The following is a 220614-nucleotide window of genomic DNA, read 5'->3' on the forward strand; positions in this document are numbered from 1 at the left end:
TAATATGTCCTTGAACAAGACAGTGTGTCCGTAATGCTGCACTCTGTGGCGGAGTGTGAAGGAGTCCCTGATGTCTACAACATTTTGTCAGGTTGTCAATGCAGGCACCAAAAGGGGAGGGACTGCTGGTGGGGGTGGGATGGATGGAGTGGTCCATTTTAGTGCATCATCGATAGTTTGATCCATCGACATGGTAGAAACAAGGTTTGCAAACCGTTCACAGATACGATGTGAAGCCACGAAGAAAGAACTCTCAGTAGTACCAATATCACTGTTATACCACCTACTGTCCAACCTCAGACATCTGGCCATGTTGAGAGTGGCAGCCATCCAGATAAAATGATATTGCTCAATACCCAAACCCAAGTTGTTGTTGGGTTATGCACAAAGTATTGCCAGTCTACTATTTCTAAGAAGATTTGCATGGCAGTTGCGTGGTTAAACTCTAATGATAATGAAAGGAAATTACTGGTAAATATGAAAAGAATTCAACATTTATATCCCAACTTTCTTATTGCCTAGTATTTGCAAGATTTTGTTGTTTTTTATTGTGTTTTTTGTGTGTGTTTTTTTTTTGCATGAGACAATCTCATGCCATTTCTTGTTTGAAAAATAGATAGGTCTGGAAAAGTGATGGTCAGATAAATGAGGTTGGACTGTAGTGATGTCTACAAACTGTTTTCTCTCAGAGATCCCTCTCTCCTCCCCGCCTGTTCTCAGTCATTCCGTCATCAGCTGTCATGGAAATGGACCGGCGATCACTCTAGTCTTTGTTTCGTTGTCTCATCCATGTTGCCGTTATATCACTCAATGAATACTTTCTTTGATCAGTGCCTGGTTACAAAATGTGAATCAATCACTCTGGTGTACTCACCTTTTGGGTGATCACCTTTCCTTTAATTTTGCAATTTCCACTACATAAATCTAATTTTTACCCTGTTTTCCCTACACAAATTTGAAAGTGTCAATAGAAATTGCTTTAAAGTCCTTGGGGGCATTTCATGAAGCGTTTTGGTCAGATATTTTTCTGACAAACTGTTACAAGCTACTGAAATCCTTGCATCTGATTGGCTGAGAGCAAATTTGTCCGACAACCTTGTCGGACAAAATGCTTCATGAAATGCCCCCCCAGGTAGGGTGTGGAGAGGAGGTTAGCCCGATTGAATTTATCTTCATTCGCAGCCTATGGGGATACATTAAAAAACAACTATTCCTAGCTAATGGCTGCTAGAATAGAATTGCCCTTTTGCAAATATGTGCATCAAAGTGTACGCTCGTCAGTAACATTTAATTTCAGTTGAGATTCTTTGGCTGCATGTGTACTTTTACACAGAGATCAGTGATAATAAAGCTGTACACAGTTTGTTATGGGGATTCCTGAATATATCTAAGTTTGGCCAGCCCTCTCATTGCATGGTAACCCTACACTACCAGGTCTGTAGTGGGATGATGCACAACACTGTCCTTATTCTCGGCTGTGTTCATAAAACTTCACTTGATGTTTAATGTTTTCTGTTAGTTAATGCAACACAAAGATTAGCTGACTTTACATAGTTTAACTGCGAAGCTGATTTTGTTAAGAAAATTGAGCCATGAATTTCTTCGATTTCTCAGACATCAAGCCTATGTAAAAGACCAGACAGAAGTCAGCATAGATGATGGGTAATGCGGTAACTTACCGGATAGTAATGTTGCACATAAGACAATATAGAAGTATTTGTTACCAATTCACTGTTATTGTGACTTACTTCTGGAAGTATACCTGTGTACGAGGTAATAGCTGTGCCTCTTCTTGAACGTTGTGGATGATATTCCCACTCAGTACATGCCTTTAAGAGTCCAGGTTGTTTATGTTTTGTTTTTATGTTGTTTTTGTTATCACCTGAGATATACTGTATGTTCCATTTAAGTTTAAAAACCTCTTAGCTCTTGGATGTATAAGTGAAGCGTCAATGAGGGGTCAGTACTCATGAAAAGACAGTGCAAAACCTGGCAAGTTAGGGGAACAGCGAGCGAAAGAAATGACAGGGAACATTACACGAATGACGGTGACAATGCCAGATATGACGTACAAATGGGTGTTGTATTGCAGAAGTACCAAGAGAACAGCCCATGTACAGATCTGTGAAGTATTTCCCTGTAGGTATACCACATGAGAATAGACACATTCTTGTCCCAATGATAGCTGTCTCTCTCTATGGAAGTAGTAGAAGTGTCATGTAATATAAACAAAGATTTACAAACTCTGCGTGGAAAAGATGAGTTATTGTGTGTAGGCTGATCAGAATGTATTTGAGTGTCTGTTTTCTCCTGATAGAACTCACATTAACCTAAAAAACACTGTTTTCAACATAGAAATTTCTCTGTGTTTAATACTTGTGTGTTGAGTTTATCATGCAACTTTTATCTTTCTTTTGAACAGTGGCAGAGTAATAGAGCCAGTTGGTATTGTTCCTTACAAACGTTAAGATTTTTTAGCTGCTTGTTGCAGTGAGTCCAGTTCATATTCGTTCTCTATATTCTCTTGATTTTTTTTGCTCTCTTCGACATCTTTTGCTGAGATTTTGATTCTTGTCACACCACATTCTTTGTTCTGTATCCTTGAAGCGATCTGAAAAGTCCCACATATATTTAGATGATAAGTTAACCAACACCTTATCTGTCAAATCTAAGATCCTTCTTCTTGACAAGCTGGCCACAGTGAAAGTATATAGACTATGTACAGTCAAGTTAAGAGATCTCATATATAGTTTTGATACTGTGCTATTTAAAGGGAAACTGTCCAGGCGTGTCATACCAGGTGATTGCACAATTCCCACACATCCTGGATCTACAGGAGAGCAAAAATCACCACGGAATGTATACATTTTTTTTTTTTGCAGACTTTAAAGGCCATTGAACTACCAGCATAGATATAAGTATGTGGGACAAGGGCCTGGAATGTCTAATTCTTCAAGAAACTGTAATCAGGGATGAAAAAGAATATATTAAGATAGATAAGAAAGAAGGGGAGGGGGGACCAACAACAACCAAATGCCAGAAATTGGCTTGAAGCAGGTTTCTTGTGAAACACTGTGTATCTGATGTCAACTCATCTGTTTGTATGATGAGAAGAAACTACTTTGATGATCAGTGACTCTCAAAAACTGTACTGGGGACTGTAAGGCATGTATCATTTTGCTGCAATACAGCCAAGACAATAAGTAAGTTTCATTAAATATCATGGATATGATGGGCCACCGCCATACATATCATGATGTCTGCATCCAAGCTAACATAAAAAATGATGTAACAGTATCCCTAAGGGAGGATTGGAAAAACATTTTCAATGGATGAATGTCACCTACCCTCAATTAAGTGATATAAGGCTGGTCATCCAGTCACCAATATCCTGATGAGAAAGAAGAATCGATGTGGCAGTTTATCTTATGAATGCCATGCTGTTTTTAGGATACTAGGTCAATTTCAGAACTCTGCTGTGTCAGGTTTTTCTGGTTGTATTGGTTGGTTTTTGTTACATGTGTAGGTTTCCTTTCATCAGTGTACCAGGAACTATCACAAACCTGTGTCCTTTCACACTGAAGATTTGGGGATTTCCAGAGCATTTTAGAATCTTGCATGGTCATGACTGACATGTTTCATAGTGTTCAAAAACAGCGAGAAGATAGCTGGTTTGCCTTCAAATTCTATGAGAAGCAATAATTCTGCATTGTGACTAATTCTATGTTGAATAGTGTGGAGACATGGGTCTCCATATGAAACTGTATCTTTCTTCTTTGTCTGCAAAATTAGAGAGTACATCAAAACAAGCCCATTGATTCGTCACCTAGATATTCAGTGATGGCACAGTGAAGGAATATTTTGCTCAACCCCAAATTGTCATTAAAAAAATCTCTGTGCTGTAATTACACTGTATGCCTCCAAGGGATTAATCCTTTCACATTGGTGTCTCCTTGTACATTCATCCAGCTAAAATAATCACATGAAATATACAAGCTGCATCAGTATTCATTGTGAATGTGGTATATAAGTACATCTTTTGAATGCTTACTCCCTATACATAGTGTTACATTAAGAACTCCCACTGCAAATGATTTTAGTTAGTATATACTAGCAGAAAGAATGCTTACATTGAATAATTGTACCTTCTTTTTTTTTTCCTTTGACAAAGTCCGTCAAGAAAGTCTTGCAAGAAGTGGTTGCAGAAAACAAAGTTCATTTTAATGTAGGTTGTATATGGTTATATATAAATATATATTTACTTATATGGGTGTGTACATAGTTCTGCTATTTTCTCTATGTAAATTATAATGGGCATATATTGATTTATCAATTACCAGTTTCACTAGGATGAATATGTGTGGTAAGGAAAGTGTCCGACGGAAAAGATTACAGCCGTAAACTTTGCACAATTTCAGAGACATGGAAGGCGGCTCTTGGGAGAATTTACAACATTCTTGCAGAAGACCAGTTATTTTTCATCCAAATTATGGCTGTGGAAAGACACATACTTTATGCTCAATGGCCGAGTGGCATTGAATACTTATACTAACCATGTGATGTCACATGGTCCTGTGTAATGAAGTTTTTATACCAAATGTGTACAAATTGAAATTAAAAATGCCAAAATGAAAGATCGAGTTTGCAGCTGCCTGATTTGTGCATGCTGATTGATTCTTACTATGATGTGATGCTGATTGACTCTTGCTATGATGTGACATCAATACACTGCAGTTTTGGCAGGACATAATACAGAAATATATAGAAGAGAGAGTAAGAGAGAGTATGCAGAGAGAGAGAGAAAGATATGAGAGAAATATATAGAAGAGAGGGTAAGAGAGAGTATGCAGAGAGAGAGAGAGAGAGGAAGATATGAGAGAAATATATAGAAGAGAGAGAGAGTATGCAGAGAGAGAGGGAAAGATATGAGAGACATATATAGAAGAGAGAGTAAGAGAGAGTATGCAGAGAGAGAGAAAGATACGAGAGAAATATATAGAAGAGAGAGTATGCAGAGAGAGAGAGAAAGATATGAGAGAAATATATAGAAGAGAGAGAGTATGCAGAGAGAGAGAAAGATATGAGAGAAATATATAGAAGAGAGAGAGAGAGTATGCAGAGAGAGAGAGAGAAAGAAAGATATGAGAGAAATATATAGAAGAGAGAGAGAGAGAAAAAAGATATGAGTACATGCACATGTGTGTGTATGTCTATACAAGATATCTCTTTTTCTGTCTATTAATACACAATAACCTTGCATGAGTTTACATCTCATAAGTCTATTCATCAAAAAAGGCCTGATTTTTTTTCTTGCATTTATTGACTTTCATTACATTGTTGACTTACACGCAAGTTAAACTTTTTCATGCAAGTCAACATATTTTCTCTGGTCCTATGTGTGTTCGCGAGGTTTACCATCTATATCCTCGTACATCGTTGTTTCTGCAATAACTTTTGACTCAAGTATTGTCCAGAGTTTTATGCCCAACCCACAGTACCAGAATTTATATCGTTGTTTCATTTATTCAAGTATGACGTGCATCTAAAAATTAGATTCGTATGAAACACAAGTTCTACATTTTGAAAATGAATGGTGCTCGCAGCTGTACAGTACATGGCCAAAAATGATACAAAAAAGCACAGTAATTAAGACATATGAAAAAAAAAGTTTGGTTTGATGAGTTGGAATTTGAGATATGAAAACAAAGGCTAGACTCATGATGATGTTTCTTTCTCATCCTGTGACTTTGAGCAGATAATGTACAATAATATATTTTGCGAGGATTTTGCAAATTTTCTATCAGGTGCTATTCACGTATTCAAAAACATGCGAAAATATCAACTCTGATCCTGACATGAATGTGACTTGCACACATCATTTCTCTGTTCAGTACTGTTTTTTGCAATCACAAATTTAACCTTTCATGATTTTTTTTTTGTTAAATATATGGTGTATACAGTACATCTGTTGTTATTAAAGGAAATAAATGTTGTGGGAAGCAAATTCATTGGCCTAAAATGATAAGGGCGTTAAGGTGCCTTGAGCACTATGGCTCATGCGGCAACTTAACGCCCTGTCATTCTCACCCAACGAATTAGTATTGGCAGATGGTCTGGAAGAGAGCCTAGCTCTTTGCAGGCTTTGTGAACCCCTCTTTGCAGGCTTTGTGAACCTTCATCACAATAGTCGAACATCAACTTCCTGATACAATGTCTTTGAAATCCCAGACTCTCTGGTTTTCGACGTTGATTATCATACAAGTGTATCTTAGTCTGGGTGCCAGGGGCTGAACCTTGTTTTACCATCCACTCAATGTTTTTTGGTAGTTTTATCCTACAGTATTTTGAGTGTGCTGAATATGAATCTGGATGAGGCAAGTCATGTATCCATGAGGGTTTTCAGATACTCAAAATGGCAGTCAAAATGGCCACCAAAACCTGAAATTCCTATTCATTTTCTTATAAATGGTATTCAAAATTGGACAAAAAATGAGGTTCTATGCTAGTCTATGAGAATTATAGTCAATTTTTAACAGAAATGGAAACACTTTAGTGTAAAATCTGCAACATGTTTCTGTTGGGAAGTAAATCATGTGAAATTGTAGGAGTTTTAATTGAGTTTGAAATCACTATTTTTTTCTTGTCTTCTCGATGTGAACATGTTCAGATGATAGAGAAATCCAGATAGGAGATGGCTAGATAATCAGGGTTGGACTGTACACAGTTTGTTAAAACCACATACAAGCTGTACAGTGTACAGTCCAACCCAAGTTGTACAGCCATAGCAGGACTGGGATCCATCTGGATATATGTGATACTGCCGGATCATCAAGATATGCACAACCTCGATACTTCTTAACGAAGCAAGTTGTGTCATTTTTGAAACTTTACTATGGGACCAAAGTGGTAGACTAAATTTCATCCTCCCATTACAGTCAGCTCATTTTCCGCATTTCCTACAATACAAACAAACAAACAAAAACACAAACAAACAAACAAACAATCAACCAAATAAACAAATAATCAAACAAATAAACAAACCAATAAACCCAAACAACAAATACACACATCTCAGACCATTTTTTTTTCTTTCAAAAGTGTTTGCAAGTGTTCTTTCTTTTTTATTTGCACCAGACAATGGTAGAAGGGAAAGAGATAAACATATTAGTGTGACAGTGTGGATGTCTGTCACACACTACATTTCACAAGAGGATGATGAGTTTGATCATGTCAATGGAACTGACGAATGTCTTGGGCGGGTCATTTTTCACTGGAGTCAAAATCGGATTTCCACTCTTGCAGCTGCTGAGGGAGCGGTGAAAGCGTGCCACAAACTGGAAAAATGGAGAATGCCACCTTCCCTCCGGCTCCAAAACCTCCAGCGCTTGCCTCCATTTCCTTCTTTTTGAGCAACAGGGTGTATTTGGGCAAAAGTTGTAAGATTTATGTTTTATACTTATAGATTTCAACCGATGCCTTTTAGCTTCCATGATTAGTCACTGCTTGAGTAAATAGATTACACTCTACTATCTGTCATCAACTCAGGCACTTTACTTCAGTTGTACATCAGATACAATGAGAAGACAAAAAAAAATAAAAAATGTGTAAATCACAAAAATCACCTCTTCAATGGGTTAAAATACTTGATCTTTAGATGCCATAATGGAATCACACTGCTCTGCTGGGGAGACAACCACAGCTACATTAACAGAACTCAAAATTATCTTCCATTCACTAATTTTTATCCACAAACTGACTCTGATATCACTTTAAACAGCTGTGTGACATCACATTGGGCGTGAATGCCCTCTGTTTTAAAGACTCAATCAAATATTTCACCAAGCAAGGGACTTTTTGTTTACAGCAGTCAAATCAAGATTAGGAGGACATACTTAAAAGATGGCAAAAGACATAACATAAATACACACTTACTCTTACCTGTTTGTACACAATTGGTCCAAATTAATATTCACACATACAAGTGTCAAGTTTTAGTCTCTCCTCTAAAATCACTCCTGAGCATTGTGCACATAGGAGGAGAAATTTATCAAAGCCAATGGACAGGAGCCAAGACTCTAGCTTTACATTATTACTGCCCTAAAAAGTGGTTAAATCCACACAATCTTTTTTGATTGATCACTTGTCAAAGAGAATTGATGCTCACTAACGGGGCAGACCACCTCCCATCTTGTTGGATTGTGACAACATGCTTCACTCTAATACCTCTACAAGAATAATGCCATTCAGAGCTGTTCTCATTTTTACCTGCAGTAATATCAGAAAGTTTAAATATTTATATACCTGCTGAAGATTCAGACCCATTTCTTAGTGATACTGAAAGTTAAATCTCTATGGAAACAATGACGAACAAGTATGCTTTACATTATCCTGAGTGAGTTTTTTTGTTTGAAAAGAACATTTTGTTCTAAAGAGCAAAAAATCATGGACAAAATGAATGAATTCAATATCTTAACTTCACACTGTATTCTGTTCCAACACTCTCCCATATTCCACATTGAACACTAGTCACTACAAAGTCTGAGATAGGCTAGTCATTTGTTGGTAAGACGAGGCGAGATCTTTCAATCCTGAAAACTTTGCTACCTGCTGGACTTACAGATATCTGGTGGTTGTTTGGATTATGTGCAGTTACAAGATGTGAGAAAATATATTATCACATGTCCTTCGTGTTCACATCACATTGTGTAATTTCTCCTACACGAGAGTGGATGGTTTATGTACATAAGGAATAAAGAGATCTCCTAGGAAAATGATACTAGGATGGAAAAGAAGACAATTTTCATTTTCTATTTTTCTTTTCGCATCGGATAGAGAGTCTTGATCATCTTATGATCCAGAAACAGTTTGAGGTAGACTGTTGTCGAAGGAACATATAATACTTTGTTGCTTCGACATCAATCTCACATCGTGGGACTACGCACAACACAATATGTATACAATGCCATTTTAGTTTGACGTGGGGGAAAAAAAAGTGAACTTCAAAAGACAAAACAAACAAAAATATCATAACATATTCAATATTACATGATAGTATCTGATGATTTGTTAGATTCACTTTCTAAGTACATGTTGAGCAGGTTCAGTATTGTAACCATCCCGAGAAAACACTCATTATCTGCCACGGTAATATATGATTTGAGATCATCTTCCAAACACTATAACTGGTATATTATCGCTTCTCGATTTATTTCACTTACTGCCTACAAATGTTCAACTTTTTCAATCAAGCTACCTAATCATGTTTGGATTGTCTACACAGGTCACAATTTAAACAAAAAAAAAAAGAGAGAAGAAAAGTAGAAAAAGTGATTTGGATATGTCCACAAGGTGCCAAAATTTATAGATTCCAGTGACCTGCTATAAAATGCATGCAAACAATGCAGATTTTAGTGTTTCTCCTGTCTCCAATGTTCTCCATATAACATCAACTTATCTTTATTTGGTAATGATAGCATAATTCATAGTAGCAGAAATGCATCTATAAGTATAAAATAACATATACTACATGTATTGATAAACGGCTATCCTACTAGCCACTCCTCCGTCAAGTGAATTCTTCGTTCACTCTCTCGTAATCACCATCCATCTCTCCAGTTGACGACGCAAAGCCTGGCTAAGATAAATGGAACGTATTTTGTCTTCGCTTCACGACGATCATATCATACACAGGACCATATTCAAATTTGGTATCAGTTTCAACTACGCTTTAAAATGCTTTTGATTCAAATCATATTCAAGGCTCTAATTCGGTCTATGGGTGGTGTAGTTTATGTGCCATCAATAAGGAATTACCACATCAGTCATATTCTGTAGAATTATACCGAGCTTATCAAAATAGATTTTATCACAATAATAAGAGGGATTACTCCAGTTAAGGTAATCTGACCGGTTGGGGAGACTCAGTGGATGCTAACTTGCTTCAGAGACTAAACTGGCTGAAACTTGACAGAAATAGGGATGGTGATGACAATGATGTGACAATAATCACTCATCTAATCAGAGTGTGTGATGACTATTTTCAACCCATTCTAGTTATACCCTCTCTCTCTCTCCTCCTCCAAATTCGCTCTCTAATAACTCTATCTGTCGCCCCCACCACAACGTCGCTCGGTCCTGTCTCGCTACCCCCACCGCGTCCTCCACTAGGCCATGGTTCCGAAGACGGGGTTGTGACGGCAAATGCTGGGTCCATATTCATCATACTGAGCCTTTGTGTGGGAAGCATTGTAGAACTCGGGCTGCAGGACAGATATGGTGTACAGCAAAGGAAGAAATGGGGAAAAAAAATCATATTAAGCCAATGGGAAGAACAGGAGATGGAGAGAAAAAAAAAGCTGTCAAACGTTCAGGGGGAAAAAAAATCCAATCACCATCAATTACTGAATGCAATACATATTTCGCAAAGTTTTTATTTCTGCGAATTTTGAAGGTCAAGAGCTGTTTGTGAAGTAAAAACATGTGAAAATAACAAGTCTAATCCCAACACAAATGTGACTTGTAAGCACATACTTCTCCGTTCATTACTCCATGATCGCAAATTCAAACACTCGCAATGTTGTCGGGAAGTCGTCATTTGCAAAAAATTAGACTCACTTAATACATGGCATATACGGTTATCATCACAAAAAGATCAGGTTGATCAGGATGAGAGCTATGTCCTCTATTGAACAAATTTAGAAGTCAAGGTATAAATTGTAAGTCATCCAGTTGAAAACAGGGAAGTGACTGCCGAAGACAGGCTGGTGTAGACAGATTTTCATTTGTTGATGTTGGAGACCCTAGTGGCCACTACATACAGGTGGATGTTGTATACAGGTAGCTGCTACATAGGTGGGATCTTGCTGTGTATGAAGACACACAAATGTATCTTCACTACAAACTAGAGCAAACATCTCAATATCACTACAAAACCAGAAATATTTGCTCGACTACCGGTAATTTTTGGCCCTCGGCCAGGTATCTGAGATGAATTTCCTACATTTAATTCCACGAAATCAAAATACAAAAATAGTATTACACATAATATGTACAAAATTTGCATGCTTTTATTTTCCACTTCTACAGTACGGCTTTGGTAACATTCTGTAAACTTATGTTGTAACTTGACTCAGCTTACCGTGGAAGCCAGCATGCTGCCTCCAAACCAGACAGCATACCGCTGCATGTGATGGGTGATAACTGCCGTCTCAATGGGCTTGGGCTAGGGGGGAAACAACACGGAGAATAAAGACATCTGATTGGCTGCAGCAGGACTTATCTCTTCATGCATAAACAAATGACTTCATAATGACGGCAGCTCATGAGGCAATAGCCAATCAGCTTCAAGCAGGGGCCACGGAAGTGTGGGGGGGGGGGGGGGAGCTACAGCCCCCTCCCCTCACATACATGTTCACACACTTTTGGCTCTCGGGAAAAAAAATCAGCAAAAATTATTCAAAACACAAGAAAACTCATGACTTTGCGGGGATCTACCCCTAAGATTCTTCTTGTCAATATACTCAAAAACGTTCCTCTGTCCCATCAAGCATTTATTTATTTACATGAATGTAATTGATTTCTTTAATTCCGTTTTATGAGAAGTCCTCTACTGCTAAAGCAGAAAGAAGTGGACAAATAAAAGATGTCCCGCAGAGTCTCCAAGCTTCAGCTACCAAAGGCTCTGCTTCACAAACATATGATCAAGAGTGACTTCCATAGTAGTCTGTACTCATCTAGGTCATCATCTTTACATGACCTCAGTCAAATCCTACATACGTCAACACACTGCGAGGCATGATGTACACGCTTACCTTAAGTCTGCCGCCACTGAGCTGCTCACTCAGCTTCAGACGACTGTCAACGATCTTCTGGACGTCACGCTTCAACCGTCTGCCGAAGTCACGGAACATGGTGGAGCCACCAGAGAGGACAATGTTCTGAAGGGTACGAGGGAAGCAGAAAAAGAAAATGTTTCATTTCTTACTCATGTATGAAGGACACTTTCCTGTGTTTTGCAATGCGCCCTACACTGACTGAAAAGGTAAGCAGCAGATAGGGTGAGATATATTTAAATCAGCTACTAGCCTCATGGATGTCACATGTTTTTGTCTGTAAATTACATGAATAACATAAATTACATACAAGTTGTTATTTTTTCTTTGCATTTTGTGTTTAACTGTAAGTTCTTTCTAATGGTAAAATGATCTAATTTTCAAGCATTCATCTTTTTTTTACATGAATTAAACAAGAGCTAATGAAGAAGTACAAATCAGAAAACATGAATATGTAATGGGAGAAATGTTATCTGGGAAGCAAAGTTTGTCTGCGACTAAGTATTCTTGTTCACTATTAAGAAATGCGAGCCTGGCCAGCTTGCACGTGTTCAGAAATTGCATACATGCTGAAACTTACGCAAAATTTGGCAAGGGGCCACAATTCATGGCAACATAATGAACGTAAAAGTTTTTGCCTGCATAATCCAGTACATGCAGTATACTCATAATGTTTTCATGTTTGGCAATTCGTGAAAGCTTCATGCTGCAAATAAGGCTATCAGCTCCAATCCCAAAAGTTTCAATGCTGCGAATGTTTATGGTTTGTAAGAGTATTCACCCGTTGAAGATGAGTCCCGAATATACTCGCTGGAGTCTATGGGAAATGCTTACTGTAGTGAAATCAGCCCATCCTCAACAGGTTAAGGGGGTGGGGTGGGGTGAGGGAGGTAATGAAAAAAAAAAATGAACTAACCTTGTAAAGTGGTCGCCTGACATCAATGGGACAGTTCTGGATAACAGTGTCCACAATTTCTGAGATTGGTGTGGTGAAGTCTGGGTTGGAGAACTGTAGGTGGAAAGAAAAGATGGTCAACAGAATTCAGTGGACATGCATTGAGCACTCACTTCAAAAGTTCTAGTCTGTGCTCTGGCATTGATCATGTCATTCTCACTCAAAATACAGTATCATGATACAATACTCTAATCCATTTCTTATTCAGGAATAATGCCATATCATGTTTATTCCTGAACAATTATGTGAGAAACCTCTTCTAATGTACAGGACAACCTTTCTCTGCAATAGAGCATATCTAAAGCTTCTTTGAACCATTACCATTTCCACTATCACCATCATCACAATTATTAACTTCACTGACACCACCACTACCACCACCATCATCATCACCAATATCATCACCATCATCTCCATCCTCAACAACTACCTTTACCACCAGCTTCATCAGCATCACTACCATCATCACTATCGCCATCATTACTGACACCATCACTACAACCACTTTCATCATCATCACTACCATCATCACCATCACCATCATCACCGACACAACTACCATCACTTTCATCATCATAACTACTATAAACCACAATCACAATCATCATCATCATCATCGTCATTGTCGTCATCATCGTCATCTTCATCACCATCATCTACACCACCACCAACACTGAGCTACCAACTTTTTTAAAAGCCTTTCAGTACTTTGATGGCTGAGAATCAGTAATTTGCACCTTTATTGAGTGAAAATAAATCAGTTATCCTTAACAGTGCAATAGAATACATCACAGACAATGATTTCTAAAATCAGTAATTTGCTTGTAACCTTCAGTATTCTTTCCCAATTTCAGTAGAAATTACTGAAAATCAGTACTAGTTGGCAGCTCTGCCAACACCATCACTGCCACCACCATCATCATCATCATCATCATCATCACCATCATATCATCATCATCATCAACAACACCAATACCACCACGATGATCATCATCAATTTCATCACCACCACTACCACCATGATCATCATAAGCACCAATACTACTCTCACAACATCCATCACTCCATCACCATCACCATCATCATCATCATCATCACAATTTCCACAGTTATCTTCATGTTCGCAACAATCATTGCACTGTTGAAATCACTACTATGAGTCAACATCAACAGCACTGGCCCTTACCTCAGGGTGGAAGAAGATTTCTGGTCCGAGGAACCTCTCATAGGCCACATCAACGCTGAACTTCTGCTTCGTGATAGAGTTCACACCATCATACTTCTTGATCCATTTAGCAGGATCTGTGTCATATTTGGCAAATTCCTTGGCGATGTCTGGACAGATGTAACCCCATCGTTCCTATTAGAAAAAAAAAATGAAAAATGAAAAAGAAACACTTTCAATCAATTCTGCTAAATACAAACTCACAAAACCTTTCTCCTACATTACACGTTTGGGATGCTCCATGAAGTCTTCAGAAGGAATTGGCAAAAGAAATGAAAATTTGGTATTAGGAGATGCGCAAGACTCTAGGCTCAAAAGTCTTGAAGGCCAAGGTGCAATTTTCCTCGGTTTGGAAATGATCACAGAATAACAACAGGAGAGCTGAATCCGCCCCATGTGATTTTTTTCTGCTATTAGGGTTTTTCAGTCTTTTTAGGGGTAAATCTTGCTGATATTTGTTCAATGTACAGGTATTAAAACAAACAATTACTGAAGTTGAAACTCAAAATCATATGATCTTGCATACAGAATATGTAATACACAATAGCAAGATTCAGTCCACAAGCCCATTTGCAATGGAAATGCAATGGAAATCTAACACTTACTACAGACATGTGTCTGCTGCCCTCTATAGAGGAAATCTAGTGAGATATAATGAAAGCTAGCCACAAGAACATTATTGAGAGAAGGATTTGACTGGTAGGATGTGAGGGTGGGGTGTTCTCCCTCCTACCACCCGCCCACCTTGATTGCCTTGGCTGTCTCCAGGGACTGCTCTGGGGGAATACCCGTCTCTCGCTCCCTAAGCAGCTGCTGCACAAAGTATGTGATGTCACGACCAGCGATGGGGATGTGTTTGATGCAGCTCCCGATGACGTACCCCTCCGCCTAGGGGACAAGGTAAAGACACACCCAATATGGCTGAAAATACTCATACTACATGTAAAGATCATTATACAAAGGTATATTTCAAACATTAAACTTCACGTCACAACACTTAAAATTTATCCATCCCTTGTATATGAATACAAGGTTTCAAATAATGAATCTGATACATTGTCAATCAATTCTATATTATTGTCACCATGCCTAGACCCTAGACATTCACAAATCAGTGATAATGTTTTTGCTAACATAAGCAAGTCAACAGTTACACTCCGTTCACAAACACACACACACACACACACACACACACACACACACACACACACACACACACACACACACACAAACACACACACACATACACACACACACACACACACTCGACAAGTTTTGACATGCACCAAAGACAACAAGTCTTCACACACAGACACACACAGCACATCCAACAAGTTTCCACACTCTCTTCCACCTACCACTGGTATAACGTGAGTAACACCATCTCCACTGTCCACCACAATACCGGTCAAGGATCTCTCCGACTGCTGTCTAGACGTCCATGAGGCTGCTAACGCTAGCACAGCCTAATTGGAAAGACAGGAAAAATTTGATTAAAGGGGATGTAATCAGAGGGTACAATTCAAAATCAGCTTTCTTTGTGACAACTTGGGGAATAACCAGCTCTATACTTACCAAAGCTTTAAGTTTCAATGAGAAGTCAGTTTCAGATAGAACTAGGATACATCTGTCCATAACCTCATCCCAATGATGTGCAACAAGAACTATTCTATGAAAGGGTACACTCATGGTTCATTGAAGAACCATGGGTGTTAAAAGCTGGAAAAGCTAGCGTGTTGTGCCCTAAATGCTACAAATAAATCAATACAACTGCTTTCATCACAAAATAATGGCATACTAAATTTTTTTCTGAGATGTTTTTCTGAGAAGGAAATTGCAACCACATCACTAGGGAGGTTCTTACTTTACAAACTCACTTGGTGTACTGCCAAGGTCTTAGAAACATTGTCTGCAAGAGAACTTTTTGTCTTTCTTTTGTCTATTGGCTCTTAAAAAAGTAGCATCTGTATAGAGAATGTAATCATTGATCTCATCAGATTAAAAGCAGTATGGGAAAGGTCAATTGTTCAACTAAGCATGCCAAGCAGGTACAAAATTATGAGATCTCCTTTAAAAGACAAATTAGCTTGTAGACTATTGAAAAGTTCCCAGATATGTAGTCACTAGTTTTTATACATTATGCAAGTGAGTCTCTGTTGTTACAAAGAAATTATGCATCATGCTGTGATTTATATGAATACAAATTACTCCTCTGTGCGTAAAGAAACAATTTACAGACAAACTCAGGTGGTGCTGTCTTACTGATCACATGGAATCAACTCATGACTGTCAGGTCATTTTACCAATAGAAGTCTGATCTCAGCGATGCTAATTATCCATCTTCCTATACTCTTATGTTACCAATAATGGTCCTAGAAGCTAAATTGTTGTCTAACCTATGCTGGTAGTGCCTTTCTCTGATCAAAGATACTCTATCAATCTCATTCATGCTGGTTTCAATGACAGTAATGATTGTCTATGTGCAACAATTCTGCCAGGAGACTAAGCCTCTACATTTCATGCCTAGATCACTTCACATCGAATCACATACCTTTGTCACAAATATCTGCAACTGACTTGTGCAGGAATTTCTCCATGTAGCATGCATTACTGAGGATTCATATGACCACTATGCGGTACTTACTTGGACGGCTATGTAGAGACCCGGAATGTTGAAAGACTCAAACATGATCTCCGCTAGATACTCTCTGTTCTCTGGCGTGTTTAGAGGAGGCTCCGTCTGATAGGGAAACAAAATAATTGTACCGGGGAGGTCAATGTAGAGGTCAAAGGTCGGATGGCAGCCACTACAGGCAATAGAAAGGCATTACAGAAAAATCACTGAAAATATTGGCTGTTGGTCTTTGTAAGTATTTGTAATGCTTCTGATTAACCAGTTCAAACATCAATTTCGGGCTACATAGCCCTAACCTTCGGTTAGCTATCTATTGCCAATACTGTGGGATCATCCCACTAGACCGACACCCACGAGTCATACAGCCCACTAGTTCGACATTTAAAACAGGTCCATGAGTCATACAGCCTATGAGTTTGACATTAGGCAAATAAAGCCCATGAGTTCAACACGAGGTAAATAACAGCCCACGAGTTCGACAGATACAATACGGGGCTTAATGTGTCGGTCTCGTGGACCTTGTTAGCTTAGTGTCGAACTAATGGGGTGTATGACTCGTGAGCTGTATAACTCATAGGCTGTATGGCTTGTGAGCTGTATGATTTGTGGGCTGTATGACTTGTGGGTATTGGTCTTGTGACGTGCACCCAATACTACAAGGTACACTTATACTTAGCAGCTAAGAAAAACACTTAACAATTTCACATTCATAGAGAATATATGTGTATGTGGCAGAGTCTAATTAAATTTTTGAAAGTGTACCTACCCTGAAAAAAAAAAATCAGCATTTCATAAAACTATGTGATTCAAAAATTGTCATCTAATAGCAGATAAAGGAATAACAATTGTAAAGCCAATAATCACAATGATTGAAGACGGTGACATGAGAAAAGTAATATCTGTTGAGGTGGTACTGGATGCTTACCAAGAGGAAATAGTGATCTTCTGGTTCCGCTCTAAGATATTTGAAGATGCTCTGCTCAAGAAATCTTTCCATCAAGTCCCAGTCTTCCACGATACCGTGACGGATTGGATACTGGGTGTGATTAAAGGAATAGGAAAGTACAGTGTATGTTTTTCACCTGTCTGTATTTTCATGGTGCAGTAAATAGCCCTTTCAGAAACAACTTTACATTGACTCTACAGAGATATGAACATCTTTGAAAATATGTAGAATAGAAATACAATTTACAAGCATATAATCATTTTTATTAGAGATTACGCAAAGCAAATGTGACATATTTTATAAAGTGTATGAAACATTACAATACAGGCAAAAGTATCACTTGAATTCAAACATCAATCCTGGTATAATGAGATGAATGGAATTACATGGATGACTGCATACCTTGCAGGCATAATTTGGCTTGTCAATGGCCTCATCACCGATGAAGAAATCCAAATCATCCACGCCCCGCCCCAGTCGGCGTGCTGACTGGTCACCAACTTTGGCTGATTCTTTGATAGCGATTGCTGTGGGATGATGTCAACATGAGATCGTCAAAACCAACAACATCAAAAATCAGTCGCGTTTACCAGCAAAAAAGGCATTGTTTTACAAGAAAGCCTTTGCACATGAGCAGTGAATAAAGAAAAGTCTGAGCAAACTCAGACATAAAGATCACAATATCCTAGCGATATCGGAAGGACAGTGTAGGGAAATATCTGCTGGTTTTCATGAGAAGATAAATCAGTGACAAATGATTCATAAGGAAAATTGGATGTACTCTAAAAACTACTTGATAATCATCTGTGGCAGCTATTTAGTGATTTTTATATATTTGCTATTAAGCTCGTATATTGATAGTAATCCTATTTTTTGCTCGGGTTTATATGTCATATGACCTTGCCAATTTTATTATTTTTACTGACTGGTTCCTTCTGTGCCACTGCTTTCAGCCAACTGACTTCCTCTAACAGTTCATTCTCCTTCAATGGCAACAATTGAAATTCATGAATAAGTTTTGGCCTAACCATGGTTTACATTCCTCCATGTGGTCTGCTTTATCACATATCAAAACAGTCACCATTTCTAACTACTCTCTGCCTATCATCAAATCCAATTTCCTCCTTCTTTGCTTGTATCTGTCATTGGACATTTCCTCTTTCTCTTTCCCTCTATCTCTCTCTTTATTGATCTTTTAGCTGTTTGTTTCACATTCTTTTAACCAATACTAAACTGACAAAGTGAAAGCAATTAACTCCACTCTCAGAAGGTATGGTATTTGTTATAAAGCATTCAACTACAACTGAAAGCATTCAACTACAACTGAAACATTCATAAGTGACCATTGCATGGATATTGCCACTGTAACACTTCCATCTAATTATGAACTTTGTTGGGGGGGGGGGGGATGGCTTGTAACCACTCAACTCTGTCAGTTGTCTTTTAGAATTCAATTTTCATTTCAGAGTAATTAGATAATACGATAAGAGTACAGTAATGTGTGTAGATACACTATATACATTATAAGTAATACTGTAGATGAACAATGGTATCAGATGATACCTTAAAAAACAGATTGTCTGAATGGTAAAATGCACTCTTCATGTACACCACCTAATTGAGATTGTCATTTGTCATTTATATACTAAAACAAATATGCAGTACTTAAACTATAGACATGAAACATGCAGAAGTAAAAAAAATGCATTCACAATCATAGTATTCACTAATAGGCAACAGACTTACAGTATAAACAGACAGAGACACACACACAAACTTTTTTACAATTGCATTTATACTAACAGATTTTCCTGGATACGACAAATAAGCTGAATTAAATCGAACAAGACTCTTATGGGTCTAGCGCTAACCTGAGATGCACACTTCCTTTTCATGGCACTACACCTGAGGCAAACTTTTTCTAAAAATCTTGACATTCAGTGATTGCTGGAGGCCCCCTAGGGAACATCCTCTTGATTTGGGGTATCTAGGGCCCTGCCCTAGAGACCCTCTAGCCTTCTAGGAACACCACCACCATATTATGCACAAACTATATCACCCCCCCCCTCCTCCCTCACATATATGATTCCTGCCAAACTTTGCAGTCAAAATCCAGCAACAAGATCTTAAAAAGAAAAGAAAAATAATAAGTTCACACACAACACACGATGGATGGTGAATGATCCCAATACATCACTTGAGCCATTCGGTTCAGGTGCACTAAAGGTCTGTTTAAATAATAATGACAACTTTAATGATACATATAAACTAGAACTAGAAATGCACTCGGAGAGCGGAGACCTCCGCCAAGCAGCTCATTTCCACCTGTATACACGCATGCTGAAAATTACCCTATTTCTCAATGATAAAATCCTCATATCAGCGTAGTGCATGCTGCGCCTCAAGTGCGTGCTCAGTGTACGTATAAAAACCTCAAATACACCCAGCTTGAACTAATTTGTTGGCCCTATTTGCCAATGACAATCCTAAAACAAAACTCAATAAAAGATTCCTGGATCCCGACTGTAGTTGGAGCTGTCCAAATCTTAATCATCTCTTCTATCCCATGTGCTATTATTGACTTCTCCTCTATTAAAGTTTTATCCAAACCTTTTCACAATTTTTGAGATATTTTGTAAACAGACAAACAAACCAACACCAGCAAAAAAAAAATAACCTCCTTGGTGGAGGTAATAATAATAATAATTATAGACACAACAACAAACACAACAACACACAAATACATACATACACACATGTGTACATACTGATTACTCTCTGGTTTGCACACTGTACTTACCTGACGGCATGATAAACTGGGGTTCTGTATTTCCTGCATATCCCAGCTTACAGTACCTGATGCATGATAGAAATACAAACATCTTATACCTCAAAGTCAAACAACTGATAGACAACCAACTTCTATTGTCAGTACTTTCCTGTGTTCTCCTTTCATCCCCAGAGGCAGTGTTAGGTGAGACTTGAAATGAATTAGCAGTATAAATGATTACGCAGGAAATAATTTCCAAACTCGAACTTGATTAGCAATGTTAGCTTCAAATGGTATCCTGTACATTTTTATGGAAGAAAGTTGTGACACAAAGATAGTTCGTGTACATGTAGCAGTGGTATGAAATATGCAGAGCAAATTGCAATGCCATGTACACCAGGAAAATTATTCACTTTATCTGTTATAGTATAGTAATTTTCACTTTATCCATTATAGTATAGTTTATCATATTAAATCAGTTTCAATGATCAATCCTTTAATTACAAATTCAACTCCACATCAGAGTAATTTCCATGTGCAAATGAAACACTAACAACTTGCAGAACAATACTATAATGGCATCATTTTTGGTCACAAAATGTCATTGGGAAGTTAATTTCAAAACAACTTGAACAATTTTCATATGTTAGCAATAAAAGAATTAGAGACTGTTATCTGGACTCTAAACATGGTCACTTTACAAGTACAAACAGTCAAAGGTTTATTAATCCTTTCTAGAAACAACTGTCAAACCATAAGGTGGTATGTAGTTAGTACACAGAATATTTCATCTCTCTGGGCCATAAATAAAGAAAAACTACTGTAATGCATAAGACATCAACATAAAAAAAAAAGAACAGAAATGACACATAAGTGCACAAATAATGCCATATAATTTGTAATAACATGCATGACAGTGCCTGATATGAGACAACTCAAATGTTACAAAGTTCACACTTAATAAGGTCCAAAGAAAATAATGCAGTCTTCACCAAAGACAAAGAGACGACATCTAGATTCTACATGATGACATCAGTGCAATGGGTCCCATTTAATTAAAAAAGTTGCTATGATAGCAACTCTTGCTGGCGTAGCAATTATCATGGCAACAACAAGAATCCAGCTTCCTGATTAGCATGGCTGTTTGCTACTGGAAGTTGCTATTCTAGCAAGAGTTGATGGGTCCCTGATTCTGACTCCTGAGAACATAGTGTATCGGTACTCTTTGCATGTAAATTTAGATCTTGCATTTCCTTGTCAGCCTGTACTGTATGATGGCACACCAGCTAACATAGCCTAGGCCTAGGTGCCACTTCATCTGTCCAGATCCCGTATAGTAATACAGTGCATAATTATCACTACCGATGACACTAACTTATAAGCTTACAATGTAGCTTGCACATCCACATATCACATGCAATATCCTACTACACATCACACGCAACACATAAAGCAATGGGACTATTAATCAACACGGCACGAATGGGAGTTGCCCGTCCCTCCCCAGAACCCGGCATAACGTAAATCATGTAACCTTGGGGAACATTGCGAGAATTTTCAGCTACCACTTACCCAGTCCCTGGGTCGATAACGCATGCAGGTAACCTGCCAGCCATGATTCAGGAACAATTCTGCACCGTGGACGCAGAGAAATTAGATTTTAGGGCCGTAAATTGCTTCCCTGAATAAAGTACAAGGAACTGACTTGGCTTGCATAGGCGGAAGATGTGCAAGTGAAGATTTCGCTTCCTGAATGCGTCTTGAATGGTCATAGATGGCGCTCAACCACTTGTCACACTACACACGTACTACTGGACCGGTTTGTCGAATCGTGAACGACGCCCAGTATGTGCAGAGTTAACTTTTTGTTATCGGGAGGTATTATAATCCACCTCAATAAACTTCAGGAGATTGCAGTTTGACAGGGGGTCTATTCCGCCTCCCTGATTTGACCCCAAATTAATCTTGCCTGCAATCATGACCTCCCTGAATGTCTAAAATCTACTTTGATAGGGCTCCAATCATGGAATATTGTGACGTATCAACTTGTACAATTAAATTGTGTTTTGTCCATCCCTGAAACCACAGATACATGTAAAAAAAAAAAAATTAAAAATTAAAAAAATGTTATTTCATTGATTAATTCATTTATTCATTTTCATTTTGAATAAAGAGTATAATGTACAAGACATTGTTTGTTGTGTCTCCAAATTTCTACTTCTTTGATCTGCACGCAGGTAATCTTCGTGCCTCCGAGGCCGATTCCTTCCAATTTCTTTTTGTCTCTAACAGAGAAATTAAATTCAATCCACCTGCTCATGGAAGGAGGGAGGGGGGGGGGGGGGGGTAAGGATGATGGGGGAATCATTCTCTTTACATGCTCCTATTGGAGTCAATACTTTGTTCTGTTGGGGTTAATGCCCATGAAATTTTTAATGGCTAGTATATTAGTTTTGAGGGTTTCTTTTACCACTTTTTGGTTTACTTTTAGGGCCTGCTTGCATAATGAAGTGGTGAAAAGCTTCAGAGAAATTAACAAAATCTACATAATTGTGTACGTGGGATGTCAACTATCAGAACACCTTCGCCAATGAAATGATGGGTTGGTCATGTTTCATGCCACAAAAATTGACTTCACCTTTTTCACTGACTGCAGACTTATTACCAGTTTATTAATGCGCACCATGATATAAAATTGGTGATCTTTTCTCGCTTTTCATGGTACCTCTCCAAGTTTATCCACATGCACGCATGCAGAGAACGAGTCTTTTCTGAGATGATGAATCTTCTAGCACGAGAGTGATCCCCGTCAACCACTCTTTAGATCCTGGGCCAAAGCAAAATGATGATGATGATAATAATAAAGTAAATAAATGAATAACAATAAACCAGTCAATTATATCTTCACGCATGAAGTCTCCGAACGGCAGCCTCCTTATCAAGCCGAGAATATTCATTAAATAAAGGATAGCCCTATGTGTGTAGTTCAATTGTCTCTGCATGGATTGTTAAAAATGTAAACCTCCATCCTCTCTTTTGGCGGGTCTTTTTATAGAGAGATAATTATTTGACTCCTATACATGGTCTTGCTTCAATAACTGAATTCTTGTCTGCAATCAGAGACCGGTTACTGCGTATTGCAGAGCCATCACCATGCAGAAATGAGTGTCAACGATGTAGGGAGGAACAGATGCCACACTATACTTACGGGTCTATTCCGTCTTCCTGCCCGACTGGTATACCCAAAAAGACCTGGATGTCTTCAAGAACCAAGCCAAATCCTCCAGCCTGGTGAGGCTCGCTACAGCTGAATTCTTGATCCAGCAATTAGTGCAATTTATGTATTTTGAAAAGTGACCGGAGAAAGAGAGTGACACAGGAGAGTGACAATTTCAAAGTCACGTGATCATTTATTTCGCCTGTCAAAGGGCAACGTGCTTTGTCGTCTCCTCAAATAAGTGTTTTGATCTATATAATCATGCATATGGGGGTGGTTTTACTTTGCGATTGTTTGAATTCGTGCAACGATATTTTCATTTCAACTGATTGACAAATTTACCCTATACATCGACGTAAATAACTGAATGATATTTTATCGACCAAGGCAACCAAAAAGTTAAACCCTTCGCGTGAAAAAAGCAACAAATAAAAAACATTGACAACCAACAACCAGCCAACCAGCCAACCAACCAACCACAATAAAAAACAAAAACAAAACCAAAACAACTTACTAACCAACCAACCAACCAACCGACCAACCAACCAACCAACCAACCAACCAACCAACCAAACAAACAAACAAACAAACAAACCAAAGCAAAGAATTTCCTATTTTTTCCCTCACTGGGATATTTATTATTCTCTTTCATCTGTACACGTATTACATCATATTTCAAATAACATCATTCTTTTTTCGAATTCAATACAATATGATATACATCAAGAGAAAAGGTGTCTAAAGAGACACCATTTTTTCTGAAACACTTGCAACTTATGATTATTTCTTGCAATAAATTTCTCTTTATCATAATATTCCCTTATACTATATTTACATAAATCAAAACGATGTATCATTTTTTCTTATTTTACAAGCATAAATATCATATCTCACAAGCATGGTGATACAATTCAACGCCGAATTGTTAATACCCCAAAACCAAATGATTTATTTTCCGTCGTAAATGTTATTTCTAACCCCGTGTTAACATTAATCCATTCTCTTATACTTCAGCCCACAATCTATCAACATATTGACACTCACTCAAAAAAAATGTATCAAAGTCTCAACATACACATTACAAAATGAACATTCTTTCCTTTCAACCAATTTATTCTATTCAACATCTTATTTGTATATAAAATTCTATTAACTAGTTTAAACTGAAACCATCGTAAATTAACATCTTCCGTACTTTTGAACGGGGCCAACGAAAAAGATTGCCATTTGTTTTCTTCAAGTTATATCAGTTGTCGCCATTTTAAAAATCCATTACATTGATATACACAATTTCTATTCTTTCAATAGTTTTTCAATAGTTTATTTATTTCCATCATCACAAAGAAAAGAAAAGAAAAAGTTGACATAATCCAAAGTGATACATTTTTTTTTAAATTTCTCTTACACTCGTCTGATAAAGGATTTTTTTCAATATAATATGAAGTATATACACGAATGATGTCGTAAAAAAGAAACAATGCACTTTGCCATGGCAACAAAAATAGTAAATAATCACAATGATGGAAAACAGTGTTCCACTAAAAAAGCCAAGCTTGTAAGACGTGGAACACTGGAACAAAACAACAACAGCACCAATGTGTTATTCCAATAAGACATATTCATTTTAAATTCTTCTATATACTATTGTACATTTTTCTCATTGATATATGATGCTCATACTATGAACAATACTTACTAGGATTTTAGAATGCAAACGTATAAACTTAATAACATGTGTGGCACAGACACTATGGGGGAAAGTGTGCCAGGAAAATTGAACGGAAAGGAAGATATGCAGTCGGCCACAAACAAAACAGCATAATATGTGAACATCCTTTACGATGTTTTATAACCAGTTTTAAAATATCAGGTATAGTTGGTTGACAAAACTTTTCCATATTATTCATACTTCCATCACAACCTGCTTTTTTAACCGCATGACATATTCCAAAATATAATCTAAGAAATCAACGTCAACATCATATTTCCTCTTAAAGGCAGTAAATGATAATACATTTCCTTCTTCGTCTAACAAATCTTTAACAAAACGAATTCCTTTTTGATACCACTTTCGTTTGAAAACCGACACATTCCCTATAGTAATTTCCTATATGTTGATATTTGAGATTAAAATGTATTTAAAAAGGTAATGTTTGATTATTAGAATGGCTGCATACGCTTAATCTATCAACTGGAATGATCCAATTTTACAGTCGTTTCGTATATTTCTGTTGCTGGACGCGATGAAAAATTACTAAGGTACATTCTCATATAATTATAACCAGTGCAGAAAATGTAAATCTATATTACCATGTCCAGAGAGAGAGAGAGAGAGAGAGAGAGAGAGGGGGGGGGGGGGGGGGAGAGCGGGTAGATGAGATAGACATAAATATGGCCTGGAGAGATAATCATATACCAGTAACTGCATGTTTCTTTCACTCTTTCGCTCTTAACTATATTACTGCAATGTTCGTCATATACCTGAATGCATTTTAATTATAAGTTCGTCTGAAAGCACACATGCACTGTAAATGATGAAAGAATTCAATGTGTCGACCAGCATCTATAGCCTCAAATGGGGTTTAAGCTTGATATTAGTTCAATTATACCCTCGTACTTTGCTTTCACGTCGATGAAATAACTTGATTCTAACCCAGATGGTTTTAGGGCCTATGAGATTATGGAAAACGAAAAGAGAATTACTTTTTGTCTCAGAACTCTGCGAACCTCAATGTTATTACTGTCTGTTTCTTAAAGCACGTCATATAGATTCATTATAATGCAACATAACAATAAGAATGCAATATTATGCATGTACGTAAAAAATTCAACTCTTGAGTTGTCTTATAACGTACACACGGTCGGATATTCATACACCTATAATCCAGCGGAATAGTGTATAAAATAAAAAAACAGCATGGTGTTTATCCATATGCACTGACAGATAATGTTATTCATTAATTTTGGAATTCGATCAACATAACATGTCTGTTATATCTAGATACATCAGTATTGTATCTATCTACAAATTTGATTACTCGTAATGTCAGCATGCGTTATGACCCTATCATTATCATAATAAAAGAAAGAATTTTATCAAGATCTTGTGCGGCATGAACACAATGTCGCATGAACATTTTAACAAAAAGTATAAATAATCTTTATTTGTCTAGTGGCGATGACGTTGATAATGTATTGTTCGGCTATCTTCTAAAATTATAAACATTTTACCTTGATCTTGATAGTCTAAACTACTTTTTTTCTTTAAATAATAGATTTCATAATTTATCTTTCTTTCACTATATATTTGATAGCATTTAATCAGTGTTATTCTGGTCTAGGTTGATGGAATTATCCTTTTATTATACGGTCATCATCAACTTGGTCTCGTACAATTATTTAGACTATAATATGATGAGTAATAATACCCAACGTATTACTATACCTTGTTCTGCAGGATGGTAGGAACCTATAGTTTGATTCCTTTTTTTTTTCATCCAACATATTGGCCCTGCAATATATTTAAAAGAATTAAGAAATATCTACTTAGAGCATCATAAAATCACAGCACTCGAATTCGGTTGTTAATAGTTTTGCTTTAAAATACATCAGAGCGACATCAGAATATGATACTGAGTTATTCATTCCCGAGATATTGTATAGTAGGCCCTATTTTTCTGTGATGATTCAGAAAGTCGACATAAAATCGTTTATCCGGAAACACCTTATTAATTGACACAGAAAGAAATAGCTTGCTTCGAAAATTCCCAAAAGGCAATGAATTATACTTTTCCTCAAAGAATCATTCCGAGATATGATACTCCCTTTTCTCTTCCTCTCCCATGCGCTTCCCATTATACACTTTGTTTCTCGCTCTTTTGCGCTACTTTCTGCATATCACTTTCCCTTATCTACTTATTATTCTGTAATGATACTTTATGGACCTTGTTCAAGTTCCTCACAACATTCAATGCATAATCCTATTGCAAATTTGTAAAGGTAGCCTAACATATATTATGTGAACATGCTTCTAGCACAGGGCCGTCGGAGCGTTTTCAAAAGTGTGTGTGTGTGGGGGGGGGGCACTTCCAGGTTTCATGAGCTAACAAGCAAAGGAAAAAAAAAAGAAGATCTTCATCTCATCTCTCCCCTTCAAGATCTCTATCTATTTCTTTTTAGTGCCACTTACGTACTTCCGGGTTAAAAAAAGTGGGGGGCCCAAAGTGATGACACCTTGTATTCCTTTGTATGGTGCACAAAAAGTGAGGGGGGGGGGGGGGACCCGAGCCCCCACGCCCCCCTTCCGTTCCGCCGGCCATGCTATATTGTTGAAGGCCTATGTGTAATCGCTTACTATGTCACCAATGTTTGTGGAAAAAAAACCCTGAAACTGAAATTTAAACTGATTTACACGCAGATAAAAGAGTTCCCTAACGACGACATATTATCTCATCTAATTAGCATATTAGTTCATCTGTAACATTCTGTTACTTTTTGCATGTTACCATTTGATTGATATGCTACATTTGGACATAAAATAAAGTTAACGTCCTTCGCTTTGAATGGATTAGAGAGGCGCTTTTAATCAAACAGTGATAAGTTATCGGAAATACATTATGATCTTGAGGGCATACCTTCTCATTTATTATTTTTTTTTACATGATAAAATATTGTCATATGAATCATTTCTAATCATTATACCTGATGTATGCGAGCTGTATAGAAAACACACGTTCATATCAAATCTCATCATATTGGCAGTTTTACGTGTTTCTGTCAGTGGTGTCTGTTCGTTGGTGCTGGAGTCGCAGTGATCGGAGAGCAAGTCCCATACTCTCAGTACCGTGTGCATAGCCGAGAGTACGAGTTCGCGCGTAATCCTTTTGAACTCCCGCGCTTGTTCTATTGTGTTCGCCGAACACGTGTGGCCATTTCCAATGCACGTCGCAATACAACGCACGTACTCTCAGTTCTGCGACTCGCCCCGTTATATGCTCGCGTTGTGTGGTAAGCATATGGGCCTCGCTCCTGCTGCATGCTTATGATGAGATTGTGTGTGTACATACTGTAAATGTGATTGTATACCTATTTCTTCACTAAAGCCATCCGTGTGAGCTGTGTGTTGCAAGAAAAATCGGGCAAAATGGCAGACTCAGACACTGATGAAGAGCCCACCATAGCTCAAGACATTGTCGTCACGAAGTATAAGATGGTTGGCGACATGGTCAATGGTAAGTTTAAGGCCTTTATTTATGTTAGAGTCGAGGAAATCGAGCGTAAAGTTGCGATTTATGTCGGTTGATTGTCACAAGGTTGGTCTGGTGCTTCCAGATGGATGGAGTACTAGTATGTCCCCACATGTGTGCAATAATCAGTAGAACCTATACACACTACTATTGCCTTGCCATCGCCAGGACTCCGGAGTCTTTTGACTCTTTGTGGATCAAACTAAAAATTACTGTGATTTTTTATCTGCAGAATCTGATGAGTGCAGATTGTGATGGTGAAACACTGCTGACAGATATTTAGAACCTACCTAGTTTTTGATCGTTGAAAATGAGGCAATTTTATTTTATTTGCCGTGTGTGTGTGACTCAATGTGAGTGTGTGAGAAAAAAAAAATGTGGAAGAGTGTGTGTTCATACAAGACTTGATGAGTAGAACCAGTATGCCTTTGTATCCAAATTAAAGAAAATAGAATATAATCCAAAGTGTTGTATGTTGTGAATAAGCAAAGCAAAAGCCAAGGTCATGACTGATACACAGGACGGTCAGTAGGCCTATGTATTGATTCTTTTTTAACTTTGCAGTCGTGCTGGCCATGTGGATGTGGTGAGTTCATTTTGTAGGGTTTCAATGGAAGGTGTAGAATAAATTAAGTGTCCTGGTTTGCTGCCGCATAAGGGTTTTTCCACTCTGAAACGCAAACTTGCAAATTGCTTAACCCAGGTAATAGAGGTTGATCACTTACCATTTCACCTTATTGTTACTCTACTGTTGTCTTTCTCATGTTTTTTGTATTTTTTCAATCGTAACATCCACTTCCGGAAAAAAATGGCGGCCCACATCGGCTTGCAAAAGTTCTACAGAGCTGTATTTCTATGTGAGGACATGTATTCAAAATCCATGAACATCAGGAAAATGACGAAAAATCCAGTTTCTTAGACCCCTTGTTCCTTAACTGTGATGTTTAAGAAGTATCGAAAATGAAATTTTGGATGCGAGATGTCGTCATTTAGAGGAGAATGTTTCACTTTGGTTGGAGATTTTGCCCATGTCATCGGTTGATTTTTGTAGATTAGCAGTGTGTTGGTGAATGTGTCGCTGGGTTCAATGGTATAATTCTATTTCCAAATATACTGTAATGGCCGCAAACAGGCGTCTGGCCGCAAACTGGGACATTTACTCTATGTTGTACATAGAACTTTTAGAAGCCTACAGCTGTAGTCATGACTGATTTTTCATACTCTGTATTTAAAATCATGGAAACTAACTTGTGTGATTCAAAACTTTATTATTTTCTTGCATGAGCTGGCTGCAGGCTGTTGCAAAGGAATTATCAAGAATGCTTTTGAGTGGTTTCGGATTGTAGTGTTAAGGGATGATGTACTGGTGGAGATGAGGATCAAGCTTGTAAGTTTTTGCAAGATACCGGAAAGAAACCACTTATGAAATGTTAGAGAGTGAAGTATATGCATGTCAGCAGTCATTATTCTTATAAAATACTTTAATATACTTTTAATACTTTTAATTTAATCTTTTTCTGTGACAAGGAATCAAATTTGTATTCTTCGCTAATGCTTGTTGTCTTTCAGAGGTCTTAAAGAAAGTGATTGCCGAATGTGTTGCCGGGGCAAAGGTGCTGTCGATATGCGAGTTTGGAGACAAACTGCTGGAGGAGAAGACTAGCCAGGTGTACAAGAAAGAAAAGGAAATGAAGAAAGGTATTGAAAAAAAAAAGAAGATCTCAGAATGTTGCTTATCTGTCTCTTATCCCTCAACTTACTTCTTTCCAAACCCAGCTCTTAGCCAAATTCCACTTTTAACCCTTTTTATTCATTCTACAAAACAGAAGTCTGTTTAAGCCATTAGATGAAAATTGCATAGAATCAAGAATAAATTTGTTGTGGGTATGAAAGCTACTTGCAGTAGATGTATAGATGATAATGGCAAGAAAACCATTGTTTAAAATCGTTTTTTATGCGTCCGCCAACGAAGTGACCGGAGGCATTACGTTTTCGGGTCGTCCGTCCGTCCGTCCGTCCGTCCGTACGTACGTCCGTCCCGTTTTGTTTTTGTCGATATCTCAAGAACCGTGTGGTGGTTTTACATCAAACTTGGTATGAGGGTATATCCTGGGGGGATAATACTTTGTTTGGATTTTAGGGTCACGGGGTCAAAGGTCAAAGGTCACAGGTTATTTTGTGAAAAAAAAGGTTGAAAATTCATGTTTTTCTTCATATCTCGCAAATGGTTCAAGGTATCTTCATGGAACTTAGTATATATGCTTGTTCCAATGGGCAGTGATTATCTAGGGAAGTTGGGGGTCATGGTTCAAAGGTCAGGGGTCAAAGGTCAAGGTCAATTCCTCAAAATATCACTACTTTCCTTATATTTATGCAATGCCTGAAGGTTTTTTTTTTAACTTGATGTATACATGTATTACCCAATAAATATTCTGTGGGAAGTTTCTTGCCAAAAGGTCAAAGGTCAAGTGAAGTGCTGAATTGCACTTTTTCCTCCATATCTCAAAAGTAACTCAAGGTATCATCATGAAACTTACATATTTATGCATGTTCAACCCAACAGTGATTCTCTTTGGAACTGTGAGGTCAAAGGTCAAAGGCCAGGTTTAGATAATGCTATTTTCGCATTTGATACTGAAATTATACTTTTTCTCAATACCTTGAAAATTACTCAATGCATAAACTTATAAAAGGGTCAAAAGTCAAGTAAAAATCATCAGTTCCCCAAATACCTGCACTCTGACATTTTAATCATTCATCCAATTGAACCTAGTTCTAGGAAAGTGAACATTCAGCACATTTGTGTCAAACCTGTCATTTTAATATTTTGCCAATTGTGTGAAACTGTCATCACACATTGTCAAGACATTGTACTATAGACCTATTAGGAGAACCATGCATTATGGCGGAGGCATATCAGTCGCCGTAGCGATATATCTAGTTTAAATTTTTTTAATCAGAAGACAGTTCTGAAGCCCATGTAATAGTATGCATAAAGATTGTTATACGACAGAGGAATCTGCGATATATGTTTTATATCTTGTTTTTTTTTTTTTTTAGGGTTGTGAAGGAGCTTTTAAATTCCAGATTTCAGTGAAGGAGTGAGTTTTATAAGCCAGGTCTGTTCGGAGAAAAACTGGCTTCCCTAAGAATAAAAGAAGTGGTATGCACAGAGATGTTTTGCATCTTGGAAGTAGCACATGGCACAAGACAAGCAATTTGATGTTGTTTTGGGGGAAAATTATCCCTTTTGGATCAGTTTATTCAAAAGCCTGACAACAGCTGGGCTGTGAAGCTGCAGTAGTCTCAATTTGTGGCAACAAGATGTTACCCATAATTACGGTACAATGCCCCCCCCCCCCCCACACACACACACAGCATACCTTTTGTAGATTTTTAGTGAAATAAAAAAAAACAACAGATGTGATTAAATCAGTAGAGATATTTTAAAAAGCAAGCCAAAAATTATGTGCATTGTGTTCAGAATAACCATGTCTTGGAGACTTTCAAAGTGTAATTACACAAAGGTAGTAGATGATACAAATTCACATTTTTACATCATGTTGTGTTGGAATCATAGACCCCTGATATGACAATATTCCTGGTTATTTGAAACAAAATCAACAGTTTGCATTCATGCAATGAACTAAAATCAAACATGATGTTAAAGTCATTGTTGTGGAGAAAATTTATAGTCCTCGTAGGTCTGATCTTTTAAGAAAAGCAGCGTGCAGTAGATGACTGGATTTGTGATGATCAAGCAAAATTAGAGCGATGCTGATGTTCATTGACTTTGTCAGTCATGTGAAAAAATCATCCAGCATGTTATCTTCAGAGTCAGTTCAATATTGATTTGGTTCTCTTTAATAGTAGCATGAACATGAATTGCATGTTACTAGAAGCTGGGAGATTCACCAGTTCCATCTTATAGAGTCGCTTGATTCTGTGGAATGGTGTTTGCCTGACAGGGAGTTCCCTCCACTGATGATCATTTGTGATTGATCCTTGCTTTTTTTTTTTTTACGCCCTCAGGTATCGCATTCCCAACATGCATTTCAGTCAACAACTGCGTGTGTCACTTCTCGCCACTACGCAGCGACAAGGAGGTACTACTTAACGACGAGGACGTCGTAAAGATGTGAGTTTGTCTCTTGTAGCCTTCCATTCGAACATGTTCCGCATAGAGTACAGGTCAAATTTGAATTTATACATCTCTTCTTTCTTGTTTCATTGGAAGGGAAGTTATGTGTGAATGGCATATACAGTGCCATTGAAAGCCAAATTTCATTCTTGAAATGGGAAATGGCAATGGCTCTGATCCTCGCACACATTTATGTTTATGGTTGAGTAAGATGAAATATATGTGTGTCAAGTCTATGGGCTCTCTAAACTTTCCTTCTTTTAGTATAGATTCAGTGGACAAAACAAATGATAAATAAGAAAAAATTTATTGTGTTTGTGGTTGTTATAGAGTGAAATAGTCACAGAATTTCCACACTATGTTATTGTACATGTTTACAGCAAATTTTCCCCAGTCACAAGATATGGCAAAAATGCTTTTAGTTTGCACTTTTAGGCACACATGAAGGCTAGTTTGAAAAACTCAAACTTTTGAACCCTCATGGGCCCACATCCCCCAGACATGAATTCAAATAAACTGCTCATCACAGCCACCATATTTTATTGATACTTGTGAGCTACAATAGATTAGAAGTCACTCAGACAACTTTCCTTTCTTGGTAGACAACATGTCAGTGTTGTTAAATTTCCAACAGAAATCATTGGTTATTGGAATACTTGACTGACTTTTGCCTATATCTTCCTATCCAGAGATCTTGGTGCTCATATAGACGGCTTCATTGCTGTTGTTGCCCACACGTTGGTTGTCGGGGCAACGCCCGAAAAGAAAGTCAAGGGTCGAAAGGCTGACCTTTTGAGAGCGGCATACACTTGTGCTGAAGCCGCCTTGAGGAAAGTCAAGCCAGACACACAGGTGAGATGGAATAATTTGGATAGTTTGCAAAATTGCAGTCATATATAATCATTCATAGCAGTATCAGACAGGTGTAGAGCCTTTTAGATGCCTGTCAGTTCTACTTCACGTGGTTGTCATAGCAATGAACAACTGAGATAAAATAATTTGCAAAGGTTACTTTAAAACCAGAATGTTTGCATGCACAAAACTTTTGTGAATTTCGCGAGGAGCTGAGATTCACAAATGTAAAATGTGTGTGAAAGTTCTTGTCCACGCTGTTTCAGAGGCAAGGTAAAACTGAAGAGAAGTGCATAGTTTTTTATTTATGTAACTGTGGTATGAAGTAGTGCATGATATGTTTTGATTCATATTTTTGAAAGAATCATAAAAAAATAGTAAAACTGCCAAAATACAATTGTTTAGATATTGCAGTGCAGACAGTTTACTTTGGTAAAGCCGATAAAACACAATAGTCTTCTATGATATTGATAGCAATTTCTGACATTATTGATGTAAAAAAAAACATTTCAATGGCATTATTACTGTGTCTTCAACATTATCAAGATGACAATGTTATGCTTGGTAACATGTTTCTGTGTAGACCAGTCACTGAACAGGATTTCATTAATGAAGGATACAATATTAAGTACATGTATTGATATTATACTTATTATGTCTTTGACATGATCCTCTACCAGAACTATGAAGTGACCGAGGTGATCCAGAAGGCCGCCGAGTCGTTTCAGTGCAAGCCCGTCTCAGGAATGCTCTCTCATCAACTGAAGAAGAACGTCATCAACGGGGAGAAGAGTATCATCCAGAACCCAACCGAGGAGCAGCTGTGAGGAAACTTTGAAATTAAAGGGATTATTTACCATTTGCAGATTAAACAAAAACCCAGCGTTAGAGCTTCAAAATAGTTCTAAAATGTGAGATAGGGATAGAAACAACCAATGTAAAAATGTTAATCAGTATGATCAGTGTAAAGTATTGTTAAATATACAAAATGTGAACAATAGTTATAATGAAAACATTTCTAGACTAAACCATCTACAGTTATGGTTTATTGGAAAAAATAGTGAATTCTCCTTATATTTCAGGCTTTATTGCAAAATATTTACATGGTAGGATGTTTTGTGATACAACTGACCAACACACATGCATCAAATGTGATATCTCGAACATTTTTGAAGTCACTACTCCCTCTGGTACCCCGTACCTTTAACTGCTCTAGCTTTAACTGTGTAGTAAACTTGTTACACTGGCTAGTATTGACCTTCCTTTATAAAGCATGATGGACTACCATAATGTAGGCAACCCTCTCATATCATTGCTACATTTCTGGCCAACAAGTAACGTAAGAGATGGTGGTTTATTTTCCATGAGAAACAAATACACAAAGAACCTATGACAAGTTGGGTTATCAAATATTAAAGAGGTATTAATTTGTCCCCAAAATACTATGACAAACTCATGTGATACATGATATGATGTATGATTACTTTTGTTGTTAGGAATATACCAAGTGTTCTAATTTTGCATGTGGACTGCCGTGTTGGAGAGATTGTAAGTCGCCTGGAATCTATTAGCATTCCATACGTATGGGATAGAAGAGTTATGCTTCCTTCTATACCAGTCACCACCTGTATAATAATTCATGTCAACTTCCTGCTAATTTGTTCTTCCTGATCCTACATTGTCACACACAAACAAAATGATAAAATGACTAGTGAAAAAGTAAAACAAGTCTATTAATCATGTGACAAACTTAGCCCCTGTTCCCATGTATCATGTCATTCCTCATAAAATGTCAATGAAAGTGTTTACATTACAGAACGGTAAAGTTCACAGTCTGGATATATTTCCGATCCTGCATTTGACATATCACTCTTTGTCTTCCACCTGTCTCTTTCTCTCAATTTCTATCTCTATCTCTTTCCCAGACGAGAGCATACCAAGTGTGCGTTTGAGGTCCATGAGGTGTACGCTGTCGATGTCCTGGTCAGTACAGGGGATGGCAAAGCCAAGGAGAAGGATAGAAGAACGACCGTCTACAAACGCACCACCGAAACCTACCAGCTCAAAATGCGCACGTCTCGCGTGTTCTTCAGTGAACTGACCAATCGCTTTACTACAATGCCTTTCCCACTAAGGTGTGTTTGATAGCTCTACCGGTTCTTAGGCATCATGTTTCAAAAATGTATTGTTCTTGCCCATGCTGTGCTATAACCATATCCACTGTTGAGTGATTTGCTTTATTTTTCTCAACTCTGTCTAGAGGACATTACATACTAATTTATCATTATTTGATGCAAGGCCATCATATGGGGAAGAGGGGGGGGGGGGGGTGGGGTTGTTCCTCTACTTGGAAGATGTAAGGCTATAACATCAACAGGACAGTAATTTGTTTTACAAATCCCGTTACATGGAAATCATGTTTGAACTCCACATATGGTAATAGGAGTGGTGTCTACTGCTGTGTGTTACAGTCTGTCTTTATTTAACATTTACTGTACAGGTGAATCCCGTTATAATGGTCCTTGGGACCGACAGTATTCCTTTTGTTATATTGCAGTTTTGTTGTAGCGAAACATCTAAAGTACATAAAGATATATAAAGCTTATAGTTTTTGGATCTGATATTTTTGTTGTGCTACAAAATTTTGTTAGAATTATTTGTTGTAATGGGACAGCCCTGTAGTTGTCGTAATTATTCTTTTCACATAGAAAAATTTATGGATTACCCGCAAGTGTCAGAACATTGCTTTCTTTCTTTCATGCTCTGTCTCATTGATTCTATTCTTTCTCTTAGAGCATTTGAAGATGAAGCCAAAGCACGGATGGGCATCGTGGAGTGTCTCAACCATAACCTTGTGGAACCCTACGCAGTCCTTTATGAGAAGGAGGGTGAGTGTACCTGCTCATCATTCATCTTAGAAAAGCTCAAATATTCTGCACAAAGCAGTTTCAGAATTAAGACTTGATATAAACATGTCAGATAAATGTGTCAAACAAACCATAAGTCTCCCTTATTTGTTCCTCAGTGACTGTGTGCTAGGGCTTCTGATACGGTAACTCTGTATTGATCTGCTCTGTTGATTTTGTCACAGACAAAATGTCCCCTTGTACTCACTGCATCTACACTGTAAATCAAGGTTTCTGTGAGATTATCACCTGATGATACGTTTGCATAAACCTTGCTGCAGCTATGTGCTTTGTGACCTGTATTCTGCACAACCCCCTCCCTGACCATTTCAGATAGAAATTAATTTGCCTTTATCAGTGTTTGCTGTTGTCTTTGGGTATCAAAGATGGTTTAAAAAAATTAAAATCATGATTATCTTGCCAATTTGTTCTCTGAGGCATTTATAAATATTTTGTTATTTGTCCTCCACAGGTGAATTTGTTGCTCAGTTCAAGTTCACAGTGCTGCTGATGCCAAATGGACCTCTCAAGATCACCGGTCTCCCCGTGGATCTTGGCCTTTACCAATCAGACAAATCTGTGGAAGACAAGGACCTCAAGGTAAATTTGACAAGGGCCATTTTCGTTTGTGCAAACTTAAATCAATTCTTTGTCTTGAATATTAAAATGAAAGAAGTGGGTCATAGATATGTGTTCCTGTGGTTTTTATTCTTACAAGTTTTAGTGTGTGATGTGTACAGGAACAACTATAATTGTCTATATCTGGCATATGGTCTTTCCTCATATTCTTGTGATCAAAATTGTGTTGCTAGTATATAAATGGGGATGCAGCGATACTGACCATTCATTTAAATTTATAACTCCTGTTAACCTGTAGCCACCGTATCGGTAAGCAGTAACAAACACGTCTTATGAGAGTATTCTTTTGTGTCATGGTGACTTTGGGTTGTTAAATTTCAGTGGAATTAAAATCCTACCAAGTGCTGTACTGTTTTGTAGTAATTAAGTATTTGTATAGCAAGCTTGTAGTTTACAAGGGCGGATCCAAGGAGGACCGCAACCGGCGCACGCCCCCCCCCCCTTATTTTTTGTTGAAACAAAAGAAATATAAAGAAAACAATGGGGGGAGGGGTGCGTGCGCCCCCCCTTTAATTTTGTAAACGCGCCCCCTCTTTACGAAATTCCTGGATCCGCCCCTGGTTTATGAGGGTGCCTGTTGAGCAATTTGATAATTATTGTTCTGATTAAACCACACAATATATTTATAAACATAAATATATATTATAAATGTATAAATTTGTTTGCATCTTGTTACAGGAGCTCCTGAATTCGTCGGTCAGTCGCAAGGCCCAGAAGAAGAAAAAGAAGAAGGTAAGAGTACATATTCAATATCTAATGTGTGTTTTCATGAGGCAAAAAGTCTCTGGTTTTAGCATAGCCAAAAAAACCTGGCTTGATTAGGGTTAACACTGCTTAATTCAATGCTTATTTACATAGATTAAAGGCAATTTGTCAGTCAGTTGCAATAAAAACAAGTTGACAGATGAATTTCATGAGTGCGAAGAAATACGTTTGTGTGAAATTAACATTACAATAACATACAGCATATCAAATTTACCAAATTACTTAAATTAGTTAGTTGACTTATACAGACAGACAGGCTGAAAGAGACGGACATTAATATATTTTTGATTGTTTTGTTTGTGATCTTATGAAGTTCCTCCCTTGTTACTAGAGAGGTTATTACTGTGAATGGACTGTCTTAGAAGTCCTTCAATTTCATAGGTAAAAGGTTAACAGTCGTGAAGCATGCCCAAAAATATTTTGTAGGTGCCATATGCAGATGAAAGTTGTAAATGGTAAAGTGAAGATAATGTAATGCAAAGTTTGTAATGAAAGTTTGCTGATATGAAACGAATGAGGTTATACTTAGAATGAGGTCTACCTTTGGTATTCTGTGTCACCTCAATTTATCGGATGTAACTATTAGGCATCAAAGAAAATGTAGATTTCTCCTACTACTATTTCTTCTGCTATTATTACTACTACTACTTCTTGACCTAGATGCATCCAAGATCGAGTACATGATGCCTTGCCATATATTTCTGTCCATCATAAGTGTCTGCATGTCGACTGATTCATGCCCAGTGTCTCTTGCAATTCAGTCAATATAGTTCAGAGATCTTCTTCCTCTTTATGGGAAGGGAAGTCTCCAGGAAATTACATCACATATAATTTGTTCTGTGGCGCGGAAATGATGAGCTGCAATATTCATTATGTAGCTATGAGTAGCATGTGACATATCTGTGAACCCATTAATGATGGGAATTTGGTGGGTCATGGAAAAAGTTAACAGAAAGACTCAATATGAAAAAAAAGCTAAACCTTCAAGATGTCACAAACTCTTTTCATGGGCAGTAGAGCCTGTCCTTGGAGGTTCTAATGATATGTACGTTCTTTTCGTGAAGAATTATCATTGTGTTCTGAGATGCTTGACGAAGAAACAAAGTGTGATGTGTAGTGTTATCCTTCATCCCACATCCATTCTATCATCCCCTTCCTTTGTGTCTTGCTCCCCAACTTCTCTCCTTCTATCTATCCATATTTCTAATCTGTTGTCTCCTCTTTTGTCCTCTTCCTTGTTTCTCCCTCTCCCAATCTCTCCCTTCTCTCCGTTTCTATCTCCCTATTTATCTTCCTTTTCTCTTTTTCTCTCACCATTCTATTTCCTTCTCTCTCTTCCTTTTTCTGTCTGTCTGTCTGTCTGTCTGTCTCTGTCTGTCTTTCTGGCTGTCTCTCTCTTTCTCTACCTGTTTCTCCGTCCAGGCTGCAAAGCAAGCCGAGGCAGCAGAAGAAGAGGAGGCGCCTCCACTGGTTGAGAAGAAATGATCCAACCTTGACCGGTTCAGACTGGTCTAGACTGGTTCATACTGGTTTTGACCAGCTGAAAGCCAGTTTGAGGACCCAAGTGGAGCTTGTCCTGGACAGTATTCTGTATTGTCATCACCATGGCAACAGGAATAGCCGCCCCTCTGCGATTATCCTATGTTTCTAATTTTTCCCCCTTTTTTAAAGATAGGTTTTTACTCTGTGGAAGAGAAGGAAAAGAGTGGGTGTACTACTCATCACTTTTCAATGGGCGTGATTTTAGGCGTGGCTCTTAAAAGAGTTTAGTGTCATTGTGTAGATTTTTTGAGGAAGAGAAGCATCTTAACAAGAAAAAACATCAACCTGCAAACTTTGGGGGGAGGGGGGGGGATGGTGGACGTGATAGAGAATGGGTAGTAAACCAGATGGTAAGAGAAGATGCAACAAATGATGATAAACCTTGATAGATTCATCAAAGACCACACATGATTTTGAGTAGTTGGCAAGGTTATGTGATGACAAACATGATTTATACAGTTAGCGTAAATCTACCAATGCCTTTAGCTATGTGATCGTTGTTACAAGAAAGCAACTGTCTATGTTGTGGATAGTCAGGTTAAAACATTAGTTTTTTTGTAGTTTTTGTTTCCTTCTAAAGGAGAAATGTCTGCTCTGATGAATAGTGAGCAAGACGCAAAACTTTGAATTTAATCATTTTATCTGCTGACAGTCAGTTCTGATGTAGTGCATTACAGTCCTTAACAGCACACAAGATGTTTTCCTCTATGTTAAAAGCGTATTATATATTAGACTGTGGTCAGTACATTGTCATACTTTGTTAGGCAAAAGCTACTCTTTTCTTGCTTGTTACCTCTTAGATCAGTGATTTTAGTATGGCTTCTGTTTTTGTGAAACTGAGCACACAAGCTGACCCCAAGTCTGAGTGGTCAATCTGTATCTTTTCATACAATTCCCAGCTGTATATGTCCTCTAAAACTGGTTGATGGAATGCTAATGTGAATGCTTAAAATTTGATGTCTTCCACAGGAAAAATGCTTACTCACCTCATCAAAGCAAGACGATAAGAATTAGTAGTTTTGGAAGTTCTTCATTAGCAACAGAGAGAACTGAAGCGTCTTCAGATTCTTTTCACTAATTTGCACCAAGTGAAGTTCGTTTCATATCGCTATTAATTGTCACAAAGATGCCAGAAAAAGCATAATGATTACCATAGTAATTTTTATGAGAACTTTAATAGAGATCCTGGGGTGACTCATGCTTTTTTTTTTAAAGAAATATGAAAGTGTAGAAAAATAAAGCTAAGAAGATGAGGAAAATTTTGTTTATACTAGAGAGAAGAGAAGATGGTTAAGTGAACCATGTTCATGTTTGTGTTGTGGGCAAAACTGGTCTGTCACTATTTGAAAGTTTCTAATGATTGAAAAGCATTGCAAGTCTTGTAGCGAAAGCGAGTCTTAGAGTTCACCTTTGCACCGAAGTTTGATCCTGGTGAAATAACTTTTGGGTGTACCAATGAATGTACATGTCAAGACAAAAACAGATGAGACAAGTTCAAATACTGGTTTGCCTCCAAGTATGAAGCTATCCTCACTGTTTTTAGTAATATGCACCCATTCCTGTTACCTTCATATCCGTTCAGAATGAAGGGAGAAATATGTTTGCGTTTGCTAGAACAATCCAAGTATTGTAATTTGTTTGTTTCATTTTATAATGATGTGAAAATGTGGCATTAACTGGAAGAGTTAACTCAATGTGTATAGAATGATTTCTGTCATTTTGTAAGACTGAAACGGTCAATGTTAAACTCGATACGCCTTTTTTCCTCTGACATAATACTGTCGGTAGAATACCACACATTCTCTGCCTTGTCGTTCTGTGAACATCTAAAAGGTATACAAGAGCCAGATGATGAAAAAAAAAAATCAGGGGTCTTTCCCCCTCTTTCAGTAGCTTGTAACAGACCCATGGATGGCCTTAATTCTTCAGGAGTGTTTCTACCAGTGCAGACAGCGATCTTGTATAAAAACTTGGTGCAACCTTAGAGTAAGCGTAGATGGCTTATGTGTCCACAGTTTAGAATTTGATTGTCGTTGTGGTAAGTTTATAGTTTGGTTCTGTGCCCCACTCAATCTTTTAGACCGATCTGGAGGTCTTGCTGTCAGACTAAAGTGGCATGCAACCTCCGATACACAGTCATGCGTGATCATGTGTGATTGGATAGAATTTGGCACCTTTTCTTTACTAGCTGTATATGTTTTGAGAGTGCCAATATTCCCTAGATTTCTTCAAATAAACATGGTATCAAATATAATCATGTACAGGCAGTGATAATCTTCTTCTTTTCTCTGCTTGATAATGTGAGAGGTTGAATATCTTTACCAAGGTGTGCTTACTTCACTTAACATAAATTTGAAAAAAAAAAGGGGACAAAAAACAAATATATCAGATGTACCAAGTATTTTTTCCAAGTGGATTAGTTCACACGATCTTTCAGTGAAAAGATTGTCTGAATTGGATGCAGAAAATTATGAATCATTTTTGCCTAATAATGGAGATACAAAACTGTATCTGTCAAAGTTGCAAGGTTATGTCTGTAAAGTTCTTTATAATCTCCTTTGAGAATAAGAGTAATGGTGATTTAGCATATTTCACAATCAGGACTACTGAGACGATTGTGTGAATTCTTATTTCAGGGACCAGATTCTTTTTTATTTTTTATTTTTATTTTTTATTTGGTTGAGTGTAGATTGAATGCTTTTCTTGCGCACATCTTGTAAAGCGTGTACTTGTCAAATTTATTGCAAGAATGTGTTGTTGTCAATGCTTTTAATTACAGTAAGCTGCATATGTTATTCCCCTTGTAAATTGCACGTTGGGTTGCGGAGGAGCAGTTTGTTTCTGCTGGCTGACAAGTCTTGTTGGCCATGTAAAAAAAAGGATTATTAAAGCCTGTGAAGTTGAAAAGTATGCAGGCCTTCTGTACGAGTCGGACCTGTGTTGCACTGTATGCAAGTGTCAGTCGTGACACCATTCCAAACAAACTTTAACCAATTGAAGCATTATGATTCAGCATATATCAGAAGTCGTCACACTGAAGGCAGTGATTACTGTGCATTTAAAGCATTTGATTTGATGTGAAAAAAGGAAAAAAGATTGCAAGATGATAACCTATCCCTATTAATCATCCATGGAGTGGATATGATAAGTTGAGACATCCATTTCTCTGTTATCATCACTTGTTAATCAAAATCAATTACATACCGACTGCCAAAGATGGCACCAAACCTTGTCTGTTAAGAAATGCTTTTCAGACATTTCAGTGTTTTTAGTCATTATTTCTTTCTTTTTGAGTGTGTATGTAAGCTAAGACCTTGCTGCTTCATAGTAATGCATGTTCTTGGACATTCTTTGGAAAGACAAATGTAGTGCGATTTGTGTTGTAATGTGAACATGTCTTTATTCTTTTCCTCCTGCATTAGACACCTAAAAAAAAATGCCCATTGTTATCCCTTATTTCTTATTTTGAACAAGATAGTGTGGATATTTGTAGATCCAACTTGAGTGATAACAATAAATCAAAAAGAAGGGAATTATTTGGAGTGGTTGTGTCTCATCATGTCATCCAGTGACACTTTTGTGGATGAAGCGTTGTGTGATTGTATACAAACAGTGAATGGTCACGAGTGTGCCGCTACAAGATTTCACATTCGATGAGGGGCTAGGCACTCTGTTTTACAGGGCACGACTTAAATAGAGTGCCTCATCTTTCACTGCCTTCTGGTGTGGTAGTGAAGTAATGCACATTAGCAATGTAGTTTATTTTTAGTAGTTTTATTAGTTACATCATGTCATGCTTGTATTTAGAGCAAAACTTTTCCCTTATTGCATTAAAGCATGCCGAGTTGAACTAAAACAGGATCAAAACTTGGCTACCCGACATCTGATACTGAAATGGTTATCCAAACCGAACCTGCTGAATTTCGGCATGGCTTCATGTTTTATCAAATTTATTGTTTGGTAGTATAGATATTACATCTGTGAGTTATAATTTTTTTATATAACACCTACATGTAGATAGATCCTTGTCATTTGATTGGTTGTTTGCTATTGATCATTCGTCCCATTTTACTATTACATCATCATTCATGCAATTGTGGCTCCATTTACCATGCAATCGTGGATCCATACGATTTGCTCCATTGCACGCACACCGAGAGCTTGGTACACTAGCATGCAAAACGCTTGCGTTTGCGATCCAGCACACTATAGTGTAAAACACTCGGTGAGCGCTCTCTGGATCTCAGATCTCGCACATTTTCTTGTTTCTAAATTCATAAAACATCAAATGACAAGGATCTCTTTTAGGTGTTATATAAAACATTTTTTTTTTTCATTCGTGCAATGGACAATTTTATTTGGTGAAAGATGAAATTATTGATCCATTCAACTCGGCTGGGCCTCATTGAATGGATCATTTCATCTTTCATCTCATGAAATATTCTGTCCATTGCACTCATAAACATTCATTATTTGTATACCAGTGAAATGGCACAGATTTCAGAAGTCTTCCCCTCTAACTCCCAATCTCACCCCCCCCCCCCCCCAAAAAAAAAAAAGGAAAAATCCCAACAACCTCAGGGCTGGGCTTGGGATATCAATAGGGCATTTTGTCTTCCATGGAAGGAATTTGCCCAAAAGGTGTTGACTTTTGATGTTTTTAATGTACAGAAAGAGGACGGATTTGTCGTAAATAACAGAGGTCATGTGACCAAGGTCACTCTCTCTAGCAGTCAATATGGTGTCAATACTACGTGATTTACTGACACACAACTGGTGCTGATATAAATAATTTGTTTCATTTCCCTCCTATGTCCAGTGGAGGATGGGGGGGCACTGGGTGCGTGCCCTCTTTCATTGAAACAAAAGAAATAAGAAGAAAAAATGGGTGGGGGGCACGTGCAACCCCATTTAATTTTGTAAAGGCGCCTCCCCTTTACGGAATTCCTCAATCCCCCCCTGCATTGTCCAATGATCTGCTTTTATCTTGCTCCTGTCAATCAAACTTGCTATATTCTGAAACAGAATAAAGTGTATAACATTTTTTAATTTCATAACACTACGACCTGTCATACCAATGAGGGCAGTATATATATATGCATGGCAAAACACACACACGTGTGCATAAAGTAAACAGTGACAATGAGGGCTGCATTGTAAACAAAGCATTTATTGAGTTGACATGTTTGCACATCAAACCATATCAAACATGAATTAATGTGAATACAAATTACATATAATACTGCAAAAAATCAATACCTCTAACCTCTACATTGAAATACACACACAGCTATGAAGTAAAGCAAATCATTATGCTTGTTTTTCGTAATTTACATCCAGTGTGACCAAAATATAACTCCAACCTGAAGTTCGGAAATGTAAGATTTATAAGATGTCAGCCATTGTATGATACAACATGTACATGTACAAGGTCTTGCGTGAAACATACATTGGCAGTATAGAAACATTTAGTGCACTTTCTCAAGGAATTGGGCAATGCATGGTAATGAGTTTTTGCTTCATTGTTTCTAAAGGATGCTAAAGATCATGTCTGAGTTTAATACATTTCTTGCAAATTGTCAGTCAAAAACTTCAAATCTATGGACAATTACTTGAGAATGACATCATCATTGCTGGATGAGAAGCCTGAAACAATGAAATGTTACAATAGTAGACCAATTATGACGGAAAGAAAAGAAGGATTCCACAAATCTAATATTTATCTGAAAAGCACACATTCCTTTGACTTTGAGGTAAGCAAAGTGCTCTTTCATTGTGTCAGAGAAATTAAAATGAGAGGAATGCTTATCAAAATTTTCTTCATATTGTTGTACTCTTCTGATATCAAAAACTGTTGCAGTCTTCTTATCTGGCCATTACACAGCACATGGATATAACTAAGACTCTCGAAACTTATGAATGGATTGTCTGATTTTTCTTCAGACTTCACTGATGTATTCTACTGATATTTCTGCATCCACTGATTTGTACACTATTTGTAGTAAATTCCCCTTTAAATGACATGGTAAACTATCACCTCTTTAATATAGAAAAGAACCTACAAAGCTTTTTCTTTGCCAAAATGATTATAAGGTCCCTATGTCATGCCCAATAAATGATTAGCAACAAAGACATAAGAAGATAAGCCTACAATTCATACCATATTGCACAGCACATAGTCAGCAAATGTATACATGTGATATTAAGTGAATACAAAATAAATACATGAGCAATACGAAGAAAAACTGGCAAGGTGCAATATCAGTACTTTAATAGTCCTACAACATCAAGTGCTTGTACTGATTCAGCATAAACAATAGTATTTGTGACACATACACACACATTGTAAATCCAATTCATTATATACTTTACACAAAACATCTATGCAGTTAATACCAAAAGTACTTTTGAGCACAGACAAAGTTTAACAGAAAAGGAGTTCTGTTCCTGGATAAACTAGATCAGTGCCATTAGAATAAATATATCTCCACATATCATGTGCTACTCTTGAGCAGATAGCCAATGCTGCCTGGTGTCTACAGAACTGTGCACGCACAGTCTCTTCATGATATCTAAGAGTCAATGCTGTTATGGTTACAATGGAAAACTGATAATATTTTTCTCCTCTCTCAACAGCACATTTTTCATCTGAATTTTCAAAATCATCTGTCCAGTTTGGATACAATTGTATTCATCACTAATAATACAGAATGGCTGTGTAATTCTAAGCACTGCTAATAAGTAGAAATACCACTATGATACTTTTTAATCAATGTCACACGTATACTTTGTAGCATAATCTATAAAAAAAATTGATTACAGAGCCTGTATCCAAACCAATGTGCCAAAGTCGGTAATCATGACAACATAACATTTTTATCAGACAATCTCAAGAATTAGCCATCATGACAAATCCTGACATTAATTACAAGTGACAACTACCAGTATATAAATTATTATCATCTATATAGGACGTTTTAGCGGTGCATTAAAAACGTGTATTGTAGTCCACTCAAATTTTACCGTTCAATATCAGAGCATATTGAACGAAACGCATAGGCCAACGTATTAATTCACCATAGGCTACCCTTGTTACTCGCCGTTCAAGATCACACCATATTCAATTCTGTCTCGTCTAATGTGCGAGCACTTGCTGAATGCGCAAAAGCTTGCTACTAGTGCGCGTCATTTTGTTACAATTCACAAGCGCGCAAACGTCTTGCTAGTTGTTTGTTCCCATACGCAGTTTTATAGGGGCTTCCCCTTTTCAGCGCTGGGATGTGACTGCCGAGTCAACTTCAAAGACGAGTAGAAGCCCGCTAATTTTGTTTAGTTTATGCTTGCTCTGCTTGATTGTATAGATGATAATAATTATATTGGATGGCCTTGATTCATGGAATACCAGGGAATAATGCACTCGTTAGGGTCAATATTGCACTCATCTTCGATTCGTGCAATATTGGCCCCAACTCGTGCAATATTCCCTGGTATCCCATTCATAGCCATCCAATATAATATAAATGTTGCAGTTCTTTGTCTTTACTGGCTGTTAATATTCAATACTTTCAAAATCTGTGTACATCTACCTCAGCTTCAATCAAACGATTCATAGCAAACGATGGGTAACAACGGGGCCGCGCTTGCAGGCCAGTTTTTAAATGCTCCTCCAAATGACTGCTTCATGTGAGAATGTCCCATGATAAGTAATACTTGTAGAAAGTGAAGACATCCTATTTCAGGAGCATCCATTCTTTTTTTCTTTTTAAACGGTCAGCCGTTTTGTTTTCATGCAAAGAACTTAATCATACACAGATTTACTTCAAGATGGCAAGATCCTCGTCTCTTCACAACTCCTCACCATATTTCTCCCTCACAACAATTCTTAATTTACAAGATTCTGAGGATTTCCTTGACCGTCCGAGAGAGGTCAGACATGCCTTGGCCGCACTCCTCGGTCAGAAGTTGAGCTTCCCATGAAAGGAGGAGCAGGTCGAATTGGTGCCATGTCTTCACCTGAAATAAACCAGACAGGAAAGATGTCTGATACTGTTTTCAAAACTTTTCACAAACCAACAATATTCAGTCCTTTGCAAGATTTTTTTTTTTTTTTCAAGCATCACCATATAAGTTGATGTTTTCAGTTTGTGGTTTGGTGTGACAAAACCGTATGCAAATAAAACTTGATATATGTATTTGACGCCACACGAAATGGTAACAGTTTTGTCCATAGCTTCCCTCCCTTACATTGACAGAACAGTGATTGAAGAGGGGAAAGATGGACAAATATCTGAAGGGCAGACAAAAGGCTTAAAAGAAAAGGAGAGAAAGACAAAGACAAGAAAAGTTTGAAGTTAGTTCAGAAAGAGGTTTATATTCACACAGAGAAATGAGAAAGTGAAGAAAGAGAGAAATTCACATATACATCTGAAATAAAGGCTAAAGACCATCTTTTGAAACATACTACACACTTTCTGAAACGTGTTGGAGGGAATCTACTGTTTTCAGTTTTATACTACACGGGGGTAGAGACAGTGTAACATGAAAACATGAAGAGTTTCACTTCTTCCAAATACACCCACTTAATGTTAACACATATATCACAACATGACTACAACGTCAACTAATAAGAAATGACAATAGACGTACGAAAATCAACATATAGACATAGATAAAGGGATAAAAATGCTGGAAACGTCAATAACTTTATGGATATATTGGAATAAAACCCTGCAATTAAGTGAAATCTGCTATTACAATCATTTTTTAAAAAATAGTTTGGTTAAAATACATACGAGAGTTCTCATATGTGGTATGGAAAGTGCAACAAGTCGATACTGTCATGTGTAATGGGTAATGGCAAAATGTTAATCTGTGTGGTAACACAACAAACTTTACATTCATTAATGCTTTGTCTGACAAAATGGTACTGAAATCTCAAAATACTGTCTTTACACAAAATTGAAAACTTCTACTCCTTTGGGCAATACAAAAACTTCTCGAAAACGATACTGAATAAATTGGCTAAATTCATCAATTTTGATTTAATATTATCTTTATGTTTAAATCATTGGTGTCTGTAATATGCCTTTATTTTTGCTATCATATTCCCCCAAATGGGAGAAAAACATAACAACATGTTATATTCAAAGTGACAATACAACAAATGGACTCAAAAACTAACTAAAGACAATCTAGCAACACAAAACACTGCACCTATCCAACAAGATTGGTATAAAGTATACATACATGTATATATAATAACGTCATGCAGATACAATATATGACATCACAATGACTGACAATCACAATATTACAACACATGAAGTACTTTATTGATAAAGACGAAATGGAGGATTCATGGAAAATGGGAATGAAATAGCAAAGGCACTTATACAAAAAGTATCAAACAGCTATGTTGTATTATATGACATGACATACCCACAAAGACATATCTGGGACTGACAGTAAGAGAGATAAGAACCAAAGAGCAAATAGGACACGGCAGGAATATACTAGATTACACAAAGCAAATACAGAGAAGTAGAATTTTACAGGGGTAAAAACATACGACAGAGAGAAGTGAACAAATTGAGAGAAGGATGGACAGACAGACAGACAGACAGACAGACAGACAGACAGACTTGATGCATGAAAGAACAAAAATACATTGCATAAAAGATGAGAGGAGAGTTTTAAGTTTGGAGTTTGAAACCAGAAATTGCTTGAATGTTAGTGTCCTGCTTTGCTGATTATGAATTTCAATGATGGCAAATAAAAACAGAAAAAAATGAAGTCTGATCAAAGTACACTGTACACTGTCACAGGCAAAAAAAAAAATAAATGAATAAAATCAATTGGTTAAAAAACTTAGATGTTACATAATATGAAGCTAAATCAAACAAATCAAAATTCTGCAAATGCAAAATAATCGATGAGTTGATTTTTCTTTTTGTCAAAAATCCAATTAATGACTCATTTAACTGCCAAGATGATATTCAAGAATGGGTGGGGAAAGCTAAAATTGATGATGTAGTTGAGACCTGTCCTGAGTCATTTTATTAGCAGAATTGCTCAGTTAGGTTTTAGAGGGCATTTAAAAAGAAAAACTGTTTTATTTTGTCATAAACTTGTCTCAGACTTCAGTGTTTACAAGTAGGAATATATTCTCAGTCTCTTGAAAGATAGGTACAATGGATAAAGCATCAATAATAGCAGAAACTGGTAACAACACTGATGGTGCCAGATTGTTTGTAATTATGATTGCCGCCTAACACATGGTTTGAGTCCCCTGAATTCATTTTTATTCTTTTCAGGTCTCAACTATGTGACATTTAATAAAATTAAATAAAAACAAAAAAATGATAAGTTCAACAAAATTGGCAAGAATAAGTGTCAATGATGGCAACATGAATAAAAAAGGACTTCATGCTATGAATTGAGCTGTTTTCAGATACAAACTGTCCACACTTCGTGTACATTTGTGTGTTTTCTTTCAGAGGGTAAGAATAGAAGACTGTGGACCAGCCCTGTGCTTGCGTCCTTGTGGGAAGTAACATACAAATATCAACAGACGGGATGAGAATCTCTGCAATCTGATTGGTTACATGCAAGTCACAAGTCTTGTCTTCATTTACATTTAGTTTGTTCACCTTGTCTTATAATACATCCAAGGACTACATGCATGTATATCTCGGCAATCTACATGGCTGGTCACTGGTCTTGATCTACGTGTATTTCAGAACTTTGACTGGTAATAATCATTTTCTTTTCGATTACCCTGTCTACACCGGAGCATTATATATCATCCCTAGGTAGGATGCAAAGACCTCATATCTCAATTGGCTGACATACATATAAAATTCTCCTCACACAATTAAGAATATGTAAGATACCTATTTTAATTTTTAGACATTTAATCATTAGTGTATAATGTTTCTACATTATTTGACATCAACGTTGATGTTAATTTGCAAAAATGTTGCAAAAATGAAAGAGCTTGTTCGCTCCCCTGAAAATTCCGGATTTTTGAGATACGAGGTCTAGGCACCTAAGAAATGACATGACAATCTTGTAATACCCTTGGATAGATAAATACAAGTCATTTCACCTCATTACTGGTGGCAGTTAGCTGATAGTTCAGTGCCTGTGTACGAACCTTTACATCTGAGGAGTACATGTGCATACAGGTATCTTTTGCAATCTGACTGGTCAGACATCAGTAAATGCCACTTTAGTACTACATTGCATCACCAGTCAGTGCAAATAGTAATAGAATTATTCTACAATAATGATCATGCTCAACATTAAAAACAAAGAAATGGCTTTCATACTGTTTGTTGTTCGTGTGTGCATCTAACATTATTTTACTTGACTGGATGCCCAAACCATGCATTAACAAACTGTTGTGCAGCAAACAGTGTATTCCAAAGGGGAAAACATGTTTTGAAGTAAAAAAAAATGGACTGGTTAAAAAATAGGTGAGCTGCTCAAAATACACAAGCTAATAAAATCTAGGGAAATATAAAACCAATATCTAATAAAAAAAAAAAATAAATAAAAATACACCATATATATATATCATTTTTTTAAAAAGTTGGCAGCAGCTCATTATAGCTAATCACAACTAATTACCAACCAAATGAAGAGCTCAACCACATTCATGAACGGCATGGTTTCACAGAGATACTTTTGATTTAGCTTGATGAACTTGAAAAACACTATAGGACTTTGACCTATAGAGGGCAACATTACTATGTGCTGATGAATTGTTCCTGCTATGTATAGGGCTCACACCCGTAAATACAAGGGAATGCCCCAGGCCCCTTCACAAATTCGTACCAAAGATACCAAAATAAATGAAGAAAAAAATTGATTAAAAATCAATGATGTAGTTTGGCAAAAAACTGAATAGCTGTAGATATTGAGTATGAATTCCTGTACAAATTGCATTTTGGTTGGAAGATGAAAGCTTTTCTGGTGGAATTTGAGGGGACTATATTTCATTGGGTACGTGTACGGAAAATGGGTGATTTTTTGAGTGATAAGAACTCGTAGTCTAGCTTTGCGGACCCTTGGACAGAATTTGAACTGAATTATCCACCCTGAGAATTTGATGGATGAAAGGGTATATCTAACTTATCCAGGTTAGTGAAGCTGAAACACCTCATTTCACCCAGCTGTTTTACAGAATTTTTTGAAATTTGATTTTTAACACACATCCCTATGGGGAAATATTTATGGGTGTGAGCCCTATAGAGGATGCATGCAATGCACACAAGTCTATGGGAAGTATTCATCCCATACAAACTCTGCTGGTTTATGTTGATCTATTGTGTCAGATCTCTTCCTCCCTCCCCCCTTCCCCTTCCTACCCCCCCCCCCCCACCTCTCTCCTCTACCCCACCCCCCACCCCACCCCAACTCTGTTTGGCTACAATTTGTTTTCTTATTATGTTGTGGTATAGATAGATCTTTGTACATAGCAGGCATCAGTATCACACAACTTTGAATGACTGTGTTATTCTAATGTATTTCTTTGTTTGGCTACCACTGAAACAGGTCAAACTTCATAAAGTTAGTCTGTTTGACAAAACAGAGTCTTTTCAAGTATTTTGTAGGCAATAATGTGATGATGACACCCCATAATCAAAGATTACTGCCTGCCTCTAGGTATTCATCTTATGAAGAACTGATCCACACTACATTTTTATTTTTTTTTAAAAACCTCAAAGGGCATGAGTTTAAAAAATGTCCCTTTGAGAAGCTTTATGACCCTTGAATGTGTAATTTCCCATATGATGTAGGTGCAAATGTCATCAAAAACACATTTATGATGTTTAAAAGTCAAATGAGAAATATGACCTCCACTATAGGGCTCACACCCGTAAATACAAGGGAATGCCCCAGGCCCCTTCACAAATTCGTACCAAAGATACCAAAATAAATGAAGAAAAAAATTGATTAAAAATCAATGATGTAGTTTGGCAAAAAACTGAATAGCTGTAGATATTGAGTATGAATTCCTGTACAAATTGCATTTTCTGGTGGAATTTGAGGGGACTATATTTCATTGGGTACGTGTACGGAAAATGGGTGATTTTTTGAGTGATAAGAACTCGTAATCTAGCTTTGCGGACCCTTGGACAGAATTTGAACTGAATTATCCACCCTGAGAATTTGATGGATGAAAGGGTATATCTAACTTATCCAGGTTAGTGAAGCTGAAACACCTCATTTCACCCAGCTGTTTTACAGAATTTTTTGAAATTTGATTTTTAACACACATCCCTATGGGGAAATATTTATGGGTGTGAGCCCTATAGTGCATGTAGAAGAGTTTACTGCTAGGTCCACTGTGGGATGTGGGATGTGAGATGTCAACATAGAGTTCATCTTACCTCTGGCATTGGATGGTTCAGATAGTCTACGTTTGTCAGAGGGGTGGTTGCTGTGAAGGACAGAGATGGAGAGAGAGGAAGATATACTTATTTATACATAAAAAAACATATTTCCTCTGGCTGTGCTGCATGAGAAATATTGAATACATGACTCATTCTATTTGAGTTTGACATAGCACTTCTTCTCCTTCTTCTTCTTAAAAAATAGATCTAGATGTCTAATGGCAAATTAAAACAGCTCTTACCTTTCAGAGACTCAAAATGACTGTACCTACATAGCTATGTGTATACAGTCATACATTTGTCATATACATATATGCCAAGTTCATTTCAATGTCTTATAGTTTGTTAACTGCTTGGAATGAATACAAGGAAAATGAAAATGGAGAGTATGGAGGGAAGACCTGACTCCTAGCTTTGTACTCAATAGCATCAGCTCTGCTTAATTTTACTGACACTTGTCATGATTAACACAAATCGATTGGATTACTGATGATAAGAACACATTTTCTACCTGAAAGCTGTATATATAAACCCCATACAGTAGATTAAGAAAAAAATAACACCTAAAATCTTGATGGTTGTATTCATAACTACACATTTGTCACAAATGCAAAGTGAATATAAAATAATGTCACTGAATCAGGTGAACAAAAGATAATTTAGATAAAACTTGATCTTTCCAAGTTCACATAGCATCTGTCATCTTTCATGTGTTCAAATGTGGGAACTTCAAGGTCTTTGTACAAATAGGAAGCCATCACTGTGAACAACGCAAGACCACTGGACTGTGACAATGGTAAGACACGACTTGTGTTAGCCTGACCTAAACTGCCGTTTACAGAGGGCTGGGCCCTATTCTCACTGATAAATTTCGACTGATCTCATAGACAGAGATCAAGAGGACCCACTTCATACTGCACATCAGCTTTGCTGGTCCAATCAGTCTTGTTGCTCAAGAGCATAAAATGCAGTAATGATGCTGTTGCCATGGTAACTGAGGACAAAGTGGTCTGCATTCATATCTAATGGCCAATGTGTATATTCTACTATTTGAGTGATCTTTAGATGGTCTTAGTACAAGTGTTCCACTCTGCCATCCTAATTTCTTCGATGATTTAATCCAGTGAATCATTTGTGGATCTCCTGGATCCACCAGGATTATCTCCTCCTTGATGTAAAAAGCCACCTACTGACCCTACTTCAGCAGTGGGAATGTTTGCTGTTTCTAGTTCCCATGATTCTGTTCAGGTGTCATTTGGCAGCCTCTTCTCCTTGATGTGAAAGCCATCTTTACCCATTGAGGACGGGCTGATTTTGCTACAACACGCATCTCCCATAGACACCTGCCCGAGTATACTTGGGACTCATCCTTAACGGGTTTAATAAAGACCAGGTAGCAACGGGGAGAGAAGGAAGGCCTGATTGAATCAATGTCCATTGGCTGCTCACTGGGGTACATTCAAAAATCACGAATAGAGCAGGCCTGCTAGAATGAAATTTGTGCATCGAAGAGTACTCTCATTAGTAGCATTTTACTCCAGTTGAGTGTGTCTGTACTTAATTACACAGAGATTAGTGATAAAGCTGTATACAAGTTGTACAGGATTCCCAAATATATCTGAGTTGGGCCAGCCGTCCCGACACTACCACTACATTACCACGTTATTAAGATCTATCCACCCTTTTTCAGCAGTGAGAATGGGTCTTAGGCAAATATAGGCCCTATTGTTGTATTGAGACAGTCGATGGTTTGCGCACTAGTCATCTGTTGTGTATCATCTAAGTCTGGATCATGTCACTTCCATCTCCCAGCCTGTCACTAGTCCAACTCTCCCTTCTACCCCTCCCTTTTCCTTACCAAGATATCAGCAGGATCAGAAACATTACAAGACCAACAACAAGACACAGCTTTCATCGACCCCAGGAAATTGATACTGCTTTGTTTGCTTCTCAACCAGATAGCTTTTATAGGATTTCCTATCCTCCAGGGATGAGATGAGATGCTGTTATCATGATTTGTTGACACAAATACTGCATGTTTCGGGTCACTCTTGTCTTTGAGTTATGTTGTGAGGGTGAGGGGACTTCAACCCATATTTGAGAGCTGGAGAGTTTCTTTCTTTTTTCCCCCTCCTGGGTGAACTGTTTGTAACCTCAGTGGATGCCATGTTTGATGGTTCTCATGTTTTATCTGATGAAAGAAAAGATATCTGGTTCAGCTGGTTTCATGGCCTGCATGACAGGGGACCTGATGTTATTATCTGCTTCACGCCTTTCGTTACATCTAGGTCTGATGTCCTCCACGAAAATGGCAGAGAAGAGGGAAGGTTAGGGGTTGAGAGTTTTGCCTATCAAGTTCTAAGGGAATTTTCTGCTGCAGAAATCATTATTTAGCATTCACTTAACAGGTACCTTTGAATTCTATTGCCTATTTCATAATCAAGAAAGATTAGATGCACTGGCTAAATTCAATAAGTCTACAAGATCAGAGAGAAATTTGCAATATTTTTCCAATTTGAGAGGGAAAGAAAAAATAAAGGAACTTTAATCTTCTCACATGTGTTGCCAACCTAAGAATCAATTACAAATGCAGCAAATTCAGAGGATCAATTCTGAAACTAAAACAAACAATTGCACTTAAACAAAGAAAAATGGCTTACATGAAATATTTTCTTTATGAAATCTGGATGGTTTAAGACTCAGTTTTATGTTTGTGCAAGGTTAATTCTGATCGAGTGAGCACAAAATAGCTCCAATCACACTAATGCAATGACTTTATTAACTCCCTCAGAAGAAGCATTACATACCACATGTATAAATCTTTGTAAGAAATCAAACAAGGTTATAAAGTCTTTTAATTGGGAGGAAACATGTCTGCATGTTTCCACATCATATATTTGCATCAAACAGATCTTGATATAAAACATTTCAGATCTAGATCTTCTATTTTCTTTCTTTGACCTCACTGCCATCTTCAGACATAAAGAAAAAATTCTAACACTATAAAACGAAGGCCATCCCTCATCTTCCTGTGGTCAAACAATATCAGACATCATCATCACATCCTACCGGCATCCAACTTCTCTGGTTGCTAGGCAACCCAAAGGGCACTAGCATCCTAGCCTAGCTACCAACACACCTGCTTTGATGAATGCCAGATATATTTCCTGCAGACCTGGTCAGACAACCAACCTGTTTTCCTCCTCAGACAAACACAAACTTAAAAACCACAAATCACAAAACTCCATCCACTTTCACTTTTGATTCTGAGTACAAATCAAGACCCCTTCCTCTTGCAGGTATTTGATGTTTATATCCTTTTTTATAGAGAGCCACAAATTTGTAAGCTTGTCAATCAAGACCAGAAATAAGGTTGGTGCAAAGTGTGCAAAATTTGATATTCATTTTCCTTCTGCAATTCATTGATATAATTATCTCAAGATCTACCTCTCTTTGTAAGGGTTTATTCAATGCTAAAGACCTTGATGCCCCCAAAGGAAAAGTCCCTTGGTAGAAAACATCATGGTCCTTAAAGGACAAGTTCACCTTCATAAACATAAGGATTGAGAGAATGTAGCAATATTAGTAGAACACATCATTGAAAGTTTGAAGAAAATCGAACAATCCGTTCAAAAGTTATGAATTTTTGAAGTTTTTGTGCAGTAACCGCTGGATGAGAAGACTACTGCAGTGTGTGAATAACTTAGATGTCACATGCGTACAACAATATAAGGAAAATATAAAGAGAATTTCACAAAATTTCATCTTTTGTAAAAAGTACACATTCCCCTGACTTGTTACCGACAAATGTTATGGGTAATACTATTCCCCCTGCCTTTAGAAAGAGGCAAGTCAAGTGCTCTTTTATTATGCGAAAAAAGTGAAAATATGTTGAATTTTCTTTACATTTTCTTTATACTGTTGTACGCATATGACTCACAAGCTGTAGTAGTCTCCTCATCCAGCAGTTCCAACACAAAAATTTTAAAAATTCATAACTTTTGCATCGATTGTCCAATTTTCCTCAAACTTTCACTGATGTGTTCTACTAATATTGTTGCATTCTCTCAATCTTTATGTTTATGAAGGTGAACTTGTCCTTTAAAACAAATTGTTCATTAACATGCTCTCTACATCTGCCCATCTCAACCTGTGGGCCACAAAGCTCTCACAGGTGGGCCACGATGTCTGCCAAAAATGAAAGAAACAAGATTAATATGTGATCAAACTGGGCCTAAAAAACATTTGTAAAAGTTTCAGCGGGCCTCGGGTTGAAAAAGGTTGAGAAGCACAGCTCTACATCATCATAATTATCATAACTCTACTCTTGATTACTGAACAAAAGCATGAATAATATTTATGTTCTTAGCCTAAATTCTCTGCTGCATTCAATGAAAAAAAAAAGAGAGAAATTCTTGATGTTTAACTAATTGGGACAAGCTCCACACTACCATTCAAGAGATATAATCATGATGTTGGTGTTATCTTTCGTCATCTTGTGAATGGGTTTAGGATTTTGGGAGATATTGCAAAAGAGGTTAAAATTCTTTCATTTTCACTCGATGACACAATGTATCTGTATACTTGTGGTCTCTGGCATTAACACTGCACACCTGCATTTGAATGAAAAAGCTCAATATTTCAGCAGTGATTTATATATTGTGGAAGGTGATGACTGTACTACATAGTGTACAAAAATCTGCCTGTTTGTAAGGTCACAGTCAGACCGCAGCACCCGATAATTCGCTCGTATTTATTCAACTCGTATGCAAGCCCGCTCTAGGCTTGCATACGTAATGAGCTGCGGAAGGGGATTTTGTCCTTGGGCTTTCGGCAACAAAAATACACCTTATATTCACAAATTTGGTATCAAATCCAAGGAAAATATGTAAGTAATCGTCACATGTTACTCAAATTATTGTAAATGAAAAATATCATAGCGTAATTTGAGCTTGAAAAATGATGAAAAAAGTAATTCGTGTTGTACACGTTCAAGACGTCAAAAGAATACCAAATTCACCTTGCGTCTCAATGAAAATGCATTATTTGGTAGCCCATCTCTTAATCTTTGTATCCATGTAAATATCTTGACAATTTGTTGCTTAATCCGGTCAGGAACCAGCTTGAAACCGTGCAATCTCAAGAGTAAGCTCTCTCATTGGACAGTGCTTGCATTCAGCGCTTGCATTATGTCATTACGCTGCTATGGTTTAATGCCACGTGCGTGCAGAGCGCATGCTTGCATAGGCATGCGTGTAGATTTCTGTGATTCGGACAGAAGCTAGAAACCAAAGATACTAGAGATAACAAGATACGAAGGCGCGCGATAACAATGGACACAAAATGGCTACCCTACATGACGATACAAAAGAGAGCTAAGTACAAACTCAGTACACCTAGAAACATCATTCATTTCCAAAGACAGTGGTATTCTTATTATCTTAAAAAGATTTAAAAATTAAAGTCGTAGCTTTTTTTCGATTACGGGTATTATTTTGAAGAACAAGATTTTAGAGTAATAAGGATTATTTCGTGGAGGTAAAAATTTGGCAACAACATGATCTCACAATCAAAGACGCTTGATAAACAACAACATCTTCAAAGACAGCGCGTCTCAGGCAAAGACACCCATCACCTGAGACGCGCTGTCCCTGAAGCCGCTGTTGTTGTTTATCAAGTGTCAAGACAGCGCGTCTCAGGTGACGTGCGTAATACGCATGAGGACCGCGCGCTGTCCATTTGTTTTGTACAGGATTAGCGCGCACTTTCGTGTCTTACTAGTTAAGTGTCTTTGCTAGAAACTAAGAAGCTTGGTACGGCGCGCGTGAATGCAAGCGCTGTCCAATGAGAGAGCTGTTTGGCACCACTGTACACTTTGTGTGGAGCATACTACGGGCTTAGGAGTGAATTTTACAGAGATTTCAAAACGGAAAAACTAGTATAAATCATGCTTGCGTCTCTTTGACTCCAATATATGATGAGCATCTAAGTTTCCTCTCTACGAAAAAGCCAAAATCAGAAACAATGGTTTCTTAATCCGGTCAGGAACCAAAACCGGACTTTAGATAACAAAATCTTCCATGAAAAGCAGGTGAAATTTACGTAAATTCAACTGATTATAACGTCATAACAAGAAGCGATATTATACGCAAATTTTGTATCAAAATAAAAATCAAAGTCTGGGGAACAACTTATCGTGACTTGTAACCATAACGAAAGCATGTAAAAGTTGCTGCACTGTGAAAACCAAAGCCCTGTCAAACTCTCGCAAAATCTCGCACTCAAGAGACACCTTCGGAACGCAAAGATTGTCAACGAGAGTGCTGAATAAATCTTGCCGGATCGGCTCATTAGCATACGTGCTGCGGACTGACTGGTCATACTGAAATTTTTTGGTAAAAATTTTTTTTTTAAATTTCTTTGTTTTTTTTTTTCATGTAACAATTCCTGTCTTGCCATGGTACTACTAGTTAAGGCTGAGCGCAGCATGTTTCAAACATATCTGCCTGACTATCAAAAATAAATGAACATATAAGACAGAGAGTTTCTCATCAATCCTGTTTCATGAAACTTGAGACAGAGCACACTGTAAGTCGTGACACGATTTCCCTTAATCTCTGCGACTCCTTACTGACTTTTAAAATAGGGCCACAGTCCACTGAGGAGGAAATGATTGCTTAACCCACGGAAAATTTGGATAATTAGCAACTAGATTCTAAAGTAGGTCATGCAAGAAGCGCATTTAGTGAAACCAAGTGTTTGTCCACGCCTCCTGTGAGTTCTAAAAAAAAGGAGGGTATGACACAAACTATTGTATTTAGATCAAGTTTATTTCCCTGACCCAGTTCGATGCATAATTGCCAGGGCACAGTCAATATTTCTTACTTCAGCTTTCTATTTGTCACAACCGATAGCGGCAAGAGTGTCAATGAAGCGGATCAGTCACCCAGATCTAGGGGAGATTCTACCTTTTTTTTTTTTTTTTTAGGAGGGAGTCCCTCCCAGGGGCTGATCCTCCTCTTTCAGTCTCAGATTGAAATCCTTCGCTTCTGCCAAGTCTCTTGTCTTCTTTTCCAGGGAATTTGACACAAAATTACTGTTTTGTCACACATATTAACACTTCTAGGAAGAGCTCTCAACATTCTTGAAGGCAAAATTACTGGTAGTACCGATAGTTGACGTTTTTTCTTTGCATTTTGTATTCAAACACGATGTCACTTGATATACAAATCAATTTATATCTAAAGTTAGTCTTGGAATGATGTGTAGAATAAATATATAATCTGGTCTGCAACTATTATATGCTTTTATATAAATCTGTGAATTTACGACATTATTTGGTCAATGAAGCTTCCTATATAACTCAAGCACTTCATCATACTTCTGATGTTTTATGAAGAAAGAGTTGAATAAAATATAAAGTAAAAAGAGGCTGTGTAAAATGTGCAGACAAACAGCATAATTATGCACTGCTCACAAAATGCTTTATTTCTGCTCTTTAAAAGAGTTATAAATGGGACCTTTCAATGCAACACACTCAAAGGAAAGAGAAAAATTCTTCTGTTAATGTATGGAAAGCTATGGCTATTCTGAATTCTCACATCAAACCGTAAATGTTTTTCTCTTTCTAAATGAAGAAGAAAGGATGTAGATTCTGCCCACAGGGAACTCTGTCAAATCTAATTTCAAAACAGCCTTCACTCATTAAAATACAAATAAGCTAATGTTCTTATTGCCAGAGAAATTGTATCATAATCACACTAGCCTAACATGTGCTTCACCACTGGACTGGTCATTGATCAGGACAATGATCCAAAGCGGTCAAGAGTCTCTGTCCAGTAGAACTTGACCTCGCCTATGGGCACAGACTGCCACATGTCCTACATCGAGTCTGAACCTCTCCAACAAAAACCATAAAACGCTTGCTCCGAGTGAGACGAAACCGGAGTGGACCTGGATTATCTTCTCTCCCAAGAGACTTCATATGGCTTGAACTCAACTATTTTTTAGTGTCATGGTTGTTTTTTTTTGTAGTCTTGTGTTGCAGGGAAAAACCCATTTTCGTCTCATCCTCTAGGGCAGCAAAAAACTCAAGATCAATGACTTTTTGGCCAATAAACTCACATTTCTTCGCATCAAACAGAAAGAGAACCACTCACAAAAAATCATCTGATAAACTTATTCATCCTTTTGTCTCCCTGAATTGATTGAAGATATTTTAAAAACAGGAACAACAACCACATAACTGAAATTTGGTCAACAAGCTATATATGATTTTATTTATCGTAATCAGTCTTGTTCATGGTATAAGAATAAACTGCAGTATACTGAACTTGTAGAATTCTTTCTGTTTGTAACAAAATATCGAGCTGGGTTTTCGACAGCTTATATTTTCATGTAATAGCAACTTTTGTGGCTAAACCTTTGTAGTGCATGTCCTTCGCGTACCTTTGTGAATAATTTTTCGAAATTTCCTTGGTCATATACATCTAAATCCATGAATTACAACTGCATGAATCCAAACTTTGTTACATGATGAATAAATAGATGTTGAACGAGAAGCATAAAGTCACTAATTCCAAAGACTTTGTCCTGCTTTAATGCTCTTTCAATTCTCTGTAGATAATAAGTGACTTTCACTAAGACTCTCCAGCCAGATAACTCCCCAAATGTAATAAGGACTCAACTCACCTGAAAGTGGTCTCCCGGTGTTTGTGTGGGTGTGGTGGGGTCCTGTACGGTGGAGGGGTCGCCATACCCCGGTGGTTGATCTGTGGGGTACTGGCCCAGGGGTACTCATCATAGCCCCTGCAGGTGTAAAGAATAATTAGGAATAAAGTTACCCCTTAAATAATCTTTAAATGATTTCACTTCTCTTTGTGAAGTTCTGAGGATTGCTGTTGTTCTTGTTGCTGCGAGATGGCACTTGATAAAGATTAAGAAGGAAATGGTGATATGACTAAGAATGAGCATTGAATGACAGACAAAAAAGAGAAATATAGAACTATATTGATATTACTGTAAAACATGATATATTCGCGGCATGAAATTTTCACGAATTGGAGCCGATGGCATTTTTTGCAGCATGAAATTTTCCCAAACTGCAACTGGCATTCAATGCATATAGTGTAGGCAAGAACTTTCATTGCATTTTAATTTCGCAAATCTTGGCGCTCGCGAAATTCGCGAAATTAAAATGCATGCAAACATTCCTCGTTTTACAGTATCTGCAATTAGCAAGTTCGAAAAGATATCAGGGCCTACAGCTCTACAGAGTTACCAGAGTTGAAATGCTCTGGGACCTGCATGAGCTGATGATTTGTTATGATAGGTATCACAGACCAAATATTCACTCATTATTATGCTTTCAAATAAATGTAAAATCTCTCATTCCATACACCTTACCTGATCTGCCTTCATTTCAGAGTTACGCAACTCTACACAGATTTTTCCAACCTTCCATTTTCAAACAAAATTCATGACTGCACTCCTCTGTGCAAAAGCAGATTATCTAGAAAATCTCAATTTTTCAACCTGTCCTCATTAAACATCACGAAAACAAGCTTTTCCAGGATGACACAGGATTGCAGGTGAAGATATAGAAAATGTGGATGAGGACCCAGAATAAAAAGGAAAGAAAAAGGGGGACATGAAGTGGGTAAGGGGTAACACAAGGGGTAAAGGGGAGATCAGGTTAGGAAGAGAAGGAGGAGGAGATAAGAACATAGGTTTAGGGGGATAGCGGAGGGGAAGAGATTATGAGATCATTTTACAAATAGATCCAAGAAGATGAATAGATAGCCTGGGATTGAAAGAAAGAGCACCGTTGGAATAAAAGACCTACAGTCAGAAGGGAGATAGTGATAGTAAAACAGAGAGAATGGGATACAAAAAGACATAGAGAAAAAGAAAGAGAAAGAGTGAGAGAGATGGAAAGATAGTAAGTGTGAATTGAGTGAGAGATATCAAGAATGAAAAAGCCCAAAGTGTGAGAGATAGAGATCAAGAAAGACATGAAATATAATAAGGAGGCAGGAAAAGAGATATGAATACATACAACAGACAGCCAAAAATATGACTATACATTTGGAAGATATGATATAAATACAAAATACTGATTTTTTTTTTTTCATAAAAGGCACACAAAATCTGTGTGAGCATAATCAGAGACATATATGTGATAAGATTCAAATCAAAACCAGGTCAAGATTCGTCAAAAGTCTTCATAAAGAAAAAAAAAAATGGGGGGGGGGGGGGAGGAGGAGCATATTGACGCTTTCAGAGGTGTTGCTATGGACTACACAATTCAATTCAATTCAAAGGTTTTATTTTCATTTCTTTCAAAAGAATGTACAAAAAGTATAAATTCGACAATGGATAGGAAGATGTTCATTAATTACCTAGGGCATGATGCATTCATGGACTTGTCAGAATCTAGCTGTGCCAAGATAATTTAAAGGCTAGTATGTCAAGATAATCCCCAGCATTGGTTTAACTTTGAAAGAGAAGAATATAACTAAGTGACTTGGTCTTTGTTGATGTATATAAAGCATAAATATATAAACTTAGCAATATGTCATCTGAACAGTATAAGAGCCACTAAAACTATAATATATACCGTACTATGATAATACAAATTTACTGCTGAATTCAAAGTAATGGATATCTGCTCATAAGGAGCACACTTCAAACCTTGGAACCCAGAGTGCATGCATCAAGTGTTGCTATGTCAGGTAAGCCTATTCAAAGCTTTCTGTTTTTCTGCAACAACATATATAACAACAGACGTGCATACACAGAGAATCACATGGAAAAATAGTCAATTTCCTGTGTATGAAAACATGGCAACCTTAGGTTTCAGTAGTGAAAGTAAATGTATGTACATGATCACACTTATTTTCACTAGGAAAGCATGACTAAACTTATAAAATCTCTTCCACACCTGTATATAGTACAAAAACACAGGCCTTGCAAACCAAGTCCTTGGTCATTCAGATTGGATATCTTTGACATTCTAACACTACACCTGCCTACAGGAAGTCCAATATCTGGACAAGGCTGCACTCTCTTGACCGGCCTAGGTCCTGAGATTGATCACCAATGGACAGCATTGTGCAATGATGTCATTGGGACAAGATGACCAGGTCACCAGGATGTAATCTTACATCACTGTTAACCCCCCACCCCCCCCCCCCCAAACACCACCAATGCTAGTTTTAAAGATACAATAATCTTATGAAATCACATACATACAATATCTCCTTAATCCTATATAATGCATTTATTTCTAGATCTATGTTCCTGCCAATCCTTAACTGACTGCATACTGTAAAACATGATATTTTCAAGGTATGAAATTTTCGCCAATTGGAGACGACGGCCTTTTTCGCGGAATGAAATTTTCCTGAGTTCCCTCTAACATTCAATGCATATAGCATAGACAAGAACTTTCAAGCGCATTTTAATTTCACGAATCTTGATTCTCGCGAAATTAAAATGTACGAGAACATTCCTTGTTTTTCAGTACCTGCCTTTGATTTTTTTCTTTCCTTTCATGAACTATGCCATTCAATTAAAAAACTTTGTATTGCAACCAATCAATCAATTGCCCTTCATCTACATAGATAAGCACTAATTACTTATTGTTTTGAATAACAGCCATGATAAAAATCATGGTCATACATGCTTGGGTAGAATTCAAACTCACAACTTTCTGATTGTGAGGCCTGCATTATACTCACAAGACTACTGAGTTTCATCTGATAGTCATGATGGTTCTGATCCCTTATGTCGATGAAGGGCAATTTGTCAGTATAAAATAAAGTGCAATTAAACCAACTCAATACAAGATTATTCAAAATTTAAAACAATTAAATATTGACTACTGTAACAAAAATGCACTCTATATTGTAATGCAAAGTGGAAATTTTCTTAATTTTCTCTTAAAAGTGGACAGCACATATGATCATGAATTCACATCTGAACTCAGAATATTGTCTCACAAGTACTAATTGCCAAAATATCATACTTGTGTAACTGTAAATCCATAAATATTCGCTGAATGAAATTTTGGCAAATTGGGGCTGACAGCCTCTTTTTGCAGCATGAAATTTTTGTGAATCGCTACTGGCATTCAATGCATATAGTGTAGGCAAGAACTTTTGTGAGCAGTTTAATTTCATGCAATCTTGGCTCCTCATGAAATCTGCAAAAATCATTGCATGCGAAAATTTCTGGCTTTAAAGAACCAAAGAAGAACTAAAATGTTCATTGTTGATTTACTGCTGCCAAACTGTTGCTTTAGAAGGTGAAATTTTGAGAAAGACTTTTACAGTCAAATCTTTTGGAGGAAATTCTCAGCATTTCCTGCAATGACTTGCAGACATGACACCAAATTGAAGTCAAATCTTGGCTGTCGGTCTCAGACGGGCTTAGCAACAACACTTCTCTGAGCCAAGACTGACAGTTAACCCATTTCACAGCTCTTTGGCACAACAAAACATTATTTGGAAATCCCTATCATGTTTCACAGTTCTTGACTGCACTATGAAGAGATATTGGGAAGAGCATGTACAAAAAGCAATAAATGCACTTAAAACTAAATGCGGGTATGATGAATATATTAGACAAGTCAATCCTAGGAATCCTATGACCTACTTCACTGTTAAGTTCATCTACAACTGCAGCCTGGTTGAATTGGTTCAGTTGAGTGATAGACGGATGGCTGCTAAAACACTGCTGAGCTGACACAAAATACTGGAAGTGGGAATATGTGGACTCCATATTTTGTGGTCTCTTTTTCATGAATGAGGAAATAAGAAAGTCACATGTGAAGACGTAGGTGATTAGATCTGCAAGCGGTTCTACACCAGGGGGGATCACTGTAAGTATGGTGGATATACAGCTATCATGTGATACATTGGTTAATGTTCTAGTTACAAATTTGTTGGTTTGTTTGTGACTGTGTATGGTCCATTCTCTGTAATTACAGATAACTACCTTTCAATTCGGAGGTGATACTCTGAAACTATTAGCTAGAAGCTGAAAAATACAAGCTCCGTCATGGCTATGCTATTCACATGTGCATCTCGTCACTCATTGGTCCAGTTTGTCATCAAATTAACCCTCATAATTTGGACGATGGGGAGTCGTGAGATGAAGACTTCCTGTCCAAGGCAGGGCAGGCCGATGGACCAGGCCATAAAACAACAGGAGGGTAGAAAAGGTGAGGGGTGGAGATAGGTAGGGGAAGTACTTGAGTTGGGGGTCAACCTGTTTGGAAACTTAAGTTGCTTGTATTAGGTATTGTGTGCTCCGACTCAACACTCTCACTATAGTGGCTAATCTTTTTCTCTACAACATATTTTCATCCCTTTTGCCATCTTCATACTTCTTCCGTGATCATTTTGTACTGTTTAATGGGATAAAGGATGGACATACATTTCATCACCATGGATTCATATAATGTGAGGAGGAATGAGTCAGACTACAGGGGGTAACAGGTTCATGCATCTGGTGAGTGTTACTTGTTAACCTTGTTGTGACCATCACTTGAATCCAGGCAATGTTCTATCATAACGTGTAGACTCTTACTGGATAGGCAGAGTTAACATGCTCCCTACGAGATCTTCAAATCCCGTATACTTTGTACAGGGCCAACCACATTTCCAACGCGGAATGGATTATGGATAGTTTGATAATCAGAAGAACGATGAAAAAGGGAGAAAAAGAAGCAGAAGACAAAGAAGAATTAAGATGAAAAGGAAGAGGAGGAGGAGGAAGAGGAGAAGAATTTGGAGGAGGGCAAGGTAATGGAGAAGAGGAGAAGGAAAGAAAAAGAAGAAGCAGATAAAGAAAAAAAGGAAAGCTAAGATCGAATCTCCTTCATCTGATGATTACAAGGCAAATGGAAAGTACAATTGAAGGGGTCGGTGCAATATAATGCTAACCCACACTTTTGTCAAAATTGAGTTACATGCATTTTCATAATCCTTATTCTTCACTCTAACCTCAGTGAAAATATCATATTTGAATTCAACCAATAAGATGGTAAAAAATGCATGGATTCATGTTTTGTTAATGTGCAATGTATGGACTTTCCAAACATTCAACAGCGATTATCTCAAAATGACCACTGTGTGGGTTAGCACTATATTGCACCGACCCCTTCAATTGCTTGGTGTGCTTTTCATCACTATATCAAACCCACTTACTGACAGATGACAGAGTAATGTTTCATATTTCAGCCCTTGAATAAAACCCATCTACCAGTACAGTAAATGATCATACTGTCCATGAGTGCATAGAAAACAAAGCAATGGGTGGCTTGTGGCATTTCTATATGAAATCAGCTCTGTTTCCCTTTTAAGAAAAATAGTGATCATTTCTGTCTTAAAGAACTCTGTGGAAATCAAATTTACGCTTTGACCCTTATTTACTTTGAAATCATGTATGACATCACATCTGACTATTTTTACAGTTAAGGTAACTGTACTTAGATTGATAGGATACATCAAGTACAGTTGTAGAAGGTGTTATTAAAAAAGGAAATATAGCAAGTCTTGAAGCCTTTGGCAAATGAACCATCTTGTATCTCAAAGTAACAAACATTGACATTGGGTGGGATTCCTACATCTGATATCTATGGAAACCTTTTTACTTGCCTTCATGAGTCATGCTACACGTTTGTCGGCATATATATTTGATTAGGTAATCTAATATGTATTTATGGCTTTTAACCTTTAGTGGGGATCATGGAATCAATCAATTTGATATGAATGCTATGACAGTGATCTGCGCAATTCAGAAGCAAACAGAAGCATTTCACATGGAAACCGAGAATTCTTTTGAAGAGATAAATATATCAGCTGGAGCTCCAATATGACTGTTTAACTTGCTCTTCTTCTGTGGTGCAAGTAGAAAACGATTCATCGTCCACCTACTCGGCAAATCTGCTTCTCAGCTCATTAACTGGCTAGTCATGGAATGACGTCAGTTGCAGACGTGAAAAAATTAACTCAAGCTGCCTTTCTTGCACTGACCCTGGAATGCACTGGGGGAAAACTAAATTGAAGACATGGGTTTGTTACGGTCACTGTACTTAATGGCATGGAGGGGAAAATATGTTTTAATGTGGTGAGTATTCATAGTGTCTACTATGCAATGTGTATGACTTTACATTGTATATATCTTTCAGAACTGAAAAACAAAAAAACAATGACTTCTCTCCCAAAATATGGAGAGTCTGTTCTTGGTCCAAAATCAGAAAAAGGTAACATATGTATAGAATCTGTGGAGTTAACACCTTTTGCTCCTTAATGATTTAAACACAACTTAAAAATTCTCTCTGCAGGGGATAGCCATTTATAGAGTGTGATCAGATTAGTTGTGAAATATACACCAAGATATCAGTTATTTCTCCAGAGATATTTTAGTGTGATTACCAGTGATGTCACTAATGACATCACAGTCTGATTACCCATGATGTCACTAATGACATCAAACAGCTCGGTGGCATTCCTTGTCTCCATTTTAGCATTTCTTCAGACTGGTCCTATCTTGCATCCACACCAGAGCATAACACAGCTAATATCTTTTGTCTTGCCTTTAAGTTGTATATGTCCTATTAATGCTAACTTGATTTTTGCACCAAAATCTATACCTTTCTTAGGTCCAATATTTCTAAAGATTTAATTAATTAAATTCCTGTGCCTTGTCATATTGGTTTAAAGTCGGCCTTTTAAAGTTTATTTCTTTTTTTCCCCCCATTTGATGTGTATAGATCTAGAAAATTTCCTGTTTGTGACAACTTGAGATAAACTCATTTTTTTTTTTTTTTTTGGGGGGGGGGGGGGAATTGGTCAAAACCCCCTTTTAATGAAGAGCTTGCATAAACTCTCTAGAGTTTCCATGATTAGCCACATACTTGGCAATGATTTGTAGGCCTTGGCTAGCATTCATCGTGAGGAATTATAACCAGAGGTTTCTACTTTTCTGTCTGACATCAGGAGTGTAAGATTGGACAGTATCTTTTAATTTATCTTGAGGTCACCTAATGAATGACCCACACAATTTTTTCACATATGGGACTACAGTTTTACACAAACATTTGTGCAAGTGACTTGGTTAAGGAAATCTTCAATCACACACCCCTCTCTACAAATCACCATTGATTGCCGACGGATACAAGATGACCTCTTGTAACAAGCTTAATCTTTTTCTTAATGTCATTTTCTTAATGTCATAAATCATCAAGTATACTCATCACAAATAAAGTAATCAACAAGGTCATATCAACCCAAAATTAAGATTTAAAAAAAAAACCAAAACTTCGATAAATTATCAAGAAAGATATAAGTCTTAAAGAGATTAACCTCTTAAAATATCTGTGATCTACCTACTTAAAGGTGAATGACAGTCTCTTTGGTTGTAATCATATTAGAAAATTTAGGATACATTTAACTGAGATTGTATCAAATGTAGAGTACACAGCTCATAAAATGTGTGTGTGTGTGTGTGTGTGTGTGTGTGTGTGTTTGCATTTTTCATAAGGAAACTTATGACTGCATTATTTCATAGTCTTTTGATATATATCTTCTGTATACATTATATATATATGAGGGATTAGAGCGTTTTGCTGCTAAGAGAAAAACATAAACAAATGCTTCATGACTTACATGTACATGTGTAGTTGATCACCTGATGTACATTGTACAAATTGTATATCTAAGAAACAAAATTAAAGGAGAAATCCAGTCCAAATATAAGTTAGTCTGATAAAAAAGAGTAAAATCTTATGAGTTCAATGATAAAAATTTGACTGAAATCAGATGAAAAATAAGGAAGTTATGACAATTTTGAAGTTTTGCTAATTTCTGTAGGCGTTTTCACATCAGCCCGATGTTTCGAAATAGCGCGATATTTTCTGACTTGGGAAATTAACCCGATCACGAAATAGCGCACTATTTGATAATGTGAACACAAATTAGCACGCTAATTGTATCGCTCTGGTCGAGAAAATTTCTTGAGTCCAACTCGGGAAATTTCTGAAATAGCGGGATAATTGGCAAACTATTTGATAATGTGAAAACGCCTCAAGAAATTAGCGCGATGCATCCCATCATGCCTAGCGTGTGTGACCCGATCGATCGAGGCAAACTGCACACAAAGCATGAGAAATTTTTGAAAGTGCACACATTACTGATGCTGTTTGCACATGTTCAGCTGTCGAATTCGCTCGAAAAAATTTCGGGCTAATTCTCTTCGGGCTGATGTGAATAAGAAATGAAATAGCGCGCTAATTCGCAATTGCGAAAAATATCTCGAGCTTGGATCTTTATCGGGCTGATGTGAAAACGCCTTGTGAAACAGTTCTTGTATGGTGGATATGAATATGCAAATGAGTGAGCTAACCATGTCATACCCTCACAATTTTCCATTCATTGTGTACAAAAAAAAAAAATGATGAAAATTCAATGTTTTTGTCATTGAAATCTAAAATATGATGTTATTCCTTGCTGAATAACTTCAGAATAGTGATCAGTTAGATGTACCAGGATTTGAGCAACAGGCATAATTGCGTTTGAATGAAAAAACTGGAAATTTCAGGATTTTATGTATAAACTACAATGAATATGACAAGTTGTCAGGGAGTGACATGCTCACTTTGCCATTTGCATTTTCATATTGACTAGTTCAAGAAGTGTTTCCCAGAAAATTAGCAAAAATTTGAAATGTCATAAATTCCTCATTTTTTACCTGATTTTGATCAAAATTTTACCATTAAACTCGTAATATTTTACTATTTCTTATCAGACGATCTCATATTTGGACTGGATTTCCCCTTTAAGAGGTAGTCTCTTCATTTACACGATGTCACTTCAAGGATATTTAGGGAGGTATCCATCCATCTTTTATGACATAAAAGGCTTCAAATTTACCTGCCTTTGTGGTGACAGCATTGCAAATTGAATTAAGGCTGGTTAGTGGATGGAACGAGGGGTCATTTATGGATTCATTAACTTCACCTTTTTCCTGACTGAGGCTAATTTTGAGAAGCCGTAAGATTCAAGGTGTGCAAATTCTGCTGCGTAACACTCTCATGGAATCATGCCCGCAAGACTCTGATGAAAGACTGTCAACACTGCAATAACAGATGACCTCTCTTCATCAAATACAGGAGTAAGAATCAGAGGGCATTGTCTGAGCTTTACTTTAAAGCTACTGTTTACCATCGATGGGAGCAGTGATATAAAAAATGTTTGAGTTATCAAATTTGATGCATACACACGTGTAGGTCAGTTGTATCACAAAACATCTTACCACATAAAATTTCACAATAAAGCCTAAAATATAAGGAGATACATTATCACTATTTTTTCTATATAAACCATAACTGTAGACAGTTTATTCTGGAAACATTTTTATTATAAGTATTGATCACATTTTGTATATTCAACAATACTTAATATTGATTATACTGATTAACATTTTTTACATTGGTTGTTCTATCCCTAACTCACATTTCAAAACTATTTTGAAGCACTAAAGCTGGGTTTTTGTTTCATCTGCAAATGGTAAATAATGCCTTTAAGGAAACATCTTTGGGGGAAAGAACATCGTCAAACCTGTGACTTCGCATCCAAAACCCCAAAGAAGTAGCATGGGTTGAGCATCCAGTATGCTTGAAATTATGTCTTCTGGATCAATTGAGCTAATTTTTTTTTTTGGGTATATATATTAATGTAAAACCAGAAATGTTAGTGTGCCTTTTAATTTCAGGAATTTTGTGACAGGCAAGATTTGCAAAATTAAAATGCACCCTAAAGTTCTTCTACACTATGTGCATTGAATGCCAGTGGCAATTCATGCTGAGAAAATATCATGCTTTACTGTAGTTTTGGGCATGCATTTAAAACAGAATGAGTGCTTTAATCATCATTACCTACCTACTCGTCTCTATATATTCAAGTTGGTTTTCCTGAATTTCTGTCCATGAAGTAAATAAAAGCGCGCATGAAAAACCTATTCTATTTTAAAACAGTCAACTTAACAGCTCAAATAGATAACACAATCAAGAATCGAATATTGCTAATGCATGTAACAATTGTTTTGAAATTCTTAATCTGATAATCCATTTACATTGGTCACCATGGAGATTTAAATCCTAACTTTGTTTCATACACAACTAGAAAAGCACTCTGAGAGCACAGACCTCCGCCAAGCAGCTACTTTCCAACAATGATCTTGCTCTTACATAGTGATCAGTGATTTCCACCCATACATATGCATGCTGAAAATTTGTCAAATTTCCCAATATAGAAGCCTTTGTTACGTCATAAACCCTCTACTGTGTGGCGCGCCTTGCGCTAGCAGAATCTAGAGCATGCACTTTAGTGTGCATATGAAAGCCTAAAAAATGCGCAGCTTGAACTCCCATGTCCATTGACCCTACCTGCCAAAATATTGAAAATCCTTCATAAAATCCATAAAAGTTTCCGAATCACAACCAAAATTTGATCAATTGTTCCTTGTGTCATTCTTAACCTTTCCTGCAAGTTTCATTTAAATCCATCCCCAACTTTTTGAGTTATTTTGCACACGGATAAACAAACAAAGAGTAACAAAAACTTTAACAGACCTCTCACATTAGAGACCCTCTTCACAAAAGATGTATTTCTACATCTAATACATCATACATCTGTTTTTCCATCACTTACACATATTTTGGAGGACTAGGTCCTGGAATAACAAATTTTGACAAGTAGCACGGTATATCAAATGAAAGCAAGATGTTATTCAGAGGGGTGAAGGTTCAGTTGTGAGTTTCTTTAATTTTGTCTCCCTCTACAAATGAAATATGTTAAGATCGCAACTGCTGATCTGTAATTCAACAAACATGTCAGAAAAAAAGAACCACGGGACTCAAACCTGTCATCTACTGCTTTCCGGGCAGCAACACTACCACCAGGGTGTCAATGGTTCCTGGCAGTGACAGGAAGAACATGAAACAAATACCCAAGCTCCAAAACTCTGACATTGTTATGTTAAGTAGTCCAAGGTGGACAAGGCATATTAAATAAAAGCAAGACATTATTCAGAGGGGTGAAGGTTCAGGTGAGAATTTCTTCAGTTTTGTCTCCCTCTACAAATGAAAGTAGTATATTATCAGACAGCTTAAAATCTCCTCTTTCAGATGTCAACCATTTCTTCAAAATCTTTCACAGTGACCTTTTGTTAGTTCTGCGAAACAAGGTCACAAGTAGCTCTATGTGACAGAAGACTGCTTTCCTAATTTGTAAAGCATTCGCAGCCATTTTCAGCCATGAACAAAGATCCATGTCAACAGAAACAATCACCACGCAAGTACATGTACCTTTTTCCATATTTCTTTAAGTCGTTTAAAACTTTAATTTTTGTATTTTAATTTCTTCACTGAAACACTACACAAATATTGTATTTTCTTGTGCTAGCAGCAACATAATAAATCTTATAAACTTAACCAAGACAAGTCATGAACGAGTGAGTTAAAGCATAAAACATATAGAAATAACATTTTTCCCCTTTGCAGCTTTCAACAAATAATGATAACATAGCACTGACCTTTTTCTTTCCAGTCAGAAATCCGCTTGTGGAATGAAAACAATATTTTCTAACTTCAAAGACCGAGTGATGATCAAACAAAAGGAAACTGTACTGTCTTCCTATGTCAAATTGTATTATCTACAATGCACATATCTCTTATTCCAGTAAAACAAAAAAGAAAAAAAAAATCACACTTGCTCCACAAAATTGCCAAATTTTTTAGTTATACCATATGCAGGCGGCTTATAAGTGCTTTGTAAGTTTCTGAAACTTTTTTTGAAAGAGAAGAAGCAGGGCTGAAATTCCCCCCTCCTTATTTTCTCCCTTTATTTTGAGTAAAGAGGCTGGAACTCATTGATGACACCCCTGCGTCTGTAGACTGATACTTTCTCCAACCCCTCCGATCCCACGGGCACATGGCTTGCATGAGTCCACACGTGATGCGCAGAGGATGAATAACCGCGACACCAGCCATCCCGAGTTAAATCACAGCGACAACTCGCCACCCTCTGATCTACGATGGAAATGATGACCTATCGAAGGTATCTAATTAGATTGCGAGTGAGTCATCATAAAAAGTGACATGCGCTTTAAGTAGAGGAAACATCAAAATGAAAATGTGCTGTCCCGGAGGAAAGTGCATGAAAGTTTTGAAGGAAAGATGCAAGCCTTCCCAACAGTTTTCATTTAAGTCTATGACACCGCCTTACAGCAACGCTAGATCAGTATCTCCTTGTATCTCGAAAAACTCTGTCCTATATCTTAACTAGCATCTAATGATCTTAATAGTATCATCTGGGGGTAGAATTATAACATTTTACATTGATGGTTCACTCACACCGCCTGAGGGAAGTTGTAAATGAGTGGGCCAAACAAGGAAGAGGGTTATAACGAAGATAAGGAGATGGATACTATATGGATAGAAGTGAAGATGACATAGACTATACAAACTGGGAATTCAGGTAGAGAGAAACTGAGACTGACAGACTGACCCACATACATACATACATACATACATACATACATATATACACATACATGCAGACAGATAGACAAATGGAGATAAAGACATACATACATACATGAAATTAACAGACAGACCCAAGAGAGATTTAGAGAGAACATATGATTTAGAGAAGATCCACACAGCAAGATTACCCTGAGCGCATTGCACATTGCAGCTTCTGTGCCACCTTGTCTCATGTTCCCTTGTCCAACAAATGCCATAATCAGCTAATTTTGAGCAATATCAATATTTTGATATCATAGATCCCAAGTACGACACCGGGAGCCACAGGTTATTACATTCCACATGTATGATGTCACTGAATGAGCAACTGGCCAATTATAATTCCCAACAATTTAGATAATCTCGGTAAGTAGGTTATCACTGCGACTCTGTTAACATGCACTATCTGGGAAATCAATCGCTAATTAACAATAAATCTTTTTGACCCCCTGTCCTCTCAACAGACAGGAACGCCAAAAGATGCAGCTCATGTGCGGAGGAGATTGTGAACTCAAGCGGTGATCCTACTTCACCCCCGATCATATTCCAAGGCTTTTCCCGATCAGAGCTTCATGTTCCTGACTTGTCTCCTTCCATGAAGCATCCAGCAAGAAAAATTTAAAACTTCACAAACATTTAGAGAGAAACCATTCCATGCATGGCCCAGGACAGATAAGCCAGATGAATCTCTTCTTTTTTTTCATCCAGATGGTCTGAACCAACTGAATTCATGATGTCTCTGAAGAACTAAAAGCCTGGCAGAACCTAGGGGGACACACCCGTGCCCGAACCTGCCCCCAAGTTGGCACCCCCTGGCACCTAAGATTGGAGAGCTGCATGGACCTCTCCCTGGTCAACACCTGGACGTGGTTTATCTGAGATGACTGCAGAGTTTACAGGGTCACTGAGCAAGGTAAAGTCCTAGGTCATTAGTCTCTCTGCATTTCTAAGATTATGACAAATTGTAGATGCCTTTATGCAGCTTGAAATTCTGAATATTTAGAACTAATTCTTGAGTTGTCATGGGTCAAACAAGTAACTTGTATGCTGAAACAAATTACTGAAGAGCAGATACCTTAATATATCTATACTTATTTTTCTTTAAATCCTGGACAAGCAAGGATACAGGAAAAAGAAAAGTTGACATGGTATAGTATCAACACAACTGTCCCTTTGGTGCTATGGCTTCACAAAATGCCTGAAATTCTGAATGTTGAACTACTTCTTGAGTTATCATGGGTCAAACAAGTAACTTGTATGCTGAAACAAACCACTGAAGAGCAGATACCTTAATATCTATCGGTTCTTGTTTTAAAATCCTTGACCAGCAAGGAAACAGGAAAAAGAAAAAATGACCTGGTATAACATCATCACATCTGTCCCCTTGGTGCTAAGGCTTCATGAAATGCCTGAAATTCTGAATGTTGAACTACTTCTTAAGTTATCATGGCTCAAACAAGTAACTTCAAACAAATCATTGAAGAGCAAATAATATCTATCCTTCACAAAATAAAGAAAAAATCCTTGACAAGCAAGGGGACAGAAAAAAACAAAATTGACCTGGTATATCAAACATCATCACAACTTTTCCTTTGGTGCTGAGGTTTCATAACTTAATCCATTCATTCAAAATTCAGTGGTATGATGCGATATGTGAGCAAAACTTGTATACCATCCTTGTATCCCTGAAGAGATTCCAAGGAAGCAGACGTCCATTTGCATTTGGCTGCTTTTGTATCTTATGACGTTGTGCAATGTACATTCTGGCTGAGTCAAAATGTGCACATCTTCACTTTAATGCCCTGTGTGTTTTTACAGAGAAAATTGAACTTGAACTTGAACTTTGTTGTGTTTAACTGAAAAAAAAATCCAACAAATCTTTTGTACATATCTTTTGTATCTTTTGTAAGAATAACAAACAAAACTGAGCTAAATGAATGCAGGATAGTCAAATTGTTCACAGTTCCAAGCCTGTTGAGAGTCACATTAATCCTCTGTGTACAACATATTAGAGAATATCACAGTGCTACACTGTACTGTGGCATAATGGTACAAACACTTCAAAGAGAGAATGGTAGGGTCAATACCCATTATGTTTACATATCAGGATATAATTCTCTACCCACCATGTACTTCTAGGAATGTAATGAAAAACCTGGCAAAATTGGGTAACAATAATAATAGGGTACTCAAGGAAAAAAAATGTGCTAGTAAAACTTACAAGGTTACCCTGGGTAAATATGACAATATTTTCATCATTCTCACTATTAATCTTATTCTTCATAGTCCACAGGCATAAAGAAAGCTGTAAGTTAAATGACGAAGATTTTGAATGATATTGAATTGAACAGAATTGCTTTGCTTTCATGACTGCAAACAAAATGATGAAATTCAATGCTTTTTAGAAAGCAACCACAGTAGCAAAGGCTGAAAGTCTCTTCCAAAGAACTCTGCAATGACGATGAAGTGCCTTGTTCTGGGGCACAACTGTTGCAGCCAGGGAATTGAACTTGGGACCTTTTGTGATTGACAGTACATGGTCTGATCCACTGAACCACAACAGCTCCTTTTGCCACAAACTGCTTTCTTGTTTTAATACAAAATTGTAATTTCTTCATACCAGTGATCATGAGGGTAGACCCGGGCACCGTTTTATGAAAGTTGTCAGCCCTGACAAATTGTCAATCTCTGACAATTTCAGTAAAATCCTTGGTTTTGATTGGCTGAGGAGCCTTGGTCACTGACTGTTACTATGGTGATTGTCAGAGAATGGCAACTTGTCAGGGCTGACAACTTTCATGGAATGGTGCCCTGGTACGAACATCACTACTGATTTCTTATTGGCATAGATAATGTCACATTTTGAAGCATCCATTCTAGTAGTCCCAAATATTAGATCTTTGTGGTGCCTCCTACAAGTACATACAGTGTAATCCTGTATGGCCTTTCACATGTATATTGTCATTTTGAATTAATTTTTCATTCCTTATAATAAACAATGTTACGAAGTTTTGTGGTATCTATTACCCTTTCCCAGTGCTCGGAAAACCCTGGAATATGAACTTTTTGATATGCATTTTACATAATAGCAAGCAGACAGGTGTTTTGAGTTTTTAGATTATACATTTGATACAAAAGTCATACATTTGGAGCTGGAAAAAAAACAACTTCTAATCTATTCAAGACCCTTGTTATGGAGAGCTAATGAGTAATTTAACTTTATAAGCATAACACTATTATCAGCATTACTGCTTAAACCACTGAATCACCTGTCCATTAAACAATTCAAGTTTCCTGTCATTGGCTGTTGTGTCTGGAGCTCAAACTGCTTGGCCTGGGTAGAGGAAACAGAACTGGTATAGAGAGTTCCATGGCCTGCTTTAATGTGTGTGTGTGTGTGTGTGTGTGTGTGTGTGTGTGTGTGTGTGTGTGTGTATGTGTGTGTGTGTGTGTATGTGTGTGTGTGTGTGTGTGTGTGTGTGTGTGTGTGTGTGTGCAGAGAGTGCCACTAACCCACTTTATCTCAAATCCCTGGGAAATCGTAGCTATTCACTGACCCTGGGCCTACCTAATGCTTGGTATCAATGCTAGCCTTCTGTCGAGGATGTTTGACCTATTTTCCCTGTTCCCATGGAAGATAACCTTATGACATGCAACAGTCTGGGACAAGATCCAACTCTGTCTTCTCATAGATTTCTCTTGATTTCAGCCCAGTTGGTCACATATTCTCCTTTTCTTACTATTTTCTGAATGCTCCAGCTTTTCATCTGTGTAATCCTTTACATGTCAAGGCATGTAGCTTTTACTTGCAAAACTATTCAGGATGTGAAAGTAAGTCGATCCTCTCCCAAACTTGACAAACAATGTAAGTTTAACAGACTCCCCCCCCCCCCCCCCAGTTGTAACAATGTGACAGTTCCATAAGATGGCTATTTTACAACTTACTGCAATATGAGGGATTAAAAATCGCTATAAAATGACAGCTAGTTTCAGGATTTCACTACCCCTAAATGAAAAGGCATAATTGGCAAACATAGCACAGTATGATACTAGTATACCAGCCTTAATTTTTTCTGATACTCTTCTTTTTCTCCATTACTGCCACTTATAATGGCTTTGCACAACCCTCTAACGGCTGAAATGCCCTGACTTGCACTAATCTGGGAGATGAACAAAGTAATTCATTTTCTGACGGATGCATATAGGTGAAATTGCACGGACAAGTGGGACAATAAATATGGTTGGCAGAGTCTGAAAGTCAGGCTAACGAGATCATACTTACTTCTGTGCCGGTAGCTTTGGTAATATAGTGACAGGAAAATGTTGTACAACTCTGTCCTTGAACTGCATTAATGCTCACAGTTACAAGTTAATCACCAAAGCAATCTGACTGGAATAACACTGTTTGGATCATATCGCATTCACGCAGTGACTTCTGATATACAAGGGGCTACCACATACCCTGACAGTTCAGGCTCTTATAATGTATGTCAGCTGATTACAAGCATGAAGCAAAACATATGCTTGTTTGTGGTTCTCTGTATTTTTGCAATTTGTGACAAATCATATACATTACAGATGCATCTTTAAATGAAACTGTATATTTTTGTAGTACTTTGTTAAAAAAACCTAGTTTTCAGCTGTCTTTACCACAGTCTCCCTTCATCTTTTTTCCTCTGTCTCATCCTCCTTTTCTCATTGTTTCTCGTTCTCCCCATCCATCTACCTCCACTGTATATATCTATCCATTTCTCTGCCATAATGTCACAATGTGTATATTGTATATGTTACCTGTGTATCAATTGCTAAAGGATGGAAACTGTATTGCCAAGGTTACAGAGAGCATCTTCACTGAGAATCTCTTTGTCTCGAGAGGTGTCTTCATAGATACGAAACCAAAACCTTAATGTGCCACTTGTTTCTTCTGTTTTATAGCTCTACTGAACACAGTCCTTTGGATGTGAAACTGCAATCCACAGCTCTACCAAGTCCCTCCCCCCCCCCCCCCACTGAACTACAAAATGTGCAACCGTTGACCAGGAGGGGAAGTTAGTAAGCTCATCAGTCAGGACCAAAAGGTGAGAAATAATGAATCCCACACGTTAGATCGCGCAGCCAGAGCAGCAGGATGAAAGGCCAGTAGAGACAGAAAAGGAAACACCACTGTCTATAACTCACCCATGGATTGTTTCACTACCTCAGCCACAAACGCACATCACCAAACACCAGGACAACGCTAGAATAGACTAAGTGGATATCATTACCGAGTCCAGGCAGATAATAAAACGCGGATTGAAATACCCTCCTTTGGTAATGAGGGGACAAAAGGATGACAGGCCATGAGTGTTCTCTGGAATTGTTTGTGCTGCCGTGACGTGATTTACCACCATACAGCTGTATCTCCATATTTCCAGTGAGTAAAGTACCGTGGGAATGGATATATCATATTTATGCCAGACTCCACATCCAGTGAATCGAGAGGGAATATGCTGAATTTGATCACGCTGCGGATAGAGGGAGAATAATCGAGAGGAAATATAATCTGCGTGAAAACATTTTTGGAAAAGTTGAGTTTCGGATACCTCGATCTGTTGTGGGGTCTCTGGCTGGCCACAGTCGGAGTGCCGATCGGAGTGAGCGTGGCGACGGAGGCGGTGCCATCCCGACGATTGGACATAGTGCGGAGGTCGCGGCTTGCCTGACGTAGCGTGCGGTGATGGGTCAGCTGCATTCTACCAAGAATGAAGGGACGACAGAGAAAGAAAGGTAGAAAAAAACTTTTCATTTGTTTGAACACCTGCCATTATACATGCAGGAACAGTTTCTCTAGACCTATGAGATCAGGTGGACCAATTAGCTAATATCCCTCGATATGCATACTTTAACGTATCAGTTCTTGATGTCTGACTGGTCTGTAAACATAACACAGAAGATTCTTGTGTGTGACAACAACTTCCAAATATGGAAAATTTGATTTTCTTGATCAGGACATGAAGAAATATTACATATTTCATCACAGGAGAATATTACTGAAGCAATTTATTTTTCCAACTTTAACCAGGCATTATTTCTATTTTTAATAACCAGAAATTGCCACATTACTGTCAGTGTTCTGAAAATCATTTAGACTACAAACAGCCTTCCATAGATGAGATATTCTACTCTCCATTGTGCTGCTGTTATGAACACTTATTGGGAATACTACTACCATCTACTTGGAGAGTTCTTTTCATATCACAACAACACACATATATATTTCACAATGAGTATAGAGCTTCATTGGTTTAGATTTCATCTGAGCTTTAGAATACATCTGGATATATAGTCTGAGTTGCACTGACCCAGAAAGGAAATGTGCAATTCCTATCTCTTTGCATTGCAAAATTTTGTTTTATAAATACAATTTGTACCTTGAAAGCTTTAGGCATTGTGCCTACGCAGATGCCCATACTCCTGGCTGAACCCACCACGACCACACACACATTTAAATCATCTCTCATGCAAAACACATCTACAGCTTAAAGATCATGGGTGCCCACTATTAATCATGTTCAATCAGATAGTTGTCCAAAGGTTGATATATTCCATTTGCTTTTTAACAACGCCATAGCATAATACATATAAATAAATATATTATATAATAAATGGATAAATTCAAGTGATATAACTAGACAGAACCTGCTGTAGGATATGATGTCTAACACTTACCTGCGTGAAGTAAAAAAAAAAAAATGCTTGTCTCATCATCATGTGCACTCTATTTTTTCCTCTAAATCTCTACACCAGCCCTCTATATACCTCTGTCATACAACCCTCTACACCCCTTCACAAATAAAACAAAACAAAAACAAAAACAAAAACAAAAAGACCCTTTAAAATGAGACACCATTACATGCAGCGAAGGAAAGTTTGCAGGCCCCCAAAAAACCTTTTTCAATATCTATATAGAAATACTCATATTACAACAATCATGCCACCAATAACCATGATTGCCTTCAAGCTGTACACATTTATCCCACTTAGTTTCCATTAGGACATGGCTATATGTGTGTAATTCTTTTTTTTCTAAATTCTGATGGAATTCTGATGGAATTCAAACAATTCCCAAAGTACCATTCATATTTGACTACCACTGACTTCATGGACACATGAACTCCATTGTACAAATTATGTTCACATAAAAGTTTTGAAATGTATTCATTCCATACACACCTTTTCTCTCCTCTGAAGTAGCAAATGATTGTACTTGGCAAATCGAAAGAAAGTTGTATGGCTCAAATCAAAAGTTTGCTTCATTGTACAACACATTTATTCTCTCTTCTCTCTCTTTCTATCTCGGATACATGGAGAGAAGAATAGACGTACAACTACACATATCAATAGCTAGCTAGAGAGATAGAAAGAGAAGATTGATGGATGAGATTATCTGATAGAGATAGAAAGAGCAAATGTATAATCAAGGAGAAAATAGGAGAGAGAAAGAGAGAGTTAGAGAATTAGAGAAATACAGAGTGGCAGGTGGTTTGATTGGTGAAATAAAAATAAAAACATCAGAAGGTATTCCACCATGAATCTACAGGTGATAACATTCTTATACAGGGGATCCTTTTCTGTCAGAACTTCTAGCTGGTGTTCAATTAGATGTGGTATTTAGTATCAACTGGCACATATTAAACTTCGACCTAACACCAAATATCTATTACCACAAGATTGAAAACTGTTCACAGGTGGATGGTTTCTGAGTGTCTGTGAATGCAAAAGACATCTATTTAGCAAGTCAGACAATTGTCATGGACGTCAGACTTCTTTATCAATTTGAATTCTTAGGCATATGTAAGGCAAGTTTAAATCAAAACAATTCAATTCAGTATGATTCACTTCAATTTTATACTCACAATAAAAGAGCATGATAAAGAGCTTTCACTATGGCATAATTATAAGATTAATATAAGACTGCTGAGAAGTGGTCACAAAAGCCAAGGAGATAAATCAGATATTCAGGCTCACCAGATGGAAGGATAAAAGCATGTTTTCAAGTCTGCGCCACAGGAATGTGGTTCTAAAAATACAGTTCAGAAAAGAGTTATCCCTTTAAGAGAATGTGAGTTTCCTTGTTCTGCCTGAGCTTGAACCTACTATGATGTTTTGTGAATGAAGGCTTTAAACTTTAAAAATGACAGAACCACCTGACCAGGGAAACACGGACAAGAAGGTCATTCACCTCCCCAACATTACCGTCTTTATCAGCACTGGGTGGTCTGATTGATTCCTAAATGGAACGCTTGCCCAGTCATATCACATTCTCCATCTAGGCACTCGAGTTGCTTTGGACCTTGTTGCATACGCAATGGGAGGGCCCATCTTGCGAACGATCTGTAGCGCTTAATTACCGTTGAGTCCTCCCTGCCCATAGAGGGCTCCCTCCTAGCAACCATTTGACTGGGTCCATTACGCATATCAAGACATCTCTTTTCAAATTGGCACTATCGGGTCTCAATCTGGGAATTCGATATTTGGGCTTGGAGCCAGGGAAAAACTGAGTCTGATATTAGAAACACGGTCATATATTGAGAAAATCACTGAAAAATCTACCCTGGAAGGAAATTGTTATAAAGAATACAGATTGCTTGATGTACTGCTGTTAGATTTAAGTTGCAGAAGGTTAACCCTCTGTTAATAAAGATCTTATAATATACAGTCCAAATCATTCAGTTGCCTCTGCAGTCACCATTCTACAAATTGCTGCCAATAATCTCTATCATCATTACTGTTTCCTATGTATTTTATCTCACAGAGATTAGTATGCCTCCTTATCAAAACAATGATATAAAAAAGCTCTCTCGTTACCATATTCCAATAATGTATTCAACTATCTATGAGGGCTGAGGGATTCACATTCAAGAATAAATCTGCTTATGATATGATCTGAAAATGATATCTTAATTAACACAATTAGAGTAAAAACAAATTTGCTCCACAACAACATCCTGAATTAGAGCTAGTTATTTCTGTAGTGCTTGGGAAGGCATCAAAAAATGATTGGAAATGATGACTAGAAAGACCCAACATTTCTGTGCTTTCTTTTCCCTTGCCCCTTTTACTGACTAAGTTGTAGGAGAGAACAAGGTTCAATCTGCAAGGGAGTTGCAAATTTATGTAAAAAAGAAATTCATACCTTAGTCTCCAGATAAAGTTATTTCGATCTAAGATGAGTGACAAGAAGCCTTAAAACCTGGTATTTCATTAAACTAAGGCCTCTGGTTTTTCTTCATGATATTTCTTGCATGGCATGGGTATAAGACATGAATAGACACTTTTATTTCATCTTTTAGTATATTAGTATATTAAGTATATGTTCCTACAACAGCAATGGCACACCATTTAATGATGCACATCTACATACATAAAATCACGTACAGCACTGTATTTCTTTCTGAAAATAGAGGCTGGTTGATATTTCAACTAAACAAAGCCTACATGATATTCATACAGGTGGTCACCTGTAAATTGCGAGTGATTCTGTCATGCTGTCCAATCAAAACCAAGGATAAATATCTCAGTACATTGCCATGACAACCATAGCTGGAGTGTCAGAACCCTAAAGGATATTGGATTACCCATACAACAAAGAGTTCTTGATGGAGTGGGGCCGAAATATTCTGACCCCTCTTTAGCATCTTCCGTTCAGTCAACAGCAGAGCTGCACACACTGGAAGTGATTCGTTGAGGGCAGCATCACTCCAAGCAATCGTGCAAAATTTGGAGTAATTGTCCGTGTTAAAATTGCAGCGCGTCGGACGACATTTGATGATGGATTAGATTCCACGCCAGGCAAAGAGAACTGGTTAAACAAGAGAAGTCCTACAACAGATATCTCAGCAATTGCAAAGGGTCGATAGTGCACAACCTACAGGAAATTTGGATTAGCATGTTACAACCAAGAGCTTTACTTCTGCCATTGATCTTTAAGTGTGACAAATTTATCACAGTGAGAAATATTATTGTTCTTATATTCTTCCATCCAATTTATAGAAGCAAACGGGAAGATGGTTGTCCATTGAAAATATTGTAACATACAGGAATTTCATATTCTTTATATTAAAATTAAGACTTGGCTGACACACTGGAGAACTTTCCAGTGATGAATACATTCCTTGGTCCAGACACAACTGATGCATTTGTGCTTTTACTTTTGAAGGAGCACCTAGCTGCAGTATTTGAACCTAAAAGACAGAAGGATGCTGAAATTATAAAAAGTGAGTCACTGAAAATTTGTTTTTCCATCACAACCTCTGAATACATGTAGCCTGACATTTCAGAGAAAAGAAAATTACAATATTTAACATCAGAGCCTTGCAAACAGCTTCATCTGTTGAGCCTCTTAAGATTCTGGCAATGAATTTAAGAAACACATCTCTTCCTTAAAGGTACACTATAGTTTCCATATGCCTGCACAAAGTGTTAACTTTGTTAGCTTTTGCTCAAAAATGGACACATATGATTAAGAAATGTGTGAAATAATGTTGCAATAGCATAATTTCACTGGGTGATGACGAAAATGTGAAATACTGGTCAAAGAGGTACGCTGGAAGTATTGTAATCTCAGAGCACACACAATGTAGTGGTACAAATTGTAGCATACACGATGTAGTGGTTGCTACATAATGTTTTATAATCTACTACAATTCCCTTCATAGCAGTATCCATAAATTTCCTGCACGAGAGTGAATCGATGCAGCTTATCAGGAAATATCACTGCTAAGGCATAATCTATCATCACGTAATGATCTGCCTAGCCACTACTGAATGGGAAGGGGGACTGATTATTCATTCAGAGATAAAAAATTGTGTTATTACAATCAAAACTATTTCACACTTTTGATCTAAAAATATTCCCTCAAAAAGTCATCATCCTTGCAAATCGCATCAGCCAGGCAATTTTCATGGCAGACCCTTTTAAATGGATGGTACAGTATTGGTTGAGATGAGAATTGGGCTTTTAACTTTTTGTGAGATTCCAAGAAAACACTTAGTACAGAGCATACCATGTTAAGAGGAATTCAAAGTTTATTTGATGAAAATCGGGTTTGGAATGACTGAAACATCCAAAAACAAAGTAAAACAAAGCAATCATAATAAAAGGTGGGTCCCAAACTTTATTAGAATCACTCTGTTTTGGATATTTCAGCCATTTCAAAACCAATTTTCATCAACTAAACATTGAATTCCTCATGGAATTACATGCTCTTTCATATTTCATCAGAGGTTTCTCATTATCTCACCAAAAAATGTTAGAAACCTGAAATTAGGTCTCGACCAAAACTATGCGATACCTTTAAGGTATTGCAAGCAAAATCTAAAAAGGCTTAATGGGAGATAAATTTTGAGCCCTTGCAAGAACAATGTTTCACATTCACGCATCTCAGATTCAAAGTCCCCACTGACTTTTTTAACACAAATGACATTGCTACTAGCAATCACAAAGTTAATGACTCACTCAAGCATAAATGCTGGACAGTTAGTGTAATTAATTTCATAATTAAAAAGCCTTGAAACTCTCGGCAAATCATCTATATCAAGGCAACTTATGTTAACCTATTAATCTTTGCACCAATGTGTTCGTATGTTTGTTCAAAGTTCACATTGTAAGGCTTAGGTTTGAGACACAGAATAAGCATGTAGACCCATGTATACTCGTACACGGCAGCATTGAATTTGTATTAGTATATCCTGCCATAAACTAGACTGTCTTAACCCCATGAACATCATAGGCCTGAAGTCTTAATGACTGTGTACATTTAGTTTGTCCACGGAACTGAAAGGGTTTAGCTGCAAGGTACACGTATAGCCTCTGAGAAATTAGTTAACCCGTTCCATACTGAATTCAGAAATTCCCTTAGACTTAATATGCTGGCCACCAGGTTCCCATATGGAGCAGGTTAATACAATACAGTGAAGCACTGACTCTGTGCACAGAGACAAGGAAATCTCTCTTCTTCTCTTATTTTCTGAGAAGACAATGATCAAAGTTTTTCACTGTCATATTAAACAAGAGAAAGAGCAGACACAAATTTGTCATGGAATAAGGCAGAAATGAATTAAAGAGCGAAGCTGTGCTTCATGACGTGTATTCACAATGGAATTACCGTGGTATCCAATACCAAGATAAGTTTTTTGAGTTAAGTTGAGTTAAGTTTATTAACAACATACATGTGAATATGATAACATGATAACATGAATTCCACAGTGTAAGATACAATAACATGAAATTTTTATGAGAATACAATGATTTTGTACAAGGTTCTTACAGCTTTGCAAGCATATATTTTACATACTTATATCTACCTTACATAAAAATACATGTGTTATAATAGATTTAGTTTCGTTGTGATACATTTATCACTGGAAAGGCAAAGAGAATGAATAAGTATGTAATGTAGACATATATGCATAGACAGAGGTTCTGAAAAAAATAATCGAAAAAATAACAGAAAAACAGAAGATAATGTTGTTAAAGGGGGAACCAAAAGTTAGCACAAGTGCTAGTCGAGAATGGTTCTCCCATTATAGCTTACATGTATATTTAAGCTGCTTATTGCAAGGTCTACTCTTTTAAAGTAACTGTACTATAGAAGTACATTAAACTGAACACTGAAATTTCATTTCATCACTAAACTTCTTTTAACAAGTGATTTTTTTAGGTTTCTTCGAAATGAAGATCTTGTTCTTTCCTCTCGAACATTTTTGGGCAAACTATTCCAAAACTTTGATCCGACAAAAGATATAGAAAATGTACCATGTGTCGTTTTACATTTCGGGAGTCTAAGCACGGAATGATCTTTGACTCTAGTCCTGTATGCATGATTCATTGGCTCATAATATTGGTGATGTATGTAGGTAACAAACACCATGAAATTTCAGTTGGTACCATTGTCATTCGCAAAATGGTATTTTTGGCCCAAAAGTACACCTCTCTGAGGTAAGCACTGCACATACTGGACGCATACTGTAAAAGTGGATATTTTCGTGCGACTAATTTTTCATGCTTGGCCGGGCAAGAAGAGTTTCATGAATGTTTAATTCCGCAGAATCAAGACATCAACTACTGGAACATAAGGCAAGCAGAAATATTCACGATCGAGCTTTTACTTTTTGTGCTGGTTTCTGGTTGTGCGAAATGTGCAAAAATGTTAACACCCCATTTTACAGTATATCTCCTATTCTGAGAAGACAGGAACTGTGTTTGGTCACAAAAGAAATACATAATGTTGTGCCCTGATTCCCAATCAAAGCTTGCATGCATATTCTGCATGAAGTTTGAACCACCACCCCAAATACCATATATGCGAGATATTTTGAGGTATTTGCGTTCACATTGTGACATAACGCGTGATATACCACAGCATTTCACCTTATGTGTGAATGGGCCTACACTGTATCTTGGCTGCTTTTTCTTTTGGAGCATTACGGAAACTAGAAAAGAAAGGAGTGCCTGCAGTGGTTGTACAGATTACAAAGCACTGACCTGAAAAGTGTTAGCTTACAGGTAAAATTGAATGGCTTCTCATATCTTATAATATTTGATGTGATACCACAAGCCACATCTCACAAAGTCACATGCCGCTAATGAGGCAGAACAGCAACGAGGTAATTTCCTGAACCTTGGAGAGCTGGCCGATCTGGACTGGAGATAAGACCAGCACGGGGTACACCACGGCAGCCTGGTAGGAGGTGACACAAAGCTGCCAGTATCAGATTTCAGCCCCCTTGTTCCTCTTCACAAATACGATCCTCTCCGATAGTTTCCTGCGATCACAAAGACCTGTTGCGTGCATAACTCATTGGATGATGCTCTTAAATCATTTGTTTTTTTCTCTCCCATCAACAAGTTCCACATATTCTCTCACTCTTTCAGGGATGTTTTAGTAAGGAAAAGATGGCATCTCTGAATTCGTAGCCCCTGGAGATTAATGTATGAACAGGGAGTTAGACTGGTTCCTTAGGGACTTCCTTCAGAGGGGGCTGTATTACCCCATTCAGCACTTCCCGTCTGGGTGGATCACCCCCTCTCCAAAGAGTCAATGAAAAGACGACATGATGACAAATAATTCAGATATGATCGTTGGGGGAGATGAGATCAGAATCTTGTTGAAATACCGTCGCCAGGCGAAGGCGGGTAAGAAGGTAAAAATGTCGGCAAGCATTATGCCTGAGAACAGGTGGGGGAGGGGAGGGCAGGGGGAGGGCAGGGGAGGAGGAGGGCAATCTATATGTCTAGATGCCCCTGATTGGTCACTGCTTTCGAACACTGTTTGAACCTTCTTGTCCCAGATCTCACCTTCTCTAAAGACGTCTGTTCGTTGATCAGGAGGTCATAGGTTCGAATCCTGCTTGCGTATGCATACCAATGATTTCTTTTGTCATGGCTACTACTAAAACACTGATCAATTCAGTGCTTATTTATGTCGATGTATGGCAATTCATCGATCAGTTGCAAAATATTATCTTCCTATCACTTGATTGTTCCTTTCTCAAGTGAACAGTGCACACCTGTACACAGTTTGCCATTGGAGTTTCTTGTTCAGAGAATTCACGGGAGACTTTGGCAGCTGAAATTATCTTCTTCTCATCATTAAACTGACACCTCAGAATTTCACTGCATATCTTACATTGCAGAAAGATTAGATGAAACTTGTTAAACTGATCAAATCGGATAAAAAAAACTGAAAGAAATTCACAAAAAATTGCCAATACTAGTGAGCAAAAAAACTTTAAACCTCTAACATGTATTATCAATTTGAGAATGAGTCACATATTGAGCAATTATGAGGCTTTTGAAAATACTACAACCAAATCAATTATACAATAAACAGCTAGAAGACCATCTACTCTACCTTATTCAACTTTGACAATGAGTAATAAAGATCAAAAAACAAAGAAGAAAACCACAGAAATGTGGTTTCTGACACTTCATGGATTAAATGCCTACATTAATTTCAAACAAGTGGAGGATAATCAAAGATAACACAACAGTTCACTTTCAAAGCAATATACTCAGAAGAAATACAATACAGTATAATACACACCAGTCATGCATCTTCAAACTTTCAGTGGTAATGGGTAGGTTGTGTTGAGAATAAGACCAAGATAGCAGCAGAGGGTATGTGGAATCACAAAGGCGGTATGAAGTCATAGCATATCTCTGGTGCTGTATCAAGCTTAGCATATATATTCAATTTAAACTTAAAAAAATCTAGCATGAATCAATGATAAATCACCATTTCATAGCAGTATAATGTAAGTATTACCCTCAGTGCTGATACTACTACTAGTATGAGCTCTAATTTCCACATTAGTATCACCTCCATTATCATCAATACAAAAACAAAAAACAAAGAAAGAAAGAAACACTATGATTACAATAACCTTTGTTTGATGACTCATTTAACTAACATTTATAAAATTGTTCCACCATCAATATCAAACATAGCAGCGATAGCAATAGAGTAGCAGAAGAAGTGGAAATAGTAAGAAATCAGGCTTTAACAGTAGGCCTACCTTGCAGCAGGACATATAACAAGATTTAAATGATAGAGATTTCAAGAAATTTAGCAAATTCAGAGATGTCACCACTATAGCAAATGATGATGGCAGAGTCAGTGTTGGAGATATTTAATGCGCGAGCAAGGTGCTGATTGCATTTTTATGTATTTCTTCTTTATCCTAAAAAATCCCCCAGAAACCCCAGATTTGACCTCAAACTGCAAAGAATGATTCGATACTTTCATCTTTACCTTTGCTAAGCTGCCCACCTAATCCCCGTTCCTCGCCGGAGGGGTTTTTGTTTACACGAGAGGTAAATACTGGGGGTGGCGTGTGCTTGTGTGAAAGAAGATATTCATTTTAGCTTTATCACATTAGGGACACCATAGTCTAGACCCAGGATTAGCCTGCACAAATCTCAATGCTAGAGGGAGGCAGACAATGTCAGGTCACTTCCTCCCAACGGTGGCGTCACTACATGTAGGTTTTACTCACGTCATAAGAATGCTACTTCATATGTAGCAATCCGTGCATTCAAATACTTGGCAACAACAACTGAAACATCTTTCAGGCAGCCAAAGACCCCTATAAAGACTACAAAATTGTACCTATCTGAAAACATTAATTCTCTGTATATATCCATGACTAAAAACATCTTAATCATAGAGAGACAGACAGATGGATTGACAGAACAATGAATTGAGAGAAGAGACTGACCTCATCAGAAAAAAAAAGGGAAAGCAGACATGATACCATCTTTGATTTATCTGCTATTTACACTAAAGCAACATTTCAACATACAAAATACATGAGACTTTGACTGACATTATGTGTCCCCTCTTCAAACATTGACTATGCTTGACTTCAACATCACAAGACTATTCTGGAACAAAGTCAAAGACTAAAATAAAATAAAATAAATAGGCATTGTACTGCTTCATGAAATATTCAAAATGATTTTGACATGTGTGGATCTGCCACCTTTGTGGTGTACAGTCCCATGAATGTGATCTTCCTTTTTTTTTGTTTTATGACAGATGTAAATAAAAATGTATATGAAATTGTTGTTTTGTGAAGACATTTATTTTCTGTCTTCATACAGGAGGCAAAAGAAATCATAAGGCAATTAGGACAGAAGAAACATAATTTGACTTACTCAGGTGTGCTGTCGATGTCTTTCCTACAAAGAATGGTGAAAATGAGAGAGAGAGAGAAAAGAAGTGGCATGGTTATATGAGATTACAATTTGAACAAAGCTGAGATCTTGAAAAAAAGAAGAAGAATATAATGTCAAAAGTATTGCTGGGCCATAAAGTCATATCGAACAACGATGATGACGATGACGATGACAAATACACTAGCAATAAAAACGGGAGAGAGAAAAGGTTACCATAAAATGATTCTTTCAATTCACACAAGTGATGAGTCTTAATTTGCAAGTCTTCCTAACTTTGCCCTTAATGTAATTGTCAAAGTTGTTATGGTTAAGAAGGAAATAAACTGACTAGTACAGATAAACTGCATACATATCCACTTCCTTTCCTAGATCAAATCTTTAGAACAATTTATATAATCATACTGCTGAATATCTAGTTGATACATATTTTTATGTTTTTTAGCTTTTTAGTGGTTTTAAGCTGTGGTAGGAAGTAGCCATTTGTATACTGAAATAAATCAATCCCACAAGAAACATCTGTAACTCAAAAAGAAAAGAAAAGAAAAAAAAAGGACATAGATATACAGAACAATTTGTTGGTGTGGTAATATGCATGTACATATGATTTCAATCTTTTGTTGCTTTAAGGACAAAGCGAGTGTGATGAAGGCAGAAAAGAATTTGTGACAGAATGCACCCTTATTCTGGTTCTTCTCAGCTTCACACAGGGATGCCTTTAAGGCCTGATCTACATCTGGGAGTGTGCGGCCTGGATTCTTTTCATTACCAGCTGCGAGGGAGCCCTAACTTTTCTTGGCAAGGCAAGAAGTAAAGGAGGAAGCTGGATTACTAGGGGCAGGCAGAGCCAGGAAAAGTGGGATTAAAAGCAAAAGTAAAAAAAAAAAAAGATGCTGAAAAAGAGCGTAGATCTGCCAAGTTTGCTTCCCTGCCAATCCACAAAAAGCACACTTCTGTGGAGTCCTTATCTCAAACCTCAGACGATACACACGTTGCGGCGAGTGCATTCATTTCATGCCCTTCCTAACTGTTTGCTCAAGGAGCGATTTCAAGGTTGATTGTATGACAAGAAAAAGAAAAGCAAAAAAGTTGAAGGATATGATGCTGATGTGCTTACGATGCAGTAATCATCCTTCTGATATTTCTTTTTTGTTACGTTTGATCTCCTTGCAGCATTTTAGTTACATCCTCTCCCAGATAACAAAGGAAAATGTACAAAGAAAGACAGAGTGAGGGAGAGAGAGAGAGAGATAGAGACAGATAGATAGATAGATAGATAGATAGATAGATAGAGAGCTAGAGAAGAGAGAAAGAAAGAGTGTGGTAATTTATGTGTGACTCATCCCCAAACTAAGGCTACTCTAGTGGAAAGACTGACAAATTCTTTTGTCAACTTATACGTTGCAAGGCCCCTTGGCAGAACAGTTCTGATTGAGCTAAAAGGGCTTCCCTGATAGAAGAAAATGGAAAAGATAAATAGATAAATAGTTAGATAGTTAGATAGTTAGATAGATAGATAGATAGATAGATAGATAGATAGATAGATAGATAGATAAATAAATAAACAAATAAAATATAAATACATAAACTTTTATTGGTGCCCAAGTAAAACTTTCATGCTACTCTTAAAAAAACCTTAAAATCTGGAGCTCCCCTCCACTGCACTGTCACACCACTTGACTTGACCTTTAACCCTTTCCGTGTCAGTGAGTCAAATGAGAACAATTTCACACACAAAACTTATGGACAGGAAATTAAGGTACCCCTGGCCTACTCTTCACTGGGGATTTCCCACAAAGAAATCTCACCTTCCCCGCCGTCCACAGCACATGACATAACCCAGGATGAGAATGAGGCAGAGGATTACAGCACAGGGCAGAACCAGCAGCCAGACGAACTCCAGAAAGTGGTCGGAATCCTCCACTGTAAGCAGAGGGGGGTTGTACTCCCCTCCCAGAAACACAGCTGACACGTTGGACGTCGGCTGGGAAGACTTGACCCGAGACTAGGGAAAGATGTTTAACAAATGACAGAAATAACAATGGAAATATGAATAAACATCTCCTTGACATATTGACTGGATTCATAATATCTAGCCTCTTTCCTTTCAAGATGTTATAAGTTTTTCCTATACAGGTAGTACACTAACCTTCTTCATCTTGGAGTATCCTCTTCCTAAATGGTCAATAAACATTCCCAGTACCAACTTACTTTGGGATGCATGCTATTCATTTCCCTCTTTTCAGGAGTGTAAATTAAGATATTATCCTCAATAATCAATGATTTTGTGAACATTGACAATCATTTTACAAGACAAAAGTCAGGCCTTGCATCCTTTAAATGGCATTCTTTTTCTTTACCTACAATGTAATTAAAGCTAAATGAGATTCACATTCTTCAAACAGTGTGGGAACCCAAGCTCTGAGAATAAAACAAGAATAAATGGCATCACATATCTTCGATAAAATCTAAACAAAACACATAGACCTTTACCATAGATACTTTGCACCAGTCAATGACGAAGTTTGGTAGGAATAGACCATTCACAGCAGGGGTGTAAGCTCCACTGCTTTGGCAGGGACCAGTAGCTTCAGACATTATTGTCGTCAAATTCCCAGATTCTTGTTGAGATCCAACGGTGACTTGCAAACTGAAAGAAAAAAAAAATTCTTTCATTCAATTTTTTTTTTTTCCATGTTGAAAGTCATCAAACAAAAAGCACAGTATAGATGGCTAGCAAGGCCAAATTACATATTACAAACTTGTATATTCAGTTTGTAGATGAACACATTTATGCAAACGCATGAACTATACAAAGTTATTCACATCTACCATGGTGACAGTTAAATCATACTGCGGAATGTCTTGTTCAAAATACCTAAACCAGTTGACACACACACAAAAATTACCTACACATAAGCACTGTATAATCTGATGTACCTGGTACAATGTACATATAGCAACCCTCCCAGTAACTATTGTCAGGTTTAAATGTTATACAGCGAACATACAGGGGAGAGTTTAGTTCATGATATGTGAGAAACCTTAGAAAGACATTTTCTTTACTTTCCCCATTCGGTGACAAGCTATTACTTTGTAAGATATGGTGTACTTTGTTAAATACAAATATCTTTGCATTTAACATAAGCACATTATGTCAAACCAAATGAAGAGTATCATATTTGAGAACATCCTTAAAGTTTGAAGGTTTGACTGGAGATAAGCAAGATATCAGACTTTCGATTTTCAAATGAACACTAGTAAAATTCAATACACTGAATATTTTGGCCAGGGTCACCCACAACTGTATTTTTTTTTTGTTATTTGCTTTACAATTTATGATTTTATCCATTGTGTGCTTTAAGAGCTGGGGGGCATTTCATGAAGCATTTTGCGGCACAAATTTGCTCTCAGCCAATCAGATGCAAGGATTTCAGTAGCTTGTAACAGTTTGTCCGAAAAATATTCGACCAAAATGCTTCATGAAATGCCCCCCCCCCCCCCCCCCCTGATTACCACAGAAAACTCCATAGCATTGTACACACTGTCCTAAGTCGCTGGCACAGAATGATGTAAGGGCTAGTCACGATAATGCATGAATTCATGTTTGGCTACTTCAACCTGTACACACCTATACCGGCTAGTGTACTTCAGTTTATTCGTTTAAGAATTTATGGGTTTGTTCACACATATCAATCCATCTAAAACTGAAAACTAAACCATCTCTATGACCTTCCTCTTGCTGAGCAGGAATTTGTGGTTTTTGTTCAGAATCAAAGTAACAATCACGAAGATGTAAAGCGTGACCTCGGGTACAAAAAAAATGACGTCAACCGCAGAAGCCGAGAATTTGACGAGTCCCAAGAGCTCAGTTTGCTACATCCTGATAGATCCCCTGAGTAGTGCGTAACATTTCACTTCTTAAAATATTGGTCAAATGCTGCGGTGAATGTCCTTCTTGAAATTTCATGTTTCGCAGTGTATCAGACTTGCGATAATCACTAGTTTTGATTGTTGCTTTGCAAACAGAGATTCCGCAAAGATACATGTGCGATCACTTGGAAGATACGTAATGTAAAGAAATAAGAGGACATCCACAACACAGGGCAATGTGGTACCGAAAGTCAGGAATAAAAACAAGTTTCTGTTTAACACACTTCTTCTTCTGTCTTTGAGCAACGTGCAAATTGGCAACCCTCCTCATCCTTCCCCACTACTGATAAGATCCAGCGATCACTCCCCCTACCATGTCCTCTCAAAATGCTGAGGGGAAAGGGAAATCACTATGGATTGTGTGACTCACTGGAAAGAAATGGTCGCTTCCTTCAGCAAACACCGTGCACCTTGTTCTCCCAATCACTGCGGTTGAACCTAACACGCTATAAAAGGTTGCCTTGTCAGGAATTGCATGTTCACTAGGTCATGACATCTTACGGTGGCCTTGAAAATCAAAAGTTTTCTTACTTGGGGCTGTGTTTTCCTCTGTATCATATTAACTCCTTCGATGCTAAACAAGTGCAGTTCCAATGATTTTACATTTGTAGTTGCAATCATTGAATTATTATTATTAATAATTCTAAATTAATGAAATTTATTATCAAATCACCATTAAAACCATTGAAACTCCTTCAATGCTAAAAAAGTGCAGGTTCCAATGATTTTATGTAAAACTTTGTAGTTGCAATTATTTAATTATTCATTAATATTTCTAAATTAATGAAATTTATTAATCATCATTGAAACCATTGAAACTCCTTCAATCCAAAAAATGTGCAGTTCCAATGATATTATGTAAACTTTGTAGTACGTTGCAATCACTGGATTATTAATCAATATTTTTATATTAATGAAATTGTTTATCACCACTGAAACCATTGAAACTTCAAAATGTTGAAGCCATCTTTCAAGTGAGTGATCAATCGATCAATCTACCAATCTATCCAAGAAAGCTGGAGAAAGGCTTTCCCTATCACACTCAACAACAAGCACTTTAAAGGACAATTCCACCTTCATATACATAAGGATTGAGAGAATGCAGCAATATTAGTGGAACACATCAGTGAAAGTTTGAGGAAAATTGGACATTCCGTTCAAAAGTTACGAATATTTTAAGTATCTGCGCCGTCGCTCCTGGAAGAGAAGACTACTACAGTGTATGATGTCACATGCGTACAACTATATAAGGAAAATAAAAAGAGAATTTCACAAAACTTTACTTTTTGAATTAAGTGCACATTTCTTCGACTTGCTACTGACGTATGTTAAGGGTAATATTATTCCCCCTGCCTCCTGAAAGAGAGAAGTTGAGTGTTCTTTTGCTATGCGAGAAAAATGGAAATACGTTGAATTTTCTTTATTTTTCCTTTATATCATTGTACTCATGTGCCATCACAAGCTATAGTAGTTTTTCATCCAGCCGTGACTGAGCAGAAACTTTAAAAATTCATAACTTTTGAACGGATTGTCCAATTTTGCTCAAACTCTCACTGATGTGTTCTACTAATATTGCTGCATTCACTCAACCCACATGTCTATGAAGGTGAACTTGTCCTTTAACAAAGAAATTATCTCCTAGACAGTTTCAATTTGTGACTATGAGACAGACTGCAATTACTACTAGAATATTTCCAAATTACAGAGAAAATGACAAGATATATTCAATGTCCAAGTAGGACATATGGCTTGATAGTACAATTTGATCTAATCCCCACAATGTCTTTTTTTCCACATAAATTCATCTCTTTCTTCTGTGGTGATTTTGGTTTCTACAATTGCTCATTTGTGTTGCCTAAAATATATACTTCAATTATACACAGGCATATTATGATGTTTCATGATTTGTCATGAGATCTATTTCTAGACAAAACCATTGAGAAGTAATAACTTCCCTCTTTGAAGGAAATGCTGAGAAAACTTCACACAGACGTGTAAGAAAAAAAAACCAGATTGTCTAAGAAAGGAATGTAACTGATTCTGTTTCCGAGGATTACACACACAAATTACGGCTTCCTTCAGATCATTATACAGCAAAGTTTAATTACCTTTTGACAGTGAAGCTAGTTGACAGTTTGCTGTAATGACACTTGGGTACTATGGAGCTAAATATGAGGCCAGCCGTAATTTGTGTGATTTCCAGGGATTAGTGGTACAAAGTGTAGGCTTCCTACAAACCCACATCCCTTCTGCACAGCGCTTTGATTGGTCAAAAGTTTGACAAGGTTAACAGGACTTACTGGCTTCTGTCGAATGTGCCCCCACATACAATTATGGGTTACAAGGCATGAAGATCTTGTAATATTACTGTTTTTCATTTTGCAACTACCACCCTTAAGAAGTTACAAATTTCAATATTCACATGAAAGAGTCAGACAGAAAGCATCATTTAGAGCACTTGATGGAAGTGAATGCTTGCTTATCTTCTCTTATTTTTTATGTATTTAATTTCCTGAAAAACTCAAGAATGTGCTGAACAGTTGGTTACGACAAAGAGAAAAGAGAGAGTACAATATCTGGGGAAACAGTGGAAAATGATTGCAATGTGTCATGAGATATTCATACGTATCTGTTGTATAAATGGTATTAATACTGTTTTGACAACAGAGATCACACACTGTTTGGTATCAGCATTCAAAGCAGAAGCTATGAAACTCATTAGGCACGGTCAGACTGGCAAAAGATTGAGAAGTCGAAGAACATATCGTATGGTCACACTGGCAGCCAAAGATCGAGAAGTTCAGGTCACTCGTGCGCATGTGCAAGACAGAAGAAAGAGTATGCTGTCTCACAGCTGGTGATTGTGATGTAACAATACACTCCTGTACATCACAATGACCGCACACTCCGCAAACAGGTGGTTGACTGGTCACGTGACAAAGATTGCAAAGTTTCAGTTTCTAGCAGTTCACACTGGCAAAAGAGCGACAAGTTTGGTGGGGGTGGGGGGAATATACCTAGTTAGAGTGGGAAGTTTCGCGGGAAGTTTGCAATCACACTGGCAAAACTTCGAGATCGTAAAGATTGCGATCTTAAACTTTGCGATCTTTTGCCAGTGTGACCACGGCTATTGTGATGTTTTCAGGGGGTTCTGAACCCCTGAGGGGCATGCATACATAACCACTTCCACAAGTTGAGTTTACATCCACTGACTAATGACAAGGAAAATTTTGAGGGCCTCATTTGGTCAAAAGAACGCTTCTCTGTTGTCATGTGTGGTTAATTTATTCACTGTCCAATGTCAATCACTTTGAGAGTCAAGTAATGTAATTTGTTTGTATTTTTACTTATGCACAGAACCACCACTAATTCCAAGGCAAACATAATGCTCCTGGTGTGTGTTTTTTTTTTTTCATTTTCATTTGTGTGGAGTACGGAATTGAAAATGGACAACAGATATTTTGTCAAAAATCACGCAGCCTTCTTGAAAAAAAAAAAAAACTATAGGTACAAGTGTATATCTACTGAACTGAATAAAAGATGCAATCAGATCATAGGCCTACTGTCTGTGTCACTGGTTAACACATTGTGTTTGGGTACTTGGCAACTCTGTACAAAGTCTTTAGAGATTCCAGTATCCAGAGACTCCAACCCGAAGCACCTCCTGATCTGGAGATTCTCCCGCCTGAAACCCCTTGCAAACGGGAGACTCAAAAATTTATGTGCGTGAAGCGCACATCACGAGTGCGAAGTCCCTGCGGCCTGGGTCCAGGGCCCGCTTAAGGGCCCTGGAAGCTTTAGGGTTCCAGATGCTCTCTCGTGCTATCTCATGCTTATTTTTTGACATACGATGATACTAGGTAAGATATAATTTCAAGCGGGAGACACAGAGCCAGGGCGGGAGAAATTGCATCTCAAGCAGGAGAACGGGAGATTTTGCAAAAAATGGCTTTCGGCGGGAGATCTCCCGTCGAAAGCAGGAGAGTTGGAGTCTCTGAGTATCTGGTACGAAATAGGTTAACAGAATCACTACTAAAAATGTCCAGACAACATTGATATCATGGCATCAGCTCACAAGCATTGATTTCAACACTGCCCTTCTCACAGGAATTGTGAATAATATATCAAGGACTAAACAGTTGTAGAATGTCTGTTGGAAACTAGTCTAAATTTGGAACAACCAAGCCAACAACCTGAACAACCTTACAAGACTTAATCTAAATTTTTAGGGGCTAATCATGTTATTTGAATTTCCCGTTTGGCATTTTTGGCACATCGAGACAGAAATGTGGTTACTTGGAGAGAGTACATTGTGAGCTTGGTGTGTATGTATGTACATGTATGGATGTATGTATGTATGTATGTATGTATGTACAATGTATATCTGTAGCGGTACCCGGGGACCTCTGAAATTCTTCAGGTTCGGAAACCCCCAGATTCCTACCCTGTAAAGCCTGTGAAATCACCCTATTCCTGATGGAGTAGATACGAGTCCAACCAGGATAGAGGGCAGCGGACATTTTCCTTCCCCCACAAAACGTGAATTCCTTGTTCTTTGGTACCTGGGGTATATACCTCAGACAGTCAGCTCTCAAAATACGAGATAAGATAATTGGCAACTCTGTGGTACACATTCAAATAGTGGTTCGTCAATATGATGACTTTTGGTTACAGGGAAAAATGAAAGGAAGTATTGATCCCAGATATCATTGAATTCTCCCTGATCAACTGGCAAAAGAATAGCTTGAAGGCAGGTGGAGGCAGTCACAGGGGACTGATCAAACTTTCAACCACAGGATCCACGAACCTTGACATTCAAAGATATGTTCTTTTCTTTCTTTGGCATTCTACATACCACAGTTCCCCAGGCTATTAGTGTTTTCTGCTGTATTTCCTAGCGATGGTTTGTAAATGGCATTTTATAAAGAAGGGACACTGGTCTGACATGAAAGAACAACAAATTCATCTTGAAATCATTGTTTGATATGCGACAAACCAACATCAGAATGCTATATCACTCATCTATGAGCGTACATTCCCTTAAATATATTTTGCGAAAACAAACTTAAAGAAAAAGAAAATCAGCGGAGGTATCCCTCCCCCAACTTACTTGATTACAGGAATGAAGGTTTACTATGCCATTTCTGCCAGCAAAGTGTTTGCATTTAGCACACAGCCATTGTGAGGTCAGTGCAGTGCACAGACTCAAGCCCCGAGCATCTCTTAACCCGTTGGGGACAGGCTGATTTTGCTACAACACGCATTTCCCATAGACACTTGCCAGAGAATACTCGGGGGGGGGGGGGGGGGGGGGGGGACTCGTCCTCAATGGGTTAAATCAGAGATTCTCACCTAGACCACCTAGCAAACTGGAAACTATGATCACAAGAGTAGGCACTCAGTATTGTATGTGCATAACATACTTCATGAGCGCAGAGCATGACATCCCATGTGGCCTTGGTTCAGTTGCCCGTTTAAGGGCCCAGGAAGTTCTAGGGTCATAGATGTTCTCTGGTGCTATCTTGGCATCATTTTAGAAGACATGTGACAAAATTTGGGTGGGAGAAAGCTAAACATTAAGTGAGAGATAATATATGTTAAGCAGGAGACAGACAGCTAATGTATGAAAAGAGGGGGCACATTTACAAAATTACGGGGGGGGGGGGGGGGGGTGCATGCACCCCCTCTCCGTTTTTCCTTTTCATTTCTTTTGTGGTGCACCCCCGCCTGGAACCGCCACTGTATCCATGCATTTGATACTAGCCTCATGTTGTACTTATTTGCTTACATGTATATATCACTGCATTTACTTCTGTAGTTTCTTTGTACCAAATTGCATTTTGATGATTTTGATATTCCTTTGCCTGGTGATATGGATATTATTTCGTTGCAGTCATAAAATATGAGAAATAAATCAATTCAAAATTCAAATTTGAATTCAAAATTTGAATATCAATATGTAGCTCATATGGTAAAGCTAACACATTTTTACCATTGAGCCTCCATGATGACAGAGTGTGTCTTTAAGTGAGTGACAGGCCGCAGTGGTCTTATGCTTGGTCTGACCTCCTTCCATAGACCTCCATGTTTCCTTATTCTCAATGTCACCAGCAATAGCGAGGAAATCCTGGGAATTTCTAAGGCTGGTCACATGACCTGTAGTTGATAACCAGTGGGTAAGCTTATCCCGTTGAGGACGGTTTGATTTTGCTACAACACGCATTTCCCATAGACGCTTGCCCGAGTATACTCGGGACTCGTCCTCAACGGGTTAAATGAGGATGGGAGGGGGGGGGGGGGGGGGAGTTAAACACAGCTTGAGGGGAGAGAACTATACAAACAGTGCTTTAGTTGTAGAGTGCTATACACCCATTCTCCTGCTTGCCTTGGGCAACTACAAATTTGTAATACTTGCTGTCAGGCAAGTAAAAATCAATGTTTTACTGTGAGGACCATATACCCAAATATCAATTTGGGTAAGTGGGAAAATATGCTTTGTTATGCCCTGATTTGGATACTTTGTCAAAATTATCAGTCTGGGCCAAGAAAGCCTCTCCTACATCAAAAATATGTCATACATAGGACATGACTCGTAAACATAGACAAGCAGATCCTCTGTTTGACCTCAAAACATGACACATTTAGGAAGATTTTTAAAGATTGGTGTTCAAAACACTTAAAGTAAACCTACACACATACCTTCAAATTTGAAATGCACTCTAGCTAGAGCTGATTTTTATGAACAAAGGAAAAAATATAGAAAGAAAAAAGTGAAAGTTTTACTGAAATCAGAGAAGAGTGAACAGAGTGGCAGACTTTACATTTTTACATGCTTTCACCAAACTGTAACCACAGAGGGCGCAATCACATCTCATTGGCAGATGAAAGGATAAAATCATGTGGAAAGTCTTCCAGAGTTGTAATGATTTTGCAAAAGACGACTTCACAGACGGGCAATTGGTTTGGCTAAATAGCTGATATGCAGTCATAGTTGGTATATCACATTATTGCTACTATAAGATTAGCTTGACTATTGATGAAAATGTTCCTACAACAGCTCTACTCTACAAAAGTTGGAGAATTATGGGACAATACCATCACTATTTCATCTCACTTGCATACTGGGATTAAGACTGACATTGATGTTGCAGAAACACATGAAACTTGAGAAATTTTGCTATCATACTATTTCTTCATCCGATTATAATCATTCTTTCCACCGTATTTTGTGTTTGTGTATTTTTTAGCGGGGTAAACTTGAAGAGAACTTTAAACTTTTAAATGCTTCAAACAGGGATCAGACGAGAGACTACATCGGGGTAGGGTGTCATGGCCTAATCCTCACAGACAAATTCTTCCAGTGACTTCGTCTTCCCCTAAACCTTATCGTCACCCACTCTCTCTTCCTCCTACTTCCTCTACCCTTAATATTTCAAAATGCTTGTCACTCGGCGGGCGTATCACAATTTGAACATTGTCGAGGCTTCGCGAGGAAATACGAGAGAAAAGTATTGAGAGGGCGACGGAGGAGAGAGAAAAGCGTGAGAAGGAAACCGAACTCATTGAAACATGCAGTGTGCTTTCACTTGATCGCTATTTGAATGTCATTGTGGTTTTGGGTGGAAATCTATGATGACAGGAGAGTTAAAGAGAGAAATGAAGAGAGAGAAAGAAGAATGAAGAGAGAGAAATAAAGAGCAAAATAAATAAAGAAGAGGTAGTGATTGTACAAATTTGAGGAAGAGCAGTATATTATATATGCCGAATATTTCACAAGGTTTTATTTTCATAAATTTCATGGGTCAGGTGCTATTCCAGCATTAAAAACATGCAAATATATTGACTCTGATCCGCACATGAATGTGACGTACACTCATACATTTCTCCGTTCCGTACCGTACTGTATGACTGCAAAATTAACCACTCCCAAAATCATTGGGAAGTCCTGATTCCAAAAAAATTAGACTCGCTAAATATATGGCATATACAGAGTATAGGGAAGTGGGAGAAAGGTGGGGAGGGGGAGAGGGAAAAAATAATGTATATTATGCAATTATATTTTGTGGTATTTGTCTTAGTTATGGTCAAATTTACCAGATGACAACAATTCATCACTCTAATGAGACTCAAAAATATTGCCTCACAGGACACAAACATACTAGTACTGTCCAACATTGTCTCTCAAAGTGTTCTCAAAGTGTGAAGTTGCTAACTTTGATACTTTGGGATGATACTTAATTCTTGTTCTATTGCTGTGGGTTTCTCCAATGCAAAACTAGTTCACTCCAAAAACTATATGCCAAGTCCTGATAGCAAAATATTACCTGGTATGGCTATAAAAAATACAGCACATACAGAAGCAAGGTGTTAGATAAGGAGAAGAGAGAGAGCGAGAAAAAAGGAAATTGAATAAGGAGGGAGAGAGATAAAGAGAGGGTGTATGAGACAAAGAAAAGAGGAAAAGAGAAGGACAAATATAGAGAAATAGATAGAGAGAGCAAGAGATACCAAGAGAGAGAGAGAGGGAGAGAAAGACATGACAGGACATATAGGGTGAGAGATGTGCACATATGCGAGACAGAAAATAAGCCTCACTGATGCAGAGTCTTTAAATGAATATTTCATGGAAAATGCAGAGCCACCTCTCGCTAACAAGTTCAGACCCTCCCTTCTCCTATGTGGGCTTATAATTCACACCATCTGTTTACACAACATTTATTTTAGGATGAAGACATTGCAGAGTCACTGCATTTTAATTCAATCTCACAGAGAAATTTACTTTATCATTCACTCACTGGTGCAAGGCAAGACCACAATTCTTCATCATAGTATGGCTGTATCATCAGGGCTGCGACACATACTAAACCAAGTTGAAATGTCTCTGAAACACACCTCGCATTAATGTTTTTAATGATTGATTTCAGATGAAAAAACAACAACAATGTATCAAAACGTATATGAGATACAATGAAAGCATTCTGTAGAGACTCTGAAATTGCTGGATATAATAAAAACCATCAAAATTGAAACTAAGTAATACAGGGAGAGCAGCAGGTGGATGAGGATTATGGAAATTTAGTTCTGCTTTTCAAAAAGCACAAGGTCATACCTCACAGATACTACATATATGTAGTATTAATACTCTCATGTCTCTCAAATCAAAAATCCCATTCTGCTAGTATTGTAGCATAAAAAGACAAAGAGCTTTATTTATCACTATAAAAGTAGATTGACAGAGAAAGATGAACAGGAAATAAAGATAAACATTGCACTGTGGCAATGGGCATACTCCTATTTTTGTAACAGTGGTGATTCAATATAAATTTAGCACAAACATATCATGAAATAAAAAAAGAGATGAATAAGACCTATTCTGTATTCATTAACAACACAAAGAAGCTGTTAAAAAGACTAGAATATGAAGTTATAAGTGACTATATCCTCACCTTTTTTTTTGAAAATTGGGTTTTGTTTGAAATTGTTTGCAATTGAATTGAAAAGGGGAGAGATAGAAGGCAAGCAATCTACAAACAGATTTAACAAGCTATTGACGTGGGATTGTTTAAACCTTGTGTGTGAGATTCTCTCCTGTCCCATTAACTTTCCTCCCAAATAACACACACACAAACTGACTTCTGTGATTGACCATCGCTAGAAGGAAATCTCATCACGGTGCGAATTGACACACACCAAACACTGATTACACGACAAGCCAGTTTCCTTGAATTCAATGCAAGATCACATCTTTAGGCTCTTAGACTCTGTCCTGTCCTATCCTGTCACACCTAATGTGCCAAGTTTGCTAATTACAGAAAACGGACACTACTTTAATGCAATTCTGACTGTCACGGAGAAGGATCTGGCTGACAGGAGTATAGAGAGCTTTAAGCCTTTCTCAATCAAAAGAGATGAACATGGATATAAAAGGTGATTCAGCACAAAATCTACAAAGTGACAAAAATTTTTCATCCAATATAAAAGTGTCCTAAATAAAGTCATACATATAGCACATCACTGAAAATATTGGCAAAATGAGACAAATTCTATGAACATAGCGACCAGCTTCCCACTGGTATATCATCTGACTTAATGTTCTTATTCACATATAGGATAGCCATTCTGTGGAGCTCACATTTCGTTTGTCATGGAAAATATCTCAATTTTCTTATTGACATTCAAATAGCTTATCAAATTTGAACTGAGCTGCTGAATTTGTCTTATCTTCGTTAGAAAAGTTTCAAAAGAAATCTTTTCAGAGAAAACAAGGAAAAGTAGAAATTACGCGGTGCGTAATATATGTCCCCGCCGGAAGTAGCATTTAGTAGCAAACTGTACAATATAGGTAAAAAGATGAAGGTCAAAGGTCAAAGAAGTCAAAGGTCAAAATTCTATGTAGAAGTTTTGAAGCCCTCACCTAGTGCCATCACATAAAGCAAACGGAATCGAAATCGGGTTAGAAATGGCGAAGGAGTAGCATTTTGTAGCCAATGTACAATATAGGTAAAAAAATCAAGGTCAAAGGTCAAAGAAGTCAAAGGTCAAAATTCTGTGTAGAAGTTTTGAAGCCCTCACCTAGTGCCATCACATAAAGCAAACGGAATCGAAATCGGGTTAGAAATGGCGAAGGAGTAGCATTTGGTAGCAAAATGTACAATACAGGTCAAAAATCAAGGTCAAAGGTCAAAGAAATCAAAGGTCAAAATTCTGTGTAGAAGTTTTGAAGCCCTCACCTAGTGCCATCACTTAAAGCAAACGGAATTGAAATCGGGTTACAAATGGCGAAGGAGTAGCATTTTGTAGCAAAATGTACAATCTAGGTCAAAAATCAAGGTCAAAGGTCAAAGAAGTCAAAGGTCAAAATTCTGTGTAGAAGTTTTGAAGCCCTCACCTAGTGCCATCACATAAAGCAAACGGAATCAAAATTGGGTTACAAATGGCGAAGGAGTAGCATTTTGTAGGCAATGTACAATATAGGTCAAAAATCAAGGTCAAAGGTCAAAGAAGTCAAAGGTCAAAATTCTGTGTAGAAGGTTTGAAGCCCTCACCTAGTGCCATCATATAAAGCAAATGGAATCAAAATCGGGTTAGAAATGGCGAAGGAGTAGCATTTTGAAGCAAAATGTACAATATAGGTCAAAGGTCAAGGTCAAAGGTCACAACTGAAATTCTGTATAGAAGTTTCAAAGCTCCCATGTAGTGCTATCATATAAAGCAAACAGAATCAAAATTGGGTTAGAAATGGCGAAGGAGTAGCATTTTGAACATTTTGATCACACACGGACGCACACACGGACGGACACACGGACGGACGGACGGACGGACACATGGACACACGGACACACACACGTACAGAGCCCGTTTCATAGTCCCCTGCTCGAACTCGTTCGGCGGGGACAAAAATATTCCTGTGCATAGTAATATGGATGAAGACCACACAGAAAGCAGCCATTCAACAAATTGGAAGTGATGGAGACTCGGTCCAGATCTAATACTATTGAATTTGTGGTAATAATTACATTAATGACAGTGCCATGTTGCATCACTATATGATTGACCAGGATGTTTGACTACTGCAGATAAAAGTTTGAAGAACAGACGAAGACAGAGAATCAAACAGAATTACCCACATCCCTTTGACTAGTCTAGATAATGAGCTGAACATTGTGACTGGCGATGTCTATGAGTAAGTCACTTCAAGGTCCATACACACTACAATAGTAAGCCGATCTTAACCCTTTCCTTATAAGATTAAAAAATCAACATAGAATTTGTTCAGAGCCTTCAAGGTTCTGCAGACTGTGGGTTCAATCTCTGTGTAAGTTTTGAAAAAAAAAAGGATTATATGGTGACACAGGGCTCATTTACACACATCTGAAATTAATGGTTTTTGAAAATCAATTCCTACAATGCAATTCAAAAACTGTTAATTCTTGTGTGTGGACACACGGAAAATTGTCAACATTTGAGATACAATACACAAAAATCAGTCCAGCTTGATTACTGTAAAATGAGGAATATTCACTTGCATTTTTATTTCGCAATTTCACGAGCGCCAAGATTCGCAAAATTAAAATGCACGAGAAAGTACTTGTCTACACTATATGCATTGAGCGCCAGTGACAATTCGCGAAAATTTAATGCCACGAAAAAGGCCGTCAGCTCCAATTCGCGATAAATTTCATGCCGTGAATATATCATGTTTTACAGTATTTTTGCTGAACTCTACAGTCTCAATTTGCCCCACTGTAAAGTCATAATTTGCCTTGCACATGTGTGGATCGCATGTAAAGAAAGCGTCACTTTTTAAACCCAATAATGCAACAAGGATATGTACATTAACATAAGAATCTAAACAACACAGCAACATAAATGTAAATTCCATGATTTCTCTTGGCAAAAGACATGCATGAATGCCATTTCCACCATTGTTTATTCCTGGTGTTTAGGTGGGTGGAGAGGTGGTGTTTTCCTTTCTCCAAATCGGAGGAAACACAGTAATCCACCTACAGACTGCAAAAACAGAACTAGTCGGGGCTCCAAACAATAGCAACATTGCTGTTTCTGATTGACAGAAGTGTGACTGTAATATCACACATCAGGGAATATTACACTCACTGTCTCACACATTAATCCTACACAGTACTTTAAATAACCTAAGGCAATGGGGATTATTCTATCTGGTTTTATGAACCGTTCTCAAAATGTTGCCAAAAAACGACTGCCAAAGATCTCCCCCCAAAAATGTAGCATACTTGCATCACTTGTATTCTATATCTGTATATTAAAGACACAACTGCTAATAACAGTAAAATAGACTCCATACATTAAAAATTAAAGTACAAGAACTATAGGCTATGAGTAAAACACTAACAGCATCTCTTTAAAACTCCATTTATAGAGGCTAAGAAAACTGCTTACTCATACTCTGAATGCTTACAGCCAACAGTCTTTATGCCAAGTCTTCCTCTATGTACAAATTATCTTTTTGTATGGACTTCACTAGACTTATTTCAATCTAGCATTAGGCCTACTATCTAATTAAGTAATAAATCAATATCTGGCAAGAGGATGCAAAAAGGAAGAAGTATTTGTGAATAGTTTCATTTCTAGATGATACTCTTATGCCTTAAGTCATAAACACCCTTAGATTAAGCAATTTTGTAAGTAACTCTGCTTAAACACATGATATTATGATGAATTCCTAAACACCATTTAGACAGAAAGGCAACATGTGCAATATTATATGCGAGGTTTTCATGAGCTTTAGGCAGATACGATCTATCTTGCAGAAATCTTTCATTCATGGTTGTCTCAAATCAATTAACTTAACTTAAATCAACATTCCTGAAAAGCACTGTCATGTACATGGACTGAAATTATACCACCTCCCTATTAAAACCACTCCCCCACCCCTTTCTCCATTAAAACTCTGGTTCCACCCCTACAGTTTCCTCTTACCCTCTGTTGTACAGAGTGAGTGACAATGGAAAAAAAGGTGGACAAACAAGAGGTTCATCTGGACAGAGAGACAGAACGTCAGAATATGTGACTCCCGACGAGTGAGGCTTTCATGTCAGGGGAGAGGGTGATATTTATTTTGTAAGTGATTCATTGTCACACTATGAGATGACAAGCTGCGATGAACAATTCTCACAAGCCCAGATTGCGGAAGCTGTATACAATTGTAACATGATATGCACGAAGGAGGAGACAATACAACAGCGCTAGCCCCTGAAAATGTGGTCTTGATTTTATGCCATTTCACTTCACAAAATGAGAGCTCTCAAAATCTACCATGTCATCAATGATGTCATAGTATTCTACTGAGCAAGAACCCCACCTCCCCCTCCCTAAGATAACAATTTCCACATTAAATTGCAAAGTAATGCTGTTTTGGTGAATGTTCAGATTTAAAGTGAGCAACTCTGCAGATGTTTGAGAGAAACGGATGCTGTGGTTCAGTGATTTGTACCCTTGAGTGGGTTCTGGGTTCAAGCTCTGGTCAGGGTACATGTACATTAATCTGTATTGTTTGCCCATGATGTCCATCATGCATTTTGAAAGCTCAGATAGTATGATATTGCCCTAAATCCTGAAGTAGGCAAATTCTATTCTTCCATCTATCACCTCAAAGAAGGGCCAAATAGAACAGAAGTTACAGAACTGGACAGGATTATGATACACCATATCTTGTGTCTATGGAGTTAAATATATAAATCTGAAAAAATGTTCAACGGCTGTTTTCCGGATCCAGCAAATACACTGTATTTTTTTCCCTTCATTTATGTTTTGATACCATCGTTACATACCAGCTCCGAAACTTTAGAGCTCAATAACATGATATTTAATATAGAAATGAAATGGTGTAAATCCCCTCCCTACCAATGTCTATACAGAAAACAAATAGAAGAAATACACGAAACAGGACTAAGTGTAAAAAACATACACACTGAAGAAAAAAAAAAAAACAGGAGCTTTTTTCTTCTACGAATTACTTCTACAACACAAATTAACCATTAAGGGAGAGGAAGAGAGAGAAACTGTGATGAATCATGGAGAAAAAACAGGAAATTATATAATAGTCAACACATACCTCTCATCATTTCATACATTGGATACTACTTTCACTCCAACCTTGAGTCTACTGCTGAAAATCAACCAAAACTGATAAACAATCAAAATAGGAGTGGGACCACAGAACAAAACATCTGTCTTCTTCTATATGGAATACAGCCATCCTCTATGACTTCTACTCCTATTTTATCCCAACTAAAACTATCAAAAGTACTTCCAATTTAAAGGAAGTGTCACATTAGCTTTGCTAGCCTTCTACATTGTTCTTCTAACTGCAGTGCTTTGTACAATTTCTGATGTTAGCATGAACAATCAAATAGCAAGTTAACCCCTAATAATGTGCCCATTGAGTTTTCTACAAGTATCTGTTTGAAGACGCTAATCCTTTAGGTGCCAGCTGATTTGGAGACTTACACACATTGTAGGATAAATAACAACGGTTGACTTCAGCCAAAGATGTCTGAACAGGCAACCAAGTAAAACTTGGATGCTTGGAAATTACCGTAACCACGGGAACAGTCATACATATGATGAAATCTGAAAAGATTAACAGGCTCAGACAATGACTGTCTTCCTATTGCACACACACACACACACAAATGAATGTGGTACTCCATTGTGTGCTTGTAAACACAACGGTGGCATGCTATGGGTTAACGATCATGTTACCTTGTATTCATGTCATTGCACCCGAAACAACAAAAACAAAAACAAAATCAGGATCATCATTGTGCAGAATAACAGTGAGTGAAGAATAGACTCCCCCCCCCCCCCCGAAACAAAACAGCAACCTAAAACACAGACAAAGCATCCAGAGAAAGAACATGCCATGTGTGGCATGATCATACCAACCATGACAACTACAAAAACTGTGCAAAAATTGGGCAAAAATAGGTATCTCCGGCAAAATCTCCGGAGTGCAGATCGAAAAAATGAAATTGCAGAGGAGCCAAAATTTTGAAGAAAGATACAGAAATAGCTGAATTTATACCTGCAGACAGGAAAAAGGTGTGAAACAATGGCAAAGCTTGTGGGAACAAATGTGGATTCTATATCTATAAACATAATTAAAAAAGTAGGATTTAAGTCTGTCTCTCAAAAATGATTAGAGTTCAGATTAATTTGAATAAAAACACAAAAAGTATTAATATCACTTTTTTTAATGTAACTATATAGAACTCTGCATCCCCAGGAGCCCTTCTAAGTTTTCTGTAGGAGACAATGAAACAATTAAATATCTATTTTTGCCTGTCTGTGTCTCTGGGCATTTGATATGGCTGCCCTCTGCCTTCATCTCTAAAATATCCTTCAAATGTTACAGAAGCAGATACAGAATGGAGAAAAAAAAAGTAAGACTCAATATGTCTGCCTATCTCTTGGTATATAGGGACCAATTGCTCAAAATGGCATGGCCCAGTCAAGTGGGAATGATGAGATTGCTGCATTCATGCAATCTCTAACTTCTTGAACATGTCACATTGGCAACAGCTAATGGTGTATGCCAAATCCTGGCGAGCAAATTAAGCCAATATAGAGTACAAGTATGGAGGCAACTGACTTCACTCAATACTTTATGAGTTCTTTCAGCAAGCAGAATAAGCTGTTAGAATGGCCCTGGTCTTCTAAATTGGAAATGGTGGGGAAGTACTGTCAGATGAAAATCTTCTAATATTGGACAAATAAAAATGAAAATGAATGTTGTGTGCCTCAGTTTTCTTTTAGCAATCTTGAATATGGCGGTAAACTAATACTACATCAAGTTCACATGATTCAGTGATCGCCAACAGATAATATCCCACAAGGAACCCGATACAGAGAAAAATGCGATATTCTTTTAAGTGAACACCTGGTCCACAGACAACGGGCGGTGGACAAGTCATCCATTGCGGTCACCTCACCTGCAACTGACCGCTCTCCCACGGACGGGCTGCTGTGGAACAGGAAATCGGCCTAGCAAATTTGACAGAGCTACAGCGCCCCCTAGGGGATTTGATAGTCAGGCAGAGGTATTCAGACCGGTGTAAGAATTAGTTCAGGTGGGAAGAGAATCGGAGCGAGAGGAGCGCAAGGTGTTTCTGAAGGAAATTAACAACCCAGACACTCTTTTCCACCTCCATGGAGCATAAGACTCAGGATAAAACAAAATAAATGTCACAAGTCATCATCAAAAGAGTGTAAGAAATCTATGGAGACAGTAAACGGCAGGTATCAAAACAAACAATCTGCCTACAAGAGTCTGACGTTTACTTGAAGTTTTGTTGTTCTTGCTGAAATGAGAAACTGACTTTAGATGTCAAGGACAGAATTAGTAGATACTCAAGGACACATTCTTTTTTTAACAGAGAAGTGGGAGATAACTGCACAACACAGGTTAGAGATTAATAAAAGAATTTCGACAGAGATTCTTTTAATATTCTAAAACATAATATGATCTTATTGAAGAGTGACATTAAAGTTACATTAAAATTGCCTTACGCAGACAGGAAAATCCTTTGCCGTAATAGCATTGCAAACTATACATGCTGCGCTGTCAGTGCAAAATAACTTTTTTTTCACGAGTTATCGTATATGAATGTTGCTTGTGAAACCATTATCAACCCTTTCTGTACCAGGGACTTTGGACAGTGTGTACAGTGCCTTGGGGAATATTGGGTGATTTCAAGTTCGGTGCTAGTGCCAGTGCTAGTGCTATCTCTGCACTAGCACCGGCGATAAAACCGAACTTGAAATCACGTCGGTGTTGGGAGTTGACCTCAAAATTATGACGTATTTCCGGTAGTTGGTGCTGGGCTCAGTATTGAATGTCGTCTGCTGAACCGAGCTCCGCCATTTGTGTTAGCGATTTACATGCTTTTTCTCCATTGACTAACACTAGCCCCTAGGGATTATCATTTTCTTCATGTCAAGTTCGGTGCTGGTGTTAGCGTTGCCGTGCGACGCGAGACCTGTATTCACTTCCATAATAAGTGCACGTTTTACGTGCAAAGTCTATGATAATGCAGTGGTCGCCCACGTAAAGAACACGAACACTCCAGACATGGCAATATAAATCTGAGCCTGGGAGCAAAATTAAGATAGTCGTATTTTGGGGGATGGATGAAATTTGTGGCATTTCAATCCGTCTTCCTCACTATGTGTTTTAAACTAAGTAGTTTTGGCTACATCTTTTAATATTTGACTGTATTCACGCGCCATCACTTTTTTCGTCGCGCAATTCCCGCGGAGCTCGCGGTACTGTGATTCCAACACCAAGTGCTAGTGATCAATAATTTTGATCAGTATCACCTCGTTTAATCTGACCGTTGGTGTTGGAGCTCGATTTTAGGCTGTTATTTGGGAGCTAGCACTAGCACTAGCACCGAACTTGAAATCACCCATTGTGCCAATTTGCACTCAAAGCACACATAGGGTTAATAGGGATCATGTAATCTTATTCTCAATGGTGTTAATAGAAAATGGGCTCAGAGCAAGAAAGCAGTAAAAACCTTGTATAGGTAACACTCCAACAAATGAAGCCTCTATGCCTCCTTGTGTGCCAACTACTCATCACACACCTACAAAAATTGATTACCGACAAGATATTTGAAGCCACAGTCCTCTTTCATTCCAAAGGATGAGCGGCAACAAATACACTTTCCTTGGGGAACATCTCCTTGCTTTTTTTTTTGGAAAATGATAATTAAAGCTCACCATTGGCTCTGAAATCTGAGTTGTTTGAAATATTCCATTAGAATAGACAAATTAAGTCTTTGCAAGATTTGGGAAAACAAAACAATTTTATTAAGTCTGGAATAGAGTCATGTAGACATGAATAATCTCAGAAATTATGAACCTCCAAGACTTTACAAATATAACAAGACAAATTAAAATGACAGAATCATGATAGATAACTGCCCTCTTTGATGATGTTTCAAACCTTACCCAAATTTCTGGGATGGACCGGGATTAAGGGGCATGGGAAGGCCCAAGTCTTTGGCCGATGTCAGGGACTGAATGACGAGGCCTGACCTTTGACCCCAGAGAGATGCCACCACAGCTAGAAAGTCCTCTTGAACCTGGGTAGAAAGGAAGTCTGCCACGTTCTGGTTGGAGACGAAGAAATTACTCAAGACCGCTGGGGACACTGCAAAACAATAAACATTTTTAAAATCATAGAAAACAAAGAAAAAAAATATTGTTTCAATGAGTCAAATGCAACTTCCTACAAAAACTGTATTCCATAGGCTGTGTACAATATGAAACAATCACAAAGTAAATATCAAAAGAGTTTTTAATTCATTTTGCTTACATACAAGCACACATATAAAAACTGTACATAGAATGTATCACAACCTGTATGATATAATGCTTATGTACACATACACATACATTCATTGAATATATGAACATGTGAATGAAATAATAAAAGCAATATTCATTTTATCCTTCTTCATGAAAGATTTATGGAGCATCTGAAAATACCTTATGCTTTGTATGTATTCAAAGCAAGTCATCTTAAAGAAAGAGAATGCATTAATCCATATTTGTGTAAAATGCGTATGAAAAGGTTGACTGTACATATCTTATTTATACAAAATGGGAAAAAAATTAATGTTATCTGGAGGAAGCAAGACTCTTCTAAATTTCTAGGTCACAAAGAAATGTACCACAACCATACTCTCTGATAGCAGAAAAGTCACAGAGGGTTGAAAATCCCCTGCAGAGCACTGCAACATCTTCTCGGTTTTATGTCTCCGTACAAATATTCTACCTTGACAGTAACGTCATTGAAACTGTCAAAAGATCCATCATCAACACATGACTGAACACTCTGAGTTAAAAGCAAAACACAACATCTGCTCCCCTGAGGGAAAAGAACGAATGACTAATGCATAATGCCAATAACTGACATATGCAACAAGAGAAAAACTGTGTCACTGGTTGAAAGTTGAGGGTATAACCACTCCCTGTACCCTACAGGGAGTAAAAAAGAAGTCATAATCTTTGCTGGAGTCTTTTGAGGCAGTTAGAGTGAATCACATCACTCCCAGTCAGATCATGTCAACGGTGATATCACGTTTGATTGCTGATGTATGGCTCCTTTACAGCCACCATAGAACAATCCCAATTTGGAAAGGGTGGAATTCAGTTCTGGTCAATGGACCTGATACTTAATACATCCTGCATTGACAACTAAGGGAGGAAAAAGAAAAGTTCAACAGCTTTAGAGCTACCATAGACTGGTCCAAATTTGGAAGAGGTAGAATTTAGTTCTGGACAAGGGGTGGATTCTGAATACTTCCTGGATTGATGACAAATGTGACAATATTATATTCTTGAACTGAAATGACTTCTTCTAATTCTGAGAGACAATGAAAGCTGTATGTTAGTGCTGTGTATGAGTAAAGCTTGTGACTCTTTGTTGGAACTAATATCATATTAGTGATTCTTATTTCATTGCTGTTACATGAACAAACATGCAAATTTTGATTTTCACAGATATCAGGTAATGTATGTAAGCTGTGTGCAGACAGACATCCATGATATGCATACGACTAGAATTTACATTAAGATTTCCACTAGAATAAGATACATTTGTACACCCTGCTTGGAGCAGATTCATTTAGATTTACTTTGATTTAATTTGGGATCTTCAAAATGGCTCATCTGCAAACAAACATATGTGACCCGCTACAACAAAATGGTCCTAAAGTCGCGCAAGGTCGGAGCCGTGAAAATTGAGTTTGAAGTCAGAGCATCAAAATTGGTCAAAACTTACGATTTTCTGAATTTGACATATTATTAGAGTCTGACATGTCTTCTATCATCTGTCGAAATTTTGAAGGAAAATGATGAAAGGAAAGACCAAAAAATAGCGTTTTTCTAGGCCATGTTTTTTGGCGTTTCAACGAAGCAGAAACTGATTCGAATATCTGGATTGAGCGCCACACATAGGCTCCGCCCCTAACAACGACCAGAGTGATCTCATTGGTCAGTTTGCTGCTTGCCGCTAACCGAAGCGTGAAGCTCGCACACTGCCCAGTCGACCGGTGCGTGCTGGCGGGGTACGCTATGCCCAGCCGCTTCTCCTGGCATCCTGGTCACTGATTGGTCGGTGAGGAGACCGCCGACGCTGTGTTTGAATGAGCATTTCGGGGGTTGCTAGGGCTTACCTTCTATTGTCCGGAGGTGAATACTGACTTGCGTGTCCCTTGATCATGATTGCGTCGCAAGGAGAACTTTTAGGGCGCTTTCCTCGAAACAGTGATTTCTCAGAAGTCTCGACCTGCTCTCTTTTAAACATCGATATCTCCGCAGCCGATTATTTGTATGAGATGTGTTATATATCAATTTAAAGCAGAAAGATTAGGGAATTATGCCATGCAATTTTCAAATAATTGACCTCACCCGACTTTAGGATCATTTTGTTGTAGCGGGTCACATATGCTCTGACCTCAAGCAATCAGCCTAAGTACCAAAGTGGGCCACAGTTCCTACCTTCTTTCCTTCCCTATGCTAGGAAAGGATTTGAGACTCGTGTCTAGACAAGATAAACATGACATACTTCATGTTTGATTTCCTGTGGATAGTTTGACAAACTATGGAAGTTGCCCATTTGGTCAGTTTGGATACAAATAGCCTTGACAAATCTTTTGAACAGTAGTTGTTGTTGAAATGTAGATAGCATATTTGTAAATAATGTACACATTTTGGTTCCCATTTATGCTTGAAGTAAATGTTGTAAATAATCCTAAAATCTCATTTTTTTCTTTATTCAATCAGCAGAAGAGTAATTCAAGCCTGGTGCATACAACTTCAGTAGGTCTAATGATCCCACTCCTTTCAAAATGATGCCTAAAGCAACAATTTAAGTATCTCACACACATTTCATTTTCTTTGTTCATTTCTCCTGCAGCCAAGACCATCATAAAGCCAATGCTAAACGAAGTGATATTGGGTCTTGCAATTTCCTCGTACTTTAAACCATTTCATTCATTGAAACTGCAACCAAAAACATGTATTCAAAGGAACATATCAATGTGATGTCAAATCCTTGCAAATTTCAGTTTAAAATATCTATCTTTCACATTACTCTCATCCTCATGGATGTCAATATCAACCCAATTGTATCTTCCATAATTGCTCGACATAGCAGATTAATAAACAGTGAAAAGAGAGAGAGAAAAAAAAGAACTACCAAAAAGCTGAGTCTACAAATTCATTTTAGGGGTGTGTGTATGTGTGTGTGATGTGTGTGGGCATTGCATGTACAGTGTAGGGTGGTATAGGGTAGAACCTTCAAATTCTTCTCGAACTCCTTATGTGCCATGGTGTAAACCCCTTGCGTGCCACATTATTCTGAGACTGCAACATAGTCATGCTTTCAAAAAACATTCTGTTATCCAACTCAATGTAACTTTTATACATTTTTGTTACCCTAGGCATATAATGAGCAAAGTTGTATAGAAAATGCTAAGCATTACTTTGATGTAAATTGTATGACAAATCTATGATTGTTTTTTCCTTCAATGACCAGTAGCTACATTATTGAAGAGACATGACTGTTTTACACAAAACTGTTGCAGACGCTTAGAATTTGCTCTCAAATTAAGGAGGAAACACTGCTTGATAGTCAATCACCACATGAAATGCAAGCTACATGTTACAGGAATGGAATCGCACGATATGTCTTCATTGCACTGTGGCATTTGGCAATTTATTGATTGGTTTGGGCGGGTTTATGCGTTTGAGCAGAATATGCAAGGTTGGCACGTCGTCGACTGAGTCGGCATGCAAACGTGGCACATAAAGAGTTAATCCTTTGTGTATTCTGAGTGCCAATTGGCAGAGAAAACCCCATAGCACTGTACACACTTTACAAAGTCCCTGACACAGAAAGGGTTAAGGATCAACTTCATACCTGGATTCTCCTGGACGGAGAGAGAACTCAGTATCCTTGAACTCTCATAGGTCTTTGTGTTCAGAGCGATGATCTATGGACAAAAGAAGATGAGTGAAAAGATGTCATCTTAATGTAAATCAATTCATAGCACATGAGGTTCACTATTTCAAAATCATGTCCCACAGTTTGGGGCTGAATTGCACATGTTATATCAAAGTAACAAGCTGTATAACAAATTTTTATTATACCAATCTTTAAGTCCAATCTTTTAAGTTTGTCAGCTGTCTTTCATGACATGCTCAAAATCTATTTATCCGCACCATTTCTTTTTATCAAGAGTTCTACATAAGTACTGATAAATCAAGTGAAGAAAGTTTGAATTCTATTTAGAATAGTGAGTTGAAACAAAACAAAACTAAACTCATGACAGTAAGAACACAACACTTTGCATCTTTAATCACATTTCTTTGGACCATATCAATCATCAACTTTTCATACTCTGCCAAGAGAGCTTAAGGATGTCACATTTGGTAGATGCTTCATATTCTTATGACTGCTATCAATAGCTTTTTTCTCTTCCTTCCCAACAAATCTTAAGCTTTGTGACTTTAAAAAAAATGCTCTTTTCAAATCCAATAGAATCTCTCTTGGAATCTTAATCTACGTAAACCCTCTGTGTCCTTTGTGATGTTCTTTCTGACATATGAATCTCATGATTGTGACCTAAAAAAACTTGACTTCATTTCCCGAGAGGCACTTTTGTTTCCTCTTTCTCCCTGACAACAACCATCAACCCATCGTCATCATCAGAGTCAAGGATGCGGTCGCCATGGGAGATGAACCATTCTCATCAATTGTATATGGCAGAGCGATTCGCACACCCCTCTTTCCAGTCATACATCCTCTTTTATCTCATCTAGACTGCAAACTTTAATCCACTTAATTGGAATCATGACTTCATAACTTGGCTCCCACAAATGGACGCTTTAATATCATCCGGATGAAAACTTCTGTCATATCTTCCTTCCTGGAATATGACTTTGTGTCACATTTGTCATATGTTCTTCGTCATAGCCTTATGTCTCAGTTCAATCAGTAAAACGAGATAAAATATTCACTGATTCCTCTTTCAGTTGCCACATTGGAAATCATTTAATTCATCCACAAAAGTTATTAAAGATTTTAACCTTTCCTCTATAAGCTGGTCCCCCCTAAACACTTCAACATGACCTGCTACAATCAATTCTAGTGTCAATGTTCACTAAAAAAAAACAAACAAACCAAATTACGATGTATTGCCAGATAAGCTACAGTACATGAACTAATGAAATTACTATTCACAGAAACTATGATCTATTTCCAACAGAGTAAAATCATAAAAATAAAAAGAAAGTTTAGGAGGGTTAATGACTTAATATTCTTTTAATATAATCAAACTGTGAGAAAGCTATATATTTTTGCTCCTGGCATGAATTTAGTGGGTATTTTTTTTCAAAGATTTGAGGTCACCGATACTCACATTACCCTAAAATGAATGCAATGCAATTGTCTTGCATCTGTTGTGCTAATAAGTAAAGAAGTCAGAAGATGGCGTGTGCAAATTTCCTTAAAAAATATACAAAAATACAAAGCAATTACATAAGGCTGGCAAATATACGTCTAAACACTTGATTTTGATAAACAACAACAGCAACACAAATATTGTGGTGGACGAGTCTAGGGGGCTTAAAAATCTGTCAACAGCTGGGAAAAGGGGAATAACATGGAGTTTCTAATTTAATATCCAGCTTGACCGAGACAAGATACCCTGTATTTCCTCCACAAGTGGCATCTTTTAGGGGATGGATTAATAAAGGATGAGGAGGAGGAAGAAGAGTGTTGCCATGGTAACTGCTAAAGCTAGACGAAGCCTGCCCTGGGATGGAAGGAATTCCAGATTTTAATCTGCAAACAAATTTCATATGGCGGGATTATCAAACCGTCTGAATCTGAATTTTTGAGACTTTGCTTACATCATTAGTTCCACTGCTCTGGCTTTAATTGCTAACAGGGGATCACCGACATTTCTTATCTGCAATTCCCCCCCCCCAAAAAAAAAAAAAATAAATAAATAAAGCTAGAGAAGTATAAGAAAATAAATCAGAGAAAATTGACCATATCGATAAAGTAATATGTTTTACCTCATCTTTGATTTATAATTCAATCTTCAATACATGTGTAATCATTCTCATGAAAGCTGAGACATCACAAAAAAAAAACAAGAATCTGAGCTTGACCTGTGCATTGAGAGGTTTGTGAGAACTTTGGTGGGTATGGCCCTTGTTGCATCTGTGACATCATTTACAAAACATTTCCTTTGGACCGATGAAAGATTCTCCCTTCCATGCCACGTATCTCCATTTCCTGGAGAGATGTACAAGTGGGAGGGGCCCAAATGTCAAAGTTGACATCACCTACCAGGACCCTGGGTTTGTCTACTGGCCTGGAATGGACCAGATTGACATTTTTTTCCTTTTCTTCTCTCAAACTTGGCCTTCCCTCAACTTGGCCCTTCCAACTGCCTTTACAAAGAAAAAAAAAATGAGGCTGACATTGATGAAAAATGACCCCGCTTATGAAAAAATACACAATGTGGGTGAAAAACTGAAGCAATAATTAACTAATTACCTAAAAGCAATTTCCTGAGCATGCAAGTACCAGCAGTACGGCCACAAAACGATGTGACATTAAGTGTCAAAATGAAATTGGATACCACTGACAAACTACTAAGTTTAGACCTATCAGAAATAAAGGATGCTTTGAGTATTCAAAGGAGGGAAAAAGACAGTGGGATGTATTCCCAAGCAAATGCCAAACCGGACTTTGTCATGTTTATTGATACCAGAAGTCATCCATGGCTTGAATTAGATGGAAATTGGGAGGTAGCCAAATAGGAATCCCATCTCTAAAATTAGTTGCCATCATTCTCAAAGCAACATTCAGCAATTGCCCTAAAAATTACCATACTGTATGCAGATTGAAATTTTATGCATGTTTTTATAAGAACTGATCTCTGGGGGGAGTAAACCAATTAAGTAGCAAACAAAGTATGTTTACTTTAAATCAAAAGGAATACATTGACATTCAAATAGAAATAAGATGCAGTGTTTTCTTGGGTATGGGTACTGCAAAGAACTTGACCACATATCCCAATCCCAGGCATTTCCTTTATCATGTCTTGGAAGACCTATGAATGACCTTTGATACGCCGATTGGGTGTTTAACTGATTAATATCATATTCCCTTGGAATGTCGGGAAGGGTGAGGGGGATTATTCATTTATGGATCTCCTTCCCCAAAAACACGACAACATATTTTTGCTTGCCTAAAGAAACAAGAGAGATTGAACTTAGACAAGAAATTACTGCAGGTGTGTCAATTTCAAAGGGATGTGTAAGTGGAAGCAATCATAGCAGAAAGAGAGAGAAAGAGAGATGTTTGAGGGGCAAGCATACACACCTCCAGATCGAAATCTCCTACGTTGGTTTCCTCGGGAGTGCCATAGAGTATCCCGTCCGAGCTCGCATCGGGTTGAACGAACTTCAGCCATTGTGGAAGGCTTGGCCGACTGACCAGGCTGGGGCGCAGAATGATGGGGTCGGCCGAATCTTTATAAAAGACATATTTAGACAGAGAAAAAAACCCCCACACAATGAAAACAACAACAATTCTGTATCACACAAACTAATATTTTTCAGTGTTATACTACATCAAACATAACTTACCAACACACAAGATTTTCACTGTGTGCATATAATATGTCATTATGAGCTGATATGCAAATCCATAAGGACCTGGGAAACCATTCCTCTTGTAAAAAAAAAAAAATAATAACATGCATTTGCAAATGTGCTTTATAAAACCAAATCCTTGCTATAGAGAGGAAATATGACTTCCCAATAAAAGAGCTGAATTCTTATTTCACGTACTTTTGAAGGTTTTTGCCTCACAAAACTACTTTACTTTGAAGGAACAATGCACAGCATTCATTTCATCTAGTACTTGTTTTCCCGAATTCTTACATTTCCAGTCTCTGACAGAGACAACACTGCCGTATTATGCCATCTATAAAATCTACAGCTGATTGCTGCCATCACCGCTACAACTTCCATAACTATCTAATGTAATGGTTATCCCCTGATAAAGCCCTCAATTCTCTGTTAACCATCATTATGAGAATGTACAATACAAAGGTCATTGGGAAGATTATGTATGAAGAAAATATTCAAAGATGTGACACAAAGTTTACAAATAAATGTCATTTTCAATAAATGGACTGACTACTGAAGATGATATTTCATGCAAAAAAAGAAGAAGAGGGAACAGTCTGTCATGTTACTGGCCTAATGATTTACAGAGTATCACCCTCATCATTATTGCTCTCAAAGTGATGGGAAGTTATCCTCCCACCCCTGATGTAATAGGAACTGTTGATAGGAGAAAATTTACCTGGTCTTATGTGTGATGCCCTAATTTTTGGTGGCTTGGCAGTTTTAAATGATTTGCTATGTTTGAATTGACTACTAGTTGTTCTCGAAAGCTATGAACTTCTTTCTGTCTGCTGGGTTCAACTGGTATGATGCAGAGTGTCCCTAAATAAAATGTATCCCCAGAATGATCTTAGCCTTGGAAAATAGATGCTTGTTTAGTACTTCCCTACTACTTGTCAGAATCTTTATTTGGCAGGTAACTGGACTTTTTCACATTATGAACACATCTTGCATGAGATACTAATAGTTATGAAGTGACAACCTCTATTGCCACTTGGACATGATTTTCTCCCAAGCACAATCATGTGCAACAAGACATGACAGCATTCTTCCCAGGCCACTTGGCATTATTCTAATCTGGACTCATTCCAGTTATACTTGGGAACTGATAGACATTTTTATTATTTCATGTCATGATTTCATCCTTCAGGAGAAAAACCCTGATAGAAATAGACAAAATGGATTCAAAAGGAAGCATTAATTTCCCAGAAGACTGAAGAAATGAATATGGGTTCAGTATGAGTTTAAATTCATGGCCTGTGGCCACAGAAAGAAAGTGATTAAATGTGTGTAAGCATGCAACCAACCGTAAGTTCCCTCTGAAGAAGTAGGTAATGAGGACAAAGTGCCCTGGCAAAGGATGCTATCACTGCTGACAACAGACTTGAACCAGCGACCTCAAGTTTGAGAGTCTGTGAGGCTATCCACTAAGCCACTATAACTCCCCCTAGCAAACTGATGTTTGCCATGTTAACTGTAAGGAACTATGTTTAGACAAATTTGCCTGATGTGTTAATCCGTTGATGACGAGTCCCGAGTATACTCGGGCAGGCGTCTATGGGAAAAGCGTGTTGTAGCAAAATCAGCCTGTCCTCAACGGGTAAGACAAATGGTTGCTGGTTTGTTTTAAAACCAAATTATCCTCGACAGCTGAGACAGTTTTGATCACTCACACTTTCATTTATCATCAATCTGCTCCTGATTCCAAGGCAAAAAGAATTCAATCTACACTGAATGTACTTGTGTCAAAACCCACTATGACTGACATCCTATAGCTCAGGGCTGTGTTGGTCTGCCGAACAAATTATGGGTGCAAAGCGGAGGTACAATTCTGATCCTAATTGGCCTTGAAACTGGGTAGACTTTAGTTAGAGGAATCCTGGGGAAACTTGACAAGCACTGACAATGAACTGACACCTTGTGAGCTGACTTCAAACACGTGCCATCGAATGATAGGGACTATTAGGACCAAAAATATCCCACAATTTGCTGAGATGACACTGAAAGTGAAAGTGGAAGACACTATTACCTGTTCTTACTGACATTTGAGAGGATAGTTTGGGTGAAGAAATTGCTCATGGGACCGACCGCAAGAAGGCAGGAAAGATAATGAAGAAGCTTTGAGGTGAGAAATTTCTGTGGCCATTAGGTCAATGACCTCGACGTTTTCTACACATCAGTTAGTCTATCAAACATCTAACTCTTTTTAATGGACTGGATTGAAGTTTGTGTTGGGTATTACTTTACACAGAAACCAAAGAGTAAGGAATGTATATATTCAAATCTATGGATATATCAATCTATGGATATATCATCCATGGGGCTATGGATACAAGCTATTCATTTCATCTATTTACTTTGTATCTTGAATACATGTATCAAAATTGTGAAATCTAGTTTGAATCCATAAGTCTTTGCTATGTCAAGCAATCCTTTGGCAAGCTTTCTGGTAGTCAGAAACATCTTTTTTTTTTCTATTGTATAAAGTATACATAAAATATGAATATGTCAGCAGACTGGTCCATTAGTCATGGCTATATGTCAAGCAAGCCTCAGCAACTTGCTGCTGAGAGATATTATGTTAGTAAAACTGGTTGCATAAGATCTGACTGTGTCAATAAACAGGCTTTTAAATTAAACAAAATGAACAAAAATGTGACAGATGACAATCTATTCTGTATCAGTGAGACTCATTAAAAATAACATGTGGCAAAAATGTTTGCATAAATCATATTTCCATGCTATATATAACACTACTTTGCAGCTGGTACAAATTATGTTCAGTTTTTATTTATTTTTATTTATCTATTTATTCATGGTTTAAAAGATAACTACCATGGCAGCCTAACAAGGCCGAATTGAGGTAGTTTACACAGTAATACAACATAACAAAACAATATCACATACAAGTTGCTTGAGATTTCAACAGTTTGTTTGCCTGAAATATGTTTTATTATTCTTTGGAGAGAAATTAAGTTTAAAATGGACACAAAGTTTCAAGTAGCTGACACTGAAAGTGACATAAGAAAGTTTATGGACCATCTTACACACATTAGAAATGTATGTTTTCAATGGAACTCTAAAGTAAGTATAAACTATGTTTCCTCAGGATTACCTACACTACCTCTATGATTCATCCCAGTCTACCTTTTTGGAGCTGCAAGAGGGATTACCTCATCAAGTATTAAGTACATTCTTAAACTATTTCGCTTTACAGGCTAGCAGACATAATTTTTCCGTAGATATGAGTCGTACCGAGTGTATATTGGTCAAAGAGGTCAGTTCTGAGGACTGGCCACTGGAAGTTGACCCCAGTAGAGATGTTCAGAGCTGGGATGCCATGGACACTTTGGATGGACAAGCAGAGAAGGCCCAAACCTGGGTTGAGGAGAGAATCAAAGATGAAAAACTTTGAGAAAAGTTAACAACCACATACGTATAGGAATGAATATGAACATATAGATAAATGGATTGCATGAATAAGGCATTAGTGAACAGATTTAACGAAATGAACATATATGGTATGAGAGGCAGATACAACCAGTATTTGATGGAGGTGGCTATGCATATGGTTGAACAGAGGGCTTTGTGAGAAAATGTTGCACAGCTCAATAAATGGAATGTGATTGAGGGCTGCATCAGCATTGAGCAAGTACCTCTGAATAAAAAGTACATACATTTCTGAATGAATTATAGTATAAACATCACAAGGTGCTGAAAGTGATTCAGGAAGACATTGGAGTAACAGGAACATATCATTCATGCTTGTAGACAATGCTTCAAAACAGGAATTCAATGTTTTCAGTTCATAACCAAGAAATTAAAGAAGTATAGTTCTGCCAAACAGCTGTCTGGTAGAGAGGTGAAAATAACAAGTCAAGGAAATATGACTGAAGGACTTGTTCTTGTTATGCAAAGACTCAATTACCAAAAAATCCTTGTTTCATCGGCACACCTGAAAAGTGGTGATAGATAATAACTTGGGGTGAGGGAAAGAGAGAAAGAGACGATGGGAAGTGAAGGAAGAGGAGGAAGAGGGGGAAGAGGGGGAGAAATGGTGACAGGGAGAGGTGTGCAAAATAGAATAAAAATGAGATAGATACAAATATAAAGAGAAAGATAAACAGGTTTATAGATATATAGAGAGAAAGTATATGGAACAAGATATGAATATATGGTATATAGTTATATAAAGTGCACATACTACATAAATAGAGAAAGAAAGAGAAGGAGAGAGTGCCTGAATAGATATGTAGAGAGTATTATAAAAGTAACATAGATGAAAAGGATAATACACTGTTTGAGTAGACAACAAACTAAAAACATATGCATCATTTTATCAAGCTTTAACTTTAAGCCAAGTGTAGTAAGCTATCTCAAAGCTAGCTCCTTTCAAAGACTGAGAAGTGACAGGAGGCTTCCTACACTGACTCGTAAGCTAAGCTCAGAGATCTTCTTAAGGAGCACAAAAATCTGCAAGATATCGCAAAGCTCTGGCTTCCTTTATCAGATACATAAAATCAGAAACAGCTTGACATTTTTAGGAATAAAGATTTGAACAAGAATTTCCTTGAAGATCAACCCTTTGACATGAAAAATGTATGTGTCATAACACAGCCGACAAGCCTATACATGCAAGCTTACACATTAATAAGTTAGTCTGCAGCCTTCACTAACAGAGCTTCATACACTTTCCAATATTTCACCCCCTATGACAAAATAGAAATCTTTGCAAATGATTATTCCAAATTTTCATATTTGGTTACTTTTTAACCATCACCAGTTTACATTTACATTATGCTTTAAATCCAGGCAATGGTGAGTGCAACAGAACAAAAGCAGGCCCTACTCAACAGAAAAATTAAGACCAACTTTAGTCTGAAGGGAAGGATTAAATGCATGTACTTTCCCATCACATTGACAAATAATTCTAGATAATATCAATCTGTCTGTCATAAAACATTTTGAAAACAGTGAATGAAGGTTCATGTTTTTTTTTGTTTTTTTTTTCTCCTGGAGGCACACACAGTTATCAATTATTGTACCATTGTATCATATGTATTTTTCTTTTCTTTTCTTTTCTTTCTTCTTCTTTTGGACTGTTAATGCTGATTTTGTTAATGTTATTGTGTTTTCTAATCTATTTGTATGAGTAGCAAAGTGCGCTTAGAAACATCAGTATGAAGCGCCATATAAATGCAATTATTATTATTATTATTATTCATGTATGGTCATCAAAGAGGCTTTCTGATCTTCCTTTACTGTATAAATTGCACACTTTTTGAATATGCATGCTATGCTATGCTGTGAGAGTGTGGGGGATAAACTGATTTTGCTGAGTTCATTGGCACATTATTTATGGCACAGAGTTCATCGGCACATTATTGATAATCAAGATAACATTCTCGATGACAGTTTGACAAGGATAACTGCCCTGCAGGTACACACCTGTATTTCAAGGGGAAACATTTTTCGCTTCTGCTTTGCATCACACAGATTAGGCGACAGATAAGATCAGACAGCGCCTCTCATCATTCGCATCATTCATTAACCTTACTCATTAATGTTCCCCGTCAAAAAAATGGGATGCTTTGTCGCCGTGACAACATAACTCACTTCCTCACTGTAATTGGAAGACTTTGTGAGGTGGAAGGCAGTAATGTGGAAAACAACCCTTGTGCTACTCAATTCATCCTCAAAGGATCTTTAGCCATGTACGCACCTGTCGTATCTAATTTAGCTTTGGTGCTTTAATAAACACCAGATTTTTAGCTCTAATTACTCTATATTCAAGCTCTACATTTATGGCTCTCATTCTTTTATCAGGGTTTCACCACAATAGCAAAAACTATAAAAAACTTGCAAGTTCTTCTTGTCTTGTTTCTGAAAATACATGCAGTTCACTCTAATGGGATTATTTCTGTTTGATGAAAATCTGTTTTGAAATGGCTGAGATATCCAAAAACAAGGTGAAACAAAGAGATCCTAATAAAGTTGTGGCATGTCGCCTTTTATTATTAGCATTTTTTTTTTTGGATATCTCAGCCATTTGAAAACCAATTTTCATCAAATAAACATTGAATCCTTCTTAAAATTACATGCTCTTTCATATTTCATAAGAGGCTTTTCAATATCTCACTTAGCAATGTTCAAAACATGAACCCCTACCTCAACCAGTACTGTACAGTCCCTTTAAAGATTCATTCAGATAGAATATTGTCAGACTTCACATATAAACAATATAAAAAAAGACCCTATACTGCAAGGGAAAGAATATCATTGTATGGAAGTGTGGCTGACATACTAACATATTCCTCAGCAGCTCTGCAAAATTTACAAATAAATTATGCAAATGCCTGTGGAGGGCAGCTCATATTATTTGGTGCTATTCTCTGAGTTAAATGATGATTACTTTTCCAGCGACTCTGCAGCAATACCTGATGTCTCACAAGTTTATGACAAGCAAAGAAAGTAAATTTGCACCAAGATATCCCGATAGTCCTGGATAAAGGCATAGTTGCCTAGCAGCAGGACGAGATTGAGGAATGCATCACCATTTCTACCATACTACACTACCTAGCAACAAATCATATGGAGTCATAAATGGAGCGTAGCAAAATTTTGCATGAATGAAATTGCCACGGGCCACCCCCCATTAATATCTAGTCTATAATACCAGACTCCATTGTTCATGATCTTAACCCAATGCTATGATGACAAGTTTATTAAAAAATCATGGTCAAATCTCATTTGGGGAAAATAGATATGATGGAAAATATGAAATTGTTGCAGTATTTCTCATGCATGTCTGTGCTATTGTTGATGAAAACAATTCTTCACATGGTCTGTTTGAAATAATCCAAGCGTAAATAGTGATAGGGGTGGTCTGTTTTCAGCCTATTGGACTACAACGTGTACAAACGATATGACCTGCATGACAAATAGACAGAAAGTGGTGTACACAGAATTAGTGGGCTTAACTCCTCAGCTCTGTAAAGGGCCGCTTTCTCCTGGAACCAATTTTGGGGTGGCAGGGTGCATGTAAACATGCGGGGACAGAAAACCAAACATTTGAGACTGGTGTACTTGTAGATTCCAAGCACAGTTTATATACTGGCAAGCTTTATCAATGTTGTGAACTTCAACAAGTAGAGAGGGAACATGCATGTGGATTATAGGTGAGTCCCTTGTAATCTGAGTTGTAGATTTCTTGATTTCGCACAACTAGGGCAGCAATGATTTCTTTGTTTTTTCTTCACACGATTCGCTGGAATGTTGCACCCATGAATCGGGCACCCCGGCATTCATACTCAATCATGCGCGGTGCCTGGAAGCCACCGTCAATACCGGGCTTTTAACTCCCGCCCGACTTGAAGTCGATGTCAACATGTTTTGTGCCACTCACAATGTGGATATATTGCCTTCCCTGCTTTGTAACTCCCCGGCTAAACGCCTCTGATAGTGTGTTTTGTGAGTAGTAGTACTGCCTCTGGTTCTACTTATTGCCTGTTTGTGAGGACCACGCACTGAGTGAAAGTCAACTAAGGTATCATATGAAGCTCATGTACCTGGTAGTACCCTGCTGACTCTATCTTTTGGCAAAGAAAAAAAAAACACCACCAACTACTCCACTGACTGCAAGCTGGGAACTTTCCAATCTCGGTGTGTATTCAACACTTGATATCATAGTCTCTGACAGCAATTTTCGTTTTTGTGTGCATGCATCATTGTATGCATCATTTTTTATTTTTAACCTGCAATGTTTTTTTGGGTGGAATGAGTCATGAATAGAGAACTTAAAGCCTCACACACAGCTTGGCTACTTCTTGAAGGGAGCAAGGTACTCAAGAGCTACTTCAATCAGTGAATGCACATCAAACACATGGATTCCTTGGAGTTCTAACAAAAATCATTGGTCATCTATAGAACAGTGGCATGCCCTATGAACCATCAGCAGAACTTACACAAGAACTCCCACAGCCTTAGAATGAAAGATGCAAACTCCAGCCTCATTTTGGACAAATCTTTTGGAACCTTAAATGGCAACATATTCGGCAGAGTCTCAATGACAACTTGTGATGTTGGTGCTGAACTACAATGCTGTTGCCATGGTAACTGAATCAGGAAAGAAGTCATGTACATGAAGACAATCTACAGACACAACGAAAATACTTTCCTATTTGAGGACCTATGATCATAATGCAGCTGATGATGTTGCTCAAATGTCTTTTGTCTCATTTCCCAACAGCTTTTATTTCACAGCAGATTAAGTTGAGATGTTCACAGCTTTGTTCCGCAAACTCCTTTAGTATTTTTATAACATGAGTGATATCAAATCGAGGAATGCTTCATGGGATAGTGCTGTCGGTTACCTGGTACTGTGCCTGAAAATTGTCATTGCCAAGTCATGTGATGCCTGAAAAAAAAGAAGCAGCAGTTCTGGGAAACCCTGGAAAAACTCTGGGAGAACATACCCTGGGAGGATGCAAAATGTTCATGTGAGCATGCACTCTGAAAACCAAAGGGCATTAACCCTGCATGGAAACAATGGTGAAGTTTGAAAGCACTCTTCCTTAGCTTCATCTGATATGCCACATCAAGATGGAAAGACAGAGAGAGAAAGATATAAAGAAAGAGAATTCTATCTATCACTTGAGCTTGTGAGAGAAAGAGAGAGAGATAGATAGAAGAAAGGAAGTAAGAGAGGGAGAAGGGAAGAGACATCACCATATGTTTCTACCATGGTCATTACAACTTTCTCACTCTACTCCACACCCTACCACCACACCCTAATGACGACCACAGTGATTTGAACTACAACTGTACGAGATGCAGGTCAAAGTCAAGACCGGAAGATTTATAAAGCCACGATGGATCAACCTCCCCCACCGAGTCGAGCCCGGCGCCTACAGGGTTAAGATGAACCCCAATGTCAACTGCCAGGTCTGGAGTTCCCTTGGAACCACAAATATACCAACCATGTCCTTGACAGAACTCCAGTTCTTTCGCTCCCCATGAGTCTTATTCCACCATAATATGTCGTAGCATGTCCTCATCTGCCTTGCACTCTAGCCGGAATCTCTTAGCACCCAAGCACCTCTCAGGATTTTATGGAGGCGTTTGTCCGCCAAATTTCGACATATCACCGAATGTCTACATAATGAGGTAACATTAGAGATAGTTCGCTACCTTTATTTGCCATGTGTGGACTAGATTACTGTGGAGTCACGCTAGGATAGTAGCTCATGGATGAAAGTTTCAAATATGGAAGCGACAAGTGCCTGTTTGGCAGAATATAGAAACTGATGTGCGGAGTGCTGTGTGCTATTTTGGTACACTGATCGTAATCTGGGGCAGGTGGGGAAATGTCTTTATTTATGTATTAAGAAGAAATGGCAAGTGGCGTAGATCCATCTTTACTATTTTCAAGATCATTTCTCTTCCTCATATCCAATGGAAAAAACATTATGAAATAAAAAAAAAAAACATAATGGGACAGAAGCGCCTACATGTATGTGGAATCTGGCCTTCTGAGTTTCTATTTAGAGCAATGCAGAGGAATATTGGATTGATAATGGTGAGAATTCACTCAGCAAAGTATCAGCTTACTGTTTGCAGCCAAAGTAGACAGTGAGTCTGAAGTAGAACAGTGAAGAAGTACAACTGGACTTATGATGCTATGTTTTCATTTGTGTAAAACATACTTATTGTTAAAATCAACAAAAATATTTCCAGTAAACTAGCTACTGGATTTCGTGGTTGATACACAGATTAAAACAGACAGGGGAAAGCTTCGGTTTAATCTCTGTCTGTCTCAATCTCTTTCTCTCTCAGCTGAACCCACGTGCAGTGAACTGTATCATTCTCACAAATGCAAATCTGCATTATTTGTGGATACACTTTTGTGTTTCTCCACAACTCATAGAAAAGGATTCAGTCTGACCAGCTTCCTTTCATGTTTTCCCTGAGCAACTTTCACAATGGTCAAACGAACAGTGGCCAGGAGGCCTTGAGCGGTCACTCGCTAAATCTACGTTCACTCAGCGCACGTCGGAAATCTTTTGTGAGCATTGACTAAACATACCTCGGGTACTCTTTTGATTCATAATACACAAATATGCAGTCATTTTGCCCATTGCCACCTTCACAGAAAAAACTATCGTGAGTATTTCATGCTTCTATATCGCACAAGGGGCCATGTTTGTGATGGTATCTGCTGATAAACTTTGTTTTTAAAATTATCAAAAAATTGAGATTCTTTGGACATTTCACACTGTACTGCTAACACAGTTGAATGGGCAATGTGGTATAAACATGGCATGATCCAAATTCTCTGTCACTATACATATAAGAAACCTGCAACCAACAAAGTCAGTGTGATCAAGTTTAGACTAGAACTGTCACTGGATCACAGGTTTTAAAGCAACGAGGGTATCTCCTGAAAACTCCCGGAAATTTTTCACTGCAGGGGACTACCATATTTGATACTTTAATATCTCCCACTGTCAGTCACACTTCTACAGGTCCTTACTACTGTACAATGGAATCACTGCTCAATGAAACATCAAGTCTGTAGTTAACCCTCGACAAGCTGCCACAGTGTGTATGACCTGTGGATCCACGCAGAAATCCTGTGGACTTACATGTCTGGCACCACAAGAGTTAAAACGATCGCACTGAAAGACAGCTGGATGTTTTCACTGACATGTCTGCATTCATCACAAAGGAAACTTGCGGCAAGTTGACGCATCCCGTCGGATATTCTACCCTTCTAAGGCAAACTGGAGGCCAAGGTTGTCCTACTGTATAGTGGACATTGTCTTCCTGTTATGTAACATTACCAACTAAATTTGGACAATGTTTGATGAGACATGTTTTATGCAGTGGACACTGATTGTGTCTCTTCAAGGCTTATCTGGTTTGGATGCAATAGACGAGTCATGAAGTGGATTAACCATCATTCTGCTCTTAACGAGAAATGGAACTCTTTCTGGGATTGCCGAAGAAGACTATTTAACCCATTCATCGCTGGAGATTTACTCCATCATTGCACGACATCATGAGGTGAATAACAGATATGTGTCATAGTTCATTTACGAACCACAGGAATGCTGGTTGATGATATGTATACTTTGAGGTACCTGGTGCAATGCTGTGACACATTAAGAGCCATGCTGTACCCGCTAAATATTTTGCAAGGCTTTTATCTTTGTGAATCTAGTGCTATTCGTGAATTGAAAAACCTGGGAAAATATCAATGCTGATCCTGACATGAATGTGGTATAAATGCAGCACTTCTATGAAAAGTTTGCCAACCACTTTACCACATAATCATATAGGCTTAATATCTACTCTGCTCAAGATTGGATCTCTTATTTATGATATCTAAAATACATAATATTGCACATTTCATTGCGACTTCTTTATTTCACAAGCTGATCAGCGAACGAAAGACAATTCAAGAAGTTGGACATCATTCTCTCGATCAGGACTGAAACAGGATCTGAAGAGTAAATGATTAGAGACTGGATCATCCTGGATAATATGTAATACTTCCTGTCCAAAATGCAAATGAGCAAATGGATTTATTGATAGCACTGTTTTGTCTACAGTGGCGATTTGACAGAGAGTGTGCAGCGTCAGAATCACCATGCAACAACGGAGGAGCCAGAAAGCCGTGAGGTCACTGCAGGAAGTGCATCCTGCAGAGGTCAACATCCTGTTCACTTGGGAATCAAAAACAAAACCGCCGACTTTGCTTCGGACGTGTCAGAACACATCCTGGGTGATCACTCAAGTTTCCTCTCATTTCGCATCACTTTAAGATTTGATTTGTTTGTTACATCCTCATCCCCCTGGTCAACATCAATGACAAGATGGATCGAGAGAAGTCACTTCTTGTGAGAAGATCGGAACCAAAGTCATCTGACAATATTCATCCGTGCCCTTCATTGATAAGTGAGGCAAAACAAAACTGGTATTAGGCAGTGATGCTCTGAATGACTGCACTTACTGATGACAGAATATGGAACTTACCGACGACAAAACATGGAACTTACAAATTAGCAGAGACCTCGGTGGTTTGCATGATGAATCAGATCTTTGGTGGATGATATCCATGATGTGCAAAGAATGTTGTTTGTTGCGAGACTTCAATTGTCTTGTCTGATGTTGATTAATGATTTTTAATATCTATTTCTCTTTTTTATGATCAGGAATTACTGCCACACCTGCTGCTGAGTCTCACTGGCAAATCTTCATCCCTGGAGATAGGGACATCTTCTGCCTTGAGCCTGACTAATTCTTTGATCTGGAGCGAGGGGGCAAACACCCCTTGAAGTCAGGGGGATTAGCATGCTGTAAAATAATCAAGTCATGTTTTGATGAGACACTGAGAGACCTGTATTTGCTAACTGCCGAGAACTACATGTAGCGCCGACTCAATGTCACAAACCGCGTTGCTGTATGACAGTGTAGTTATTGCAGAATTAATTAGTCAGTGTGATGCCCGGGTTAAGTGAGTACTGAAGCTTTCCAACTTGGGGCATGGCTGGTGGCTGACTACACTGTGTATACCCAGACTTGATGAGGGAAGAGAGAGAGAAGAGAGTGAGCAAAGCTGCCAGATGCTAACTAAAAGTAAAACCTGGGAAAATGATTCTGCAAAGTCAGGTCACACAATGTCAAGACTTTTAGCACTGGAGTACACCAATCGCAACCTAATGTCCTGGTAATTATTATTTTTAGCAAGCTTCAGTGTTACTTTTATCAAGCTCGGAGGGGAAACAACCCAAAAGAGGAAAAGGGAACTTGAGTGTGTTGAAAAAATAAACCCTGTTTGGAGCGGCCATTGAACAAGTGTCAATGTATAGGGCCCCGATCAATCCATAGCTCAGCTACTTTCGCTAGGAACAATAGCAGCGAGAATGACGATGCAGCCTGTACATATGGATAGTACTGGTCTGGAATCACACAGGACTTGAGATTGTGAATGAGGATTTGGATATGCTGTTGCCAGGTAACCCCTCCGATCAGAAGAGTCGTGGAGGAACCAAGATGGCATTCTCAGAGATCAGAAAAAAGTTTGAGAACAGGTGAGTTACTCAGCAAACCTTGGGTAAAGTTGGCGATGGTGCAAATGCTCCAAGTACAGCTGGAAAAATGCACATAATTATGACAAACATACGTATTTATGTGGTAAGCTTTTTGGTTCCTTTTTTTTTGGTGGTCATGCTTAAGGCAAGTGTCCCTCATTAGCAATTCCACCTAACTCCTGTAATATTCCATATAAATCTTTGACATTAACATTACAGTCGCATGGAACAAATTTTACATCAAAGATTATCCTAGTTTTGCAATAGCTATATGGTTATGTTGTAATTGGTCTACAGCTGTAGATACATTATTCTGTGTTCATTGAGGGCGATGCAGCAGCGTCTTTGCAATATTTCATCTGCCCTCATTACCACAGAATTACACATAGTATCAACTTTATACAGGTTCTATATCTCGCCCTGAATTTATGTAAGAGGGTTTTTTTTTTTGTGTGTCAAAATGGGACCAAATCAACTCCACATGTGAGTTATGAGAACATTGAAAGAATCAGGACCATTTAATGTTACAACATATTGCATTTTAATTGTGAATGCTATTTATCTAGAAAATGTCACTTATGTGCTGCTAGTAGTGCATCCATTTTCAAGGCAGAAGTGGCCTTCCTCATAATCAACCAGTGATTTTTTTGTCCATGATACATTGTGGTTGCCTGGAGTGGTAAGAGCTTTGGAGAAGACAATCGTGTAAAGAGATGATAGAGAAAAGATCTGACTGACTCTAGCTGCAGGAATCGAGCTCTCATCCCCCTTGCTAATCTCCTTGCATGAATCATACCGCGTACCCTTTGAGCATTCAAGCTGCACTATTCAGTGTGATCATATGACGAATGCATGCAGCTCACACAAAGATGCCATTTAGGGGGGTGAATTTCGGCAAATAAATTGCCCGAAATTGTCGATGAGTATTCTTATTGGCTGAATCATGCGGCACGGAATGGCGAGGGAAGTACCAAGGGGGCCTGCATTGCTCGCTGGATTCATACTGAATCAAAAGTCAAATTTTTTCTTGAGTCCACACAGAGTACACACGATATATCATGAATACAAAATTGGGGGCAATGTACTGAGGATATTTTACTGGAGATATTTTGCCAGAGTATCTGACCTGCATGATACCTGTTGGACAATAATGAGGGATTAGAATTACTTTTATATACATATATGTATGTATATATATATATATATATATATATATATATATATATATATATATATATATATACACACACACATATATATATATATATAGTTTTTTCTTAATAGTCTCAATCATCTTTATTACCATTTATCTTTTTTTATAGCAGATTCAGGCAACAGCATTCTTTGCAACCAGCTGTACACATTATTCATATACAGCACTTTTGATTCAATTCAAATTCATATTACCATTTCTAATTCTATAGAAATCTTTGTGAAGAGACTGAAGAAAAGAGAGTGATTTATGTCTTGAATCTGTGTGCATTCATAGAAAGCAAACTCAAGATATGCTAAGAAACACAAAGAAGTACATATCTTAGTTTTGTTTTTTTATGTGGGTTTAAGTCATGAAGATGGAGACATGCATTAAATCAAAAACCCACTGTATGTAATGTGCCCAAGCGCAACTAACATTAAACTCACTGCGCAAAGAACACTTCTTGATGAAGTTGAATAGAAAAATAAATAGCAGTCCACATATACGAAAGATATTTTTCTGTACAACAAATTCAGTATTTACACATGTTCCAACTGAGTAAACACAAAGAAGTGATATCAACTGTAAGGAATATTGCCTCTTATTCCTTGTTCCTGTATATGATGGTAGTATGGCATTTAAAGTCTAAATTCTGTCAAATTCCACAAACTAGAGTCAACAGTAACAAAAAGAACCCCTTTTTATAATCATGTTTTATAGAAACATGTCTAATGCCAAGTGAGATATTTTGTACATCTGACACTCTTTGCTTGCATCATGAACTTCTGTAATGATGTTTTTAAAAATCCATTTGGCCAAGTGTGGTCCCAAGGTGTTTCAGTCAATTCTGGGTGTGCAGTCTTCCTCATACCAGATATTTATACATTTCATAGGTTTGAATTCCGCAATTTTGGTCTAGTCCCTGACATGATATTTTGGCTCAGGATTGTCCTCAACATTGATAGTTTGTCCCTGGAATATCTCTTACATGATAGTCTGTCCCTGGATTATCTCCAACATTGATAGTTTGTCCCTGGAATATCCCTAACTTGATGTTTTGTCCCTGGATTATCCCTGACATTGATAGTTTATTCCTGGAATATCTCTGATAGGATAGTTTGTCCCTGGATTGTCCCTGACACTGATAGTTTGTCCCTGGAATATCTCTGACATGATACATTTTGTCCCTGGATTGTCCCTGACATTGATTAATTGTCCCTGGACTATCTCTAACATTATATTTTGTCCCTGGATTGTCCCCAACATTGATAGTTTGTTCCTGGAATATCCCTCACTTGATGTGTTGTCCCTGGATTATCCCTGACATTGTTTGTCTCTGGAATATCTCTGACATGATATTTTGTCACTGGATTGTCCGTGACACTGACTGTTTCTCCCTGTTCCTTGGAAAATTCCTGACATGATATTTTGTCTCTGGATTGTCCCTGACATTGATAGTTTGTCCCTGGAATATCTCTAACATGATATTTTGTCCCTGGATAGTCCCTGACATTGATAGTTTGTCCCATGAAGATCTCTGACATGATATTTTGTCCCTGAATTCTCCCTGACATTGATAGTATGTCCCTCTAAAATGATATATAATGTGACACTTACGCTCCTCTCTGAGGCAATGACAACAACGGAATAGTGCACAAATGTAAAGAGACAACTTGACAGGAGTCTAGACGGTCCAAGACTGACATGATGGAGGAAGGCTAGTGACTCAGAATCAATGCCCCAGACAATTTGTCTGTCAATGACGAGTGCACCGTCCCCCGAGAGAGAAGTTTATTGGCCACTATTACGTCTGATGTGACTTCATGCCTCTTTATCACGTGTTCATCCTCCTCCCACTCCAAAGGCGAGCCCTGAATGCCATCATTTGCCATAAAGATGATGTATGATTAATGACAAATGATAATGACTTCTGTGCCATTCATCTACTGCATTCTCTTTGTTCCATTCAAGAATACACAAGATAATGGGGAATGCAGAAGGTGGGCTATTCTTTGAAAACCAGACAGGTATTTGAAAAAGCCACATACTACCCTAACACCTCATGTGAACATGAATGATGAGAGATCATCACGAATTAAGCAACTATCCTTAGATACTGTGCTGGAAAAATATGTTAAATATGTTAAAACAAAATGATGTAAAGCATAATAACAAAAAGACAGTAATTCTGACATAACACTCATTACTAACAATACTAGCAATGTGTTTATTGTAAACAACATTGAACTCAAAATATCAAAACAAGCCGAATTTCAGTGCAGTGAAATCTGCCTACTCTACCATCTATCTTTTGGTAGCTTAAAAAATATCCTTGAGGAGAAAGACCAAGCCCTGCCCAGCATGGCTACCTGTCTGTAATGATCACCTGTCTCTTGTGGCCACCTGTCTCTCACAGCAACATCCATCTTGTGACTTTGGTTACTGTCAATGGGAGCACTCTTTCTCAATTATTCTATTCATTCTCATGAGAAAATAATAGTAGTATTTCAAATTATGGTTGCGAGATGGTTACAGGGACATCCTTGTTCACCAGTGGCAAAATATACTTGTTTTTTATAAATGTATCAATAAATGCATCAATTACTCTCTTTACTGTTTTGAAAAACAAAAGAAAGATGACCAGTATATATTAGTTGTTTCTTTATCTCAGCGTAATGTGAAACTTATATGTACACAACGACGATGAAATCTTGAGACAATGATACTGAGATGTTAAACCCTCCACACCGTGTCACACCCTTTGGCCTCTTCACTGTCCACCCAACTTCCTAAGCTTACTCGGTCATCTCACTGATCCATCAGCCTCGATGTTGGTATTTTGAGTGAAAAATTAGGATAGGACACAACCATTCTCTATGCACCCATCTCTCCTGTTTCCAGGTACTTTGGGCCTCTTCCCCAACTCCCAATCTGGAACCTTCCATCTGCATTTCTATAATACTGCTGGTGGACAGTACAAAATACCAGTGCTAAAGTTTGGCTAGACATAATTGACAACATATTCAAACTGCATTATGTGATTTCTACAAAGTAAGAAGTAAAAATAATGCATATGGAATACCTGCACAATTAGAGTTTTCATCGTGTTCGCAGAAGATTTATGCTTTGAACCTTGGCATCACTATCATCAACACTCTTTCACCATATTTGTATGCTCCTTGCTGAGGTCAAAAGTATCATGCGTGGGACTGTCTGAATAACCGCGCTCATAAAATTCATAGAATGTCAATGTTCTTGGCAAATTTGTGGGTGAATGTCAATGTCTGCTTGACATGAGAGAGCTGGGATAGGGTCACTAAAGGTCATTTCAGGCAAACTTCCAGCCCCGAGGAAGTAAAGATCATTAGTTTGATCTTAACTTTGGCTTCTTGAATCTCTGGCTCAACGCTAAGAACATGCCAAGATAAATATTCACCCTGTCACCCAGATTCACGGAAAAACTGGCCAGTAACCTCACTGCCTTACATCAGCAGACACTCATAAATCCATCCCGTAGACGAGTGGCGTTAATGGAGAGAAACTCAGCTATCACACAATCTGACAGTGACTATCTCCCACTTTATTAACCTTAGGGGAAGACAAATAATGAGATTGAAAATACTTTCTAGCTCTCCGATTACGTGACGACGACGAAACATCTGAGTCATGGTGAAGGACGCGTGATGTCGAAAAAAACAACCTTTCGTCATTCCAGGAGAGATTTCTCTCCAAGCCAGGAAGACTGGGTTCATGATGACTCTGGTCTGATCAGAAGCGGAAGAGTCTTCCCCGCAACTCACGATTCTAGAGAAGATTCTCCACAGGAGGGGCGTGAAAGGAAAAACCTCCACCTAGATTTTCTCGTTTCTCCCCTCCTGATCGAGGTACAGTCACCACTGATCTTCCCCCATGATCTCCGGCAACTTCCTGGCTGCAAAATGTCAACATCATGCCATTCCTTTACTTTCCTTAAACACTTTTTTTCTTTGTAAAAAACCGTTGAAAAATAACTTCCAATACTGAAATAGGAGACCACAGAAAAAGTTGCTACATTCTTTGAGGAAAAACAAATCTCACGATAAACATTTTCATAATGACACATGAGGGGAGTGTTCATTGTCTCTACAAATCACCAATTAGGAACATAATTTGTGAAAATTTATTGATCTATTTTATTATTATTATTATTATTATTATTGTTATTATTATTATTATTATTATTATTATTATTGTTCAAACCCACAATTAATCATTCAGGTGCAAGTTTCTTCACTTTGTCTCCCTCTACAAATTAAATTTAAGGTTGCAACTGCTGATCTGTAAATTAACACACATTTTTTCCGACATGTTTGTTAATTTACAGATCAGCAGTTGTGATCTTAACAAATTTAATTTGCAGAGGGAGACAAAGTGAAGAAATTTGCATCTGAACCTTCACCCCTCTGAATAATATCTTTCTTTCAAGTTAATCATTGTAGCCAAAATAATCTTGCTCACATGGTGTTCATGTTATAGTAACAACTGATTTAACAGAGCATCATCCATTCTGGATATTAGCATTTACGCATTCCCTTTAGTTGTGCAGTGAACACAGGACAGCATCAACACACAGTTTATGGAAAGTTCCATACAGCTAGAGGTGTAGCGCAGGTCCCACTGCAAGTTCACTGATAATTTGAGCCGATTTGAGCTAAATCAATGATGCATGAATCATCACAGCTTCTGCTATCTTAAGACAGAGATGTCTATTTTTTGATGGGGAGGAGGAGGGAAAAAAGAAGGAAGAAGATGAGGAAAGGGGGAAATGGGAGGATGGGGAAGAAGAAGAGGAGGAGGAAGGGAAGAGGAGGAAGAAGAAGAAGAGGAGGAGGAGGAGGAGGAGGAGGAGGAGGAAGAGAAGGAACAAGAAGAGGAAGTGGAGGAAAAGAGAGTGGCAAACTTAACTTTGGAAAAACATCTTTATATAGAGAAAAAGAATGAGAAAGAAAGAGAGGCAGAAATAAATAGACAGGGAGAAAAAGATATACTGGTTGTCATGACTATAGAGATATAATGTACTGAGAAATCTGCTGGAATGGGGCTGTTGTAGATATAATATGCCCAAGTTCCATTGCATGCTGTGTCAAGAAAAAAGTAGCAGGAATACAAACAGCTTTATGATAGTATTTGAGCTACACTGAACCCTTTCTATCAATGACTGGTTATATAAGAGTGTAAGAAACTCAGGTCTTCATAAACAGTGAATTACAAGTTACTCTTTTTGTTGATGCCTTAATACAGTACAATGTGTATTCTGTACAGTTGTCTAAACTCACATTCTTTTCAGGGGGATGGCACTGTCTAAATGTATGCCAAGGTCAACTGTACTATTTTTTTTAAAGGAGAATAAAGCAGTTATCACATAGTACAGTGACTTACTAATGGTCATAGTGACCCCCCCCCCCCAAAAAAAAAAATGTGAACATGTCAGCAAGTGATATGCAGAATACAAGGGCTGTATGACTGCGATCAGTATTACTTTACTCAAGACAGTGCTTTTTGTCATGCTATCCTTTATACATTTCAGATTATCAAATCATAATTTAGGCCACTTACTGTTTATCTGCATCTGTACTGTAGAACAGCGTATAGTGATAATGTTTGTTTTTCGTTGACAAGTGACACTGTCCATTTCATCACGTTGACAAAATTGTTATTTCCTTAACAAAATTGTCATTTCGTCAATGAAATTGTCATTTCATGAAGAAAGAGACCATGCGACACTTGGTGCCCCATACTTAACTACAAGCTTAACCTCAACCTCAAAGTTACGGATCATCATCTAAATGGAACTAATGTGATGTATTTTGATAGATGGATGCTTCTTTGGGGTGATCTAGGAAATTTGCAAATCAACCACCCGCTTTGTACATTGTAGTTGTTATGAATCTTATGATATAATAATTTTGCATTCATTAGTTGCTGCTATGTAGGATGTGATCATGCAAGCTTTCTTGTTGTGGAGGAAAAAACGTTTACTGTAAAAGTGGATATTTTCGTGCGAGTAATTTTTCACGCTCGGCCGGGTAAGATGGATTTCGCATGTTTTTAATTACACGGAATCAGGACATTAACTACTGGAATATACAACGTATGTCATGCAAAAATATTTGTGTGCTTTTATTTTCACACTAGCTTCTGGTTGCACGAAATGCGTGAAAATTTCCACACTGCAAAAATTTGAACTTTTACAGTATTCTCAGATTGCACATGACATTTGAATACATCACAAACCTGTTATTGAGTGGAGAATGTAATTGAACAATAGATTGAACTTCACATCCAAATAAACCTTGCATTTGGCTGCAAGTTTCTTACAAAACCCAAACGACTCCAAAGTCTGTTGGTATTCTAAGGGTTAAGTCAACTTTTTCTGCTTGGACACAAGCCAAGCATTTCCTCTTCTTGAAGGAAACACACACGAGGGAGTTTGAAAGCGCTACTTAGTTCAGGATATTACCGCCACGTGTCATGCGGGATGAGATCTCCGCAGACTGCTTCAGGTCGGTGCTGCAATTCTATAGTCTTCACACATCAATCCTCACTCTTGCCCCTTCCCTACACTTGAATATATTACCATTCCTGGAGAGCAATTGAATAACTTACATGCAAAACCTGATACAGTGCGCTCCAGTTATAACAAACACTGTTATCATTACGAAATTCTCCTTACACTGAAATAAAAATTCAGGCTACAAAATATCGTTTATTCATCTTTATACAGTATACTGTTCTGCTACAATGAAATTTCGATATAACAAAAGAAAATTGCCGGTCACGAGGACTTCATTATAATGAGAGTCGCCTATCAACTTAAGATATTCAAGATTGAAGCTGCTTGAAAACAAAGAAAATAATAAAAATATATGTGATATTATCATAATATCTTCAAAATTATTTCTTGTTGTGTAATGAGTGCAGTATCGCTGAAAAGATTTAATATTTTTTTTACATGGTGATGAACTTACTTAAAAAAGCCCACCTTTGAAAATTATGTTTATCTGTTTTGGCATTCAAACACTTCAATTGCATTTTTCTCACTTGTCACAGAATTTGGATATCTTGTAATACAGATCTGTCATGAATGTAAACCAAAATTTTATTTCTAGTTCCATGATAAACAGAAATGTGGCACAACTCAAGTCTGTCTTAAAGCTGTAAAAATATGAACCAACTTCTGTGCACTTTGCATAATCAACATAGGAAGATTTTCTCTTCGTATATCTTGAGAGATGACGTCACAGAAGCCGAGTATGAATCGTTTCTGCGTGCACCCTGCTGGCATCATCATCCCGCCCTAATGAGGCACTACGCCATTACGGCTAGATCTGGGAACGAGTTCCTTACGAGTTATTACAGATCATCAATCCACATACATCATCGTGTGATGATGTGTATGCATTTTTTATCCCTGTCTTTATTGGCAACAGTTTACTTGGTGGCTTAAACATTTGTCCATGTGTGTGTGTGTGTGTGTGTGTGTGCGTGTGTGTGTTTGCCTTTGCTCTCTTCTGCACAAACTATTTCCACTTGCTACATCTCATCCCTTTCATAGTGGACAATAGAAATTTTTGCTCTTGACAATCCAAGATAGCATGTTGATTGACGCCACGATGTGGGTCAAACTGTCACAATTCATTGGCTCCAATTACATCTCGTCACTGATCAGACAGCTGGACTCAATTCTGGACAAGAGCTGGGTTTTTCCACCTCATCTCTTCCTCTTTCAAAACACTTTCACTTTGATCACTCCCTGTCACATCATCTCCATCTCCTCCATGTCCTCCTCTACTGGTTGTTAGGCAAGAATTTCTCTCTTTCTTTCCCATCTTCTTGTCCATCATTCCTCACTCATATAATCCTATCTATCACATGCTTTCTTGTTTTCATCTTCCCAAAATCTCTCTTTGAGCAAAATTCTAAACTTTCCCCCCATTTCTTGGTCCACCCATTGCAATCCACAACATCCTTCTTATTTTCCCCATTACTCTCCATCTACATGCCACAAAATTCTATTCCCCTTTCTCCAACCCTTGTTTCGTTTATCAATTTGTTGCATATCTCATGTCATATACTTCTTTTTCTTACTTAGGCCCTATTCCTTTTCTACAGTACAAACTCCTTTTCATGCATTCTTAATATCTCCACCGTTAATAGTCCTCGGAACTCAGTGTTATTTCCCCGGCAAAAATTGTCTCTAACCACCTCCCCTTTTTTTACTATTATTTCTATTGATTCTTTTTTGCTCTCACTTGTTGTTTCCCTTGTCTATCCAATCTGTGATCATTCTTCTCCATGCTCAGTCATCTAACATTCACTACCTTCCTTTTTCTCCTAATTCTCCCCCATCACCTTGCCTTTTCCTGCAACCTCCCCCATCCCTCCCTGTGCTGTCCCATACCTGTACTACAGTCACATGACCTGCCCTTGCCCCCTCTCTCACTGATGGCTGATGGCCATTTCAGCTCCTTGCCCTTGCCCCGCCCCCTCACAAGGGCAGATCTAGGGCACTCAACCACCTGCAGAGAGGGTGCTTGGATCAAGGGCAACATCTCATATCCCCTCTCTCCCTCTCTCTCCATCTCTTATACTCTCTCTCTCTCTCTCTTCTTCGCTCCCCCTCTACTTGGCAGAGGTATACAGTTTGACGAGAGGCCTGGTCTTTGGGGATTGCCAAATTTTCTCAGAACTTACGAGAAAAGGAGTTACCTTTGTCAAAACTGACTTCAGTCAAGACTGTAGTTCTGTGCTCAGTGTTTGTGACTGATATTTGTCACTCTAGCAAAGACAACCATCCATGTACAAACACACTCTCTCCTCTGCTTCGGAAAGTCTAGCTAGAGTCCATCAAGTCTGTGGATGCTGAGGAAGAAATTTTTCATCAACTTTAGCAAGAAAGCTTACCACCTTGGCTTAGATTGGGAGTTTCACACCGGCAACAATCTGTGACTTCGTCCTCTCTTTGGGGACGTCCTCCTCTGTTGATGCAGGAGTTACCGTAACAACCACAACACACGGCCATCACTCTACAGCTTTTTCCACAACAGTATCGCGTGGCACCGGTGCGGTTGGTTACACTTATCTCTTTGCAGCCTCCAGTTTCAAGAAAAACCAAAGAGATAAATGAGGCCAAAGGAGAGGAAAAGGAAGGTGCACTGTGTTTCAAGACTGAAATCTTCCCGGTGATGTGAACACCTTTGATATTTTCTGCGCTGAACCCATCTAACCTTTGGGCCATCTTTCTGCTGCTGCGAGGAAAATTCTCACAGGCCACGGACGCATCGCTCTGACAGTGCAAGAGGCTGGATTTGCAATTCTGAGAGAGAATTTTTTCCCCCTGACACTGTCTGCTTGGTTACATTCATGTTGCACTAGAGCACATCGCTATCTTCCGACTCTACGACACATGCTAGTGAGTTCTTTCTTCGTTCTAGCATGTGTGCTTACATCGCCATCCTTTCCACTTCAGAGAACTATCCTATACAAAGCATCACAACAAACTTTTTTGGCATCAAAGCGGCATCCACGTGCTGCACTTTGTCAGAGTCTCGACGACGCACGGGCAATTTCTTGTGACAACTTTCATCAAGAGAGGTGGAGACTAGCCGGGCAGACACTAACTCGCGAAAGATGCTGGTTTGAGGTTCTGCACCTAATTTGCCGTGACTGATGACATCTTCATCGTCATCATCCCGCATCACTCTCACGATTTGAAAAGCGTCCAAGTTTCCCCCGATCCATGCCAGGGAGTTCTTTCTCTTCTTAAATTCAAGATTCTTATTTGAGCTGCTCCTGTCCAGGGGAGCATCTTCTTCCCAAGCACTGTCCTCTCCTCTGTCTTATCACTTTTTGGAATAGTCTTAACCCAAACCTTTAAATCATACATTTAGAAAAATCCTCCTTAATATTTATCTTTTTACTTAATTACTTGTACTGACACCATTTGCATCTTTGCAAAGTGAGGATTTTCTGCATGATTGTCGCTCCCTTCAGAGAACACAGCATTACAAAATTAAAGGAATCCAAGGTGTTAGAAAAACTGCTTTGAAAGGCAAACATGCTGTTTCATCCAATAAATAACCCTACCATATAGTTTTGAGCATGACTGTGTTTGACATGCAGCTGCACACTTGCGACTAGAAATTCCTCGCATTCTCCGGAGAATGTCAATTTTGAAAACATTGGAACGGGATCAAAAGTCAGCGCGGTCTGGGAGCAGATCAAGTTTTCCTTTCCTACGTAAGGTGGGGTTTTTGCGGAAACATTAAATCACATTTTCACATGCAGCAGGGTTGAGAGCATTTAATGGGTAAAATTAGGTCGTGTTGGACATAAGTCGTCAACACCCTTCCCATTTCAGTTGCAGCAAAGACTTTGCATTAACGTCAAGAAATTAATTTAGGGTTTTTTCCTTTCCTTGCCTTGTTACGGGGGGAACTTGAGTTGAGATGCCCTGGATTGCCGCAAGAACCAACCGGACCTGGTGACTGACGTTCTGCCTGTTTGAGGAAGCGAGCGCATAAGCTGGAAAATGCTTACGTGACTGACAAGTTTGTCTGGGTCGACGTGTCAGTGCGCGTAGCTTCCCCCCCTGTTTGAATGTTAAGAAGAGCAGGTGATCTGAGTTACTTCTCCCTCACTTGTTGCCAGCACCTGATGTTTATTTTCATACTCCAGCCTACACCTTGACTGCACAAGCTACATCAATCTGCTCCAAGTTGTTTCTGTGAGTTATTGCAATTGCTGATTTGTGAACCTGTTTATTAAGTGCTGCTCATCATACCCGTCTCTTTGTTACAGGAACAAAGTTAACTTTAAGGACCACTTGTATACCTCCACATCATTTTTTTTTTGTGTGTGCTCTTCTTTCAATTGGCAAACAATGGTCATGCTTATCTTTTCAAAGGGAAGAGCCAAATTTCTAGATAAGATGACAGTTCAACTGTGAAAGTGTGACCTTGGAGAGCTTGAAAATTCCTCGGCAGATGAGATCACCTCTCGGATGGACTTTGATTTTCAAAACAACTCTCGCTTTTACCAATGTTTCTCTACAGAAGAAAACATTGAGATAGTAGTACAAGTCAACTGTGACTACATAACTTTCTCTGGGAGTGAGCATTATTAGATTACATCTGGCACTGTGCACTTATATATGTGAAATGTGCACAAATATTTGTGGTAGAGCGTGAAAATAATTTGATAAATCGCATTAACCGAACGGGTTGCCTCACAAAGTATATGGAGGAGAGCCTGAGAAGAGGCAGTTAAGTAATTTGAACAGACGGACGAGGAGCCAAAATCTATTAAGCGGCTCAAGAATTTCCCAGAGTGAGGTGAGGAAGGAGAATTTGTGGCTTCAAAACTAGATTTTGTCAGCTCGACTTGATGATAGACGAGGGAAGAATATATCTGCCTTGTCTGAAAGATAACGAGAACCACGGAAGAATACACGATCAGCGTCAATACACAACAACCGGTGAGTGGATTGAGTTCACCACCACGACGGCTTGAGAGGCTCTGACTGCAAAAGACAAACCATCTAGCGCTTCTAACTTGACATTAACCTCTGTGCATAAAATTTGGAACGCAAACATGTTTTGTGCGGCAGTTCCAGATCACATAACGGCCAGGAGCCACAACAGAAACATTGCAAACAAAGATGGAATACGCAAGGCTGGAATCTATAGAAAAAGGTAAGAAGTGCAAATCAAGTTCATTGCCTACTCTTTTTTTGGTAGTAGAGAAAACAAAACTGAGAACTTCACATCAACTTTTTTCAGCATTTCTGTATTTCAATTGATATTCAAAAGTATGATATAGATGATACGTTCACCAAAACCTAGCATCAGTTGATTCATTTATGTTCTGAAGCTAGTGGATATATTTTTCATTAATATTTGTAAGACTACATATCCATGAATAAAGTTCATAACAAAAAATCTGGCAAAGAATACACACCTAAGGGTAGGTCAGCAAAAAAACAAAAAAACAAAAAAAACCACCAAAAAACAAAAACAATCAGTTATCTTTCAACATGTAAGTAGTCTGTACATAATCGATGCAAACTAGAAGAGCATCATCGATGGTATTGCCTGTCAGTGTTAAAACTTTACCAAATATTGATCGATTCATAATATGTGTAATTAGAATAACCAGAACATAAAAGAATATTACCCAAAACAGTTTTGTCTCTTTCAACACCCTATATTGCAGGAAAGCACACTTGAGTATAAATATTCAAAGTACATTGTAATTCACCCTTGCAGGAATCATCTTGACTGTCATTATGGAGAAAGAACTTGACTTCCCTTTTTTTATTGGGGGGGGGGGTAACTTTGGCTGGAGGTGTAATGGAATCACTCTAGCTCCTCTAAACAAGAATAATATATATATCTATATATATTTTAGTAGTCACCACAGGAAGAAAGCTTTGTGCACTAATGCCAAGATAAAAATACCAAACACATGATTTCACGAAATTTTGAAAGGAATCATTGGAATTAAAACTAATTTTCTCTTGGGGTATATACAGCTCTAATTCAATCATGTAATTATTTTGACCCCTATCATGAAGAATTTTCCTCCTCTAGAAATGATACACAGTAAGTCAAAATGTTACATTTATAAAGAACAAAATAGTAAAGGACTGTAATGAAAGTGATATTGATTTCATGTCAGTTACATCACAGTTTTGGGGTGACCATAAGATGCAATATCAAATAATCTGACCACTTTCATATCTTGATGACAATATATGATAAATGATAAAAATCATATGAGTAACACATATAATAAATTGAAATATTCTTACAAATCTGGCAAAACTCACAAAAAAAGTCTCATTGATCCATTGCTACATTTTTTGCTGTTTAATCAGTGAATCCATTTGTTTTATGGGTTCATTCCTCTTCAAGAATATATCACTGCTTATAATTGCTATCTAGTATAGTTTGTATCATTAGTCGTATTACCATCTTGCATGAAGTTGGAAGACTGTGGTGCGATTGATAACTCTTGATTCTTGACGAGTTTGAGTCTTGCCGAGTGCTCATGTCCTTGTACAACATGTCCTTATCCATGATATCCCTCTCAACCCGAGTGTAAAAATGCGTGCATGGCAATGAAGGGGTAATAATACTATTGGTAGGGCCCTCTGAAAGAACAGTCCTAGAGAGGCTATGTGAATAAGACTGTATTATCATTCTCATACTCTTACTAAAGAAATTGTTTTTTTTTTCCATCAAACCTCTTTTGAGTATGTGTCATGGGTGGTGATTTGGCTCAGTTGGTAGCTTGTCTGCCCCCAGATCCACAGGGCCTGGGTTCTATTCCCTGAGTCTAGCTGAGCAATGTTTTGTGTAATTATACCGTTCCCTCTAAGAGGCAAAACACTCTGTCTCTTGGATAAGACATTAAATGAAAGTCCCATGGGTGAGTTACTCATGACTCAAGCACAGAAAAGATCCCGCTTAGTTCATTCATCATAAAGAGCAGGGTGTATAGCCAGGTGAAGTAGTCCACCTACTCACCCACACAAGAAAAAAGGGCAAATGTTACTGACTTACCGGTTTGCTTCAGCTGACTAGCTATAGTCAGCAAACAGTGTCAACCAGTTACATTTCTCATATGAAGACGAAGGAGATTAATATGTGCCAGGGTACATGATTGCACCTCACTAGGGTTTTTTTTTCATCAGTATTTGGTAATATTGTCGATTATGCAAATTTGCCAAAATTCAAAGACAAATTCTATGAAATGTAGCATTGAGCAGTCCAATAAAAAGGCCATCTGTATAAAAAAAAATAAAAATCACAGGATGGAAAAACTTTTCACTGACAAGTTAAATAAAGGACAGATGTACCAATCAGCAAAGAGGAATCCTAGTTCAGTGTACACAAGTCATGATCTGTTTCACAGATTCTTATCTGCCATTACCTGGTATGTCTCACAGCAAACTTGAGTCAGAAGTTAGTTAAGCAAGAATTGAGACATCAATAATTAAACACTAGTTTCATCAAGACAGATAAGGAAGAAAAATTACATATTTTCTAACTATTTCGTCTGATATCAAATCTTATTACGACTTTCAGTTACAAACTATGAATGCACTCCTATCTATCCCTTGATACCTACATGTGTACAAACATTGTAGGTATCATTTGAATCTTAGCAATAATGTAGAATGATTGTTTAAAGTTGGGCACATGAGGCCAGGACCACAAGGTATCCTAAATCTTAATACAAAAAAACAAAACAAAACAAACAAAACAAAACAAAACAAAACAAAACAAAACAAAACAAAACAAAACAAAACAACAACAACATTTTATCCTCTCAGCAAGCTGAAATAACGATTTATGTGACCTTATAAGCTAAAAAAAAAATCAAAAACAACAATCCCAAAATACATGAGACACATCAAAAAAATTCAAATCCAAGTAATGTTATCATTAATGCTTTCTGTGACAGGAAGTATTTCTTTCATTGCTACCAGCCAATTTGCCTATCTTAATCTACTTGAAATATTTTCATTGCAGTATAAAGTGTCACAAGAACTCAGGAACCCAACCAACAACATTTCACTGCCAATCATTGTAGCTTCTGCATGAGCTCACCACTAGAGGGCAGCAAAGCATTTTCAGAGTGCAGCCAGATCTCTTGGGGCACACAGACCAACACTGCTGGGTGCAAGAGCTGAGCACAGAACATAACCTGTTGAAAACTAGTTCCTGAGTATACTCGGGCAAGTGTCTATGGGAAATGCGTGTAATCGGAATATCAGCTTGTCCTATATGGGTTAATCTGTCTGTTATTTTTTATGCTATACTGAAACAAATCAATTCACCTCTACCTCTATCTCAAGCTTGCTCTTTTATATTTTCCAGACCAACTTTGACCCATCACACTCATTTTCTTCACTTGGTTTAAACACACAAATTGTTCAATAATACCTTCTGTAGCATTAATAAAGAACTTCTTTCAGAGAATGACTTACAGCCAATGACAGGTGTAATGTGTGTTTGTATGCATACAAGGCGTGCATCATGCTTGATATTTACATATTTTCAGATGAGAGATATTTTAGTGCCAAAATGAAATTCTTTCACTTCCCTCAGGTTAATACAGTATTTAACTATCATTATCTTATCTATTCCTTCTTGTGACTGCAGAGAATAATGCTCACATGCTAGTCCCCATTATCCCCTCCCCAATAAAAAAAGAACAACACCATGAATGATGAGTGTTCAGCAATACAACAAAACATTGCATATTCAGCATATGAAAAAGATACATGTAACCATCTATATCATCTTGAATTAAACTAGGCAATATGCTTTCATTGACTGTGACTTTAAATTTCAACAATTGTTGTCTACAAAGTCTGCACACCAAGAATATCTTATTTCTAATCACATTCAAAATCTAGCTAAATGCTTAAAAGTATATCTAGTGTTAGAATCTTAGACTGATTTTGGTATCTGCCACAAATGTCCAAGAGCTTCAGGCCAATTAAACAACAACTGGGTATATCAACCCGTTCCTCATGGGAACCTGATGGGAACCTGGTATACCATGTTCCCAAAATGTAGACAAAAGTGCCTGCATTAGTGGCTGAAATTTATGTTAATTTGTGTTATGCTTCCGAGAAAAGTGACTTATTTAAGTGGATGGCATACACTTGAACCAAGACTAGTGACATCAAACCTTCAAAAAGATTAGAGTTTCTTCTATCAATATTCGTTTTCTTTCTGTATGAAAACTGCATGTACGGCAGTATAATTTGCCCCTTTTCCAATGTAGTGCATGCTTGTTTTGTGATTAAAATTGTAAGAAGTACATAGCCATCAGGGCTGAGCTCAGTAGATATTTGCTTTCGCTGACCCCATTCATGTGTCTCTTTTGTGTATCAAAAGAGTTTGTGAACCCATCAGTGCATGCTCTGTTCATACTTCAAGTCTTATCGATATTTTCATTGTTTGATGGCACATGAAGTTGACCATGGAAAGGTGGATACTATGTACCGCTTGACTGCTTTTGCACAGGTGGATTACCAACCTGTCTGTTCTCTGTCAATGGGGAAAAAGAATCTCATTTGGGGGCCTTGAAGGCTCTTGTAGAATAGTGGGAGAAATGGCATACACAAATGCATCCACAAATAATTCACTCCACAGTAAAAATAAAAAAAGTCTCGCTTAAAAAAGGAATGGTAAGATGTCAATACACCTAGAGGTCTATTTTCACAGTGGAAGGTGAACTGAACTGATATCAAAATCTAGCAGCAATGACAGTCATGTTACCGTTGATAAGTCAGTCCATTGCACAATAATTGAGCTGACCATATAACATTCATATCAGTTTTCAATTCACAAATTTTACAGAACTGTTACCTTTGTTTCTATCATCACTCTTTTACATGATTTCCTTTGAATAAGAGCAATCGTACTGAAAATTGCTGTCTAAACAAGTAAATATCATTTAGAGTCAAGTCACACCTCATGTATGAACTGTAATGAATTCGAAATCTACCTATTACTTATATTACCGTTACTATTAACACAATGTCATTAATGCATAAGGGCTTGTTGACTGATACAAAGAGACTACATGTACGTCACCTGTTGGACTGTCAATGCATTGGTACTCAAATCAAAGCAAAGTGCATCCCACATAAAACCTAGAAAAGTGTCATTTAATGGTTACGAAGCCTAAATGTCCATGATGTGTTTGAGCACTAGGTCAATTTGAATTGAAGTTGCAACTGACAATCATATCAAACATATTCTGCAAACATGGATGTGAATATGAGAGCCTAGTACAATTGTTTTTATCTATAATAATAATAATTATGCACGCAATTTTGAATGTTAGAAAACAGGGCAACCCAATTTTGCATGTTTCCTTGTCTTTCTTTTTATCTACACTGAGTCTCAAGAAAACATTTTATGAGTATATCAAAGCTACTGTTGGATTTTGAAAAAACAGCAAAGCTTTGCAATACATCTAATGATTCTACAACTGTACTTAGGTGCAAGGGTAGACAAACAGAAGACACAGGTAAAACTCTGGTCAACTGCTCACTTCTGCTTAATAATAAACCACCTAAAACAAACATATATTTCATAAAAAAAACAAACAACAACAACAATCCAGGCCAAGGTATATGGTACACATGATGACAATGAAGACATATAGTTTATGTATACAGCATCGACATAGAAGCAGTTGAACAGATTGCACTGCTTGAAATTTGCCTTGTATATTAGCCTGACCAGACCGCTGTGCACAGCACAGCAGTCTGACATGTACTAGTGTTTAAACGTACGTAAACGACCGTCGCTTTTGACGGCAAGACCACAAAAATGTCTTTTATTTTGTTTGATTTTAACAGTAATACCACCCACCTATATTGTATGTTGCTGATGGTTGAGTTGAATTTGGTGTTTTGTTGGTATCCAAACCTTATTGTTGAATTTTTCGGAGTAGATTGTGCGATGATTCACAAAATAAACGAACAGCCACGAACGCTCAACCCGAGGTACCGTGTTAGCATTTTACGTACGCCCGTGCGTTTCGTGAGCTACGTAAAGCTTGTCGTCTTCTACCATGTATTTCCGCGCGTGCTGCTCTCATGATTTGACGTCACTCCGACTACCTCCGACTACCTACGTTGTAGCATAGGAGAGTGATTGCCATTCAATAACACGCAGAAGATGAGGAGTGAAGCAATACGGACGCTCACAGACCTGATTTTAAGGACGGATTTCGGTAGGTTTTTGACGTAATAAAAAAAAAATACGCATACCGATTATTGGATGATTATCATAGATTACGGGGATTCCTTATATTTTAGTTTTCCACGATTAAAAAAGATATTCATGAAAGAGTCGCACAACCACCACTGAAAAATGACAACGTCTGCGAAGGAGTAGACGTGCAGCCGCTGTCGCTTTGCGACAGCGGCTGCGTGTAGTTACCTTGTATATATGAATTATGAATGACACAGAAAATATGCCTGAAAATAGATGGAATTCCATCAGAGGTTGCCCTCAAGGCCAAGCTGCACAGAATACCTGTCGCTGCAATTATGCTTGCTGCTTCATTCCAAGCTCTCTCTAACTAGACTCGAACTACAGTGTGCTAGCTAGTCGAACAACATTATGATTATCAGTAAATTTACATCTAGATCTAGAGTAACTGCGTCAGTAAGCGGCCGTGCAGCCGTTTGCGGCAGGTACAACATACACGGTAATATACAGCTAAACACAGCATTGCTCTGTTACATGCACACTACACATATACTAACACACTAGCAATCAACAAAAACCAACCGATAAAATGGGCACGATCTCTGACGAAAGTGAAATTTTCTTACCTAAATGACAACATATCGCATCCAAAATTAAATTTCCGGTACTTCTTAACATAACAGTTAAGAAACAATGGTCCGAGAAACTGGATTTTTTGTCGTTTTCTCGATGTTCATGGATTTTGAAAACATGTCCTCACGTAAAATAGAATTTTCGCGAGCCGATGTGGGCCGCCATTTTTTTCGGAAAGTGGATGTTACCATCGGAAAAAAATGAGAAAAACACGAGAAAGACATCAACAACACCGCCAGAATCGCGATCTTGTTTGCGGCCAATGCATGTGCGCACGCTATTTTCACGTGCTTTCGCAATGGGAATTGGCGCTTACGCAATGTTCGCGAGACATGTGAAGGCGTTCAGCTGAAGATCGCGGAGCACGCGCGTATTGCATAGGGATTGTACATCGTGCCGCAAGCAGAAATACTACGTCGCATATCGCCCTTATCGGCGAAAATTGTGCCGGGTTTTGCCCTCGTAAATCATGAAAACTGCGTTGGTCAATGGTAAATTTCTTTCATGAAAACAATTGCGTTAATGAATAATCTTGTCTATGATATACGAAATGGTTGAAAATAATTTGCCTGGTTTGTTTACAAGTTGGAAAAACCTTTAACAATGCTTAAACTGCCGCAAACGGGATATTTTACTCTAGATCTAGTAAATATACAATTATACCCATGCATACACACCTTAGTTATGATGTGATTTTACGCGCGTCTAGCTCTTTTAATCATCAAGAAATACCGTTAGCTTCCAATATGCACGTTACCAAATTTTGCGTTTAGCCCGGCACATGGATATGGAAATGTTAGCAGTAGTAGATTATTGGGACAAGACACGTTCTCCGACCGTTACTATCAACACGGCCACAGCGCACATGGGCTTTCAACGGAGATTACACATCACTCCAGCGGGCTAGTTCAGGGTAATACTAACAGTACACCGCCCACACAGGCGCGTAGCTCAGCGGCATTTGACAAGGGACTGTGCCGTCAGCACACTCACGTACTATCGCTTGAAATATCACCATTAGGTAGGCAAAATATTACTTGTAGGTATCTAAAACTGCACCTAGATATACAAAGATACTTTCGGTATACCTACCGAATGAAATCCAGCCCAACTGCATCCTCATTTCGAAATTTTAGATCGAATGCTGCCGGAGAATTTTCACGTACAGGTCACAGATGGGCAGGTTTATTTACTTGTCAATGGACAAATTCATTCTTCATGATGGGGGAGTTTTGAGGAACGTATAGAAAATGATCACAGAAATGCATGTATATCGTTCATTACACATCTGCAGTCAGTAAATGCAGTTTCCGAATAACGTCAGTACCATTTTAACGATCTAACATTGGCATAACTTCCACAATTCTTAAAAAATTGTTTATCATTGTGCCTTCAGTCATATTAGAAGCTTCTAACCCGGGGATGACCCCAAGAGTTCACGCATGCGTATATTGCACGTGTGTGTTGAAGCTGTCACGATTATGGTATCGGTACGAACACGGAAGGGGAACGAGAGAGAGGCATACAATATTTCTTTCTTGTACCGGAATTCTAACTTATCTACGGAGATACATGAAACACTGTGAGGGATTTTTTTGGAAGCATCAAGTTCCGAGGATTTCTAAGTGGAGATAGAGCTCGGTTTGCCGCTCACCCCAGTGACTATCGTTCCAACTAGCAACTTGTACAGGTAGGGACCGAGATTGTTTTGTCACTTCGCACACAATAGTCCAATACATTCACATCGCACTGCACACTGCAGCTAGCCGGCGAACGAACGGGGATGTTGGGTACGCACACCCACCGCGGAGCAAGTATACCACTACCTACAACAAGTATACCCTTTGAAAGCGCGGTAGATTGTGCAATTGTAAGCGATTGTTTGACATTATTCTCCCATGCATTGCTGTGTGGTTTCCCTTTTCTTTTGTGGTTATGGGCAGGAATGTGCAGTGTGCCATGGCAACTCAGTTTACTTTAGATATATGCCTGTAGAGTTTGAAGACAGATGCATTAGAATTAAGGAATCATTTCTGGAATTTCACGCTGCAATGCCCTTCACATCCAGTTAGAAACCACCTTCAGCTTTTAAAATACTACAAACAATAGGATAGACCACCTTGTCTTGACAGATCAGAAGTAAAATATAACTAAAGCCAAACAAGCAAAGGCAGTTTATTCAGGAAGTGCTGAAATGCTAAATTCTTCTTTTAAAAGGATATTTATCTAACTGATAATATATTTGAGTGTTTGACTGATGATTTATTGATGACATATTTCTTTAAGACTGAAAGATCAGTCAGTGTTTATCGTCGGGGAATTTTATAACTTTTTTTACCTTTGACAGTTCTCCTAAGAACAGACAGATTTTTGTATCTATTTCTTCCTCAGACAGAAAAATTTGTCTGTCCGGAGGAGTCTTATAATTTTTTGACTTTTACGGCTCTCCTCCATTTTGTGAAGCCAGACGTAGTCTCTGCGGAACACATCCCCTGCAACAAGATACAGAGCGATCTTTTGGTCACTTCTTTTCTATGTATACTTCTGTAAATTTAAAAACTTTATTACGTAATATTGCAAGGTTATTGAAAGGTAGCGTGAACTGAATTAATGAAATCAACACAAGTAATTGTGTAGTTTAGCTGGACTTGTGAAATGCTTGAATCCAAAAGATATTCACATTTTCTTACCAACCAACTACGCTACATCATGATAAAGAGTCGGTTACATGTAATGTGTAGACTCTACACTGCCTGCAATGTCAAGAAATTGCCGAACATTTTACCTTATACCTGTGCTAACATGGCATTACGCTCTTAGTCTGACACATTGAAATTAAACTATCATACATTGTATGTTGTACCTTTGTCAATCCTCTGTAATTTACTAATATCCCTGAAATAAGACTGCTGAAATTATTCTGCTTCGGTTATGATAGTGGACAGGGAAATGGGTTTTAAAGTGCAAAGAATAATATAACGATACAGTATCAGCAGAAGACTTCTCTTTTTCTTTTTAGAATATTTTCAAAGACCTACAAATAGCATGTTGTAGATTACAGTAGGACCTCGATTATCTGGCCATCGATTATATATCCAGGTTCTCTGTTATCCAGATGTCGACTGACTGACATTTTAATTTATGTTTTCATGTATTTTGTGTCAAATCGCAGTTAAAACAAACACACGTTCAACCATTATCATGTGAATACACGATGGGACATACTCCAATCATTGTCGCGGACTGTAAATATTAGTTCAGTTTGTGGGATGATGTCAAAGACTGGTGCCGCACTTGTCACTGGCACTGGGTGCACATCACAGGTTAGAGTACAATACAGCAGCAGTATTCGACGAGTCACAATATTGAACTCACTGGCGGTCACCCTCAAAATAGAGTAAAACCATCAACTGTTTTCTATTTCTCACCATTTAAAAGCTAATAGGCCCTACATAGATATTTCCGGTTTTGATTGGCGGCCATTTTGGCGGCCATCTTGAATATCTCAATACCCTCAAGGATGCAAGGAGTTGCATCATCCAGATTCGGATTCAGCACGCATCCAAACAGGGTAAAAACATCAATTGTTTTGAATCTCTCACCATTTAGAAGGAAATACATCAGAATATCTCGTTTTAATTGGCAGCCATTTCGGCGGCCATTTTGGCGGCCATCTTGAATATCTCAAAATCCTCAAGGATGCAAGAGTTGCATCATTCACTATTCGGATTCAGCACCCTCGAAATAGGGTAAAACCATCAATTGTTTTCAATATCTCACCTTTTAGAAGGAAATACGTGGGAATTTCCGGTTTTGGCGGCCATTTTGGCGGCCATCTTGAATATCTCAAAATCCGCAAGGATGCAAGAGTTGCATCATCCAGATTCGGATTCAGCACCCTCGAAACAGGGTAAATCCATCAATTGTTTTCAATATCTCACCATTTAGAAGGAAATACGTGGGAATTTCCGGTTTTGACGGCCATTTTGGCGGCCATCTTGAATATCTCAAAACCCTCAAGGATGCAAGAGTTGCATCATCCAGATTCGGATTCAGCACCCCCGAAATAGGGTAAAACCATCAAAAAACATTGGGTGGACGGTAAAACAAGGTTAGGCCCAAAAAGTGGCTTTGGCACCCAGACTATATTACAGGATATTTCGATTGAAGCTGATATGGTATTTATTAAACTTAGAATGGCATGAGTTGTGTTATGTTTTTCTCTAAAGCCAAATTGGGAGTCAGATATGATGTTGTGAGATTCAAGGAAGGTAGTTGTCCTTGAATGAACAATTGAAATGTGTAGTTTTTTCAAAAAATATAATTTTGAGAGATTCTCTTTATATCTTCCTTATATTGTTCTACGCATATGACATTATACACTGTAGTAGCCTTCTCATCCAGCAGTAACTGCGCAGATACTTTAAAAATAATTCATAAGTTTCGAACGGATTGTCATATTCTCCCCAAACTTTCACTGCTGTGTTCTACTAACATTGCTGCATTCACTAAGTCCACGTGACTGGGAAGGTGGACTTGTCCTTTACTGGCAAAGTCTGCATGGGCAAAGTCAGAGACTAGAAGGTTCTGGGCACACTATATCTGGCGCCCTCTACGGATTTTGTCATACATAGTCCACCCACAGTTCTGTGAGTCCACCATGGAGTCTGTCATGTCTGTTATTGTTACATTTGAAGTGCCACTGCTCGCCATAACACACAATCTCCTTGCATTTAATCGATTAGTATTTTCCTTTTTGTACAACTTTGCTCAGATGTCAGCGGAACATTTTCTCATAATAACTTCACCAATTATGTGCACATCATTCTTTCCTTTAGATCAAGAATCGTTAGTTGTGTGGGGGTTTCTTTTTATAATGACGTCGCAGTAAATGTTAATGTTTCGCGTTTATTTCCTTCGTATCAGAAAGTTCACACATTCAAGGTTCAACAGTATGGAAGAGTGTTGAATTCACTCAGAAATGCCACACCAATGTCAGTGATACCACGATGATAATCACTGGTACGTTGAAAATTGGAAAAGCGCTATGTCCAGTTTACCTTACACCTCGGTGCCCAAAGTGCCTTATACACGTACAGTTCATAACCCCTAAAACATAAAAGAAAAAGGTTTTTTAAAAAGTAACAAACGAACAAAAACGAAAGGAAAAAGAAATGCATTGCACTGTGTTCTTTTTTCCTTTAGAGCAAGAAGTCTGAAATAATTTCAGTGAAAATACGCAGTTCTACTACGTATGCCTCATGATTATTGTTGCGATTCGGAATTGTATAGCTATACCAATATAGCCATGAAGACAGGCAGGGGAAATACCTTTGAGGTGTTTTTGTTTTGTGTTTTGGGGTTTGGGGGGGGGGGGGGGTTTCTACTTGGAGTAGCTAATAAATGTGCAGCGGATATCAAAATTGGTTCTAGCATGTACACAACAGCTTCGGTTTGCAGTAACACCAATTGCCAATTAGACCTGTCATTAAAATGCTTTTTTTTTTTGAATGGGCATAAAATTATGCCGTCTGGTCTAATATACACAGAAACGAGTGCAACATGTAGTCATTTGTCTTTCCTATTGGCAACGTATTATCACAATGTTTTTGGTGTCTCTTAATTGGTGTCCTGACTCCTGAGAAAGAAGTTGGTAAGTCGCGAAAAAAAGTTTTGGGCCATGTTCTGAACTTCTGGTAACTTTTTCTGTGAACATTAATCATATAGCCTGCGCTTATCTATACTTACATTCATATTCATAGCGAAGAAGTCAGGAAGAACTTGAGCTATGTAAGCTGATCACCTCTCCAATTTATTGACATCGAGCAAAATTAATGGCACAGTACCGTGTATCATGAGAAATGCAGTGGCGCTGGACGTCTCGAAAAGTCGTAAACGTGCATGGGCCTTGAGGTCTATATACTCAGTATCCATTACAATGTATCATCACTGGAAGGTTTCACAATTGAATACTCTTTTCATTCCACAGTTTCTCTTTTACCTTATTCTCTGTTAGGAAAGAAAGTGACTATGTATATGTTTTCCTCAAAAAATGAAATAAATGTGAAATGAACTGAATACTTTCACTATAAACAGACACATTCTTGGTAAGAGTGATGGTATTATTACTTATACATGTACTGACATTCACGACCGCCATGCATGAATATGGGTGTAATAAGAAACCCGAGTCTATTCCTGTACTTTTTATGCTCTTTTAAATCATGATTATCATTATTTCTTGATGAATACGGTAAATCATGTGAAAGAAAGTAAGTTTGTTGGAGGCTTGTAAAAACCTTGATGCTTCAAATTTTGTGCATGTATAACTAGCGGTTGAAGAGATTTTTTTTCTTTTGCCGTTGCTCATTCAGTTCCGATTAGAATTTAGAATTTTCCTATGTACTCTGTCACTCCGAGATCGTCATCCCGTCAAGTATATAGTGCTTAGTAATGACGGCCTCCTCCGCTTGTACTTCGAAATATGAAATGTTTACATAACACTTTTTTTTTCATGTACCTGTATGTCTTTGTATGTCATGAGCAAGTTTAATTATCACTGATTTTGTCATAATAGTTGATTATTGTCTTTGATCCATTACTCACCGACATTCACTTGTCATGCATTCTCTTATACTTTGTCCGATTTCCTACATAACCATTCGAGAAAAAAAAGGATGCATAAATTTGCTTAATGTTTCCACTGTCATGTGTGTGTATGTGTGTGTGTGTGTGTGTGTGTGTGCGTGTGTGTGTGTGTATGTGTGTGTGTGCGTGTATGTGTGTGAGAGTGTGTTTGTGAAAAGTCCGTGCGATGACATTACAGCTATATGGTGACATTTCGCATACACATTATGGAAGATTGACGTAAAGCTACGACAAGCAAACATAGTTTGCATGTGTGTGTGCCCTATTATACTTGAGATATTTCTTCATAATGGTAAATTAATCCTGCGCCTAACCCTCTCCGAGCTACAACAACCTCTGAATTCTATTACCATCGCGCGTAACAGTCTCGCCTTTGGAAATGACTGGGTTAAGGACCCTCTTTAAGGCCAAAGCGGAATAGGGATCAATTTTGTTGACCTAAGAATCGATCCGCCATTGTTTACCAGCCTCAGGGCTGCCTGCCTGACTAAATATCACGCTTGAAGTAGAACAAAACGGGTGTAATTACAGAAGGCGCGAGTAAAGTAATCAAGGGGTCGGTAAGATCGCGCATGGAGAAAGCGCTCTTGAGAAAAGACACCATGATGGATATTAATATATTCCTTGTTTAAAAACTGCATGCCGTGGCATAGGCTTGGTGACGGCTGTCTTGGAGGTTCGCTCGATCTTCTGATAGGAGTAACATTCACCTAGTAAAAGGTCCCAAAATCATGAGCTCGCACACATTCGTCATAATCGGTAAGTCGCTATTGTTCTTACTTTTTTCGGCCGTGGTTACCTGCAAACAATAATAAAGGGCTTCAACAATGGTCCTGCTCCCACAGCTCACCGGGATTTTGGTACACGGATACAATCTCTGCAAGTCAAGTCGAATATGGTCGATTCAGGTTAACATACGTCAATCTTACAATAACATCTTCTTCTCCTCAATCAACTTTGTATCCTCTGTAATATCACGTTTTAGATACAATTGCCATCTGCAGTGCTCTTGTTCAACTTTGAGGGGACCTTCTTTTTTTGGTCAGGTTTGACCTTTTTCTCGCTTTTTGCTGTGTTTGTTGCTTATGCGGATGGAAAGTGGTTTCTTGTGGTAGTCACCGATGGTTTTTGAGGAGTTTGCTGCTGATTTCTCTGACTAGCATTCTCGTGAAGAATGTAGCAGCAATCTAAAACTGAGCAACAGTCTAATCTTGTGTAAGTGAGAGAGGAAGAGAGACGTTGGAGCTGGTTGTACAGTCATTGCGACAATTTGTGGTTGGTTTTTGTTCCTTTGTTTGTTTGTTTGTTTGTTTGTTTGTTTGTTTGTGTTTTCCTGGAGTGCAGATGCGAGTTCGACGGGCAGTTTGTCACTACTGATTTATGGCTGTGAAATAATTCATTATGTATCAATGAGAATCAGGCAAGAGTATGATATCCATATTGTGTAACAGATGAAATTTGTGGAAAGAAAATGTCGAAGAATGTTAACGTTTCTTCAACGTCGGGGTCTACATATCTGTGCTAGTCATATGATTCCACAATGCATCCAACATAATTATCTTTTCTTCTTTGCTGACGTCTAAATGTTGACAGGAAGTAACTCACGTGAATGACACTTGAGCATGTTCATAGACGTGACAATGTAGACAACTGTTGAGATAAAAGTAACAAACCTTACTACTTATATACGTTGAAATACAGAAGGTTGATAATCATGAAGATAATCACAATTTTCACGATGTTCAGGCCAATTGAATAAAATCATTATAGGCCTATAAGGAGAAGAACAAGAACTAGACAAGATGGGGTATAGGAGAAGCAAGAAGAGAAGTTCAAGGAGAAAAAAAAAAAAAAGAAAAAGAGGAGAAATGTGTAAGAGAAAGGAAATGAGAGCATGGAGGTGAAAATTCAGTACATAACACTGTTCATGCTCAACTTATACGGTCTTTTGCAGCGAACGTACTCGCTCTTTGCCACCCCCTCCCCCGTCATTGTTTCTATATAGTGATCTTATTCCGTCCTAATAATTTTCCCTGTAAATGTTGGTACAATCAATTACATTTACAGCACTAAAGCCAGATCCATAACGGGACTTTTGGAACAGAACGTGATCGCATGATACTGTGATCATTATATTAATTGACGACGCTTAGTGAGGGCAGTTACTATCAATATGTCACTTATTCCTCATACCTACATAACACACGTCGCTTTGTACTCAGACCACCTGGGCTTATTGCGTTGCTATGGAGACACAACGCTGGCAGCAAATGGGTCTTTCCTGCATTTTGTCTCATGTGTTGAGGGCCACTTCTTTTCAAATCATGTCGACAACGAAAAGATCGAGGAGCATAAGGCGAGTGACGATCTTTTGTCACGAACAGTTTATAATGTAACCAAAATGAGCACTCGTTAGATGCAAAACATCAGTGTGGCTGGAGGCTGGCATTACATTGAGTGGTAGCAGCTAGCTGCAGGGAACTTCTCAATGACCTATTCAGTCAAGTCTGGTAAGTTTTGTGCCGGGAAAACAACATGATTCCATGACATTGGACAACAAGCGTTGCTAATGGGAAAATTGATCTATGGTCGAAAATATAAGTACTTCGTCAAATGGCACGTAGAACTGAAATCTAAATGAATCACAGGGGAGGAACAAGAATGTACATCTCCCTATAAACAATGGAAAGTGGACAGTCTTTTCAGACATTATAGCTAATGTCGTAATAAAGGTCATAGTTTCATCAGTTCAACGATATGTATACATACATATAAATACATATAGGCCTACCTTTTTCACGCAAATTGCACGATCTGGTGCAAAACGTTCGATTTGAGGTTTCACACTTGTTAACAAAATTTGGTAAGTTGCTATTTTGAAGGCAGAAAGCTTTTTGTTTCATTTATCTCTCAAACAGTAATTGTTTTCTAAAGGCACTAAGGGAACCACATCGCGTATAACAAAACAGTTTCATGTCATTAACATGGGACGCAGCATCATAACCTAGAAAACGAGGAGGAATCAAATAAAATATTTCTCTTTGAAGTTAAAAGACCACAGGACCTGTTAAGTATACAGGCAAAAGTGGTATGGGTAAAGGAAGTTACACGCTGCTGCCAGTGGGATCGAACCAGGGACCCAAAGAGATAGAGACAGTGGTCTCAAAAGCCGGGGCCTGCTTTCCGAATTGCCTTGTGCTCTTGGCTCTGCTTCAGGTTCCATCCACCATTTTCCTGTCATTGTTATTGTTTCAGGTGTCGAAGATTGGAGCGTGAGATTCCGGGTATAGTCCTTTCTTGGGCATCTACAATGACCAAAACAAAACCAGGACCGGCTAGTGAATTAGTCGGAAGAGCCCAATGCAATCCAATATCCCCTGAAGGACCGCTTGAAGCCTTCATGAATGGGGTTTTACTACAAGCTTTTCACTTTTCTCATCGATTTGAGGTTGACACCGAGAGGCAAAGGCGTGTCCTTGTCGACCAACATGAAGCGATCGGCTGCTGATCTCGTGGTGTAAGTGGCGACTGAATTAAATTTGCTTAGCTTACCTTTCAACTTCTTTCCTACAGCCACTTGCAATGAAGTGTTAATGATGTAGGTGGTATTAACAAGGTCATGGTCACGCGTGAAGTGGTGATATCATTACTAGTATCACAATAGAGGCCAGTGCAATTAGGAATATGAGGTACTTGACGCTGTAGACAATTGATCACCTCGGTGAAAGTCATTTATTAGAATATTATGTTTGCATGCCATGGCTTTGAGAGAAAAGGGCGGGGTGCGTCATGTTCGGATTGTGTCGTGTGGTTGTCTTTCATGTTTATCGATTCAGGTACACGAGGTCAAGACATTATAGTCTACATGTAATAGTGGTAACCATGTCAATATTTGACTTCTCGCTTCGATCTTCCATGCTAGCTGAACGTGACCACCTGTGTGTGCTTGGAGCACCCAAATATTACTAAGAAATCGCTTTGACATGTTTGGGATTATGCCAGTCACCGATTCGTCATATTTACCTTGCAGATGCTGGTCTGCTAAGTGAGGTGCCAGACAGGAATGCGTGCCGTTATTCATATTGTCAACACAACAATGAGTAAACCGTAATGTTGTCGGGTTGATTGTTGTTGCCTGCACCCATGAAACATTTTCTTTGAGTTAGTTCCCGGTCGTGGAGCCGTACCTTTGGATCGTTCCTTCACTATTATACGCACGATGCATAGTCGTTGATCCTGGAAAGGTGGAGTAGCTTTTCATGCGTATATGGATGTTGGAATACTCTATCCCACTAGCAGCACCATATAGCAGACAGCTAGGTAAGACCACAGCGAACGGGCTTGCAATTTTCCTTTTCATGTCGGCTTGATCAGAGGCAAGTGTTTATGGAGTTTCTGCAGAACGTTTGTTCAAACTAAGCGACCATTCGGAAGGAGTTTCCATTTTACTTGTCTTTATATGCTCTGATAAAAATCCATTAAAAAGATGATATGACCGTAATAACGATCGGAACATTATTACTATTAGACTTAGTTGCTGTAAGCTGTAAAGTGCCACAGCGATTGCCCAAAATACACGTTCCATGTGTACATTACTCTACATATTTTGAGGAGCATTAGGAGCAGTAAGGGTGGGACTATATCTGATAAATTATAGCAATGTACAGGACACTCTATACCACACTTAAAACAGCAATGCTAAAACTCTTTTCACCAAGTGAAGGATTTGTCCTATACAACAAACCACTTAATGTCAGTAGTCAGGCTAAGTCTTGGACCCCCCCCCCCCCATAAAAAAGAAATCTGATAAAGTGAGTTTGAACCAAACAGAATTTATTTTGTACTTTATTTCTCAAGAATACAGACGTGTGATATGCTAGGTTATAGCCACACATAATGCTTCATTTCATTTAAGATGAATTGTGACACAATGGTGTCACACAGTTTTCATTTAATACCTCCTCAAATATGGGACACATCATAGTGCCAATTTGTGATAGCGACGTTGATCTTTCGTCCACATCATATCAAGTAATAATGCAAATGCAAAGTTGTCAGTGTTCAGCTAGTGTTAGTTTGTGATGATTTATTTTTATGTAAATTCGATATAGGAAACCAATACAGTGAAATGAAGTGAAATTAAATCTATATGATATAATCATTATCATCTATAGTGTGTAGGAATGTAGTTTGTTGGCTTAATTCGCTGCTGTTGAATTAATGTTATAGTATATCTCGAAAGAGCTATAATCATGTAGATAACAAATCGTTAACATATATATATCAAAGTCCACGGGAATGAAGGCAAACGCTGTGCTCGAACTTACGTAAAATCTACAAGACCTCGATTATAGCTGGCTAATATCAAATCATCACGTAATAATGACAGATAGGGCCCGTCGGGAAGAACAGCGCCAAAACTGAAAAGGTTATCAATAAGATGAATAATGATTATGATTATATGACTATATAACCATCATTTTTGTGATCTTTATCATGGATCATGGCATCTGTAAGTAAAGGAAACAGATGTAGAAATATTCCGCTTATGTTTCCAACTAAATTTCTATTCGGAATGAAATATCATTTTATGTTTGCGTTCTGAGCTGTGTTATGTCTTTCTGTAAATCTTTTAGGTATAGTGATATCACAATGAGGTCGGAGCCTCTTTCTCGTTCTTTCACACACAGTATACTCAAGTTTCAAGTTCATTTCACATCTTTAAACGATTTTTGCATAAACAGAAATACAGCATACATGTCATATTTTACGCTAAAAAATAAGTAAATTACAACTCGAAATATTACACAAAATAGATGGAAATAAGGTCAGATGACATCATGTCATCTGACACAAGAAAGCGCAGCAGATGTTGGGAATTAGCAAAAGATATTGACCTATCAAGGTTAACCCCCTTTGAGAATTACTTAAAACTGACAAGAACTTGGTGGATCTTTGTATCGTCTGATTATGATGTTCTGTCAAGGTGTACTCATGTTGAAACTCTATAAGGTAAATTAAAAAAGAAACCTAAGAAATTTGGATTATTTTCATGAAAATGGGAGACATCAGATATATATAACATTCAAAGGATTGATATGTTTCATGAGACGGTGATAAATGTATTAGAATGTAAATTTACAAGGCAGTGATGTCATTGAGCTCACCTCTCTCGTTGGTTTAAATAATATGTCATATAAAAGTAACAGTTTTAGCCAATGATTCAACAACTCAACCCATTGCACTTCCCCTCAACAGTCATTGTTGCTTTATAGGATGTAACCATTCTAAATTCAAATGATGCAGTGTGCTCTTTATCATTTCACTAAACAACAACATAATTTGATGTAGATTGGTGTTCAGATTAATGGTGAGAGACTTATACAGGACAATAACATTGTCACCTCATTGAATTTGCATATTTCATCGTGCGAGTATCACTGTTTAAAGAAAATATCTGAAACTGTAAAAGTTCATGTCTTTATTATTCATATCTTTATTATTTCTAACGACAGTCCTTCTGTTCTGTACTTCGTTCTATTCCATTTTGTCAACTTGCATGTATAGGGAGTGGCATTTCATTTAATGCTGATCATATATCTGCATCTATGTTTGTGTTTTTGTTTGTTTTTTACAGGCACCATGATATTCACAACTCCAATCTTCCTCTGCAAAGGCACTTAAGGCCGTCACTTGAACGAATTTCTGCTGGACGTTGGTAGGACTTCACGCAACACACACCATGGCAGGCATTCAGAAAAATTGCAAAGTGACGTCACTTCAGTATAAGAATGATTATCATCTAACAATTGATCATCCCATGACAGAGAGCATTGTCGACAGGGACTACATGCGCATCACTGTTCATCCGCAACCTCTGCTGGCACGAAACCCTTCGGGTCGCCGGAATTACTTCATGCCACAGTGCGAGACGGAATGGATTCAAATGGTGAACAAACTGAACGATGGGCAAGGAACCTACCACCAAAGTACCACCTACGTTAAGCCAGGGGTATACCCTTCCCGTTCAATAAGCGCAAATTCTTACTTCGATCCTTACGCCCTTGGGTCCAACTCGTCTCTCAACATCACTGCGCGGACGTTGAATTTGTCGTCACGCCGACAGATGCAACGCGCATACGAACGCGCTTGCCGTAGTACGATCCGTGGTGACAAGTCTCGTGCATCGTCTGCTTCTGTGAGGGATCTTGATAGCTACGGAGACAGAGTGAACACTCCAAGTCTAACTACTCGCCTTGCAACCATGAGCTCTCGCGCTAAGTCAGTTTGTTCTGAAAGATCAAGTTGCAGCAGTAGCACTACTAACACTGACTTTTCATCAGGTCATAGCAGCCCTGAAAAGCCGACATATGTACTTCCACGACCACCACCTGTTAAAATGCCTAAGGTAGCTGCCATGCCTTCCAAGCGAGAGGCTTGGTTTAGTGCTCCATATCGATCGCGTATCGTGCGGCAATCGCCCCCTTGGCGATCGCTGTTGAATCGTCGACCTGAAGGTGTAAGAGCTTCCGGTGGACTGTGTCCTAACCACTGCCGATGTTGTTTTGAAGCGACATACGATACAAACAACAAGAACATCTACAAAGTTGATCAAGAGTAGTTCAAGAAACTGACCGAGGCCGAGAGGACAACAAGCAAACACAACAAAGATCAACAATACTTCACTGGCAGTATAGCGTTCGGAAAAGCTAACATACTTCCATATAAACCAAAACATAATGTCGTACAGCAACGCAATGAGACGATGCACCTTGTGTCAAATCATTGACTGGTACCTATTTTTACTGACTTAAAACGGAGCCTCTCCAGTGACGCAGTGACTAATGGTGATCACTCTGAATCGTATAGCATTGTCTATAGCCATTGGTTTTGAAAATAGTGAAAGATTTTAACGGGGGACGCCCCAACCTAAAGAAATAATCTAGTGTGTAACATTCATGTCTTCTCAGATGACAGAATGACGTGTCGCGCGAAAACGAATGATTTTCTCCCAATTTGACGAGGTGATAATCAATCCATATGCACGTTATTTTTATGCTGAACTGCAATTACTGTCTCAAGCCATCACATGGTACGGATATCTATAGCGGATTTCTTTACTGTTTTTGTAAATTACTACCAATGGTAAGCATGTTAGTTACCGCATTATTTCATCCGCATCTTTGGCGGAAATAAGTGATGACCGTAAGAATTATTTCAAAGGCGATGATACTAATGGAATTCAATATAGAGTGTGTGAATCTGCACGTACGTGCGACACAATATTTCCTGCAAATGATTATACTTCTACCTTCCATAATGTCAACAATACAATATCTAGATTATCAATTAATCGCAACAAAATGAGATGGAACCATAACACGTCTTCAGACTGCACGGTTGAGACTTTTTCACGGCATTAATTTCGACACACTGTAGTTTCCGTCGGCTGTAAATGGGTTGATATTGTCTCATCTCATGTTGAAGGTCACAAAGAAAGTCAGTTTAAGATGAGTATTTCTGTCATTTTTTCGAACCGTATAGAATGGTGGTAATGATGGTCAGATGGAAAGTCATTGAAGAAAACCAAAACCCAAACAAGTGAACACATCAGTGAAAGTTTGAGGAAAGTCGAACAATCCGTACAAATAAGATGGAAAGTCACTGAAGAAAATCAAAACCAAAACAAGTGAACACATCAATGAAAGTTTGAGGAAAGTCAAACAATCCGTTCAAAAGTTATGAATTTTTAAAATGTTGGTGCCGTCTTCGATGGATAAGAGGACTGCTAACACTTCATGAAAAGGACACTTTCCGTTGACTTGTTATTGACATATTCGTAATATCATTCCCCCCTGCTTTCTGAAAAGATCGAAGTCAAGTGCCCTTTCATTATGCTAGAAAAGTGAAAATAATATGTCGAATTGACACACCTTTCTAGTTCCAAACTGACGATGATATGAAGTTAAGGTTATTATAGTGCAATAGAAAAGTCCGTTGTGATAAGAATCTACCTGCTGAATGTTTGAAAAATATGTTTCGTATGTACAGCGCAGTAATTTCAAATGCTATAGTTGCGTGTTCGTCCTCGGTAAAAGCTTGATATGACTAAAAGCTGTCGACATCAAAACCACATAGGATCTCATTTCATACAAGATGTTATATTAGTAATTCCTGCTGGAATGGCAACTTCTTGTAGCAATTTACAGCCAATTGGAAAACGGGATTCATGTCGTTACCATGACACTTGCCATTGCGGCAAGATTTGCTTTCATATCCATTTTTAAAATATTTTGTGTAATGTTATATCGTCTATATCACTTCAGTCAATTTTCATTACAACATTATTTGTTACCCCAAGGTTCTACAATTATGTATTTTTTTCAATTTTACTTTATTTTGATTATATGTAACCTTATTCTCTGTTACCAAAGAAAGTGAAATGTTTATGTTCTTTTCGAAAAATGAAATAAAGTTTGAATTGAATTGAAAAAAGAAAATGAAATTGAGCCCCAAGAACTTACAAAAGTATATACAGGTAGTGATCGTAAACCAAATCTAAGTCCGGATAGAAAATGTGGTGTTAATGATTTAGCTCACTGCGATATTTAATAATGTATCCCATTTTATTATCATTTTACAAGTAACTCTAATCAGTTGATGTTCCGGATATGAATGGCCCTTAAAAATCAAAGGAGTGATAGTGAAAGTTAAATGATTTTCTTGCCTAAAGGATATCGATCAAGGACAATTGCTTCCGCGCAGTTTGGGGTTGGTTGTTTTATTTTTCTCATCATTATAGAACAGTTGTGTTATACTTTAGTGTCTCTAGAAATTTGGCAGAAGGATTGCTTGTTATATTGAATGCAAAATTATAACTGCCCTCTATACATGTAGGAATACAATATATGAATGTTGAAATATAGAATAACGTAAACTGACTTTTTTTCTGATTGCAATGTGTGATATACTTTGCTGTGTCATCATTGTTAGAATGGAGGCTCAATTTTTTAACGATTTTGAAGAATTTCACAGCTAATCAATTTAAGGGAAAATGTTGTCTTCAGGTTGAAATGGGTATTATTGTGATAGCTTTATTCAATTTCAATTCAGTGATCTAAATATCATCAAATTGTAATGTGTTCATTGTTACAATGATTCACAATATTGAAGGTATTTTTAATATACAAGGATAGCAACGCATGCAGAGGCTGGGATAGTATAATTAGCAATGACGGTATACATATGTATGTAAATAATAAATGCCTGTTTTATCAATATTGTCCTCTTAGGAAAATGTATGCGTTTTTGTCTTCTCCATGACAAACATAACGTTAACATCTCGAATCTCCAAATTTATGTATATTTTGTCCTTTTTCCGTAATATGTTGATATTTGAATGGTACTGATGCCGTATCTGTTTATGTTTTACGATCATGACGTTTTGCCTTAGTGCTGTGTAACGACGAGATTTGAAACAGCAGTATATCACTGTTGATATCCGATAAACATGGTTAGAAAATGGGTATTTTGTGGTTCTGTTGTAACATTTGTTGTCTTTAAGAAGTGTGGTATGTGCTTAGAAAAAAAAAACACGTTGTTTCGGTTGGGTTTATTACAAGTGCAAGACAAAGGTATAAAACTGTCCTTGGTGAGAAACGACCAACCGATACTTATTTGCATGATGTATATATATATTAATATATATATATATATATATATATATATATATATATATATATATATATATATATATATATATTGATAATGAAAAATAACATAATGTAATATGATATCATATGCTATAGTATAATATAACATAATAGCATAATGTTAATGTAAATTTACTGAGAGTGTATATGCAAATACAGATAAACGCCATTTTTGAAGTTTTTTTTCTCCAAAAGGTCTTCATCACATAGAGAGAAAAAAAAAAGAATCTTTTTCAATGGTACTAAAGATATGAAAATTATATCACAAAAATATTCTAATCATTTTCTTTGTTTTCTAGCAGATTCAATCTCAAATATTTCATGCTGATGAAAATGAACGTACCGGCTCCCTCTTCATGGGATGGTACATGTACTTGATATAGAGGGAGAAAAAGAAATCAATGCCCTAATAGCAGTTGTATAATATCACCATCCAAAGTCTGCGTAATGAGTTAACATGATTGTGATACAATCATGGATAAATGGTTTCTTCCCATGGTTAGTCATAACTATCAGCGCTCAACACCGGCTGAATTACAGTAGGGATCAATATTGACTCGAGAACTTCTTCCCACCTCCCTGATTTGAGGGTCCAGGGGTCCGTTTCATGAAAGTCTTATGAGAGACTTTTCATTCCTTCATTTCATTCATTTTTTTTCCATTTCCAACAAAAGCATACATGTATATTATAAACATTTTCCAGAAATTGAATACATAAACTACATCTCAATTTTCGCTCATAAGATTCGTAAGAAACACTTTTGAGAGATTTCATGAAATTAGTTTTATTTTTTTTAACTACATAGCCACAATTATTATGAGCAACTTTGGCCAATCTGCATGTTCTGAGATTTATACATGTATGTAAAGACCTTTATGTGATGACTTCATGAAACGGATCCCAGGGCTCCGCGTCATGAAGTCATTTTATTCAGTGCTCATTACACAAAAGTCTTTACATAAATCTCAGAATGGCTAATGTCGCTCGTATGTAGCTCTGAGAGACTTTCGAAGAGAAGTAAGATCCATTTCATGAAGTCACTCGTAAGTGTGTCATGAGCGAAAGACTTTCATAAAACCGACCCCAGCATCTGTGTCCTGCCAGCTTTGCGCAAGGAGTGCTTCACGGTGCTTGATCGGAGAGGGCGCCACTCAACATTAGAGGTGTCTGTTGCATTGTCATTTCGAGAATTCAAAAAAAAAAAAAAGGCAAGTGCATAGAGCTGATTGGTACAAGTGAATAGAAACAAGAAAGAGATTATAATACACACTAGTAGGGTTTGGGCATCTGATTTCAAGCACGACCAAGCCGATGTCTCCAGTTATAGTTCCCAAAGACAGACATTGGTGGTAGGGACCGCGGAACTGGGGGTAGGGGCTGAGGACTGCAGTCCCCCCCCCCCCCCAACTTTTTTTGGACCTGTTCAAAAAAGGAAATATCGGGGGGAAATCGAAATAAAAATCGGGGAAAAATCGTAAAAATTCTTAGCACTCAAACTTTCCGCCAATTCTTCTGTCCAAGCAGGAGAGGGGAGGGGGAAGGGGAGAGTATGGGTGATCTATCACTTGGTCTACTCTCACTTCGTCTAATACCCCTTTCAGTAACTCCCCTGGCTAGCGCCAGGCCCGAGCTAAGTTGTAAAATTTTGAGTTTATGAATGGGTCGGGCCAAAGTGGCCCGTGCCAGGAGCGGACTATTTTGGCGCTGCTGAAGCTAGCACCAGGCACGGGCCAGGCTCGGCCCTGGTGCCAATCGAAGAGTTTATGAATGATAGCAGCACCAGGCTCGGGCCAAAATTTCTTGCACGGTCAAAGGTCACAATTACCTGGCCATGCCCTCCGCCGGAGCGCGCGTTCAGTTGCCATGGTAGTTATCCCTTACGTGGCCGAGTTCGTGAATGGGTCATCGTAAAAGTAGCGCGGCTCTGCTGTAGTTACTGAACGCAATTTTTACTGCTTGGCACGGGCCAAATTAGCTCGGGCCAGGAGCTGGCCAGAAATGCATGAGTTACTGAAAGGGGTATAGCCATTTGGTCTCACCCCACATGGTCTAATCCTGTTTCGTCTACAACCAGTTCGTCTAATGACCATTTCATCCAATTGCCACTTAGCCTCATTACCAGTTGGTCTACTTCCAGATGGGCTATGCCCAAAGCTTCGTCTAATAGGTGCCTACCCACAGTTTATTCGACAAAGTGGAAAAAGTCCAAGGAAACAAAACTGCAATTAGACCATCTGGTCATTAGACGAAACAGTAAGTAGCCAAACTGGGCATTAGACCAAGTGCAAAGTAGATCAAACGGGCATTAGACGAAATTGATAGTAGACCAACTGGAAAGTAGACCATCTGATAGTAGACCAAGTGGCAGTAAACCAGTGCATGATCATTGATGAAGGGCTGTATGACTCAACTCATGGACCTTTTCCTTTTTTTTTCAATGTCGAGCTGTGGGATGACCCCTTATAAAACTTTTCTGACTCCAAAAATTTCTGGTCATTAGAATACTCTGCAATTGACCCTTATACTGCATGGTTTTGATTTTTGAATTATCATTATGGATTCGAATGAAGTTTGCTTCTTGGGGTTGAACCTCACGAGCAAAATCGCACACGAAGTCGTGATCAAGAATATTATAATTTTTCTATTTGAAAGGTGTGATATAAATGGATAATGTGCACTGTACCTTCAGTAGGAGACATGAGTTCACATGATCTTTTTTGTTTGTCTGTAGTGTGATCATGATCAGGGTCACTGATTCATTGGGGAAAAACCCATATATAATTATTTGAAACCTCAAAAACCCATCTCTAATATTTTTCTTTTTTCTTTCCTTTTTTTCCCCAGATCTCATGTGAGACTTATCTATCTGATGATTTTTTTTAATGAATATCAACAACAGTCTTTGGCAGTCAAACTACTAGTATAATGATGAGTGCCTTCAACTCGAATCACGCGTATAATGAAAGACAGTTAATGTTTAAAACGTCTGTACTTCATTTTGTTGTGCACTCAGACTGTATTCCATTTTTACTGCTACGACAATTTCCCCATTTATATTGTCCATTTAATCCGCATTTAATGCGCAAAAGCGACTCACAAAATCGATAGTTTTCCCCTTTCTCCCTCGTTTTCTCTTTCCTGTTTTGAGATTCGCTCTTCTCGAAATGTGCTTTTTACTTGAGGCACTATTGCACTCGACGCCGCGAGGTATTTCCCGCCTCTTTCTCAACGGTTCGAAAATACCATTATTTCATAGTCTCCTATTCAGGAACAAGTCTTCCCAAAACACGACAAAAATAGCGAAACAGCTATTTTCAAACCCTGAAATCAGATCAGATTTATCATGACGATGAGTTTTTGTATAAATAAATGAGGCGCGTTAGATGATTAGGGTTATAGTTTGTTGGGAAAAGATTAATCTCATTGGTTAGTAAATAACAAATAAACTAGGTCTGCATCTGCGATTTATACGAGGACAAAGCTCATGTTCATCGTCTGGTCCGCTCGCACATTCGCAGACAAAACAACATTACGGCAAATAGTCTAATTTTCGAGACGCATCCGACGTCTTGTAGGTTTTTCCATTTTTTCAGCGAATGTTGATCAAGTTTATGTGATCAAAACTACGAATGTCACTTATATTGTATGGACACGGCATTTGAAATGACTAGTTCATCATGAGATACTGATGGTCGATTTGACTAGACTGAATCATTTAGACCATTCATTTTTGGGTTTATTATTGTGACAACGCCCTTCGTAGCAATTGATACTGAACATCAGACTAAACCTGTTCCTTCGTGGCATGACTCACCACGCTGGATGATTTTTTTTTTTTACATACGTACATGCATATACAGTACTTTATTCATGCTTTTGATTGGGGTCAGTGGTCAGTGGTACCCCCCCCCCCCCCCCCCCCCCCCCCCAGCTTAAAGGCAAGAAACTCTTGGCGGAACACTCGAAAGCCATTTTCTCCTTTTTAGAAGGATCGATTTTTTTTTTTCATACAAACAAAAAAAATGAAAATAAGATGGGCACAGCAGCCCTACCCCCCCCCCCCGTCACTGTGAAAGGCTGTTGTACATGTAGTTGAGAATGTAGTGTCGTTTATCAAAATTGATTTTAAAAAACAGTACATATAGGGCCTCTCACTTTTTCCAGATTTTGAGTATTATTAGCAAGTTATTTCAAAGATTGAGTCGAATGAGTAAATTCGACTTAATCTTAAATTTTAGACATGATTTCAACTACTTTGAACTACATGAAAGCGCAGTTTTGATTTTATGAAAATTTTTAATTCTTTAGGTATTTGTATGTGTGGGGGGGGGGCATGTGTGCTTGTGTGTATTTGTTCTTTTCTATCAAGGGATTGGTTTTACTAATTTCAATTTTTGTTGATAGGCCTAACCTAGTGTGTAGCTTCATTTTAAATACATGTACATGTATATTGTAATTTCATTTGATTTTGTGACTTGCAACTCGACGCTCCAGGAGATACGGACTGATTATTTTGTGCAGTATAAACTTATCAATCTAAGTTTAGTGAAAATGTGGATTACGTAATTGCATGGCCGAATTTTGGTTTAACCTTTAAAATGTTCCTTCCGAATTAAGTAGTCTTCATTATGAAATTGTAAATTATCGTCTTACCGTACATGTAACTAAACGTTTACCTCAAGTGGGTAACCATTATTTTTAAGATCTAGAGTTTACAGTACACAACAAATACATATAACCCGACATGAGTTTATAAAAAGCATGATACGGGTACTTAATGATAATATACAGACAACTCGACTGAGTGAACTCTTCAGATTCTTTCTTGGGTACTTGGTGGCTCTGATAAGAGCCGTTTGAAGCAGCTGTTTCAAGCTGAATGACGCCCAGAAGTTTACTTGGCAGCCTTGGCGGTCTTCTTGGGGAGGAGCACGGCCTGGATGTTTGGCAGCACACCACCCTGGGCGATGGTCACTCCACTGAGGAGCTTGTTCAACTCCTCGTCGTTGCGGACGGCGAGCTGAAGATGACGGGGGATGATCCTCGTCTTCTTGTTGTCACGGGCAGCGTTGCCAGCCAACTCGAGGATTTCAGCGGCGAGGTACTCCAAGACGGCGGCCAGGTAGACTGGAGCACCTGCACCAACTCGCTCGGCGTAGTTTCCCTTGCGGAGAAATCGGTGAACACGACCGACGGGGAACTGAAGACCTGCTCGGGCAGATCGGCTCTTGGCCTTAGCACGGGCCTTTCCTGCACCTTTACCACGTCCTGACATGATGAGTTGCGTTTGAGTGTACGGAGTACGAAGAATTGAAGCAGAAAGTGTATGCACTATCCCGACTACAGCGATCAAGCTATATATACTCCCGGAGAGGATCCAATGCACTGGTAGGGATTCACAGCGCACCAATCAGCAACGTCGCTGCTGGCGATCGCACTTATTTTGCATTTTACGCTGGGAGCAAGGTCCGTCGGTATAACAGTGTATAGATACTATGCAAATGAGCGTCGCTCGACGGTGCGTGCACTCCGCTTCGCATAATGAAGTGGGTGAGACGGCGGCTGCTCTTACGAATGCTTCAGTATGATTGGTCTACATGCGTGTCGCTGAACACCTTATTACCATATACGATGCACTTGCAGCCGCGCTGGGGAGGCCCTTGCCATATAAATAGGAGTGAAACCGCGGTGACATTACATTCGTTCGATCGAAATCTACTGACCACATCATGCCACCCAAAGCACAAGCTGCCGGAAAGAAGGGCTCCAAGAAGGCCAAGGCTCCCAGGCCTAGCGGAGACAAGAAGAGGCGCAGGAGGCGAAAGGAAAGCTACGGCATCTACATCTACAAGGTGCTGAAGCAGGTCCACCCCGACACTGGTATCTCCAGCCGTGCCATGTCCATCATGAACAGCTTCGTCAACGATGTCTTCGAGCGCATCGCTGCCGAGGCTTCCCGTCTTGCCCACTACAACAAGAAGTCGACCATCACTAGCCGTGAGGTCCAGACTGCTGTCCGTCTTCTCCTCCCCGGAGAGCTGGCCAAGCACGCCGTGTCTGAGGGCACCAAGGCCGTCACCAAGTACACCACCTCCAAGTAAAAATTGGTGTTGGAGTTACGGATGTGCACTTCTTGACATCCATGAAACGGTCCTTCTTAGGACCACCAAATATCCAAGAAAGAAACAAAGATTACTCTTGTCTTGTGTGCCTTTTTTAAATCTTTTGTACTTTTTGTACTTTTTGTACCTGGATTATGTTTAAATTTTTGTGGATTAGTCGAAGTAGGTGTAACTTTACAATATTATATCAAAACATTGTTCAAGAAAACGTTTGCCTTTTTCGGATGTGAAAGATCGTTTTTTTTTCAATGTATCTGGTGATCATCGCATACATCCTCGGTTTCCGGTGGTTCCCTCTAGCGAAGGAAAAACACGTGAATTGAATTGATGACAATTGCCGAATTGATCAGGTTTTAATTTTGCCATCGAAAAAAAAAAACATACACTCGGGTGAAAAGTCCAAAGACTTAATACTAGTTCCCGTTAACAACATCCAAATTGTACATGAATGTATAAAAATACCTTCTGCTTCACTGAACATATATTAATAAAGACGGATCAAAGTAGAGAGTGAAGAATCACTATAGTACATAGGCCTACGCATAAACAAAACAGGCACACCAACAACCACAACTATTCATTGTGTATTGCACTGTCACATGCAAATGTATTCTCCTTACGCATACAAGTACTTATGATCTCTCTTCCTTCGTTCATATTTCGTATTATGAAACCCTCTCCTTAAACCTGCTCTCCTTCACATATAACACTGCTTTTTATTTTAATCAAAGACAAAAACAAAAAGAATAGTGCTAAACCAAAATACATGTACACAAGAAGGATGTGATTTACGTACTACAGTACGTACATGTATTATCTTTTGCATCTTTACGTACAATCATGGAGGTTTCTACCTCCATGGTACAATATAACTGCTAGTATTGAACGTAAAGACGTACAAGACACATGTACATAGTAACATGTACATGTACGTAAAGCATATCCTTTATAGTCGCAGTTGGTTGCTAGAATTTCTGTATACTTGTATCGTGCATTTAACAGCGAAGACACTTGCAATGTTCATTATGTACTAGAATACTACGAACTTCCAAGTACGAAGTACAGTAGGCACCCTGCTTTATTCATCCGTACTCATCACTGACAATTTATTTTAGGCTTTTAAAATAAGACGGTATCAAATTGACTGCCTGGTAAAATATAGACAGCCAGAAAACAACAAATGGGTAAAACATTGAGACGCTGAAGTGACTGGCAGGGAGTTCCTAGAAATGACAACCTCCACCCCCCCCCCCCCAAAAAAAAGTAAATAAAGAATCCTCCCTTTCATTTCATTGTCATTTTTCTTTACAAGAGAGCCGCCATGTGTTTGTTAATGTGCGTGTATGTGTGCATGTATGAGTGTATTACTCTGTCTGTCTTTTTTTTTTTTTTTGCTACCACTTGGGGAATTTTGTTGTTGTTGTTTTTTGGAAATATATATTTTTTCTCTATGAGGGGACTGCATTCTACAAGCTCTGCTTTTTAGCAGTCCCCTCCATTTCCAGCAATATTGTTTATGCATTTACTACAGTGACGTAACTGTTATTTGTATCTCTGTTGATAATTTACCTGTATCTCTTTTACAATGTTATTCTGTTCATCGCATTGTGGTACTGATTTCATGACGTCTGTTTATATGAGCGTTTCTTTGTATTTCTTATTATTTGTTTGTTGGAAGTGAAATAAATCAACTTGAACAACTTGAACTTGATTGTCCTCCATAAAGAAACAGGCAAAGCTGATCTGCATGATCTGCATCTCCATGCGTATCTTGAGCCCATCACTTGTAAATCAGTTAGGGTTGAAAAAGCTGACACCACAGTATATAATACAATGTATAACAAAAAGGCAAGTTTTACCTCCTTGCAGGGAGGTGAACCTCCCTGCTCCTTGGCAATAGAGTGCATAAACTACATATACTGTGTTCTACACTGTTTTGAGATTCACAAATTATGTGCAAGATTTCAGCGAGTGGTGATAAAACCTTGATTTCAAGCTGGGATGTGAGAATGATATTCGCCTGAGCTGAACCTTTATTAGTGCATGCAAAGTTCATAATCTTGATAATGACATGAATTTGTTTACTGAGATGCCTTTCATAAAACTCATCGACCCTTTCTCGTATTCAATAGAAATCATTCTAATGTTTCTCTTTTCTTTTTTTAAAATTAATTTTACTGGTGCATGTGAGAACGCGAGTTTGAGTGAGGTAAATAGCGCCATCATGTGTTCTGATAGAGACGTGACTTCGCGCGTTCATCGCTGATACATCAAAGGGTCCTGATACAACTGTTGTTCAGGAGCCTTTAGTCTTTAAACCTATGATTTTATAACACTAATTCATGTCGGTAGGAGCTGGGTAATGCAGTGAGCCAGTTGCATTGCTGTGTCATGGAACTTAGTACCCCCAGTTCAAGGTTAAAGACGTAATTTACCATTTGCAGATGAAACAAAAACCCAGCTTTAGTGCTTCAAAATAATTCTAAAAAGTGAGATAGGGATAGAAACAACCAATGTAAGATTTTAAATTGATGCTGAGTATTGTTAGATATACATAATGTGAACAATAGTTTATAATAGTAGAAACGTTTCCAGACTAAACCGTCTACAGTTATGGTTTATGTAGAAAAATAGTGATATCTCCTTATATATTTTAGGCTTTATTGCAAAATTTTTACATGGTAGGATGTTTTGTAATACAACTGACCTACAGTGTATACACATTGGCATCAAATGTGATATCTCGAACATTTTCTAAATTACTGCTCCCAATGGCAAACAGTACCTTTAGAATAATGATTAATATAGACCATACAGGCCTCCCTAATCAACATAAAAACAGCACCCAAACCCAACAGAAGCTAGTTTATAGTTACAATCTGATCATTCGCAGAAAATGTAGGGCCTATAAAATGGCTGACCCTGATCTCTGACTGACTTGTAACTGGGGTATTTGAAAAAAAAGGAGATGACTACATGAAACCTTCATTATGATTATCAAAAGATTATCAAAGATTGATTAATAATTGAAATCAAAGTTAATTAGATATACTCATGTAATATGGACTGGGTGCATTGCGGAATGCGCACGTAAGTCTGCGTTCTTTTCAACCAAATTTAAAGTCATTGTTCATTCGTATTATAAATGGCCACTTCCTGCTTGGCTGTTGGGGGTACCATCGACCATCGACCCTTGATCGCCCCCCCCCCCCCACACACACACACTAAAACGTTCCACTGGGCTGTGCAATATCAAGCCATACAAATTCATTGTCATTTTATTTTCAACAAAGAATATAAGTATACATAACATAATATATCATCATATAAAAAAAGAAATATACATAGTCTTCATTTATCATTATATCGAAATCTAATATGACCACACAATAAATTGTGAAACCAAGATGCATGATATTTACTAACTTTGATATGCTGAAGTGAAAATGGAGCGGGAGGTAAAAAGCAGAGCTTGTAAAATATATTCCTCTCAAAACCATTATTAATACTGTACAGAAAAATGTTACTACAATGTAGAAACGAAACGTGAGTGACAACACATCGGATTTCGACAACAAAACAAAAACCTCTTACAAAGCCCTTTACAATGATTACGGTTTAAAACATTTTATATAAGCCCCCGAAGTAAGAAACTGAACCAAAAAAAAAACAACAACAAACAAACAAACAAAACAAAAAGGATGGTGTGATCAGCGGTGACAGCTTACAAGGACTCATCAAGGAGAGTAGCGGAATTCAGATATTAGATAGCTGACAGTAATGACTGAAATCAATTAATTATCTGCTGATTTTCTGGACAATTTTCAAGTCGAAATGCATGTATTAAATTTGTATAATTACCTTTAGAAATAGAGAAAATCTCGATGTTGTCGTCAATTTTTGTTTCCCTCGTAGGGCATATTATTACGCTTCTCTTTGGCATGAGAGAGAAAAAAATAACCATAAAAGAATTCTTCTGTTACCGTCATAGATTCTGAATGAAAGGAAACAAGTCTTAAAGGGATAGTACAGTATTGGTGGAGATGAGAATTGGGCTTTTAACTTTTTGCGAGATACCAAGAAAACACTTATGATATAGTACAAAGCATACCATTTTTAGAGGAATTCAAAGTTTATTTGATGAAAATTGGGTGTGGAATGAATGAAACATCCAAAAACAAAGTAAAACAAAGCGATCGTAATAAAGTGTGGGTCCCACACTTTATAAGAATCGCTCTTTTTTGGATATCTCAGCCATTTCAAAACCAATTTTCATCAAATAAACGTTGAATTCCTCATAGAATTACATTCTCTTTCATATTTCATAGGAGGTTTCTCATTATCTCACCAAAAATTGTTAGAAATCTGAAATTAGGTCTCAACCAAAACTGTACGATCCCTTTAAGGAATTAAATCAATCCCTCTGTAGTTGTTTTCGTCTTAGTGTAATAAGAAAACAAGGTCAGAAGAGAAAGCATTTATAAGCTTCTCCTCTTCAAAGCCTGTGAAAAAGGACACGCAATCACGCTTTACGACTGTAATAGTCTACTAATCAGACATACTTGAAACATATCGACAACAGGTTTCGAGATAAAAACCACTATTTTCCATTATACTTCCCTCCCAATGCACAAAATAAACTTTAAAAACCCCAATCTGATAAGATTTATGAAACATATTGACATTGTTTCATACAGCTTACAGGCTAGAGTACAGCATTATGATGCATTATCCGCAGCTTGAAGGAATAGTGTGTCTGTATGGGATAGACTATGCCGATGGCAACGATAAATCGATATTCCTCTCATGTGTGTGTGTGTCTTGTATCGTGGTTCAAGTGAGATGCTGTAAACCGTGTGTGTATAGCTACCTCACTATCGATATCTCTCGCTCACCCGACAACCTAGCAACGATACACAATAGGCTAGCCGCATACACACACACATGCGAAGTGCACAGAGAGAGCTGGGGGAGAGATAACGAGCGTGAGGTGGGACAACTTTGCTGTAGAAACAAATAGCATACTTTTCCGGACGATAATATCAGGATACAGCCATGGATTACCGCCAGAAGTAATTTCATCCGTAGCTCTCAAACAAAATAAGTACATGCAGGTAAGTACATCTAAAATTTCCAGCAATAATGCTTCAATGCAATTATGCTTTGAAATATAATGTATGATGAAATCTGTGTCTACGCATAGCCATGATGTAGTCCCATTCGTATGTCTTTATGTGGTGTGTAGAATACGCTGTAGCTACACCGGCCGGCCGGCAAAGCAAAGGAGCTTACGTTACATTGTTATAGGTGCTAGTGTAGGTGTGCTTGCAAAAATTGTTACTACACTTGTATTATAATAACCTTGACTATTGCTTTGTCTGATAAACCTCCTTGATTATCAAGAAAAAGGGAGACATCTTTAAAAATGTAAATTTACTTTAGTGTACGTAGGCCTACCAACGCTAATCGTTAATCGTTGTTGACCATGCATAGTTTAGAGTCTAACGTTACTGTCTAGATCACATCACATCACATCACATCACATCTGATACGGAAGTAGAGGACTGGGGGATTCCTGTAGTATTCCGGTCTCAACATAATATAATCATCTTCAACGTTGTTGCTTTATGTGCGTTTAGGAGCAGAGGTTTTAAATTTTTCCCCCCTCCAATGTCTGTCTAATAAATCTTTGAAATTATTAATCGAGGAAGCTTCAACAACATTAGCAGGCAATCTGTTCCAGTCGGCAACTACTCTCTGGCTGAAAAATGTACTTCGCAGTTCTAATCTTGAACGTTTGGTGAAGAGCTTGTATCTATGACCTCTTGTTGATGAGTGGATGGCTGGTTCAAAAAACATGTCACCAGAAATCCCAACTTTCCATTGAGCAACTTATGAACAGTAATCATGTCGCCTCTTCGTCTCCTGTAGTATAATGAGTGCAGGTTGAGTTTTTCCAGGCGTTGTTCATATGACAAACATTTGAGTTCAGGAATCATACGAGTGGCTCTTCTCTGCACTCTTTCAACTTTGTCAGAGTCCATTTTATATCTCAAGTGCCATAAAATGTTGCCATACTCCAAATGAGGTCGAACCAATGATACGAACAAAATAGGAAGTATTTCCGTCGTCATTTGTGAGAATGTCCTGTGTATAATCCCAAGTGTTTGATTTGCCTTTTGGACAGCTGCTGAGACATGTTGATGGAAATTTAATTCTTCATCTATTATAATGCCAAGGTCCTTTTCCTGCTTGGTTGCTTCCAACTTACACTATTCGTTCTGTAGTTTTCCCTTGGGTTATTTTTTCCAATATGAAGAATCTTACATTTACTAACTTTGAAATCAAGTTGCCATCTTTTACTCCATTCATCAGCATGATTTAGGTCAGTTTGAAGCGATTCCTGTTTCGGGGCTGTACTGACATCACCGATGATTTTGGTGTCGTCGGCAAACATAAATACTGAGTTATTCATTATATTTGGCAAATCATTCATAAAAATAACAAAAAGGACCGGTCCGAGTACACTTCCTTGCGGAATTCCACTGCTAACTTGACTCCAGTCTGAACTTTCACCATTTATCACGACTCTTTGTTCCCTTCCAGTTGTGAATGCTTTGATCCATGAATACAGTTTTCCATCAATGCCATAAGATAGCATTTTTTTCAAAAGCCTCTCATGAGGAACAGAGTCAAAGGCTTTACAAAAGTCTAAATATACTATATCAATAGGAAACCCAGTATCAAGTTTCTGAGTTATTTCCTCCATTGCACAAATCTAGTTATACTCTATCTAACAAGTTAGTCATAGATAGAAATCTACCACTAGCACTTCCAGAGTTGAGTTCTAACGTTAGTTTTAGTAATGGCATTGTATTGCAGTTTTGGCATATTGGCCATTGCCAAAATGCATTGCATGAGTCGTGATGAGACGTGTCAATTCATTTCATGCTTCTACAAACGTGTAGCTACGTACAACTTGTACAAGCGTAGTCTACAAGTTGTTCTTGGATTAAGAATGTTCATCTAACGTTAAGCATAAATTATGCTATTATATAACTGTACTTATCGACTTAAATATAACATTAAGGCATAATCATGATATAGTCCCCGCCGCTGCGTGTCCGTACTAAATAAAACCCTACCTAACCCTATACCCTAACCCTAAACGCACGGGTGCACGCGCACTGTGGTGGGGATCTAGGTGGGGACTATATCACGATAATGCCAACGTTAATAGGTGTAAATAGTGAGATTTTTGTTTTGTTTTGTTTTTTTATTTATGTGTGTGTTGTTGTTTTTATTTTTTATTTAGACCTATTATTAGGCCCTACCTTACGACATTTACTTGAGTTTATTTCTAGAGAAGGGGGAGTAGGGCTATGCTTGTGGGTATACAAATTTGGACCACCCACTAACTTTAGTCTTTACTGTAACAGTTAGACCTATGTAACATGGATTACCATTAAGTTGCCACTACCTAAAGTCGCCTGACATTCACGTCGCATGTAACGCATGCCGTGATCAGAGATCATCTGGGGCGACGGATTTTCATCGCTCTCAAAAGACATTCCTAATTCACCTTTTTTCCTCCTTGAAAACAAATGATTGTAATTCAATTTCAAATGTATTTCACCATATGTAACAGGTGACAAAACCATTTTAATGCAAGAATGTTTTTGATTTCAAATGGATTTCAGGTGACAAATTAACAAAGTTTTTCAAATACGATGATGCTCAATGCATCCTTCATTGAAGTTTGTGTATAACACATGCACTAATAATACATGGCGCGCTATGGGCGACAAACTAATACATGCCTATCGTTGGTTCACCAACCCGGGAGTGCATAGGAAATACATGGAAGTGGCTACAAAGCAGTAATTGACGTTAAATCCTAAGCTTCTGGACGTGGTCAAATATTGGCAAGTGAAGGGAGTTGAAACCTTGATGCTGTTTTTTTTTGTTTTTTTGCTTATTTCTCTTTCTTCTTCCGGCTACTGCAAGCAAACTCCACTGCTGTTGGGACATTTTATAAATATCAGGTTGAGGCGGCAGGTGCAAAGCTGGCCAGCACTATGTCTTACTGTCCAGCAGTGGGTTAAAGGTCAGCCCACGAATCAAAGAAATATCATCTTGTATGTCACCTAGCATATAAAATATAGACGGATAGGGCGGGTGTTACATAATTTTTTTTTACCACTCGCCCTGTCGTGGTCAGGCATGCAGATTTTCAAATTGTTGCAGAACACTTGACCGAAAAGGAAGTCCAAAATTAAAAATATGGGCAGCTGACAGGTTTCAAGGTGTTTCCATCCAAGTTTAATCAACATGGAGGAGATGCCACTGGTTCTTCTTGAATCATTGCAGACAAATCTGGTTGCTCTACATTGCACTGCCTCCATGGGTCGTACACTGAGGCACAGTCTTCCAGCATTGGACATGAAGTTTTGTACCTTTTTTTTAACCTTTCCTTTATAGTTCCTAGAATCAGGACATTTAGGTCTGTGTTTTTACCTAGACCTATTCACATAGAAGGGTCTATTTGTCAAGATTCATGCACATGTAACCTACACGTCTTTCAAGTGTAAAGCAAGGATGATGTAGGGAAATCAGGTATTGAAACACACAAAATTTAGATGCTGATCTAGGTGTAAAGGGAAGTGGATAGCGGGTTATTGTATACAAATGATGCACAGGATAGAGTGCGTTAGTGTAGGCGTATAGTGCACTCGAGGGTATTTACAATTGTGAAACATACAAATCATAAAAATTAATGTCTAATTAATGTCTAATTTTCAAAAAGTAAATCATTTTTTAAGTGATTCATGTTTACAACTAACAAGAAGGCAAGTAATTCTATTTCGAATTCACACAAGAAATTTAATTATGATTATTTCATTCTAGTACTTCATGCAAGGTCTCAACAATATACAGTGAAACCCCGTTATAACGAGTTCGGTTATAACGAGGAACCGCTTATAAAGAGGTGATCGCGTCAGTCCCGTTTTCCCTTGCGTGTAAACCTATGGCAGAACGAATCGGTTATAACGAGGACAATTTCGGTGCATCATGATAAAGAAAAACATAAGCAATTTGATCGGATATAACGAGGTTCCATTTCTTGACTAAATTGCCGCTTTCAAACACGCGACAAACGAAACATTGAAAACCAAATTCACGCTATCCACGCCTTTTTCGCGTTTTGCAGAGTACTGTTCCTTTCATATTTTCTTCTAAACCACGCGATAAGACACAGGAATGCCTTCCGATGTTCCTACTGATTTATTAAACATAATCATTCGATTTTCTTTTTCGCCAGATACGCGTGCGTGATATTAGGTCAGACCACAGCGCAACAAGAAAAAAACAAAGGATAACGCATTCAAAAGCTTTTCATGTAGCGACACTTGTGTGCAACTCATCATTGTATCCTTTTCATTTTTAGTTCCGACTTCCAGTTCTTTTGCTGGTTAACATGAGTGAGGCTTCGCCTCGTGCATGTTGCACTACATTGTAAATACCCGAGAGTGAGCTACGCCTCCACTAACGCCACGAAATAATCCTGTTCATCATTTGTTTTATAAAATGGGTCGAAAATTCGAAAACTAGCAGCATTTTTCAGCGTTTTTCACGTACCTTTGTGGGTCAGGACGTCCGAAGATGTTCACCCCAAACATTTACGCACGTCGCACTCGGAAATCCCGCACATACAGTATAAGTATGAATGATGGGGGGTTGGGTTTCCGGACACTTAAGTTCCCGCATGAAAACTTACTTATTTTTATAGAATATGCACCCTTTACCTTAAAGACTTGATATAGACTCCTCATATAGGCCTACTAGACAACATACTCTGAAAACGGCGTGAGAATTAACCTGCTAAATCGTTGGATTTGCCCTTCAAAGTGACTCCATAGCCACGCGTCCGGTCCCACAACGCTTGGTCTACTGTACTGTACGAAGTGTACGTAAGTAGAGTATACGTACGCCGGCCACACATGTTATGCATGCACAAGGGAAGAAAGGCCAGCCGGCCGGCAACCCGAACTAGAAGTTGTTTGGCAATAGGATTTAACACGCAGTGCAATGGGACTAGAATAAAGGAAGCACACGTAACTCATTTCAGCGCTTCCTATTGGCTACATTCTTGAACCCATTTTATAAAATACGATACTACTACTAGAGCAAACACCATGCCGTTTGATGTACCTTGTACAATGTCCAACATTTTATGAACAGAAGAAACAAAGTTACATGTACAGACTATACATGTGTATTGTATATGTTTGTTGCACTTCAGAAAGACTTTGACCATAATATTATATGATGCATTTCTTCTCTTTATTTGTCTTGTTTTCAGGTAATCTTAAAGGAAACCAAGTTTTAAAAGTGAAAGGAACAGACAGCAGTAAAATCCACCAGCATGGCTAGTCAGGTTGCCCAACCAGGAGACCTGGCTCTCAGACCAGGGACAGGAATAATGTTCACACCTCGACAGATTCTAAAAACTGCCCAAACTGTCAGATCGGCAAGCAGGCTCTCACGCAGGTCATTTGACATGGGAATGACACCTTCAGCTAGAGGTTCGTTACATTTTTGCTACATGAATTACATCCTTTTGTATTCATGAGTCGGGACACTTTTCTCTAATCCATGTGTTTTCCACTAAGGAAGGATCCTCTCTTCAATAGTTTATTACAAAAATTAGTACAGAATGCCATAGATATACCATATGCTGGTAAATAATCCCTTACCTGAGTTTATTTAACATTTCCATCAGGATGTATGGAAATCAATTCACATTTCATTTTGTGTATAATTTGTTTTCCAAAAATGTGGGGAAATTAGGTGATAATAAAATGTATGCAGAAGTTCTGTGATGACAAGAAATAATTTGTTAAATTGAGAATGATTTAAAAGTGTGAGCTACAGTAATTGTAATCTGTGGTAATAGAAGTCATTTTACACAACTTGTACCAGAATTGTGACTGATTCAGTCTGATGCATTAGATTGTACCTACAGTATATATGTGTTTTTAAATAGGTGTCATCAGTCACACTTCTGTCTCATTTCGTATGATATCATTCTCTCTTCTTGCGATGTTCAGCCCTTGCAGCCAGTCCAAGCGCCAGTCCACCCCTCCCAACAGCCTCCTTGGATGCCAAGCTCAGTACCATAGAAGTTGAACAAATTCTGAGAGAAAGGATCAGGAAACTCTATACAGATCTCAAGCAGGTACAAATCCTTAATGATGTTCTCATCAAATGCATTGTTGGGTATTTATTTTGCAGCATGCTAGGTGCTCTCTGAGTGTATCCAGTCCCACTGGTGTTCTGTTAGTGGTCAATGTCCCATTGGTATTGTATATTCTCTCACATTTTGTTCTCAGTTTGTGATTTCATTATTACATAACACACTAGAGTACAAGCAATGTTTTTTGCAGAATCAATGGTCAAATTTACCCTACTTCCCCATCCCCTTGAAATTTGTGCCATAATATGAACAAAATGCAGAAAAATTATCGTTCTAGTAAGCTCATTCCATGAATGCCAAACACATGATCTTGATTGGCTATGATGATGAAAAAAAAAAAAGGTGCTTAAAAGATTTGAGCCAGCAGCAAGTATTGTAATTGAGTCACAGATTGAGCCCCTTTATAAGTAGGCCTAAGTGCATTACTGGAAAGTACTCATTTGTCTAGCATATCACACACATCACAATATTAAGCACATTCTCACTCTTCCTCCTCCAGGCATGTCAGAATTATGACATCGACCAGAGCCTTTCCATCACCAAGGGTGAACTGCGCCGGGTTCTGGACACGTTCTGTCTCCCCATGACCACTGAGCAATTCAACTCCATCATGGCCAAAGTCCCAACAAATACTAATGGGACAGTCAACTACTGCCTGTTTCTTGACCGGTTTGCAAACAGTGGTGGGATGTCTCGCGAGTCTTGGAAAATGGGCTCTGGACACAAGTAAGTTGGGGTTGTTACTATCGCCATTGCAGATTACAACTGTCAACCAGGAAATGATATCTTTTTTAATTACATTTCCATGTTGTTATCCATTAAGAAAATTGTCCATCAGAATGTTGCATTTCCTACCACGAAATGGCATTTCATGTTTAGTAAAATCCCAAACAGCCAGTGTTGGCCATTGAAATAGAAATCCAAAATTTGCCAAAATTTTTCATAAAATATTCTTGTGTGATTCAGGCATCTGCCAATTACACTGGGGTGCCAGGATGAATTCAGAATGTTACCATTACATCATGACCATTGACTGAAGATACCATTTCTTTTGATTCTAGTTCTCTAATGATTACCCACATTTGTAGCACTTTGTCTTGGCCTTGCGTCTAATGAGAAGTGTAGATCACTATACACAAGAAAAATGTTATATCTTCTTGCTTTTAGGTATGTCTTCCACTCACTTTCTTCTCTTGGATGTTTTATGCTCATGATAGATACAGCTACACCAAGTCTCCACAAGACATGGGTATCGATGTCCTTGAGAGACAACTTCGAGACAAAGTGGCCATGAACTTGAAGAATTTCATCAAGGCGCTCCGCCTGTTTGACTACAACCGGGATGGCAACGTCCAGAAGCATGAAATGAGAAAGGTGATTGAGAACTACTGCTTCAGAATGACTGATGAGCAGTACGATCGGTGAGTATGGAGGGGTAATGCGTGATCCTACTCAGAATGATGGCAGTGATTGTGCACTGCCTGTACATTTCAGGGGAAGGTACATATATATCTGTACTTGAATCAAATGATACATGTATGCTCTTCTCACTGGCTGCATTTGAGCGCTCAAAAGCAAACCAATCCAATGTGTACCGTATCATACTATGCCAGGTTTGGAGCGTTCGAGCGCTTTGTGGAGAAAGTGTACCACATGACTTAATATTAGAAGGGGTCACACATTTTGTACCAACAGGGTTGTGCACCTGGTGCATTTACACTACTTACAGGTATCCCAAACAAAGAGAATCAGCTCTTTGCATTATGACTTATGTATGTGCATGTTACGCACATTTTTCTCATGCCAACTTGTGGTACAGTTCTGGTACACTTTTGCAGCACATCAGGAATTGTTACGCTTTTGGCTCAGTATAGTACAGTTAGGTACATATCAGGAGTGTTTGAGCACTCATCTGGTTTGGGTATAGTATGGTATAGTACACTTTTGGAGAGTACTTGAATGCACCCTTAGATCTATCTATGTTAAATGTATTTGAAAAAATTTGCCTGGAGACATTGCAGTCCTAAGTTGATAGAAGTACTTCATTGAATTGGGGATTAGAATATGCAGACAACATTTATGCTGTTCAGTGATTTCAAGATTGTTGCTTAATGAAGTGTATTGTCATGACACCGGCATGTACCTGTATACACTCTCACCATATTCGGTCATCATTTGTCTCTCAGACTGTGGTCCCGCTATGATTTCCATCACACTGGGACGGTCAACTACCATGAGTTCCTGCAGAGACTTGGCGTCAATGTACAGAAGCAAAGCAAGGCCTTCCCGGAGCATGGCAAATTTGGTAAGCACACCTACAGTCTCTGTCCTCGAACATCTACTCTTCAAGTCAGTCAGATTAATTCGTCAGTGGTAGTTCATTGTGACTAGTTTTTGTTCACAGAGCATGATACAGACATTACATGTGAAATGCAACATGCACATCGTTGGTCAGTAATGTATCTCTTTAGATTTAATAGGAAGTTTAGTTTTAATGTTTTTATCAAATTTCAGTTGTACCACTGATTCACCATAAGAGATATATAGGAAAGCATGATGATGCATATCCCAGGCTAGATACAACCTGTGTGTCCTCATTTACTTCTATGATTTATGTCTTGTAAAACAAGTTGAAGAGCAAAGTCATATTTCCTTTCCATCAAAAGTCATCAGCATCATTTCAACAGTGTCTTATAAATCTTTAACATCTATACGTGCAAACTAGGAGCAGAAATTTATATTAACATTTCTGTACTTGAATGTCTGGCTCCATTTGCAGCACAAAGTGTGGCCCAACGCCAGGAGGATCGCGCCAGGCAAATGGAACAGATGGCCATTGTCAACAGGAGTGATGATCTGGTCAGGGGCATGAGCTATAAACAGATAGAGGCAGAATTCCGTGCACGGGTAGGTGGTCCTTTCTATTTTTTTTTGAGCCTGAGAAAACTAGCTTGAAAATGGATTTGACAATGTGTCTTTGAAATTAACATCAGATAAGCCTCAGCATCCAATCATGAGATGGATTTAAGTACCAAAGCTGCTGAATGCAGAAAGATAAGTTCATTATTTTAAGAATAAGGACAGTTTTGTTCTCTGTGTTGTATAAAAAGATCAAAATGTTGATTTATGTGATGTGCATTTTGTGCTAGAATCTATAATGCTTTTGAAAGACAACTCTGATTCAATCCCGAAATGCATCATTGGTGAACAATGATCTGCATTTTTCCCCATGTGTGATGTTTCTTTAACACAAATTTCTTTTGAAAATTGATGTTTTGTTGTTGTTTTTTTTCAGTGTTTAGTAATCCTTGCAATCTCAATGTTGTGTATATTCCCCTTATTTTATAATCTGCCCATGCTTAAGTTGAAGAGTGACTCATGGATGAGCTGATTATGACTTCATATTATTGTTTATCATTAAACCAGATGAAGAACAACTATGTGAACATCAAGAAGGCCTTCATGGCCTTTGACAAGCGCCAAGACGGCTTCATCATGCTGGATGACCTGAAGAGCGTCTTGATCCACTTCACTCTACCCATGTCGGACCAACTCTTTGCCCAGCTCATGGACAGGTAAAGCCATTTCTCCCAGGATGCATCAAAGATATATGCACTAACAACAGGAGAGAATGAACTTGATTTACCCAACAAAGGGTGAAAATTCATCTAGTTGTCAGCTAATTCTAATTTATTGGTGCACATATGCTTTAAACATTTGTAATCAACATGGAAATTTGCAAGAGAACCATTTTGATGTGATTCACTATACAAATTAATACATTACTGAGTTGAACAATTCTTATCCAACAGAGGGCATTTATATGCAAATGTGATTAACATTTTCAGGCTTATTGTATGAAGAAGTAGCCGAGGCATCCACTTTGACAATGTACAAGCATGGCTGTGATTTCATGACAGTGATTACATCCTGTGAAATTTCCTATGATCATATGTAGAATGTATCCATGCTGAGAGAGAAAATACACACACAAAAAAACAGAATCATTGGTTAAACCGACTATTACGACTCAATCCCTGTTTGAGAAAGATTACAAGTGCATTTGTATTGCCTGTAGGTGTGCAATGTAAAGCATTTGTGATTCATCATGTGTATTCATCTATATCTTCAAATCAGATGATAAGTCGGTTTGATATGCAAAATAATTGGATGTGCTGCGCCTCTTCACCATGTGTCTGTTGCATTTTCTGTATAATTTCTCATGACAGGATTGGCTTCAAGGCTTCACACAAGATTCCCTGGGAACATTTCTTGGAGAAGTTCATGGACCCGAGGATAGAAGGCAACGGGCAGACCATCCCTATCAAGTGGAACCACAAGTGAGTGGCTGATTGTAAAGCTGATCTTGGAAGCAGCAGTGGGGGTGGCTCCCCCCCCCCCCCCCCACCCTACTATTTTTGCATCCATACATTAGTATATAAATGACGCACAGGTCTGAGTGCGTCAGTTAGAATTGTGTGCATAAGGTAACTATGGAATGCTTAACCCTCGAGGCGAAGCCGAGTGGGTTTAGGCTAAATTCCATTGTTACCGCATGCACACTATATTCCGACTGACGCACGAAAAGACATGTGCGTCATCTGATTTATAGAATGGGTAATTTTCTTGCCAAAAACCCATTTTTCTATCGTGTTACTCGATGACAAAATTACTGGATGCATTTCCTTTTGGCTTGGCAGAGACGAGAGCTCGAAAACCATGCATCAGTAAGTACTGATGCATGGTTGTTTTAGCTAATAGGTGTCTCGTACTGAGTGCGCGAATCTTTGTTACAAGTACGCGTACTCTTGCTACAAGTGCGCGATAACATGTTTACCACTTTGACTCAGCGTGCGGCCAGTAAAAATCAACACATAGCTCTCGACCAATGAGATCGCAGGATTCTCGCTACCCATTCTATAAAATACATAGTACAATACATAGGGTGTCACCACTTTGGCCCCCCCCCCCCCCTTTTTTTTTTAAACCCCGGAAGTGGCACTAGAAAAACAAAAATAGAATGAAACCTTTGAGCGCGGTTATGCCTTTGTTTTTGCACTGAAGACCTTTTTTTTTTTAGCTTGTTAGCTTATGAAACCCGGAAGTGGGCCCCCCACTTTTGAAAACGTAGCACTGGCCATGTTTAAGCTACCATATAACTCCCATAGTGTCCCCAAAAGATGATGATGTAGCTGTAACCCCTATTCCCAGAGCATCAGAATCAGGGAAGGGGTATGGGGGCAGGAGGAAAGCAAGGATAGCATTGTAGTTTCAGATGATCAGTCACATTTGAAGGAATGCCACTAATGATCTCATCATATAACATTCCTATGCTTTAGCTGCTTTAGTGTGTCTTGATGGAATATACGATGACAAAATAACTGTCCAAGCATGATGCAGTTTATACAGAATTGATCATATTGCTTTACGTGGTACTAACTCTTGTGAATTGTATGGGATATTTTGGGATGTGAGCAAAGAAGGCTATCTTACATTTCGCCTTTACTACAGTTTTGTATTTAATAAAGAATTAGTACTTTCTACTACATGTACTTGGCAGTGGGAGCATCACATGTACTCTTCAATCTGCAGTTGTAATATCCAAATGAAGAGCAATTGCAGCTATGTTACTTTTTACAGGGGGGCATTGATACTGTCTAAATTCTTTGACCTATGCTTCTTATAATATGAAGTTGATGGCTCATGAACAGTTACATTTGGGCATAGCAATGTCAAGAAACTTTTTTTTCAATGTTAACTTTTTACATTATTATGAATGCAAGTGATTGGCTGATTCCTGTTTCCAATCCCATGTGATTTCCAGAGTGAACCCAATCAGAGAAGGTGACAGTGATATGGATCCAGCAGAGATCATGAAGCTGCTCCACAAACATGTGACTAACATGTACCCATCCATCAAGGAGGCTTTCCTTGCCTTTGACCAGGTGAGTGAAATTGTCTAGTGTATGCTCACACACATCCCATATGCTTCATGATTTTGTTATGGTGCATTTTAGCAGGGTAAACAGTTTGCTATATCTAGTCGGTCAAGTTCTAGGAATTAAAAAAAAAAAAATGAAATGAGCAAATGATGTTGGAATCCGGCAAATTGGCCTCTTATCCCATCCAGTCCTCAATGTGAAGAAAATAGAAAATTTTGTCATCTTCCATTTCTCGACACAACATTGCACAAGGATGGAACATGAAGTTCTTTTCTGTGTTGACCTTGTGCTTTTAGAAGATATACAGTTGAACCTCTCGTATCCGGACAAGTCGGGAGCGGGGCTCATCCGGATAAGGGATTTGGCCGGATACGGGAGACTCAATGCTTTATACATGTACATATACATACACATGTACTGATGTAGCCCATTGTAGTACCACATGTAGTAATGTGTATACAGCAACCTTTTCATTGTTACACTCAGTAACAGACCCCAAAATAGAGGTTCGTGTTTGCAAGAATGAAATCATTTTCTTTTATAAATTCTTGGGATGATTTACCTAAATAATTATTAGGAAATGTATTAAGTAGATCTTGAAAATAAACAGTACGAGTTGACGAATCTACGCTTCAAAATTCGATCATCACGGCTCGGCAAAGTCGACTGTAGGTCGCCATTGTTAGATGGTCTCCCTCTCTCTCTTTGTGTGTGTATTGTGTGTGAACAATTTTTGAGTGTCCAATATTAATATCATTCGTTGCTCAGCCAATGACTCGAAACAATGCATGTCTATCTAGTCATGTCGACGGCTGTGTATGGACCTATATGTGGCAATGCGATATGAGAGGACTCGAGCGCATAATCTGTCCATGTTCTTGCGATGATTTAGGGATGTTTGGGGATGTTAAAATGTCTGAAGGTAAGCAATTTGGAAGGAAATTTGATGTAATGTATGTTAATCATGTTGGAAGTAATATGTAATTCATGCGTGTTTGTGTAGGAGTTCTCAAGGAGTTGGGAATCCCCCTTTTCTCCCGTAATTAAAAAAAAAAAAATCACGGAGAGATTGCATCCAGATAAAGGGAGGCCGGATAAGAGAGGTTCAACTGTACCTTCTGGAAGAGTATGACACAAATTTCTTACATTAAGGCATTGTTGTCCCTTACCAGCCATCAATTCTAACTCTCTATACTATTTTAGCAATCCATTCACAAACCTAGGATACTGTTTGATAGAAATCTTTTCAAAATGTACATTTTCCAACATTCTTAGGCAACTCTCTAATCATGAATTTGTGAATTAATGCTTTTGTCACTCCAATGACAGCTTCATTTACGTATTACCTGCCTTACACAGCTGTAGTTGTCTTTGAATTGTAATTAATGAATTTACTTATGCTAGGAAACTGATATTATAACTATGCTTGAAGGGAAGCTTCATATCGGTTAGAAGAGAAAGTACTGTGTAATGTGTAAATTTATGATATGGTATGCTGGATTTTTTTAACTCTTGTTTTCTCCCACCCTAGAATCGAGATGGAAAGGTGACACGAAAGGAGCTGAGAAAGATCATGGATAAATTCACCTTACGACTCAACGATGACCAGTTCAGGGTTATTGTGGAGAGGCTTGACCCTGAGAAGAGCAACAGAATTGACTACCATGACTTTTTGGATCAGTTTGAAGTCAGGGAGACAGAGGTTTGTGACATGAACGAGCTCCATATTTGCTGTTAGGCCAGAATTTGTAGCTGGCAGCCGCTACTAGTCAATATGGCCTGCAAGTTGTAAAGTTGGTAGTCTGAATAATAGACTAAAACATGAGTGAGAGGGATGGACACTGCTCATATACTCGTAGAATAAGAATATGATGTGATAGACGGCATGCACATGTTATCTCATCCGGTTCATTTCTACAGGGTTTTTTTTTAGCAGTCTGTACATGCTACACTAATATAAGACTGAAAACCTTTGAGAAATTCATAATCGCCTTTGGTAAAATTGTGGCATTTCACAAATTAGCCAAACTCAGATGAATCTATGGTTTAGCTGCCAAGTAATACCTTTCTAGGACTGCATGCCTTTGTCTTGTTCTTCAACAGCTTAGCGCTTGAATATTTCACTTCCGCAAACCGCCATATTATAAATTTACAAAAGCCTTTCATTTAGTTTTGCTCAGTAAAGAAAAAGTATGTATGGAGGTCTGATCACTTGATTATTGTTGGTCAGACAGGTGACAATATCAGAAATAAATGATTATTGATATGAGTTTTATAACAGGCAGTTTTCACATTTGATTTTGACTCTTTGATGCTCCGTTACAGGAGGGCCACAAGTGGCTGGATTCGGAGCACCGTTGGAACAGCGTGGCCCCAGCCAACCTGGCATGGGAGACCATAGAGGACATTCTGCGTGAGAAGATAGAGGAACACTGGAAATCAATCAGCACCATGTACCGCCAGGCAGACCCGGCTGCCACGGGGGCCATCTCCCGGCCCCAGCTCAAGAAGATTCTCAGCAAGTGTGTCCTGCCTGTAGCAGATGACCACCTGGATGCGTAAGTGTCCATCGTTATATCTGTTGGTCTTGGAATTTTTATTACGTATTCCTAATTCTTCCCCATGCTGCAGCAATTTTAGTGCCCCATGATCAAGATGAGTCAGTGTTGTAATCACTACTCTGTTGCAAGTGTTAAAGAGTTAGGATGCTAGCTGTTATCCATTACTTTTGTCAGACGACTTTGTACCAAATACCAGTGTTTACTTAGTAATATCTGCCCAGCAGATCATTCCTTACATAAGTTTTCAGATAAAGTGGAAGCTTGATAATGCCTATTATGATTGCTGATATTTGTACATGAGGTACAGGTAACATGTCGGTTTGCAATGACAACACATGCTGTCTATTCAAGTGTATGAGGGAAATGCACAGCCTGTGAATAGTATTAATGCCAGAACAACGTGCATACTGCATGCAGTGGTTAGGAGTGTGAAATATAATGGAGCTAATTTGCTTCCTGAGGTAAACAACAATGTTTCCATGCCTTTCATCTGTAGAATGTGGCAGCGGTGTGAGGAGACGGGTGGGAAGATCATGTTTGCTGAGTTCTTGCGGATGTTGAAAGTGGACGTGTCGCCTGGAGACCTGGTGGGGACCAGCACACATATCCAGGTCATCAGTGACCTCACAGAACAGCAGAGACAAATAGACATTGACAGCAGGTAAGAGTCTGCTTCAACTCAAACAAATGTAGATGAATGTGGCCTAACCTGTCTTGATCATAATCAGCTGCATACAGGATTCTCTTCGAAATTCAGCAGGGAAGAGTCTGCTTCAGCTGAAACAAATACAGGTGAATTTTGCCTATTATCCTGTCTTAGTATCATAGTATTTGATGATAAGTGCTCGATCCTTACCAGTGCTGTGATGCGCTTCCTCAAATGCAGCATTCTGTCGTCAAACTTGACATCAACAAGCAAGGCTCAACCCCAACTTTTTCTTTTGGTGGCCCAAGTGGCCACCAGCACATATCTTTCTTAAAGAGTGGTGGCCAGGTATCTATTTTTGCCACCAAGCCATCACTAATGTCAAGCCCTGACTAGATTATGTCTTTTAATAAGAATATAACAAATGTTTGTCCGTGTGTGCACAGACATTAGCTTTTATTATGCCTCCGCCACGAAGTGGTGCTGGAGGCATTATGTTTTCGGGTTGTCCGTCCGTCCGTCCGTACGTACGTCCGTCCGCATTCGTTTACGCGATAACTTGAGTAATATTGACTGGAATTTTACCAAACTTGGTCCAAGTATAAAGTATGATAGGGCAATTACTTGATTAGATTTTGGGTGAAATCTGCCAAAGGTCAAAGGTCAAGGTCAAATCATTAAATTGTATCTGTTTACGCGATAACTCAAGACTGGATTCAGCAAATTTCACCAAACTTTGTCTGAGGATAATGTATAATGGGACAATTACTTGATTAGTTTTTGAGTGAAATTGGACAGAGGTCAAAGGTCAAAGATCAAGGTCAAATCCTAAAATTTATCTGTTTACGTGATAACTCAAAACTGGATGAAGCAGCTTTCACCAAACTTGGTCCAAGGATAATGTATGATGGGGTAATTAGGTAAGTAGATTTTAGTGACATTGGCAAGAGATCAAAGGTCAAAAGGTCAAGGTCAAATGCTAAAAACGTTGCTATTTCCCCATATCCGTGCAATGCCCGAAGGTATTTTCTTGAAACTTAGTGTAGACATATACTACTGCGTAAAGATTCTCCAGAGAGAGTTTCATGTCATAAGGTCAAAGGTCAAAAGGTCAAAGGTTAGGTGAATATGTCACAATTTCACTTTTCTCGCAAATGGTTCAATGTGTCTTTATGGAACTTGGTACATACACATGTACTGACTGGCAGGGATTTTCTAGGGAATGTAGGGGTCATGGTTCAATAGTCAGGGGGTCAAAAGTCAAGGTCAACTCCTCAAAATTTTACTATTTCCCTCATATACTATTACATGCAATGCTTGCATTATTATTCTTAAAACTAAAACTTGAAATACATATATTTCCTAATGGAGATTCTCTGGGAAATTTCCAGCCAGAAGGTCAAAGGTCAAAGGTTAAGGGTCAAAGGCCAGGTTTAAATGCAAAAAGATATAAATATATATTTTATACTGTAATTACACTCTTTCTTCATACCTTAAAAATTACTCAGTGCATAAACTGTTAAAAGGGTCGGTCAGAAGTCAAATGAAAATTCGTGATTCCCCAAATACAGGTACTGGTACCTGCACTATTAGACTATTGTAGCAAACCCAGTTCAAGGAAAGTGAACATTCAAGATATTTCTGACAGACCTGTCATTTCAATATTTTGTCAGTTTTGTGAAACTGTCAACACATTGTGAAGACATCGTACCATACACCTATTTGGAGAATCATGCATTATGGCGGAGGCATCAGTCGCCATAGCGACATTTGTAGTTTGCTAATACTATTGCCATTCTACCTTCCCCAGATTGCACCAGATCCAGGTCAATGCCCTGAGCCGGACCACCCTTATGAGTGCCGATGAGGTCATCTTGAAACTGAAGGACCGCATGTCCCAGAAGTCCAGCAAAGTGCGGGCCAATTTCCTCAGATACTGCAAGGACAGACGAGGCAAGCTGACCAAGCGAGAGTTCAGACAGGTTAGTTTGTAAGATACAATTATAAGGCAGCTGTCACTAGATATTCTGCTACTTGTGTGTGAATATGCATATTGTCTGTTGTTTGTGTTTGACCTGCTTTGTGTCTTGCTTGTATTTGATTTGATTTGTTATACATTGTATAGGTCTGTATAAATTGACACCATAATCTATGTGAGATACTTGTTATCAAGAGGTTTTCATGCCCCCAAATGTTATCATTTGCATCTGCCTTTCAAGTGTGCCATAGACATACTTACGTTGATCGTGTGAACATGCCATAATTATGCACTGTAGGAGGTCAGATGTATTAACCGTGATTCATTTATTACAATGTTGTTTTGGGGTGTTTTTTTTAACAGTTTCTCTTTTGCAAACTCTCCCTTGCAGTCTGTGTTATGATTTCTTCTTCATCTTGCTCTAGTTCTTTCCATTCTTGCAAGATTTTTGCTGAACAGGTGTTAAACTTACCACCAGTGTTATGGCAGCATATTTGTCTTCAAAGATTTATATTTGCCAGTGAATTTCACTGTATCCTCACCTGTTTGCATACCATTTTAATTTGTGTTCTAATGAAAACTTGAATAAATTCTGAATCCTGATGTATGTCAATATGACTACAATAAAATTCTTGATGTATACCATCAGGTGATCCAAAGCTTTGGGATGTACATGGACGATGAACAGTTTGCCTTGCTGTGCCAGCGCCTAGGCTTTGACCAGGGCTCCCTCACATACACAGACTTCATTGAGCAGTTTGAAGACCCCCGCATTGGTGGGCCCGGTGAGGAGATCACCAGGTCACCAAACCATTGGTGGAAGAGTCTAGAGGCCAAGAACATGTCTGCCATGGATATGATGAAACAGCTGGGTGACAAGATGAGACAGGCATTTGGGGTAAGTATCTTGGAGGTGATGTGTCAGTTTGATAGCATTAAGAGTGCAAGATATGGATACCACGTGTGACATATTTTATAACCTGGGTTCTTCCCCTTTACAAGGACATCTCTAAAATTCTTACCTTTCTTAATTAAGTTAATGTCATGGAACAATGCAATGACTGTTTTACAGTATATGTTACCTATTACTATACCCATTGTTTTGCATCACAAACTGTGACACAGAATTTAGAAGAAAAAAAATTCCCATCACTCTAAATCTTGGTTTGCTTTATTCCAGGATTTGCGATCAGCCTTCTATAAGATGGACGATGACCACGATGGCGCTGTTCGCCGGCAGGACTTCCAGCGCCTCATCGACAAGCTCATGTTCATCACCACTGATGAAGAGTTCAACAAACTTATGTCAGAGCTGGGCATCACCAAGAACACTAGACTCAACTACCAGGAGTTCCTAGACTTGTTTGAGGTTCGGGATTCAGAGGAGGGCCATAAGTGGTTGAACTCAGATCACAGGTTTGTTGCAGTTGTTTTGAATACTCTGTGCTTTTACTGAGGATCATTAGTTGAATGCAAAATGTCGTATTTTGAACTCATTAGTGCAATGCAATAGTCACTCACACAAGAAGAGAAGCCCTTGTAGGCTTTCCACACATCAAACTTCACAATATGCATAATATATCTTTGCAGGGTAATGGAAATGTCGACATCTTTTCCCTGTTGCAGCCAAATTAATCCAGTGTTGCATCGTCTTTTAGATGTTGACATAATAAGTGCATTTGAACACCTGCTGTAAGAAAAATTGTTTTATGTTAAGAATTCCTGCTATTTTAATGCATGTCATATGTCAAGTTAAAAGAAAACATACAAAAATAATGATCTTTTTATGTGGCCATTTGCTCAGGTGGAACACCACAATTGATCCCGCCCAGCTGGCAGCAGAGCAGGTACATGAGATCCTGGCAGCCAAGGCCCAGCGGCAGTACCATGACTTGGCTAAGGCCTTCCGCTCCATCGACAAGAATGGTCACGGCGTCATCATCAAGAAAGAACTGAGAGACCTCCTCTACACCTTCATGCTCCCCATGACCAAGGATGAATTTGCCAAGCTGTGGGCCATGTAAGTTGGACTGGGATGCTGGTGTGCATATCATTATTTGCGAGTTACTAGTAAATGATAAAAGACCACAGCAATTTGAACCCATGAAAGCCTCCTTACAGGAAAGGGAGAATCTGCTACTAGTATCATCAAATAAACAACATGTAACTATAGAGCAACATGCCTATGATTCACAAATCCATTTCTTTCTTTCTTCTTCTTCCTTTTTTTTTTCATTGTCATGTTGGAGTTGGAAGCAAATGAGATAAGACCAACCATCCTCCCCAGACCAACTATCCTTTGCACTACGATACTGTTGTAAAGCAATCAGTGCAAAACTGCTGCAAAGTCTAATACTCTTTCTGGACAGGTCACTTGAAATGTCTCAAGTACACACAATTTGAGTCCTGTATTGGACAGAGTTGCAAATATGTGCTTTGTACGCTGAAAACAGTCAAAGCTGTATAACAAATTTTGTGTTAACAGAATTCCATTCATGTGCAAATTCTAAGAATACTGGGTCTTTTTTTATCAGCTATCATAATACTGTAGAAAATAAATTGATACAGTGTGGTTTTATTTCTGTACTTTTGCCATGTTTTGTCTCAGTGTATTCCAATACAATATTTTGATAATCATGTTCATCTGGAATCATATCATTTCTTCAATCCATGTTGTCTGTATTCACAACTTCATCTTCACTTTGTCTTTGCTTCATTTGCAGCTATGACCCACAAAGTAAGGGTTACATTGACCACCAGCACTTCCTGAAGATGATGGGCAAGGAATTCGCCCCAGGAGATGATGCTGGAGTCAGTAAACGCATCGTTGAAGAGTCAGCAGACACCATTGAGAGCCATCATCAAAACCAACTTGACAAGCAGTAAGTGGGACTAACACACATATCCCTTATCACTTGTCTTGACTTACCTTCTTTGTGTTGTATCTCTTTTCTGATTTGGCTTGTGAAATTCTTGTCAACTTCAAGGAGTCCATCTGTTCTTAGGCAACCAACTCCTCTCTAGGGTAGCAGAGTAGAAGAAATGTATCAGAAATCATTCAGAACATATCCTGAAATTGAGGCAAAAATCAGCACTGCTCCAGCGTACCATCTTTAATCACAGACTCAACACATACAACAACAAAAAATAAAATAAACCACTATAAAATAATTTTGCTGAGAAATTGGAACGAGGACTTCAGCCTCATTTACTTTGCTACGGTTGATGTGATGAGGTTTGAATACAAAGAATCAGTGCTAGGCAGGTTGCGTGCTGTATCTTGAACTTACTCCTAACTTTGTCTTTTTCTTCACATCCCCTCCTACCCCCCAAGGATCAACATCACCATCAATCAGGCCTCCAAGGGAACCTTCATCTCGGTGGAGAAGCTCCTGCAGGACCTCAAGGACCGGATGCGGGACAAGTACGGCACCTTCCAGGAGGCCTTTGCCATGCTGGACAAGAGCAAGTCTGGCCGCATCACGGTCACCGAGCTCCAGGACGTCCTCCTCAGCCACAACTACCTGGTGGATGATGCCACTCTGCATGAATTCTTACATCGGTGAGTTGGCTACACTCCGTCTTCATCAGAGGAACTCCTTCAGAGGCACTCCTTCTTCATCAGAGGCTCTGTGTTCTTAATAGCAGGAAATTTACCCCAAATGTATATCAGAATTCAGTGAATCCAGAAATATCAGTAGAATACATAAGTGAAGTTTATAAACATTGTTTCACACCTGTGACATCACTAACTGTTGTTGCCTTTCTTATCCATCGATGACAGCATACGGATTTAACCAAACTTTTCGGGATTCATAATTTTGGAATAAATTATCTAATTTTCCTCAAACAGCACTGATATATTTACAACTGATATTTCTGCTTTTACTGTACCAACGTACATTTATTTTGGGGTAAGTTACCCTCAAAGAGTCACAATTGATTACAAATGTTACCCCCACACCCATTCTCCATGTCATGGCACTGTTTTATTTACATGTCAAAGTGCTTATGTCTCATGTCATTTAAAATTCCTGTTCTACCTCATTCCTCCTCTATCTATCATTCCATCTATTGAATCCTATCTTTCAGCTCTTCCATTTCTAGTACCTTTATCTTTCTAGATAACCATGATTTTGCTTTTCATCTCCTCATTGCTCAAAATTTGGCCATTTTATTCTATCCCAATTTACTGTATTATGCATAATTTGCTTGTGCTACAAATATGAAGCTCTAGCTCGAATATTTGTTGGATTGGACAGGGTCAACTTCATTCTATCCCAGTTCACTGTGCATTATCTTAATTATGCTACAAATGTGCATCTTTAGCTAGTATTATGATTGGATTAAACAGGGGCAAATTTGTTATGAGCCATGTGATACATATAACATGCTTCTCATGTATGTAATTGGACTGTGTGTATGGATTTACAGCAGCTATCCAGTACTTATTTTCAGATCAATACGCAGATGGTCATTGGTCATCACTGATAATGTATCATATTTTCAAGTTTTCTTTTTCTGCATCACCTTGTGTAAAATCACACATAATGGTTGCAATTTCCTTGAATTCAGTCGGGATTCTGTCTTATGTCAGTTTGTTTTACAGTTTTTGCTGCAGTGTAACTTTGATTTTTGTAAAGCAAATGATGTAATTGTTCACATCTCCTGTTTCAAATACAATCACAGAATTGGACTGCCGACCAGCAAGAGTACCCTCAACTATAATGACTTCCTGAAAGCATTTGACGAGGGTCGCGAGGAGCGCTACCAAAGGAAGAACGTCCCCGAAGTGAGGCCAGAGTCCTTCTCCCAGCTCTCATCGGACAAGGCTCTCCGAAAGCTGAGGAAGATTGTGCAGCAGAGTGTACCAGTGCTGCAAGCTGTAAGTATTGTCGCAACGTGGTGATTACGCACATCAATCTTTTCAAGTGAATCATTCTCGAAGAACCATGGTAATATGAGTTTGTGTCACATATGAGATAAGTTGTGAATATACAGTAATTATCTTGGGCTTGCTCAGTAGGTTGAGATCATTTATTGTCATAGAAATCGAAATTGTCAGATTGCAGAATTAAATACCTCTCAATTGTGACTTGTCATCCTTTAGAAAGATATGACAAATTTGAAGACCTGTTAGCCAGACATTGGTTAGACTGTGATTCTAAAAACTTTGAAGTTTGTACTCTCTAGTTTGTACTCTCTTTTCTAGGACAGATGCTTTTACATTTTACTGTATCACCAGGAGACTGAATGCAACAACCAGTTGGTGGTGTAATAAACATGTATGCATTCTTAAATGAAAAGCATACATACAGATTACACTTATAATTACAAGCATGGATTTAATGCTAGCATTTTGCTATCTACGTAGCTGCTTGTAGAAAAGTTGCAAATATTTGCTCATGCCATTCGATGACTAGAATAGAAGCTGTAAGGTCTCATTCTAAATTCTTTCTTGCCAGGCATTTGGAGCTTTTGATAAGGACAAGCGAGGGCGCCTCAGCCCCGGTGACTTCCGCCGTGTCCTGGACCACTTCTGTTTCAAGATGACTGATAAGCAGTTCAAAGGACTGATGGCCAAGCTGAGGGTGAACTCTGACCTCAGTGTCAGTTACCCAGCATTCCTGGAAGAATTTTCCGCCAATGAGCAAGAGGTAACTACAGAGCATTGTAGTAAAGGAATATCCAATCTTATAGCCCTGAATTGTGAATATTTTGAGTGAAGAGAAGAACATCGAAGTAGTAAAGTCTGCTGATCAAAGAAATCTGAGTCTGACATAGTGTTTCATGAACCCTAGATAGCAGTGGCATATTTCAGAAGAATATTGTTCCCAAAATTAGCAAATTTTGCCAGTTTTAATACCCTTGATAAGTGTGGCATTAGCATCGTTGTCTTGATGCAAAGACCCAGACCTACACAGAAATACCCAGACAAGACTAGTATAAGTGTGTGTTTGTTTCCAGTATATGTCAGAATAGTTCAATGAAACAAAGTAGGCTTGTGATTTCTACAAAGTGACTGTGGTCTAATTCATCTTGTGCAGCTTGCGCAAAATTGGATCGAGTCAGTGCAGAAGAGCGAGAGCCAGTCTTCGCTTGGTGACCGCATGAGCTCCCCAACGATGGAGGACATCAAACAGGACCTGCAGCAGGCCGTCAAGGCCCGCTTCTACAAGTTTGCCGAGCGCTTCTCTGACCTGGACTACGCAAACATTGGTGTCGTGGCCAAAGATGACTTCCGGGATGTTCTGAATGAGTTGGCCTTTAGGATGAGTAGTGAACATGTAAGTCTACAGCTTGTTCTGGAGTACAAACCAATTTAATTTATTTTGCACTACCCAGTGTACAAACAGTAAAAGTCAAGTAGCATAACCTGCCAACAACTGTCCTCAGAATTTATATGTGAAATGCTTGTCTCTGGCCTTAACAGTCAGAAATAAAGATGATTCCCCCCCCCCCCCCATTTTTTTAAAGACCAAATAAGGGGGAGGGACTGCAGCTCCCCCGCCTCCATGGCCCCTGTGACTTATTGTAAATTTCAAAGGCATCTTCAAGCAGCCAAAACGTACTTGTTACTGACAGTCTGTGATGAATTTTCCCTGTATTCAAGTGCACTTTTCTGTAAACTAATCATTTCCTGTTCATATTCACCTAACCTACTTAAAAAGTATGCCATTGTTATGAAGAAGACAGTGATTAGAGAATCTTAGACAAGGGTGTTCAATTTCGTTCATTTCAGTTCAACAGCCTCTGGTCCAGCTTTGACCTAAATTCCTATGGTAATCTGGACTACCGTGCCTTCCTGAAGGAGTTTTCCGAGGACAACGGGGACTCGTTTGACCTGGGTGACTCCAGTCCCCCCGGGAAGGGCCCAAGAGCAGGATCTGTGCTGAGGGGAGCAGCCACACCCCAGATACCAATGACTCCACTCAGCCGAATGGTGAGTGTGAGGATGAATGGTCATTAACCCATAGCTATGTAGACATTAGTTAAGCAATTGATGCAAAGGTCTTCAAAATTTGCCATCTGCAGATAAACAAGCTTGAATACCATCACGTCATAGGTCGTTATGTTCAGATTATGTGTTCAAGTTATTCTAGGTTTTTAAGTCAAAATGTCACACTAAATCGTTACAAAATTAAAGAATAAAATTACCTGAAGTTTACCTGAAGTGTGTGCATTTCTAATGAACATTTTTCATACGCCCATAGTGTTGTTACTAAACTGAGCATGCTACTTTCATTTGCTTCTCTGCTTATAGTCATACACACCAGGTGGACGAAGGTCAGCGACCCCATTGGTCAATGCCGAGAATCTTGAGCAGCGTCTAAAGAAACAGATCCAGAGGAACTGGCAAGAGATCCACCGGCTGTGCAAATTCCATGACATGGATGGCAACGGTCAAATTGAGGTTGACACTTTCAGAGGTAGGGGATCACAGCAGAGCTGTTTGGTCTTTTAATTTTTGTTTGCATATGCTACCAGACAAAAAATATGCAAACTTTTCTTCTTTGAGCATAGAGTTGCTCATGCCTTAACTTAACTACATTTATGTTTTAGATTACAGTGCATTTTGGAATTCAAATTAATATGGTGTGGTGAGAAAGGGATTAATTTTGATTCGGATTGATATTTCATTTCTCTGGATGGGAATGAAAGTGGTACAGGGCATGAACTGAATCTGTCTGTGATCTGCTTATTTTCAGAGTGGGCCATACACAAACTATTCTGTAGGAAAAAATTCCAAAGACACATTGTCAGCTTCTTGTAAACAAATGTGATTTCTAGGTTCAAGATTTGTTGGCTTTCACATTGCATATACTGATGATGAGGAATTCAAAATATGATGACCCTAGTAGGTCTCTGCAACATAACAAAGCAAAACTATGTTTACTCATTACCTGACTTTAAGCTAATGTAGGGTAATTTCAATTATTTGTAATGCGTATATTCATTTGTTAACAGTGAATTCTCTGAGACTTGTCTCGATTGAATATAACTACTGTAAAAGTGGAAATTTTCGCGGTGTTGTAATTTTCGCGCATTTCGCGCAACCCGAAACTAGCGCGAAAATAAAAGCACGCGAATATTTTTGCTTGCCATATGTTCTTGTACTTACTGTCTTGATTCCGCAGAATTAAAAACACGCGAAACTCTTCTCACCGGGCCAAGCGCGAAAAATTAGTCACGCGAAAATATCCACATTTACAGTAATTTCTGGTCACTATATTATGTATGCGATCACATGAAGGCATGATGCTCTCCATTTTTGCAGCCACCAAAACTATAGCATTTTCCATACTTGAAATTGAATCTTTCCATTTTCCTCTTTCAGATATCATGGCCCAGTTCAATGTAGCTCTGTCAATTGAAGACTTCCAGCAGCTCATGGCAAAGTTTGACTTGAAAGACACTGGAAAGTGAGTATGATGGCAGGACATTCATATTGAAAAGACTGTCACTTATGTTGTATGGGAAATTTCTTTGAAGTAATGTTTTCGAGCAATTTGTTAGAAGTATGGGATCAAACTACACAAAGGTAGTGCCTTCAAATCTCTTATGTACAACTTGATATGTTGAAATAAGTAAATTTTCATTCAATGGTTTTGAACCTTAAAGGAATGCAACTGTCAAAGTGAACTTTGACTGAGAGAGATTTGAGAATAGGATGCTGGAATGAAGCCTACACATAATGTAGCCAGAACACTGTTAGTGACTATGAACGGGGATTGTGTTGAATTATGTCTGTTAGAATGGAGAATCCTCCTCCCAGTAACTCTTTATGTGTGACGTTCGCACGCCCGACTTAGTCGATGGCGTGCCAAGTTCGCATATTCTGCTCAACTCTATAAAGCTCTATAAAAATTACATTGATTTGAAAAATAGAATGTTTTCCCAAAGCATGACTACGTTGCCATCTCAGAACAACAGGGCACACAGGGGGTTTACACCATGGCGCATGAAGAATTAAATCTGTTGTCTGTCTGATTATCTTTGCAGATTTTCATACCTGGACTTCCTGAAGCACTTTGTGCTGAATCTGAAGACCTTGAATGAGATCCCAGAGCAAAGGTCACTGCTATCCAGGGAGAAGATCCACCAGTCCAAGATTGTGGTATGTTGCTTCCCATCTCTTTCCCTTGCTCCCTAGCCTGTTTCTACTTTTTGTTTGCTTACAAACTACTGTATACGCCAAATATATCGCGAGATTTTTATTTTCGCAATTTTCGCGAGTCGTGTGCTATTTGCGAAATTAAAGACACGCAAAAAAATTGGCTCTGATCTCAATATGAATGTGACGTATTGGTACGCACATTTCTATGTTCAATTCAGTACTCCACGATCGCGAATTTAACCACTCGCAAAATCGTTAGGAAATCCCGATTAGCGAAAAGTTAGACTCCCTAAATATATGGCGTATACAGTAGTTTACTCTTCCTGGAGTAGTTTGTTGCAGATGAGGCAAGTTATGCCTTTGTGTTTTATGGAGCTGCAGTATATTTCAATGTTGGTGGCTAGAGAATTTTGACAAGGAGCAAATGGCTAAGGAAGACATATATGTGACCCTGAACCTCAAAACAAACAAAAAGTCGCCAGACATGAATTTTTAGTTAAGACCATATTCTAAAAGAGCAGACTTTAAGCTTTAAAATGATGTATAACTCAAATCAAATGGACTCTCCTAACCTATCTAAATATTGGAAAGAAAGCACAACTCAGGAAAAGTGTGAACTGAGAAAAGAGGCTCTGAAGTACAGTGTCTATTCAAGCGCTTAATCTTTACCAAACCGTGCTGGCTGTGCGATGAATGGGACAAAAAACAGGAAGTAAACCACCAGAGTAACAACAATGAAGGGATTATCAAATTAAACTGATATTAAACATGCCTCATTAACACATTCTGTCCATAATTAATTCCAACTTTCAAAGCAGTAGCCCTATCCTTTCAAAAGTTATTGGAGTTGAAAGTGAAGAGTGTGGACAAGGTTTTTCAGAAATGAAAAAGGGATTCTAGAGACACACCTAATCACACTATTCTACCAAAAAATGTTCGAGATAAACTGCTAAAAAAACACACTTTTCTGCCCGTTTTATGACTCCATATTTTAGCATAATGTAAAAGAAGACCCGCTCTTTCAGAAAATATGAAAAAGTCAAGTTCGGCTAGGTTGACCTATTTCACTTATTTTCAGTCCTCACGCAAAATCAGTGTGTGCGACTTTATGTTCGTTTTGAGGTGCACGGTCACATATGACACTTTTCTTAAAGGCTGACAAATATTAAACTCTGTCGGTAAGAACACCCGCCAAACAATCCAAAGATCTCGGGTTCAATTCCTGATGGAATTCCACTTTCTTTGCTCATTTTTCATTTATATTAATTACATTTCTGGCCAGTTTCCCTTTGTTTTGCATTTATCATAATGTTTAAAAAGCGGTGTCACTTCGCTGATCCCTCACATTTATCCTCAAATTGATTTCTATCCTTTGGATTTATGTCCAGTTTAATTTAGTTTCTGACCATACAAGCTTGAGAATCAAAGGGTTTGTACGATGAACACTGTACTAAGTCTCGGTTTCATCTGTACAAACAGAATCTGAAAATTGATGGACTCAGATGCCTTCAGGAAGAAGTTAGGTGTTACACCGCTAATAGATTTTACTCTTTTTTTTTTTTTCAAATGTCAGATTCTGTCCAGTGCACAAAGCAGGTAGCTAGAGGAGAAACTTAGTCAGAGTGTGTATAGCGCCCTCTCTTGGTAAATAAATTCAATGCTTACACATACAGTTCCACATGCTGATGTATTGTGTATTTATTGTAAGGCATTATTTTTATTCATACATACTTCTATTCACTTTCACTGGTGCAAAGTTTATGCAATTTAAAAGTAATGGTTGGGGCAAGCCCAAAGAGGCTAGAGTTTCATCTCTTGTCAGACATTTGCCAAACTCATCATTTTTTTATTTCATTTTGTCAAGGGAGTCTTCCTCAAGACGATGACCTTTGGGTATGTACTCATGGCTCATATAATCTACTATGTTGTCATGTTCCTCAGATCAAGCCAGGCAGCCGCATGACAGGTGAGATGCTGGAAGCCATGCTGCGTATCCGTGACAACATCGTCTCCAACTGGAAGAAGATGCGCCGCATCTTCCGCACCATCGACCCAACGGCGGAGGGAGTCATCTCCACCCTGCAGTTCCGCGACGTGCTGCGACAGTTCAGCATCAACCTATCGGAGGAAGAGTTCTACCAGTTAATGAGCTACTACGACAAGGATCTCAACGGGAAGGTCTCCTACAACGACTTTATCAGGGCCTTCCTACAGTGATAACTGCAGATTTACGTCTCCCAAGCAGGACTTCTGCGCCTCATTGCAAACCGAGCCCCGTCACTTTCATTCTCACAAGAAGGACTTTGCTGTGCTGATATTGGCTTAAGAGCTAATACTGACTTTGCATGTCAGGATAATTCCTTTCTGAACCCAACTTCTCTTAATAGGGTGCTGGCTGAAATGGCAGTTCGCTATGGCATGAAACATTTGATGTTTTTCCATAGTGCTGACCGTCTCGGGTAACAGTGCCCAGCTATTCAGAACAACACTTTGTCTTACAGTCTAGATTGACTACAGCTAGTGGTTTAACACAGGAGGTCCATGCCTTCGTGAAACAAATATGCAGTGACGAAATTGTACATAACCAATAAATCTATCAATAACCCAAGTCTCTGTTTCTTGTTTGTTTAGCCAAATATTTTGGGGAATTCCATTCCATGCAAATCAGTGCCATACAAACAAACAAACATTCTAAATTCACAATAATAAAAGTGATACAAAGTATAACATGTGAAATGGTACACTGCTTATATATTTAAGTATTTTTCTTACTGCCAGATTCCGTCCAGTGCACGAAGCCAGTTGCTCCAGGGGAAACTTTGCCAGAATGTGTGTAGCGCCCCCTCTTGGTAAATAAGTTTAATGTTAACATACACAGTTTCACATGCTGATGTATTATGTATTCATTGTAAGGCATTATTTTTATTCATACATATTTATATTCACTTTCACTGGTGCGAAGTTTATGCCATTCAAAAGTAAGGGTCAGGGCAAGACCAAAGAGGCTAAAGTTTCATCTTTGTCATAGATATTTGCGAAACTCATCTTTTTTATTTCTGTTTGTAAAGGGAGTCTTCCTCAGTAACAACACTTGTAAGTCCAATACAAATTGTATTCATAATGTCAGGATCCAGGTGATTCGGCCACAAGATCAGTAATGTATATAATTCAGACAGGAAAATGTCACTTTGTGCAATGAACTTGTGACTGTAACATCCGAAACAGGTAAAAACATCATACAAAGAAAAATGATATACATGAAGCTATTGAAAGTGCTTTTCCTCAATAAACTGAAAAAGTAACTAATGCCATCGTACTTTCAATACTAAATACTGTGGAGCAAAACTTTATCAATTGATTGCATTATTTCCTGAACATGTTTGCTGAAACAACTTCCTTACTGAACTTTATGCAATATCAGATTCAGTGCATCAGATTACCATTATTCATATGCTTTTTGAAAGGTTTATGTACTTTAGGGTTGACATTAGCAGTGACCCGTTGGCCCAGGTCCACTAAAAATTGAAGTCAGGACACCCATTTTCCTATAGGATTATATGTTGGTGACCCACTTGGGCAGCTAAAATTCAATATGAAATTTTATGTTTCCTTGTATTTCGGGCCACCAACATTTCAAATTCAAAGATTTCAGTGACCCGAACAGGCCGCCAGAAAAAAATGTTAGTGTCAACCTCTGTTTTTATATCCATTTTTCGAAGGGTCTATCTATTATCAGTATTTTCTGAGTGCCTTGCTTCACCAGGTCTTCGATCATAATAAGCTTGATATCAAGGTTATTCAGGGGTAGTTCTTCATATTTCACATCAGTCTTTTAGTCAGTATGTAGGGAATGCAGTAGGTGATCATAAATACTGTGATATCATTGTATTTACTACATGCATCACCGTGATTCTACCCAGTCAACGTTGATGAGTCAGAATTGAAGTTTACTTGACTAATGCTTTCCTGAAACTTGTAAACGGCTGACAAATTAATCTTTCTTCTTACACTGAATGACTATTGAATGCTTGATTTTGATTTTGATTTCCAATACTACAATCAGTTATGCAATGTTTTTAAAGCCTGTACATCTTACATATAAGCAATAAGATATCAGCGGTTAATGTTGAAATGCCATTGATTCAATAGATGTTTTATATTTTGTATATTCTAAAGTAATGGTATGTACTCATCTCATAATGGTTGCTGTGACATTTAACATATTTAGGTGTGATGCCTTTTGTTACACACAAAAAGTCGATGTCATATATTTAAGTAGCTTCATTTATGGTACTGTGTGAAGACAGCTTAGCTTGACTGCTTTTTTCTTCTTCTTCTTCTTCTTCTTCTCTTCTTCTTCTTCTTCTTCTTCTTCTTCTTCTTCTTCTTCTTCTTCTTCTTCTTCTTCTTCTTCTTCTTCTTCTTCTTCTTCTTCTTCTTCTTCTTCTTCTTCTTCTTCTTTCATTTTTTATGTGCACACATTGCTGTGTCCAAATATTGCAAGCCTTACCCAGGCTGTCGATTTCTTGTTTGGTTTAACATACTTCTGTCATATTCAGGACACTTTCTTTAAGATTCATTCATTATACATTATTATTCAAACTCTCGGCATCAGTTCTCTGGATGCAGATTTCCTCCTAGATTCTGAGAGAGCCCAGTACGTCTTGGTAGTTGCCACTCCCACCCATGCTATGTTAGGCCCTGCGTTCTAATCTAGATCTTTGTATACACAAGACTAATGACCCTAATGGTGTGAAATATTCAACAGAAGATGTTATAGCATTCTGCCTACTCTCATCTCAGCTTCATGTTTTATATACAGGAGAATTTTTATGGTGGCATAATTATGTCAATAGCATAGTCTTGACAAAGTTGCTTCACAGCATATTAGGTTACATCAGTCAGACATTCTGTTGTCGCTATGCAACTTTGCCTATTCACCTTCCAGTCCTGCTTGTTATTTCGTTGTTGTTGCTGACTGACTGCATGATGAGAAGAATTAAAATGTGATACTGTAATGCAAGACAGGTTGTATCTGCTTGTCAGTTTAGAGCAAGAAGGGCATTAGGGTTTCTGATAGGAAGAGACAATGAGCACCTTGCTACTCACAACCTATATCTGTGGTCAGTGCCTTCTTTCAATCGAGAAGGGACCCATTTTTTTTTTTCTGACCTTACAAGCTGGAATGTTTTGATGGCAAATCGTTGTATTGCCAACAACACAATGTTACACTGTCTGTTTTACTGGGTATGTGTTTGGCTACTATCTTGATTTTGTTTTCCTATCCTTTGATAAGATATACTAAAACATTAGTAATAAGTATGATATCTTCTACGTAAAAGTAGGGAAGACTGGAAAGAAAAACATTCCACCGTTAAGTGCTGCTTGACAGTATTCCGTCCTCTTTATTTGCAGACATTAGAAGTTGATGAGCTGCGCATATTTTACTCTTTTTATGCCTCCGCCACGAAGTGGTGCCGGAGGCATTATGTTTTCGGGTTGTCCGTCCGTCCGTCCGTCCGTCCGTCCGTCCTTCCGTCCGTCCGTCCTTCCGTCCGTCCGTCCTTCCGTCCGTCCGTAATGAATTTTGTGGACAGGGTAACTATCAAAACCTTTTGAGGTATCCTAATGAAACTTGGTATGTATGTGTATCAGGGGGTGAAGTTGTGCCTATCAACTTTTGGGTGCACATGCTCAAGGTCAAAGGTCAAAAGGTCAAGGTCAAATGCGTAAAATATCACTATTTCCTCCATATCTATGCAATACCTGAAGATATTTTCTTGAAACTTAGTGTATACATGTATTACCCAATTAAGATTCTCTGGTGAAAGTTTGGGGTCATGAGGTCAAAAGGTCAAAGGTCAAAAGGTCAAGTAAAATGTTAAAATTTTACTTTTTTCTCTGTATCTTGGAAATTGTTCTAGGTATCTTTATGGAACAAAGTATGTATGCATGTACTGACTGGCAGTGGTTATCTAGGGAATTTGGGGTTCATGTGGTCAAAGGTCAGGGGTCAAAGGTCAAGGGCAATACATCAAAATTTTACTATTTTCCTTACATTTATGCAATGCCAGCAGGATTATTTTTTTAAAACTTGATGTATGCATGTATAACCCACTAGAGATTCTCTGTGATTTTTTATTTTTTTTTGCCAAGAAGGTCAAAGGTCAAAGATCAAGTGAAAGTGCTGAACTTCTTTTTCCATATCTCGGAAGTGGCTCAAGTTATCTTTAAACTTAGTACATATTTATGTATGTTCTGCTAGACATTGATTCTCTTATGAATCAAAGGCCAGATGAAAATGATAACAATTTACTGTTCAATACAGAAATTGCACTTTTTCTCCATACCTTGACAATTACTCAAGTGCGTAAACTTATGAAAAGGTCAAAGTCGAAGTTAAAGTTCTTAAATCCCCAAATACATGCTCTCCTATTCATCCAATTAAACATAGGTCAAGGAAGGTGAACATTTGATACATTTGTGACAAACATGTCATTTTAATATTTTGCCAATTTTGTGAAAATGTAATCACACATTGTCCACATGTACTATAGATCTATTAGGAGAATCATGCATTATGGCGGAGGCATAGCAGTCGCCATAGCGACATTTCTAGTTAAGTTTAATGTGTATATAATGGTGGTGTTGTGTGATATCATAGTCCAAGGAAGAATTTTCTTTTTCTTTCTCTCAGTCCGTCCAGAAAATTGGGTCATTCATTCTGTAATTATCTGTGAATATATTGCTCCGTATTTTGGATTCACAACAGTTTTAACCACAATAGTATTATGAGTGCTACCTGCAAAACGAAAATGAAAATAGAGGAGCCAGCAAAATATCTGGATGTGTTTGTGAGCATAAGTTTTTTTAAGGTTGGAGTGTAGCTATTTTCCATAGATTTAAGATATTGAGATATATATTGTCATTGTGCTCTCTGAATACATAGTGAAATGTATGTTTTCCTCTGAAGTATGAAGTACTAAAGTTTGGATTTCTGTTATTTGGTTGGCTCAACATGTACCACCGTTTACCTGCTGTAAATAAAGAAATGAACCTATTAATGATCTCATCTCGTGTTGCGACATTGTGTGCAATAAGTGTGTGTATGTGAATATGGTGGATAAGTGGGTGTAGCGTAGGTGGAAGATGGATGGATGGGTGGGTGCATCAATTGATGGAAAGATAAATGAGAATATCTGCTGTGTTCTTTCGAAAGCCTGTTGAAGGGGGCGAATCCAGAAATTCCGAAAGGGGGGGGGGGGGGGGGGAAGCAAAAAATATTTCTGGTGCTACTTCTTCACCCCACCCCCGATCTGCCACTGCGTTGAGGAGTAATGTTGTGTCAGACATTATCTTTTCATTTCTTGTGCACAATGGGGTTGGAGGACTTTGGTTACATCCTCAAAGGATGTGTAAGAGTAACAAACATAGTGAATGGAAAGTTGTGAGGTTTCTGTTATTCAACTGCTGTATAGGCACTAAACTGGCGGGGCAGCACTTCAAGCCGTGAAAGTCTAGGCACTGACATCCCACGAGAAGGCATAGACTGCCCTTGTAAGGTATCCAAGAGGAAACGAGCAAGACGTGGCCTTCACGTCTTGTGACGTGGACTCTAGAGGGAGACATTTCTCGCGAAACGAATAAACTAGTTCGGAGTAGGATTAGCTCTTCCGTACATGGGACCGTGCAAATGACATTTCTTTTTTGCTCAGTTGGTTGGGCACTTCACTCATTTTCAACGCGACAAATTTCGCCCGACGTAGCAATTTATGAAATTCATCAGTCATAATCAAACAAAGGATGGACTCGAGTAGACCAGGTGACCAGAATGGTCCACAATATCACTTTGGAAAGCATCCATTTCATTATTTTGCATTGAATATAAACTAACAATCTTTTTCTAATTATATTGCCAAATATCGCTTGCTGTCAGGTGGATGTGCTGGCAAGCAGCATTTTTACGGATTGTATGAATAATCATTACATCACAAATGCTTATCCCAGTGAATTTAAAAACCAACAAACAGAATGGAACTGCGAACTGACTTATTCAAAAACCAGCATGCCGTGTTGGTACAAAATATCCCCTTTTCTGCTTATGCGCAAAGTAGAGCCCCTGAATTCCGACTGTCGCAGCTACGTGTGACCGAATTCACATAGCCTCTGCCTCGAGGTCTCAATCTTTTGCTGTTGTTTCGACTTAAATTTTGTTCGGAGAAGAGGAGTGCGGAGTTTGTTTTGAAAATAATTTCTTTTCATCATATACTTGCTGTTCAGTGTTATGGCATATAAACTCTTATTTTGCGCTCCTACGATCCACAGGAAGAAACCAGCGGAAATCTTATTTCAGTAAAGCAACATTCAAATTACATTTCCCATTCTTATTTGCAGGGAAATTTCACGGAAAAATTAGGAATTTATGAGAAACTTAAAACTAAAATAAAATTTGTTTCGTCTCCAACAATTACTTACCCCAAGTGTAACATTCCCGTGTGATTTTGTCAGATTTGAATCTATCACTTTACATAAAGACTATTAATATATTCACGTGATGTGTTTTCTCCCCCCCCTCTCTCTCTCTCCCTCTCTCCTTCTCTCTCTCTCTCTCTCTCTCTCTCTCTCTCGTTCGAAATGATATGTCTTCACAACGATGTTGATTGGGTCCTGTATCTTTTTTTTTAAGTAGTTCCGTAGAACCTTGACTTGGTTAACACCCTAAAAGAAGAAAATTATCTTATAGGAGCTATAGGCCGAGACAAAGAAATCTGACTATCAAGAGTAGATTTTTTGTTTGGTTGCTTTTCATCGTGACAGAGATCGGTCCATCATGTCCTATACCACTTCATAATATTCGCTTTGCAGACTTATAGGCCCAATACGGTCAATAACAGGTAGGCCAGCCGCTACTCTAAATTAAGTTGAGTCAATTATCAGATCTTTTGAAGACTTAATATAGACAGCGCATTTGATAGCATGTTGCTTTCATGAAAGTTGTTTTAAATGTAGCGTTATTATGAACAAAAAAAGCTGCTGTGTCCCTGACAACAGACAAAAACAATATTATACATGAGACAACGACCACTTAAACAGCAGAAAGAGCAACAGACGGGAGTCAGATTTGAACACTCGCCGGCGTCCCGCCTCCAAACCAGGGCCCTGTTGCATAAAACCCTTACCGCTGGACTTACCGCTCCTTTCTAGCGGTAAGTCTTCAAATTAGCGGTAAATTTTAGAATCCTTGATGCTGATTGGCTGTGATGCCTAATTTTGATGGTAGTTACCATTGAAATTCAACGGTAAGTTTTATGCAACGGGCCCCAGATGTTGACGTGCGGCAGGCGTCGGTTGACTAAAAAGGCCAGGCCGGTATACTTGGCGACACACCTTGACAAAGACACCCATGAGTAATCGAGACGCCAAACTGTAATTCAAGTCAGGCTCTTAACTTGTTAATTGGATCTAACTACCAAGGAAAATAACCTCCTTCCAAAAGACCTGTCAAAAGAATGAAGAAAATCCTATCCCGAAACATTTTGTAGAGTCCCAGTATCATGTCACCGAGGGTAAACAGATGACAAGAGGCGTCACCGCCAGAATACTTTGAAAATCAAAGCGCGCAGTCAGTGGGGAAGAATCGATCTGTTGTCGGCTAATAAAGTTCTTACCTATTCAGATCTATTCTGTAGGGAAAAAAGAGTTCGAAGGGCCCAGAGACAAAACGAAATCGATCGGTGGATGGAGATACAAAATAGCCGCAGCCTTGATTATTTGTTGGGACCGGTTTATAACTGACCAGCGCGTTCCCCATGAATGAACAGTTTTAAGTCAATGCGGCGTGTGGTTTATCATTCTTGCTGTCCATGCCAAACCGCGTAAAAGCGTTATATAAAAGCATTGAGGAGAATGTCGCGATGTAATCGTGCTGTACATGTTTAGCTTCTGAGAAATTTGCAGGCTGAGTTTCAGGTTTAGGTCCACGTTGCTTTTACTGTTATTCTAAAGTTTTATGCTCCAAATTCTCATCAAGACAAACGCAATATTATCAACAAAATGAATGTCAGATCTGCGCTGTAGAAGAAGTGATTCGTGTATTCGCATGTGTGTACTGTAATTTAATTCAATGCATTTCAGTCACGCAAGAGACGATACGCAAACAAAACAGATTGGGATGTACAAAATAACAGTTAAATTTTGTCAGTTTTTAACATTTTAATGGACAACACCCGGGAAGGGAAATGTCCTTGTGTCAAGCTACCCGGTCCTATAGAATAGTAAAGGTATCTATAGGCCTACGTGAAAAGATACTTAAAGGAGTCTTCCGATTTTGTTTTGTTTTAACAAACCTAAGGAGATACGACGACAGCACAAAAAGCATGGGAAGACCTAAAGTGTGCCAGACGGAAGAAGGAGAAGACGAACACCCCCCCACACACACACACACCCACCACCACCAACAACTTATAAAAAAAGAAGAAGAAAACAAATCTCTCGTGAAAGGAAACAAATTTTGTACAATCGCATCTTTTTATCCCAGGAGTGTAAAGCAGCTGCAGGAAACGCGAAATCTATATCAAAAGAAAACACATCATATTCTATGAAGAAGTTAATGCCCGTTAATGTTTTCTTGAGAAAATTACGCAATATGCGTGCAAAGCTCGACTTTAGAGTTGGCCCGGTGGCCCGATCGGGACACGAAAAAGAAAAAAGATAATTTCGAGCCTTGTAATACATTATATGGTTCTATGATATTGGTCCTGCAACAATCGATTGCTCCCATGAAATATCTGCACGCTGACCCAAACATATAGATTACATCCACAAACACATCAAGTTTGACCTATATCCCTATCACAACCCTAACCCTATATAACCCTAACCCTAAGTCCTTGGAGAAAATTAGACGGAACAAGTGTCGCAGAAGCAAAGTAAAATGTCGTGTCACTACCACATTTATATATTTAATTTCTGCAACGAGAGAACTAAATAATATCAAATGTGAAATGTTAAGCTCACATTCAAAGAAAATGCACTGAAATTAACAGGCCTCGCTGATTGAAAATAAACCGCAATTCCCTGTGTTTGACATATAATTTTTGTATGCTTTATCATTTTCTCTCGCTTTTTCTTCCCAAGTCGGTTGAACAGATTGCAATGAAGTGCCCAACATTACCTTGGCAAAATATAAAATAAAAACGTGTGAGACATCGCGACGTCGGATAACTTTTCAAGCAAGAATGGCCCCCTACCTATAAAGTATACGTATCTCGAGTGATTATTGTTGTAATCATATCTTCTCGCCGATAGATATAGCCAAAAACAAAGTGATGATGATTGTGTTGGT

General features: G+C 38.2%; 6 protein-coding genes across 6 annotated transcripts; 3 read left to right on the forward strand and 3 right to left on the reverse strand.

Moving 5' to 3' along the window:
• Positions 1-9867: 9867 nt before the first annotated feature.
• On the reverse strand, positions 9868-22089 carry LOC139717986 (actin-related protein 3). Its single transcript, XM_071629475.1, has 12 exons — positions 21935-22089; positions 20393-20448; positions 17995-18119; positions 17572-17682; positions 16656-16751; positions 15370-15477; positions 14756-14899; positions 13973-14146; positions 12748-12840; positions 11811-11936; positions 11138-11221; positions 9868-10259 (listed from the first exon to the last, which is right to left on the reverse strand). The coding sequence occupies exons 1-12, from the start codon at positions 21976-21978 to the stop codon at positions 10164-10166; spliced, it is 1257 nt and encodes a 418-aa protein (XP_071485576.1). The 5' UTR covers positions 21979-22089; the 3' UTR covers positions 9868-10163.
• A 6566-nt stretch (positions 22090-28655) lies between these two features.
• On the forward strand, positions 28656-43196 carry LOC139717987 (proliferation-associated protein 2G4-like). The gene is made up of 10 exons (XM_071629476.1): positions 28656-28810; positions 30395-30523; positions 32858-32963; positions 33656-33818; positions 34499-34641; positions 35744-35953; positions 36612-36706; positions 37197-37324; positions 38042-38095; positions 39551-43196. The coding sequence occupies exons 1-10, from the start codon at positions 28723-28725 to the stop codon at positions 39611-39613; spliced, it is 1179 nt and encodes a 392-aa protein (XP_071485577.1). The 5' UTR covers positions 28656-28722; the 3' UTR covers positions 39614-43196.
• A 1819-nt stretch (positions 43197-45015) lies between these two features.
• LOC139717988 (epsilon-sarcoglycan-like) lies at positions 45016-155469 on the reverse strand. The gene is made up of 12 exons (XM_071629477.1): positions 155378-155469; positions 124833-124955; positions 121267-121415; positions 117787-117859; positions 113808-114009; positions 93873-94029; positions 93188-93384; positions 91362-91385; positions 80245-80394; positions 61762-61878; positions 53068-53117; positions 45016-47683 (listed from the first exon to the last, which is right to left on the reverse strand). Exons 1-12 carry the CDS (start codon positions 155406-155408, stop codon positions 47598-47600), a joined length of 1359 nt encoding a protein of 452 aa, XP_071485578.1. The 5' UTR covers positions 155409-155469; the 3' UTR covers positions 45016-47597.
• A 20605-nt stretch (positions 155470-176074) lies between these two features.
• On the reverse strand, positions 176075-176965 carry LOC139717964 (late histone H2A.L3-like). The gene has a single exon (XM_071629449.1). It carries the CDS (start codon positions 176919-176921, stop codon positions 176541-176543), a length of 381 nt encoding a protein of 126 aa, XP_071485550.1. The 5' UTR covers positions 176922-176965; the 3' UTR covers positions 176075-176540.
• Positions 176966-177325: 360 nt separating this feature from the next.
• Positions 177326-177819, forward strand: LOC139717965 (late histone H2B.L3-like). Its single transcript, XM_071629450.1, has one exon. The coding sequence runs from the start codon at positions 177376-177378 to the stop codon at positions 177745-177747; it is 372 nt and encodes a 123-aa protein (XP_071485551.1). The 5' UTR covers positions 177326-177375; the 3' UTR covers positions 177748-177819.
• Positions 177820-182762: 4943 nt separating this feature from the next.
• Positions 182763-211487, forward strand: LOC139717966 (EF-hand calcium-binding domain-containing protein 6-like). The gene is made up of 27 exons (XM_071629451.1): positions 182763-182882; positions 188132-188354; positions 188880-189007; positions 189525-189751; positions 190243-190446; positions 191212-191330; positions 191805-191932; positions 192452-192600; positions 193255-193365; positions 194850-194970; positions 196499-196669; positions 197293-197525; positions 198025-198189; positions 199985-200156; positions 200802-201050; positions 201333-201568; positions 201957-202172; positions 202876-203034; positions 203487-203714; positions 204842-205037; positions 205618-205809; positions 206200-206439; positions 206895-207095; positions 207417-207582; positions 208491-208575; positions 209156-209270; positions 211212-211487. The coding sequence occupies exons 2-27, from the start codon at positions 188195-188197 to the stop codon at positions 211485-211487; spliced, it is 4647 nt and encodes a 1548-aa protein (XP_071485552.1). The 5' UTR covers positions 182763-182882; positions 188132-188194.
• The last annotated feature ends 9127 nt before the right edge of the window (positions 211488-220614 follow it).

The sequence above is a fragment of the Diadema antillarum genome, unplaced genomic scaffold (assembly GCF_040938485.1).
Source record: "Diadema antillarum isolate AM-2024a unplaced genomic scaffold, OU_Dant_1.0 scf00000086, whole genome shotgun sequence".
NCBI classification, from domain to species: Eukaryota; Metazoa; Echinodermata; class Echinoidea; order Diadematoida; family Diadematidae; genus Diadema; species Diadema antillarum.

Coding starts and splice junctions, on each gene's coding strand:
- LOC139717964 (XM_071629449.1), bottom strand. CDS start 176,921: ATGTCAGGACGTGGTAAAGGTGCAGGAAAGGCCCGTGCTAAGGCCAAG.
- LOC139717965 (XM_071629450.1), top strand. CDS start 177,376: ATGCCACCCAAAGCACAAGCTGCCGGAAAGAAGGGCTCCAAGAAGGCC.
- LOC139717986 (XM_071629475.1), bottom strand. CDS start 21,978: ATGGCTGGCAGGTTACCTGCATGCGTTATCGACCCAGGGACTGG. Junction 18,120..20,392: donor CCAGTTTATCATGCCGTCAG/GTAAGTACAGTG, acceptor ATCATCCCACAG/CAATCGCTATCAAAGAATCA. Junction 10,260..11,137: donor GCAGCATGCTGGCTTCCACG/GTAAGCTGAGTC, acceptor TCTGTCCTGCAG/CCCGAGTTCTACAATGCTTC.
- LOC139717988 (XM_071629477.1), bottom strand. CDS start 155,408: ATGAGGATGCAGTTGGGCTGGATTTCATTCG. Junction 94,030..113,807: donor GGTCCATCCCAGAAATTTGG/GTAAGGTTTGAA, acceptor TTTTTCTTTCAG/TTTGCAAGTCACCGTTGGAT. Junction 61,879..80,244: donor AGACCCCACAACAGATCGAG/GTATCCGAAACT, acceptor TTACACCTGCAG/GGGCTATGATGAGTACCCCT.
- LOC139717966 (XM_071629451.1), top strand. CDS start 188,195: ATGGCTAGTCAGGTTGCCCAACCAGGAGACCTGGCTCTCAGACCAGGG. Junction 189,752..190,242: donor AAAATGGGCTCTGGACACAA/GTAAGTTGGGGT, acceptor TGCTCATGATAG/ATACAGCTACACCAAGTCTC. Junction 192,601..193,254: donor TTTGCCCAGCTCATGGACAG/GTAAAGCCATTT, acceptor TTCTCATGACAG/GATTGGCTTCAAGGCTTCAC.
- LOC139717987 (XM_071629476.1), top strand. CDS start 28,723: ATGGCAGACTCAGACACTGATGAAGAGCCCACCATAGCTCAAGACATT. Junction 32,964..33,655: donor GACGAGGACGTCGTAAAGAT/GTGAGTTTGTCT, acceptor CTTCCTATCCAG/AGATCTTGGTGCTCATATAG. Junction 38,096..39,550: donor AGAAGAAGAAAAAGAAGAAG/GTAAGAGTACAT, acceptor TTCTCCGTCCAG/GCTGCAAAGCAAGCCGAGGC.